Source organism: Toxorhynchites rutilus, chromosome 3, assembly GCF_029784135.1.
Source record: "Toxorhynchites rutilus septentrionalis strain SRP chromosome 3, ASM2978413v1, whole genome shotgun sequence".
NCBI lineage: Eukaryota > Metazoa > Arthropoda > Insecta > Diptera > Culicidae > Toxorhynchites > Toxorhynchites rutilus.
In genome coordinates, this window is record NC_073746.1 from 178,545,103 (window position 1) to 178,833,460 (window position 288,358).

The 288,358-nt window shown below is 37.8% G+C and overlaps 3 protein-coding genes and 2 pseudogenes across 12 annotated transcripts; 1 reads left to right on the plus strand and 4 right to left on the minus strand.

The window, feature by feature from the left end:
* Positions 1–801: 801 nt before the first annotated feature.
* Positions 802–218,257, minus strand: LOC129775399 (dual oxidase maturation factor 1). 5 transcript variants are annotated; one of them, XM_055780113.1, is made up of 11 exons: positions 217,983–218,257; positions 216,633–216,841; positions 152,402–152,444; positions 82,602–82,808; positions 71,451–71,508; positions 71,029–71,383; positions 70,732–70,943; positions 1,989–2,068; positions 1,801–1,922; positions 1,500–1,730; positions 802–1,436 (listed from the first exon to the last, which is right to left on the minus strand). In XM_055780113.1, exons 4-11 carry the CDS (start codon positions 82,764–82,766, stop codon positions 1,394–1,396), a joined length of 1,266 nt encoding a protein of 421 aa, XP_055636088.1. In that variant the 5' UTR covers positions 82,767–82,808; positions 152,402–152,444; positions 216,633–216,841; positions 217,983–218,257; the 3' UTR covers positions 802–1,393. The 5 variants fall into 5 exon arrangements, with proteins under 5 accessions (XP_055636088.1, XP_055636087.1, XP_055636090.1 ...); XM_055780112.1 differs by lacking the exon at positions 152,402–152,444 and having other exon boundaries at positions 803–1,436; XM_055780115.1 differs by lacking the exons at positions 152,402–152,444; positions 217,983–218,257 and adding an exon at positions 217,911–217,925 and having other exon boundaries at positions 803–1,436.
* LOC129775398 (tigger transposable element-derived protein 1-like) lies at positions 19,242–22,584 on the minus strand. Its single transcript, XM_055780110.1, has 2 exons — positions 19,651–22,584; positions 19,242–19,599 (listed from the first exon to the last, which is right to left on the minus strand). Exons 1-2 carry the CDS (start codon positions 21,179–21,181, stop codon positions 19,478–19,480), a joined length of 1,653 nt encoding a protein of 550 aa, XP_055636085.1. The 5' UTR covers positions 21,182–22,584; the 3' UTR covers positions 19,242–19,477.
* LOC129781014 (U4 spliceosomal RNA) lies at positions 73,051–73,132 on the plus strand (annotated as a pseudogene).
* LOC129780923 (U4 spliceosomal RNA) lies at positions 78,994–79,172 on the minus strand (annotated as a pseudogene).
* LOC129775397 (uncharacterized) lies at positions 191,014–199,426 on the minus strand. 6 transcript variants are annotated; one of them, XM_055780109.1, is made up of 4 exons: positions 194,993–199,426; positions 194,853–194,927; positions 194,631–194,798; positions 191,014–194,576 (listed from the first exon to the last, which is right to left on the minus strand). In XM_055780109.1, the coding sequence occupies exons 3-4, from the start codon at positions 194,772–194,774 to the stop codon at positions 191,247–191,249; spliced, it is 3,474 nt and encodes a 1,157-aa protein (XP_055636084.1). In that variant the 5' UTR covers positions 194,775–194,798; positions 194,853–194,927; positions 194,993–199,426; the 3' UTR covers positions 191,014–191,246. The 6 variants fall into 6 exon arrangements, with proteins under 6 accessions (XP_055636084.1, XP_055636083.1, XP_055636082.1 ...); XM_055780108.1 differs by having other exon boundaries at positions 194,631–194,801; XM_055780107.1 differs by having other exon boundaries at positions 194,631–194,927.
* Positions 218,258–288,358: the final 70,101 nt, after the last annotated feature.

Here is a 288,358-nt window from a genome sequence, read left to right on the forward strand (position 1 = left end):
GTTCCAAATCTTGCATTTTTTCCTACTTGTTCAGTGCCTAGATTTTCATCTCACCAAAAAATAAACAAACAACTCTTTTGAACGAAATTGACGTTAAATATACTTTATTCTAAGCATTCAACAATGTATGAATGTATCTTGTTGAAATTCTAACTGTTTGTGTTGCAACGAAATAGAATTAGGGTGCTCTCATAAAAGTTGGATGGAGTGTATGCAAAAATATGTGTTTCAATTGTGCATTTTTCACGCGCTCCTTACGCAAAGACTTGAATCCACTAATTGGCTTGTAACTTCGAAACGAAGCATCGGGCAAACTTGTGACAAAAACTACAGTAAAGTAGACATTCCAGAGAACATTTTAAGCCACAATTTTTTATTTTCCCAGGTTTTCATAGTGTACTACCCCCTTAACGTTCAAATCCTTACACTCTAAGCGTCACGTTCTCGCTTTCGAAACTTCGAACTTACAGCTCGGTACAGAAATGAAAGACGTATTCCTACTTCAAAATATGTACGATTTGCAGACGATGATCAGGTGTCAGTTTATTTATGATTAAATGGCAAATCAAACTAAACATAGTTGTCAAAATGGCGCACATATCAAAAAGTGTATCCATCCTTCTTCTTTTAATTACATTATTATTGAATTGAGTTGTGTTGAATTAAAGAATTTTTAAACTTTGAGGGTTCATTCGCCTCTAATGACATTATTATGATTTAGAAGGGAACATGTGCAATTAAAAACCAACACTTTGGAAGTATTCGGACGATTAGACGTTTATACCAAAAGACTATCACAGAATGCAATCAAATCTGAATTTTTATTCCATTTGTTTTACTTTAGAACCTATGTGTGATTATATCCATTTTCGAATCCTCAAGTAATGATCTTACAAACAAAACGTTTATGTCACTTTTTTTCTCAGAAACTTTCACTACGAGGGTCCCTATTTTAAAACAACAAATACAAATTAATAAATAACTTAAAAAAAGCAATGCTTCCATCGTAGTCTCCGTTGCTGAGAGCTCTCAGATATTCATTGATTCCATGTCTCGTCTCATGCTCATTAGTCTTAACGCTAGGGGCGAATTTTTTTTATTTGTTTTACAGTATACCATTACTCTCTAACACTAGTCTCCTCTAGGTCATATCTGCTCCATACATGAAGCCATTTCCGGACGATTATATGCTAGTTAAAAATTATTTGGCCTAATTAGAAGGTAAAGTCACTTGGACATGTAGATTGTTCGCGCTTATCATTTCGGCGTTTTACGATTTAATATCACAAGAGATTCATCACGTAAAGTTGCACACGTGTGTTTTTTTTTGTTTGAGGATTGGCTTCCGGTTTATAACCGGCTGATTGGTGGCTGGTGACTGTTGTGTATCAGATTACCAGTTGGCTATCTCGCGAGTACGCTCAAGAGGTGGTTTCCTACAACAAAACTCATTTCAAGTGATTCTCGTTAATCGAAAAATATATAATTGAAATAATTACGGAAGCATTCGAGAGAGTGCAACTTTGTGTAAAGACTGGGAAACGGCCGCAGCGGATGCTATACTAGAGTTCGAGTCCTGCGATACGGTGCGCTGGATTCCATGGGGTGGCGTTTGTTGGGCGCGTCTGAATGGGTAGCGCCAGGGGGACTTGGGAACGTCATGCTGGAATCCCCGATTTTCGATACCCACCTTGTCCGCTGATTGGTCCCTTGTTTTTGATGATAGACGACTGCGAGTGGATTTCGATTTATGAGATTTTTGATTGCTGAAAAAAAAACTGTTTTCGTAGAGGTACGTACCGTAAGATACGTGATCCTAGACCGGGTGGGTCCTCCAGACTTTTACTGTTACGTTTCCGATATCTGACATCGTGGGATTCTTCTAATATCACGTGTCTGTCATAAGGGGTATCGTAGTAGACCTGAAATTTGAAAAATAAACAGAACATATTGTGTATCGATTATCTATATTACTGACCGCAGATTACCTCTAATATTGTTGAGAATCGATGTGGCCACACCAAATCAATGATTGAAATAATTAGTCCTATAGCTAGACAGAGGATTCCTGTAAAGAAGAATGAACAACTTCAGTTGGACAACAATGTTTGTACATGTGCATAAATCAGATATATATTGAGTTAAATGAAAGTAAAATTCAAGAAACATTGTAATTTTGAATGAACTAGTGTGAACGGACGAAATGAGCGAAAAAATATTATAAATGTGCTAAAGTATTTAAGTACGACTTGTTGGAATCTTAATAGGGGAGGTGGGGGTAACACGGACATGTTAAGAAGAACCAAAGATATATCTTTGGAAACTCATGTTTCCCAAAACTTTGATGCAGTTTCTTGCAATTCAATATACTGTTTTTTTTACCTAATTGGCCAAATATTTAACAAAAAAGTGTTTTTCAATGTTTTTACTGAAATTGAAACAGACCGAAAAGTACAACTTTTTTTTTTCGATGCCGGTAATATGGACATATAGTGGGGATAATATGGACAGGTTTGTAATATATGAAGCGTAGAGTTTTATCGATCGCGAGAGGAATAATTTCATTCATCTCATCCCGAATGTCCGTTGAATGATGGAAAAATCAAATGAATCCACCTAGAAGTGATAACGTGCTTTTCAGCAGTATAAACGAACAGACTCTCAACTATTTTGCTTTTGGTTCCAATCAGCTTCTAAACAGTCCACATTTAGCGATTTGATTTCCATTCATAGACGCGTGCATTCCTTAGGAATAGATTAAACAGACTTTTCACAGTCAATCTCACACAAACTGGCAACTGTCCGTTTGACCCCACCAGTACAATTATTTCAATAACTTAAATTTTCCACTAAAAAATGAATTTACTTTTATGGGAAAAATTATCCATAGCTGGCGAAGTACACATATTTGCTTCTGTGTATTTCCCACCCGAATAGCAAACAAAAAGTCGTATGAATTATTTTTTCAGACGGCAAATCGAATTGCAGAAACACTAGAACCAGAAGTGAAATTGCATATCTATGGCTTCAATCAAAATAAAGTAGACTTTATTCCCGATAATGATAATGAATGCATTCTACTTCCAGTCGTCGGGGAAAATGAAACCCTACAATATATATTTGACGAAATTGCACATCTCGGTCGTAACCAAATAAATCATGTGAAAAATTTCCAAAAATATTATCTAGACCTATTATTCACTAACTTTGTGTGAATGAGTCCATGACTCCTCTTTGGAAAAATGAAAAATTTCATACAGCAATTGAATACTCAATCTTTATACATAACAGACAATTGCCCATCGACTGGGAGTACGAAGAAGTACCGGAATACAACAATACGAACTTTGAAGCAATCAAATGTAGCCTAAAAGACATAGAATGGCATACTCTATTAAACAACGAACGAGATGTCAACTTATCCGTACATATTCTTCGCGAAATTCTGAATAACATAATATCATAACTTGTGCCAAAGAAAAGAAGACGAAGAAATTCAACCAGCAAATATCCTATTTGGTTTAACGTTCAAATAAGAAATCTAAAGAATAAAAAACAAAAAGCACATAAAAAATACAAAATAGACAAAAGTCATCAAAATTTGCTTGAATATTAAAATATTTCCCAGGAATTAAATTTTGCAATTAAAAGTGCACACGAAGAGTACAATAGAAAGGTCGAAACTGTAGTCAAATCATGCCCGAAGAAATTCTTTAAGTACGTAAAGTCTAAGCTCAAAAGCAATAACTTCCCATCGCAGATGCATCTCGATGAGGATGTGAGGAATTCTTCGAACGAAATTTGTAATCTCTTTGCAAATTTCTTTCAGGAAGTATATACCACATTTTCCGAAGAAAATCGCGATCGGAACTATCTTTCATTTTTACCGGATTATCCAAATGACATATCGGTGAACTATCTTTCACAACAGGAAATATGCCATGCACTAAAAAAATTAGACGGAACAAAAGGACCAGGACCTGACGGAATAGCACCTATATTCCTAAAGAACCTGGCTGAGGAACTCACCCTTCCCTTACATTGCCTTTTTAATATGTCACTACAAACTGGAATATTCCCAAAAAAAATGGAAACAATCTTTTTTGGTACCTATCTTTAAATCAGGCGCTAAATCTGACGTATGTAATTATCGTGGAATTGCCATTATCTCTTGCATTCCTAAACTATTCGAAGCAATAATCAACGAAAAAGTCTTCCAACAAGTAAAGAATAGAATTTTGTGACTTTTGTGACTTTTATTTTGAATGCAATGGAAAATGGCAAACACGTAGAAGCTCTTTACACTGACTTCAGTAAAGCATTTGACCGCATCGACATTCCATTACTACTCTTCAAATTGCAGAAAATTGGAATGGAATATCTAACAAACTGTGAACAAATTGTTCATTTTCAAAATTCTCTTTCAAATCCAGTAAATGTCACTTCGGGAGTCCCACAAGGCTCTCATCTTGGTCCTCTTCTTTTCATTCTGTACGTTAATGACATCTCCTTCCGACGACATGAAGCTTTTCGCGGAAATTGGAAATGAAAACGACATCGAAGCATTTCGAAACGAAATACATGTATTCCATACATGGTGTGATAAAAATCTACTAAAACTGAATGTGAAAAAGTGCAACTCTGTAACATTTAGCAGAAAAAAAATGTGCCAAATATTGTAATATGTCTTGGAAATCAAAATGTAGAAAAATGTGAAACAGTCAGAGATCTAGGCGTCGTCTTGGACTGTAAACTCACATTCATAGAACACTACAACTCTGTAATAAATAAGGAGAATAGTGTGTTAAGTTTTATCAAACGCTTCTCACATAACTTCCAGGACCCATACACAATAAAGCTTTTATATATTACATATGTAAGGCCTATTCTGGAATACTGTAACATCGTTTGGAACCCGTATATGATCGTACATGAAGAACGCATTGAGTCAGTCCAGAAACAGTTTCTTCTATTTGCACTTCGTAAACTCAACTGGACCTCATTTCCACTTCCTTCATATGAAGCACGCTGCATGCTCATAAACATCCAAACACTAAAAGAACGCCGTGAATTTGCAATGCTTTCTTTTGTTAATGACCTAATTTCGCAACGAGTACAGTCAGCTGAATTACTAGAAAAACTAAATTTCTATGCACCTGGGCGTCAACTAAGAACACGAAATTTGTTTCTAACCAAAACATCCAGAACAAATTATGCAAATAACGCCCCTATCAATCGCATGATGCGTATATACAATCAGCACTGCGAAATAATTGACACAACAATGAATAAAAAACAGTTAAAAAGAAACATGTACCGCAAAAATAATATTTAACCTAAGAAAACATTGTAACATTAGTGTATAAGTGGGTAGTGTACATTTGTTTGACGAAATGAATAAATAAATAAATAAAAGTAATGTGCGCACATGCATACCTCTCCGTACTGATTAAGAAGCCGACCGAACTATCGGTCGACAAGTCAGTCTGCAGTCTGCGGGGGCTCTTAGACAACAATCCCAAGAAAAAAACAGGAAGTGGGTTATATCTATGGTATAACCGCAAGGGTGACGTAGGACTATCGTTGATTTAGAGATCATTTGTATGAAGTTGAATCTGAATTCATTCTGAATGAATGAATATTTGGAGAACTTCGAAAACGAGAGCGTTACGTTGGAGGCACAAGTTTTTATGCATCCAATATTGGATACGGAAATATCCTACTGATGGGGAAGAATAATCTTCAGAAGCTATCCTGTTGATTGCGATTGATTGAAAAATCACAAAACCTAATGTATTTGGTCACAGTGTTACATGGATAGAAAACATTAAAATGAACTCTTTCATATGAATGTAATTTTAAATTCCCAGAGGAACTGGCAGATTATTTTCAGTAACGATTAGATATTTCCACATTTTCCTCGATACTGGAAGCCCACCAGTGGTTAATGCTAACTCGATAACCATCTGTTAATAGCACTTGATTGAAACATATTTGGTAACACTGTGACCAAATATGTTTCAATCAAGTGCTATTAACAGATGGTTATCGAGTTAACATGGATAGAAAACATAAAAATAAACTCTTTCACATGAATGTATTTTTAAATTCCTAGAAGAGCTTCACCACAACAGCGACAACATGCTCTAATCGCTGTTCAATTAGAACTGAGTGGATTTCCGAGCGGCGCTCGCTTATATACCGATTGGTGATTTCAATAGCCTATTTTGAAAGCAAATTTAAGACTATTGAAACATGTTTTTGGATTAGAATGTAACAAGTATAGAACGCGTAGATATTTTATCTTTCGAATGAAGTGTTTATCATACCATTTCGTTCAGTTGTTTAGGAGCTATTAACACTCAAAATCTCGGTCTCCGGCGTAACGCTTTCGTTTTCGAAACTTTGATTTTACACCCCGGTATAGAAATGAAAGACGTAGTCCTACGTCAAAATCGAGGGGTTGTATCCGAGGCACGACCGCTTAGGACGTAGAACCACGCAATTTTTTTTTGAAATTTGTTGCTTAATTTCGGATATTATTTGCGAATACGTCGAATTTCATAAATAACTCTTTAATAAAAAGTTCCGGGGACCCTGAAAAGGTTTAATGGTTTGCGTGTTGAATCATTTCGAGAAGCAACGATTCTTTCTTGCCTTTGCGAATCGCAATTTGTTTTTTTATATCAATACACGTATTGCACTGAGTATTTAACGAGAGGCATCTTCCGTGCATCGCTATTCAACAAGCATCAAACACGCGTCTAACAGGTGCACACAATTGCAGCGATAAAAATGAAAAATCACGAAAATGAACGTTTGTGAAAAATCGTTTCTCGACTATCGGTCAAAACCGTCAACAAAGCAAGAAGCTTGTTGCATCAGAACAGAGCCGGTGCGTACGAGAGCAAATACGAATGGCAACTAAAAATATCACATGTACAGGAAATGAATAAGTTCTAAGTTTAGCGTAACGAAAACAAACAAAACACACAAAGCCAAACACTGATGGCTAAAAGCGACTGCAAGTGAAATATTCGCTAGCGTTCACAGCTCGAGAGGAAAGATAAAACACAAAACGAGCAGAATAAGCGACCTTTGTTGTTTCGGGCACAGAAAGATTCTGAAGACGCGTCCACATTACGCCAATCGGCCTTGGCCGCCCGGTAATGCCGACTAAATGTGGACGTACCGCCCGGGCTTGCCGACGTGCCGAAAACCGACTCGAATCAAACCGAACCCAAACCGAAAGAAGTGGGTCCGGTTCGAGAAAGTCGAACCAAAACAAAACGAAGTAAATTAGCGTTGACGACATAGTGCTTTGTGTGTTCGTAACGGTTTCGTGCATCCGATGGGACTTTGGCTTCGTGCACCCGATGGGGCGTTCACATTACTTAACGAACCGAATATGCCGAATATGGTACAGGCCGATCGGTATCATTCGGCATAATGTGGACGCGCCTTGAGAATTTTCCTTAGAGAAGATGCAATACTTATACGCTAGCGACAGCTTACTTACTAAGCAAGGGTGGAGTTTACTTCTCGTTTCGCTATCCCCTTTTTTATCCCATTTATTTATTTATTAGGCTCATTAGCATTTGATCTGTAACAGAGCCGGGTTTTTATCGTGTATATGTACATCTGTTTATGTTTCTATAAAGTGTAAATTACACAGTAGTAGTAGTAGCCATTTAGGCGTTAGGTTTTTCTGTTCCATTGCATTATGGTAAATTACACTGTATTGGCCATTTAGGCGTAAGGGTATTCTATCTGTTCTTCCATTGTTCAGCAGACCGGACAGCGGAGACAGTTGATATTGATCATTGTTGGGTTATTTATAGAACAGCAGCCCGATGTTTCTTGCAGAGCAGAGCAATTGTATGGATGAATCGATCTTTGTTCCACCGTGGATCGATCTCCATCGCTGATGATAGTTGCGTGGACGTGGTTATTCTATAACAACACAAAGATGGTCAATTGAGGGCCCTGAGTTTGCACTCACGATCGATCGCTTATTAAGCGAACGCGTAACCAAGTGGCTACGAAGACCCCCATCGCTACCCCCTTCGTTGTTTCTATTCTAGCGGCTGCATAAGTTGCCCGTATTTGATAGCTCTGTTCGGGAACGCACATAAATGGACAGAGCAAATGTATGGGGAAATGGGAATGTTTCCAATTTTCATCAATTTAAACCATATACAGACTGTGGAATTGTAATTTATAGCAAATCAAACAGATCTTTAAAACAATCCGATTTGATTGGTATGCAAATCGTTATAATCCGTTCGCAGCAAAAATAGTTATTAACGTTAACTTTTTTTCATGCAACCTTACTTGTTTTCTGATTTGGCACCCTTAATGTAAGACGTAGTACTACGTCAAAATACCAAATTTTACTCCAAATCACAATGAACAACTTTTTTCCTACCAGTGGTCGACAACAGCAAGACCGTGCGGAAGCGCCGATGAATTCTGCAATTTTAGAATCATTTTCATGCCATGGCTTGTCCCCTTAGTGAAACCAAAACAATGCGATGAGATTTTATCAAGAGACTATTCTGAACGTTAATATCGTTTTGTCGGGTAAGGGAAGGGTACGGCAAACATTTCATTCGAAAGATGAAAGATCTATGAGAGATATGTGTTACATACATATCCAAAAAATTATTCCAATAACTTGAGGGAGGGTCTTCGTAGCCTAATTGGTTGCGTGTCCGCTAATAAGCGAACGATCATGAGCTCAGAACTAAGGGCCCCTCAACTGTGATCATCTTTGTGCGTTATTCTAGATACTATGTCCACGCAACAATCATCATGTGGCGGTAATCCCAGTCCCTTACCGTTCACATTTTCGGTCTGCTGCATCGGTAATTGGCACTATCAATAACGCAACAATGGAAGCCTCATATCAACAGTCCCGCTGTGAACAGCCCAACTATGAACATTCGAACAATAGCAATATTCTCACGCCGAAAAAGGCGACTTGTGGTATGCATCGATAGAATAGGAGTTCTCTTACGCCCAAACGGTTACTGTGTTGTAGATAAAAACAAATGTTTATCGATGGATAGCGATACTCTTACGCCTCAAAAATGGTAATAGTGTTGATATACAACAAAAGTTATCTTAAGATAAAAAATGTACACGAATTAATTCGACTCTGTTACAGCAGAATTGCTAGATGAGCCTAATAAAATAAACTGTTGGGATAAAAAAACCCGAGCTTTGATTTTTTTGACATAGGACTATGTCTTCGATTTCTATATAGGGGGATAACTGTAACGATACATTAAGAGTTTTCAAACGTATATTACTCAAAATCGTTATTGTGACATATGTTGTGTATATACTATTAGACCGGAAATTTATCCAGCGTTTTTTTTGCTTAAAAAGTGAACAGTGAATATAGTAAAAAAAGTTAACAATTTGACGATTAAAATGGATATGTTTTAATTCGATTGCACTAACCACTCGCTTTCCTCCCCGACGCAACGAGCAATCTTTTTGCCTAAATTCGGGCGTTAGCTCACAATGTGAGTTGATGCATATAATGAATTATCCTCCATTTACCAATAATAAGCAGTTATTGTATTGTTTGTTACCCTATCAATTGCTTAATTTACATTTTAATCGTGTAGGTCTTGCTATTAATAATTTATGTAATTGTGGTACAGGATGTCATAATATCGAGGATGTTTTTTGGATATGTAACAAATGTAATTAATGAATTTAACTGGCTGCTGATTTAGAAGATCGAAAGGGTCTACTCACGCATATCAGTTTATGATAGCTTGAGTAGTCGATCTTAATATTATGCTACCCTTATATATCTTCCTAAGAAACTCGCTTCACTTCCTTGAATGCACATGTCCATTCTCCTTTCCCTTTCCTATACATAAGCAGAACCCAATGAGTAGCACCTACAGCAGCTGCACGAACTTCCCGAGAGAGCACTCATGGCCATAGGGTATTCAATATACAGTGGTAGACATTCGTTTAGCCGCACCCTATTTTTCCTCAATAATTTTAAAAATAAGTCAATTCTTTGTACAGTTTTGCTCATAAAAGACGATTATTGTTTATTTTCATCGAACTCATTCTAAAAAAAAGTATAAATTCACTTCTTGTTTTCTAAATAATTCAAATATGTGGAATCATGGTGGACATTCGTTTAGCCGCATCCTAAAATCTCAATGAAAGAAAATTTGTGCGACAAATATCGAGTCATGTCGGTAGCTAATATTTAGTATGTCCACCTCCATGCCTGACATCGAGTCAGACAACTTTTAAAGTGTTGCCATATTGATTATAGCCCAACATTCCTGAATTACTGACTTGAGACTGGAAATGTTGTCAAATTGTCATCCGTTTGCATAGACCATCTCGGCCAAGATTCTTTATAGATTCTCTATGGGATTGCAATCAACTGCCAGCAGGTCATTCAAGAAGCGGAATGTCCTTCTCGGCAAACCATGCCTTCGATTGCTTGAAAACGTGGATCTATGCATAATCCTGCTGAAAAAACGACATCCTCGGTAGCGTTATCCTCAATATGGCCAATCAAAACGTCCTCCAGTAATTGAATATACTTTTCGGAGTTCATTCGGGTGAAAATGAAACAAATGATAAGCTTGCTGTAAAAGGAAACGACTCCCCACACTGTCAAACTTCCGCCCCCAAAGTTTCGCTTCGATCTCACGACATGCCGTTGACTTAAATTGTACCAATAGCAACTGTAACAGTCCGGATCATCCAAATTGAACTTTTTTCGCCGGAAAATACAACATATCTCCATTCTAGTTTCCATTCCATGTATTGCCGGGCGAAAATGAGATGGTTCTGCTTATGGGTGGCGGTCAGTTTCGGCATCCCTTGAGTTTTCTTCCACATGATGTTTGGTGACTCATTCAAGATGCGCGCTATATGCCTCTTCGTTACTGGAAAAACCGGTTCTGCCTTAATGTATGAGCAGGACATCGTTTTCTGGCTGCTTCGTGTCTTATTCGACCTTTAAGACGCAAAGTTACTTTGGTGTTCCCATTTGTTGGTCGTTATATCCCATATTGCTGGCACTATTTAAAGAAATTCCGTATCACTTTCTCAGATAGACTAATTTTTGTTACGATCGAGCGATTAGAAAACTTTTGTTCACTGAATATCTTTATTATTTTCCGCCCCTCTACCGTCAATAGAATACCTATCGCCATTCCTTTAAATCCTACGTAAATCACTAATCTGACAAACTTCTTACGTTGCACATCTAATATTTATCTTGTAAATTGAACAACCCCAAGTATTTTTTTCAAAAAACACAGATAAAGGCTTGGTGATTATGCGAAAACTCGATTTTTATGCCCTGCGGCTAAACGTATGTCTCGGGAAAAAACGACGTTTGAATGTTTATATCCACCGATGCCGCCTTGTGTGTGTGATTGTGACGCACGTCCTTTCAATAAAAGTGACTTAAATATACTATCACTACAGCAAATAAGTATCCCGATAAAAATAACATTCCTAGTTGTTTTGTAAGTGTTTCAAGATTTTTTTTCAAGTGCGGCTAAACGAATGTCTATCACTGTGCATCACCTGGCTATAAAGTTATTACAACCCTCTACAAACAATGTTCCGGACAACGTGGCAACGAAGGGAAAAATGCTACTTCCATCTATATCATCATTTTTGAACAGAATGTGGTTTCGGATTCTACCACGTTCTATCATCTAGCCCGTTTAAAGGATACAAGTTCATACAGGAAACGGATTTTTTCAGGGCTTCCATTTGATATATCAAAAGAGAAAGAAATTACAGATTTTGAACAACGAAACAACCCAATTAAAATGGAATTACTACACACAATTACAGTCCTATGTCAAGATCCCGTCCGTGCCCCTAGGCCCAGACTCATCAACTTTTTTTTTGAAAATAAACTATTGGAATCACAAAATTTTAAAAGGTATGCGGTGATTGTTCGATATCATGATTGTTAGATGTGCCAATTATGCTCGCTTTGAGCAACCCCGTTTCTAATTTCTACCGTGTTGAACGGACAAGATTTTTTTTGACGTAGAACTACGTCTTTCAGGAAGGGTGCCAAATCAGAAAACAGTTAATACGTTAATAACTATTTTCACAGCGAAAAAATTCTGATACTTTGCACACCAATGGAATCGGAAATTCTGTAAGATTTATTTGATATACTATACAGTACAATCCACTAATGCCTGAACAATTTAAATTAATGAAAACTGGAAGCATTCTTATTTTCCCATACATTTGTTCTGCTGATTTGCGCGCATTCCCGAACAGAGCTGTCTATATCGAGCAACTGATACATTCGTTTCTGCCCGTTTTCAACATATTTGGTTTAAATAAGCCATCCGCGATTTGAAGCCACACCACTTCTCGTTTGGTGGTCATCGAAGCAACATGGTTGTCGCAGAGCATCGAGCGGGAGAGGATTGTTCTCTTGTCGGGTGAAGGAGAAGTATGGAATAGAGTTTCTTTTCACAAGGGCCCTTCAGAAACCTTCAGAGGCCTTCAGAGTCAGAAACCAAAAATAGAATAGAATGAAAACATAGATGCGAGTTAGCTAACATAACACAACTAGCGGTTATCATTCATGCCTAATGCTGATTTAACACACATACACACACAGCTCGATACAAGAAGAGGAAGCCCTCTGTATCGAGTTGTGCTACGACAAAGAAGAGCAGCATATGAGAATTTTTTGTGCTAGTGCGGATATGGAAGAGTCTCCAGAATTTTGGAATATAGATATACACTGCATTTATTTAGATAAACTCATAGGGGAAATGAGGTTAAAATGGAGAGGGTTGGTAAAATGAACCAGAACTCAAACTTCGATAATTTAACTATAAACAAATTAATACTTCTTCATTATCCTATTATTAGAACATTTGAAGCTGTTTAAGACACCCTGTTATGCATGAAACTGTCAAATGTAAAAAATAATAAGTAAAACAGAAATTTCTCTCACGGTAGCCATTTTGATGTAATTTTGTGCGCATCTTATTTAAGGAATTTCCCGTGAAATTTAAATTATTCGACCTGATATCTTCGACAGATCATCAGTTTGGACAACTGTTCACATATTCAATGAGAGGTAAACAGATATTTTGTTTGATTTCAGTGATTAATTCGCATTCGAAACTACTTTGTTGCTTGGGGCAAAATGAGCCACCACTGGATAACGACTAACAATGTCATATATTCCAAAGCTGATCTACCTCATTAAATGTTGCTTTTCAATGGGTTCCTTTTGTAGCTTTGACCCTGAAAAAATATATCACCTCGACCAAAAACAAACCTCAATATGTGAAGCGTTATATGTTTCTTACTACTTTTTCGCACGTATGTGTAAATTCTAATTACTACTCTAGGTGAATAAGCTCAGTTTGATTCATACATATACCTACTATTTCAATAATGATTTAAAGAATTTTAGATAAGGAACAACGCATAAATCTATCCCATTTAGCATGATATGTGTAATTGTTCATTTTACCACCACCATGTGATCATTGTAACCGCAAGATAAAAAAATGCTCGATTCTACATCTTATTTTCTTTTAATGAAAAATGTGCATTTTTTTATAATAAAAACCGTTTGATATCTTGAACAACAGTTAGTTAAGCTATAATATTCTTCGAAGAACGGAAATTGTAGCAGTATGTGGACGAAGTAAATGGGCATATTTCTTAGGGTGTTCATTTTAACCGCTCTTCCCTAATTTCATGAAAATATGCTTTCAAATTCCAGCAGGGTAGCCTTACTGTTGCATGTTGTGGAGTTCGATCATATCTCAAGCGGAATATAGGAGCAAAAGGGTTCATAGTTTGTGATTGATATCTGAGTGGGAAAGAGAAAGTCTGATGCGAATTGAATCAAATAAACGAGATGTGCTGATAACTTTCGACTCAACTCGACTCGAGTCTACTGAAGTAATAAAAAATTAAATAGCTAAAAAGTGATTACAAAAATTTCGATGCATTCTAAAATTATATCCGAAGTGATGAACAAGTGGATCGAATAATATAATTCCGTAGTTTCACGTCGAAAACTGCGGTCGTGTCCTAGATACAACCCATTACAATTTTTCATCTCAGAATGCATCCGCAGAACATGCACGAAAAACAAAAAATGAACAATATTGAATTTTGGAAAGAACTGCATTTTCTGTACAGCGATTTTCTAAGGATTATGTTGACTTTTGCTTTGAAGGCAGCCGCAACGGCATTAGAAACACCTGTCTTCTTGCTGGTCGCCTTCTGCACCGGTTCGAACGAACACGACGCACCAGTGCCCTTCGCTTGTACAAACCGGCTCTTGGTGAGACCGTTCTTCAGCGCTTTCTTGATGAACGAAGTTAGCTTCGCCACATCAACTTTGTAGTTGCCGGATATTTCCTTGATGGCCAGCAGCCATGCTAACCGTTGTGCTAAGACGCTGTTATAAGTGTAAAACAAAAACAGAAAATAAACTCCTTCACTTCAAAGCAATCTCGAATTCTAGAAAGAACTGGATTTGATTTTCTGAAAACAAAACCAAATCTCTCGTGTTGCGTGTGATCTGTGGCGTCGGTAACTTTTTTCGAAGCAGACGCTGCCTTCTTTGGCTTCGACGTTTTCGGCTTCTGCGCAGCGGTTTTTGAGGATTTAATTGACTGTTGTTTTGGGGCAGTAGCAGCAGCTTTCTTCTTGCTGGTTGCTTTCATCACAGCAGTAAGTTTGGATATTTTTTGCAGTGGTTGCTGTTTTCTTCTCCCCGGTAGCAGCGGAAGATTATTCACCAGCAGTGATGATAGTTTTCGGCTTCTTCTCAGAGGCTGTCTTCTATGCCCTCCCCTTATCCCTTCAAGCGGTATCCTTTTTCGATGCTGGCGCTTTCTTGGTCGTCTTTTTAGCGGTACCATTCGTCTCCCCGGTGGACTTCTTTTTTGCCTGAACGGGCACGACATAGCAGTGCCCTTCGTTTGCACAAACAGGCTCTTGGTGGCACCGTTCATCAGCGCTTTCTTGACGAACGAAGTTAGCTTTGCTACATCAATCTTGAAGCAGCGATAACATGCTCCAATCACTGTACAATTATAACTGAGCGGATCACGTTGCGATTCTATTGCAAGAAAGCCACAAGGCTAGCAAATTGCTGCTTGTTTGTCGTTTGTACCCTAACGACTAATGAATCACCGAAAAAGGTAATGAAAAAACTGCATTATAATGAAATTCGTCTTCCTCCATTTTGCGTGATTCCTATTCGCCTTCTAGAACCATGATGTTCCATGACTCACGTGATGTCGTAGTGAGGATGTTTGCATCGTGACGTAACGACCCTAATAAGGTCCCGGTCGGCGCATGAATCACGTTTTTAGAGCGTGATTTATTGCATAGCGATAGAACGGATGGTTAGACCGCGCTCTATCATAAATATATAGCAACAGGGAGTAAATCCCTCCGCCTAGCGATAACTCGCCGGGAAGAAGAAAACTGCACAAGGAGGCAATATAGGGAAAATTCATGTATAAAAGGCTTGAAGAGGAGACGATCTGGTGTAGTGGTAACATCCATGCCTCTCACGCCGAAGGTCACGAGTTCAATTCTCACTCCCGACATTCTTCCAAAAATGGAAGTACAAGTGATGAACCAACCAAATGAGTTGAAAATCACTATAATACAGATAAAAAAAAAAAAAAAAAAAAAAAAGGCTTGAACTTTGACTGAATAAAGCACTCTCATCTGGGCCACAAACACAGGAGCGTCGTGGCGGCAAACTCACTCATCCGAGTACACTAAGTACGAGTACGCTTTTTACGCGGTTTTTTTTTGCGCGGTTTTTTTTTACGCGGCTTTTTTTACGCGGTTTTAGGGATTTACGCGGTTTTTTTTTACGCGGATTTTGGAATTTACGCGGTTTTTTTTTACGCGGATTTCGGAATTTACGCGGTTTTTTTTTACGCGGATTTCGGAATTTACGCGGTTTTTTTTTACGCGGATTTCGGAATTTACGCGGTTTTTTTTTACGCGGATTTCGGAATTTACGCGGTTTTTCCAAAAGAATCGATTTATACGCGGTATGTTGTATTTTCTTCTCAATTTGTTCATTTGTAAGACTTAAGTACGTTTGCTTCAATATTTGGAGCCAAATTCATTTTTTCTATGTTTGTCTCCTGGGAATTGAGTTAAATAACTGTGGTTTGCTCGAGGTTAACACGGTATATCTGAGGGATAAGATTTAGTATTCTCGTGATAACGTTGTCGCAATCTTGGCGAAATTGGTACCTGATTCTGGGTTCGATTTCAGCTAGCGTTGAAACGATTTTGGTAACCGAATGGAAAAAGAATAAACAACAATAGTGTAAGTAATGTGAGCTTGATCCCCTTTTTTTGTTTCGGATGTATTTCAGCGAAATTTTATATGTTTCAACACAAATTTAATATGAAATATCTTTTGTAAATTTTACTCAAAAGACTCCAAGCGATATGAATTCAAAAAAAATTTCAAGAGATGTCAAACACCAATCTAAAAAATGTGAAAGATATGTCCCCGTTTTTTATTTTTATTTATGACACTCAGCCTTTGGCTAGTTCGTCATTTGGACCAACGTCCTTACTGTTTTTTTAATTAAATCGTTTATTTTTACAGGCTCAGTTGCATAAGTTTAAAGGAGCCAAATTCATCACTATATTTTAACTAGAATATATTAACATGTTTCCTTAATTCTATGGTTAATAAAATAGGAAACCGATTACTCGCGGTCGACTCGAGTTTAGAAGGGTGACACATTTTCATTAGGAAAAGGATGGGATGTAAGGACATTTTAACAATGTTCACATTCATACATTCATACATTCTCATTCACACTCACACTTCACACTCAATTCTTGAAAACTATCCTTACATCTAAAATGTATTGCGTCCTTACTTGATTTCCGTAGAAAGCAATGATCGAAAATTCTCCTCTGGTGACATATTTGTTGGAGGGGAAAATGTTATGATTGTTAAATAGGAATTTATTTGTTCATTTAGGAAAAACCAGTTCTACATTTTCTTTTTTTGCGCTATTTGCTTTCCCAGATTAAACGTGGGCGTTAAGTGTTAAATTTACTCACAGTACCGGACAGAAGTATGTAACATCGTATATTTTTTGACTGTCACTTTACAATATGTCAAAAGATTTGTCGGATATTTTGATCAATGGTTGAATAAGTATTCGAAATTCATTTGTGTAATTTTGAAAATAATCTATTGAACGAATGAGAGATACCACTTTTAAGCAATGTAATTCCTTTTGAAAAGCCTAATTTGAAAATTGAGTTACTTGAAGCACCCTTAACCATATGTGGTGAAGTTTTTTGCCGTAGTAATCGAGATGGTTTGTTTCAAATGTTTGTATAGAAATAAATACAGTTTCGAGGGTTCAAGTTTTTTTTTACTATTCTGGAGAAAAGGATGCTATCTATTTGCGTCCGATCTTAGCGATTGTTCTTCATCTACCAGTAAAAATATGTATATTCGTGATTCACAAAGGCTATTTACTTTTTCCAAAGAAAGACTGCCCCAATCGGACATAAGACAACCTAATATTTCTCCACGGTGAAAAAGTTCAAACGCTTTTTGCTTTTTTCTGAACTGAATTTGTTCATGCATATTATAGCATTTCATAGAAGCAGATATCATTTACTACGACTCAAAAGATAGACACATTTGGTTGATGGAGCTCAAAGTACTGTTTTGTCTCAAATTCCGAACACTTAATTTTCAAATGTAAATTTACTAAACTTTAATGTTATAAATAATAGAATAATGAAAGCCTTGACATTGTTTGAGGTATTGGCTACATTCAAATAACATTTACAGGTATCGATACAGCTTATAATTCATAAGACTAAGCATTTGCAAAAAATGTGTCGAAACCAATAACACATTGTTTGCGTTAGCAAATTCCGCAGTTTTTCAGTTTTTGTAGTTGTATAACTATTTTGTATGCTGTTTTCATGTTAAGTGCTATAAAAGGTATGGATCTACTAGAAATCTTTTATGCAGACATCTTCTTTAAAATTAGTATTAAAGTAGTGATCGGAATTTGAATCAAGTTTCGACGCATGATTCATATTCCGAACTGTAGTTTGGATACTCTATTTTCAGGCAAATACAGCAATAGTCCACAAATTAGGATGCAAGTACAGTCCAATTGTGGAGCAACTGATGTAAAGATGTTTGTAAGCTCCGTTCTTGTAGCACATAGTTCGCAGGCGCAATCCAACGAAAGCAAAATGAATTTTCTTGGTCAGGTTTTCAACTAAAACCACAATAATGAAACCGGATTTCTGAAGTAATATATTCACTCTATTATATACAGAGTCGATTATATACTGACACGATTATCTATGGTTCGATTATATACAATTTTGGACTATAATACACTCAGTTTGAAAAAAAAGTCTTATATCTCAAATAGCCTTTTTTCAAGAAAGAAAAAAAGTAATATTTCAAAGTTAAGGTGAAAGTTTATTGTATATTATAAGTACAATGGAGTAAAAACCGTGGTAATTAGGAAATTCTAATTGAAGACTCACCAGGAATTGTTTAAAATGATATTGCTGCGGAATAAGAAAATATAGGAGCTAGATGTCGAAGAACAAATTATAGAGCGTTCAGAAAGCTTCAATTAAATTTCAAGAAACAATCAAGTTTATTATGCATTTTTTTTTTTTGATAAAATTAATAACAAATTAAAAACTTTAGAGTTTTTGTCGCTCTAATTGTTGATAAAATTTACCAATTTAGATGTTTCATATAAAATACAAAATATAGAAACATAGAGTAACATTTTTTCTCATTTTTCGAACAGTACAACCAATTTTGCCAAGTTTTCGTAACTATTGATTGTACTTGTTTTTTATAGTTTATATGGTTGCGTGACCAAGGGCACTATATTTTAAATATTTTTTTCTTGAAAGCTTCTTCTTTCTAGAAAAAAGTTATTTATAGAAAAAGAGAAAAATCTGATTTTTCGGACCATCGGCAAACTCATAACTCGAAAACGATAAAAATCACATTTCTGATTTTCGATTATCTTGTGTGGAAAAACCAGAACTTTCAAGAAACATAAAAAAATATAGCGTCCTTGGATCATGTAAACTATAAGCAATCAAATACAATCAATAATTACGAAAACAAAATCCAACTGTTTTGCTAGTATAACATTTTTTCAAGAAAGACTAGCTAATTGGCTTTAATTTGATATATCGATCATGTGAAGCGGTCCAGTAGTTCGAAAGTAATTTTTTCAAATTGCATTTTTGCAATTTGAAAAAATTACAATACAAACAAATGTTTTCGGAATTTAGACAAATTTAATTAAACATATTTTTAGTTTTTTACCATGATATTTTTACCAATGTATTCATAAATCAATTTTATTGTAGTCAAGTGGAAAAAAGAATTTCTTTTATTGATCTAATCACTATCATTAGCAACACGTGGATGTTTGCGGTTAGATGATGTGGCGATATCTTCCTCATCCGAAGAAATCGGACGAGATCGTCTGCGTTCCAATGGTAAGCTGAAATCCTCGTCATCTGTAAAGATATTATTAAAATACTTTTCACTTTAAACATCAATGTCACTACCTTCATCGATAACTGTTGGCTGTGTTTTTTCGTTCAATCTATTGTAGCGAAGCATACACAGTTTCAAATCATTCCGAAATGAAACGGCTCTCTCAACACAAGGATCCTTTTCCATAAAATGTTTTACGAGGGTATCCGCTAATTTATTCCCGTCTTCGATATCACATGGCTTGATATCCCGGTCTTCATCGTCCTCTAAAGGCTCCGATGTGACTAAACTCTGCATCAGTTCATCATCTTCAATTTCGGTGTCTTCAAGAAGCTCTTCAACGTCTCTACTATCCATATCTTTGAATCCTTTCCCTCCAATTGCATGTGCCAGAATGAGAATTTCTGATTCTTCCACATTTGAAGGGTCTGTTGAACCAGCTTTCACGCATTCTGGCCATAGTGGCTTCCAGCACGAATTCAATGTTTTAGATTTCATAGAAGACAGAGCCTTTCCTATGAACGTCAGAGCGTCTCTTATCTTAAATTCTTTCCACGCTTGAATTACCGTCATCGTTTCATCGCTTTCAAGCTTTTCGAGGATGTACCGAAGACATTGTTTAATGTACAACTTCTTGAAAGCAGCAATTATTCCTTGATCTTGAGGCTGTAACAAAGAAGTTGTATTCGGTGGAAGAAACACAACTTGAACGTTTGGGTGCTTGATAACTAGGTGTCCTGGAGCGTTATCCAAAATCAAAAGCACGTGGAACTCCAAACCTTTTCCTTCCAAGTATGTTTTCACTTCCGGAATAAACATATCGTAAAACCATTCCTCAAAAACGGCTTTTGTGACCCACGCTTTAGTGTTAGCTTTCCAGTGCACTGGCAGTTTGTTGAAATCAGCCCCCTTCAACGAGCGGGGCGTCATAGCACGATTGATCAATAGCGGTTTCAACATAAGGTCGCCTGAAGCATTACTGCAAAATAACAGGGTAACCCTGTCTTTGGCCGCTTTGAAACCACTGGCATATTGCTCCTGCTGCGTAATGTAGGTACGAGACGGCATTCTTTTCCAAAAAAGACCCGTTTCATCTCCATTGAACACTTGGTCACCATGATACGCACCTTCTTTTATGATCTTAGCGAGCTTTGGAGGAAAACTATTTGCAGCCGAAACATCGGCCGATGCGGATTCACCCTTGATTTTAACGTTGCGAATGGAATTACTACGTATAAAGTTATAAAACCATCCCTTACTCGCGGTAAAGTCTTTCTTTTTACTTGAAGACGGCTCATTCTTCTCTAACCAAAGGTAAAGGCTCAAAGCTTTCTCCCTTATTAATTCCTGATCCAAGGGTATTTTCTTCTGCGCGTGATCTTCGATCCACATATGAAGTGCCTTTTCCATCTTGACCATCAATGGATCTCGTGTATATGATGAGGATTTTGTTGCATAGATAGTGCCCTGAGCTGCTGTCTGTCTGATGCTATCTTGATTCTTTTTAATTGTACGCACAGTCGATTCGTTGATTTTTAAATTCCTGCCGACGTTTGCAACAGATTTCCCATCTTGAAGGGCATCCAAAATATTGAGCTTCATTTCCAAAGAAAGAGACACTCTTGATCTGTTTTTTTTAAGGCGGTTTTTTGCGAAGCCATTTTAGAGTATGCCTTTAATCAAAAATTTTGAATACTGCTGACGTCTTCAGCTAACTGTCGAAAAGCGGAACTGCACACGATTACCCCCAAGGTTGGGTAACTCGCTGGGAACTGGCCGAACTCGACCGAACACAAACTGGCTAGACTCTACAACCACCACGGTTCAGGAACTGCACTTTCACTTTAACTTTCACTGCAAGGTTAAATCACGAATAACTTCTTAATGCGATTTCGTCCTTTTATATGTGTTCAGTTCCACACCGAACGAACTGAAGCGACAGCATCTAGCAGCACACATAATTTGCACACGACCCCACAAACCACGAGTACCCCTCCCACAGCGCAACTATGAGCTAGCCATCACCAACACACGCTGTGCCCGACTGCATAAAAATAAAATTGGTTCACTCCGACTGAACGGATCAGTGAAAAATGCAGTGTGAATGATCGCAAAATATACTATTTCAGAGTGCGATTTAGGCTGTAACGATGACAATGAGTTCAAATTTGACGATATATTGACGAATACTGTTCGGAATTGTTCAGTCATAGTGAACCAACTCTCAAAAAATACATCATTTAGTTCAGTCAGAGCGGACTTTGTACGTATAGGCAGCCAAATAACAGCCTTTTTTGGCATGATACTTGATGTTTTTTTACAACTATCATACATCACAGTATTGGCAGAGAGTAGCTCAAACTTCTGAGAACAATATTGAACGAAAAAATTAAATGCTTTGTAAATTGCAGAGCATTAAACTTTATGTTCGTTTTCTCGAAATCATAAAAATGTCACATGGCCCGGTCTGACTTAACACCGACCATATAACAGATAGGTATGCTTTTAGAACAATTCAATGTAGCCAATACATATATAAGATACTGTAGAAACAGTTTGTATACTCTTACATTTGAAATTTGTTGTTAAAATAGTAATTTGAGGCAGGGTTAAAATATGCTTCTACGTATTTTGGTCATGCCACCTAACCAAACAGCTCTTTACTTACCACTCGGTTGTTGCACGTTGGACGGAACAACAACTTGTAGCGATTTACAGATAATTCAAAGATAAAACAGGCATAAAATGCGTAAAAACCTACTTGTAACTACTTTCTAGTTGAATCTCTGACTGTTTTTTATTTATACAATAAGTATCTTCGGGAGCTGGGACCGACACTTATATTGTTCAAACGCTCTTGATGCGCGCTGAATGGGAAGCAGAGCACGAAAAAATCGGGGCTTAACGTGTTAAATCCATCGAAAAATGGATGAGCAATAAGCGGTAGAATCTGGACATTTTCAATCTGTACCCCCAACATGTTCCAGAAAGACAAAATCCTATGTTTAAAGGTGCTCCCCGCACTCAAACGGTTAAACAGGTACACAATATGCAATTTGTTTGAATATGGGTTGCATTTTATATCAATAATTCACTGACTATTAGTTTTTTACGTGTATTTTAAAATTTAGGGTGGTTTATTTTTACGCGGATTTTGGAATTTACGCGGTTTTTTTTTACGCGGATTTTGGAATTTACGCGGTTTTTTTTTACGCGGTTTTCGTTTACGCGGCACGTATCCCCCGCGTAAAAAGCGACTCCAGTGTAATTCTATTTGAATATCACATCCATGAAGTACAGGTCACGAGGAGCCTATGGAACCACTGGCAAGGACACCACCAAGGATCAGGACAACAGTAGAAGGACAGGAGCTGCCAGTGAAGCATAATATACGAAAATTCCTAGAATTCTACCTTCCCCTTCTATTCTCCTTCCTATTTGGCCCCGCCCGACCAAAACCCCAAGTGAGGCGGTACTACCGGATCACATCAGTAGGCGCATACCCGTTATGTGCTCTACGTGATCTGGCCTACCAGAAAGCGTCCAATAAAGGGCCTTCTCCTTCTTTTTCATTTGAGCAACCAGCGCTCATTGGCAGCCACATTTGGTGGCTGGACAAGAAATCTTTTACAAAACGCGAGGAACTATTCCTCGCGTTCAACCTCTGAACTGCAGCCACAGTCCCATATGTTCGTTTCACTCGCACCACAAACAATGTTCAATTTTTCAGTTCCAGCCATTGGAAATCATTTTACCAATTAATATGGAAAAAATAAGTGCAGTTTTGGAGAATATGAGTTTCCAAAGGTACAGGTTCTTATAAACATCGTCACTCACATATCCATACGACTCGTCACCTTTTTTTTTTACTTATTACCATCTTCACGTGACTAAATGAACTCCTTTAGATGTATGTAAAGTGATTTCTTAATACCACCCACTGAAAACCTTTCCGGTGACTTGAAAATCATAAGAACACCTAGTCCATCTATGATGTCAAGTCACACTCGTCCACATTTTATGACTTACGCGACGTTCATAATAAAGCAGGACCTTGCTATGTGCCCGGATGATGCCATTATCGAAGCTATTAGTGGGGTTCAAAAACTATGAAAGTGCGTTCATCTCAGCTGACGCAGTTGTCAGTAGGGTTCAAAAACAACCAAATCGCCTACATCACAGCTGTTTCGATGTTCAAGATGTTGGCGTCAGAAACATGGCTGCTATGAGGACCTCACCCACCCGGTTGCGCCAGACCTGTGAGGCAAGTAGGTCTTGGGGTTTTCATACCATTTGAAGGATATGAAAATCCGTAATCGCAAATTAACTGAAAATATTCATTTCATCTAGGAATGACTAAGATTCGGAAACGGATAGTTTTATTATTGTCTTTATTGTCTTTATTATTATTTATTCATCATTTGACATCAAGGTCTTTATGAAACTTACTACATAAATTAAAATGGACACGCGGAAAATAAACGTTGACGAAATGTACAAGTAGACACATTAAAATCAAACAAATTGTATGCTACATGAAGACGTCTACAAACAAAATTAATTGGATCGTGTGAGCCATATCGGGTATTCCTGCGTGTAGCTTGGATAATTTGCCTAAATCGCAGAACTCGTTCAGGTGCATATATGCGCATGCGACCCAGTAGCTCAGAACTGTCAATTTCAGCCCGTAGGATCTTCGCTCCGAATACAGCTTGATTGATAGCACGCCGAATTTGAAGGGGTTCAATATGCAACAGCGCGCATCGATCCTCATAAGGTGGGAGATTCATCGGGTCACGCCAAGGCAGGTTATTCAGTGCCCGCCTCACAAATCTCCTTTGCACGGACTCAATTCTCGCAATCCACACTGCTTCAAATGGACACCAAACGACAGATGCATACTCCAGAATTGGCCTGACTAGCGAACAGTAGAAAGCACGCAAACACAAGGGATCAACAAAACCTTCGGCGACTTTTAAGGTAAACCCTAATTGACGATTGGCTTTATCAATTATAGCTGTGTATTGCAGTTTGAAAAAGAGTCGATAATCCAATAACACTCCAAGATCCTTAACTTTCTCGATGCGTTCAAGTAGTTCTCCACGAATGGTGTAGTTGTATATGATAGGCCTTTTACATCTCCGGAAGGTCTCGAACATTTAGCGACACTCACTTCGAGAAAGTTTATAGTGCACCAATACATAAAACGATCCAAGAGCTCCTGCAGCTCTCTGCAGTCAGCTTCATTTTGAACAATTAGAAAAATTTTAAGATCGTCAGCATAAATCAGTAGCCCACCGTTTCGCAGAGGAGTTACCACATCATTGAAGTACAGTGTGAACAGCAATGGACCTAGGTTACTGCCTTGTGGTACACCAGAACGTGGCGAGAAAAGCGCCGATTCACAGGATCCAGTTTTGACGCAAAGTTGCCTGTTGCGCAGATACGAATGAAGCCAGTTGCACATTCTCTCCGAAACTCCGAGTCGAAATAGTTTAGCCAGTAGGATTTCGTGATTTACGGTGTCGAAAGCAGCTTTGATATCCGTGTACACTGCATCCACCTGTAATCCGTCGTCCATCGCACCGATGCAAGTCGAAGTGAATTCGCAAAGATTACTCTCTACTGATTGCTTTGGATAAAATCCGTGCTGGAAAGCACTAATGTAGCTTCTGCATGAACTAAACAAGACAGCATTCACAATAGATTCTAGACATTTTGATCCCGCCGACAACGATGTTAAATGTTTGCCATTGATGGTACTTACCTTTTTCAAGATAATCGCTGAATAATTTACCATGTACCATATCTACCAACAAGCGCATCGAACATTATCAACTGGCATTTGTATTTTTAGTTTAGTCTATTAGAACAATTATCATGCTTTGCTGTCCACTTAGCTGACTCTGGAGAGTACACTCAAACTAGCGTTGGCAGAAAACATTTCATCTTCGGCAGAAATGATGCCATTTAGTGTGCTGGAGAGTCAAATGCGCAAATAATGAGCTGTTTCAAAAGCTTAAAAATGGTTTGTATGTATGCGTGCAGACATCTCTTTCAGTTTTCTTTTCTCATTTCATTTGGGATTGTACCAAAAAAAAGTTCAGACGACGTCAATGGGGATCGAACCAAGGCCGGCTGAATACAAAGCTATTTTACACGACCATGCTATCCACATGGCAGTTTTTCAGCAAATACGTGATAATATTGCACCTGATTATAAAATGAAGTTGGGAAGTGTTTTTTAAGAGTAAAAAAAGGAGCGCATGAAGGAGAACAATATCTATCTCGGTCTGGGCCGTGTATGTGGCAAAGTATGCGGAAAGCTTATTTGTCTTTTGTTCCGCTCGCTCGTCTTCTTCTTCTTCAATGGCACTAACGTTCCTAGAGGAACTTCGCCGTCTCAACGTAGTATTACTTGCGTCATTTTTATTAGTACTTAGTTGAGATTTCTATGCCAAATAACACGCCTTGAATGCATTCTGAGTGGCAAGCTCTAGAATACGCGTGATCACAGTGCAAGTCGGAGGAAATTTCTTTGACGAAAAATTCCCCCGACCAGAACGGGAATCGAACCCGAACACCCGGCATGTTAGTTATGACGCTAACCACTCGGCCAACGGAGCACAGCCGCTCGCTCGTATTAATCTTATATTGCTGTACCATGTATATTATACAAATGCTTACCAGTATTTGTGAGTCATGACATTTTCTGTTATGTTATGTCTCATTTAAGGTCATAAATCGGGATGACAAAACATGAGCTAAAAATCAATTTTGGGTGTAGTCATGGACCTCCCTTGTCGTAAACCTTACATTTGTCCAATGTTAATCAAGCGAACATCAGATTTCTCTGTTCGAGAATGCAAAAGTGAACTAAACATCAGATTGTCATACGATTCTATCGTTCGACGGTCAGTACTCCCTAAAAATATGATGGTCTGCACAGGCTTATCCGCATCAGCATAGAGACCGAAATGAAGGTGAAAAATCGGTCCGATTCCTGTGAAAATTCGCCCCAATCTGTATCTATTTGACATACAAATTTAGATATTTCTAGATTAGACACATGTGATTTGTTTGTTCATTTGCTCACGTCATATCGAAATTAAGATTGGCATCATAATTTAACCCATGGATAAATCTATCACTCCTTTTGCCCGAACATTGAAATACAGCTGATTGTGAATCCACGTATCATTATTGTCATCGTAATATCTGGTATCGAAAAGATAATCCCCAGCCGGAACGAAAGGAGGCAAATACTCTTCCGGTAACTCAGTATCAGTGGAATTCATTCTTCCCTGTAATAGAAGTGATCATTAGAATAGCATCGGTTTCGGCGCGTTTGCGTCTATGGATTACATAAAAAGGACACCGAATGATTGAACCGTATTGCGACATTGAAAAAGACGTTATCATATCTCCCACCTTGTTTGTCCCTTTACCCCTTTCCTCCGCAAGATATTTACACACATCGTAGTTTACCGGTGGAATTACAGATTTATAGGTATTGTACTTGTAGAACACAGCGAAGCTCAAATGCATACTGTTGGTAGGTTTGGTAAATGTCATGTGCAAATTAAAGCATGGAGATTTGTTCCGCCGAAATTTCATACTACAAATATGTACCACCGTGTTTTTGTACGGTTGATCAGGGCACAACATTTTGGTCATACGAATAATGTAGGGACGCGTTGTATTAGAATTTGCTGACTCTAATAGATCCAAAGCAGTGCAAATGCTGCACATCATCAGCAGGGAAAAACAGGCGAACCGGGGAGCACTGGTTACGATCATTGCAATATATTGAACGGTACTGACTATGGTGGAACGTCGAGCATGTCTGTTTATATTTTATTTTTGGATGAAATAATTAGCCATAATAATTGGAGCGAAGTATTTGGTAATTGTTATATAATGATCGGCTAATCACTTGAATGTTGAAGTTATTATATTAATCACTAATGCAGCACAATGTCATTGAAGTTGTGTAGTTTGAAAAAGTTTATATTAACTTGTTTTTAATTCAAGCTGTGAACTGCAGTGAGATTCGATATAGTTATTTAATAATAACGCAAGCAAGATGTTTTGTCAATACTAAAAGATTCCCTGCATAATTAGTCAGAAAAGTGTACATAACAATGAATAGTACTGCTCCGATATTTTTTTTTCTTAACACTTTACTACTTTATTAATCGGCTTTTTGTCTCCAACCCTTACCGACCGAAAGCTAATTAAGTCTTTTGAAGGCTTTTTTATAACTGACGCTTACACACCGACATCGACATCGACATCCTACACATAGATCGCCCAATTTGAGCTGTGTTCATTAGTTTGTTTTAGCGGACAATCGCCTCCTAAGTGTCTGGCACCATGCTGAATAAGAGATGACCCATCATGAGAGGGTTGCTACACCTGACATGTGTCCTTCATTTGCTCACACGGAGCAACTGCAAGGCTAGTGCACCACATCTCGTATGCAGGCTGACCAGACATTGTTACTCCATGTACTCCAACATGCTCTATCGTAACTCATACGCAGGCTGACGTGACGGTGCTTCGTCTAGCTTCCACCACACGGTCAACGATCTGCAGAGAGGTTGTACCGCCATGTATTCCAGTCATGTATCATATCTCACAAGCGGAGAGCGAGAGAGAGAACGACGACTATTCAATTTATGTATGGTTTCAGTGTCGTGACATCTATGATGGTTCTATGATTGATTCCCGACCATCTCTGCAGAAGGTACTGGTGGAACCTTTATTTACCAGGAACCAGGAAACTTTATTTTACCGCTTTGTCAAAGCCTCAAGTAAACTGAACCAACTTGCGTTGGTTAGACTGGTCTCCTACTTCACTGTCCAGGCGTAGAAGTTCCCATCACAGAGGAACACAATAATGTCTGTTAGTATTTACAATGTTTCTTCTTTCTTTATTCCTTTTTTCTTTTCTTTTCTTCTTCACCTGACCCTATTTTATGTTTCCTATCGTTTCCTGATTTCTCCTGCTTGTCACGTCACATATTATCATGCTTTGTATACTTGCGGTAACTACGGTGTAGGGCTTTCTCTTTCGGCGTTTCTCAATCCCAAGGTTCTCCAAGATGGATGATTCTGATATCACATGAACGGGTTTGGACCTTTGTGGGCTTACATCCGCGCCTGTTCTCAATGGCGGATACGGTCGACCAACAGGACCCACAAGATGGCGTATTCCGCAGGTGCCTTTAGCGCCAGATGGGTGGTGCAGCGAAATATCTGGCTGAGCTATGGAAAAACCACACGGCACAACAAAAGAGGCCTTATTAGGCTTATTAGTTTACGGACTAAGTGCAACAGACACAAGTTACGTTCACAAAAAAACCGCACGTTACCTTTTATTCCGACTTTCACTTTGTCTCTCCTCCTTCTGATGGTCTAACCTTCATTTTCCTTTCGAAAACTTTTCTCGATTCTTAATTTCTGCAAAACTACTAGTAACAAATAACAACTATTTTCCGTTTCCTTATTTCGACTAACCTCTGATCTTTCTAAAGGTATTCCTCTTCCACCTCTTTTTACATTTTATTTTTCCGGCGTGCACTTCTTACTTCCTTAATTGGTTGAAGTCGTTTGTCGGCACTGCCCTTTTTACCGAGCTTTCTTTTTTTGTATGTGTTAGGGAAACAATGTTTTTTTCTGCCCAGTTGGCAACCCCGTTCAGTTGACGGTAGGTCAACAGGATAATGAATCGCGGTGGGTGTAAATTACACCCACGGTGGGTGTAAAACAATAAACAATAAACAATAAACTATATTTATTTTTGAAATTTGGGTGGAGCCCTTAGCCACCTAACCCACCCTTAGGGTAGGGCCTTCTCTCTACTAACCCCACCCTTAGGGTAGGGCCTAAACCCACCCTTAGGGTAGGGCCTTCACTTGCGCTACTTCCTCCAACGGTTTTTCGATGAGCTCTTTATCATCGGGTCTACTTTTAGTTCGAACAACATTTCGCCGTTTTCGATGCGCATTATTATCGCTACAGTCTCCTGTTGATGCTCAAACCACTTCCTTTGGCTTACTTTGTAAGGCCTCTTTCAGTGCAGTCTTCGCCTTTTCTGCTCTTGCTTTCCAAGAACGTTCAGTACGTTCAGCTGCTGCAAGCGTGGACTTAATTCTGATCGCAAGAATTCATATCACGGCGTGAACATTGTTACGAGACTTGATGTACTTGTAGAGATCCTCTCTAACCTTTTCCCAACATAGAATTGTTTTTCTGTAACCCTGGCTGCTCCTCAAGGGAGGTATTACTACTTATGTTTGAAGCTGGCGATTTGTTCAGCTCCGGTGATCTCATCACCTATCCTCTTATAGCAAAAATAAAAAAAAACTCGCCTCTTTTACCGTATGCGTGATAATGTTTGCACCATCGTACAAAAAAAGGTTCACGTTTCACTTGTGCATACAATACTTCGATTTCCTTAGTTTGACAGTTGCATCATGATGAAGTAGCAGCGTATTCGTGGTTAGTCCCACGCGCAAATGTCGTTAAGACCTCCCAATCGCCGCGGGAGTGTCCCGGTGCACCTTGAAAAAAGCCTTGGAACCAAGCAAAGAAAGGACAATTATCCGCTAAGGTTGCCATAGGTCGTCCGAGACTAGCTAGGATTCCGACGATTATCACTACCATCAAAAGGAAGATTCGGGTGAATCCAGTGCGTTTAATGGGGAAAATGGCGAAGGAGCACGGGATCGGTGACTTTACGGCACGGAAGATCGTAAAACAGATTGCGGGGCAAAGCCGAAGGCAAGGAAAAAAACTCACATTACCAACCACATCCGGAAGCTCGATGTCGAGCGACGTAAGAAAATCTTGAACTTCCTCAAGCCAAAAAATCCGGTAAAAAAATGTTTCTTGATTTTTTATAATAAATTATAATTTAAAAACTATCATACCTACAAAATTCTGGGCAAAGGAAGAAATGTACGAAATTGTTTGACTTTTCATAAAAAACACCAAGATTTTAAAAAAATTGTCCTTACATCGGAAAATGGGCACATTTACAGGGAAAAAGTTTTTCTAACAACAACTGTTTCATGTTTCATAACTTATTCTAATTTTGCCACAGCAGTGGCGTAGTGTGCGGGCTGCAAACCCGGCATTTGCCGGGGGCGCTGGCCCTTTGGGGCGCCAAAATCCAGGAATTTTGAATAGCATTTTTTCCTACAATTATATTTCTCAATCATTATATTTCATCTTTCAATTGAGGAAAAAACACCCATCATGAGTAGTTGCTTCTGTCCGTACATTAATAAAACCAATAACCACTCTTTGATGTTCGCAAAATTGAAACACCCAACACCACATTATATCAATACCTTTTTGATTATTCGCTACGCATACCTGGGCGCCTCGCCATGCAATGCAAAACAGATGCATGGAGCCAATACAGAGGGGCGGAGGCCACGCCGAAATAGGCCGAAATAGGCCACGAATAGCCGTGCGATGTTTTACAGTTAAAGCCTGCTTCAGTTAGAATTTCTCAGCATAGAAATAACGTACAAAAAAGGGAAGGATGTTATTTTGTAGGTTTATCGACTTCAAGTTAAAAAACATGAAAACTATATTTTCGAACCTTTCGTGTGATACCACCCATCATTTTCTGCACAGTACTGCTGGTAACTTGCTATCTTCTTGGAAATGTGGTGCATTTTAATTGTTTTTTTGATGGTTCTCCCACATTTCTTCAATTTGCCTTTCATATTGTTCAATATCTCTCGAAAGTCCGAACAATTCTGTGGATTGACAGTTTTTTCAATGAAGTCGATTTTGTTCTCCATATACCACTTGATGTCATCCCGGTTGTAATGGCAGCTTGTCAAGTCAGGCCAGAACTTCACTGGACCATTGTGTGATAGAATAAATGCCAAAATCCTGTTCTGAAGACACTCCTCCTTGTAATTGTTGCCCCAGTGATGACAACCATTGTCTTCGTTCCACAATTACAGATCCCTTGCCAAATAATCAACTTACGGGCAAATTTATCTGCGTAAACAAATTTGAACCTACCCTAAACTTGACAAGATAAAATTTGTTATCGACTATTTGTCTAAAAATCCATTTTTACGTACCCTATGATCAGGAAGGGATTTTTTGAATAAAACAAAATAGAGTTAAATTTCAGGCAAATTTATTTTATCTCTTCCAAAATACGACACATGTGTCAACGCTTGACCCAGTCCTCCATGCATCCCTGGTAGGCCAACGGAATGGTGGCTTTTAGTTCCCTCGTCGCATTATCTTTGATCTCATCGATCTACTGAAATCTTTTTCCACGAAAGTGACAACTCCAACTGGGGAAACAAAAAAAAAGTCGCACGGTGCCATCAGGTGAATACGGTGCTTACTCGGTGGTTTTTACTTGTTGTTTGGTCAAATAATTCAGTACAATTCTGGCTCGGTGCGATGGCGCGTTATCATCATGCAAAATCCAAAAATTGTTGGCCCACATTTCTGGTCGTTTGCATCGTACATCATCTCTCAAACGCTTCAAAATGGATAAATAATATTCTTTGGTGGAAGGTACTCATAGTGCACTACGCGTTGACAATCGAAGATAACAGTCAGCATCACCTTCACTTTTGGGTGGATTTGACGCGATTTTTTCTCGTCTTCGAAGTGCTACTCGGACGATTCTTACTTTGTTTCTATGTAAAATTCATAGATCCATGTCTCGTTGCCCGTAATTATCCGTTTCACGAAGGTTGAATCACTTTGGGCTTGAGAAATTATCTCTTCAGCAACTGTCTGTTGATGGTGTTTTTGCACGAAGTTCAGGTCCTTCGGAACGAGCCTGGCTACCACGCGTCTCATACCCAAAACAATATGCTGTGCCATTCCATATGCAATGCCAAATTCACTAGACATCTCTCTTAAGCTGGTATGACGATTTTCAAGCACCAATTCTTTCACTTTCTTCAAGTTTTCATCGGCGTTCGACGTCTCTCGGAAAGGTTTGAGTACGGTATTTACAGTCAATTTTGGAAATTTGAGGAATTTTGCAATCTTTCCTCCCGACCACGTCGGGTTCTCAATGTGATTGCGCGAATTTTTTTTCGCCTTTCGCGTTCCATAGTCGATAACTTTTGGGTGTATCCTTCAACCTTGACGAATTCTGTACTACTGAATAAACAAACCAACCGGATCAAAACGCTGTCAATAGTTTCTCGATGTGACAACTAGGGGCGCTGAAGTGAATAAAAACAAGCGACCAAATTCTAACTGAAATACACTTTATTTCTTAAGCTGCATTATAAGAATGCATACTTCTAAATAATGTCTGTGTTATTGAAAGGTAATTTTTGTGCTGGAATGAAGGAGCTTGCTAGTCTGGTTTACGCTGAAGTAAAAATGGCGCAGACCGCGCATCGTGCGAACACAGTTTCAGCAATCGTAAATTGATTGAAAATTTTCTGCGTTCTAAAATGAACCAAGACCGACTCAATGGCTTGGCAATTTTTTTCGATCGAAAATGAATCGCTAGCAGATCTTGATTCAAATGCAATCGAGGATCATTTTGCTTCATTTAAAGCAAGCAAGGCAAAGATTTGACTAGCGAATAAGCGAAGCTGGTAATGATTTTTCCTGACCTTCTAAATACGGATAAACTGCTCAATGTGAATAATGGTATAAGTGAGCAGCTTTCTCAAAATATCAGAAAAAATCGAATTAAGTATTTTTTGGGGCGCCATTTTCATAGTTTGCCGGGGGCGCTGTCTACCCTCACTACGTCGCTGAATCGGGCCAATCAAAACTTGGCAGTTGGGGCGTTTAGATAACGCTTGACATTTTACAGTTATTCAATTGTTCATCTCATGAAAAATAACATTTTATTAATTGTGATAGACGCGTGGAAATATTTCCTATCAATTTCGAAATACGGGTAGAGTTAGCATACAAATCGGCAGAACAAATGTATGGGAAAAAAGTGAGTTCTTCCAGTTTTCATGAATTTAAACCGTTTAGAGAATAGTGAAGCATATCAAACAAATCTTAGAGAATTTCCGATTCGATTGATATGCAAATTATGAGAATTCGTTCAAAGTGAAAATAGTTATTACGTTAACTTTATTTCATAAAAACGTGACCTGTTTTCTGATTTGGCACCCTTCCTGGAAGACGTGGTTCTACGTCAAAACCGCTACGACAAGTATTGTAGCTAAAAAATCAAAAAGAAAAATAACGCAATGCTTGCTCCATATTCTCGTGCTCATCGTATTATTGTCGCGATGGAAAGAATGGATCATAACTCAACCGCCTTTTTCTACACCACAGAAACTTTTTGCTAAAGAATGATTTCAAAAATTTCGATGCATTCTAAATTATTATCCGAAATGATAAAAAAGCGGATTGAGTGAAATAATGTCGCAGTCCTACGTTCAAAAATTCAACAATGTGGCTATACCCTCGACACAATATTAAAGTAATCATTCCATCATTAGTCTGATGTGACATAGTTGTACATTTTGAAGATGTTTATATTACCTTGTTTCAAATTCAAACTGTGAACAGCAATGAAGTTCGATATTGATATCAAAAGTTATTTGTTTTGTTAATAAAAATAGTTTCTCTGCTGGAGTTTGTGAGAATGATGAACATTAGGATGAATAGTACTGCCCGCACATTTTTCTTACTATGGTTGAGAACTATCCTCTCCTGTCGTCTATTTTCACGTTTTCCAGTTGTCCAGTGTTCATTGCATTTAAGTGGAAATTAGCATTTAGAGCTCGACAGTTATTCTTTAGACAAAAACTGTCTTAGAAAAAGTTGTTACACATGATAGAGCTTTTATTTTCATGTCATCAAAAATAGGATGACCAAAATTGTCGATGAAATAAAATATAAAACTTTCTTATCTTCATAGATAGAGATAGGGTTCGACAATATTGTAGTTCCAATTATTTGAGACATCTTTGTAGAACAAAGTTTTTATTCTATCTCTTGAAATAACCGATATAGCACCTTTTTTCTGAGTTCCGTTAGGGTCACCATTAAAAAAACTGGTTTTTTACTTTTATAGTTCAAATTCTATACGCAAACTGTCATCGAAAGACTTTAGAGCTTATTAATACAACATTTTTCGATGCAGAACTTGTCAATATCTCAACTTTACTCAAAGTTATTGACATTTCTTCCCAAAAACCGTGCTCTTTTCATTTGTTTGTCATTCTTTCTGGGGCAAACATAGAGAATATTTGTTGACAGAATTAGAAAGAAGAGATTTCACTCTATATAATATGCAATTCTCAAAACTATGTTATTTTTTGTGTTAGAGTAAATTAAAATTGAAATAATGAATTTTTGGATGAAAACCCATCAATAACCTTGAACAGGATTAAGATATTGACAAATTCATCACAAAATGTTGGTATTGATAAGCTCTAAAAGTCGTACGAAGACAATTTTGATGTAGAATTTTAAATATAAAAGTAAGAGTAAAAAAACCCGTTTCCCTAATGCAACTTAGATAGAAAGCGCTAAAACAACTTTGTGGGAGATATTTATTGTTTCGACAAAAAGTGTCTTGACAAAGTTGTTACATATGATAGAGCGCTCATTTTTGTGTTATCAAAAATAGAATAAAACAATTTTCGATGAAATGAAAATCTAACTTTCTTATCTTTATAGCTAGAAATAAACATACTTCGACAATGTTGTAGCCCCAGTTATTTTAAACAACTTTGTAGAATAAAGCTTTTCTCTATCTTTTGAAATAATCGATTTAGCGCTTTTTTCTATGTTGCATTAGGGTGACCATGATAAAACCATGATCTTTCTTCTTCAACTTTTATATTTCAAAATCTACATCAAAACTGTCTTCGTACGACTTTTAGATCTTATCGATATCAATATTTTGCGATGCAGAACTTGTCAATATCTTAATCCTACTCAAAGTTATTGATGATTCTTTAACTAAAAACTTATGATTTCAATTTTAATTTATATAACTTAACTTAGTTTAACTTAGTTTTGAAAATCATACATCATGTAGAGTGAAATATGCTCTTTCAAATGCCGCCAATAAACTTCGTTTATGTTTGCCCCAGAAAAAATGACAAACAATTGAAGAGAGCGTATTTTTTGGGAAGAAATATCAATCACTTTGAGTGAAGTTGAGATATTGCCAAGTTTTGCATTAAAAAATATTTGTGTTAATAATCTCTAAAAGTCTTTCGAAGACAGTTTGCGTATAGAATTTGAAATATGAAGGTAAGAGCAAAAAACAGATTTTTCATGGTGACCCTAACGTAACATAGAAAAAAGGCGCTATATCGATTATTTCAAGAGATAGGGAAAAATTTTGTTCTACAAAGATGTCTCAAATAACTGGGACTACAATATTGTCGAACTATATTTACCTCTATCTCTAAAGATATGAAAGTTATATTTTTTATTTCATCGACAATTCTGGTCACCATATTTTTGATAACATTAAAATGAGCGCTCTATCATATGTAACAACTTAATCTAAGACAGTTTTTGTCTCGAGAATAACTGTCGAGCTCTCAATGCTAATTTCCACTTAAATGCATCTCCTGGACCATTGTGCATTGGTTATACCCTGAGTCATGCGGACCCAATCGAATCTATTTTTCAAGTGCTTGAATTTTTTTTTCTTGCAACGTTTTTCCCCATGCTGTCTGTTTTTCCCATGCTGTCAAATATTTCTCCCATAACAGGAGAAAACGTTTTCGTGACTTGGGCTTTTGTTTATTTACCTTTTGTGATCGAACTAGAATTGAAATAAATGTTGTAATAAGGGCAATCCGCATTTTGACGTAGGACTACGTCTAACCGGAAGATATAGGGGGTGAAATGGAAATCCAGGCACTGAACAAGTAGGAAAAAATGCAAGATTTGGAACGCTTATAACTCGAGCATTTCTCAATAGATCGCAAAGGTTTTTGCATCAATTGATAGGAAATATATCTACGCATCTATCATAACGAATAACATTTCATTTTTCTTGAGATAAATAATTGAATAATTGTGAAATATCAACCATTGTCCAAATACACTATGTGCCCATTTTTGATTGGTCCATTTTGTGCTCCTCAAATCGTACCGACCAAAACGGGCAACCAGAGCAGCAGCGAAATAGAATGAAGCACGATTGGAAAGGAAAAAGAAAAAAATGAGGGAAACATTGGTCGCAGTCTCACACATGCGTAATTCTCGAGCCAGCCAGTCAGCTTCAAAATCCCCTCTCCGCTGCCGTAACGATCATTCTCATCCGAACCGTACACCACATCGTTTCGCATCACCTCACATCAACAAACCAACACAAGCAGCCATGGTTGGATATGGCAAAGGAGGAAAAGTGAAGGGAAAGGCAAAATCCCGCTCGAACCTTGATCTGGAGTTCCCGCTCGTGTTGATCTGGAGTTCCCCGCAAGGGTAGCTAGGCCGAGCGCGTTAGTACCAGTGTACCAGTCCACCTAGCCGGCGTTATATAGCTTCGGCCGCCGAAGTGATCGAGTTAGCTGGCAAAGCTGCTCGCGACGATAAGAAAACCTGCATTCGGAACAGAACACATTCGGTTCGGTGGACATCAAGACAACAGGCAGTTGCAGCGAGTGGCGAGTGGCAAACGCAATCGCAAAACGGCATCAGGTAACAGAAGAAAAAAGTTTGTTCTTTATACAAACTGCTTTGGCGGCAAATCCAGAACAAGGCGGCATCGAGGGCGTTCGAAATGGTTTTTTTCAAAACCACGAGTACTAAGTTTTCTAAATTGGAACCATTCCATAAAACAAGGCGCTTTTCAGGGCCATTAAACCTTCCAAAAAAGAGTTTAGGAAATAAAGTTCAATGCTTTCTAAAACATTATCCAAAATAATAATAAAACACAAATTGATGTTTTCATAATTTGTTTGCCAGGATCTGATGAGTATGTGAATTTGGCAGTTGTTCTGAGCTTATTGATAGTTGGGGACTTTCCTGATTATTCAATTTTCACCAATTCTTAAATTGTTTCCAGATTTAAAGTACAGTAATCTACAATTAGTTCGACATTTAGCTAATTGGACGGACATGTAATGCGACTTATTTAGTTGGATATTTTTGTAAACATAGAGATCCAAATTATGATCCCACATTGAAAGTCGACACTGTACCACTGTCATCGCAAATGTTCAATTACAGGTTAAAATTACCTCCAATCCGACACTGAGTAGTGGTAATGCGACGTGTCATTGAATGTAATTTACTGTAAAATATGTCACAAGCTGGATGGGAAGAAATTTTCCAACTGTGGAAGCTGTGGCGAGTGACAACAAATCGCTAAACAGGAAGGTTTAGCCGAACAAGATGGGGATATCGAGTGATAACAAAACAATAAACTCTTTAGACTTTTTGTGATCCTGAAAAGGACCCTGTACTCATCGTGTACTCAACAAAGGAGGAAAAGAGAAGGGAAAGGCAAAATCCCGCTCGAACCGTGGTGGTCTGCAATTTCCCGTAGGTGTATCCGCCAATTTCACCGGAAAAGGTAGCTAGGTCGAGCGCGTTAGTACCTGTGTACCAGTCCACCTAGCCGGCGTTATATAGTTTCGGCCGCCGGAGTGATCGAGTTAGCTGGCAAAGCTGCACGCGACGATAAGAAAACCTGCATTCGGAACATAACACATTCGGTTCGGTGGACATCAAGACAACAGGCAGTTGCAGCGAATGGCGAGTGGCAAACGCAATCGCAAAACGGCATCAGGTAGCAGAAGAAAAAAGTTTGTTTATACAAACTGCTTTGGTGGCAAATCCAGAACAAGGCGGCATCGAGGGCGTTCGAAATGGTTTTTTTCAAAACCACGAGTACTAAGTTTTCTAAATTGGAACCATTCCATAAAACAAGGCGCTTTTCAGGGCCATTAAACCTTCCAAAAAAGAGTTTAGGAAATAAAGTTCAATGCTTTCTAAAACATTATCCAAAATAATAATAAAACACAAATTGATGTTTTCATAATTTGTTTGCCAGGATCTGATGAGTATGTGAATTTGGCAGTTGTTCTGAGCTTATTGATAGTTGGGGACTTTCCTGATTATTCAATTTTCACCAATTCTTAAATTGTTTCCAGATTTAAAGTACAGTAATCTACAATTAGTTCGACATTTAGCTAATTGGACGGACATGTAATGCGACATATTTAGTTGGACATTTTTGTAAACATAGAGATCCAAATTATGACCCCACATTGAAAGTCGACACTGTACCACTGTCATCGCAAATGTTCAATTACAGGTTAAAATTACCTCCAATCCGGCACTGAGTGGTGGTAATGCGACGTGCCATTGAATGTAATTTACTGTAAAATATGTCACAAGCTGGATGGGAAGAAATTTTCCAACTGTGAAAGCTGTGGCGAGTGACAACAAATCGCTAAACAGGAAGGTTTAGCCGAACAAGATGGGAATATCGAGTGATAACAAATACACAACACCAAAGGTTCTTTTCAGAACCATCAACATATTCATAAAGAGTAAACAGTAAACTAATCCATTTTTCAGGTAGATAGGTAGGTATTCACGTAGGTGAAGAAAATAAAACAATATATTTAAAATATATTTAACAAAAGCTGTCCCCTTTGTATAGTCCTACGTCACTCCGGTTATGTCCCCGACATTACCCACCCGTCTTTTTTAGTTGTTTTAATGTATGAAAAAAGTTCAAATAATATAGTTCTAGTGTTTAGAATAATAAAAAACCACATATTTGGCGAGAAGAAAAATGGAGTTACAATTAGGTTTAGAGAAGTTTAGAAGTCAATAATACTGAAATTTCAAAATATACCAAAATGTCAGGTGTGCTTTTATGGTTTCAAACGCTAGCGTTAATTGATGTAGTTCATTCATTTTTCTTTAAGAGGGGACCCCGGTCTGGAGAACGAAAAAAGTTAATTTTTGGTTTTTGCATTTTTGGGAAGCTTATGCGCTCAGAAATGTTGTCCCGAAAGGAATTTTCGATATTTGATTTCGTTGGAAAGTTACAGACAAAAGTATGAAGTCACCTCAAGGAATATAGTATTGCTATACGAATTTTAAAACGCGTTTTTCTCGAAACCATGTTATTTCAACTGGTGCACCCAAAGTTAATTTTTAGCACATGTCCTGGCATCTCGATTTATTACATTAAATGAGCTGAAAGATAACATAAATGTTCTACTCCCCAATACATGTATATCATTTGTATAATATATATGCTAGAGCCAATATGAGGGAGCGAAACAGGAGACACATTTAAATGAAAGCATATGAAAGCTTTTCGTATAGTTAGCCAAATACACGGCCCAGACAGAGAAAAATATATATTCTCGTTCATGTTCTTCTTTATCGTCTTAGAAAACACCTTCCAACTTCATTTTATAATAGCGCTGACAGCTATATGAATAGCGTGGTCGTGTAAAGTAACTTTGCATTCCAGCCGGATCGCACCCATTCACGTCGTATGGACTTTTTTTTGCACAATCCCAAATGAAAAGAGAAAAGAAAACAGAAAGAGATGTCTGCTCGCATACATACAAACCATTTTTAAGCTTTTAAAATAGCTCATTATTTGCATTTGACTCTCATGCACAGGAAATGGCATCTTTTCTGCCAAAGATGACATGTTTTCTGCCAACGCTAGTTTGGGTGTGGTATCGATATCCCAGGATCTACTCGACCGATTTGGCTGAATTTTTTTTATCAGCATGTAAAAATGAATTGTCTAAGTCGTTACATAGCCGTTTTTTTTTATACATATTTTTTCGATTTTTTAAAAATCGCAATTTAGAGATTTTTTATGAAAAATATCTCAATTTTAACAAAAATGGCCGCTGTTTTGAAAAATTTTCGAAAACCCCTATGTAACGCTTTAGATATTGTCCTAAAGTATCAAAATATTCATTGGAATTTGTTCTACGACACACCGTTTCTTCAGAACCGATACCACCAGCAAGATACCGATTTTCAAAAAGCATCTACGCATCCAGCTGTCAACAGCGTCATAATCATTATTCGTGCACTCAAAAATGGAAAATACATCTTCAAATATACCTTAAACAATAACCAAAATACACGAACACTTCACTTCATTCGTAACATCCGAAAAAAATCCACGAAAATTCATTATTTTCCGACCTTCCAGACAGGGGTCCCCCCTTAATTCGCTTATTTTTGCCTTTCATAACAATGCTTTTCCTATGTAGTGGATTATTATATGAAAGGTAACACTTTTTTCCCCTCCTGATTATTGGATCTCTTTTGTCAATTCGATTGGATTCTTCTTGACATCCTATTTGATTCTATCCGCATGACCCAGGTTACACCCAACGATGGTTGAGAACAGAGAAAACAAATTATTCTCAAACGAAATACAACCAACGATTCTGTAGTCTGTCTGCTAGAAGCATGATATCTCCAAAGCATCATATCTGAAATAAGTAGTCTTTGTATATTATCTAGTGCTCATTCAAAATAGACTCGACAAAAAAAATGAAGAAACAGAATGCGAGGTAGAAAATTTTAAGTGATTTTTGGCATGCTGTAACTTCATGAAAAAGCTCTAACCAAACTCTGATATTAGAGTATTTTACATACAATTTTTTATCTTGGTGTGTATAGGTGTAACGGTCGACAATATCGGGAAGAAATATAAAATCTATTTTTTTCTGTTTTCTCAAAGATTCTGTGGACTAATACAATTTTTTGCTAACCAATTCAAAAAACAAGGGGGTCTTCGTAGCCACATTGGTTGCGTGTTCGCTTAGTAAGCGATCGATCGTGAGTTCAAAATTCAGGGCCCTCATTGACCATCTTGTCACAGAATAACTACTTCCACGCAAAAATCATCAGCGATAGAGATCGATCCACGGTCGAATGAAGATTGATTCCATACAACTGCTCTGCTCTGCAAGAAACATCGGGCTGTTGTTCTATTAATAACGCAACAATGATCATTTCAACTGTCTCCGCTGTCCGGTGTTCTAACTAGACAATGGAAAAACAGAAGGAATACTCTTACGCCAAAAAATGGCAGCTGTGTAATGTGCTATTTATAGACACAGTCAACTCTCCCTAACTCGATGTTCTGTATCTCGATATTTTCATGGATTTCATGGCACCTTCGATTTTACAACCATTCTTCTCTCCATAACTCGATACCTCCCTAACTCGATGCCTCTCTCACTCGATGTGTTTCGATTCAATTTTCCATGGATTTCAACCTCCCTAACTCGATTGATTTCCGCGTACATGTTTTTGATTTCAATTGCTCTTGAAAGTGATGACTGGATGGCCTTAATGCTTTTTGAGGAATGGATCATGCAATTTGACAAGAAATTTCCAATGGAAATAGTATTATTTCTGGAATTATGTTTTATGGTAATGTTTCATACTTATATCTATTTCTTCTCAAAGGTGGTCATGTTCGTTGATAACTATACAGCGCACCCGAAATCTCTCCGGCCAAAGCTCAAATCGATAAGTTTACAACTTTTCCACAAATCTTTACTTCAGTAGCTCAGCAGCTGGACTTCGACATAATCAAGAACCTGAATCAGTACTTTCGCCATCTTCGATTAATTAGTTCGATTAGTTAAACGAATATTGCAAGAAATGGAGGATATTTGTCCTTTTCAACCTTCATGTTATTCAGCATTGTTACTGTATTTTAATGCACTCTAGGACCCAATTGAAATATTTTCACCCTCTAAAATAAATAAGGTTTAGTCTGAGACTATCTAAAATTGCTACAGAAAGCCGAATTTTCCTTCAATGATGATGGTGATATTCCGCTGGCATAATTAATGCGTCGTGAGCTTCCTGGTGTCGACAGTACAATACCGTTCGATTGCTCAATGTCTTTGAATGATTAGTGCAAAACGGATCAAAACGTGATTTGCTGTGATCTGATGACAGATACCGATATACTGGAAAGTGTTGAAAAAGCTGAGAAAAACGCTGAAGATAGTAGTTCTATTGAGATGTAGAATATTCAGGAAGGTTCAGATAATTGTGTCGAAATTACATCTTCGAACGTTAAATCAAACCTGGAGAAAATGTCCGGAATATTGAAATCAACTGAAAATGTTCCTGTGAAACTATTCGAACATTTCTTCGTGATTGAACAGTTCCTGCGTGATCATTACAATTTAGTTCGAATAACATACTTAATCGATATTTTCTTTGTTAACCTAGTTCCTCATGCAGGTCGGATTCGATTATATACAGTTTGAAAAAAAAGTTTTTTTTAATAATTCAAATAGGGGAGAGGGAGGCAAGTTGGCGAGGGAGGCAAGATGACGAATCGGCAATTTGACCCGTTGTAATGAAGGTAGCGCCCCCTACTTTTTACTGAAGATGCATCATAACAAGGCCAAACATTGTACTCGGTAACTCTGCCGAAAACGTTATCACAAAAAAGTGAAAAATAAAAATGAGAAAAATCGTGATTTTGTTATTTTTTTCCCTTTTTTTTTTAAATTTCATTATCCACTTTATGAGAAAAGTTAAAATTTCAAAATAATTTTATACATGATAAAGGTACTCTATTGTACATAATCTGTTTGTTTCCGGCGAGTTTCAATAATGATTTTTTTTCAGCTAAATTTTTTTTATTGAAAAAGTCGCTTGGGGGCAAGTTGGCGAATTGCAACATTATGTTAATTTTTGGTTTTTTATTGCAGATGGTTAGAACTTATAAGCGAAAAAGAGACCAATATTGGTCGGACACCAGTTTGGAGAATGTTATGAAAGCTATAGAAGAAGGTTTGTCTGTTCTGGGTGCTTCAAAACAGTTCGGTGTGCCAGAACCAACTTTGAGACGCTATCGACGAAAATATCCAGACATGGAGGATAGATTTTCAATTCAGCATTTGCGTATCCATGTTCTTTATGCAAGAAATATGAAGTCTGTATCAATTTCAGGATACGTCGTCCAATAAAGGCTGCTTTAAAGCCACATTCAGGTTCAGCTTCGAAGAATTGCCTATTCGTTTGTGGTTGAAAATGGCATAGAGCACCCTCTCAAAGGAACATCGCTGAACGGACATGGGTTGAAATGTTTATAAGGGTCATAAGCTATTTTTGAGAAAGTCAGAAAATACCTCAGCGGCTCGATTAATGGCGTTCAAAAGAAAAAAATTTTAAAATTTTGACTTATTTTTTCGAACTTTGGGAGATATACGAGCTCAGTATCGTTTTCCTGCGTGTGACATTTACAGTGTTGATGAAAATGGCATTTCCACCGTTCCAACCAAGGATAAATAAATAATTGTTATTACATTTTGTTGATTTTTAGGTGACCAAACCATATTCGCCAACTTGCCTCCAGGCATTCGCCATCTTGCCTCCATTCGACGCTTTTTGCGCAAAGCTTTTGGGTGGACAAGTTTTTTTAGTTTCTTTGCCCATCCAATAGATAATATGATAGAAAACACTTCAGGCTATATGAATCAACAAACATTAAAAAAAAATTCCAAGATCAAGGGCTCGCCAAAGCTTAACGTCGCCAACTTGCCTCCCTCTCCCCTATGAATAATTTCAAGAAAAAAAAATTAACCTTTCAACATTAAAGTGAAATTTAAGTGTCTTTTATAAGTACGGTGGGTTAAAAATCACGATTTTTGAAGATTTTGATTGAATTTTCATCAGGAATTGTTTATATAGATATTGCAGCGAAATTAAAAGAGAGAGAAGTTGGGCGTCAAAGAACAAATTGCACAGCGGTTAGAGAGTTTTAATTCAATTGATAATCAAGTTTAGTATGAATTTTTGGGATAAAATTAATAATTACAAATTAAAAACAAATAACTTTTAAACTTTTACTTCCAAAATGTTATTATAGTCCACTAATTTAGATGTTCCACTACTATATCCTGTACTAAATTTTCTCATCTTTCAAGTGAAAGCAACAGAATCGGATTACGTAGCGTACTTTTCAAAGTAGAGTCAGTATGAGCCAATGGTCCCTTTGGATATCGAGTTAGGGAGAGTTGACTGTATGATAAACATGTGACATGTACACGATTAAAATTCGGCTCTGTTACAGCTAAAAGGCTAATGAGCCTAAATAAACAAATGGGATAAAAACAAAACTCAAAAACAAATCCAATTAATTTTATCAACCAGCTTTCATTTGGTTCCTTGAACTTTCCTGTATGATCTTTCTGTACAGAGATATTTCTGTTCGAATAAAAAATTACCCCTTCGTCTTTGATGATGAATGATTCAATATGATCACACCGTGAATCGAAAGGCAGTTTTGAAAACTCCAATTCGGTACAAAATTAACATATTGAGGACCGCACGTTTTGGGGCAAACTTGAACGCTTCATTTGTTCGGATTTCGCGAATGAAATCGTTTCCCTCGGTATGGATGAGACAAAGGCGAGCCTTCGGCAGGTCTTGTTAGATTCTTGGCACACCAAGGATTTAACCATCAAGTGTAGAAACACGAGTTATTTCGTGATCCATCCGTAACAGACGGAACGCGAAACACGGGAAAACTCGTGAGCGGTCCGCAATATGTTAATTTATTGCATTGATGAAAAAATATTGAAATTTGTGCCAAAACAGGTGCAGTGTTTTAGAGAATTGAATGAGCTTGAATGTTTTTGTTTCTTAGTAGGGTATTGATTAAACTAATTTTTCAAATACAAAATTTTATCAAACTACACGGATTTTTCTTCGACCAAATTTTGATTGTTCCTCCCTTTGATGTTTCATGTTTTCTAATCGTTTGCTTTGAGTGCATGCTCAGAATATTTACAATGACTATTCAGTGTAAAGCAATATTTGCGACTAGAGTTCAAAGCTTTCGCACAACAATCTGCACCGGGCGAGAGTGTTAAAGAAATGTTATTTGCGATACATCTAAGTCTCGCACCAGCCAATGAGCCGACAACAGTTTATGTTAAGGCTGAGAGTTATTTTGAAAAATTTCAAACTGCCTCTTGGAAGGGTTCGACAGAATTGTTTTTTACGTTCTCATTGTTTGTGTGTATTGATGCAAATTGTCTTTGACGTAGGACTATATCTTTCATTTCTGTACTGTGGTGTAAGATCAAAGTTTCGAAAACGAGAGTGATACGTTTAGGGTGCAAGGCTTGGAGTTATAATACCATCTTCGCCAGCTGAACGGAGGGGTCCGATAATCACTTCATTCGAAAGATAAAAGGTGTTCGAGTGATGCTTGCTGCTACAAACGCGTTGCAATTGCTGAAAAACTACTGATTTTGTTTTTAGCAAATCAAATTAAGTCCTTTTCAGGACTTTCAATATTCCCTTGAAGCGAAAGAATTTATTTTGTTCTACACTTATAATGCAATCCTGCGATCAAATACATTCTTTTTGTTATTTCTTCGACCAACTGCAAATAACAGGAAAGCTTTTGAAGATTATTCTCCCAGAATATTCTCGTTGACCGCCGAATTCCTGTTTCATCACTGGGAATAAGTAATAGTCGCTAGGGGTGAGATCTGGGGAGTAAGGAGGATGCTCGAACACAGTCCATTTGAATTTTTTCAATTGCTCTTGAGTTACGCGAGCAGAATGGGGCCGCGCATTATCGTGGATGAGGAACGGAACACTCCTCTCGTCAATAAACCTGGCCTTTTGTTCTTAATCGCGGTTCGTAATCGGTCCAAAACTTCACAATAGTATGGTGATGAAACAGGCGTTCGGCGGTCAACGATTCGATAACACTGAAGAAATCCGTGACGCAGTTAGATCGTACTTCAAAAAGTTGGACACTACGCACTTCGCGCTCGGAATAGAAAAACTCGTGCCATGCTATAAAAAATGCCTCGAACGTTACGGCGATTATGCAGGAAAATAGAAAATAAAACGTATATTACGAAATCACCTTGTTTTTTGTCCTAATTTTATTTTTCCGCGATTTCTGAGGCACTGAAACTTATTTTTTGAACGACCCTCGTATATTCTCTGAATAGTAGTAAAATTTTTGTGTTAGTGTGGCTCAAAAATGTTATACTAAGTAACAAACTGACAAATTGACACTGACGATGTTGCGAGGACTCTCGTACTCGAGTGAGAGAATGTAAGAAAGTTTACCGCGCGTTGGGCGGGCCGTTGTTGCTAGTAGTCGACGAGTTTTTTTCAAAGATATTCAAAAACAATATGCAACAAATAGCATAGCGTAATGCTATGTCAACTATGCGATCGTGTCTCGTACACAATCCTTCAACTTTTTTTGATAGTTGACTATTGAAAACAGGAAGCAATGATAATTAATGATTTCGTCTTTGTACCAACTCAACTCTGACAAACCGTTTGAAGAATATGAGTACATGTAACAAACGACTCATGTCAGGCCCAACTTTTTGAAGAATTAAAATAGATAAATTTACCGATTTCTGAACAGTTTAAAGTACTCAACTGAAAAGCAATGTATCTAACAGTTACAGTCCTACATCAAGCTTCCGTTTGTGCCCCATGACATACACCCTTCCAGTTTTGGTCCATGTGGCTGAAAACATACACTTCAATGGACCGAAATAGTCCATTGTTTTTAAGTTTAGTTTATGTTCACATCAGTAGAAAAACAGTATGCAGCCACCATTTCTTGAATCCATGTGCAGTATCATCAAAAATAATCTTCCATAGCTAGACGGAAATTCCACTTGAATACGAAGCGAGTAAAGGAACTACGAGTGAGTCGTTCAAAGAGATTGCCATCATCTTTGAAGAAGGAAAAAATGGGAATCTTATTCTTCTACCAGAAGCTGTTCAGCATCGATGCTGTGTCCAACAGCAGCACAGCCCGGTGCATTTCACTGAATAAATTTGAGGATATCCCAGAGAAAGTGAAGTTTTAGTTCCAAATCAAGCATCCGGCTAGTGCCACAAAATTTCGCTTGGTGGCGTCCAACGGTTTGAAAATGCGCCCTGAAGCGTATATCTGCATTCCGAAGGACCAAGAGCTTCCGGATGAAGGTTAACTTCTCTGAGGATCAATACGTTGCCCTACAACAGTATGGAGCGTCATGTCACTCGTCAAAACGGACCGAACGATGGCAGATGGAAAACATGAATTTTTGATCGAAAGAATTGTGGACAGTCATGACCATATGTCTGTCATAACGCGCACATGGTAGTCGATGTCGGAGGACTACGTTCGAAAGGCGTGTTCTAGCTTCTGCCGTCGTCTTGAGGATCTCATTGATGAAATAGGGGGACGCATCATGTTAATTTGTTTGAAAGGACCTAATAAAGATAACTGAACTCGAAAACTTTGATATAATTGCTTAACCTTAAAGATCTCTTATCTTTCCACGCTAATCATATTTTGTTTATACCGAGTATCGTTATATATTGTTCATAGATACTCTGTATAGTTTCGTGGAAAAGTTCATTAGACATTAAAATTCGTTTAGAAAAAATGTAAACTATTGCATTTTTGAATAAAGTATTTAGTATGACTCCTTGCTGTGGTAGCTGAGACCGCAAAGGGTTAAAGTAGTTGAAAATGAGATTGAATGAAATACCATAAATTTTCGCATTTTTGTCCTGCTGCATCCTGTACGTTAAATGAATTCTTTTATTTAATATATTATATACTCAGACATTGGCAGTGAATTCATAGATACGTAACCTATCCGTTTTCAGACGACCCATAAATTTATATATTAAGATGTAGTCATTCGAGTTTTTCTTAACCCATCGACAAATCTATAATTCCTTTTGCACGAACATTGAAAAAAATCTGGGTATAAATCCAAGTATCATTATTGTCGTCGTAGTATCTGGTATCCAGGCGATAATCCCCAGCTGGGATGAAACCAGGCAAAAAATCTTCCTGTAACTCAGTACAAGTGGAGTTCAATCTCCCCTGAAATAAAAATGATAGTGGTCGATATACATCGTACACATCGGATAGATTCTAATTCAGTTACATAGAAAGGGCATCGACTGAAGGAACGGTATTGTGCCAAGGTGAAAGACGCCAGCATATCTCCCACCTTGTTGGTTCCTTTTCCCATGTCCTCGGCAAGGTGTTTGCACACGTTGTAATTCATTGCTGGCAGGAGAGGCTGATAGCTGTTGTACCTGTTGTTTGCGACGAATCTCAGATGCATACTGTCCGTTGGTTTGTTGAAAGTGATGTGCAAATTGTAACATGGTGGATTGTTGCGCCGGAATTTAATGCCACACAGGTGTACCTCCGTATTTTTGTACGGTTGATCAAGGCACAAGATTTTCGTTAGACGAATCACGTAAGGACGAGTTGAATTAACACTTGGTGAACTGTTCACATCGAACGCAGTGCAAATGTGACAGGTAAATGACAACAGTAAGGTGATACGAGAAATAAACGATCTGACCATTGCGGAACATTAACCATGTACTAACGTGAGATAGTATACGTGGTTCGTTGGTTACTGATGTTGGGACATATTCGAGTATGATCACGACGAGGCTCTGCGGTTGGAAATATGATAATTGAGGAACCGTTCGACATAGTGATAGCTTTCAATGATAAGCACATAAGTCTGTCTGCTATTTTTCGATATGAGCTTCCAAAAAACAATTTCTCAACCATGAAATTTGCTCAGCAAGCTTGAAATTCTTTTCATATCATTCCACCGAAATGTAAATAATTTTTTACCGTATCTCAGGAACTCCTAGGGTACAAAATTAACATCTAAAAACTGAAGATGGATAATTTCGAACGCTTATAATATGACAATTTGTTTATAGATCTCAAAGATTTTTTTTTCTTTTTTTTTCTCTATTATAGTGATTTTCAACACATTTCGGCTGGTTCGTAACTTTTACTTCCATTTTTGGAAGAATGTCGGGAGTGAGAATTGAACTCGTGATCTCTGCGTGAGAGGTATGGATGTTACTACTACGCCAGATCGCCTCCACATCTCAAAGATGTTTGCATTATTCTATTGAAAATATTTCAACGCATAAAGAAAACTATAATTTTGTAGAAAACAGACTATTGAGTAATCGGAAAATGCCAAGCATTACCTATTCGAAAATTCCTCGTTCTGATTAGTCCAGCCTGTGCTCCCCAAACTGTGCCCACAAGAACGAACAACTAACGTAGCAGCGAGACACAATTCAAACAGGTCTGAATGATGTGCAAAGGGAATTTCTAGGCAGACCTGAAGCCTGCTCCAACCATTTCGTAGGGAGAGTGGAGGAGGAATTAAGCAAATAAAGCTAAGAAAGAACTGAAAAACATTTCAAAAAGTATGTTTTCGACCGAAATTGCGAAAGTTACGGCCAACTATCGGAAGGCCGCCCGATATGGTCAATAAGATTATGTTTAATGGGAAATTTTTCCCATTTAATTTGTCTTTGTATTTTTGTTACTTCCATTCGAGAGCTGTGCATTTTTTTAAATGCAAGAATTACTAACGCGAATGAGCTATGAAGCAGAGAAGAAAATTTGCAACGTAAGCTCTGCCTTTGCTTCCAGTGGAGCATAAAAACATTTGTGTTTTTTATCCTTGGCTTGGTTTATCCAGCGAGCAGCCAACGTCAACACACAGAGGTTTTTATCTGAGCCGATGCCTGAGAGTGGAATCGCTTCATGGAGTCGACAGTGTGATGTGGGTGTAAGATTATACATCATAGTGTATTTGTGATCTTTAACACCTATTTATTGTTTGTTTATTCTCGAATCCAACATGAAGGTTTGAAGAAAAATTACATCGCGTGGTCATGCCGTCAGGTGGAGAGTGTTTGTGTATTATTTATTCACACGTACACATTGTCATTTTGATGCGTTGCCAAAGGTAGATTGAGCTGGTGATTGTGGAACAAATATATATTCATTTCTGACCGCGGTATGTGTAAGTTGCGTAAAAGGCCGACGCAGCTATTGGTTTTTTTTTATCTATTAGAAGAAGATCGTTCGGGATGTATTTTCCGCGGCGGTGCCTGCATTGATAAACACGAAACAAACTGCGTTATATAGCTATCTCGTATAATGTGCACACGAAGGTAAAGATAAACCATAAATCAACCATTTTAGACTGCTTCTACAGAACTGTGCGTGGTTATCTGAGCAAGTATCTCTAATATAATATCCGAAGTGATGAGCAATCGAATTGAATGGAATAATACCGTAGTCCGTTGTCCTCCTATAATCCCCATATTTTTTTCGAAGTTCATTCGTTTCTAGCCGCAAAAAATGTATGGCGTTTTATCTAGGACACGACCGCATTTTCGACGTAGAACTGCGGAATTACATAATTCAATTCGCTTGTTTATCACTTTGCATATTATTTTATAATGCTTCGAAATTTTTCAAATAACTTTTTAGATATTTGTCATTTTTACTAGTTCAGTTTTGATCGAAACTAGCTGCTCGGGCGAAATTTGTTACGCCCATTCGATTTATTTACTCAAATTGTATTCTTATAAGTTCAGCTAACTGACGGGATTGTAAGAAGTCATGAACGGTAAATTTATGCCCCAAAATTGAAAATGACATCAAACTTCATAACGAAATGCAATTAGAATCAGTAGATTGATAATAGCAGAAAATCAGTAAATTATTCAGATCCGTTCAAAACTCAGATCCGTCAAATATCGATATACGAATACCGAATCATTTTTATTTATATAAATTAGCAAAATTTGCTGAATGAATATTATTTTATTTAATATGTTTCACCAACTTCCCGATTTATTTTAATAGCTTCTTAAACATACAAACCTGTCGCAGACCAAAACGCGTCAAACCTGAAGATGATTTGAGAATAATTATTTAATTTTAGGATAATAATGTTTTCAAAGTTAATTCCAAAAAGAGAAAATAACTCCAATTGGATAAACTTATAATTGCAGAACGAATGCGTAATCATTTTTAGCTGTTGCTGTTTTTTTTTTGAATTTTTCTATCCATCTCAAATATCCTCCAAAGTATTCCATCGTTCTAAATTGGGTGGAGACAAACTCAACGATGTATAAACGACTCAAATCTGATTAGATATATTATACGTACATGGGAAAAACCTTGTTTTATATATAAAGATTTATACGATTTAGAACGGCCTACGGGCATGGTAAACTGATAGAGAATTTATGCCTACCTAAATGAATATCGCTACTAGACGTCGACACTATAGATCTACATATTAGCTATAGAAAAGTTATTTTTCATTCATAATTTTCTTCTTGAAAGTGCGTTCATTCCACCTGAAAATCCATTATAGTTATTGTCGCTTCCCAAACTCGTGACATAATTGAACCAAGAACATGTAACAGTAAGATTTTCCTATTGTGATTTGGAAGCATACCTCCATGAAAGATACGTTGTATTTGAATAAATGCAGTGTATATGCGTATTCCATTAGTTCTCGAGTAATGCAGAAAATAGTGTTTCATTTGTATGGCACCCCCACCCCCCTGAGAGGGGGGTGGAGTATCTAGCCAGCATAGAATCATTTATTGCACCCTAAAACATCCACATGAAAAATTTGGTTCCATTTGCTTGATTATTTTCGAATAATGCAGAAATTTGTGTTTCATTTGTATGGCAGCCCATCCTTAGGGAGGGGGGGTGGATAGTCCAACCACCATAGAAACATTTATTGTCTTCTAAAACGTTCACATGCCAAATTTGGTTTCATTTGCTTGGTTAATTCTCGAGTAATGCAGAAATTTGTGTTTCATTTGTATGGCAGCCCGATCGGTTCAGTAGTTTCCGAGTCCATAAGAATCAGACAGACAAACAGATATATATATATATATATATATATATATATATATATATATATATATATATATATATATATATATATACGGGTAGATACTAGCAGCACACAAATCGGCAAAACAAATGTATGGGAAAATGGAATTGCTTCCAGTTTTCTTTAGTTTAGATCGTTTAGGGATTAGGGAACTGTAATGTATAGCATATCAAACAAATCTTAGAGAAATTCCGACTTGGTTGGTATGCAAATCACTAGAATTCGTTTACTATGAAAATAGTTAACTTTATTCCATAAAAAAGTCATTGGTCATATTGTGCGAACTTTTGTGTTGCAAACCTAATTTCTTGTGTCAAACCATTGAAAATATCGTAGAATACGTTTGGTGGTTCAACTATGCCGAAAACGCTGGTGCATTAATGGTATAAGGCATTCAACGACAACCGGGAAGAGATGAACGATTTGTCAACCATCCACCTCTCTAACTGATGAAAACATCGACAAAATAAAAGGAATGGTGCTCAGTTACGTTCTTCCAACGTATAATTACTGGGGACGAGACATGAGTGTGAGATTTCTCTATTTCCGAAACTCAAATTACCAAATTCCTGAAGAAAATGATTTTATGCGTCTGATCCGCATGGTAGCAGATTAGCAACTGATGGTTTGCAGCAATAAAAACAAAATTTATTGCCCTCGGTTCTTATTCGTTTCTCACTTGGGGACGATTATGTTAAAATCGTGCCTCGCTTGGTGCTTGTTATTGACGGCTAGGCTTAGCAGAAAATTAGAGAACAAATGAATGGAGAAATGGGAAAAAAATTAACTTTTCATCAAATGAAACTGTTTCGGAACATGGAAATAGTAATGTGTATCATAATAAACAAATAATGGAGTTTTTTTCCGATTGGTATGCAGATAATGAAAATCCGTTTTCAGCAATAACAGCAAAGCAATTTTTTTTATGGAAAAGAAAGAAATCATGTATTCAGAAATCAAAGTTGTTGATATCCAGTATATTTAAACAGCTGTAGTGAAGCACACGTCGAGTTCAAATGAAATGAAGCTTCTTATATTTGGTATAACTCTTATATTCACATTCATTTTTTGTCAAATAAATTATTGAAAACCTCCATTTACACAATACATACACTGATGGACATAAATATTCGGCATATGCATGAATCTACCACGTTTTTTTTTTTTCCTAAGCGATGTTATTCCAATCCACTTCCGAAGGTTATTCAAGTGAAACAATATAGTCTTATTATAAATTTACTTTATTGGGAAATCAAAACAATGAAAACAATTAGCATATTTTACAAAAATCATAATTTTATCTTCAAATTCAGCTGGACAAAAGTATTCGGCACTTAGAACATTTCTCCAAAAAAACATTTCTGAACAAATTATCTAGACATTTAATATCTTGTGTTTAATCCTTTCTGTGCAATGACCTCTTTCAATCGATTTGTCATTGAGTGTACCAGCTTCTCGCATACTTTAGGCTCTTATACCATTCTTCACGAAAAATATCTTTCAGCTGCTTTTGTGATGTTACATGATGTTCACGTACACGTCGATCTAGAACATCCCACAAATGCTCTATGGGATTCATATCCGGTGATTGGGGTTGCGTTTTGTGCTGATAGGGTGTATTATATAGCAGCCAGAGGCATACCGCTTCCGCAGTATGTTTAAGGTCGTTGTCTTGTTAGAAGTAGAAATTGCTCTCTATACCCAACTTTTCAGCACTTTTCTTCATATTTTCTTTCAAAATATTTGAATATTGCTCCTTTTTCATGATACCATCTACATATACCAATTCTCCGACAACGGATGCTGCCATACAGCCCCAGATCATGACTGATGCACCTCCTTTTTCACGATAGCTTGGACATTTTTCTTCTGCAGCTCAGTATCCGGTTTTCGCCATACCAATACCCTTCCATCTGTTTTGTAAACATTGAATTTGCTCTCATCGGAAAACAACACATTGTTCCAGAAACTAATCGGGTGATTTTGGTAATCTTTCGCAAAGTTCAACCTTTTAGTCTGATTAACCTTGCTAATAAGAGGCTTCTTACGACAAACACGGGCTTCATATTGGGCATTATTCAACACTCTGCGCACCGTTCTGGAAAAAAAACATCTTGGCCACTGAACTCCAGCAGCTTTCCTCGCACTTTTGACGAAGATGTTTTCAGTTCTTTCTCAATAATTTGTATTATTTTTCGTTTTTCTCTATCCGTTAACTTGCAAGGACTTCCCGTCCTAGGTTTTTTGTCGAAGTTATCGCTGTTCTTATAACGATTGATAATATCCTGTACCGTTGTGCTTGGCCTACCAACACTCCTAGCTATTTCGGAAACTGTGTTATTCATTTTGAACAAATTCAAAACAGTTTTCCTTTTCTATATCGTAGTTTCCTTACCTTTCCTGCCCATTTTGTTACCACGAAATACAAAGTATACGAACGCAGCCGATTTTTATTAAAAATATACAAAAGTGATTAAATGTGTCAGTTTCATTCATTTACAGTGTTTCCAGATCTTTAGGGATCGATAAATTAACATTTTTTTCAACGTGACGAATACTTCTGTCCAATTAAAAATGTGGAACTCGGCCTTTTTCTTTCCTGTAATTTATTAAAGCAGGGTAGATCATTGAAAACTTCTACTGCCTAGATAGAGTACACTTCACAGAATCTACTGCACCTGCACAGTTGAGTTTATTTTTTGTGTATGTGATACAAATGCGATGAATTAATTCATGACGAATACTTATGTCCACCAGTGTACATGTGTATTAATATCGGGTGCCGAATAGTGCCCCAATCGTGAAGATGTGAGGGAGGTGGTATGCTTCAATTTCTCGTGATAAATATTCTTTTGGATATTTTGAATATTATCTTCAAATTCTATCCTAACTTTGACAAATCTATCGTTCCTTTTGCGCGAACATTGAAATACATCTGTATGTTAAGCCAGGTGTCGTTGTTGTTATTGTAGTATCTGTTATCGAAACGAAAATCCCCCGCCGGCATCAATGAAGGCAAATACTCTGCCGAGAATTCAACATCGGAGAAGTTCATACTTCCCTAAAATAGAAAAAAAAACAAATACGATTAGGATTACATACGAAACATCTGTGCCATCAATCAGACTCGCACTTTGTAGGGACAGCTACTCAACTCGGACATAACCTTTTTGACGAAAACAGATATCATATCCGCCACTTTGTTAGTTCCTTTTCCGGCCTCATTTTTGAGGAAATTGCACACATCGTAATCCACCGGTGGTAAAACAGGCTTATAGACATTGAACTTGTAGTTCGCGATAAAAGCTAGACGTACACTGGTCGCTGGTTTTCTGAACGAAATGGCCAGATTGATGGTTGGTGGTTTGTTCCGTTTAAATTTCATGCCACACGTATGCACCTCCGTATACTTGTATGGCTGATCCACACATAAAATTTTCGTCAAACGAACCACGTAAGGACGAGTGGCATTAGAATCCGACGGACTGTCTGTTTCAAAACCCTTACAGAAGTAGCAAAGAAGCACCGGTAGCAAGCCAAATCGTAAAATGAACGAAATACCCATCGTGTACTATAAGTCGTGTACTAGTGTTCAGAGAACGGTAGCGAGTGACTGTTTTTAGTTATATTTTGACTCCAATAATTGGAGACAATTTGTGTTTAATTTGAAACGATATTATAATTATCATACATTATTGTAATTATGATTGGCTTCATGGTGACAAATCTAGATGTTTTCATACAGATAAACATCGTTTGTACACCTGTACCTATTCCTGCAGATATCACGATGTTCTATATGAAAACAGAGATTCCGCGTTAACATTCGGCCACACTTCGGCTTATCTCTTTCATAGTTTTGTGATTATGAGGGAAAAGTGAGCTGCACCGAATTGCAACGAACTTCTCATTCGAACTTTCTAAGGGAAATGCTTCCTAGTTTTAATCGATTTTATGTTGGATTGATAATATACACATACAGTGAAAAAGAACTAGTTATGAACACGGCCAGTCATCTTTTGCACCAGCTGTTCCCAGTTGCAGTTCAACCCTTCTTTTTTCCGCCCATAGAGTCGCAGTTCGGTCTAAGCTCCTTAGAAGTGTTGGTCGGATTTCACTCCTTGGAATGTCTTGTCTTTTACCATCGGCCGAATTTGAAGAGTGACAGCTTGCCAAGTCGGGCCAGAAAAGGCAATCAACTTCTTCTTTTTGAAGAATTTTCTAATGTTCCTGAAGCTACAAAAAACGTCACTTTTCAATCCGTTAGCGTCACAGCTACAAATTACAGTAGAGCCTAGACTATCCGCGAAATAGGATGCAAACACGAAAAAATATATTTCAGCATGGAACCATACAACAGTGATCAGATAATGTCATTATGTCATGATCAGCACAAAAGAGCAAGATTCTGTAACTTACCAATCAATTCCAGAGAAGCCTTTGGAATTACGGTGTGCAACAAAGCCGTCAGTAATTTTCAATGTTCCCATAGTAGGACCTGTTGTAGTTTCCTTGTTGTTGGCGTCTTCATTAAAAACAAGCAGACCCGGCAAACTACATCCCGTCCAGAATGGATTTTTAGTTATGAATACTTTAAAACATTCACGTTTACATTCACGAACGTTAAACGTTCTAATTGACCATTTACAATTTCGTTGAACTATGAATTTCTTAGTACTTCTTCCAAAAACTCGTCATTATAATATTCACGTATAATATTCACAATTCTCGTTTAAGATTCTTCAAACACTTGTAAATAACATGCTTCTCCGTTACAGAGAATGCATGTTTGATATAAAAATATAATAAAATAAAGACAGCTCAAATCGGATGATTCCTTTCCCGAGTTTTGCACTTACCAACACATTTGGCGATCCATTTTTATTTGTATAGACATCAAACACCAAATTCCAATTTTGGTTCCATTTGCTCTATTATTTCTCGAGTTATGCAGAAATTTGTGTTTTGTTTGAAAGGGAGCCCCCCCTCCACTTTCAATCCATCATACAACCCTTCACATGCTAAATTTGGGTCCATTTGTTTTATTAGTTCTTGAGTTATGCAGAAGCCACCATTGAAACATTTCGTGCACGCTAAAACCTCAACATGCCAAATTAGGTTCCGTTCACTTGATTAGTTCTTGAGTAATGCAAGAGCCCCCCCCCCGCCCCCCGCCTCCTTTGAGATGAGGTGATGAGAAGTTTCAAATTACTTCTAATGCCCCCAAAAACCTTCATATGCCAAATTTGGTTCCATTTGATTGATTAGTTCTGCTCCCTCCTCTTAGAGAGGGGTGAGGAGTGTCGAACTACCATAGAAATGTTTCGTGCCTCCTGAAACCTCCACATGCCAAATTTGGCTCCATTTGCTTGATTAGTTCTCGAGTTATGCAGAAATTTGTTTTTCATTCGTATTGGACATTTTCGAAATGAAAACTATCAATGAGAATCAATTTTATTGTATCAAATAAACATCCACATCAATAATTTGAAAGGTTTTCTGCAAACAATGAGAAATTCTAGAACGAAAGTTATTGCTAATAATGGTTTCTAATTGTGATTTCAACAATTTGATCTGTTAATATAATGTCTTTCAGTGATGGATGAAGAAGATTCAAAACAGTATGTTATGAGCATTCGAAAACCATTTTTAAATTCTTTTCATTGATGTATTCACAATTTAAAACTGTGTTTTTCAATAGTAATCTCAACAGCTTATGCTTGATTCACTACCATTTAATACCTTCGTAGATGTCGACACCGTATCTCCCCCGTATGCTATTGCGAATTACCATTTTAGGCTTCGTGCTCCATCGTTGTGAAGCGAAAATGATAACGGATTTTCAGGCAGAAGAAACAAACTTTTAAAATAAAAAAGTATTTTTTTTTCGCATCAAATATGTTGCTCTATGTAATAGTGGTAATTTTATTTTATACTAATGAGTTTTGGTAGGGATTTCAGAAAAATTATAGAAAATTGATCAAGTAAGGTTCAGTGCTACGTGTTTTATGCATTCAAGTAACAGCAAATGATAACTTTCATTCAAATTTTAAGAATTTTAAATTGCTTTGGGCCCACTAATCTCTATCAGATAGTAAATTGGCTCACAAACACAGATTTTGACACAAGATGTCGCACAGTATCCTAGACACCTCGAATGATAGTGTTCCCGCTCTATTACAGTAATGGTGGAGCGAATAAGAAAATTCAGATTTGCATCATTATTGCCCTTTATATCAATTTTGTCAACCTTACACGATCATTGTTATTGTCATTCTGATGAAGTAATGTCATTATTATTTATCGTGTAAGGGACCCTTTAGACTTTAGGTTGAAACTTCTTGTTCAGTGTGAAAAGAGCCACCACTTTCGAATGAGTTTTTATATCAACTGCCTTCGCTTTTCTGTCAATTCCGGATTTTCTGTCACACGTTTCAAGATCGATTAGTAACGCGTTTGTTCCGGTGATGCTATGATATGCACAAATGAACTGATAACAGATGTCTACTGTACGGTCCCAATATGCATGGTTGACGTAACCACCAACACCATTCAGTGATAGAATACGCTTTTTTCTTGTGCTTAGCTCAATAATCATGACTGTGAATAATTTATGAAAAGTAATCTGTCTCTATTTAATAAATATTAACAGTCAAAAGTTGATCCGGGGGCTTCTATGATTTTTGTTATTTGAATTCAAATGAAAGAAACAGTTGGCGGTTACGTCAATCGTGCATATTTGGGCAGTGTGATTCTTCACACTCTTCAGTGGAATTTAGACAATTTGGATGTAATTGAATCTAATAAAAAACTAAAACTAAGTCAAAAAATTAATTTCGTTTGTATTCAACTTTTAGGTTTTCTGAAAATTTTTAGATATTGGGTTCGATACTCCATCGGTGATAGCCATTTTATGTCAACAACAATTCATGTGGGCAAATTGAAATTTGCTTTTGTCAAGATTAGAGACCGCATTATTGGGACTACGAAATTATTGACGTAGGACTATTTTGAACGCTTATAAATGGACCATTTCTTAATAGATCGTAAAGTTGTTTGTTTGAATCATAGTAAATAAAATAGTATATATTTTTAAAACAAACTGTTGAATCATTGTAAAATATTAAGCATTATCCAAACTTGAAACCACCTCTTACCGCTGTAGATTTTGATGTCCAAATTGTTCAGATGTGCATGTATGTGTAAGTTTGTTTGTTTGACATGCGCTTACGACAACGTCCGATTTCGGGGTTCGGTTCATGCTTCATGTGCAATAGGGTGCCAATGAAAATGGTTATCTCGAATTTCAAAAAGTTACCCCATAAAAAATGTTCACCACCTCGAAAAAACACTCTATTCCCAATAATAGCTCAATCGGATTTAAGGGAGAGTGGCGCAAAGCGGCCAAAGTTTGAGTTTTTTGAAAATCGACAAATCACCCAAGGGGGGAGTAGAGGAAATCGGGGTTTTCGAATTTTTTTTTTTTTTGATGACAAATGTCTTAATATTGCATGAAACCTCGAGATCTAGTCAAAAATCGGCATTCTTGGACTTAGTTTTTTTCGGAGTACGAAACGAAATGTATGGTTTTGGGTGCCAATAAAAATAGTTATCTCGATTTTGCCATTTTGCCAATTTGCCACAAAATGTTTATTTGCAGACATTTGGAATCAAAAATTTTTGTTAAAAACCCCGGATTTCCGATTATTTTCGGTTTTTGAAAAACTCAAATTTTAACGTTTGTGACACCAGTTAATGAGCTAATATTTTGCATAGGGTATATTATCGTGCAAATCAACATCTCGTAGCAAGTTCCGAATGAAAAATCGAGATGTATTACCCACGGATCTCCTACATATGCACTGAAACATGGATATGAAGCAACATAATGACCTCTGTAGTCCTACGTCACTCCGGCTATGTCCCCGACATCACCCAATGCGCTTTTTTATCCCTTCGAATGTTACTGTAGATCGCATCGAGATTTTCTTTAAATAACTCTTCAGTAGGAAGGTTTGGTAGACTTGAAAAGGGCCCATGGTTTGCGTGGGTTGTAGAATCAGTTGATTGATGACAACACAAGTTGGCCATTTGTTGCAATTTGTTTTCTTATGTCGATATACGAATTGCATTTAGTATTTATCGCGAACGCTATAGCGACGATTGACAAACACAATTGATCCGATGCAATCATACTTCTCAACCACTTCAATCCACCATTGGCAACATAGAAAAACAACAACAATGTGTGCGTGTGATGCAAAAACAGAAACACAGAAAATCGACGCGGTGCTCCACTGAACAAAATTAAAATCTCTCTTGGAAAAATACTTCAGAAAAGAACTGAGCTTGAGCTTGAGCTTGGGTAGACTGTGCACTTCGAAGTTGTTCTCCGTGATTGACCTGAACTAGCGAAAAAAAAGAACACATCGATTGACGCTTAGGAGTAGCAAATCATTCTCATTGTGCAAGTTTCGGTGAATCGAGCTTTAAATAGTCAATAACGACGCCGGCCACGTCCTTACTGTCACCAGGAGAAGGGAAGGAATGTTAGTATGATATCCGCCGCCCGAAGGCCAGAAGGGTCACCTCTACAGCGTGGTTCCCTAGCGATTATCAAGGAAGGGATAGTTGTTAGTGGGAGGAGGTAAGAATTAGGATTCACTGTGGGGCGTGATGGATTAGGAGTTTATCCATTTCTTTCTTTCCATAATAACCAAGGATTACAGCTATTACAACCATCACAACCATCTTAGGGGCTTTGAGCCATTTGCTCTGGTTCTCAATATTTTCAGGTTCTTTTTCGGACATCCTAAAGATCCTATTAACTCCGCATTTCGCAGGCGGAGTTAATAGTTCTGAAAAGAACTTATAAAGTAACTCCTTTTGTTTAGTAAACAGTGGAATAAAACACGTTCCGACGGGAGCGAAGCATAAACGCACGTGTTGTATTGACGTAGGACTACGTCTTTCATTTTTGTACCGCGGTGTAAGTTCAAAGTTTCGAAAATGGGAGCGTGACACTTGGAGTGCAAGGTTTTGAACGTTAATAACTCTTTGGTGGCTGTACGAAGTGGTATGAAAATCCCTTCATTCGAAAAAAATGTCTAATCTTTATATGAATGTTACTCATTGGTCTCAAACTTTGTTCCAATAGCTGAAAAACTGCTTCGGAACATACTATAAGTATAACTACTTTCATGAAATATCATTTCGATCGGGATTCCACCGCGATTGAGGCATGATGCATGATGCGTCAACAGGCCAACCTCTCTCATAAGCAGCGATAGCACTCCTCTTGTTACTGCCGGGAGCTCCTTTCAACACAGGATTTTGTCTTTTGGGAAGATATTGGGGGTACAGATTGATAAAGTTTAGATTATAATTCACGGCTGGGAAATGACTGATTGCTTCGCTGTGGGGCAGCCATTTTCAACACATACATGCTGACAAGAGAATAACACAGAGGTGGAGCTCGACAATGTCTCGCTTCGCTTCAGGAACTGAACAGTGTTCGACAGCTCCCATTCTTCCATTGTATCGAACAAAACCGTTGTGTGTGTATGTGGCATTAGCATTAGGAATGATTGTTGTGGCTAGCTGGCGTGAAACTGCTCGAAAGCTCATATACTCGCGCACGGTGTTACAGACCGAAAGTTGAACTTTTCCGTAATATCGCTATTGTGTACTTTGTACTATGTACTATATCCAGTAAATATTCTACACCACTAAAATATATCTATACATTTCAATGCACAATATTCTAAAATAGGAAAAAGGTTACTCAATTTCTCGCGTCGGTCTCAAAATAGTGAAAAAATGACACGCTTTCCTTTTGTACCAAAACGTGCGCTAAACGAAATTGCTAAATCAGAGTATTGATATTTTCTGAGAAATCAACGAATTGTTTTTTTCGGTCTGTGGGACCGGTGCTCGAGTGTAGAAGTGTTGAATAGCATTTAAACGTGAAAGTTCTCTAGCCTCTAGTTATTGATTGGAAATATTGTGCCTCACTGATACAATAATTGCTTTTTATTGATTGCGGGGGTAGGAAAGAACAAAAATAAACAAATTTGTGAGAAAATTTGGGATATTTCAATTTTCATCAATTAACGCTACTTATGGATTAGGAAATCATAATATATAGCATATCAAACTAATCTTAGTGACAAGATCCAAGAGCATCAATTTATATTTTGCTTCCGCGTTAAGTGAAGTGAATTTATTCTCGCGAGAACAAAATTGATTATGTATCTAACTTCATCAGTTGCTTCTCTGGACCACCAAATAGTTCGAAATAGATGGATTTTATGTTAATAGCAATTTTATACTGATACTCATCCACTCACACACTAACAAGAATAACTTTCAGCAATTTGAAAAAAAAAATCATTATTCATCCATTCATTGAGAATTGATTCAGATGCAATTTCAAACAAATGATTACCGAGGTAGCGGTAGTTCTACGTCTACCTTGCGGTTATATCAAAGATATAATCCACTTCTAGCTTTTTGCATGGAGAACGTATTTTTTGAATGATCGATACATTATTTAAAGTATTGGCTAGCCACTATTTTCCCCCATCTTTTTTACGGATTCAGCCGTTATAATCAAGTTGTTCATCAAGAATGAATCCAGTCAATTTTGATGCCCTGTTCTGAAGTAAAGCGTATTCTGCAATGGTCGAAACAAATGGTAGTCAGAAGTGGTCTGGGCTACAAGGTTGGTGAACCAGATTTTCCCAAAAGTTTTTATTTCGAACAGCAACATGTTTAATATTATCGATTCGTGTCTGGTTGCATAATCTGGACGTTTTTTCTGCAATCGCTCACTTCCAATGATTCTGCAAGCTATGTTTGCGATTGATATGAATCTTGGATGAGTATAGTCTTCTAATTCTTCCTCTTCAAACTTTTTCGGTTGACCCGGACGCTTTTTGTCTTTAATACTAATATCACCACTATTAAATCGTTCAACCCATTTCTACAAAATATCGATCTATCGATGCTGCAGAGCATCAGATGCACTATTCTTCCAATGGAAACAGAAAATCAAAACTTCCCGCAAATGGTTCTTGAAATTAAATTTGACCTTTTCAACGCAGTACTCAAAGGCTTGTAGACAATATTTGGTTGACAGATATAGCACCTTGACTCATCTTGTTGAAACTTAGCGAATTAAGTTTAGCACGTTTCCACCGGCGCTGTAATTCATAATCCTCGCCATCTGGCGGCTGCGCTTAATGCTTATTGCTCTATCGCACGGAACCTTTCCCAGATAGTTTGGCGATTGAACGTTTTTCAGAATAATTTACTTGCGTTTGTTTAAATATAATCTTGCAGAAGACATTTCCCCCAGTAACATTCGTTTGTTGTTACATGCTACACAATGACGATTAGGCATTCTAGTGCGAGCACACATTCAACATAAATAAGTAGAATGTTCAAAATGTTATGACTATTTGAACATTGATAAACTTCAAATACTCTCGTTCTTTTCGTCTATTCTCTCTATATATGAAAACACTATTTAAAAATGTTTGTTCCAGGTAATGAAAGGTCGTTGAAATGTGAATATTTTTTCATTCTATTCTCGTTATTCGATTTTGAACATTACACCTTCTCCAAAACAGCACACTATCCCATCGATAAATCGAATATTCCTTTCGAACGAACGGTGCTGAATATTTGCAGGTGAACCCAAGTGTCATTCTTATCATCAAGGTATCTCAAATCCATCCTGTAATCTCCGGCTGGAATGAAACTAGGCAGTTGCTCGGGGTGTACCACAAAATTGGTGACATTATATCGACCCTGGAAAGGTGAAAACTAACCATCATAATCGCACGAAATAATTGGCACGCAAAACAAGTACATAGTACGGGCACGGTTTTATCCAATCAAGCTGCGATTTGGCAATATTGGTGATCATATCCTGAAGCTTATTGCTATCTGGCTTCCCCCATTGTTCGGCGAGAAATTTACAAACATCGAATTCCATCGGCCCAATAAACGGTTGATAGGTGTTGTACTTGTAATACACAGCGAAGCTCAAACGAATAACGGTTGCAGGTTTGGTAAAGGTGAAATGCAGATTGAAACCGGGTGGTTTATTGCGTTGGAACTTCAAGCTGCACATGTGGATTTCGGTATGTTTGTACGGTTGACCGGGACACAAAACCTTATTAATGCGGCTGGTGTACTGTCGACTTGAATTAGACATTGTTAAGTCTGGTGTTTGAGGCGCAGCTAGGGTCCCGAAAATCGTTGATACTACGAATAAAATTTGAAAACCCAACGAAGTGACCATTGCGGAGCTCGACAATAGAACTAACGTTGAACGAGTGGTTTAACATTTGGAGAGTTCCTGACCATAGACAGTGAAAATTGTTCACGATGGAATAATGATGACCAGTAATCAGGTAGTTGTTTTTTCTTGGTGATTATCAAGCCGTTAGATGAACGTGGTACCGATTTCATGATGGGTCACATCGATTATTTCCGCCAAATCGTTGTCTCGTTCAACGCAATTCTAATTGTACGCATCTAGTTACGTGCCCTTAATTATTACACAAAAAGAGGGTTGGGCAATTTTTATGTTTATAATGATTTCTACTAATGAAAACATTGAAAAATAACAATATAATGCTGATGCTGATGTATAAAATTTTAGCATATACAGGTAAACCTTTTCTATGCGAATTTTCTATCCTTGTACGATTTTTTTTGTTCGGTATACACTGCGTCTCATAATTATAGAACCACACAATTTTTCAGAGTTTCCAGAGATAAGTAAAAAGTCGGTTGATTTAAATATATAGTGTAGGACAGGGATGGCCAAACGGTAGTCCGTGGTCTACCGGTCGCCCGCGTAGGGATTCCTAGGCTCCGCCAGCTGGTCTAGGATAGTGTCAACCCCCAAACGCAATGGATTAAATAAATAATCCCACCATTTGCCGTAAATATTTTTGGTTTTTATGCTAATCTTAATAAAACATTTCAGTTGTAAGAGTAGATTTTTCTTCATTAAACTTTCCGTTCTAATATTTTCTTTTAGATTGTTAGTTATTGAATATCCAGTAATTCGACCATAACTTGTAATAACGCAAGAAAAAAAATGTCACTAGGAACAATTTCAACAAAGTTTTCTCCAGGAATATAACTTATTAAATGACCAATTGAAAATGCTGGAAGCATTCGGCGTAAGGTTTCGAAAATCAATAAAAACTAAATTTTTGGAGAAGACCTTTGAAGACTGCGAATGCGAGTTTTAATGCATTATTGTTATTTTTATTTTGAACTATGATAAGTAATGTGAATTGATTGTGTAGATTTTTTTTCATGAAATATAGCCATGAATAGAGCAACAGTGATGAATGAGAAATGAAATTTTTTTCTAAAATTAACCCTTTCCCGTACAACATCAAGTCTCACTCGTGGTGTACTTGCATAACATAGGGCGTTAGAAAGCTCAGCAGAGTAGTGAAATCACTTGATGTGTGGCGTTTTAAATAATACGGGAAGGAGTTAAACATTAGCCTCTATTATGTAGTTCTAGGTGAACAGAACTTTGCTGGTTAGCTCTATTTTGCTGTTATATATACAATCGAGAGAAAGTTGTCGGCGTAATTTTTCGAATTGTTTGGTTTGCTTGTTTCATTTCTGATGTTTTGCTTTGGGAAACATTTTGGCAACGTTTCAAAATATGAAATTCGTCGACGTTCGAGAAATAACTCGATTCGATAAGATTCTATCGATTTTCAAAATACGAAAGTTTGTTCGGTGTGATAGTTATAGGGTTCGATCGAATTTACATAATAGGGTCCAAGTTTTTCAACAAACTTTTCTCCAGGAATATCATAGAGGATCCTTATACCTCTAGGTAATTGAGGGATACACTAATTATCTTGGGGGTGCTCCCTTGGCCGAGTGGTTAGCGTCATAACTAACATGCCGGGTGTTCGGGTTCGATTCCCGTTCTTGTCGGGGGAATTTTTCTTCAAAGAAATTTCCTCTGAATTGCACTGTGATCACGCGTATTCTAGAGCTTGCCACTCAGAATGCATTCAAGGCGTGTTATTTGGCATAGAAATCTCAACTAAGTACTAATAAAAATGACGCAAGTAATACTACGTTGAGACGGCGAAGTTCCTCTAGGAACGTTAGTGCCATTGAAGAAGAAGAAGAAGAAGAAGAAGAAGAAGAAGAAGAACTAATCATCTTGAGTGAATTTTTATGGAGAATAAATGATTTTTATGTTCATAAATGACAACTTCCTTAAAAAAAATCAACGATATTGATTGATGAGACTTTACAGAAAATAAAATATTACTTATAAATTATTTAGTAACCGAAAGTTATTGTTATTTTATAGAATAATTTATCACTGAATATTTATTAGTATGACCTATATTTTTCCTTTAAATAACACGTTGAGCCCCGTGTCGGTCTCTAGGGGCCGATGTTGAATTTTTTGGTAGGAAAGTGCTAACTGACTGGCAGTTACAAAATAAGAAAATAAAAATACATACGGTTTGTTTTCAGATGTTTTACAGAATCTGATTACATACTAGTCAAATTTCTGACTATTTTCTATTCATGCAATAAGTATCTTTGGGAGCTGGGACCGACACTGATATTGTGCAAACGCTCTTGATGCAGGTTGAACGGAAAGTGCAGAAATAAAAATTCGGGGCTCAACGTGTTAACCCTCTCACAGACAGACCAAATTTTGTTTTGAGGAGCCTGAATTAAAAGACTATTGAAACTGAATGAAGTTGAAGAAAAACTATTTTCTGGAGTATTTTTTATTCAATTAAAATTTTTGCAATTTCAAATAAATACAAATAACGCCTATAAATACACAATATCAACATTACAGAGACATGCACAGCCTGTGATACCGTGCGCGAGTATACGGGTTATGATTTCACGCACGAGTACAGGAGTTCATAAGTTCTTAATAGGGTTTAGATCTGGTAAACAAGCTGACCAGTCCAGAATCTGAAGCTCCTAGATTGAATTGAAATGAATTAATACCAAATCATCCAATTATCGCATTGTTTTTGATGCAAAAACAGCAGTAAATGATTCTAAAGTACTTCGTTGCACTTCTGACTATTCATTCGTGTTGATGGGAAGCTATCTAAACCAGACCTTTTTGAGAAAATTCTCCCCTAACCTTAAAATCCAATCTCCAAAGCTGCTGGTCCAAAAACTAATGTGGAAGCTAATCCCACGGGTTTAACTATTTCAGGAGAATTTCTTCATACTGGAAGGACTCACGGATCGTGTCATGTAGTTTCTCAACTCGTAACTTTGCAGGCAGCAGTTTGATGGTTTGAGGAAAATATTTTCAAAAGCAGTCAGAAGTACAATAAAGTACTTCAGAATCATTCACCCGTGCTCAGCATCAAAAACACCGTGGAAATTGGGTAATTTGGCATCAATTCATAAAATCCGGAAAGTCACGGCATGGTTTAATGAATAGGAGCTTCATATTTTGGACTGGTCAGTTTGTTTACCAGATCAAAATCTTATCAAGAACTCATGAGGAGTGATCGTACGAAAAGTAAATGCAGATTACAAGCAGTATGAGTAATTTGAAGAGCTTAAACGAGCGGTATCCTCTGCTGAGATACACACTACAACATGGCGCAGTTTGGTCGAAACCACCCTAAATAGGTTATTTGAGCTGATTGAGAGTTTGAGATGACCTACAAATTAGAAACTTATTTTAATTCATGGGAAATGGACGTTAATTTCGTACAGAAGTGAGAGTTTTTCCATCTGGTTCTATGGTTATGAAACACTGGAATTGCAGTGTTTTCAATGTTACGCACCTGGACACAACAATAAAGTTGAAATGAACAGTCTTATACTTCAATTCAACCAACTTCTTACATATCTCTGGAAACTCAAAAAAAAATAAGAGAGGTTCTATAGTTATGTGCAAGTAGTGTATATGCTGAGTTTTGGAAATTCGCCCAGAAAGTTTATATGCATCATTTGATTATCCCTTCAATAAAAGAATAAAATTAAAACTAAACCCAGTTTATAGAATCAGGCAAACAAACATTACATTATACATAATCTTCCAAATTCATAAATGTAAAGGAAGAGTTTATCATTCAATCATAAGTGTGGACTTCCAATAGTGCTCCGATTAACTTAACCCTTTGCGGTTATTTGCGGAATCATAATAAAAACTTTATTCAACAAACAAACAACGCTTCAATTTAAATTCTAGTGTATTTGTATTGGTAACTATCATACACTGCATGATTTTCATATGTGTGTTTTTGTATTTTTCAAGTGTCAATTTTCTATAAGACCAGTTACGTTTTTCGTTGTTTTTAATTAGTTTGATTAATAAATCTGGAAAATGACGAAAGCATAGCTGCTCACGAATAGAGAAAAAGGGCGGGATTCTGTGCAACCGGAAAGCTCAAGATAGCTTTCACATCATTTAAGGATTACATACATGTTCTGAAATCCTCTCTCCTACCGTTTTTGCGTGGATATCGTCACAAAAAATCCACATCCCAGCAAAATAATGCTACTATTCATACTATTCATACCAGCAAGGAAAGTAAGCAATGGATGAGGGACCAAAAACTTAATTTTTTGGACTGACTGGTTCACTCTCCAGACTTGAATCCTGTTGAAAATCTGAGGAGGATCCTTGTACGCAGAATCTACACTGAAGAAAAGCGGTACACAACGATTGAAGAGCTCAAGGTCGCAATTTTGGAAAAATGGAAACATATCGAGAAATCCGTTCAGTAAAAATTGGTAAATAGTATGCCAACACGAATTTTCCAGGTTATTAACCCAAAATAGTCTACTTCCAGTCGTCTGCGAAAATGATACTCTACAATTCATTTTCGACGAAATTGCTCTACTCGGTTTTAATCAAATAAACCACGTAAAAACAGTCAAAATACATATCTAGACCTTTTATTCACAAATATGACCGAAGACTTCTGTGTGTATAAATCCTCTGGAAAAACGAGACTTTCCACACAGCAATAGAATACTCAATTTTTACGCAAAAAAATCAAGTGCCTGCCGACTGTGAGTATGTAGAAGTGTCGGAATACAATAAGACTAATTTCGAAGCAATTAAATGTATTCTACGTACAATAGATTGGGAACATATGCTTAATAATGAAGGAAATGTCAACCAATCTGTACAAAATTTTCACGAATTTCTGAATAACATAATGTCAGAATTCGTCCCGAAGAAAAGAAGACATAGAACTCGCGAAGACAAATATCCTCAGTGGTTCAATCCACAAATAAAGAATTTAAAAAATCAAAAACAAAGAGCACACAAAAAGTATAAACTAACAGAACCGGATGAAAATTTATTTAGTTACCACCTTATTTGTCAAAAACTGAATTCGGCCATAAATATCGCATATGAGGAATATAATCGGAAGGTCGAATCTGAAGTCAAATCCTGTCCGAAGAACTTTTTCAATTACGTGAAGTCTAAACAATAATATTCCATCACGTATGCATCTTGACGAGAATATGAGTAACACTTCGAAAGAAATATGTAATCTTTTTGGCATTTTTTTTTAGGAAGTCTATACCACATTCTCCGAGCAAAACCGTGACCGAAAGTACTTTTAATTTCTACCGGAATTTCCCAACGACATATCTATGAACAATATCATACATCAGGAAATATATAAAACACTAAAAAATCAGGCTCGAAGTCTGACATCCGTTATTACCGTGGCATTGCTATTATCTGTTGCATTCCTAAATTATTTGAATCAATTATTAATGAAAAAATCTTTCAACAAGTAAAACGTCGAATTACATCATTGCGACAAGATTGACATCACAATGAATAGAAAACAAATTAAAAAACATGTGCCGTGGAAATAACAATTAGTATATAAGAAAACATTGTAATAACATATGTATGTAGTCTACATTTGATTGACGAAATAAAAAAAAATGGCAACGTTGGCAATTATTAACATATAAATCAGGCAATAGTTTTAATTTTTTCATTGATACTACAATGAGTTTTGAAATGGTCTTATAGAAACTTGACAGCTAAAATGATCATATTTAAGCACAATAAATAAACAAACAATTCTTTTGAACGATATTGACGTTAAATATACTTTACTCTAAGCATTCTACACTGTATGAATGTATCATGTTGAAATTCTAACTGTTTGTGTTGCACCGAAATATAATCAGGGTGGTCTTATAGAGGTTGGACAGAGTGTAGTTTACATTTTTTCTAAGCGAATTTAAATATCTAATGAATTTTTTCACGAATGTATACGAAGTTTCTATGATAATCGGAAAGGTAATAGGTAACTTCAAGGGAAAATAATTTCTACCGCACGGAGTTGAATAAAACGAATGGTACATTACCTGCGATAAGTACAAGCCAGAAGCACCAGCCCAGCCGGAAGGTGACGCGGCTTCCCTCTATGAATATGGTTAGCGGTCGTTTCGGTAGCATCAAACTATAGCCGATGCTGGCCCCGATCAAAAGAGCTCCGGTCAGTGTCATTGTGTACGCTCCATATCGGGGGACTGCCACCAGCAGCAAATTCATTAGCAACCACGAGGCGAATGATGCCCTATGAAGAAAATAAAAGGAACAGATTGAAATTGTGGATAACCACTAATTCATGTGATCAGATTGGCAGCCTGTCCAGAACTTGCCATAGTAGGATGCTAGCGTAGTATCCAGCGGCTCGGTATTGGCCTCCCCAGGCGAACCCCTCCTGGCCCAGGCTGAAATATTCCGCCACGGTCAGAATTGGGTACGGTAATCCCCGCTGCAGGGCATTCTTGTACGAATTGCCCATATCATTAGCTTGATCCCAGCTAAATCGTTCGTTGAAATCGATATCCGGTGGAGTCCAGTTTCCAACGGGAAGTGCCGCCAGGGTAATATTGATGTGCATCAGACCGATGTGAGCACCTAATTTGGCTGGGAGCTTTTCGCGGGAGAACGCTTTGTATGGTGCGACGATGGTCGATTGGGCCACATGCCAAGCTGAACCAAGGCGAGATACTATGAAGCGCGAAAATGAAAATTGTTGCGTTAGTAAAAAAACTATTATGGAAAGAAAGATACTCACTTAAAATGACTAGTCCTACAAATAAGCTAAGCGTTACTGTTGTAAAGGTAGTGAATTTCTGGAAAAGAGATATCGATTATTATCTTATATTTTAATAAAAAAATGAAAAGTTTGAACTAAACATATATACATATATAAGTAATAATAATTCGTATTGATTGGCCCGCTTTACGGTTTCCCCAACACAGACTTCAAAACCAAGCAGCGAAATCGACATTGCAAATACACGAAAGTAGGGGGACTTTTGTTCCCACCGAAATGTGTTTCCCTAGCACAGACTTCTAATCCAGGGAGCGTGAGGAAGTGGCATTGCGAATACATGCAAGTCGGGGACATTTTTGTTCCGACTAAAATATGTTTCCTCAACACAGGCTTCAGAATCAAGGTGTCTAGGGAAATTGGGATTGCAAATTCATGCAGGTCGGGAGTATTTTTGTTCCGACTGGAATCTGTTTACCTATAAAGACTTCTAAACCAAGGTGACTGGGGAAATCGGCATTGCAAATGCATGCAAACTGTGAGTACTTTTGTACTCGCTTACCTTTGTGCAGACTAGAGTGCGTTTCCCTAACACGGTCTCACAACGCAAATATATTGAATTCAATTAAATTCGGAAATTGTTTCTTTCAATCAAAAATTTAATCAATACAAACAAATGATTACTAAGCTAAGGTAGTCCCACGTCAACCTTGCGGTTATATCATAGATATAACCCACCCATTTTGTAAATTGGAATGTTTCTCTAACACAGACTTCGAAACCATGGAGCCAAGGGAAATCGGCATTGCAAAATAGATACAAGCAGCGGGTACTTCTGTGCTCGCTTCCGTTTCTGCAAATCGGAATGTTTCCCTAACACAGACTTCTAAACCATGGAGCCTGAGGAAACTGGTACTGCAAATTAGATACAAGCAGCGGGTACTTTTGTACTCGTTTGCGTTTTTGCAAATTGGAATGTTTCTTTAAGGCGGCTCGCACACCATAGCAATAATGAACTAGCAAGCTGCAATACGCAATATGCAACAGACAACACGCTTTGTTGGGCTTCGCATACCGAAGCAATAAAAACGCCTGACATTATACAAACAATCTTCTTAATGAACGAAACTTGTCAAATCATGGGCGATAAGTTGCTTTTCAACAGACACGTTGTTTTGCTAGCGATATATATTGCTCTACAAAGGCGATAGCGATATCGTATTGCGTCGGTGTGCGAGATCAACAAAAATTCAATGGAAAAACTCATTGGCGATAATATTGCTTATTGCATGTTAATAGTTGCTGGTTGCCTATTGCTCGGGTGTGCGAGCCGCCTAACACAGATTTCAAAACCATGGAGCCTAGGGAAACTGGCATTGCAAAACATATGCAATTTGTGGGTACTTTTGTACTCGCTTGCGTTTCTGCAAATCGGAATGTATCCCTAACACGGATTCCAAAACCATGGAGCGTTGGCATTGCAAATGAGATGCAGCGGCGATATCGTACCCAATGATAACCACAACCATAATGCATGAATTGGCCTAAATTGGGATTTTTTGCAATTGAATTCGTAAATTGTTTCATTCATTCACTAGTTTAATCAATACATACAAAAGATAGCTCTATGCAACGGCGATATCGTACTCAATAAGGAACATCCGAGGGGCGATTATTGCTATTTAAAAAACCCAAATGATTACTAAGCAACGGCAGTCCTACGTCAACCTTGCGGTTATATCATAGGTATAACCTATCCATAATTTTTTTTTCGCAAACATATCTCACTTCTTGACTAGGCGAACCTAGCCAGAATATCTGCATGCTCGTGCCTTTTTTGTTCTGACCGAGGAATTATAGGACAATCGCGCAGGTGCTAAGGAAGACCGACTTCTGGATGCAGGACAATTTCTTCCACACTTTCAACACCTTTAACGCTTCCAGAAGAGTCTTCGGGGCAATTCCAGTTCCAGAGAGAACGACTGGAATAATTCTTGGGACCTCTCTTAGCCCCCACAATTATTTGGGTTCCACGGCCAATGGTCGGTACAGGCGAACTTCGATATAACGTCACTCGATATAACGTACATTTTACCTCGATATAACATACACATTGTGTGTAAAAATATCGTTTCGGAATAGGCACTGAGAGTTTGATTTCATTCTCTCAGGTTCAACAAAGGTTGTTGGTTAGTTGGATATTCTCGAAATTCAATTAGAGCATTGTAAATCTAAAAAAACAATCTATATATGTATTGTGCATTGTGAATAAGCTGATTTTAGTCGCATGACTGAAAACATAGCCCATAATCAGGACTTTCACATGAAATTTTCATTTTTGCATTACATGCTCTGCAACATGGCTTGAACACTTGTGCTGAAGAATAAAGGTGCAAGCTGTCATTTTATCTATACCATACCATACCATATTTACCATACAAATGAAGCATAAATTACCGCATAACTCAAGAACTAATCCAGCAAACGGGACCAAATTCGGCATGTTGAGGTTTTATGAGGCAAGAAACATTGTGAAAGTGTTTCAACATTCCTCCCACTTCTCTCAATGGGGGTTGCCATAAAAATGAATCACAAATTTCTCTATAACTCGAGAAACATGTTGCTTGACTACGCATTAAGTTGTGAGCTTGCCGTGTACTGTGTCCGTGGTTCATTGTAGGTAGTATAATGTTATTTTTTTTTTGACGTAGAACTACGTCTTTCAGGAAGGGTGCCAAATCAGAAAACAGGTCACGTTTCTATGAAATAAAGTTAACACATAACCAAAAAATTGCAATAGGTTTGTGTACCTGTCTACTACCTTATTGTTTTTAAGATTGATTGGAATATTGAAATCTCCAAGAATTAGAAACGGTTTTGATGGAGTTGCAGTTGATAACCAACCTTCTAAAATATTTTGAAATTCATTGTAGTCAAACGAAGGAGGGCGATAAACACCAGCAACTGTATGAAGTTGACCTTTAAGTTTTAGTTCTAAGTGGATATAGTGCAAGCCGTCAACTGTTTGAGTATCTATCAATTTGTTTTCAAATGAACTATTTACAAAAACTGCTAATCCATCAGAAGGATTATCACGGCACGAGAAGAAAAGCGCGATAGCCAGGAATATTGTAAATGTGACTATTCTCTTTCTTTATCCAGGTCTTACCAATAACAATTACGTCGATATCAAGTCTACATTCATCTACAAAATAAATTCTCTAGGTTGTAGCTATAATAACCTGTAAATAAGCTGTACCAAAACCTTGACTAAACTTGTCAAAATGAAGAGGGATCAATGTCCATGGATGACGTATAGACTTTGGAAGTTGATACAAATCAAGAATAATAATCTCGAAAAGGTGAAGAACAGTCCCAATGATGTACGCGCCAGGGATATGTTAACTAATGAATTCAAAAAAGTAACACATATGAAGAAACAATGTAAAAAGGAGTACTATGAAACTATTCTCAGTGGTTCTAATCATTCCAATGTATGGAAAAAGTTAAACGTAATCTTTGGTCGCTCTAAGTCTGGTGAGCTAATTGAATTAAAAGTTGATGATAGAACTGTTAATTCAAATTATGAAATTGCAGAAGTATTTAATAATTATTTCTCTAGTATTGGTAACAATTTGGCTAGTAAATTAACAGTGAAAAATTTCGACTATTTAACACAAGTAAAAAGTGTTAGAAGCCGTCCGATTGATATAGGAGTTCCTCAAGGAAGCAACATAGGTCCTCTACCCTTCTTGTTTTTTATTAATGATCTTGGCAATTTAACGCTTCACAGAATACCAAAACTTTTCGCCGACGATTCGGCGTTATTCTATCCGCGTTCTGATATTCAAACCATTGTAGCGGACATGGAATCAGATCTAGCGAAACTCATAGAATATTTCAGCGGTAATCATTTAACCATGAATCTTACTAAAACAAAGTATACGGTCTTCCACTCGCCGCGAAAAAAAAATTACTCTACACCGTGATCCATATGTGGGAATATTGTCGATTAAAAAACTCACCTTTGTCAAATACTTAGGATTGTATCTAGATTCTGCCCTTTCCTGGGATACTCACATTAAACATGTCTAGAGTAAAGTTGCAAGTTTATGTGGCCTCATGAGAAGAGTACACTGTTTCATACCAAAAAAAGCATTGTTAAAGTTTTATTTCGCATGCATCCATTCCATTCTCCAATACTTAATTGTAGTCTGGGGTCATGTTGCCAACTCAAAATTTAAAAAAATTCAAACGCTGCAACACAGATGTGTGAAAGTAGTTTTCAACCTTCCTCACTTATATCCGACAGCTGCGCTTTACACCACTATACAAAATAGAATTATTCCAATTTCAGGCCTGTGTGATATCCAAAGTATTATGTTTGTTCACAACACTTTACATAACCGTAATTTTCACCATAATATCACATTCCCCACTCGAATAAACCTTTTGAATAAGAGAAATGCAAATGACCTAATGAGAAGCAGAGCTTATACGAAATTGGGGCTTACACGCATAAAGAGTTACGGTCCATTGAAGTTCAACATGCTTCCCAATGACCTGAAAGCAATTAGCAATAAAAATATTGACGTGGGACTACGTCTAACCGGAATATATGGAGGGTAAAATGAAAACCTAAACACAGAACATGCAGGAAAAAATGAGTCCACTACCAGGGGGCTCTCTATACGAGCTTTCTGGTGTCGGGGTTAGTGGAGGGTTTTCAAAAAAATAAAAGTTTGGTGAGCGTGTTATCTCACAAAATGGCCCAGTCAATTGACCGCCTCGGTCATATAATTTGACGCCGTTAGACTATTTCCCATGGGGCTACGTCAAGTCTATGGTCTATGCCATCAGGCCAGCGACGATTGATGAACTTCGTACGAATATCGAACGAGGAATTGCAGCAGTATCGGTCGATTTATGCTTGAAAACCGTCGAAAATTAGGTTTAGCGTCTGGAATTCTGCAAACGTGCCCGTGCTGACCATGAAAAAGAAATCGAGTTCCATACATAATGGCATGAATAAAGAATTTCATTGATATCCAAAACCGTTTTTGTTTTATTTAAAAAAAACTATTGTAGCACTCTTATTGTAAAACCCGATACAAGTTACCGAGTTTGTATCCTACTCTGAAGTTATATTCGAACGACTCTCATTATATACTGTCTCTCATCGGGGTGTGCGATTTTGAGATTAGTGAACTCGTTCACAATGTGATAAATAAAAGTAACAGTCACCATAACATAATACTAAACAATCGATCGTGAGTTCAAAACTCAGGGCCCTCTTTTTGTTGTTACAGAATAACTACGTCCACGCAACAATCATCAGCGATGGAGATCGATCCCCGGTCGAAATAAGATCGATTCATCCATACAACTGCTCTGCTCTGCAAGACACATCGGGCTGCTGTTCTATAAATAACTCAACAATGATCAATCAACTGTCTCCACTGTCCGGTGGTATAACTTGGATAATGGAAAAACAGAAAGAATACTCTTACGTCTAAATGGCTACTGTGTGAATGTACCATATGCAATGGTATAGAAGGAATATTGGAAAATGGCACCTGTGTAATGTCCTAATTATAGATATGATAACCATGTGACATGTACACGATTAAAATTCGGCTCTGTTACAGCTAAAAAAGCCAATGAGCCTAAAATAAATAAAATAAATGGGATGAAAAAATTGTAAGGGGTTGTATCTAGGACACGACCGCATATTTTCAACGTAGAACTACGCAATTATATTATTCAATCCACTTGTTTACCACTTCGTATATTATTTTAGAATGCATAGAAATTTTTGTAATAGATTATGTTCTTCGTTACAAACTTTCTTTTACGTTTGATATGATGTCTAGGACTACCAATATATTTGAAAATTACTTAAACGATCATAGTATTTTACATTTCCCTCTGAAACTCAACACCAAAAATCGGGGCATGTATTTTCAAAGCGGATTTCCTCAGGCACATTAATTTTGAAGTCCGTGTTAGGGAAAAACAGCTCAGCGGGAAAAAAATATCCCCGACTTGCATGTTTTGACGAAGCGGATTCCCCCAGGCACAGAGATTTTGAAGTCCATGGTAGGGAAACACAGCTCGGTGGGAACAAAAATACCCCCGACTTGCATGTATATTTGCAAAGTGGATTTCCACAGGTACATCGATTTAGAAGTCTGTGTTGGGGAAACCGTAAATCGAGCCAATCGAAACATGGCAGTTAGGGCGTTTAGATAACGCTTGACATTTTACAGTTGTTCAATTGTTCATCTAATGAAAAATAACAGTTTATTAATTTTGATAGACGCCCAGAAATATTTCCTATCACTTGATGCAAACATTTTTCCGATCTATTAAGGAATGTTCGAGTTATAAGCATCTGAAATACGGGTAGGGTGAACACACAAATCGGCAGAACAAATGTATGGGAAAAAAGGAAGTTCTTCCAGTTTTGATGAATTTATGCCGTTTAGAGATTAGCGAATTGTAATGTATAGCATATCAAACAAATCTTAGAGAATTTCCGATTCGATTGGTATTCAAATCATGAGAATTCGTTCACAGTGAAAATAGTTAATAACGTTAACTTTATTTCATAGAAACGTGACCTGTTTTCTGATTTGGCACCCTTCCTGAAAGACGTAGTTCTACGTCAAAAAAAAAAAATAACATTATACTACCTACAATGAACCACGGACACAGTACACGGCAAGCTCACAACTTAATGCGTAGTCAAGCAACATGTTGCTCGAGTTATATAGAAATTTGTGATTCATTTTTATGGCAACCCCCATTGAGAGAAGTGGGAGGAGTGTTGAACCACTTTAGCAATGTTTCTTGCCTCATAAAACCTCAACATGCCGACTTTGGTTCCGTTTGCTTGATTAGTTCTTGAGTTAGGCGGAAATTTATGCTTCATTTGTATGGTAAATATGGTATGGTATGGAATGACAGCTTGCACCTTTATTCTTCAGCACAAGTGTTCAAGCCATGTTGCAGAGCATGTAAGCATGCAAAAATGAAAATTTCATATGAAAGTCCTAATTATGGGCTATGTTTTCAGTCATGCGACTAAAATCAGCTTATTCACAATGCACAATACATAAATAGATTGTTTTTTGAGATTTACAATGCTTTAATTGAATTTCGGGAATACTCACCAACAACCTTTGTTGAACCTGAGAGAATGAAATCAAGCTCTCAGTGCCTATTCCCAAACGATTTTTTTACACACAATGTGTATGTTATATCGAGGTAAAATGTACGCTATATCGAGTGACATTATATCGAAGTTCCCCTGTACCGACCATTGGCCGTGGAACCCAAATAATTGTGGGGGCTAAGAGAGGTCCCAAGAATTATTCCAGTCGTTCTCTCTGGAACTGGAATTGTCCCGAAGACTCTTCTGGAAGCGTTAAAGGTGTTGAAAGTGTGGAAGGAATTGTCCTGCATCTAGAAGTCGGTCTTCCTTAGCACCTGCGCGATTGTCCTATAATTCCTCGGTCAGAACTAAAACAGCAAGAGCATGCAGATATTCTGGCTAGGTTCGCCTAGTCAAGAAGTGAGATAAGTTTGCAAAAAAAAACTATGGATAGGTTATACCTATGATATAACCGTAAGGTTGACGTAGGACTGCCGTAGCTTAGTAATCATTTGGGTTTTTTTAAATAGCAATAATCGCCCCTCGGATGTTCCTTATTGGGTACGATATCACCGCTGCATAGAGCTATCTTTTGTATGTATTGATTAAACTAGTGAAGAATGAAACAATTTACGAATGCAATTGCAAAAAATTCCAATTTAGGTCAATTCATGCATTATGGTTGTGGTTATCATTGGGTACGATATCGCCGCTGCATCTCATTTGCAATGCCAACGCTCCATGGTTTTGGAATCCGTGTTAGGGATACATTCCGATTTGCAGAAACGCAAGCGAGTACAAAAGTACCCACAAATTGCATATATTTTGCAATGCCAGTTTCCCTAGGCTCCATGGTTTTGAAATCTGTGTTAGGCGGCTCGCACACCCGAGCAATAGGCAACTAGCAACTATCAACATGCAATAAGCAATATTATCGCCAATGAGTTTTTCCATTGAATTTTTGTTGATCTCGCACACCGACGCAATACGATATCGCTATCGCCTTTGTAGAGCAATATATATCGCTAGCAAAACAACGTGTCTGTTGAAAAGCAACTTATCGCCCATAATTTGACAAGTGTCGTTCATTAAGAAGATTGTTTGTATAATGTCAGGCGTTTTTATTGCTTCGGTATGCAAAGCCCAACAAAGCGTGTTGCCTGTTGCATATTGCGTATTGCAGCTTGCTAGTTCATTATTGCTATGGTGTGCGAGCCGCCTTAGAGAAACATTCCAATTTGCAAAAACGCAAACGAGTACAAAAGTACCCGCTGCTTGTATCTAATTTGCAGTACCAGTTTACTCAGGCTCCATGGTTTAGAAGTCTGTGTTAGGGAAACATTCCGATTTGCAGAAACGGAAGCGAGCACAGAAGTACCCGCTGCTTGTATCTCTTTTTCAATGCCGATTTCCCTTGGCTCCATGGTTTCGAAGTCTGTGTTAGGGAAACATTCCAATTTACAAAATGGGTGGGTTATATCTATGATATAACCGCAAGGTTGACGTGGGACTACCTTAGCTTAGTAATCATTTGTTTGTATTGATTAAATTTTTGATTGAAAGAAACAATTTCCGAATTTAATTGAATTCAATATATTTGCGTTGTGAGACCGTGTTAGGGAAACGCACTCTAGTCTGCACAAAGGCAAGCGAGTACAAAAGTACTCACCGTTTGCATGCATTTGCAATGCCGATTTCCCCAGTCACCTTGGTTTAGAAGTCGTTATAGGTAAACAGATTCCAGTCGGAACAAAAATACTCCCAACCTGCATGAATTTGCCATCCCAATTTCCCTAGACACCTTGATTCTGAAGCCTGTGTTGAGGAAACATATTTTAGTCGGAACAAAAATGTCCCCGACTTGCATGTATTCGCAATGCCACTTCCTCACGCACCCTGGATTAGAAGTCTGTGCTAGGGAAACACATTTCGGTGGGAACAAAAGCCCTCCTACTTTCGTGTATTTGCAATGTCGATTTCTCCAACGCTGCTTGGTTTTGAAGTCTGTGTTGGGGAAACCGTAAAGCAGGCCAATCAATACGAGGCAGTTTGGGCGTTTAGATAACGCTTAACATTTTACAGTTATTTAATTATTTATCCAATGAAAATAACATTTTATTAATCGTAATAGATGCGTAGAAATATTCCCTATCGATTGATGCAAACATCTTTCCGATCCAGTAAAAAATGTTCGAGTTATAAGCATTCGAAATCTTGCGTTTTTTTTCCTGCATGTTCAGTGTTTATGTTTTCATTTTATCCCTCATATATTCCGGTTAGGCGTAGTCCCACGTCAAAAGCGCAAAAGAGTACAAAAGTACCCGCTGCTTGCATCTAATTTGCAATATCAGTTTCCCCTGGCTTCATGGTTTTGAAGTCTGTGTTAGGGAAACATTCCGATTTGCAGAAACACAAGCGATCTCCATTGGCTCCATGGTTTTGAAGTCTGTGTTAGGGAAAAATTCATTCATTCCAGCGATGGTACCTCAATCGTTGCGCAATCATAACTGGGTGGATTTCCGAGCGACACTCGCTTTTATACTGATTGATGTGATTTCAGTAGCCTGTTTAGAGAGCAATTTCAAGACTATTGAAACAAGTTTTTGGATCAAAAGTAACAGACATAGAACGCGTAGACATTTTATCTTTCGAATGAAGTGTTTATCATACCATTTCGTTCAGTTGTTTAGGAGCTATTAACGCTCAAACTCTCGATCTCCGGCGTAACGCTTTCGTTTTTCGAAACCTTGAACTTACACCACAGTATAGAAATGAAAGACGTAGTCCTATGTCGAAAATACAGCCAATTCCGCTCAATCGAGAAATATTGGGCAATTGTGGGAAACAATCTTATGAAGATTTTACTTAAATTTTTACTTTATTTACTTTATTTCTTAATTTTGATTACGTTATAATATAATACTGCATTTCAAATTATCAATCTAGAGTTCTACATCTCTCATTTGAGTAGGGTGATACAGCAGAAATGTCGAGATAGCGAAGTAAAATGGCTCTTCTATGCCGTTCATGGTTGGACACTCCGTTGTCCAATACAGTTTCGTGTAATCCATATCGGAACAATTTTTTCTTTATTTCGTGGATAAGTAATTTTTTCTTAATATTTGAAATAAAATTTACTTTGACGCTTCCATTTTTTTCATTCATCGAAATCCTAAAGAGATATAGCTGATTTTATGATTCCGGAATTTAAGTGACTAGAAATTTAATTGACCTGTGCCATAAGCATAATTTCGAGACAGCCATTCAAAAGGGCGCAAAAATTGGTCGAGGGAAATTCAACAAAGTTCAATGACAAATTATAAAATTCCACAGAAGAGAATTGGGATCTAAACGCCCAATTTGAATGACGAATCATAATTGGCAATAATTTGGCAGTTCCTGAACAGCGCAAGGGCCTGATTAAATCGCGGCAATTTGGTGCGATGCATGACCATATCTTTGGTCTAGTTTTGGGAAATGTGTTGGATTTGGAGTTTGTTTCTTCATATTACACAAATACGATCGTATGTTAAGATCTTAAAGTTGAATTAGATATTCCCAACGACAACACCTCTTCCTCTAGCTTTACACTACGTTCGGACTGTAAATCTTGGAACGTAAATTCAGCGCCGTGCCAAATCATATTGCGCTCTGACAGTGCGCAATGTTGGGCTATATATCTTGGTGAGGAGAGGCTTGTAATGGCTGTAATTACAATCGTTTGATTGGTAACCTATTAGTACTGAACGCTGTTTTATGGGGCATACAACCCTGGTGTACTCGTGAACGGCAATTGTGCCAATGTATGGTTGGTCCACATAACAAACCGTGTACTTCGGTTCGTTAGGGCGGTCGTTTTGCAATGGGCGGTTAGCCGTGTTCAATTTTTTTTTTCACTAAACTCTCAATCGAAGATCGATGCCGAGATATTTGAATATGCGGCGCGTGGCTCTTTTGAAATGAAATGGCCTAATGAGCGAAGTGCTTGCAATTTGATGACTTCTTAATTGACCTACCTGCTTTCGTACACCGGGAAAGATGACCAGAAAAGCCAGATAGATAGTGGCGAACATAACACAGACGGCCACAATCGAGACATCGCCGGTGACCGGTGTTCGGTTCGAGAACGAGTAAAGGGTGGGTGCCCCGTCGTCTCGAAATGCATCGAACCAACCCTTCATGGCGAGGGAAGGTTGGGCTCTATGATGGTGAGAACCTGCAACCTGAATAGGGTAGAAAAAGAGAAATATCTTGTTGTTATTCGTTGTAATAATTGGTTTCAGACTTTGAGGTGACTATATGCAAATGAATGTACAGGGAAATTGTATTCAGCTGTGAAGCTTATGTTTTATTGTGTACAGGCAGGTTCCAACTAACAGACTGCGAACTTCACAATAGCAATGATTTTGAATCATAAAAATAATCCAGACTGTTTTTGTTGAAGTTAACGCAAGCGGCTTTGCCAAACGAACAACTAGAAATAGAGCCGAAAATAAGGCGGAAACAAGACAGTCAATTTAATCTGAAGTGGTCAATTTCAATCAAAATATATTATCTTTTCATTTTTAATGTTAAACTACAGAGCCATGCTCTTTGAAAGAGTGTACTACAGGTAATCGTTTCTCCCAGATATTACAAATTCGTTTCAACCCTCTGTAAGGCAAAAATATGATTTTTTTATAACCAATATGTGTCCACATCATTAACCCGTTCAACTACAGAACGTTGATTGCAATGTGCCATTGATCGACATTGACAGTTTATCTATGGCAATTTTTCTCCGCATTGTCACCATTCGCTCCGGGATGTATGGACATATCAATCGCCAATTGACGACAAACAAAAAAAACAGATGCATAAAATTGATTTTATCCGGCGGTAATCGGTTGTGTGCCGTAAAATCACAACCCTCTCAAGGGGGCGTCATCATGTTTCGGAGAAACATATACACACCACTTTTCCGCGAGTTCGTGGTTGAAGCAGCTGACAGCAATGGCCAGCAGCGGAACGGCTTTTCAGGTGCGAAAGCTAATGTGAGAATCCCCTGCGGGAGCTTTTACCTCGTGCGTAGTGTGAAGTGACTAAATTATAGTTTGAGGCGAGAAATGTGCGCCTTTGAAAAGTAAAGCGCGTAAATTATCCTTCCATCTGGACGTGTGATTTTTCTACTCGACAGGTGTATTTACTAGCAAGTATCCGAGTCTGAATAATTAATCGTCGGCAATTTAGCGTTAATTATATACGGTGGGCTATGTTTTGTATGCAGGTTCGGTGGGTATCGCAGTACTGATGCAGAGAAGTGGCATTTTGTACACATTTGCATGGAGTAAGGAATAAACTAGCGTTGATTTTAGTTTAATTGGTCGTGCGTATGAGCATCGAAAAGAGTAACAACTTCAAATTAATACTAGTGGGTTGATGCTTTTGAGAGTAGTTGATGGAATGTGTGAACAGTTAGATATAGTTTGATAGTTTAGATTCTATTTTGCATTTGCAATCTTGTTGAGGGGTGGAACGGTCAAAAATTGGTCTAACTTGATTAGATGCACATTGATTATGTTATCATATAAACGATTTTTTAAAATTTCAATTACTATTTAAAAAAATATTCGGCTTCAGAAAAGTGAATTCTTTACACAAATATCTCAGCTGACAGTAAACGTCGAAGATTTCGTTTTTCAGCTATTTGGTATCTGAATAGAAAATGGAAATAATAATATAGAGGAAATATTTAGTACTAGCTGACCCGCCCCGCCCACAACTGCTCTTCTGATTTAAATAATTTCGAACACTGACGTTCCCCGAAAATAATTTTTCTGTGCCCGATCCATATTCGCAGTGTATAATTTCCTTCTTGACATATACACCTGAAGCGGGCTGAGATACTTCAATCCTGATACTGACTGTTCAAATCCGTTGCTCCGTTCTTGAGTTAAATCGTGAGGAACGGACACTAAATCATTTTTATTTATATAGATTTATAAAACGCGGGATGCTCAAATTTTACAATCCCCGATTAATGGTACGCTATTTTGAGACAATTTCTAACTGCCCCGCATTTTAGCTATTTACACCTGATATAGCGTATATACAAGTTGTTAGGCTGCTTATTTTCAGAGTTAGAATCATAACGTAACTTGTCTTTAAATACTTACTTTATTTTGTTGGCCGCGGGCCGTTCACCGGTCTAGGGCAGGGTTACCATATCTACAGAATAATCTGTATTTATACAGATTTTTCAGACTTTTTGAAACCAAGAATCTGTAGATACAGATTTTTTTTGGTTTTCATACAGATTTACAGATTTTTCAAATTAACGGTCCAATATTAGTAATTGGTTTTTTCCCCTTTATTTATTTAATTAGGCTCAAGTGGATAGAGAGTCACCATCAAGAAATACATTTTAAAACTATTTGAGTATATAATAACTACATAAAAATTAACTTAAGTCTAATTAGCTAAAACTACAGTGCAATATAAAAACAAATATAATTTATTCCTTCGTTGCCTCGTCGGTATTATTCAGTGTCTGGTGGGTCGTAACAACTACATCGCCAGTTGATGTAGCAACGGTATCCTCTGGTAGGAGTGCCTCCTTGTTATGTTAATAGCTTCTGTAATGATCTTGTAATGTAATGATCTTAACGGGTACTAAGTTCTGCTTGTGTAATAGGAAAGGAAGGGAGAATGGACAGTGGGAGTAGGAGATGCGACCTAAATAATAACATTAGCGCTTCTTAGGCAGACATATATGGGGAACATAAAATTAGGGTCACGAATAGCTAAGATATCGCGAACTGGCATGCGTGAGTGCACTCTTTGAGCCTCTAAATCGGCAACCAGTTTAATTCTTTCATTGTAAAATTCATTACATGACCAAACAACGTGTTCGATGTCATGATTGACCACAATTGCATAAATTGTTAGTAGCAAGACCTATGCGGAAGAGATGTGCATTTAGCGCGGAATGATTGGACATCAATCTGGACATAGTTCTAACAAAATTTCTGTCAAGATCTAACCCTTTAAACCAGGCCTTCGTTGAAACTTTGGGTATGATAGGGTATAGCCATATCCCAAGCTCATCTCTGTTCCATTGGTTTTGCCAACTGGTGAGTGACTGCTGTCGGGAAATGGAGGAGAATTCCCGATACGCTATTTGTCTTTCAAAAACTGTGCCCTGCAGACTACCCATATTTGCGAGTGTATCTGCTTTTTCATTACCAGGAATAGAGCAATGGGAAGGAATCCAAATGAAAGTGATTCGAAAACTTTTATCAACAAGAAAATTCAATGCATTCCAAATTTTGATACGAAAATATTATGCTTTCGTCTGTTGTTTCAAGCCTGAATGGCTTGTATACTGCTAAGACTATTCGAGAAAATAATATCATGCAATATATCATGCAATTAAGTGCTTACCACCTTATCACTGGTAAGCACTTAATTGCATGATATATTGCAGCCAGTTCGACAACATATACTGAACAAGGGTTTTCAAGTTTATGGAACTCTAGTGTAATGTTCATTAAAGATACCAAAACCAGTGGATCCGTTGATTCTTGAACCATCAGTGAAAAACATTCTTGAAGAATTGATATGGTTATATTTTGAAGCGAAAATATTAGGGATTAACGATTATCGAAGATGATCTGAAATGTCTTGAGTTTCGTCCTTCATCTTCTTCTTCTTCTTCTTCTTCAATGGCACTAACGTTCCTAGAGGAACTTCGCCGTCTCAACGTAGTATTACTTGCGTCATTTTTATTTGTACTTAGTTGAGATTTCTATGCCAAATAACACGCCTTGAATGCATTCTGAGTGGCGAGCTCTAGAATACGCGTGATCACCGACTTGCACGGAGGAAATTTCTTTGACGAAAAATTCCCCCGACCAGAACGGGAATCGAACCCGAACACCCGGCATGTTAGTTATGACGCTAACCACTCGGCCAAGGGAGTCCTTCATAGAAAGGTCGAAATCAACGGAAGATCTGCAAAAGTTCGGAAAGCTAACATTGTTGAAGATGTCTGCAGAAGGTTTTATTTCTTGAGAAATGTAATGAGAGTACAGATCCATGGATCTCGACCGTTGGTTCAATTCGAGAAGCTTCTTACAATTCTCAATTACTAATGGGTTCATGATTTCGCTTCGGATTAAGAAGCGATAGGATAGTTCCCAAAACCTAACCTGCAATGGTAAAACACCTGCCAAGACTTCAAGGCTCATGTTGTGTGTTGATTGCATGCACCCTAAGGCTAAACGCAAGCAACGATACTATATCCTCTCCAGTTTAATAATGTGGGTTTTAGCAGCAGAACGGAAACAAAACGAACCATACTCCATGACTGACAGTACTTCTGATAAATATTTACAATATTCTTAAGTTTATGTTTTAAAAATAGGTGCAAAAGGTTGATACAGAATCGATACAGATTTTCTGAGAAAAAACACAGATGAAAAGATTTTTTGAGACCAAAAACACAGATTTTATTATGGCAACCCTGGTCTAGGGCCTAACGCATTAGAGATGTCCAGCTTTGTCTGTCTTGGGCAGCCGTTCTCCAGTCACCTCGTACACCAGCAGATCGTGCATCCTCTTCCACCGCGCACATCTACCGAGTGCGAGGCCTACCACGAAGTCGACGGTCTCTTCCTGGTTCTCTGCTGAAGATAGTTTTTGCGGCTCTCTCGTCAAGCATTCTGGTTACATGTCCAGCCCACTGCAGCATGCCACGCTGTATTGCCTTCACTATATCAGCATGTTTGCATACCTGGTACAACTCGTGATTCATGCGTCTGCGCCACACTCCATCTTCCAATTTACCGTCAAGTATCGATCGCAGAACTTTACACTCAAAAACTCCAAACACTCGTCGGTCAGCTTCCTTCAGCGTCCATGCTTCATGTCCGTAAAGGGCTACCGGGAGGATCAGTGTCCTATACAGTGCTAGTTTTGTGTCAGTTTGCAAACTACGGGACCCTGTTCGCAGCTGCAACTCGTCGTTTCAATTCATGGCTCATATCGTTGTCACAAGTCACAAGCGTACCAAGATAAACGAATTCATCAACCACTCCAAATCGTTCCCCACCAATCTCCACTTCAGTACCAACACCACCGGAACCTTCACGTTCTCTGCCAGCTACCATGTACTTTGTTTTGGCAGAGTTGGTGATAAGTCCAAACCTCGCCGCTTCCCTCTTAAAAGGCCTGAAGGCCTCCTCCACGACCCTACGATCGATACCAATGATATCAATGTCGTCCGCAAAACCAAGGAGCATGGGCGATTTCGCGATGATCGTACCGCTTCTTTGTGCGTTTGCTCTTCGTACTGGTCCTTCAAAGGCTATGGTGAACAGTAAAAATGGAGAGTGCATCTTCTGCTTCATCCTTCCAGTGTCATACGACTCAGCCGAATTAGTTTCGTCGGAAAACCGTGTCCCAGCTTAATCTGCCACAGCTCGTTTCTTTTCACTGATTCGTACGCCACCTTAAAATCTACAAACAGATGGTGAGTCTGCAAGTTATACTCCCGGAACTTGTTGAGGATCTGTCGCAGGGTGAACATTTGATGCGTCGTGTAACGTTCCTATCGAAAGCCAGCCTGGTATTCGCCGACGAAGGATTCCATTAGCGGTCTCAATCTGAAGAACAGGATACGGGAGAGTGCTTTGTATGCGGAGTTGAGTAACGTAATGCCCCGATAGTTGCTACAATCGAGTCGATGGCTCTTTTTGTAGATTGGGCATATGAGGCCTTCCAACCAGTCGTTCGGCATTTGTCTAGCCGCCCAGATCCTCAAGATGATCTGGTGTATCGCATCGTACAGCCGCTCGCTTCCCGCTTTTAGAAGTTCGGCCGGGATACTATTCTTCTCAGCGGCCTTGCCGTTTTTCTGCTCACTTATCGCCTTTTTAACCTACTTCTGTGTTGGTGGATCCACAGCTTGTTAGTCATTCACAATCCTCATCTTGTTCCTGTTTTGCTCATCTTGCTCCTCACCGTTCAATAGTGCCTGAAAGTGCTCCTTCCACCTGGCTGTAACCATCTGCAGGTTGCCGTCCTTGTCATTACACATCATCGGCGCAGGGAGATTCTTGCTTCTGACACTGTTGAAGTGTCACTTGCAGATACACTTGGAGTAGCTCAGCAAACCGTATCCGATCGATTAAAAGCAATGGGAATGATCCGAAAGATAGGACATTGGGTGACGTATGAATTGAAGCCACGAGATGTCGAACGCCAGTTTTTCACGTGTGAACAACTGCTCCAACGGCATAAAAGAAAGGACTTTGACGTAGAACTACGTCTTTCATTAAGGGTGCCAAATCAAAAAACAGGTCACGTTTTTGTGAAATAAAGATAACGTTAATAACTATTTTTGCCGTAAACGGATTCTGGCAACTTACATACTAAACGAATCGGAAATTCCCTAAGATTTGTTTGATATGCTATATATTACAATCCCATAGTCTGTGTATGGTTTAAATTGATGTAAATTTGAAGCATTCCCATTTCCTCATACATTTGTTCAGTCCATATGTGTACTTTCTCGAACAGAGCTGTCAATAACGAGCAACTTATCGACGAGCAACGAAGGGGAAATCGTAAGATGTAAAATCTCCGTGAACAAAAAAAAAAGAAGAAGAACGAAGGGGAATATTTGACTAGAGTATAAATAGTGGATCTTGCTGAGGTAAACTTCATTCTTCGTGAGGACACCGACTGGACAACACCGTTGCTGGGTAAGAGGACGAGGGATCGAATAGGTTTCTCAAGGCAATGGCGGTGAAGGAGTAATATTAGGAAAGAGTAGAGTTTTCCAAGGGTTTTTTTTGAAGGCTAGAGACGAATGAACTGAAGAAGTTTGAAGTCTTTAATTCAACAAGGAAAGGAAGGAAAGGCAAACTTTCAGTATCGTTCTAGATAAGAAACAATGAACATCGCTTGTTCTTCCTTTTTTGCGCCATCACATGTTTTCGTTTCGGACTGAGCTGTGGACGCGACCAAATTACTCACTCGCTGATGTATCTAGCATTGCAATCGTTGCATCAAACTGATGCCATTGCATTAATGTTTTGAGCTACACAATTGTGTGGGGCGACCAAACTGGTAGAATGACTATTTCAAAATTTTCGTAGCATTATAAAATAATATCCGCAGTTATAAACAAGCAACTTGAATTAAACTACAGCGTAGTTCTACGTCAACAATGCAGTCGTGTCTTGAACACAACCTCCTGTAATTTTTTTTGCATCGAATCCTTACTGGCGATGAAAAGTGGGTCCATTACGACAATCTTATACGTCGGGCAACGTATGGATACCCGGGCCATGTATCAACACCGACGGCTGCGCGGAATATTCACGGCCAGAAGGTTAAGCTGTCTATTTGATGAGACCAGCTGGATGTGTGTACTATTAGCTGCTAAAACCGAATGAAACCATTACGGGGGACCTCTACCGACGACAATTGATGCGTTTGAGCAGTGCACTGGAGGAAAAACCGTCACAATACGAGCAAAGACACGATAAAGTTATTTTGCAGCACCACAATGTTCGGCCGCATGTCGCGAAACCAGTCAAAACATACTTGAAAACGCTGAAATGGGAGGTCCTATCCCACCCGCCATATTCTTCAGACATTGCTCCGACCGATTACTACCTTTTTCGATCGATGCCACATGGCCTGGTTGACCAGCACTTCTCCGATTTCGATGAAGTCAAAAATTGGATCGATTCGCGGTGAGCCGACAAACCGGCCGATTATTTCCGCAAAGGTGTCCGTGAATTACCAGAAAGATGGGAAAAAGTAGTGACTAGCGATGGGCAATATTTTGAATATTAAATTTGTAACCATTTTTGCAGATTAATTTTTGAAAAAAAAACCGAAGAAACTTACCAGTACTCCTATTACATCAAAATGACGAATTTCTGTGTAGATTTTATTCAGTCACAATAGTTCGAATCCTCGAGCGCAAACGAACTCATGTCTGCTAGAGACAAACATATCTTATTCATTTTCGAGCATCAAGTCGAGCATATAATTGTTAATTATCTATGGAAGAAGGAATCTAATAGTTCCAGCTCCCGCTGATTCTCTTCTTTATAAATAATTCACATTGATTACAATTAATCGAAACAATCCTTTAAATACAGCATTTTAGTTTTTTGTATGTTTCGCGCCTGAACGTAACAATAAAGTTCAAACAGACAGTTTTATAAATGAAGATAGTCATTATATCCTACACTATATACTTCAATACAACCGACTTCTTACATATCTCTGGAAACTCCGAAAAAATGAGTGGTTCTATAGTTGTGAAACGCAGTGTAGTGTGATAACGATCGAAATTCCGGAATTCATTTATAACATCCTAACATGACGAATAATTCTATGAATACTGAGCGCACCGCAATATGAAAGGCAGTTTATAAAAAATACAATAAATTCGGTACAAAATTGTATCTACAAAAATTAAATAAAACAGAACGTATATAATTTTCATTTTTTCTCGAAATTTTTATACACTATGTCTACAAGCCAAGAAAAAAGTGTGTTCGCAGAATGTTCAAAAACTTTCAAAAATTACTTTAAAATTTCGACCTCGCACTCCGTCGCTCTGTATTTTTTTGTCGAGTGTATTTTGATCAGTTGGGAACTTTCAGTGTACAGTTTTCGTTCAATATTCCTATGCGACTGGACGACATCTATGTGACTAGAATCTAATTTTTATGCATACGTGGTATTTCATGTGACTTCAAATTGGTATATCACTTCACACGCGACTTTGGAAGCCGCCGGACGGTTTTATATCGTTATCGTCCATCGTTGAAGTGATACCGTTATTTTCGTGGCTGGTGAAGTGAGTGTTGGACACTAACGGGATTCCCTGTGAATTAATTGAAGCAGACACAACAAGCGAGAGGAAGAAACCCTGCACGCGAGCGCTGAGTGCTGGTGTGTTATCGCCGTAGCACCGTCTTCGACATCATCACCGCGTGGTGCGATACACGGGTTCAGCTGTACCGAACGATCAACACGCAGCACTGTTATAAATAATCCGCACTGGTGTGCATGATAAGTATACTGAAATTAATAGGTTAAGGTTATTAGGTTAAGGTTAATTATTAAAAAAAAATTGCAAAAATTATAAGAAAGTGTACATCTGCCATTTTAAATGGCAGAAGGGGAAGAAAGCGTTGACATGGATATCGAATCCACTGTCTCCCCCTCCCCAGCTACGGGTGCTGGGAAGTCGCTTAAACGCGTTCCCCCCTCAGAAGATGTCTCTTCACAGGAAGAGTTAACTCACCTCAACAAGCCTCCCTCAAGAAAATTTGCAAACCTTTCCTCTTCACCCCCTCATTCTCCCGCTCCCGTTTCCGCTCAACTCCCGAACTTGCCTCCCAGCCCTACTGATCCCGCTCCCGCTCAACAATCGACCTCGACCTCCCCCTCAGTTGCTTCCTCTCCTCGTGTCAAGGTCTATCCAGAAGATTCACCTGGAGCTGGCCCATGGGTTGTTTTTTTCCGGCCCAAACCGAACGGAAAATCCATCAATGTCATTCAGGTTTCGAAAGATCTGGCAAGATATTATTCCTCCGTGGTCGAAATCTCTAAGGTTAGACCGAACAAACTGCGTGTTGTCGTGAGTGATCGCAAACACGCAAATGCAGTTGTGATCGACGAGAGGTTCTCCCTAGAGTATCGTGTCTACGTGCCGTCCCATGACGTAGAAATCTCGGGGGTGATAACTGAAACGGGTCTGACGTGTGAAATGATAAAGGAAGGAGTTGGTAAATTTAAAAGACTCCCGTTGGTGGGCGTTAAAATTTTGGACAGCCGCCAACTAGGGAAAGTATCCCAAGAAAAGGGAAAAACTAAATTCACGCCGTCAGACTCGTTTCGAGTAGCTTTTGCTGGTTCCGCTCTCCCTGACTACGTCATGGTGGGCAAATTAAGACTGCCTGTGCGACTCTTCGTGCCAAAGCCCATGACTTGCCAAAAATGCAAGTCAGTTGGTCACACTTCAGATTATTGTGCCAACAAGGAGCGCTGTGCCACTTGCGGAGAGCAACATGAGGGGAAATCCTGCAGTGCGACTGAGCATAAATGTCCATATTGCGGGGGATCCCCACACGAGCTCTCAGTTTGTGAAACTTACAAGAGTCGCTGGGAGAAACAGAAGCGCTCTTTGAAGGAACGCTCGAAACGCACTTTTGCGGATATTTTAAAGGGCGCTTCTCCACTGGCCCAACAACAACAACCAATCATCACACAAAATGTCTTCGCCACGTTGCCCGTTGACGAAATGGAAGCGGACACAGCTAACGGGGGCACACCGTTCATTTTCCAAGGGAATCCCCGGCGCAAAAATGTGACCGCTCCCAAAGTTCAAGGACAAGCCCCTCCGGTTATACCTCCTGTTAGCATGCCTAAAAAATCGAGTGCAGCGGACAAGCAAAATCAGGTTCCTCCTGGCTTCCGTGGGAATAGTTCACCTTCGAACGACCCAGCACTCGAGGGGACATCAAAAACCCCAAATGTCCCTATTTTTCCGTCCAGCTCAACTCCCCAATCGGGATTTATAAAGTTGTCTGACCTTTTGGACCAAATCTTCAAGTGTTTTAATGTTTCCGACTCCATCAGAACCATTGTCATTTCAATGCTTCCAGTATTAAAGACAATTTTGCAACAATTGATGCAAACATGGCCCCTCCTTGCAATGATTATCTCTCTTGATGTCTAATTCAAATAGAGAGGTCGGAGATATCACTGTTTTACAGTGGAATTGTCGTAGTCTTATCCCTAAATTGGATACATTCAAATTTTTAATTCATAACTTCAATTGTGACGTTTTTGCTCTGTCCGAAACTTGGCTTTCTTCGCGAGATGATATCTCTTTCCACGATTTTAATATTATACGCTTGGACCGTGTTGACAGATACGGAGGGGTGCTATTGGGGATCAATAAGTGCCACTCATTTTTTAGAATTGACCTTCCACCTATTGGGGGGATCGAAGCTGTTGCTTGTCATGCAAACATCAGAGGCAAAGACCTTTGTATTGTCAGCTTGTATTGGCCTCCGAGAGCTGCGGTTAGCCGCAAGCAACTTGTTGACATGTGCTCACTCCTTCCTGAGCCACGATTGATCTTGGGAGACTTCAACTCTCACGGAACTGCCTGGGGGGAACAGTACGACGACAATCGTTCATCGATGATATATGACCTTTGTAACAGCTTCAATATGACCGTTTTGAATACTGGGGAAACAACACGTGTTCCTAAACCTCCTGCTAACCCAAGTGCTCTTGACCTCTCGCTTTGCTCGAATTCACTATCGTTAGATTGCAAGTGGAATGTAATCCAGGACCCCAACGGTAGTGATCACTTGCCAATCAAAATTTCCATCACCATTTCCATCACCATACAACTTCTACGTAAGCGACATTGACAATTGCCTTACACAAAATTGCAGCCTAAGACAACTTGCAGATGACGGAGTGGTGTCTGTCGTAGGATCAAACGAATCCGACCTGCAAGGACCCTTACAAGATACTTTGAACAATTTTTCAACCTGGGCCATTGGGCTAGGGATCGAATTCTCCACGGAGAAAACAGAGATGGTGGTTTTTTCTAGGAAGCATAGACCAGCAAAACCAAAGCTTCAACTTTTGGGTAAACCGATCACTCATGCTATGTCATTCAAGTATCTTGGGGTCTGGTTCGACTCCAAATGTACTTGGGGGACCCATATTAGGTATCTGAGTAAAAAATGCCAACAAAGAATAAACTTTCTCCGTACAATTACCGGCACCTGGTGGGGAGCCCATCCCGAAGATCTTATAATGTTGTATCGAACAACTATTCTCTCAGTGATGGAGTATGGCAGTTTCTGTTTTCAATCAGCTGCCAAAACACATCTCATTAAACTCGAGCGAATTCAGTATCTTTGTCTCCGTATTGCGTTGGGATGTATGCCCTCAACGCATACCATGAGTCTCGAGGTTTTGGCAGGCGTAATCCCACTAAAAGATCGCTTCAATTTATTATCTCTTCGGTTCCTCATCCGGTGTAAGGTTATGAACCCATCGGTGATCGGAAATTTTGAGCAGCTTATCGAGCTAAATTTTCATTCAGGATTTATGAGCTCATATCATGAATTCATCTCCATGCAGGTTGATCCTTCTTCGTATATTCCCAACCGTGTTTGTTTTCCTGACTACATCAATTCCTCTGTACATTTTGATCTGTTCATGAAGGAGAAAATCCATGGAATTCCAGATTATCACCGATCGGGGATTGTTCCTACGATCTTCAATGCAAAGTATGGGCGTGTCAATTGTGATAATATGTACTTTACTGATGGGTCCTCTATGAATGAGTCCACAGGATTTGGAGTGTTCAACGAAATTTTTAGCACCTCCCACAGTCTTCAGAATCCTTGCTCTGTGTATATTGCTGAATTGGCAGCAATACATTGGGCGCTGGACAGCGTCGCCTCACGACCTGTTGAACACTATTACATTGTAACGGATAGTCTTAGCTCTGTCGAAGTTATCCGTTCAGTGAGGCCGGAAAAGCACTCGCCGTACTTCCTTGAGAGAATACGAGAAAATTTGAGTGCTTTAACCAGACGCTGTTATGTCATTACCTTTGTCTGGGTCCCTTCACATTGCTCAATTCCGGGTAATGAGAGGGCTGACTCATTGGCAAAGGTAGGTGCAATTGAAGGCGATATTTATCAGCGTCAAATCGCTTTCAATGAATTTTATTCTTCAGTCCGTAAAAATACCATCGCTAACTGGCAACGTAAGTGGAACGAAGATGAATTGGGTCGGTGGCTTCACTCGATTATCCCTAAGGTTAGCCTCAAACCATGGTTCAAAAGTCTGGACTTGAGTCGGGACTTTATTCGCACCTTCTCTCGACTCATGTCCAATCCCTGTTCGTTAGACGCGCTACTCTTTCGTTTTAATCTTGCCGATGGCAATATCTGTGCTTGTGGCCAAGGTTACCACGACATCGAACACGTTGTTTGGTCGTGCGAGGAGTATCTTGTTGCCAGATCGAATTTAGAAAACTCTCTTCGGGCTAGAGGAAGGCAGCCCAATGTGCCGGTGAGAGATGTGTTGGCTCGGTTAGACCTTGATTACATGTCCCAAATATATGTCTTCCTAAAAGCTATCGATCTTCGTGTGTGATTGTCCTTATATCCTTATATTCTCCTTTTCCTTTTCCTTCGCGAGAAATCAAATCCCTTCTTACTAACAATAGAATAAGGTGAAATGTAAATACATGTTAGATATAAGATAGGCTTAAGAATTGAGTATGATGAATGTGAGTGCGAATGTGAGTGTGAACATTGTCAACATATCCTTATATCCCATCCTTTTCCTGAAACAAAATGTCACCCTTCTAAACTCGAGCAAGCCGCGAGTAATCGGTTCTCTACCTCATTAACATTAGAATTAATAAAAAATGTTTATGTATACTTGTAACTATACAGATAGGAGTTTGGCTCCTTTAAACTTATGTAACTGAGCCTGTAAAAATAAACGATTTAATAAAAAAAAAAAAAAAAAAAACTTTCAGTGTAACAAGTTTGCCAATTAAGCCAGATAATTCTCAATAATAGTTTTATTTTTCACCTTTAACACACATTATGACAAGTTATTAGCGATTGTTCAAATGTTCTTAAAATTACCATAAACAGCACTCTGTGCTAAAAAGAAACGATAAACCGATCTGATTGGCCCGGCTACCGGAATTGAACAATCACCTGCACCAAGTCTCGTTCAAAAAGGCCAGAGCACATGTCAAACAAATTTATTCTAGAAAATTTACATGAATTACCAAGACAGGAGAATAGAATGAATGTTAACCACAGTAAACAATTAAGTCATTTACCTAGCAGTTATTATTTATCGCCGCTTGAGGGCTGTTTAGATTCACGGCCAGAAAATTCCCTTCACATTCCAGGAAGATGATGTGTTGGGAATCACCTCCAATTCGAGGGGGATTTAGGAAAAGCGGAATGTCAATGTGAGCATTGTATGTGGTACACGAGGTCGGTCTAAAAAGTATCGCGACTTTCGAATTTACGCGGGTTACGTATATTTGATTCTAGATTTCTTTGTGGCATTATGTTGGTACTCATGTCTCTCACTTATGCTGACAAGTACGGCTATGTTGAATGTTTAGTTAATTTTTGACAACTGCTTTTCTTACACGTGTTGTAGTTCATCTTCGATTTTTGCCTATTGTAAAAATGGATCAAAGAATCTGTAGCAAATTTTGTGTGGAAAACAAAATTAAGTGCGCGAACACATTCCGAGTGTTGATTGTGACATCTGGTGAACCTACCTTGGAGCGAATCAACGTTCATCGAAGTTCGAAAAAATGTTTTCGGAGGGTCGAAAAGATGTAAACGACGCAAAGCGTGCCGGAAGCCCGATCACGTCAACAACTGAAATCGGATATAAGTAATCCATGGGTATACAAAAATCGTGATACTTATATAGATAGAGTGGTCCACTTTATCCCATTCCATCAAGCATTTCCATAACCATAGCCATAGTACTACGAAGAGATTTCTCTAGAGACAGGCAATAGACAAAAATCGAAGATGAACCAAAACACATGTAAGAAAAGCAGTTGTCAAAAATTAACTGATCATTCAAAATAGCCGTACAGGTCAGCATAAGTGAGAGATATGCGTACCAACATAAAGCCACAGCAACACAGAAAAAAATCTAGAATCGAATATACGTAACCCGCGTAAATTCAAAAGTCGCATACTTTTTGAACAGATCTCGTATATGTCTATTGCTTATGCTTTTGATTTCTTTCTTAGAATAGGCACAAATTTTTCCGGACAATATTTGATTGATTGATGAATTGAGGTCAACGATATCATCGATCACGATGATACTGCAGGTGTTTTGTTTTGACTAGGTTCATTATAGCATCCTGTAAGAGCGAAAGTCATTGATGTTTAGACGAGAAATATTTCGCAATCTACGATCAAGAATGTACAATGTCGACATCTAGTCGCGACATCCGGGTTCTGAGACTAAATATTTGGTTGAGGAAAAGTAATCCATTATTCTCTCGATTGCTGGCTTTAGTGATCAATATCTCGCGTAATTTCGATAGCAACATTTCATGTTTCGGCTCGTTGTAAAGTTTTTTTTTCCTTTTTTTATTAAAGAGATTTTCAGCCGAAGGCTGGTTCATCTCTAGATTGTAAAGGTTGTTTTTCTTTTTTTTTGTTCCATTCAGTTTGGAGTTACAGGAAGTTAACAATGAAAGTCAGCAAAGAGAAAATTCGGTACATTTTACACTTTTTCTCTTATAAAGGCGAAAAAGCAAGCCAAGCCGCTGAAATTGTGAATGGTGTTAATGGTGCCGATAGTGTAATAGAAAAATACGTATAACCATTTTTTTTATTTTTAATAATTTTTTTTCAATTTTTTTTAATGCAATACACTAAATTCAGATCTCTACTATCAACACCTGGACAGTTTGGAGCTAGCGATTGACCAGAAACGTCCAGAGTCGGCCAACAGACGAGGTGTTGTATTCCGTCAGGCAACGCAAGGCATCACAACTCCCGGAGCTTGATTGGGATGTTTTAATGCATCAACCACCTAGTCCGGACCTGAAACTAACGAACTAAGAACACTTAATAGGTAGGAACATACAATGACAAAACCAGTGTCCACTAATCGTTAACTGCACACGGTTTTTCTCAACTCGAGTCTCCCTAACTTAAGCTCATAGGCTTCTAAGCTAGTTCTTCTGACCACCGTCTGCGAGCGAGGCCTGCTGAGGCTGAGGATAATAATCAAGGACTGTTTGTTGCGGGAGTTAATTTCGAGTACGAAAATGATGTTCAAGAATGGTATTTATTTTGAGGCTTTCGTTTGTGGGTGGCTGTGAGGGTAGTATTATAGGTGACTACACACTGTACTTGCTGTTTTTGTAGGTTGCCTTCGTTCTCGTTCTCGGCTATATATGCCAGAACCAGTCCTGGTTTCGGCACTGGTATCTCAGTAATCCGGCGGGATCTCCCTCGTTTGGGTCTCTTCCTGTACGACCTTAAATAACGTCCCCATACGGGCGTGTAGAATGGAGCCGCAAATGGAATTTTGTTGGTGTTTTGACGTAGGACTACGTCTTTCATTTCTGTACCGGGGTGTAAGTTCAAAGTTTCGAAAACGAGAGAGTGACGCTGGAGTGCAAGGTTTTGCATGTTCATATCTCTTTACCGGCTGAATGGAGCGGAATAATAATCACTTCATCCGAAAGATAAAATGTCAACGAATTATATTATCGTCACTAATTGGTCAAAAAAATCGTTTCAATAGCTTAAAAATTGCTTTGAAAGCAATCTATTGAAATCACCATTGATCATTGATGATTGGTGATCACAATGTGTTCCCGAACACGGACGCAAAATCTAGGCACCTGGAGAAACCGTCATAGCGAATACATGCAAGCTGCGACTTCTTTTGCTCGCTTGCATTAGTGTTTGGGAAACCACAGCGGACACATGCAAGGCGTGAGTACTTTTACTCGCACCAGTTTCTGTTCTGCTTTCGCATGGAACAGTCATGAAAAATTGTTCCAAGCGAACGAATATTCGCATTTACGCATTCGATTTGGTGTTCCCGTGATGCAATCCAATTGACGAATTTACGCAAAGCTGAATCAGTTCATGCGACATCTACATTAGAGTTCAGAACCACAAAATCGATGATGTTTGTTTATTCTACGCACTGAAAAGCAAGATTCAATCGTGATTATTCATTTTATTTCTATCTAGATTTATTTCAACCATTAAATGTCTTCAGTATATGGTAAGAAAGTTAGGGCTTTGTATATTTAGGATGATTTCAACACGCGATTGGACCAAAGTCATTGATAATCTTCGGATATTTTGAGTTTGATAATACATACAGGTTATGAATACTGTGGATAATGGTGATGAAATCGTTATCATATTAAGTTGGATTATATCATTGATAATGTAAGGGCCGATACAAGAAGGATTTGCAGTATTTTTAGCGCAACACATGCTACTCATCGTTTATTTAGTTGAAAAAAAAATGTAAGTTACAACACTTATACCAAACCATTCTTCAAAATATACATACCACATTGTAAAATGGCGATTTTCTAGCCTTTCTAGCGCGGAAACAATACGTGAAACCGGGAAATTTGAAGATAAATTCTGATTTTTCTAAAAAAATTCCAATTCCAAAACAAAATGAATTTTATGCAAGGTTATATAGAGTTTAATTCGTTTTCACCGTGAAGTGGCGGCCAAAGTTTCTATTCTGCGCATGGAGTGATCATGAGAAATCTCGTGTTATTCTCACGCAAACAAAAATGAATCATGTATCAAACATCTTCAGTTGCTTTTACAAGGCCACTCAAATTCCATCGGTTCGTTTCGGGACCACCAACAAGTTCGAAAGAGTTGAATTTTATGTTAATAACAATTCCATACTTAAACTCATAAAGCCACACACTAACAAGGAAAACTTTCAGCAATCTTCCAAAACATTCATTCATTCATTTAGAATTGATTCAGATGCAATTTCAAATAAATGATTACCCAGCCAACGGTAGTCCGACGTCTACCTTGCGGTTATATCACAGATATAACCCACTTCTTGTTTTTATTCAAAAACTTGAGGAATGCCCACGTGGACAACAGAGGGAGAGGTATAATGTAGTCCACGCTTGTGCACGGAGGGGGATGTCTAAAACCGTGCTTTTTCTGTCCACGTGGTATGTGGACAGTCCCTAACGTAACTATTTTTCTATAAATTTTCTTGCATTTCCATAAAATTGACCCGACAAACTTCGTCCCGCCCAAAATTTATTTTTCGTTATCACATCCACTTTTTTATACTAAGCGCTGTTCATGGGTCCAATCGCAGAATTATTCATTGATTGTTCTTCTAATCTACCCTTTAAAGTTACCTTTTACTGTAAAATTCCTAGTACTTCTACCAAAACTCGACATTATAATGTCAGATTATTTTCAGACACAATTCTTGTTCAAGATTTTTCAATCACTTGCAAATAACATGTTTCTCCGTTACATTACATGCCAAGTTTGGTTTCATTTGCTTGATTAATTCTCGAGTAATGCAGAAATTTGTGTTTCATTTGTATGGCAGAACCAGCACCCCCCTCCCCTTAAGAGAGGGGGGAGGAGTATCTAACCACCATAGATTCACTTATTGCACCCTAAAACCTCCATATGCCTCAATTGGTTTAATTTGCTTGATTAATTCTAGAGTAATGCAAAAATTTGTGTTTCATTTGGGGGTAGGGGTATCAAACCACCATAGAATCATTTATTGCACCCTAAAACCTCCACACGGAAAATTTCGTTTCATTTGCTTGATTAATTCTCGAGAAATTTTGAAATTTCTGTTTCATTCGTATGGCGGGGGGGCTGCCAGAGAGGGGGAGGGGTCTCAAACTATCTCTAAAACCGAAAACGGCCCCAAAAACCCCTACATACCAATTTTCAGGTCGATCGGTTCAGTAGTTTCCGAGTCCATAAGAATCAGACAGACAGACATCACTCCATTTATATATATATAGATATAAAATCGTTATTGTACACATTCTCGTTCAAATTTTTCCTCACTTGCAGTGTTACATGAATGTGTTAATCTTTTACATAGAACACATATATGAGACGCTAGAGCTAATTTTAATTCATAATTTTTGTTTTGAAAGCATGTTTGTTCGACCTGAAAATTACCATTACCATGTTCGCTTCGCAGAAAAGTAACACGAAGCGTGGCAAGGTTACCACAACTTGATTGGATTGAGTCGAACAGATTACAGAATGCAAATTCGTCGTTTATACGGGTGAGTAGTTGATCAGTAGACGGATATGGCATTACCGAGGAAAATACACTATTGCTTCAGGGCGTATTTTGTCGACTAATCAAACTAAAAATGTGTATATGGAGCAACTCCACGTCTAATCGTCCAGTCGCTTTCCGATTTTTTTGAAATTTGGTACTTATAATGGAAACTACCCAAAATTTATGCTAGGAAGTTCAATAAAGTCTTCATTTATTGTTTGAACACACGAGCTGTAATATCATGACAATGCATTGCGTTTTGGCCAGGCAGAAGCAAAGGCTGTGTCGGCGTTGCTCATGATAACATCTCCCAAGTGAATGTATTCTTCCTCGTACCGCTTCTGTTGGATAAGCCGTAGGAATCACAGTCGTTCACTGTCTGCCTTCCCATACATCGTCTAAGAAATTTCTTTTGATTTACACTGTGGTCTCACATATTCTAGAACTTGAATATACTCGAGAATTATTAGACTAATGGGGAGCCGTTTTGATCGAGATAAAGGATTATTTTTTTCACCCATGAAATGTGTCTTTTTTATTTAAGTAAAATGGGAAAATAATTTAAATTGTGGTGCAAGAGGAATATTTTGTTACCTTTCCTTGCTACATTGGAAAATATGGGATTAAACTTACCACTCAACTTAAGAACGAAAAGCAAATATTTCCTCCCACATAAATTTCTATAATAACGTTCCAGAAGGAACTTTGGAAAAATTGCAACGTTCGAAAAGAATATTATCCATTTCTCCAATTATCCACGATATTTTAATTACGTACCTGAAATATGGAAAAGAAAAAAAAACAAATTAGAGCTACAGATTTCTGATTTTATGTAATTTTGAGGACCTTCAGATAAATGATGGAGCTTGTACGAATTGCTGTAAATATCAAAAAACGAACTGAACGAGTAGTCCAATTACAAACAAAATGCTAAAAGTATGTAAACAACATTTTTTGTGAAGACTTCTAATAGTTTGGATCAATAGCTAGAGTTAGAAATCGTTAATTGCCGACATGGCCCTCTTTTCATCTCTAAAGAAAACTAAATCAAAAGAGATTAAAATATTCTCTGGATGTGTGACATTGCTGGTTCACAACACATTATTGACTCTGAGACGACATTTCATTATCAGATGTAGCGCCGGGTATTCTTTTTGTCTATTCTATATATGTAGGGAAGCATGATTGTGGACTGTAAGGGTCATAAAGTACAGTAAATACATTCAACAGGAAGATATAGAGTATAAAACGAAAATATGAAAATTGAACTTTGAAGAACTGAACAAAACATGAACGAAATAATAAAAAAAAATCACACTTATAATAGATCATTTCTTGATGGATTTTAAAGATGTTTGCAATTGATTGCATATACTCACATCTATCGGGATAGAGAGAATCATAATTTTATTGAAACCATATATTGAATAATTGTGAAATGTCAAGTATTATGTAAATAAAAATCGCACGTTCCGATCGGTTCCATCTGTACTTCCAAATCTGCGCCGACCATAACGAGCAACTAACGTAGCAGCGAGGCACGCTTTGAACATATCAATACCAATACCAATAACTAAGACTAAAAGATTTTCCCTACTCTCACAGATTCTTGTAATGTCGACTTCTTTTGACATTTTTTCTCCAGTTAAGTTCAGCTATAAAATATTTACCACCATACGCTGATTACCGCAATATATTTGAATATTTAGGTTGTTACTATTTCAAATGCCATGTGGAACATCAATACTTTGCAACATTATTCTCTTAAGTTTTTTTGTGGAGTAAAATGGACATCTTTGTGCATCTGATGAGCCTCTTTGGACATTGGGCCAATATGTAGCTCCATTTTGTGATTTTTCTCTGAACAATACCAGATAATTGATATTTAAAGATATACCAGTTCATTTTATTACAAGTTTTAGAACATCGTTATCTTACTTTTGAGAAACTTTTTGAGAATTATATTATTTTGAGAAAATAGAACATCATCTCTAATCTACAAATTGCATTTTCTTTTGCTCTCTTGGCCAGAATAGCGACGTTACAATTCTTTAAGATACACTTTTAAATGTCGTCAGGACTAATGCTTTTTCCGCTAATCCTGTTTCTCGTGTCCAGTTACATTCTCTAGTTGTTGAACTAGGAATTCTTCAAATGAATCACCAACGAAGTCTTTGTGGCCTTGTCAAAGAGAAAACGACTGAGGTGGTTTTTTTATTAATTCGTTTATTTTTACAGGCTCAGTTACTTAAGTTTAAAGGAGCCGAATTCTTAAATATAATTTTAAAACTATATATATAAACAACTTTCTTACATCTATGGTTAGTAAGGTGGAAAACCGATTACTCGCGGTGTACTCGAGTTTAGAAGGGTGACATATTTTTAGGAGAAGGATGGGATATAAGGAAATTGTAACAATGTTGATGAACACTCAATTCTTGAATCTATTCGTATATCTATAGTGTATTTACGTTTCAACTTATTCTACTTTTTATAGCAAGGGGACGAATTACTCGCATAGGAACGAAAGGAGGGTATGGGGACAATCACACACGAAGATCGATAGTTTTAACGAAAAACATATATATGAGACATGTAATCAAGGTCTAACCGAGCCAACACTTCTCTCACCGGCACATTGGGCTGTCTTCATCGGACCCGAAGTGAGTTTTCTAAATTCGATCTGGAACTGTGGAGTTGTTCCTTATCCAAATTGTGGATTCCGCACTTTCGAAAACTGGAGTTCAGTATTAAGATTTGGGGAGGAGTAATCGCTTGTCAAAGTTAAAAAAAAATGGACAAATGTTACTTTGGGTATGATCGGCTTTTTGGCGTCCTCATGGAAATCGGTGACCGTATCTTCCTAATTCACGCTTTACAGGTTCAAAAAATTTAACATCTAATGATTGTGAGCGCAAGAATGAATGCATATGAACAATAGGAATTAGAAAAAAAAACCTGGAGGAATCTTGAACATCGTTTGAAAGCCATAGAAAAGATTCATAAGCTCGGAAAATGAACGCCACACAAATTGAGCAAAAGGCAAATGGAAGTCGGTTTTGCATCGGATTCTCACCGGCGACGGAAAATGGAGCTATTTCGAGAACCCTAAGCACGAAAATCATGGCTTTCACCTGGTAAAGCTGGGCCACTGCTAGAGGCAAACCGTTTCGGCCGAAATACGATGCTCCATGTGTGAATATAGCTATCGACAACAAATGATGAATTTACGGTAAAGTGAGATTACAGCATGACAACGCACCGGTGCACACTACTAAAGCCGTGAAGGACGCAATAAAAACTCTCAATCGGGAAACGTTTTCACAACCGTCGTATTCTCCCGACCTGGTACCGTCAGATTGTTATCTTTTTGCTTCAATGGGACATGCACTTGCAGAATAAAGAATGACAAAGAATGGGTCGACTAATGGTTTTTGTCGAAACAGAAAAAGTTTAATTGTAAGTGAATCCACAATTTTACCGAAAGATGACATTTGTAGGATCAGACGAATATAAATATTTTGAGGTTCTCCAGAGAATGATGTGTTTTCTTCACCGAAAAAAGTACAATTTCAACTCGCAAGCCTGGTAATTAGTTCCAGCATTTTAGGTGGTCTGTTACCGCTCAGAATGCATCACCGAAGCATATGCGTCGTATAAACGATTCGAAGGGTTCGGACAAGTCGAATAGTTAGGTCTTCGTAGCCTAATTGGTTGCGTGTCCGCTACTAAGCGACCATTTTTGTGTGTTATTCAGTAGCTAGAATCCATGCATCAATCATCATGTGATGGCGATCCCAGCCTCTCACTCCACATACGATCGATCTGCTGCATCGGTAATTGGTGCTATTTATAAACACAACAATGGAAGCCTCATATCAACAGTCCCGCTGTGTCCAACTGTGAACATTCGAATAATAGAAATATTCTTACGTCGAAAAAGTACGACATGTGTTGTGTATCGATAGAATAGGAATACTCTCACGCCTAAATGACTACTGTGTAATATACAACATGAGAAAAATGTTCACGATAAATTCGGCTCTGTAACGGCTGAATTGCTAGATGAGCCTAATAATAAAAATAAACAGATGGGATGAAAAAAATCGAATAGTCATCCCAAACAAATGCGTTATTGTATTCTCTGGATTTTAGAAAAATAACTCATTGTTGCTAGGGCCAATCGAAATCGCGAGGAAGAGAACTCAAACATGACACATCATCACTGCCTATAAAACCAGCTTTGAGTTGTGTTATATTGACGTGAATTTCCGACACGCGCATTCGTGTTCACGTCGACATCGTCGTGATCAGCTACATGAAGGTGTGCTTGTGTTTGGCCAGGTAGAATGACCGCGTTCATGGGGACAGTAATCAATGGCGGCGACATTCATCAAGGTCTTAATTTTAACTTTTTTTTCTTTCAATTTATTATCGACTGAACTGTAACTGTCTATGACGGTGCACATCGTGGAATCACGATTTGGATATTTGTTGGTTTTCCTGCCAAAATGGACGCACAGTTGTTGGTAACTTTCGGTCCTCTTTTGTTGATTCACCGGAACCGTTTTCGATTGTCGATATGCCCACCGTTGGTCGTTATTGTTGGCTCCCGTATCCGTTATTTCTGCCAATAGTCTGCTGTAAAAACGGATGTTGATTCGATTGAAGTTAAGTGGTAGGAAGAGGTGGTGGAAAAAACTTGAATGAAATGGTAGTTCATGATCATCTCATGCCATTATAAAAAGGTTATATCGGAGATGTTCACCTCTGGAGGACACCACTTTTTGAACAGGAATCTCAATTAACGTAATAACGAGTTTATGTGCAACTGCAGTTACTCGATGAGATAAAGTTGTGTGGACATGAATTGCATTGGAATTGCATAAGGAAATGATTGTTAGTGAACCGGTTTGAAAGTGAAAATCTTGAACTAGCTTATAAATGTGCACCGCCGTGTGGGTGAATGATTGCAACGTTCAGGTGTATGCACTCTGTATAGGGTAGATAATTATCGTTGTTTTTACAGCCTACCGGAGAACTACTGCTACCTGAACGGAGTCGATTTTGAAGGTTAAGCACGCACGACATCGTGTCGAGGATACTTGAGCCAGCGGACATGCGGAAATATAACGAATACAGTTGGTTGATATAGAGCGCTTTTGGAATATCTTTTAAGAACATTCGCACTGGGAATCTATAATCTAATAAATCTCACATAATTTAAGGTGTGTTGTCAAGACAACCAAAAAATCATTGAACTATGGTGGGTGACGAAGCTCAGGTTGAAACTAGAGCCTGTTCCCGTGAACTCCTTTTGCACCCGTTTGGCGGCCATTCAGATGCGTGTATGTGTGTGTGAGGAAATGCTGTCGACTAAAGTAGGAAACGGCTCGTACTGATCTTAGCATAAGCACTTTATCGCGTCCCAGGTAGAGTGGCATGATCAAGTGTGCCGCTCATGCTCACGTTTCCAAGATATGCGGATATGGCAGCGATTGGCAGTCCGCCGTTCGAAGGGAGCCGGTAGAATATTAGTTATTATTTCATGGCTAAACCCCGCTGGTTTAGAGATTGTGGCACATGTTAATCAATTCGAGTCGTGCGGCAGTGACTTTGCGTGTTGCTGCTAGTTTGACACACATGAATGGGGCAGCTGTGAAATAAAGGAAATGATTGTCGTAAAACAATTCCAGCACAAATGGTAGACGCGATGTGAAGCAGAAATGTGTCAATTAAATGTTGTCATCGTAATTTCTCGTACGCTCAGTCATTTCGAGCGTGCGGAACCATACGATCATTAGGTCCGATACCTTTGTAAATGTTGTGTTATTTACAATCAATGTCGCTATGGATGACCTGCTGCTGTAGGGCACCGTTGTGTGCTTTGGCTGAAGCTGAATAAGCCGCTGGGTAATTAACCTTCACAATCGATCGATCATTTACATGAATCGACGTCAGGCACTAGAACTTGGGATATATAAATGAAATGCATTATCTGATACCGTTTCGAATCTTCGTTGCGATTTACCTTTGTTAATATTGCGAAGATAAGCAGTGCAGTATTTCATATTTTTTTAAAGTCACATAATTCGGGCAATGTCGCAAATTATGATTGAACAATTAATATTGATAATGAGAAGAATGAATTCAGATCCCTTTGAATCGTCGTGATTCTATATTATACTAGCAATCCCTGTGAACTTCGTCTCGTCCAACTTTTTTCCAGTTTAGTTTTCTGTTCAGATATCTATGTTTACACCTTGGGAAGAGGGTTACTGAATTCAAAAATAGATTGCTTGAATTTTATTTCTTTTATTTTTTACGTCACTGCTTTTTAAACCGAGAACCTGTTGTTACAGATTTAGCTTTTTTTTGGATTTAACGCAGAATTTACAGATTTAAAAAAAATACTTTAGAATATGAATTATGACTTAACCCTTTCACCCATGATTTCGAGCCTTACTTAGTTTATTGTGTCACAAACTATTTCATCGGGCCTGACTCGGGTGCGTTTGTATACCATGGGTCGCTTGTACGCTCAGCCGACTGAAACAGTATTGTTCTAAATTGTTAGACAAAAAAAAAATTGGATATGGGTTATTCTGAAGAAAAAAGAAGAAAAGTCCGAGAAAAATGCAAAAATGTTTGATTGCTTTAAAGATAGAGCATTACTATCATTTTGTAGTAATTTAACTGGAGCGATAATGCAAAAACCTTCCATGTCTCTTATGGTAGATATATCAGTGATACGATATACGCTGGCTCTGATGTGTTGCTAATTGTTGATACTGTACTCGGTCATCCATGTATAGAGCACCCTAATGTGAGGTGCTGGCTGGAAAGCAACTTGGTCGGATAAATCATTAATACATTGGTAGACATTTGTTAAGCACCCTATTTTTCCTCAATATTTTTAAAAATAAGTCAATTCTTTGTACAGTTTTGCTCATAAAAGACGCTTATTGTTTATTTTCATCGAATTCATTCTAAAAAAAAGTATAAATTCACTTTTTGTTTTCTAAGTACAATCAAATATGTTGATTCAGGGTGGAAATCCTAAAATTTCAATAAAAGAAAATTTGTGCGGCAAATTTCGAGTCCAATCGGTAGCTAATATTTAGTATGTCCACCTCCATTTCGGATCACTTTGAAAACTCGATTTGGCATCGAGTCAGACAGCTTTTAAAGTGTTGCCATATTGATTATCTTCTTTCACCGGAAAATACAACATTTCTTTATTCTAGTTTCCATTCCATGTATTGCCGTTTCAGTTTCGGCTTCCCTTGAGATTTCTTCCACATGATGTTTGGTGACTCATTCAAGATGCGCGCAATATGCCTCTTCTTTACTGGAACAACCGATTCTGCCTTAATGTATGAGCAGGACATCGTTTCATGTATGCTTCGTGTCTTATTCGACCATTAAACACAAAGTAACTTTGGTGTTCCCATTTGTTGGTCGTTATATCCCATATTTGTGGCACTATTTAAAGAAATTCCGTACCACTTTCTCAGATAGACCAATTTTTGTTACGATCGAGCGATTAGAAAACTTTTGTTCACCTTTCGTCATTCCTTCAAATTCTACGTAAATCACTAATCTGACCAACTTCTTACGTTGCACATCTAATATTTATCTTGTAAAATGAACATTCCCAAGCATTTTTTCAAAAACACAGATAAAGGCTTAGTGATGATACGAAAACTCGATTTTTATGCCCTGCGGCTAAACGTATGTCTCGGGAAAAAACGACGTTTGAATGTTTATATCCATCGATGCCGCCTTGTGTGTGTGTGTGTGATTGTGACGCACGTCCTTTCAATAAAAGTGACTTAAATATACTATCACTACAGCAAATAAGTGTCCTGATAAAAGAACATTCCTAGTTGTTTTGTAAGTGTTTCAATTTTTTTTCCAAGTGCGGCTAAACGAATGTATATCACTGTAGATATGCATATAACACCTAATATTCAAAGCATTGTATTGAATCGCTTGTGTATTGAATCCGATTCAAACATGTTTGGTGAGATTCCAAGTAGGGTTAGTGGGGGCAAATTGGTCATGAGGGGCAAAGTGGTCACCCGCTCATTTGGTAGTATAACTATTGACTATAGATGCCGTATTGATAGTCACCTTATGTTTGAAGAATTTAATTACTTTTGAGTCACCCTGTCTTTCAGTCGAACTGTCGCATGTCAAAATATGAATAAAAACAGAAATTGCTCTCTCGTTTGCCATTAGGCCGTAGCGCATGGTATCTATGGAATTTCTCGTGAAATTTAGTTCATTCAATCTGATATATTCGACAAATCATCAGTTTGGACGACTGTTCACATATTCCAGGAGAGGTGGATCAATATTTTGTTTAATCTTAGCGATTAGTTAGCATAGAAATTACTTTGATGTTTGGGGGCAAAGTGCTCGTAGGTGAATAACGACATACAATGTTCTGTTTACTAAAGCTGATATTCCTCATCACATTCAGCTCTTGAAGAGGATCCTTTTGTGATTCTTCTGACCCTGGATAAATATGCCACTCCAACTAAACCAAGCCTCATTATGCGGAATTTTATGTGTTTCTTACTACGTTTTTGTATGTATGAGAAAATTTAAATTGAGACTCTAGGTGAATAGGCCAAGCTTATTTCATACATGTACCTACTATATCAAATATGATTTGAACAAATTTGGACGAAAACAATGCATGAATCTATTCCATTTAGCTTGATATGTGCGAGTGACCACTTTAGCTCCAAGCAAAAATAAAGTTCGATTTTTCACCTTTTTTTTTCTAATGATGGAAGGTGTACTATTTTGAATTTTTATAGTAAAAGACGGGTGGGTAATGTCGGGGACATAACCGGAGTGACGTAGGACTATACAAAGGGGACAGCTTTTGTTAAATATATATTTTGAATATATTGTTTTATTTTCTTCTCCTACGTGAATACCTACCTATCTACCTGAAAAATGGATTAGTTTACTGTTTACTCTTTATGAATATGTTGATGGTTCTGAAAAGAACCTTTGGTGTTGTGTTTTTGTTATCACTCGATATTCCCATCTTGTTCGGTTAAACCTTCCTGTTTAGCTATTGCGTTTGCAACTCGCCACAGCTTTCACAAATTCCCATCCAGCTTGTGACATGTTGTTCAGTAAATTACATTTAATGCGACGTGCCGGAGAAACACTTTGCTACTCACTGAAACTAATTGTTGCCTTGATGAGCGCCGAACCGAAGCTGCTCTGTTCTTGATGCGGGTTTTCTGATTGTCGTGAGCAGCTTTGCAAGCCAACTCGAGCACTCCGACGGCCGAAACTCTATAATCGCTGTTAGGTATACTGGTGCTCCGGCACCAATCCGTTCGGCCTAGTTACCCTTGCGGAGCAATCAGTGAATGCGACCAACAGGGAACTGGAGACCTGCACGGTTCGAGTGAGACTTTACCTTTCCCTTAACTTGTCCTCCTTTGTTACGTCCACGATGCCGATGCCGTACAACCACACGGGTTTACGGTTTGAAAGAAAATAATATATTTTTTTGGGGTCCGCGTGTTTTATACTCTAGCGGTACACACTCACAGGATAGAGACAAATCGGCAGACTCAGCCAGAGGGGCGAGTCCAACGAGACGAACGAACGAGCGTTAAAAGGGAGCGATGGCAAAAAAAATACATTCATTACGATTTGTTCGCTCGTTGGATTCACATGCAGGCTAAAAAGGGTCCTTTTCAGGATCACAAAATTATCTTCAATCTAAAGAGTTTTATTGTTTTGTTATCACTCGATATCCCCATCTTGTTCAGCTAAACCTTCCTGTTTAGCGATTTGTTGCCACTCGCCACAGCTTTCACAGTTGCAAAATTTCTTCCCATCCAGCTTTGTGACATGTTGTACAGTAAATTACATTCAATGCGACGTGCCGAAGCACCACTCAGTGTCGCATTGGAGGCGATTTTAACCTGTAATTGAAAATTTGCGATGAAAGTGGTACAGTGTCGACTTTCAATGTGGGGTCATAATTTGGATCTCTATGTTTACAAAAATGTCCAACTAAATAAGTCGCATTACATGTCCGTCCAATTAGCTAAATGTCGAACTAAATTACTGTACTTTCAATCTGGAAACAATTTAAGATTTGGTGAAAATTGAATAATCAGGAAAGTCCCCAAATATCAATAAGCTCAGAACAACTGCCAAATTCACATACTCATCAGATCCTGGCAAACAAATTATGAAAAAATCAATTTGTGTTTTATTATTATTTTGGATAATGTTTTAGAAAGCATTGAACTGTATTTCCTAAACTCTTTTTTGGAAGGTTTAATGGCCCTGAAAAGCGCCTTGTTTTATGGAATGGTTCCAATTTAGAAAACTTAGTACTCGTGGTTTTGAAAAAAATCATTTCGAACGCCCTCGATGCCGCCTTGTTCTGGATTTGCCACCAAAGCAGTTTGTATAAAGTACAAACTTTTTTCTTCTGCTACCTGATGCCGTTTTGCGATTGCGTTTGCCACTCGCCCCTCGCTGCAACTGCCTGTTGTCTTGATGTCCGCCGAACCGAATGTGTTCTGTTCCGAATGCGGGTTTTCTTATCGTCGCGAGCAGCTTTGCCAGCTAACTCGATCACTTCGGCGGCCGAAACTATATAGCGCCGGCTAGGTGGACTAGTGCACTGGTACTAACGCGCTCGGCCTAGCTACCCTTGCGGGGAACTCCAGATCAACACGGTTCGAGCGGGATTTTGCCTTTCCCTTCACTTTTCCTCCTTTGCCATATCCAACCATGGCTGCTTGTGTTGGTTTGTTGATGTGAGGTGATGCGAAACGATGTGGTGTACGGTTCGGATGAGAATGATCGTTACGGCAGCGGAGCGAGGATTTTTAAGCTGACTGGCTGGCTCGAGAATTACGCATGTGTGAGACTGCGACCAATGTTTCCCTCATTTTTTTCTTTTTCCTTTCCAATCGTGCTTCATTCTATTTCGCTGCTGCTCTGGTTACCCGTTTTGGTCGGTACGATTTGAGGAGCACAAAATGGACCAATCAAAAATGGGCACATAGGGCATTTTAACAATGCTTCATATTTCACAATTATTCAATTATTTATCCCATGAAAAATGAAATGATATTCGTTATGATAGATGCGTAGATATATTTCCTATCAATTGATGCAAAAACCTTTGCGATCTATTGAGAAATGCTCGAGTTATAAGCGTTCCAAATCTTGCATTTTTTCCTACTTGTTCAGTGCCTAGATTTCCCTTTCACACCCTATATCTTCCGGTTAGACGTAGTCCTACGTCAAAAGCCGTTCGCTATCTTGAACAACAATGAATTGAACTATAATTCTATAAACTATAAACTGTAAACGGGAATTGAAGCGTTATATGGATATGGACGCTGGAAATGGGCATATTCCTTAGGGTGACCACTATGCCCCCACTTCCCCTAGATACCAAGCCTTGTGTATAGATTTCATTTAGATAACAGTAAAGCATATATTGACGTGGGACTACGTCTAACCGGAATATATGGAGGGTAAAATGAAAACCTAAACACAGAACATGCAGGAAAAAATGAAAGATTTCGAATGCTTATAGCTCGAACATTTCGTACTGGATAGGAGAGATGTTTGCATCACTTGATAGGGAATATTTCTACGCATCTATCGCAACTAACAAAATGTTGTTTTTCATTAGATAAACAATTGAATAACTGTAAAATATTAGGCGTTATCTCAACGCCCTAACTGCATCGTTTTGATTGGCCAGATTTACGGTTTCCCTAACACAGCCATCAAAACCAAGCAGCCTTGGGGAAATCGGCATTGCAAATACATGAAAGTAGGGGGACTTTTGTTCTCATCGAAAAATGTTCCCTAACACAGACTTTAAAACCAAGCAGCGAAATCGGCATTGCAAGCACACGAAAGAGCCTAGAGGCGAGTGAACTGAAAAGTTTAAACCCTCTTAAAGCCAAAAAGAAGAAAAAGAACACACGAAAGTAGGGATTCTTTTTCTAAACCAAGATTTCTAAACCAAGGTGCCTGGAGAAATCGGTATTTCAAATTCATGCAAGTCGGGGGTATTTTCGTTCCGACTGGAATGTGTTTCCCTAACACAGACTTCAAATCCATGAAGCGTGGGGAAATCGGCATTGCGAATTCATACAAATCGGGGGTATTTTTGTTCCGATTGAAATGTGTTTCCCTAACACAGACTTCAAAACCGTGGTTTCTGGGGAAATCGGCTCTGCAAATAAATGCAAACTGCGAGTACTTTTGTCCTCGCTTGCCTTTGTGCAGAGTGGAATATGTCTGTCCTAACATGATCTTCTAAACTTAGGAACCTGGGAAAATCGTGCAGCCACTAGAAGCGAATGAACTTCCCAGTTTCAAGCAAATTCGAGATTCGAGAAGTATGTACACTTTTGGGATGTAAACTTCAGAGGGAAATGTAAAATAAAATAATCGTTTGATAATTTTTTTTTGTCTTTATTGGAAAGATTTTCAGCCTTAGGCTGGTTCATCAAACGTTTGATAAGTCTTCCGTACATATATTTTGTTCTAGTCATCATACCAAACGTTAAAGGTCCGTCATTAAATTTACTTGTAACGAAGAACAATCAATCACAATAAATGAATTGACTTTACACGGCATTTGTTCATTTTTTTCACTCACATAGCAAATATATTGAACTCAATTGAATTTGGAAACTGTTTCATTCAATCAAGAATTTAATCAATACAAACGAATGATTGCTCAGCTAAGGTAGTTCCACGTGAACCTTGCGGTTATATCATAGATATAACCCACTAATTTTTTTTGTTTTGTTTATAGTTTGAATTTTGAAAGCATTTTGAAAGCGAAAATGTTGCGGCTTCGACTTATTACCTTCTTCTAACAATACCTGTTTTTCCCTCATTACGCCAAAAAACATAATCGTTTTGTAAGAAATCCCGTCCGAAAATTCGACGGTGACGTTTTCTCTTGCATTCATTGGCACTCACATATAGGGTAACACGGGGTGAGTTGGACATTCGTGGTGATTTGGACCACCTCTTTATTTCAAAAAGTACGGCTCAACTTGGATTTTTCATAATGTCATTTTCTTTTGTTATTGAACCGTGTGTAACTAACGTAAAAAAAAACTTTGGTAAAATTCAACAGGTGGAAGGAAACGGTAGCATTAACACAACAAGCATTTTGATTGTCAAAAAATGTGAGTTTTCCGATCGTGGTTTGAAGGTTTTTTCCGCCGATTAAACAAACTTTTCGTGTATTGTGCAGTAAAGTTCTGTTCATCTACAGAAGAGGAACAATTTGATGCAGCGAAACTGTAAGTTTGATAACATTAAATGAAATTAATTGCATTTTAATTTTTGCATGTTGTGTGGGGTGACATGGACACGTTTCTGTGGGGTGAATTGGTCCTACAGGTTTGATCTAATTGATTCCAGATGTCACGTAATTACAAAAAAAAAAAAAAAAATGGGCAGACAACGTTGGAAGAAGGAGGAGCTTGAGAGAGCAACTCAGTCCATCAAGAACAGATTTTTTTTGACCAACCACAAAAGTGTTTGAAGATGCTCGAACAACAGTGAAAATATTCATGCAGAATGAGAGATGGTGGTAATCAAATTCTTCTGGTCTGAATCTGGCCATGACACCTGGTATCGATCCCAAAACACTGTTACTGATTGTAACATTATCCCAAAATACTTTACATAAACATAAGCATGTTTTTTTTCGATGAAACACACATTGGACCATATTACCCCGCATCAAATTTTAATGCCCAAAAATCATCTTTCTTATTTTATGATATATTTGGTAATTTGAAGCTTGATAAAATGATTAAACATTGATTGAGAGAAAGCAAGTGTAGCTCAGTATACAATGTGACATTTTTTATTTAGACCGTATTAGTTTGGAAATATTAGGCGATTTGTTTAGGTGGTCCTAATTCTCCCCTTTTCCCCTACATGTTGTATTGAAGAACGAAGAAAAAGCACGTCCTTTGAGAGAAAAGGAAATAGTTGTATTTTTTTATTAATTCGTACATTTTTACAGGCTCAGTTACATAAGATAGTTGTAATCGAAAGTAAAATTTAAGAAAATTATCATTAATATAATTGTTTTATTATTGATTTTAATTAGTTTTAATATATTGGTGCATAATTATCATATTACATATACTGTCGATGGGGGTGAAAATGGGTCAAAAAAGGTTGTTTTTGAACTTTTTGTTGAATAATTATCGTAAATTAGAGTGAAACACAATTCTGATTACGCTCTCTAATTCTAAATTCACGTTATGTTCTCTGATGTTGAACAGTCGTAAGTGTTCAAGGAATTGTTGAATAATATTGATTTTCTACTGAACTACGATTAAATGAAAGTTGACCCAATCTCACCCTTTAGAGGAGGTGACAATGAGTCAAAGTAGTGAATATTACATTCTATTAAAAACTAGCTGACCCGGCAAACTTCGTCCCGCCAACAACTGCTTATCTGATTTAAATAATTTCGAATACTGACGTTCCTTGAAAATCATTTTTCTGTGCGCTGTCTATATTCGCAGTATATAATTTCTTTTTTGACATATGCACCTGACGCGGGCTGAGACACTTCAATCCTGATACTGACTGTTCAAATCCGTTGCTCCGTTCTTGAGTTAAATCGTGAGGAACGGACACCAAATCAGTTTTATTTATATAGATTGTATTTAGAAATCTATTTCTGAATAATTTTAAGATATTTTAACAACATGTAAGTGTCTTGAATGATTATTTGAGTTGCGAAAATAGTGTCAATCAACCTAGAAGTGCGATGGAAATATTTATATACAGCCGTCCCATGTCAAACCGATATAGTGGTTTCCAGATTTTCGTGAAAAGTGGTACACCCAAACTAGCGTTGGCTGAGAACATTTCATCTTTGGCAGAAATAATGCTTTTTCATGTGCTGTAAGGTCAAATGCGCAAATAATGAGTTGTTTTAAAAGCTTAAAAAAGTTTGTATGTATTTTTCATTTCATTTGGGATTGTACCTAAAAAAATCCATACGACGTCAATGGGTATTGAACCAAGGCCGGCTGGAATGCAAAGCTGTTTCCCACGAGTACGCTATCCGTATAGCTACTAGTGTTGTTGTATAAAAGCGTGATAATATCATAAAATGAAGTTTTTTTTTATTGACGTGGGACTACGTCTAACCGGAATATATGGGGGGAGAAATGAAAACCTAAACACAGAACATGCAGGAAAAAACGAAAGATTTCGAATGCTTATAACTCGAAGATTTTTTACTGGATCGGAAAGATGTTTGCATCAATTGATAGGGAATATTTCTACGTGTCTATCGCAATTAATAAAATGTTATTCTTCATTAGATAAACAATTGAATAGTTGTAAAATGTTGAGCGTTTTCTAAACGCCCTAACTGCCTCGTTTCAATTGGCCTGATTTATAGCTTCCTCAACACAGCCATCAAAACCAAGCAGCCTTGGAGAAATCAACATTGCAAATACATGAAAATATGAGGACTTTTGTTCTCATCGAAATGTTTCCCTAACACAGACTTCAAAACCAAGCAGCGTTGGAGAAATCGGCTTTGCAAACACGTGAAAGTATGGGGAGCTTTTGATCCCACCGAATAGTGTTCCCCAACAGAGATTTCAAAACCTTGGTGCCTGGAGCAAATCGGCATTGCAAATTCATGCAAGTCGGGAATATTTAAGTTCCGACTGAAATGTGTTTCCCTAACACAGACTTCTAATCCATGAAGCGTGGGGAAATTGGCATTGCAAATACGTGCAAGTCTGGAGCATTTTTGTTCCGACTGAAAAGTGTTTCCCTAACACAGACATCAAAACCAAGGAGTCTGGGGAAATCGGCTTTGCAAATAAATGGAAACTGCGTGTACTTTTGTACTCGCTTGCCTTTGCGGGACTAGAATATGTTTTCCAAACACGATCTTCTAAACTCAGGAACCTGGAAAAATCATGCATACACTAGAGGCGAATGAACTTTCAAGTTTCAAGCAAATACACACGGTTTGAGAAGTACGTACACTTGAGAGATGCAAACTCCAGAGGAAAATGTAAAACAAAATAAAAGTTTGATAATTCTTCCGTTTACATATTTTGTCCTAGGCATCATACCAAACGTAAAAGGACTGTCATTGAATTTACTTGTAACGAAGAGCATAATCTATCACAATGCATGAATTGATCTTACTTGGCATTTATTCAATCTTTTTACTCACAAAGCAAATATATTGAATTCAATTGAATTCGGAAATTGTTACATTCAATCAAGAATTTAATCAATACAAACAAATAATTGCCAAGCTAAGGTAGTCCCACGTCAACCTTGCGGTTATATCATAGATATAACCCACTGATTTTTTTATTATAGTGATTTTCAACTCGTCACTTTACTTCCATTTTTGGAAGAATGTCGGGAGTGAGAATTGAACTCGTGACCTTTAGCGTGAGAGGCATGGACGTTACCACTACGCCAGATTGCCTCCGATAAAATGAAGTTGTTTACTAAAAGGAAAAAGAAGAGCATATACGAGAATATATATCTTTCTCTATCTGGGCCATGTATTTGGCAAACTATACGAAAAACTTTCATATGCTTTCATTTCAATGTGTCTCCTGTTTCGCTCGTTGGCTCATATTGGCTTTAGCAAAAAGGGTGTTCGGATCAAAAAGTGGTCAAACTAAATTGCGTGTAAATCGATTATTTGTTTATTAAAGAAAATAAAGTATCTTTCTTTTGTTCAATATGTACAGGGTTTTCCATTTCGGGATTCCGAAAGTATACAGCCCTGCGCTGACAACCGTTTGACATAGCTGTCAACCAAAGCGTCATATCGTTAGTTGAATGTCTGCCATTTTACAATATGGATCGTTTTAGCATCGCCCAACGTGTTAATTTTGTTAAATTATACTATAAAAATGATGAAAAACCGGCAAATGTTTTTCGAGCATTACGGACGGATTTTGGTCGACATGGACGACGGCCTACAGAGCACACAAATCACTAATGTAGTGCGTAAATTCAAACTGGATCCGTAGCGGAAATTGTGAAACCTGTGCATCATCGTAATGTGCGTTCGACCGAAAATATTGCTGCTGTTGCTGCCAGTGTGGAGGATGACCCGAATGTTTCGATTCCACGGCGTGCTCAGCAATTGGGCTTGTCAAACACATCATTGTGGTGAACTTTGCATTTGGACTTGCACCTACATCCATATAAAGTCCAACTGGTACAAAAATTAGAGCGTGGTGACCATGGAATGCGTCGGGCATACGTCGATTGGGTGAACGAAGAACAGCAGCAAAATGCTGAATTTTCGCATCAAATTGTCTCCAGCGATGAGGCACATTTCGAGCTCGGTGGCTATGTAAACACCCAAAATTTCCGTAAATGGGGCTCAGAAAATCCACACGTGATTGTTGAGAGGCCATTGCATCCGCCAAAAGTCACTGCAAAGTCACCGCATTATGGTCTGGTGGAGTCATCGGGCCGTATTTATTTGAAAATTTTCAACGAAATTTGAGGGACGCATAATTTCGCGTTTTGGTGATGCCAATTGGCCGTCCAGATCATGCGATTTGAACCCGCTAGACTTTTTTTTTGTGGGGTTATGCGAAAGACCGTGTCTATGCCAACTCTCCGCAAACTCTTGAACATTTGAAAGACAACATTCGTGAAGTTATGACCGAGATACCGCCCCATTTGTGCCAAAAAGTCATCGAAAATTACCTGTTCCGGATCAAGGTGTGCGAGGAAGTCCTAGGTGGACATTTGAATGATGTTATATTTCACACATAATGGCATAAACCAAACTTTAATTTGAAATAAAAGTTTCATCGAAATTCGAATTCTAAGTGTGTTTTATTTCAATTTACTTTCGGAATTTTAAGTTGGAAAACCCTGTATAAAAGACGAAAAAATTCTCAGTTAAGATTCCGGTCGACCTAGTCCAAATTGGCGAGCCTTTCGTTTGACGCCTGCCATCAGATTTTGTACAGTCACCTTATCCACTTTCTTCGCCGCAGAACGCCAGTTTGCTTTGAACTGCTTCTCGCTGCTAACAGTTTTTTTGGTCTTCTTAAGGTTCTGCTTAACTATCGCCCAATATTTTTCGATTGGGCGAAGTTCTGGTGTGTTGGGAGGGTTCTTATCCTTGGGCACAACCTGCATCTTGTTAGCGGCATACCGCTCCATGGCCTTTTTTCCGTAATGGCAGGATGCCAAATCCGGCCAAAACAGCACAGACAAGTCATGTTTCTTCAGGAAAGGCGGCAAACTCTTTTAAAGACACTCTTTCACGTAAATTTCCTGGTTGACGGTCCCGGTTGCAACGAAAATGTCGCTTTTCAAGCCACAGTTACAGATAGCTTGCCAAACGAGATATTTCTTGGCAAACTTTGAATGCTTAATATGCTTGAAAATATCTGTCACCTTTCCCCTTCCTGTTGCTGTATAATACTCTTGTCCAGGAAGCTTTCTGAAGTCTGCCTTGGCGTAGGTTTCGTCATCCATTACCATGCAATCAAACTTTGTCAACAATGTCGTATACAGCTTCCGAGATCTTGTTTTTGCCGTAAGGTTTTGCTTATCGTTGCGATTTGGAGTCACTACCTTCTTATAAGTCGATTGTCCGGATCGTTTTTTAGCTTCATGCACGGTTGTAGACGAGATTCCCAACTTATTTACGACATCTCGAACGGAGAGGTTGGGGTTGCGCTTGAAACCGCTAGCCACTCTTCTGTTCGTCACTGCGGCTCCCGGCTTTCGATTTCCCCCAGATCCAGGTTTTCTAGTTATCGACAAACGTTCCCCGAACACTTTTATTACTTTGGTGACGGTTGATTTGGCCACATTCAACGATTTTGCTATTTCTGCGTGCGTGTAGTTTGGTTTTTCACGACGCATGTACAAAATTTTGATTCGTCGCTCCTCTTGCTTTGACGCAATTTCGATAACTAAAGATCTAATGTCAAAATCCAAATAGAGGCATCATTCTACACACACACACACACCTACAAAATGAGGGGTGATCAGATTTTTTATATGAATGATTAGAAAAAATACGGCGAATTTAAGTTTACCACTTTTTGATGCGAACACTCTTTATATATTATACAAATGATATACATGTATTGGGGAATAGAGCATTTTCTGTTATTTTTCGGCTCATTTAATGTGATAAATCGGGATGTCATAACATGTGCTAAAAACTAACTTTGGCTGTAGTTTTGTTATTTATCGCAAAACATTAGACCCGTATTTTTGATGTCTAACCGGAGTATATGGGGGGTAAAATGAAAACATAAACACAGAACATGCAAGAAAAAATGAAAGATTCCGAATGCTTATAACTCGTACATTTCTTACTGTATCGGAAAGATGTTTGCATCAATTGATAGGGAATATTTCTACGCATCTATCGCAATTTTGTAAATTAAATGTTATTTTTCATCAGATCAACAATTGAATAACTGTAAAATGTTATCGTTATCTAAACGCCCTAACTACCTCGTTTAGATTGGCCCGATTTACGGTTTACCGAACACAGCCATCAGGGAAATTGGCATTGCAAATACATGAAAGTCGGGGGTATTTTTGTTCCGACTGAAATGTGTTTCCCTAACACAGACTTCAAATCCATGGAGCGTGGGGAAATTGATATTGCAAATTAATGCAAGTCGAGGGTATTTTTTGTTCCGACCGAATTGTGTTTCCCCAACACAGACTTCAGAACCAAGGTGTCTGGGGGAATTGGCATTGCAAATTCATGCAGGTCGGGGGTATTTTTGTTCCAACTGAAATGTGTTTCCCTAACACAGACTTTAAATCAAAGGAGCGTGGGGAAATCGGTCTTGCAAATAAATGCAAACTACGAATACTTTTGTACTCGCTTGCCTTTGTGCAGACTAGAATATGTTTCCTTAACACGATCTTCTAAACATCTAGCAGACGTTAGAGGCGAATGAACTGAAAAGCCTTTCAAGTTTAAAGGCTCTCTAATATAAAAAGTATAAGTTGAAGTTGTTGATTTATGCAAGCAGGGGGTACTTTCCTCACCCGCATGTTTTTTTTGCACTCCGAAATGTGTTTTCCTAACACGGATTACAAAAACGGGTACGACCACAACGCTTTGGCTCGGTTATTCTAGATTGCATTGATGGATATGCCTTCATATTTTCTGCTCACTGAATTTCTGGCACTGAGTACCTGAAGTTCATCAAATCAAGCAAATTCGCGGTTCAAGAAGTACATGCACTTGAGAGATGCAAACTTCAGAGGGAAATGTAAAATAAAATTATCGTTTGATAATTCTTCCGTTCACATATTTTGTCTTAGGCATCATACGTAAAAGGAATGTCATTAAATTTTCTTTTAACGAAGAACATAATCTATCACAATGCATGAATTGACCTTACATGTCATTTCATCAATCTTTTTACTTACAAAGCAAATATATTGAATTCAATTGAATTCGGAAATTGTTTAATTCAATCAAAAATTAAATCAATACCAACAAATGATTACTAAGCTAAGCTAGTCCCACGCCAACTTTGCGGTTATATCATAGCTATAACCCACCCATTTTTTATCATTAGGGTAATCATTTCCATTTTAGAGTTTCAATTTTTTTCCATTTTTTCCAAAAACGACTTTTTTGACGTAGGACTACGTCTTTCATTTCTATACCGGGGTGTAAAATCAAAGTTTCGAAAACGAAAGCGTTACGCCGGAGACCGAGATTTTGAGTGTTAATAGCTCCTAAACAACTGAACGAAATGGTATGATAAACACTTCATTCGAAAGATAAAATGTCTACGCGTTCTATACTTGTTACTTTCTGATCCAAAAACTTGTTTCAATAGTCTTAAATTTGCTTTCAAAATAGGCTATTGAAATCACCAATCGGTATATAAGCGAGCGCCGCTCGGAAATCCACTCAGTTCTAATTGAACAGCGATTGGAGCATGTTGTCGCTGTTGTGGTGAGGCTCTTCATTTATCATGAAAGCGCGGATGAACGGTGTCACCAAGAGCCTGTTTGTGCACCTTAGGCCAGAAGGGAATCCATCAGGAGGAGAGTGATGCTACAAACGGTTCCCCGGGAAGATCTCGAAGCAGCCGCTACACACACACACATACACGCACGGAATTCTTTCCGTTTGGATTGAGAAAGATCCGGAAAATAATCTGCCAGTTCCTCTAGGAATTTAAAAATACATTCATGTGAAAGAGTTTATTTGAATGTTTTCTATCCATGTAACACTGTGACCAAATATGTTTCAATCAAGTGCTATTAACAGATGGTTATCGAGTTAGCATTAACCACTGGTGGGCTTCCAGTATCGAGGAAAATGTGGAAATATCTAATCGTTACTGAAAATAATCTGCCAGTTCCTCTGGGAATTTAAAATTACATTCATATGAAAGAGTTTATTTTAATGTTTTCTATCCATGTAACACTGTGACCAAATACATTAGGTTTTGTGATTTTTCAATCAATCGCAATCAACAGGATAGCTTCTGAAGATTATTCTTCCCCATCAGTAGGATATTTCCGTATCCAATATTGGATGCATAAAACCTTGTGCCTCCAACGTAACGCTCTCGTTTTCGAAGTTCTCCAAATATTCATTCATTCAGAATGAATTCAGATTCAACTTCATACAAATGATCTCTAAATCAACGATAGTCCTACGTCACCCTTGCGGTTATACCATAGATATAACCCACTTCCTGTTTTTTTTTAAATCATTACTATTGAACTGCCGTGCCGATTAAGATGATCGATATACTAAAGGGTGTGTCACATCAAATTGCATCACGGAAAAAACGCTGTAGAAAATTAATTTTTAGGAATTATATATTCAGCTTTCGCTTATAATCAGATAAGAGTGTATAGATCACGTTGGCCATGCTTCACTGTCAATTTTTCGTAAATTTGGAAAAATGTCGTCGAACGAAAAAGAGCGTCGTGAATTAATCCTGCGCACTCATTTCGAGAATCCGGAGTTGTCACATCGGGACATCGGTAAGATGCTGGGAATCGTCCAATCCACGGTCAGCAGAGTACTAAAACGATACTTCGAGAACCTAACCATCGACCGGAAGGTGAAGAACGGCAACAATGGATGCTCCGTCAGTGAAAAAGATCACAAGCGCGTACTTAAGCAGTTTAGACGTGATCCGAGAAGTTCGGTCCGAGATGTCGCCAATATGCTGAATTTGTCAAGCTCATTCGTCCAGCGGACCAAGCAGCGGGAGGGCCTGCGTACATACAAGGTTCAGAAGGCTCCTACCCGCGACGAAAGGCAAAACATGGTGGGGAAGACGCGAGCCCGGAAGCTGTACACCGATATGCTGACGAAGCCGCATTGCCTGGTAATGGACGACGAAACCTACGCCAAAGCGGACTTTCGTCAGCTGCCGGGCCTGTTGTTCTTCTCCGTAGAGGACAAATTCGGCGTTCCGGAGGAGATTCGCAAGCAGAAACTATCCAAGTTTGCCAAAAAGTACATGGTGTGGCAAGCGATGTGCTCTTGCGGAAAGCGGAGCGCCCCCTTCGTGATGACCGGCACGGTATACGGGCAGGTTTACCTTAAGGAGTGCCTACAGAAGCGCTTACTACCACTATTGAAGCAGCACGAGGGCCCGACCATCTTCTGGCCGGATCTCGCTTCGTGCCACTATTCAAAGGACGTATTGGAGTGGTACGAAGCCAACGGGGTCACCTTCGTGCCAAAGGAAATGAACCCGCCCAACGCGCCGGAGCTTCGCCCAATAGAGAAATATTGGGCGATTATGAAGCAGGCCCTCCGGAAGAACCCAAAAGTTGTCAAATCGGAGGCGGACTTCAAGAGAAAATGGATTTCTGTTCAAAAAAAAACTACAACCTGACGTTGTACAGAACATTATGGACGGGGTAAAGAGGAAGGTGCGAGCATACGGGCTTGGGCTTGAAGTATGAATAAAAAGAAAATGCCAAAAGTTGTTTAATACTTTTTATTTTACTGTCTAAAATTTTCAAAAGGATCGGTCTACTGGGCGAATTTCTACAGCGTTTTTTCCGTGATGCAATTTGATGTGACACACCCTTTAATTGGGAGCCACATGAAATACCACATATTGTATAAAAATTGGATTCTAGTCCCATATATGTTGTCCAGTCGCATAGAAATATTGAACGAAAACTGGAAACATGTGAACTTTGCAAAATCACTCGAAAACTAAAAAAAGAGAGGTTCTCTGCTATTCGGATATGTTATTTAAAAAAAACCTCAGCTTTCAAGAAATATAAAAAATATGGTGACCTTAGTTCCGAAACCATGTTAGTTATGAAAAACAATCAATAATTACAAAAACAAAATCTGGTTTGTTTCACAAGTGTAATGTTTTTCAAACATAACTAGCTCATTGGCTTTAATTTGATATATTGATAATCTAAATCGGTCCAGTAGTTCAAAAGTTACAGATTATTTAAAAAAAATTGATGTACAAAATCAGTAATGACTCATCTGGCAAGACTTTAAAGAATAATTCTATCCAATATTTACAATTTTAGTAATTCTGTATAATGCTGGGCATGAGATTTTTTCTGTGGTGTTATTTGATGGCTATTTACACATCAAACTTTGATGAATTATTAAATAATAACTATTTGTACTTTTTCCTGAAGAAAATATCTAAAATCTCCTGAAGAAAATATCCTTCTAAACTCGAGTAGACCGCGAGTAATCGGTTTTCTACACCATTAACATTAGAATTAAGGAAAAATGTTTATATATACTTGTAACAATACAGTCAGGAGTTTGGCTCCTTTAAACTTATGTAACTGAGCCTGTAAAAATAAACGATTTAATAAAAAAAAAACTATTTGTACTACAGTTAAGTTTTATGCATTGGAAGTTGTGGAAATATGTCTCCTATCAAACGGCTCACAGGCTAGCCGCGAGTAATCGGTTCTCTACTTCATTAACATTAGAATGAATAAAAAATGTTTAAACTTCGATATAACGTACCCTCGTTATAACGTACCCTCGATAAATAAATTACCTATATTTTGATACTAAAGCTTGTGTTGTAACATTAATCAATCCCGAAATACTACTGTTTTGTGATTCCAGATTCTAAATGAATCAAACTTCAATCAACTGAACAAAGGGAAACATCATGAGAAAAGTTGGCTTCGTCTTCTTATTGATTTTATTCATCAACCCTACTCAAACAGCAACACAATGAAGTAATATAAGCTACGTTTCAGAGTTCTTTATTATGCTTCGATATAACGTACATTTCGATACAACGTACAATTTTGAAAGCAAAATGTACGTTATATCGAAGTTACCCTGTACTAGTTGTAACTTTCTCCATTTTTGTCCCAATTTCATCACCATAACCCATTTTCACCCCCATCGACGGTACGTTAAATCATATGATTAGTCGATAATAGTTTACACATTTGTGCATCCGTGGCCGAGTGGTTAGCGTCTCACATTATCATGCCGGGTATTCGGGTTCGATTCCCGTTCGGGCCGGGTGATTTTTCGTCAATGAAATTTCCTTCGACTTGCACTGTGGTCACACGCGTATTCAGAACATTTTTTTATTCCTTTTGTTTATTTTAGGCTCATTAGCATTTTAGCTGTAACAGAGCCGAATTTTAATCGTGTACATGTCACTTGTTTATGATATCTATAATAAGCACATTACACAGTTGCCATTTCTCGGCGTTAGAGTATTCCCTTTTATATCATTGCATATGGTATACATTTACACAGTAGCCATTTAGGCGTAATAGTTTTCCTTCTGTTCTTCCATTATCCAGTTAGACCGGACAGCGGAGACAGTTGATTGATCATTGTTGAGTTATTTATAGAACAGCAGCCCGATGTGTCTTGCAGAGCAGAGCAGTTGTATGGATGAATCGATCTTATTTTGACCGTGGATCGATCTCCATCGCTGATGATTGTTATGTGGACGTAGTTATTCTGTAACAACACAAAGATGATCAATGAGGGCCCTGAGTTTTGAACTCACGATCGATGATCACTTACTAAGCGAACGCGCAACCAATGTGGCTACGGAGTTTTCAAGAACTTGCCCCTCGGAATAATTTCAAGGCGTGTTATCTGGCTTAAGAAATCTCAACCAAGTATTAATAATAAATGATGCTAGTTAATTCATACCTTGAGACGGCAAAAGTTCCACAGGGAACGTTAACGCCATTTAAGAAGAAGAAGCTTACACATTTGTAGTAATTATGTATTCAACCACTCACTCACAACCAACCACTTTCAATAGTTATATATAGAAGAGGGTTTAATATTATAATTATAGTTAGCTGTTCTATGGAATTAAAATAATTATATTGTCTATTCGATGTTACAATTGGTCGGTGTTTAGTGAGACCGGACCATGTGACATTTTTCTGATTTCGAGAAAAACGAGCTTGAAGTTTGGCGCTGTAAGGGGCTTTCATTGAGCGTTCAAAGCAATTTCGATACGTTATTCCTGATATATGCGTGATTTTCCAAATCTGTATGAAATGTAGCTTACGTAATGCTTAACCAAATGCAATAAATAACTCGAAATTTTTAAATTTGTGACTTGGTCCCCTCTGACTTAACACCGACCAATTCATCTTACAAACATCAGAGTACGAGACAATTGTTAATCAATGTTTTTCGGCAGCTATATATAATTTTATGAGAAATTCTGTTCATGAAAATTTCCACGAAAGTATGCCAATTTGTGTCTCTTCTTGTTGTTTCCGCTCTCCGTTATTGTTTTCTATTCGTGTACCCACCAATAGAACACTGTTGATGCTCTAAATTTGATTCATTGGTGAAAAAATAAGAGAAATGAAAGTCACAGCCAATAAATGAAATGAAAAACAAATTTATGGCAAAAATTAATTTCACCCAAGGATCGCATCAAAGCAAAGGTTGTTCAATGGATATAGACAAACGAACAATTTATCTTTGCATATATACTGACACTTATACAATTAAAAAAAACTTTGTGTTTGTTGTCTTCCATCGTCTCCAGTTCCCAATTCGTGAAGCGGTATCGAAATTGGATGCATCAATTGGGTATCGGCCTTAAACCTATGTTATAATTGAACCGCGACAGCGTTGTTTTTCCTGGCAATGAAAAAAAGATTACTTCGAACATTGCTGTGTCCCAAAAAAACCGGAAGAGAGGACACCGCAATGGAAGCTTTTCATTTGGAACACGGAAGTGTTACTAAGGAAACGTAATTGGGTCAATTACAGCTGATGATAATGTCAATAATGGCACGTAAATAATATTCGTGCCCTAAACGAAAAAAATCAAAACATTTGAGCGAATGAAAATTGAAATTGAAAATCACCCTTTGAGCTCCTCACACATTTTCACATATATGAAAAAAAGTACAACCAGTGCAATTTCGGGGAACACTGGCTCAATTTACTACCAAAAAAATTTAAAAATTATTACGCCATGGCACCCATAGTCCTGAGCAGATATTTAGATTTATAGAAATTGCTGTGTTCTGAATGCCATTTCACGTTTTCGCTGTCAAACACTAATGGAAACTGCCATTCCAAAGCACAAACTGGAAGGAAAATAAGCCACATAACCACTGCTGATTGTGTTCCTACCTTTGATCGATGTTTTATTATGGATAGGAGTTCAGCTTCTACAGAAATGATCTGAAATATCGCGTTCTATGTATCAAGATATGGCATGATATTTCCATTAGCAGGAATAAACATCGTTCACATTTCCATAATCGTGAAGTGTGAAATTTGCCGAAATGGAGGGTAGCTACCGGTATTAATATGTTCATGTTTTTTTTGGGCATGCGTTCGTCTTTGTTGAATTTTGAAACATGCTACGTCTTGGCATTGTACTGATTTTACGACACTCGATAGCTAAGATACACCCTATGATCGGATTCAAATCGCAAGATTTGAAAGCCTGTTAGAACTGGGCACGAACCTTCCTTCGATCACAGCATATGGAGATCATGGAAATGCCCTTTTTTCTCCAAAGGCACCGCTCGCAATTCCGCGAGGAAACACATTAAAAATACATCACGTATAAGATCAGCGAATTGTGTCATGTGCTGCCGATGCTAAAAATGTCTTGGAAAGGTCTGCAGAATATATGAATAACTAAAAGCGCGGAAGACAATCAAAATTCAGCTGCTGATTTATGCATCTGGATTGCATACTAAACAGCGAACCGTGTTGAGAGGAAGTTTTACCACTGCAAACCGTTCGTATCTAGGAAGATGCATCTATCTGGCAAAACCGAGCGCAACAATGTTCATCGGTAGATAACATTCAACTGCGACCATAACAGAGCCTGGTACAATGAGAACAAATTTACCAACAATTGTACGAAGCATTTCTCAACTACTATATGGTTTCAACGCCGGACACCTACACGGCGCACCTGATGAATGGGCTCGTATGGAACCTGCTATGCTTCCCCGTGCATCTTACCCAATGCAGGGTAGCTCTGTCTTCGAAGTGATGACTAAACCGGCGAATCAATTGTCATACCGCCATACCGTGGTAATAAAACGTCCAGAACGAACAAAATGCTAATAATTGCCTGTCGCATAGCAACTATTGTAGATTGGCTAAATCTGAACCCCTTTTTTTTGTTCTGCTTTCAGGTTTCACAATTCAGCCCGTCGTATGGAATAGTTCAACGTTCGTTTTTTCGCGATCCGATCACTTTACTTGAGAATAGCAAACAGATTGAAAGTGTCTTCTGTAGCAGCATACATTAGTGGTGTCTTTAGATTTGTTTTTTTCCGATCGATCGAAGAGAACGGCTTAAAATAATATTAAACATTTCGAAACATTAGTTATTCGAAAGTAGATTGTTAGCGAATAAAGATGATTGTGCTTTTGGATGGTAACTAATGGCAGCTTTAATTTTAATTCGGTTAGTAGCGAATGTCTTCCTTTTAGTTTGTAATCCGTAGTGGTCACATTTCCGGAAAATAACACGGTGGCTGCACTTCAGAAACTATTTGCTTTATTTTTGATTATCAACTCAGGCCTTACAAATTAACATTCACTCTAAACCTGAAACTTGAGCAGTTCGGCCTTCTTCTTCATAGCCCAGACAGATCAGGTCTTCATAGCACAGTATTTTTTTCGCAAATTTTAAGGAATTTCAATAAAATGTAAATACAGGTCGGACTAGATTATATACAGACTCGATTATATGACCCATTCCAGTGTGACGTGACAACGGTTTGACTCACTAAATACGACTTTTTTCTCGTTTTCATGTATAATTCACAAATTCCAAATTCCAAATGGTAAACAATTTTAAAGTGAAATTGAGAAAATTTCCTACAAGAATCTTCAGTTGGAGAATATTTTGCAGTTGAATTCGCTTGTTGCCAGCCCAATACTTTTGTGACGTGACAACACCTGTCTTTTTGCGGGTACCGACTATTGAACATTAATGTTATATTTTCAGTTCCGTTTCAAAACATACAAATAAGCTTTGTTATATGATTTGTCAATGAAAGATGAACGTAGATTCCTGTATACTCAGTTTTTCGAAAAACTGGTAAGGACATGCATTTTGACGGCATGCATTTTGTGACGTGACAACGCGCTCTGTGCGAATAAACAGTCTCCACGAAGCGTTGTCACGTTACACAATCAATAAGTTGTATTTAATAAGAATTTCATCGTATTGTAGCAAGCGATATACTACTTTTTATGTTTCTTTATCACTCTGAATACCTTTTTCTTTCCTCTGAGATCTCCCCTTCCCCTTCCAAAAGTCCATCCTATAGGGGAAGGTGGTCCTAACGCAACCTGTGGTCCTAAACCTACCCTCCTTTGTATCTGAGGAACGGTGCTTCCTACTGAATTTTCAATAGTGTCAAATGAAAGGTGTCATAACGCTGACAATTTGATAATATGGTGACTTTTTTCTGGCTCTCTTCATTCTAGCGTTTTAGCGCCATTTTACGTTTTCATTCCTTCAGAAACAGAGAAGATATATATTCGACCTGTGTGCAAAATGAGTTCTATGTTCTTCTAGATTGTGAAACATTGCGAAACAAAGCAATTTTAATTGTTTATAGTATGTTCATCAAAATAAGCTATATAAATTGAATCTACCTGTTACCTGTGATACACAGTATGTCTTTATTTGGGAAAAGTCGGGGTGGTCCTAAACCGACCTCCAGTTTTTATATCGTGATTGTTTAACACATTCACTCTGGCGCTTGTCATCAATGGCTAGCACAATCCTGGTTCATCGAGTGGTGCTCACTACAGGGGGAACGCATTTGATTTTACTATCAGAAACTTTTGATAAACTCTGTGTATGCATCCGCGCATATACCTGTGCAAGGGAGTTTATGTTTACGTGTTGAAGATGACTTTGACTTTGACGTTGACTTTGATCGTTGATGTTTGCGGGTGCATTTGTATGTGCACTTTCTTTGTATAACTCCACACGTCGCTCTAAGGTTTAGTTTCTTTCCACTCAAACATTATCTCCCTCTCACTTAAATCCTATTTCTCACTATCAAACATTAAACTTATTTTATTCCCCTTCGCGCACCCATGGATATATACCAACATTACCATTCACGATCGTGTTGTGAGATTTCATGCCATTCCCGGTCTTTTATATCCGTTTTTAACGAACCGGAAGTCACCATCATCGGTTTCAAAATGGCATCGGAATACGATATTCGACTTCCGCTGGTAAGCGCATATCGTATGGGTTTTCCATATTTTTTTAGCATTCAATACTATCATCAGCAAACCGGAAGTTGAAATGAGATAATATCTTATATTATGGAATCTACGTTCATATATTGTTGATAAAACATAGGAGAAAGATCACTTGCATGTTTTGAAACGGAACTGTAATTAATTATATTAATCATTAATGTTCAAAAGTCCGAATCAGCAATAAGTCAGGTGTTGCCATGTCACAAAAGTATTTGACTGACAACAAGCCAATCTAACTATAAAATATTCTCCAACTGATGATTCTTGTTGGAACTTTTCTTAATTTCAATAACATCGTTTAATTTGATGATGATGATGATGACGATGATGAAATGAAAAAGCAAAAAAAGTGTTTGTAGTGAGTCAAAATATTGTTACGTCACACTGGAATGGATCCTATACTTTTCGTGACGTGACAACAACTTCTGGAGACAGTTGATACTCCTCTATTTGTGAACCGATCTCAACCAAATTTTGTGGGTTGTTGATCTTCATTGTTTGCTCAGAGAAACCCAGTATAAACATGTTTGTACCTATGCTAATCTGATAAACTAAAAAAATGCTCTATTTTTGTGACGAGACAACGATTCAAAATATCTGTTTTTCAAATGCTTGTTTCTCGTAAATTGAAAAAAAGAAACGTAGGTCTACCCATGGCTCTTCAAACGAACATTCAATCACCCATTCAATGGTATATAGACATTGAAATTTGATTAAGCATGTGCAGCGATATCTCAAGAAACATAAAAATAGTGAAAACCTAATATATAAATATAATAAATTAAATATAATATAAATATAATATTATAATATATAAATATAATTATGTAGTTTTTTAAACTCGCCTCTCTCAAAGGTTGGTGCATAAAAATAAAATTATGAAATAACTAGTGATTATTCAAACAACGTTTTCGATTTTCTCCTAAAACTAGATTTGAAATTAGGTTCTCTGGTGCATAACCTCATGGAATGGGTTATATGTGATTCGATTATATACAATTTTGGACTCGATTATATGCAGTTTGTCGATATTTATCAGCGTCAAATCGCCTTCAATGAATTTTATTCTTTAGTCCGCAAAAATACCATAGTTAACTGGCAACGCAAATGGAACGAAGATGAATTGGGCCGGTGGCTCCACTCGATTATCCCTAAGGTTAGCCTCAAACCATGGTTCAAAAGTCTGGACTTGAGTCGGGACTTTATTCGCACCTTCTCCCGACTCATGTCCAATCACTGTTCGTTAGATGCGCTACTCTTTCGTATTAATCTTGCCGACAACAATCTTTGTGTTTGTGGCCAAGGTTACCACGACATCGAGCACGTTGTTTGGTCGTGCGAGATGTATCTTGTCGCCAGATCGAATTTAGTAGTCACCCTTCGGGCCCGAGGAAGGCAGCCCATGATGCCGGTGAGAGACGTGTTGGCTCGGTTAGACCTTGATTACATGTCCCAAATATATGTATTCCTTAAAGCTATCGATCTTCGTGTGTGATTGTCCTTACACCCTTAGTTTTTCCTTTTCCTTTTCCTTTGTGAGAGATCGGATCCCTTCTTAAGAATAAGATGAAATGTAAATACATATTAGATATAAGATAGGTTTAAGAATTGAGTGTGATGAGTGTGATTGAGAGTGTGAGTGTGATCATTGTCAACATATCCTCATATCCCCTCCTTTCCCTGAAGAAAATATGTCACCCTTCTAAACTCGAGTCGACCGCGAGTAATCGGTTTCCTATATTATTAACATTAGAATTAAGGAAAAATGTATATATACTAGTAACAATACAGTAAGGAGATCGGCTCCTTTAAACCTATGTAACTGAGCCTGTAAAAATAAACGATTTAAATAAAAAAAAAATATATGCAGTTTGAAAAAAAAAATTATGTCTCAAATATGACTTATTTCACGAAAAATTATAGGAAGTTGTGTTCAAGATTCGACCGCATTGTTGACGTAGAACTACGCTGTGGTAGAATTCAAGTCGCTTGTTTTATAACTGCGGATATTATTTTATAATGCTACGAAAATTTTGAAATAGACTTTCTACCAGTTTGGTCGCCTTGAAATGTTTTTTTTTATTGTGGAATCATTTGACGATAATTGTTTGATAATTAATTCTTGTACTCGCAGAACAATACATGCTCGAGATATGCGCAGCTGTCATCCTTAGTGGAGAATGTTTGCTACTGGCAAGCGAAATAAAATCACATAAAAAAATCCAGAACGACATTCACTTTCTTGGTGACTAAATAAGCGAAATAAACTCTATCTACACGCGAACCCAAATAAATTAATAACTTATTATAACTTATTGAATAATTTGATATTCCCCAATTAATTTTTGGTGCACAACCTTAACACCTGTTTCACCATAGCGTCAGTTCACTGCATCGATGCAATGTCAAAGGCATCAACGAAGCCTTTATGATGACAGAAAACAAACAATGTTAACTGCTTGTAAAAAGGCTGAATATTTGCCTCAGCAGAGATTCATTACTAATACCCTAGCGTAAACAATTCCTATCCGCTATCTTCCCTCCTTGTTTATAATTATCATTACAAATGGGGTTTCAGCGTAGCGAAGATGCACTATTTTTACGTACGGGTTATGAAGCACGCACGTACGCACACAAATATTCATATATGGGTGGCCTGAAGCAACTAAATGTACACACACTTATCTGTTTTGCGCTCTTCTCAACAGAAGCCCTTTCTGTTAATATTGCCAGTCTAGATTAGCTTAGCTGTCATCCTTTGTGGAGAGAGTTTTCCTACCGTCATGCGAAACCAAATCACTGACAAAATTCCAGAACATTTATTTATATCTTTTATATCTCGGTGAGCTGACGATAGCCTAGCTTGATGATTCCTCACACAATTGTGTAGCTCAAAACATTAATGCAATGGCGTCAGTTTGATGCAATGATTGCAATGCCAGAGACATCAGTGAGTGAGTAATTTGGCCGCGTCCACAGCTCAGTCCGAAACGAAGACATGTGATGGTGCAATACAAGGAAGAACAAGTGATGTTCGTTGTTTCGTATCTAGAACGATACTGAAAGTTTGCCTTTCCTTCCTTTCCTTGTTGAATTAAATAGACTTTAAGCTTCTTCAGTTCATTCGTCTCTAGGCTTCAAAAAGACCCTTGGAAAACTCTACTCTTTCCTCATATTACTCCTCCACCCCCATTGCCTTGAGAAAACCATTCGACCCCTCACCGTCCAGCTCGTCCAGCTCGTCCAGCAACGATGTTGTCCAGTCGGTGTTCACACAAAGAATGAAGTTTGTCTCAGCAAGATCCACTGTTTATACTCTAGGCAAATATTCCCCTTCATTCTTCTTCTTTTCGTTTGTTCACGAAGACTTTACATCTTACGATTTCCCCTCCGTTGCTCGTCGGAAAGTTGCTCGTTATTGACAGCTCTGTTCGGGAAAGCACACAAATGGACAGAAGACATGTATGAGGAAATGGGAATGCTTCCAATTTTCATCAATTTAAACCTTATACAGACTATGGGATTGTAATGCATAGCATATCAAACAAATCTTAGGGAATTTCCGATTCATTTGGTATGCACATTGCCAGAACCCTTTCACGGCAAAAATAGTTATTAACGTTAACTTTATTTCATGAAAACGTGACCTGTTTTCTGATTCGGCACCCTTAATGAAAGACGTAGTTCTACGTCAAAAATATTACCTTTCAACGTTAAGGTGAAATTCAAGTGGCTTTTATATGTAAAGTGGGGTCAAAAAAGTGATTTTTGAAGATTTTGCTTGAATTTGAAAATTGTTTATATCGATATTGCAGCGAAATTAAGATAAATAGAAGTTTGGTGTCAAAGAACAATTTATAAAGCGGTTAGAAAGCTTTAATTTAGTTGATAGAAACAATCTAGTTCAATATGAGGTTTTAGAATAAAATTAATAATAACACATTAAAAATTACTAAGTTTGAAGTTTTTCACTTTCAAAATGTTATTTAAATCCACTAATTTAGATGTTTCTCAACTATATCCTGTACTAAATTTTCTCATATTTCTAATGGAAGCAACAGAATCGTCTTCTGTAGCGTACTTTTTAATGTAGCGCCAGTTTGAGGCCACAGGGTCCGAAACAAACAAAAAGTTCTATAACTGTCATTGTTGAAATTCGAACATATGCACAGAAGGATTTTTTCATCAAATATGATCCTCAATCATCTCCCGAATGAATTCGGATTTTTTATATGAGAAAGATATTTTATGACTTTAAGGTGATGAATAAAAAAGACGGGTGGGTAATGTCGGGGACATAACCGGAGTGACGTAGGACTATACAAAGGGGACAGCTTTCGTTAAATATATATTTTAAATATATTGTTTTATTTTCTTCTCCTACGTGAATACCTACCTATCTACCTTAAAAATGGATTAGTTTACTGTTTACTCTTCATGAATATGTTGATGGTTCTGAAAAGAACCTTTGGTGTTGTGTTTTTTTTATCACTCGATATTCCCATCTTGTTCGGTTAAACCATCCTGTTTAGCTATTGCGTTTGCCACTCGCCACAGCTTTCACAGTTGGAATATTTCTTCCCATCCAGCTTGTGACATGTTGTTCAGTAAATTACATTTGATGCGACGTGCCGGAGAAACACTTTGCCACTCACTGAAACTAATTGTTGCCTTGATGAACGCCGAACCGAAGCTGCTCTGTTCTTGATGCGGGTTTTCTGATTGTCGTGAGCAGCTTTGCAAGCCAACTCGAGCACTCCGACGGCCGAAACTCTATAATCGCTGTTAGGTATACTGGTGCTCCGGCACCAATCCGTTCGGCTTAGTTACCCTTGCGGAGCAATCAGTGAATGCGACCAACAGGGAACTGGAGACTTGCACGGTTCGAGTGAGACTTTGCCTTTCCCTTAACTTGTCCTCCTTTGTTACGTCCACGATGCCGATGCCGTACAACCACACGGGTTTACGGTTTGAAAGAAAATAAGATATTTATTTGGGGTCCGCGTGTTTTATACTCTAGCTACATTCATTACGATTTGTTCGCTCGTTGGATTCACATGCAGGCTAAAAAGGGTCCTTTTCAGGATGACAAAATTATCTTCAATCTAAAGAGTTTATTGTTTTGTTATCACTCGATATCCCCATCTTGTTCGGCTAAACCTTGCTGTTTAGCGATTGCATTTGCCACTCGCCACAGCTTTCACAGTTGGAAAATTTCTTCCCATCCAGCTTGTGACATATTTTACAGTATATTACATTCAATGGCACGTCCCATTACCACCACTCAGTATCGGATTGGAGGTAATTTTAACCTGTAATTGAACATTTGCGATGACAGTGGTACAGTGTTGACCTTCAATGTGGGATCATAATTTGGACCCCGAACTCTATGTTTACAAAAATGTCCAACTAAATATGTCGCATTACAGGTCCGTCCAATTAGCTAAGTGTCGAGATAAGTGTAAATTACTGTACTTTCAATCTAGAAGCAATTTAAGAATTGGTGAAAATCAATAAGCTCAGAACAACTGCCAAATTCACATACTCATCATATCCTGGCAAACAAATTATGAAAAAATCAATTTGTGTTTTATTATTATTTTGGATATTGTTTTAGAAAGCATTGAACTGTATTTCCTAAACTCTTTTTGGAAGGTTTAATGGCCCTGAAAAGCGCCTTGTTTTATGGAATGGTTCCAATTTAGAAAACTTAGTACTCGTGGTTTTGAAAAAAAAACCATTTCGAACGCCCTCGATGCCGCCTTGTTCTGGATTTGCCACCAAAGCAGTGTGTATAAAGAACAAACTTTTTTCTTCTGTTACCTGATGCCGTTTTGCGATTGCGTCACTCGCTGCAACTGCCTGTTGTCTTGATGTCTACAGAACCGAATGTGTTCTGTTCCGAATGCGGGTTTTCTTATAGTCGCGAGCAGCTTTACCAGCTAACTCGATCACTTCGGCGGCCGAAACTATATAACGCCGGCTAGGTGGACTGGTGCACTGGTACTAATGAGCTCGGCCTAGCTACCCTTGCGGGGAACTCCAGATCAACACGGTTCGAGCGGGATTTTGCCTTTCCCTTCACTTTTCCTCCTTTACCATGTCAAGACATGGCTGCTTGGGTTGGTTTGTTGATGTGTTGTGATGCGAACCGATGTGGTGTACGGTTTGAATGAGAATGATCGTTACGGCAGCGGAGCGAGGATTTTTAAGCTGACTGGCTGGCTCGAGAATTACGCATGTGTGAGACTGCGACCAATGTTTCGTTCATTTTTTTCTTTTTCCTTTCCAATCGTGGTTCATTCTATTTCGCTGCTGCTCTGGTTGCCCGTTTTGGTCGGTTCGATTTGAGGAGCACAAAATGAACCAATCAAAAATGGGCACATAGAGCATTTTGACAATGCTTGATATTTCACAATTATTCAATTATTTATCTCAAGAAAAATGAAATGTTATTCGTTATGATAGATGCGTAGGTATATTTCCTATCAATTGATGCAAAAACCTTTGCGATCTATTGAGAAATGCTCGAGTTATAAGCGTTCCAAATCTTGCATTTTTCCTACTTGTTCAGTGCCTAGATTTCATTTCACCCCCTATATCTTCCTGTTAGACGTAGTCCTACGTCAAAATTAAATTCTTCTTTTATATTCAGAAAACGAAAAATATATGCATAAAAAACCAATATTTTTTATTGTTGTTTTGATTCGATTATATACGGGATTCGATTATATACCGTGAAAATAAATCCGAAAGTGTATATAATCAAGTCCGCCCTGTACTACGAATTAATTAAATGGATGTTTTCGACGTCTGACTATGATGATTGTGCTTCTTATAATAACGCTTGCATTATGAAGAATAAGTTGGACTGCGGAAATTATGGCGGAAACAGTAGAGTAACTGCGCTCCAAGGTTTGTGACATCGTCAAGTACTTTGAGTCCGACGGATACGACCATTCCGGTATCTATAATATCCTTACACTGCTGGAGAAGAATACAAATTTCTCAACCAATGTGAGAGTTGCTAAAACATACATTATAGACCCATTAAACGTAAATATAATTATTGTATTGACTCAGGAATAAAACTTTCTTGAGTGGTTTTTTATAGCTGTTTCGATGAAGTTGTCTGGCATCAGTGTCGAAAAAATAACAATGCTTTCACCAATGCAAACAAAACCATTGCCGAAAATTGAAAAATGAAAATTTAACTTTCAGAGCACTAGCTCGAGTTATCCGACGTTTACAGTGCGACAGCAGATGAAAATTTAATATCTTGTGAGTAATCGATTAGAGTTTGGTTGATACTACTTGATGAGAAGTGTGCGAAAACGATAATTTTCTTCACACTGTTTCGTAAAATTATTGATTTTCGGGCGAGGTGTGAGAGAGGAAGATGAAAGGAATGAGCGCCATTGTGGCAGCCATTTGTGGTTTCCTTCCACCTTCACCTTAACTGTAGCTAAAACTATGTCAAGGACTGAAAAAAATGTGAACAATTATGTTTTCGTCAGCAATGGCAAAAGTCGGCCAACTGTCGGAAGGCCACGAATATTTTTGTAGCATGGTTAATAAAATTGTGTTTTACGGGAAAGTTGTCCTATTATACTATCTTCAGTAATTTTTTTTAACGCGGTCCATTTTTTATTTGACACTGTACGAGAGCAGTTCGATAAGTACTTAGCATAGAAAACAAAACAAAAATTTCGGAAAAGTGGCGATTTGTTTCTCAATATAGTCTCCTTTTAGCTCGATACACTTGACCCAGCGATGCTCCAACTTCTTTAATCTATCTGAAAATACGTTTTCTCGACTCAAATTTCTGTCCGGCGAGTGACTTTTTCAAGTTTGGAAACAAAAAAATCGCACGGGGCCAAATCTGGAGAATACGGAAATTTTGACAGTAGCCGTTTACGAGAATGTACCACACGATAAGTAATCTCTCTTGCCATACTGACACCATCGGGCGACCAGGCTAAGTACATATCGGACCGCCCTCGTAGTTTTTTGTGGGTGATGGAATAAATAAAAATATGGAGAAGCTAGCTGACCCGGCAAACGTTGTTCTGCCAAATACATTATTTCTAGTGAATATTTTGGTAGTTAAATGAAAAATAACAAAGATATTTACCCTGTCGGGAATGACAGTGTATATTGCCATTCGATAAACAAACATGAAACTTTCTCGACTCATGTGTCCATATTTGTGTTTGACATACCGAGGAATGGAGCGCCAAGACGATGACCACCGACAAAAAAAAATCACAAACGCATTCATTTTCTTTATTCCACGTATTTCTTCAACGTAACTGACATGCTTGATCTTTAAAAGTTTAATGTAAAGTGAAAGAAATAATGATTTTTGTCTCTAAGTAGAAAATTGAAATAAATAAAATATAATTTACGGAATATTCAGGCCGTGTTTCTTGGCATAGAAATCCAGAGTATTGAATCAATTCTCAATGAATGGATGAGAGTAAGAGCGTTACGTTGAAGGCACAAGGTTTTGGGCCTCAAGACCTATTTTCCGACTGGGTGAAGTGACACGATTATCACTTCATTCGAAAAATGTCTACGAGTTATATGCCTTGAGAGCAAACTATTGATAGGGTCGAATGTACTGAAGAAGTTCTAAGTTTTTTAATCTAAAACAACAACAGCAACAAGCTATTGAAATCACAAAAAATCTATAAAAACCAGCTTGAAATATCATCTCAGTCATGAGTAATATGCGGGTGATACAGACACGGCTAGCAAAGTAACATTTTCGTTCGCTTTGTGCACAACGTCGTCGAATAACTTGTGCGTAGCGATCGCGAAATATTCAGCAAAAGAAGCAATTTATTCTTCGCTTTCTCATGTTTGTTGCACTAACATTTTCCCCACTTTATGTGTGATTTAATTTGTTTACTATTTCCAATAGACAAAATATTTGTCGTTTCCAATCAGACTAAATAAATGTTGCGCTCACTCTTCTTTCCTCACAACACCCACTTCACGGGAGTGAGAAATTGTTGAGTAAACATCGTTTTCCGACTAGCTTCGAGCGGGAATGAATTGCCTTTCTCAACATATTAAGGACCGCTCACGAGTTTTCTCGTGCTTCGCGTTCCGTCTATTACGGATGGATCACGAAATAACCCGTGTTTTCTACACTTGATGGTTAAATCCTTGGTCTGCCAAGAATCTAACAAGTCCTACCGATGGCTCGCCTTCGTCTTATCCACACCGAAGGAAACGATCTCATTCGTGGAATTCGTACAAATGAAGCATACAAGTTTGCCCCAAAACGTGCGGACAAATTACAAAACAAAATGTATTTGATGGCAGTATTGTATTTTCAATGAAAAACAAAATAAACTATTTTTTTTTATCCCATTTATTTATTTAAGGCTCATTAGCATTTTAGCTGTAACAGAGCCGGATTTTAATCGTGTACATCTCACATGGTTTATCATATCTATAATTAGCACATTACACAGTTGCCGTTCGCCAGTATTCCTTCTATACGATTACATATGGTACATTCACACAGTAGCCATTTAGGCGTAAGAGTATTCTTTCTGTTCTTCCATTATCCAGTTGGACCACCGGACAGCGGAGACAGTTGATTGATCATTGTTGAGTTATTTATAGAACAGCAGCCCGATGTGTCTTGCAGAGCAGAGCAGTTGTATGGATGAATCGATCTTATTTCGACCGTGGATCGATCTCCATCGCTGATGATTGTTGCGTGGACGTAGCTATTCTGTAACAACACAAAGATGGTCAATGAGGGTCCTGAGTTTTGAACTCACGATCGATCGCTTACTAAGCGAACGCGCAATCAATGTGGCTACGGAGACCCCCAAAAATAAACTATTTCGCCTCACTGAAATTTTTAGTTCTTAAAAGAACTGGATTCGATTTGCTGAAAACAGAAATCACTCGTACTGTGCTCTGCACTCAGAACCGCTCTGCTGCTTTCTGTGGCATCGATGTTTTCGGCTTGTGTGCAACGGTTTTCGATGGTTTAGTTGTTTTTTTCTTTGTTACAACTGTACCACCAGTAGTAGAAGCTTTCTTCTTGTTGCCCACCTTCTTCACATGAGGAACACATGAGGAACACAGGAGTAACAGGAGTAGGAGTTTTTCTGCAGCGGTAGCTGTTTTCTTTTCACCGGTAGCAGCGATGACATCGTTTCGGTTTCTTCTTGGCGGCTCTCTTCTCCCTCGACGCTCGACGCTCGCCGGCAATCGATGCTGACTCGATGACCACCTAGCCAAAAAAGTTGCGTGTGGTGGCGGCTGTCTTCAATGCTCAGCCTTAATCTCATTAAATGAAAGTCTTTCTCGATGCTGGCGCCTTCTTGATCGCCTTCTTAGCGGTACCATCTTTCTCTCTGGCGTATTCTCTTTTGGCCTTAGAGGGAAGTTTGAACGAACACGACGCACCGGTGCCCTTCGTTCGTACAAACAGGCACACCGGTGACACCGCTCATCAGCGTTTTCTTTATGAACTATGTCATGTCAACAATGTGATGTGGCTAAGCATCAATCTTGCAACAGCGATAACATGCTCCAACCGCTGTACAATTATGACTGAGTGGTTTACGGAGGTTACAACTGAGGCTTACCCGCTTATATACAGATTTTTGTGATTTCAGTAGCTATCTTTCAGCTATTGAAACAAGTTTTTGGATCAATAAGTGACGAGCATGAATGAAGTGGTTATTATTCCATTTCTTTCAGTTGGTTAGGAGGCAAAACACTCAAAATTTTGTATTAACGCTCAAACTCTGCTCACACCCCAGCATAGAAATGAAAGACGTAGTCCTACGTCAAAACAAGAACCAAAGCGTCAAAAGAAAACCAAACGGAAGAAGGAAGAAGGAAGAAGAACCCAAAAATAAGCACAGTGATGAAATCCAACAGAAACAAGGGTGGTTGTGGTATCGCATTGATTTTCATGCTGTCTGGTGCAGAGTTCTTCTGTATTTTTGCATCACATAGGTAGATTGAAGCTGTTATGAAATGTGGAAAAATCCTGCCGATGAATCAAAATATGATCGCTTCACTCACGATTTATCAGTCATCCAGCTAGTGACCTAAATGTGAGGCTCCAAAAAGAACGTGCCGCTAACATCCCGCCTACAATTGATATTTTTATTATAATAATTTCGAACACTCACGTTCCCCTGGAAATTATTTTTCTGTGCGCGATCTCTATTCGCGTTATAGAATTTCTGTTGTGGCATATACACCTTACGCAGACTAAGACCCATCAAACCTGCTACTGATTGTTCAAATTCGTTGCTCCGTTCTCGGATTAAATCGTGAGGAACGGACACCAAAGCTTCTCTAGTTATATAGATAACATTAGTGAAAAACATTCATTCTTCAACCAGCGAGAGAATTTTGAATGAAAAATGTCAAACCGCATTGCGATTCTATTGGATAGTTATTGGAATAAGTTATAAAGAATCGGAAAATTGTTCCATAGTGGAATTACTTTATTGAATAATACTGAATTGCCTGTAGCTGCAGTGCGTATCTAGAAGAAGGAAAGCATTACGTGCATTGACTGTAAGAACATAAGTTCCAACACATGTCCAGCTTGTGTATCGTTCTCGCAAGAACAATGAATTATAGATGAATAATGAATCATGAATCATCCTTCTTCTCCCATGAACGCCGAATGCAAATGCAAGTATCGCAAACTGTCGGCCCTTCCAGGGCCACCGAAACTTTCTCCTAAAAAGGTACTTCAAAAAGTTTGATGTATTTCAAAATAATATCCGAAATAATGTGAACCAAAATGATTATTTTTGTACCGAAAGACTGTTTTCTGGGCTGACTGGGGTGACTTTTCCGGTCGATCATTTAATCATTCGTTTCCGCGAATTCGTGCATAGTTTCCGGATTCAAAGTGGCGTTGGAGTGCAGCGTATTCCAAGCCGGATGTGAAGAACACATCCTACAGTGGCGAAAGCTGTGTTCTTCGGTTGAAAACTGAAAGTGAAAATTTGTTCCGCAGATAGATTACTTCACGCACAAGTCACATTATTAGAATTATCGGAATATTCGTAAATTCATTTGTTAAATAAATGGTTATGACGAGATTTTTTCTGAGTGCGGCAGATCTGATTGCGAGTTCCAGTGGGAATGTTATCCTTAGAATATGAAGGGCCTGAAGTGTTGGTTCGAATAAGGCTTGGGGATGCTCAGCTGTCTGGACTCAGAAACTATCGCATTAGCAGACCGATATCGAGAATCTAGTAAAGCGGGAATTCTCTAGTAAATTCACGGTTGATAAGGACATAGGTATTGGGTTCAATTCCCGATCGGTCTAGGATTTTTTTGGGTTGAAAATTTTCTTGACATGCCATGGAATATGAAAGCTCGCGTGCTGCCTTATAAAGTTCATCAAATTTAGAGTCTATGTCTGTAGCACAACCAGTTCGTTTTATGTTTATTTTATCTTTTTTACTGGTTCAGATTGATAATACAAAAGTAAATTCTTATAAGTAATTATCTTAAAGATAACTCGTCCGGCTCAAACCTTTGTAGGGGAATGAGGTGGGAACATCATTATTATTTTTTTTATAAAAAAAATTAGATGAAAAATTCGAACAAAATCAAGGAAAACAATACATTTCATCCTGGCAGTCCTTGGTACAGTCCAATGTCTTTCCGATTATGTTTCAGACATAACCCACCTATATTTTTAAAAATATCGTCACTCCATAATCAATTTGATTGGCGATATATTTGACTACTTATCACGGGTTTATTTTTCTTCAAAGGAGACTCATGATATGTCGATCAAATGAAATGAATCGGTCCTGCAGTTCAAAAGTTATGAATCTCAGAAGAAAGCCAATTTTGGTAATTTTTTGTGCCATCCTAAAATGAGAACGGGATGAAAAAATGAAAAAAAAAAGTTCAAAAAAATATACGGGTCTAATATTTTGCGATAAGGAACAAGACTATGTACCAATTTTAACGAAAATCTGAGACTAATCACTTGTTGTCCGTACCAGAGTTTTCATAATAAAATTTTTATTTTTGGTCTAAAGGAATCATTTCGTCTTAGTATTTTTTCATAAAACTGTATTGATATATGTATACAAATTACGAGTTTCTGTGATATATTTCTGGTATAATAGAAGGCAAAATGAAATTGATATGAAATCATGTGCAAGGGGTATGGACAGTTCCTGAGAGAAATGTTGTTTTCCTTAATAAAAAATAGTCTGCATGCAGTCTGCGGGGGCTCTAACTGGTTGCGTGTCCTATAAATAGCGAACATATTGATGGTTTATATGTGACACTTTAAACCAGTGTGATTTTCAGACTTGACTGACTCCAGAAATATATTTTTTATTACTGAACTGATGACAAATATGCGATAGAAAAATACGTCGTAGCGTTCCGATAATATACTCATTCGAATACTTCTAGAATATCATGAAAACAGATGATTCATATCCATATGATCTGTATTTATATACAGTTTCGAACATCAGGTGAATGTTGAAATAACATGATTTCATTCGCACGTCAATGAAACTCATTCAATGAATAATTTCTAACAATGCTCTGGATGATTAGTCACATTCGCCTACTAATATCAAATCTATAATAACATAAAATAGTGGATTCGAAAACCATGAACAATTTTGATTTAAAAATCTGAGTGAGTAAATGCTTGGAGTTCACGGATGTTCCAAAATACGGATAGCGGACGAGTGTGAAAAAAATGTCAGATTTATACGAGTTTTGTGGAAAATACACGTACAAAGTACTAACACATAGAAAAAGAGTTTAAGATATCGCGCAACGCCAGTTTCTGCCTTTTGATTATCTCAACCGTATTACAAAGATACAAAACTGATGCCATGGAAAAACAAAGCGCCATGCCGGAGCTTCTCAATAGTCGTGACTGATCATCCTCTCAGCAACCGTAATTTTTCGAGCCGTTGTTGCACCATCGAAGTCTGTATGGCATGGATCGTGACAACGGTTTAATTTATATATGTATTTGCACACTTTCGTCACTTGTTTTCCGTGACTTGAGGTGCAATGTTCTGGTTTAATTTAGCTCTGTTCGGAGTGTAGTATTTCAAGCCTTTAACTGAAAATTGCACCACCTCGACTTATGATGAAACGAAATAAACTTATTCTCACGGCAGCATTTGACGAAATTAATTTTATATTGTTCCTAAGAAGCCTAATAACGATCAAGTCCTTGCGGAATTGGAAATTTTAATCATTGCACGACGAAGTTGACCTTTGGCGAGTGGAAACTAATTAATCGTGGGATTTGCAATTGAGTCGTATTTAATTTGAGATAATCTCATCTTTTTCTTTCTTTTTGCTTCCACTGGCGCTACGTTTTTCGGCGAGCACAAGCCCAATAAATTTAAGGTAATCCGCTTAAGTCAAAAATGCTTCCATACCCGAAATCGTAGCGTGGTAATTAGTGTTGCAATTATTTGTTCTTGCGAACCGTAGTCGGAACGACAAAATTTGGTTTTACATAATTGAGCGAAAACACGCGCGAGACGAGAAATAGAGCGAATACCGCCGAAAAACTGCCACTCGAAGTGATGCAGTAGCAGTCACAGGGAAACAAAAGTAAAAGTTGATTGACACACGGCAGTGGCGCGTTATGCCAATATTATCTGTAAACATACAACAAAACCGAGTCGCAAAACGTAAACAAGCATTATAATGCGTGAAGTGGAATGAAAACAAACAAACTGTTTCATCAAGACAGCTACTGAAGTAGCAAAATCATAAACTAACGAGCAATTTCATGCGGGAAATATTTCGATTATACGATTTTTGGAAGCACACTGCCCAGCATCCTGAAGGCAGTCAATGGGAATGTATTTTTTTTACAGCTGAGTTTGTGTTTTGCATTTTTTCCAATTTTAGCAACTCGTAGACTTTATGGAACTGAATTTCCATTTTATATGTCCAATTCAATTATCCGAACGGAACAGAAACTCTCAACTTGTTTACTTTTATGGAGTTACAATATCGTTTTCAGTTGGCATCCTCATAAATCGTTTCTAAGTTCCATTTAAACATCGATACTGGAAAGAGGTGCATTTAAGTGAAAATCAGCATTACAGTTATTCTCTAAACAAAACTGCCTTCGACAAAGTTGTTGCATATGATAGACCGCTTATTTTTAAGTTGTTAACATTAGGGTGATTATACTTCGACATTGTTGTACCTCCAGTTATTGTAAGCAACTTTGTAGAACAACGTGTTTTTCTATATCTTGAAATAACCGATACAGCGCTTTTTTCTAAGTTGCGTTAAGATCACCATGAAAAAAGCTGTTTTTTTGTTTCAACTCTTATATCTCAAATTCTATATGCAAACTGTTTTCGAAAGACTTTTAAAGCTTACTAATACAAACATTTCGCGATGCAGGACTAGTCAAAACCTCAACTCTTCTCAAATTTATTGATATTTCTTCTTAAAAAACAAGATTCCTTCATTTGTTTATCATTATTTCGGGAGCAAACATAAACAATATTTATTAGCGGCATTTGAAAGAGCATATTTGATTTACATAATGTGAGATTTTAAAATCTATGTTATTATTTGTATTTGAATAAACTAAGATTGAAATCATTAGTTTTTAAGTGAAAACTTATCAATAACTTTCAGTAGGATTAAGACATCGACAAGTTCTGTATCGCAAAATATTTGTCTTGATAAGCTCTAAAAGTCTCTGAAAGTGCTATAGAATCCGATGGATCACGTTGTACATAAATACAAGGTGATATATTCCCGAAAATGACGCTTGCGTGATGTCAGTTCTATTGGTTTTTTCAACAAACTCTGCCCTCTATCACTGTACAAGACCAAGCGAATGCATCTCAGGAGCGTAGTAAACGATTTGATTCAATGTTTTATCAATGTTATCTACTCTACGAAAATAGTCGTTTTATTTTGGTAAACGAAGTCATAATTAGCTGCTTTGTTCGAATAAACGCGGCCCGATAATGCTGACGTCACATGTTTACATTGAAATCGTTTGTTTACTAGCGGGAATAGACTGTCTTGTTTTGTATGCCGCGGACGAAGTTCTGACCTATCTTCCACATTGTCAAAGAAAGCTGGTTATGTGTTTGCAGCTAAGTTATGACCAAAAGAGAGAGTCGATATAGAGAAATCGATGATGTCACTTACACGCCTTTCATTTTGAGCCCTTAATTATCAAAATGAAAATATCATAATTATATTGGATTGGGGAAAAAGAAATGTCGTATATTGTATGAACACACATGAACATATCTTGTGTTGTATTTACCGCATCGGGTCATACTATACGGCTATTTTGACGTAGGACTACGTCTAACCGGAAGATATAGGGGGTGAAATGAAAGTCTAGGCACTGAACAAGTAGGAAAAAATGCAAGATTTGGAACGCTTATAACTCGAGCATTTCTCAATAGATCGCAAAGGTTTTTGCATCAATTGATAGGAAATATATCTACGCATCTATCATAACGAATAACATTTCATTTTTCTTGAGATAAATAATTGAATAATTGTGAAATATCAAGCATTGTCAAAATGCACCATGTGCCCATTTTTGATTGGTCCATTTTGTGCTCCTCAAATCGTACCGACCAAAACGGGCAACCAGAGCAGCAGCGAAATAGAATGAAGCACGATTGGAAAGGAAAAAGAAAAAAAATGAACGAAACATTGGTCGCAGTCTCACACATGCGTAATTCTCGAGCCAACCAGTCAGCTTAAAAATCCCCGCTCCGCTGCCGTAACGATCATTCTCATTCAAACCGTACACCACATCGGTTCGCATCACAACACATCAACAAACTAACACAAGCAGCCATGTCTGGATATGGCAAAGGAGGAAAAATGAAGGGAAAGGCAAAATTCCGCTCGAACCATTTTGGACTGTAGTTTCCCGTAGGTGTATTCGCCAATTGCTCCGCAAGGGTAGCTAGGCCGAGCGCGTTATTACCAGTGCACCAGTCCACCTAGCCGCCGTTAGTTTCGGCTGCCGAAGTGATCGCTAAACAGGAAGGTTTAGCCGAACAAGATGGGGATATCGAGTGACAACAAAACAATAAACGCTTTAGATTGAAGATAATTTTGTGATCCTGAAAAGGACCCTTTTTAGCCTGTATGTGAATCCAACGAGCGAACAAATCGTAATGAATGTATTTTTTTGCCATCGCTCCCTTTTAACGCTCATTCGTTCGTCTCGTTGGACTCGCCCCTCTGGCTGAGTCTGCCGATTTGTCTCTATCCTGTGAGTGTGTACCGCTAGAGTATAAAACACGCGAACCCCAAAAAAATATCTTATTTTCTTTCAAACCGTAAACCCGTGTGGTTGTACGGCATTGGCATCGTGGACGTAACAAAGGAGGACAAGTTAAGGGAAAGGCAAAGTCTCACTCGAATCGTGCAGGTCTCCAGTTCCCTGTTGGTCGCATTCACTGATTGCTCCGCAAGGGTAACTAGGCCGAACGGATTGGTGCCGGAGCACCAGTATACCGAACAGCGATTATAGAGTTTCGGCCGTCGGAGTGCTCGAGTTGGCTTGCAAAGCTGCTCACGACAATCAGAAAACCCGCATCAAGAACAGAGCAGCTTCGGATCGGCGCTCATCAAGACAACAATTAGTTTCAGTGAGTGGCAAAGTGTTTCTCCGGTGTGTCGCATTAAATGTAATTTACTGAACAATATGTCACAAGCTGGATGGGAAGAAATTTTCCAACTGTGAAAGCTGTGGCGAGTGGTAAACGCAACAGCTAAACAGGAATGTTTAACCGAACAAGATGAGAATATCGAGTGATAACAAAAACACAACACCAAAGGTTCTTTTCAGAACCATCAACATATTCATAAAGAGTAAACAGTAAACTAATCCATTTTTCATGTAGATAGGTAGGTATTCACGTAGAAGAAGAAAATAAAACAGTATATTTAAAATATATATTTAACAAAAGCTGTCCCCTTTGTATAGTCCTACGTCACTCCGGTTATGTCCTCGACATTACCCACCCGTCTTTTTTTTCCCCTGTTGGATGTGAACCACTGCGTCCATTATTCTGAACTATTGTGGTATATCCCATTTTTTTGTACTCCGCTTCAAGCTTACCTACTGCTTATTGATGAAGAAGTAGACTGAAAGCTATAGCGAGATAGGTGCTAATCAGGAATACTCTGTTTGATAAATTTTATAATCCTGATCGGCGACGCAGACCAAATTTCCTTGGGCTCTAGAATAGCCTTATCAAGGTATTGAAGTCTGCGTCTAGTTAGAGCTCCACAATTACAGAGCAAATGTTCCGAGGTTTCGCTTTCGGTATTACAAAAACGACAAATATCATCTTGCACTAAACCTATGTTTTTGAGATGGTATTTGCTATGTGTCCTATATCGAGTGATAAACAAAACAATAAACTCAATAAATAAAACAATAAACTCTTTAGATTAAAGATGATTTTGTGGTCCTGAAAAGGACCCTTTTTAGGGTTTGCTTCCGGATCAGCAGTCGGAAAACGCTCTTTACTTGGAGCAGATATACTTCGTCACCGCTTTGGTACCTTCGGAAACCGCATGCAAGTTCACCGGGCAGCAACAGACTGATTGCGATCTGAATTTCCCACGCCGTAATGGTTGACTGCTTATTATAGTGGAACAGACGCGGAGCTTCCGCTACGATACGCTCAAAGATGCATTGACGCTCATCGCCTATGATGAGAAACCGGTGTCGGAATGATCCTGATTCAGCACCTTATGATGTAGATAGCATATGATTCCTTCTCCTTTTTCTTGTCGGTTACCGAAATATTCATCTGCGCCGTGCCGAACTTTTTGGCGGCTTTTCCACTATTCCACTAGTCTTCGGTGCCTTCGTGTTTGTTAGAAACAACTGCATGTGATCCAACGAGCGAACAAATCGTAATGAATATATTTTTTTTGCCATCGCTGCCTTTTAACGCTCATTCGTTCGACTCGTTGGACTCGCCCCTTTGGCTGAGTCTGCCGATTTGTCTCTATCCTGTGAGTGTGTACCGCTAGAGTACAAAACGCGCGGAGCCCAAAAAAATATCTCATTTTTTTTCAAGCCGTAAACCAGTGTGGTTGTATGGCATCGTTTAACATCGCATCGCATCACATCATAAAAACAAAACACAACACCAAAGGTTCTTTTCAGAACCACCAACATGTTCATAAAGAGTAAACAGTAAACTAATTCATTTTTCAGGTAGATAGGTAGGTATTCACGTAGGAGAACAAAATAAAACAATATATTTAAAATATATATTTAACAAAAGCTGTCCCCTTTATATAGTCCTACGTCACTCCGGTTATGTCCCCGACATTACCCACCCGTCTTTTTTTTATCCCAACAGTGTATTTTATTAGGCTCATTTAGCAATTCAGCTGTATAATCTAGGCTTATTTAGCAATTCAGCTGTGGGGAATCTGTTCTGCCTGCGATTAGGATGATTTTTAGCGGCCCCGAAAAAACATAAAAAAATTTCCTTCAGTTCGCCAATATTAATCGTCTGCCCAAACATTATCAAGCTTCGGGAAAAAGCGTTATACGGCTATTTAAAGACGATAATCTGTGCTACAAGTGTCGTTTTGACAGTGTTGTGATTGTCCTTTTCAGTCTCAAGTTATAGTGCGTCAAAGATGGAGTCCACCAAGCAAGAAATTCGCCATATTTTAGGTTTTTACTACCTGCGAGGTAAAACTGCAACGAAGGCGACCGAAAAAAATCGTGTAGTCGATAATGAAGTTGCCTTCTAAATGGCAACAAGTTTGCGAACAAAACGGCGCATATTTGACTTAAATTGGATAATTTTAAGTATGTTAAACAAAGCATCAAATTTCGATCAGAAATACGACATTTCTTTTTCCCCAACCCTTATATTAGAACCGTTTTTTTAAATTTTTGAATCAGAGTGCCTATTTCATTTTTTAGTATGGTACAAAAAATCAATTTTTCTCGTTTTTTCCACATACAGGTCGAACTCGATTATCCGGAGATTCGATTATCCGGGATTCGATTATCCGTTATTTTAGACTTGATTATCCGGAGTATTTTATTTTTGATTTTCGGAAATTTTGAATAATTTGTATAATAATTCCATATTGAATAGCTAATATGGGTATCAAAAGAAAGGTCTTGACTAGTAGAATGCAGTTATTCATGAAAAATGCAAATCCAAGATGGCGGATTACATATTTTCTCAGAACCCCATCAATATGGGTATCAAATGAAAGGTCTTGACTAGTAGAACACAGTTATTTATGAAAAATGTTAACCCAAAATGGCCGCCATCACCAGATAGCGCCATATATATTTTTTCACAACCCCATCAATATGGGTATTAAATGAAAGGGCTTGACTGGTAGAATACAGTAGATCATGGAAAATCCAAATCCAAGATGACTGCAGTTCCCAAATAAACAATTACTTTTTAATGGTTCCATTCAGCTTGCCCTGTTTGTATGTATGGTTGAGTGTTTTGTAGGATTGTCCCACATTAATAGAAAATTGACCCCGTTCCTGTTGAATGATGATCTGAAATTTGGAACATACATTTAATTCTACTGTCATTATAAAACTGCGTATTCCATGATCTTGAAAAATCCAATTTGGTCGCCGTTAAAAAATGACTGAATGGCTTGATGTGGAGAATACACTACACTATGAACAACATAAATTCGAAAAGGTCGTCGCTGCCACAAAATGGTCGACTATATATTTTTTGCAATCCACTCAATAGTGGTATCAAATGAAATGATTTGACTAATAGAATACAGTATATTATCAAAATATTCCGAAGAAAGTTAGGTAAGAAATAAAAATTAAAAAAAAATAATTTTAATAGTTTTAATGTAGAGAAGTATACTAATGATATAGATAATTTACCAAATCCTAGAAAATAACTAAACAAGTAGCAGTTAGTAGTTATCACATCCGTTTCTTCATTAATCTAGGGCAATGATGAGACTAAAATAAAATCGTGGGGTATATGATGAAACAACTAACTTATTATCCACAGAAATCCAACGTTTATTTCTTACCTTATTTTCAAATTTTGTTCCAAATTCCGGATCAATCAGTCATCTGGAACGGGTCAATTTTCTATTAATGTGGGACAACCCTACAAACATTCAAACATACATAGAAATAGGTCAAGCTGAATGAAACCATTTAAAAAGTAATTAGTTGTTTGGGGACAGCGGCCATCTTGGAATTGGATTATCTGCTATGTTCTACTAGACGAGAATTTTCTTTTGATACCTATATTGATGAGGTTTTGAAAAAAATATATATATGGCGCCATTTTGTGGTAGCGGCCATCTTGGATTTGCATTTTTCATAAATAACTGTGTTCTACTAGTCAATCCCTTTCATCTGATATACATATTGATGAGGTTCTAAGAAAATCTGCAATCCGCCATTTTGTAGCGGCCGCCATCTTGGATTTACATTTTTCATAAATAACTGTATTCTATTAGTCAATCCCTTCCATTTGATATACATATTGATGGGATGGGTAATTAGTTGTTTGGGGACAGCGGCCATCTTGGAATTGGATTATCTGCTATGTTCTACTAGTCGAGAATTTTCTTTTGATACCTATATTGATGAGGTTTTGAAAAATATATATATATGGCGCCATTTTGTGGTGGCGGCCATCTTGGATTTGCATTTTTCATAAATAACTGTGTTCTACTAGTCAATTCCTTTCATCTGATATACATATTGATGAGGTTCTAAGAAAATCTGTAATCCGCCATTTTGTAGCGGGCGCCATCTTGGATTTACATTTTTCATAAATAACTGTATTCTATTAGTCAATCCCTTCCATTTGATATACATATTGATGGGATTCTGAGAAAATTTGTGTTCCGTCATTTTCTAGCGGTCGCCATCGTTGATTTACATTTTCCATAATTGTATTCTACTGGTTAAGCCCTTTCATTCGATACCCATAATAATGGGGTTTTGGGAAAACCCATATTGATGGGATTTTGAGAAAATCTGTACATAATCCGCCATTTTGTAGCGGCCGCCATCTTGGATTTTCAAGAATACGCAGTTTTATAATGACACCAGAGATGTGTTCCAAATTTCAGATCAAACGGTCAACAGGAAGGGGGTTCAATTTCTATTAATGTGGTACAGCGCTACAGACAAAATTACAAAGTTACAAAGTCAACATACAAACGGGTCAACCTAGATGAAACCGTTTAATAAATAAGTGCAAATCATAATTATATTACGTTTACCGAGAGAAAATTGTTTTTTATGACTCGATTATCCAGAGGATTCGATTATCCGGAGTGAAAAAAATCAATACTTCGGATAATCGAGTCCGACCTGTATTACTTTTTACTTTTGAACTACTGAACCGAATGAGACGATCAATATATCAAATTGAAGCCCATGAGCTAGTCTTCTTTGGAAAAATATTGCGAAAAATTGGAATTCATTTTCGTAGCAATTGATTGTATTTATTTTTTATAGTTTTCATGGTCTCGGGGCTTACACTCTGTCCAACATCTATAAGACCAGGTGATGATCTTATGCAAATAAAGCAATAATTCAAGTTAATTGTTACTCGGGTGACAATTCGTCAAATTTTGGTAAAACATATAGAGGGTTTTGAAGGTTGAAGCTCTTCTTCAATGTATAGGTTATCTTGACTAACGAAAAGAAGTTCAATGTTGGTTCTGATTCCTGGTTCTACCAGGAATTTTGGTGGAGGCTCGTGCATGGTTTGGGCGGGATTCTGTGCAACCGGAAAGCTCAAGACAGCTTTCATATCATTCAAGGATTACATACATGTTCTGGAATCCTCTCTCCTACCGTTTTTGCGTGGATATCGTCACAAAAAATCACATTCCAGGAAAACAATGCTACTATTCATATCAACTAAGCAATGGATTAAGGACCAAAAACTGATTTTTTTGGGCTAGTCGGCTCACTCTCCAGATTTGAATCCTGTTGAAAACCTCGTATGCAGAATCCACACTAAGGGAAAACGGTACACCACGAATGAAGAGCTCAATGTCGCTATTTCGGAAAAAATCGAGAAATCCGTTCAGCAGAATCTGGTAAATAGTATTCCAACACGATTTTTCCAGGTTATTAGCAGAAATGGCAGTGTTGCCAATTATTGACATGTAAATCAGCCGATCGTTTTGAATTTTTCATTGATAATACTTGTGAATTCTGAAATGGTCTTATAGAAACTGGGCAGCTGAAAACATCATATTAGGCTGTCAAAAAAGTCCTGCGGTATTTTTTTTTGAATTTTCATTTGTTCATAAAATTAGTTACAATCATCTGTTTTAAGTCAAATATGCGCCGTTTTGTTCGATGACTTGTTCCCAACGAGATGCCAACTTCATAATACCCCTGTTATAGAAGCTCGCTTCCTTATTGGAAAAAAAACTATAGATGGGTTATACCTATGATATAACCGCAAGATTGACGTATTTGTACCCGCTTTTGTAGACCGTGTTGGCAAAATGCATTTCGGAGTGTAAAAATGCATGGGGGGTATAAAAAGTACTGTCAAGATCTGGAATGTAGATTTTCCCAATTTATTAGTTTCGGAACCTGTGTTGGGTAGTACTCACAGCTTGCATCTCATTTGCAATGCCAATTTCTCCCGGCTCCATGGTTTTGAAGTCTGTGTTAGGGAAACATTCGGATTTGCAAAAACGCAAACGGGTACAAAAGTACCCGCTGCTTTTTTTTTCCAAAATATATATTTTTATCAAGGCTCATATGGCGTTAGCCTGACGGGGCGGAGTTCAATATTTTGACAATTTTTCTTATTATCAATGTTAGTAATATTTAACCGATTACTCGCGGTCGGCTCGAGGTTAGTATTACAAGTGTTCTCGTAATTGGGATGTTGCTGTCTCCAATGCTCTGTACGTGTGCCCGACACGGGATACTTCCTATTGGGATGCAGCTGACCATTAATCAGCAACGCCCCCTAGTATGTACCCCATATCTAGCGTGGTGCGTCTTCTCGACTCGAGGAATCCAGGATAGAATGGTCACTAGCCGGCGCAATCATCAGCTCGTGTAGAGTTGTCATGAGCGGTACAACCTTTGGCTCTTGTTGAATGATCAGTGGACTGCACAACCTTTGGCCCGTGTATCTGCAAAGAGTGTGTGTATGTATTGCCGCGACTAAGTAAAAGTTTATCGTTTGGATAGGAGGGATATGAAACGGGGACACAACGAAGGAAACATCATTAAACGTTGACATCGGCGTTTCTGAGGAACAGGTATAGATGAAGCAGAAGATCAGGATCCCGGCTACCTAAGATATCCCGGACGGGGATCTCCGATTGTCTGCCTTGTGCTCTCAGTGCTCTAGAGAGCTGAGAGCGAGCAGCATGGAACCGGATACACGACCAGACAACATGCTCGATGTCGTGGTAGCCATCGCCTCAATCACAAAGATTGTTTGCTGCGAGCCCAATGCGATAGAGATGCGCGTTTAGGTTGTAGTGATTGGACATGAGCCGAGATATCACGCGAATGAAATCACGACCTACATTCAATCCCTTAAACCAAGCACTCGTCGAAACCTTAGGGATAATCGTGTGTAACCAACGACCGAACTCATCTTCACTCCACATGCGCTGCCAACTAACGAGTGTGTCCTGACGAGGAATGTGAAAAAATTCATTATAGGCAGTTTGCCTTTCAAAAAGTGTGCCTTCTGAAGCGCCCACCTTAGCTAGCGAATCCGCTTTCTCATTCCCCGGAATCGAGCAATGAGATGGAACCCATGCTAAGGTAATCTTGAATAATTTTTCGACCAAAACACTCAATAGATGTCTTATTCTTGTTAGGAAATAAGATGAGCGTTTATCAACTTTCATTGAGCGGATTGCCTCTATTGAGCTGCGACTGTCTGAAAAAATAAAATAATGGTCGATGGGCAGTGTTTCAATGATCCCTAGAGCATAGTATATCGCACCCATTTCTGCGACATACACGGAACAAGGATCTTTGAGTTTGAAAGAGGCACTGGAATTTTCATTGAAGATGCCGAAGCCAGTGGACCCGTTTATGTATGAACCGTCAGTAAAGAACATTTTATCAGATCCAACTTTCCCATATTTTTCCGAAAATATCGACGGAATAACGTTGGAGCGTAGGTGATCTGGTATTCCATGGATTTTTTGTCGCATGGACAGATCAAAAATGACAGAGGAATTGCAAAAGTATGGGAAGCAAACTTGGTTGGAGATGCCTGGTGAAGGGTGCACATCGTGTGTAAGGTACTCATGGTATAAAGACATAAAACTTGACTGAGGAGTCAGTTGGAATAGAAGTTATCGAAGTTCTCAATTACCAATGGATTCATGATCTTGCAACGGATGAGAAATCTGTAGGATAGGTCTGTGAACCGAAGAGTAAGCGGGGGTACTCCTGCCAAAACTTCGAGACTCATCGTATGTGTCGAATGCAAACACCCCATGGCTATACGCAAGCAACGATATTGTATCCTCTCCAGCTTGAGAATATGAATCCTGGCAGCTGATCGGAAGCAAAAACTGCCATATTCTAACACTGACAATATCGTTGTTTTGTACAACTGAATGAGGTCTCCTGGATGGGCGCCCCACCATGTTCCGGTTATTGTTTGGAGAAAATTGATTCTTTGCTGGTTTTTCTGTTTCAAATACGCAATTTGTCTCCCCCAGGTACACTTTGAATCAAAATATACACCCAGGTATTTGAAAAACATAGAGTGTTGGATCGTTTTGCCGGATAGGTAAAGCTGGAATTGGGCGGGTTCGTGCTTCCTAGAAAAAACGACCATTTCAGTTTTCTCCGTAGAGAATTCGATACCCAGCTTGAAGGCCCACGTGAACAGATTGTTCATGGTATCTTGCAACGACTTTTGCAGAGCGACGGGATTAGTACCCGTGATGGAAATAACTCCATCGTCTGCAAGTTGTCTCAGCGTGCAGTCTCTAGTTAGACAATCATCCATATCATTGACGTAAAAACTGTACAAGAGGGGGCTTAGGCAGGAGAATAATTTTCTCTAACAATTTGCGAATACAGGATAACATTGCAATCGGCCTATACGAGTTGTGATCGCAAGCCAGCTTGTTGGGTTTTCGTATGGCTATCACTCTCACTTGTCTCCAGTCATGTGGGACTATATTCAGCTCCAGAAACTTGTTGAACAAGTTCAGCAAACGCTGTTTTGCCAAGTCGGGAAGATTCTTCAACAAGTTGAATTTAATCTTGTCCGACCCCGGAGCTGAATTGTTACATGAGAGGAGGGCAATTGAGAATTCTACCATCGAAAAATTCTCATAATCGCATTGGAGCGGAATATCGCGTACGACGCTTTGTGCAGGAACAGAATCGGGACAAACCTTCCTTGCAAATTTGAAAATCCAACGGTCAGAGTATTCCTCACTTTCATTAGTATGGTTCCAGCCACGCATTCTCCTAGCCGTATTCCAAAGAGTACTCATAGCGGTCTCCCTTGACAAACCATTGACGAATTTCCGCCAATATCCACGCTTTTTTGCTTTAATCAGACCTTTTAGTTTGGCTTCTAGAGCTTGGTACTTTCGAAACCATTCCACTAATCCAGTTTTCCGGAATTTTTTGAAAGCGGATGATTTTTCAAGGTAGAATTTGAACATTCCTTGTCCCACCAAAGTGATGGAGGACGACGTCGGAAAGTGGTAGCCGGTACACGTTTCTTTTGAGCTTGAAGTGCGCTATCGTAAATCAAACTTGATATAAAATTATACTCTTCAAGGGGAGGAAGTTCATGCATCGAAATGATTGCTTCAAATATTAATTCTGCAAATTTTCTCCAGTCAATATTCTTCGTGAGGTCATACGTAATATCGACTGACTCACTAGATTTTGATTCATTGGCGATCGATAAAATTATTGGTAGGTGATCACTACCGTGGGGATCTTGGATTACCTTCCATGTGCAATCCAGGGATAATGAAGAAGAGCAGAGAGATATGTCTAGCATGCTTGCCCGTGCAGGAGGGTTGGCTATCCTAGTTGCTTCCCCAGTATTTAAAACTGTCATGTTGAAGTTGTCGCACAGATCATAAATCAACGTGGCACGGCTTTCATCATAGTGTGACCCCCATGCTGTTCCATGGGAGTTGAAGTCACCTAAGATCAACCGCGGCATACCCACTGCTTGTATCTATTTTGAAATGCCGATTTCCCTTGGCTCCGTGGTTTTGAAGTCTATGTTAGGGAAACATTTAAATTAGCAAAAGCGCAAACGAGTACAAAAGTACCAGCAGCTTGCATCTATTTTGCAATGCCGATTTCCCCAGGCTCCATGGTTTTGAAGTCTGTGTTAGGGAAACATTCCGATTTTCAAAGCGCAAACGAGTACAAAAGTACCCGCTGCTTATATCCATGTTGCAATTCCCATTTCCCCAGGCTCCATGGTTTTGAAGTCTGTGTTAGGGAAACATCCATTCATTCCTGCGATGGTACCTTAATCGCTGTTCAATTATAACTAAGTGGATTTCCGAGCGGCGCTCGTTTATATAACAATTGGTGATTTCAATAGCCTGTTTTGAAAGCAATTTTAAGGCTATTGAAACAAGTTTTTGGATCAAAAAGTAAAGTATATAACGCGTAGACATTTTATCTTTCGAATGATGTGTTTATCATACCATTTCGTTCAGTTGTTTAGGAGCTATTAACGCTAAAAATCTTCGTCTCCGGCGTAACGCTTTCGTTCCCGAAACTTTGATTTTACACCCCGGTATAGAAATGAAAGACGTAGTCCTACGTCAAAACTCGGATAGGCAATTCTCACAGGCCTCTTTTGTGGCTAACTTCTGACTACCTAGCTCGTTCGCCATGGACAAAAACAGGTGGCAGTCACTTGGTGCAAGGTCCGGACTATACGGCGGATGCAAAAGAACCTCCCATCCGAGCTCCCGGAGCTTCTGGCGCGTCACCAAAGAAGTGTGTGGCCTGACGTTGTCCTGATGGAAGACAATGCGGCCTCTGTTTATCAAAGATGGCCTCTTCTTCATGAGTGCTATCTTCAAGCGGTCCAGTTGTTGGCAGTACAGGTCCGAATTGAGCGTTTGGCCATAGGGAAGCAGCTCATAATAGATTATTCCTTGACAATCCCATCAAACACACAGCAGAACCTTCCTGGCCGTTAATGAGGGCTTGGCCACCGTCTGAGCCGCTTCAGCGGGCTTCGACCACGACCGTTTGCGCTTCACGTTGTCGTAAGTGACCCACTTTTCATCGCCAGTCACCATCCGCTTCAGAAACGGGTCGATTTTGTTGCGATTCAGCAGCGATTCACATGCGTCGATACGGTCAACGATGTTTTTTGGCGTCAACGTGTGAGGCACCCACACATCGAGCTTCTTTGTGAATCCAAGCTTCTTCAATTGGTTAATAACGGTTTGATGACTTATCCCCAGCTCTTGGCCGATGCTATAGCTGCTACTATGCTGGTCTTTCTCGGCTAATTCAGCGATTTTGTCGCAATTTTCGACGACAGGCCTTCCGGAGCGTGGCGCATCTTCGACGACCTCTACACCAGAACGAAAACGTTGAAACCATCGTTGTGCGGTGGAAATGGAAACTGTATCGGGTCCATAAACTGCACAAATTTTATTGGCAGCTTGAGATGCATTTTTGCCTTTGTCATAGTAGTACTGTAAAATATGTCGGATTTTCTCTTTATTTTGCTCCATATTTGCGACACTATAACTCACGAACGACTTAACCAAACAAAACACTGTTAAGGACTTTATTATAGCGCGCAAAAATACCTTTCCAACAAGCTATAGTATGACTCGATACAATGAATACAACTAGAACTACGCGCTTACAACGACACCTCGCGGAAATACCGCAGGACTTTTTTGACAGCCTAATATTTAAGCACAATAAATAAACAAACAACTCTTTTGAACGAAATTGACGTTAAATATACTTTATTCTAAGCATTCAACAATGAATGTATCTTGTTGAAATTCTAACTATTTGTGTTGCAACGAAATAGAATCAGGGTGGTCTTATAGATATTGGACAGAGTTTTCTGTATTATTTCTTGAAGCAGAGTTTTTTCCATAACATATCCGTAAATAAGAGTGGTGTTTTTCGGTTTTTGAGTTGTGATTTTTCTTGATTCTTATGCGACTATACTAGAGCTATGCGATTGGAAACTAATTTTTCGCAAAAGTGATATTTTCTCAAAGAAAAAGACTAGATAATTGGCTTCAATCCGATATATCGATCATACATGCATCTGTATGTATTTCATCACGGTAGCTTTCTATCTCACTCGAATACATTCAATATATCCTTTTACCAATGTTTTACGTTGAGTGGCGTAGTCACAAATATAATTAGGTACTACTCAAAACTGAAGTAATATATGATTATCCAAAAAACGGTGGCTATTGAAAATTTCCTCAAAGTCGAATGCCTCTATCTACGCCAGTCAGTTAATACACAATGTTCACAAACATGAGCACCCGCGGAAGGTTGTGGGTGGCACCCACAATCGTCAACTAGTCGCGTTTAAATGAGTGCGAACCCGTCGTGACTTGCAAAGAAAAGATTCGGTAAGTAGTTATTTGCATTTCGGACCGAATTGAATGGCAATTCGATCGTTAGTCCATTGTCGACTATCAGTTTGGCAACTCGCAACGAACGGTAATGAATAGGCAAAAAAAAAGTTTGAATGAAGGTGATTATACCAGAGAATGATGCTGTCTGGGTGAATTTACCACACAAACGGTAGACCTATTGGTCAGCCAGCTGAATTCCAATCTTATAATCGCAAATTCCAGATATTTATAATGAAAGATATTGGAATATAAGTTGTCTGTCTCTGGAGTGTGCAGATCCCTGGTAATTTACAAGTTCGATATTTTCAATTGTACGTAAATGAATGACAGCTACTCACAATTCATACACATTGTAAAATACAGAACAGAAAAACACAAAGCAGATCCCAATTCAATTTCAACGTGGAAATGGAAATGTTATGTAAGGTTATCCAATTGCAGGTCAATAAAAAATGTATTTGCTAAACGAAAACTTCCCGTTTCATTCGAGATTCAGTTTTTTTGTGTTAACATAAGTACAGAATTTGCGTGGGGTCTTTTTCCCTTCACCTAATGGATACTTCAATTGCTCTCGGTTTGGGTTTTTTTTTTCAGTAGGTCTATCCAACTCGCTCGAGGTGGATTGTTTCGATCGCTTCGCGTGATAACTGCAGACCAGCGTTTGCATGCGCGGCGCAAATAAAACCAACCGTATATCTTGTTACACAAATAATAGTTTTATGGTCCAGTGTGTTGCGCGCCGTTTCTCCATACAAAATGTAGTGAACTCTCACGTTCGAACAGGTGATCCGGTCTTGAAATGCCTTCTCAACACATTTTCGGGTGATTTATGGCTGTTTCTGGCAGGTTTAATTGATTTGTTGATGGTGTTTTTGCTCTAATGGTAGAAAAGAATGACAAGTTATAAGATTTTGAGCTAAATACACCCACTTGATATTTGTTTTATACCTTTGCCACTAAATTTGTACTGACACAATTCAAAATGCCAAAGGTCGTAATACTTGGAAGAAAATGCGATACGGAGTCATCTCAAACTTTTCATCAGAAAACGCATGGGAATTTCTTGACATTGTTTTGAGAACTACGTCAATTTCGTCTTACCTAATCGACTTTCCTACCTTTTTAAATGGACTTCAAAACGGTTCTTCGTTTTTCGGTTCTCGATCGCATCGCCTAATCTTCCAATTTGCTTTGTTCAATCGAGACAATTTGATCCGGCAATTTCATTACCGCGTTAAAGGTTGGTTTCGATGAGATGAAAATACGTCATGATACTAAGCAACGTTACAAAACTTAGCCTTTGCTGTGTTATGTTCAAATTTGTGTATTTTTTTTAAAAAGAAAGAATGATGAGCTATACATGAAATGTTTTGCACCCAAAATCGGTTTCTCAAATTTGGACTGTTTACGAAAACTACATGTTTAACAATTATTTGATCAAGAAATTTCGGGTTATTTCTTCTAACAGAACGAAAAATACCGGTCATCCGATCAGTCCAACATAGAGAAATTTTCAGTGATTTTAGAAAGGCTGTTAAATAAATAAGCACATAGAGATGATACACGGGATGAGTTGAACATACGGGGTGATTTGGACCACACCATTATCTCTAAAAGTACGACACAACTTGGATTTTTTATAATGTCATCTCCTTATATTGTTAAACCGTATGTACTCAACGTAAAAAAACTTTGGTAAAATTTGACAGATGAAAGGAAACGGTAGCATGAACACAACAAGCACTTTGTTGTCAAAAAATGTGAGTTTTCCGATCGTGGTTTTAAGATTTTTTCCCGCTGATTCAACAAACTTTTCGTGTATTATGCAATAAAGTTCTGTTCGTCTACAGAAGAGGAACAATTTGATGCAGCGACATGGGGTGGGGTGACATGGATACGTTTTTGTGGGGTGAATTGGTCCTACAGGTTTGAGGCTTTTCTTTGGTCCAATTGATTCCTGATGCCGCTGAATAACACAAAAGGATGGGCAGACAACGTTGGAAGAAGGGAGAGCTTGAAAGAGCAACGCAGGCCATCAAGAACGGATTTTCTTTGACCAAGCATCGAAAGTGTTTGAAAATGCTCGAAAACAGTGAAAAGATCCATGCAGAATTCGAGATGGTCTCTATCCAATTTTTCTGGACTGGAATCTGGCCAAGACACCTGGTATCGGTCAAAGAACGCTGTTACTGATTGTAACATTATCCCAAAATACTTTACATAAAATAAGTATGTTTTGTTCGATGAAACACACTGGACCAAATCACCTAGCAGACGGTCCAATGCACCCCGCATCAAATTTTAATGTCCAAAAATAATTTCTTTTATTTTATAATATATTTGGTAATTTGAAGCTTGATATAATGATTAAACATTATTGATTGAGAGAAAACAAGTGTAGCTCGGTATACAATGTGACATTTTTTTTTATTTAGACCGTATTAGTTTGGAAATATTAGGCGATTTGCTTATGTGGTCCAAATTTCCCCCTTTTCCCCTACCCCTACACGCGGAAGAAGAATCAACAGAATTTCGAGTACACGATTTACCGCCGTAAATGGACAAATAAACGATGAAAAACGTGATGAAGCGATATGGTGAGGTCTTGACGATCAAGGAAGTGTTTTGAAAGGCTCCATCGTTGTCTATTTTATTTATATAACAATTGAATCAGACTGAATGAGAGTAATCTCTTTTTGATATTAATATGTAGCATGATGTTCTGATTTTTCTTGTTCGATCATGCCTGGTATTGCATGGACTTCTAGCGCATCGAAATATCTATATCTAGTTATTTATAATTCATCTGTTAATTCATTGATGGAATGCCTGATAGATTGCTTTAGCACTGCTGGAATATATCAAATGAAACATTCTCAACGATAACAACCGTATTCTTGACTTATGTTTCGCAAGTACGGAGGTAGTTCACAATATTGCTGTGAATAAAGCACCTTCTCCTTTGGTGAAGCAATGACGTCATCATCCTCCACTTTTGATCTCTGTGTCCGTTACATCACCACTTGATTTTTCCCATACGCTCTGTCCAACTTCTATAAGACCAGATGATGATCCTGCTGCTTTGTGTAATTGTAAACGAACAATGCTTCAATTTATATTCTAGTGTGTAGGTTTTGGTAACTGACAGACACTGTACGATTTTCATATGTGTGCGTGCGCGTAAACGAGTGTTTTTGACGTAGAACTACGTCTTACATTAAGGGTGCCAAATCAGAAAACAGGTCACGTTTTTATGAAATGAAGTTAACGTTAATAACTATTTTTGTCGCGAATGGATTTTGGTGATTTACATACCAAACGAATCGGAAATTCCCTAAGATTTGTTTGATATGCTAAACATTGCAATCCCATAGTCTGTATATGGTTTAAATTGATGAAGCATTCTCATTTCCTCATACATTTGTTCTGTCCGTTTGTGTGCTTTCCCGAACAGAGCTGTCAATAACGAACAACTTATCGACGAGCAGCGAAGCGGAAATCGTAAGATGTAAAGTCTCCGTGAACAAAGCAAATGAAGAAGGACGAAGGGGAATATTTGCCTAGAGTATAAACAGTGGATCTCGCTGAGGCAAACTTTCATTCTTCGAGAGGAAATCGACTGAACAACATTGTTGTTGGGCGAGCTGGACGGCGAGGGTTCGAATGCCTTTCTCAAGGCAATGGGTGTGGAGAAGTTGTAACAGTTGGCACAACTGTTACAACTCATCATGTAATGTTTTCGTCATGTAATGTTTTCAGATTACTTTTTTACCTTTTTATTATTTGTGTGCATATTTATTTAGTCGTGTTTAATTATTTTGGAATCTATTTATTTACGGTCTGTTTGGTTATATATTTATTTATTTATTTATTTATTTATATCTATATAAATACATTTATACATTTCTTTTTTTGGTAGTATAATTAGTAGGCATTCGTGAAGTCACATTTAAATATTCCGTCAACATCGCGTCTTCGAAGTAACCGCTGGACAGAACCAACCGGCGGAAATCCACATCCAGAAAACTACAAGGAGTGGGTGAGGAAAGTTGTGTCCTCGTCGCACTCCCCAGGTACCCTGTATTGTATAGTTTTGTCCATGTGCACATGTGAACTCCCCATAGTCTAAGCAAAGTTAAATGTAGAAATATGTAAAACCATAGTCTACCCAAATGCAGAAAGTTTTGTAGTGTTGTCTAGTAGTAAATGTCGCTATAATACATGTGATCCTGTGAACATTCAATTTATTTTTATTAAGGTTTCACGTTATCCGTGTTTCGTAGTTGATGTTTGGAGTTGTTTGATGTCCGCCTTTGTTGCCAGTCTGGTAATTTATTAAAGTAACGTTGCCTGTGATGAGAAAACCCTGTAGTGGTTTTCCATCGTATTCAGAGTGATTCTGGGTTGTTGGTGATTTTCTTGGAGCTTCCTGCGGGTGTCTTCTGTCAGCCTTCGCTGACTGGAATTCGTACAGCTCAATCGTCCCCCGATCCTTATAAAAGGACACAAATTAGGCCTGCGTGTCAGGCCTTTAGCTGGGCAACGAACGCGGCGATTGGTCCTCGAAAGAGGTGGCGCTTAAGCCAATCGCTTAAGAGAGGTCGGGTGGGAAAGCTAACTTCTTAGCCTTCTTCGAGCTGGCCGTAGGTTCCGGGTTGTCTTTTGAAACCCGGTCCGCTACAAAGTAATATTATGGATAAAGTAAAGTTTTCCAAGGGCCGTTTTTGAAGGTTAGAGACGAATGAACTGAAGAAGTTTAAAGTCTCAAGCAAGAAAGGAAGACAAACTTTCAGTATCGTTCTGTATTTAAGGCAATGAATATCGCTTGTTCTTGCTTGTTTTGCGTCATCACATGTCTTTGTTTCGGATTGAGCTGTGGACGCGACCAAATTACTCACTCGTTGATGTCTCTGGTATTGCAATCATTGCATCAAACTGACGCCATTGAATTAAGGTTCTGAGCTACACAATTGTGTGGGGAATCATCAAGCTAGGCTATCGTCAGCTTACCAAGAATATAAATGTTCTGGAATTTTGTCAGTGATTTGGTTTCGCATGGCGGTAGCGAAACTCTCTTCACAAAGGATGACAGCTAAACTAATCTAGACTGGCAATATTAACAGAAAGGGCTTCTGTTGAGAAGAGCGCAAAACGGAGATAAGTGTGAGTATATTTAGTTGTTTCAACTCATCGATATATGGATATTTGTGTGCGTACGTGCGTGCTTCATAACCCGTACGTAAAAATAGTGCATCTTCGCCACACTGAAACCCCATTTGATTCCGCTCCCGCGTGCATTGGCCCTTTATCGATGCAACAATTTTTTTATGCTATGATTGACGATTGTTTGATGTTGCAAATTATGCAGTCGCAATGATAAATATAAACAAGGAGAGGAGATAGCGAAATATTTACGCTGGGGTATTGGTAATGAATCTCTACTGAGGCAAATATTCAGCCTTTCCAAGCAGTTTCCAAGCAGTTAACATTGTTTGATTTCTGTCATCAATGCATTGAACTGACGCTATGATGAAGCAAGTGTTAAGGTTGTGCACCAAAAATTATTTGGGGAATACCAAGTTATTCAATAAGTTATATTAAATCATTAATTTATTTGGTCTCGCGTGTCAGTCGCAAAACTGCTTTTAACTAGGATTGCATTTGCGCTAATCTTGATCATTATGAAGCAGTGCTACTCTTTTCGTGGTTGTTGAGATTAACAGATTTTTTTTTGTTATTTAGTCACCAACAAAGTAAATATCGTTCAAGAATGTTGCATGTGATTTGGTTTCGCTTGCCAGTAGCAAAACTTTCTCCACTAAGGATGACAGCTGCGCTTATCTCGAACATGTATTGTTCTGCGAGCACAAGAATGAATCATCAAACAATTATCGTCAATTGATTTTACAATAAAAAAACATTTCAAAGCGACCGAACTGTTAAAATGGATATTTCAAAATTTTCGTAGTATTATAAAATAATATCCGCAGTTATGAACAAGCGACTTGAATTAAACTACAGCGTAGTTCTATGTCAACAACGCGGTCGTGTCTCGAACACAATCTCCTATAATTTGTTTGTAGGCTAAGTACTTATCGGACTGCCCTCGTATGTTTGGTAACGTTTGAATGTCTGATTTGACACAGGTGCGCTTGAAAACAACATTCAAAAAGTGGACAAACTAGGATCATATTTTCGACTGGACAAACCAACATCATTTACCTTACAACAATTGTAAAAAAATACGTCAACTATTAGTTTTTATTAAATTGATAAAATCCAAATTCATTTCAATGCATAACGCAGCATCTTGTTAATTAAAATTTCAATTTGCGAACCGAATTAACCAATCCGCCAGTTACCGAAAATACAATTGTCGATTTGCTCTAACAATGTTTCAACTTCGACTAACTCGCGCTAAATATTGGCTCATTGTTGCTGAGTTGTGTAAGCGTTCATTAACTCGCCAAGGTTTTCATAATTTGAGCATTGCATTTGTCTCAGCCTGAAAATCACATCACATTGGCTGGCTGCTGCTGCTGCTGCTGATTAATGCCCCAATGGTCAGCGACCTGTAGCCGACCCAGACCGCCGAACTCACCAAACCACTGCTGTGCCATCATCGTAATTGGTTTGATTAATCCGCACCGATACGTCATGTTCCGCGCGAATCCGGCACATTACCTTATATGTCGAGGAAGTAGGAGCTCGTGCGGACGAGTCGACGGACATGATTTGATTTTTTTTCTTTCTTGTCATGCTCCGACTAATACACAATGGACGCGGCGTCGTCTCACGGCACCGAGGCAGAATACCCGCCAAAGAGCAAATCAAGATTTTACCGGCGAATGATAAAAATGTGGCTAATATAATGCAATCGTCGAGAGAATCAGCTTGATGACAATGGCATTCAACGGCAAAAAATGGCGTCCTCTCGCGTGATTATACCACCACTGAGAGGAAGTGTGCCGTGTTTTTCGAGGAGGCATGCGACTGAACTGCTGCCCACGTAAATGATGAGCTTCTGTCGCTTGAGCTGAAAAAATAAATAATCGAGGCATGAGAAATCTGTAAAACACTCAATCAGCACGAATTGCAATCAGGGGATGGACATTGTATTCAAATACTTGCCTCCACGGGTCATGGAAGATTGTTATACTAACTATGACCAAACAATAAGAGAATTTGTTGTCCAATTTGTTCAGTTGTCCATGGAAAATCAAATATTTATACTCATTTTGAACAATTCTTCCTATATAGTTGATTCTGAGTAGAATCGCAAATTGTAGGTTGGTGAGAAAATTATCAATCTTCTATTACCACTGTCAGTGAACCAGCGACCGGTGCTTGAGAAGCAATAATAATTATTAGTGTGATCGATTCTAGCTCTTGTTTTACTCTGCAATCTAATTTTATTTGCGCAATATTTACATTCTTCATTTGGGTCAATCCGAGCCGCGCGCAAATCTTCGAGTGCAAACATTATTAATATTTATGACAATTCTAGGCAAATATTCGAAGTAAAGGCCACACACCACAACAGATCGCAAACCGTTAGTTAATCATATGCCTCGGTAATTTACGATCCGAGATGAATGGTCAAACGACGGCGCGGCAGCCGCAGCTTCACTGAATTCCTCGATTCGTGTTACACACAAATTACATACGGTACGAACAGCCACAGAACATGTCCAGCAGAATGCCTGGTACCTGGTGTTTTCTTGGGGGGAGAAATCGTTGTAGCCATCCAATTAACATCTGAACACCTTCGCCGCACCTAGAATGGTTGGAAAGAACATTTTGGGATTTGCGGAAAATTAACGTTCATTGCAGGCCAATTCATTGCGGATGTTTCTACTCATGTGGAATCTGAATTTTGTGATAGAAATCTTCAATTAATCTCATTACAACCTTATGCTGAACTATACGCAAAATATTTAGAAATATGTTATTTCTCTTCCAAGCCACACGCTCGTATCGTTTTGCCTCAAATTCCGAACACTTAAGAATTACATTTGTTTCAAATTCCGAACACCATTTTCGTCACTGACTTAAATTCCGAACACCGAATATCCGAATATTTCTGCTGAAAAATTCACGATGCTTTTTTTTACGGAATTGGCTAACGCAAGGCCTATATCGCCTTTCTACGCATAGTTGTCCCATGTTACTTTTTGACTATTTTCACTTTTCTTCATAAAACGATGTTTTTGTGCCTACTCTTCCAGAAAAACAAGAAGTGGGTTATATCTGTGATGTAACCGCAAGGTAGACGTAGGACTACCGTTGGCTCGGTAATCATTTATTTGAAATTGCCTCTGAATCAATTCTTAATGGAAGAATGAACGAATATTTTGAAAGATTGCTGAAAGTTTTTCTTGTTAGTGTGTGGTTTAATGAGTATAAGTATGGAATTATTATTAAGATAAAATGCAACTATTTCGAACTTTATGGTGGTCCCGAGACGAACCGATGGAACTTGAGAGGCTTTGTAAAAGCAACTGAAGATGTTTGATACATGATTCATTTTTGTTTTCGTGAGAATAACACGAGATTTTTCATGATCACTCCATGCGCAGAATAGAAACTGAGGGCGCCACTTCACGATGAAAACGAAATAAAGTCTATATAACCTTGCATAAAATTCATTTCGTTTTTATCGTGATGTGGCAATTTTTCATGATTGTTCCATGCGAAAGCAGAACAGAAACTGATGCTATTGACGAATTCACGTTAGATTTACAACCAGCGAGTAGAATGATGATGTTTTGTTTTCTTGTTCGTTCAATTTTTTTAGGAAAATCATAATTTATCTCAAAATTTCCCGGTTTCACGTATTCTTTCTACGCTAAAAAGGTTAGAAAATCGACATTTTACAATGTGGTGTGTATATTTTGAAGAATGGCTTGGTATAAGTTTTGTAACTTTAATTTTTTTCAACTAGATAAATGATGAGTACCATGTGTTGCGCTAAAAATACTGCAAATCCTTCTTGTGTAGACCCTTACATCATCAATGATATAATCCAACTTAAAATGATATCGATTTCATCACCATTATCCACAGTATTCATAACCTGTATGCATTATCGAACTCAAAATTTTCGAAGATTATCAATGATTTTGGTCCAATCGCGTGTTGAAATTATCGTAAATATACAAAGCCCTAACTTTTTACCATATACTGAAGACAATGGTTGAAATGAATCTCAATAGAAATAAAATAAATAATCACGATCGAATCTTGCTTTTCAGTGCGTAGAATAAACAAAAATCAGGTGTCGCATGAGCTGAATCAGCTTTGCGTAAATTCGTCAATTGGATTGCATCACGGGAACACCAATTCGAATGCGAATATTTCTTCGCTTGGACGCATTCACACGCAAACAATTTTGCATGACTGTTCCATGCGAAAGCAGAACAGAAACCGATACGAGTAAAAGTACTCACGCCTTGCATGTGTCCGCTATGGTTTCCCAAACACTAATGCAAGCGAGCAAAAGAAGTCGCAGCTTGCATGTATTCGCTATGACGATTTCTCCAGGTGCCTAGATTTTGCGTCCGTGCTCGGGAACACATTGCGATCACCAATCATCATCAATGAGCAATGATGATTTCAATAACTTGCTTTCAAAGCAATGTTTAAGCTATCGAAACGATTTTTTGGACCAATAAGTGATAGTCATATAACTTGTTGACATTTTATCTTTCGGATGAAGTGATTATTATACCGCTCCATTCAGCCGGTAAAGAGGTATTAACGTGCAAAACCTTGCAGTCCAGCGTCACTCTCTCGTTTTTGAAACATAAAACTTACACCCCGGTACAGAAAGACGTAGTCCTACGTCAAAACGCAAAAAAAATTATTATTAGTTCCCAGCTTTTGAAAACAACAACATCAAGTTCAATTGTCTGTGTTCAATTGTCTAAAATGAATCGCCGAATATGTTGATAAGCGCAAAACTCCAGGAAGGAATTGTCCGATTCAGAGCTATCTTTATTCCATCATATTTTCTGTATCAACCACTTATGCGATGCAACGGAGAAACATGTCATTTGTGTCTGAAAATAATCTGATATTATAATGACGAGTTTTGGTAGAAGTACTAGGAATTTTATAGTAAAAGGTAATTTTAAAAGGTAAATTAGAAAATCAATCAATGAACAGTTCTGCGATTGGACTCATGAACGTGCGCTTAGTAAGAAAACGTGAATTTCATAACGAGAAATAAATTTTAGGCGGGACGAAGTTTGTCAGGCCAGCTATAATAACATAAAATTGTAAGGGGTTGTATCTAGGACACGGCTGCATATTTTCGACGTAGAACTACGCAATTATATTATGCAATCCACTTGTTTACCACTTCGAATATTATTTTAGAATGCATCGAAAATTTTTTAATAGATTATCTTATGGGAAACACAGCTTGGTGGGAACAAAAATACCCCCGACTTGCATGTATGTTTGCAGAGCGGATTTTCACAGGTACATCGTTTTTGAAGTCTGTGTTGGGGAAACCGTAAATCGGGCCAATCAAAACTTGGCAGTTAGGGCGTTTAGATAACGCTTGACATTTTATAGTTATTCAATTGCTTATCTGATGAAAAAAAAATTTATTAATTGTGATAGACGCGTAGAAATATTTCCTATAAACTGATGCAAACATCTTTCCGATCTGTTATGAAATGTTCGAGTTATAAGCATTTGAAATACGGATAGGGTTAGTACACAAATCGGCAGAACAAATGTATGGGAAAAAAGTATGTTCTTCCAGTTTTCATGATTTTAAACCGTTTAGAGATTAGCGAATTGCAGTTTATAGTATATCAAACAAATCTTAGAGAATTTCCGATTTGTGAAACGTGAAACGTTCGTGACTATTAAGAAGAAAAATGTCGCACCGCTCTAACGGTGCGAAGCAATTCAGAAACATCAGTGCTATCAAGCATCCCAACAAACAATCATTAGCTGTAATAAATTTAATCAGTTTAATAATGGTCGTACAACAGTATTGAGTGCACAATAAGACAATATGCTGAAATATACATTGTATAAAAGCTTATTTAGACCAGATTGAAGCTTTTGTTCAATTGTCGATGTTTACCTGGGTAATATGCCATAGAAACGATTTGAAAACGTTTACTCAACTGCAAAGCAGCTTTTGTACAACACATGACGGACTACCAAAATGAGCATTTGCTGCCAGTATTTTTAAGCTCATGTGCGACTGCTTGGCATTGCATTTTATGTTTTCTAACGGAGCAAATGGTTCGATGGAGGAACATCGAAGAGAAGGTCCTAAGTTTGAATCATGGCCATTTTTATTTTTGGTTTCAAAAGTCAACAGAAACTGAACAAGTTTTATCTAGAAACTGTAAAAGACTCTAACAAGCGTCTGTCAAGGTGCTGAAGAACTAATTCTATTTATAGAAATTTGGTAGAAAAAAATAATGAAGTCAGACAAAGATCTTCTTCGATATCGCAGTCTAAGTAGAGCTAATCAAATCAGAATATGGTCGAATAGACGTTTCCACCACACCTTGGAGTTGGATAAACGTTTTCTGATTGCATTTAACGAACAATATTGGCTATAGCTTAATAATATCCTCTAATTTGCTTGAACAAGGATTGAATAGAGGATTTGATGACAATTAGTTCAGGAATTATTAGGCACAGAGCTGAATAAAACCATCATTGAAACGTCACACTCAATGTACGTAAAAAATATAAATGAAAATTGTTATCCGAACGGATCGCAATTTTGCATTCTGTAAGTCGTTCGACTGAAGTCCAATCGTGTTGTGCAAATATCGCTCAAAGTATACATATACTTAGGGGTCACAATTATGACCCTAAGTTAGCTATTTTTCTATAAATTTCTTTGAATTTCCATCTAAACGTTATCCATGATATAAAATCACTATCAGACACAATTTCCGTGTTTTCCCCAATTGCAGAGAATGTTTTACTCTGTAACAAAGACACATATTTGAAGCGGGAGAGGTAATTTTCGTTTATAATATTTGTTTAAAAAGCGTGGCAAGTTTGCCATATTTGCACAATTCGATTAAACTTGATTCTTAAACGAATTGCAGAATGCAAAATTACGATCCGTTCGGGTAATTCTGACTCGATCGGATTTCAGAATACGGGAGAGTATTTATATTTTTTTGGCCAACGCTACTCCCACGTCAACCTTGCGGTTATATCATGGATATAACCCACCCATTTTTTTATACCTTGTAGATATGGTGTCAGCTACTCAAAATTACAATTCATTTTCATATGACCAATTTATATTACGAGTGGAACTGGATTGGAATGAATTTGGATCAAATATGCACCATTCTGTTGTGAAATTTGTTGCCATCCTAAAGGTAGCTTCATAATGTCTCTATCATAGAGGTCTCGGTCCTTATTGGCAAAAAACTCTAGCAATAGATTTTTGCAATCTTCTCTTCATCCTAATTTCATATCACTCAGGAAATTTGCAATGCAAGGAAAAGGTGCCAGGTCCAGACTATATGATGGATGCATTGAAACATCCCAATCAAGCCCTCGGAAAAGAGTGGCCGTGTGTTGTCCTGATGGAACAAAAAACCTCTTCTGTTGGCCAATTTTGAAAGTTTCTGGTCAATTGCAAGTTTCAAACGGTCGGGTAAAGATCTTAATTTAATATATTGCACTAAAATAAAACTTTAAAAAAATGGAATAGATTTTTTTTTTAAAAACTACGAAATTTTGAAAAATAAATTAAGTTAAGTAGTATCGGCAACATAAACAATTTCAACGACCTAGCTAGCATTTTCGCATTTATAAAAGAAAAAGTGTAAAATGTACCGAATTTTCTTTTTGTTGACCTCCATTATTAACACCCTGTAACTTACAACCGAATGGAGCAAACATTAAACAACAAAAGAATTGTTTTTGGTACGAAGTGTCACCTTTACACCGAGCCTATACTTGAAATTGTATGATCGATATTACGCAAGATATTGATCACTGAAGCCAGCTACCGAGAAAATAATGGATAACTTTTTCCCCAACCTAATATTATTAGCGTAAAAAGATAAGAGAACCCCTTTCAAGGCAAATAATTCCGACCGCAAAGGGTTAAATGATTTCTCATATTCGTATCTCCATTTTAGAGAGTCCGAAACCGCATGTGTCAAAATTTGTTGATTTGAAAGAGTTTTCTAGTAAAAATATATTCAAAAATATCGAAGGGTCGGTCTTTTGAGATACAAAACCTTTGAACATTAAATCGAATTTTTGAATAATATGTTTCAACAGTGTATTTGAAATATTATTTTTCCTGAATAGTTAAATGATGTTTCAACAAGTTTGTCGCAAATCATATTTTGATTAGACATCTTGATTTCAAGTTACGATTTTTTGATGGAAAGATTTTTTTTTCTACATACGCCCTTATGGAAAATCAGTCGTAATTAATCAAATAATACATAATGAACATAATGCTCTTGGATGACTGTCGGGTCAACGGTTGGCTGATTTGGCATGGAATTGCTAATGGGGTAAGAGGTTGAAATTTCGGGGTTATATGCATATTTTGAAGTCAAATTTGTAAGAAATCACGAAAAAAAATTTATTCCGAACCATTGATTTTTTTCTGTATAGAAAATCACCATTTTCATTATCATATAATCAAGTTGTTGCACTTCATGCAACATATTAAACTATCGGCCCTTTTCAGTGCCACCAATGTTTATAAAGCTCAAGAGTTATTTCAAAGAGTTTGTGGCATTCTAAAGTAATATCCAAAATAATGAAATGCGATTTGATTCTTATATTGTTTGGCGAGAGAGTGCTTATGTGAATTTAGGAGTGTTTTCGAATTATTGATGACTTTCCCCGATCGATCATTTAATTTTCATGAGCCCGCGCGGGTTTGAAGTGGCGTCGAATTGCAGCGGATTCCAATCCGGATATGCATTATATTCCAGCGGTGAAAGCTGTATTATTTGATAATTAATATGCATAATTTTTTTTTTGCATCATTCGATAGGAAATATTTCTACGCACCTATTATAAAAGAAAAATATTTTAGTCTTTGAAAGTAACTGTTCGAATGTCAAACATTATCCTAATGAAAACCGTTCTGATTGGTTGAATGGTAGGGTAGGGCGAGACTATTCATTTTTGATTAAATTTGATCATAACTTTGTAGTACGAAGTTTTGCGTTAGAATATTATGTACCACAATGAAGCTTACCTTTTACCCTTTCAATGAAGAATAATCAGAGAATCATTTAATTGACTTTTTTTTTATTTAACGTCTTTAAATTTCAGAATAAATTTACCAACTAAACCCACACACGTGGTAAGTTGGTCAATATATAGGGCATATCTATCATATAATGTTCACGTTCATTTTGATCAAATAATGAACGTTCTTCCATTAGAGGTTTTCTTCATTACTAATTAATTAATTAAATCAAAACAAAAACAGTTAATAAATATCATGTTGTCAAATAAAAAAAAACAATTAATTTCAAATTCTCATTTTTTTTCTATGTGAACTCCACATAAAAGTCTTTAAAAGTTTGGCTCGGCTTAGAATAGTAACTTTTTAATCGATAGCGTGGAATTCCGTTGTTGGAAATTAGTCAGGCAATCTTTTCCTGCCATTTCGTCTCTCTTCCATGGAGCTGCCAATAGAATCCAGAATTTGCGGCGCACAGCCGGTTTCTTGCTTGCATTTGTTTTGACATTTGTACCGTTCGCCCCAAAGTACATTGAAATAACCTCCAGGTATGCTACATTACTCGATGTATTGTTGTGAGTTCTGATATTCAATGTTAGCGCTTATTATATTCAATGAAAATTTACAGAAAAAAATACAAGTATGGCAATTATATTGTGCGATCTGGTATCTGGTTGTCACGTTTCAAATACACTGAGTTTAGCAGTAAAACATACGCTTTCTATATGGGATTAGAGCTTGTACAATGAAAGGCGGCATACCTATAAATTTTATTTGCGTTGTTCTCAAACGAGCAATTTCTACAACGGTGCTATTCGTATGTCCAAACAGCCCCGCTGTTGTGTCACCAACAAGCCCCTTCATATATGTTTTTCATATTTATAAAAATTCATTAAAAAAATAATTTCAAAAGCGGTTCATTAACATTTAATACTAATCCATACAATAAACTTTTGTTTTACGTTAGAACTAATTTTTTTATGATTATTACCCACTAGCTGACCCGGCAAACTCTGTCCCGCCCAAATATTGTTTTTTGTTATCAATACCTTTGAACATTCACGTTTTCTTACTAAGCGCAAGTTCATGAGTCCAATCGCAGAACTGTTCATTGATTGATCTTCTAACCGACTCCGTTGAATTTGCCTTTTACTAAAAAATTCCTGATACTCATCATCATTATAATATCAGATTATTTTCAGACACAATTCTCGTTGAAGATTTTTCAACCACTTGCAAATAATGTTTCTCCGTTACATGGAATAAATGTTTGATACAGAAAATATGAACAAAGGCAGACCCCTCCCCTCTTCTTCCCTTAGAAAGGGGGGAGGAGTGTCTATTCATAGAAACTTTTCATGTCCCCTAAAATCTTCACATGCCAAATTTGGCTCCATTTGCTTGATTAGTTTTCGAGTTATGCAGAAATTTGTGTTTCATTTGTATGGCAGCGCCCTCTTAGAGAGGGAAAAAAGAAATTTGTGTTTCATTTGTATGGCAGCCCCCCTAAGAGAGGGGGAGGAGTATCTAACTACCGTTAAAACATTTATTGCACCCTAAAACGTCCACATGCCAAATTTTGTTCCATTTGCTTGATTATTTCTCGAGTAATGCAGGAATTTGTGTTTAATTTGTATGGCAGCCCCCTCTTAGAGAGGGGGAGGGGTCTCAAACTATCATGAAAACCTTCTTGGCCGCAAAAACCCCTATATACCAATTTTCATGTCGATCGGTTCAGTAGTTTCCGAGTTCATAAGAATCAGACAGACAGACAGAAATCCATTTATATATATATATATATATATATATATATATATATATATATATATATATATATATATATATATATATATATATATATATATATATATATATATATATATATATTTTCAGAACATATTTATAATGCGCAAAGAGCGAATGATTTTCGGAAAAATCGGCACCATGTTCATATTTTTCAACCTAAATAATGAAAAGTTTTTCCAATATGCTCATCTTATTGCAACATCAATTCGCTATTTTTCATCTATAGATCGCTAATTTTTTGCACGCTCAGAAAATATCGTCACTGACCAACTTATCCCTATGACCAACTATCCTCGCCCTACTCTACAAACAATATGTGCTCTCTCAGTCATGGTGTCGAAAAAGTCAATCTTTCTCCCTTAGTTTCCCTCTGGACAGCGATCAGCTTACGCCATATGTTGAGGCTGGGTCTTTTTTTGAAAATTAAGATATCTGTTTCTTACCGAAGAGTTGATTATTGAATTTCGTTTCTTCCTGAGACAATATTAAGATTAATATGCAATTGAAAGCAATAGTTTGGTAGTCAGTTTGAACACCACCCTTCTATTTTTTCTATAATTTAAATCCTGTCAGTATAGAAAAATGTCAATTAAAATGATAATTCGATTTTTTTTCGTGAAAATTAATGGTTCACTTGAAGCATAACATGGCGCGACGTGTTGGCGCTAATCTAACCAATCATTCACGATGCAGCAACTAGGCGCTTATCATTGCCGCAACTGCAAAACACTTTTCAAAAACTTGAAAACTCATTTAGTTGAAGGCAAGCTCGTAACCATCAGGAGATTCTGCGTCTATCAGCGAACCGTAGAGTAAAGGATGTGCTACGATGCGCACTTTGAAAGGTTGCGATGCGACTCGTCAAGTTTCCTGTGTTCGTCGTCGTGCCTTGGCGTTATTATGACAGACGATGGCTTGCGGTTCCGACCAAGCTAATAAACCTAACCAAACTATATGTTTTATGGAGGCGTCAGTGGAGTTTCAATCTTGGAAGAATTCACAGCTGTTATGGACTGGTGAGGCTGAGGATGTGGTAATAAAATTAATTATGCATACACACCAAACGCCAAACGTGGTACGGCACAACGCCGAGAAGGAGGCCTTCTTGGGTGAGCATCAACGTTTCCCAAAAAATTATGCACCACCGGTCTAAGTGGGGTTCAATGTCGTAATTAGAATTTATCTCTGCAGTTTTGTGCTTCGCTGGGAGTACGATTAGCTGCAAGTTAATGTAATTGTCAAAGGTTACAACGAACATATTCACTAACCATCGACGGCTTCCCTCGTAACATCTTGCATTTATTGAATGTTGCAACATGTTTGTCGAGATACGAGGAAAAAATTACAAACGTTGTTCATTACTGAATGTTTGATGATTATTACTGCACTGAATGATGATGAGACTATCGATTTCAGAACTATTCAGGTTAACTTCTTCTAACAAGCAATCAATCTATTTTAAACTATTCATGTGGGGATCTCATTCTTCTATGATAACTTCGAACCATGACGAATATGATTTTCATGTATGCTTTAAATGAAATAAGTGTTTGCTTGTTGAGGCAGAATGATGCCGAGATTTTAGCAGATTTCGAAGAATTATTCGCACCAATTGCTAACAAACGTGAAGGCTTCGTATCAAATACATGCAACACGTGCCCGTACGTCGTTTACAATTTACAATGTGACCTAATAGGTATGCTTGTGAGATTATGGACCTTGGACCTCACACTGAATAACAAAATACTCCCAAAACAACATTCTGTCAAAAATTCGAAACTACGTGTTCCTTTACGCGGACAGATCCGGTCTGCAACAATTCCGTTAACGGATTGCGATCCTGAGCATACTCACTTGACACAATGACATCGCTTCCTAAAGGATGTTACGATCAAAACTTCCGGCAGCTTCCGGTTTATTTCTTTATGATGTTACATGTCAGCATTTTGTTTTTCAACCATAAATAACCGAGTTAGTGTTGTCGTGATGCAAAGCACAACTGTTCATTTTTCTTTGTCTTCATAAATCTGACCTTTTCCGAAGAGACCACGCTCAATTAAATGTCCGAGAGATAATAATTCTGCATGCGTTTTGGGTTAGGTCTTTGAATTGTCGTTCCGAAAATTGCCGTGTATTTTTTTTTCTTTTAGCTTGGTATATCCACTAACCCATGTCTCATCACGAGTTATGATGCGTTTGATGAAGGTTGAATATGCCTACGAAATCACGTCCAACGAAAACAAATGGCAAAGAAAAACCGTTGTTGAGGTGATTTTATCATTTGCGATCATTTGATTGTGACTTGAACGAGCACGCCTTCTTCGAACGTTCATCGATTTTATATTGTTATACACATCATAGAAAATGTGGCACTAATCAGTAGTGAAGTTTAATGAACAAACGACGGGTAGGGGAAATCAGGGTAAAACCGACACTCTAAGGATTTCCACATACTTCTAAGGCCTTCCATGTTTCTTGGACTTCAAATCGTTACAGAATCTCTCTTGAACTCTGCATGAACCATTCTACAGTATCCGTTTATCATTTGTTTTAGTAGAACACGAATTTAGATAGAATACAAAACTTGAGCAGGTAACGGAAAAGATCCTGTTCCTAATCCGGAGTAAACAGTTTTGATCTCAACTTGGGTGAGCATCCATCGGAGATGTGGCCGATGAGCCTTTTTTATTGTTCAAATGTACGAGAGTCGTTCAAAAAATAAGTTTCAGTGCCTCAGAAATCGCGGAAAAATAAAGTTTGGACAAAAAACAAGTAATCTACGTTTTGTTTTCTATTTTTCTACTTAATCGCCGTAACTTTCGAGGCATTTTTCATAGCGTGGCACAAGTTTTTCTATTCCGAGCGCGAAGTGCGTAGCGTCCAACTTTTTGAAGTACGATGTAACTGCGTCACGAATTTCTTCAGTGTTATCGAATCGTTGACCGCCGAATGCCTGTTTCATTTCATTTCATTTATTCATTGATACTTGTTGCGTAAGGACAATCCTTCTAAGTTGTTACAATTAGTTTAACTGAGCTTAAATTCAGCGTTTCTGCTAGATATCGCTTTTAGACTTTTACAATTGTAGTTAAAATAAATACAATAATTTCATTGCTGATTCCTTGCGTTAAACCATGCCACACATTCGCGACGGAACCTGGGAAAGGAGCGAATAAGCTTAATATCAGCTGGTAGTAGGTTCCAAAAGGTGATGCCTTGCACGAATAGAGTTTTCCGGTAATGAGACGTGCGACAACGAGGTAATACAAAGTTATAATTTTTTAATAATTTTTCAAATAAGTACGAGGGTGACGCTGTATTTACAATTTTGAAAAGAGTTATAAAAGAACGTAATTTATACAAGTCGTTAAATCGGCACCCAATTAATTGCTGTTGGAGATGAGTAACTCTGCAGAATCTGGATAGATTGAACACATATCGAACACAGCAGTTGAGGGCAATACGTAGACGATCCAATGCCGTTATAGATGCATTCAGAAGGAAAACATCACAATATAAGAAATGTGGTGATAATAGGATTTGAATAGTTTTATTTTTATAGCTGTAGGTAGTTTGCTCGAAGAAATTCTTAGCAATCTTAGACCAACGTAGATTTTTGAACATTACGTGGCTATGTGGCTATCCCATTCAAAACTGTTTTGTACAACAAAGCCAAGAACGGAAACTTTAGACATGTATTCTATAACGTCATTGCCAAGTTTTATTTCAGGAAGAATTCTCATATTTGAACTTCTCTTAATAAACATCACTTTGGTTTTGGATGAATTTATGGGTAGTAAATTATCTTCAAACCAACGCATTATTCTCGATAAATCATCGTTGATAATGGTAGCCATCGAGGTTAAGGAAAGATCAACAGCGTAGAAGTATATTTGCACATCATCAGCAAACATATGAATTTTACAGTTTTTCAAAACTTCTGTCAAACCATTTATGTACATCGAGAAGAGGAGAGGCACCCCCTGTGGGACACTAGACATGATATCTATACTGTCCGTGAATGTACCATTAGTGGATACTACTTGTGATCTGTATGATAAGTATGAATATAAGAGACGTACGGCAGACCAGGAAAACATAAACTTTTGAGATAACTTCTGTGATAGTTTGGAATGGGACACCCTATCAAAAGCTTTGGAAAAATCAATTAACAGTAGGAAAGCAACGCCTTTCTTATCAATTGCAGAATGAACATCGTCATGTACCTTTAGGAAAGCACTAGTGGTGCTATGACCAGTACGAAACCCAGACTGATTTGGTGATAACAAACTACGTGCACAAACAAAATTGTTCATTTGAGCCTTAAACATTTTTTCAAATACCTTGGAAAGTATGCACAAGATACTGATTGGTCGCTGATTACTAACATCATTACATTTAGGTTTTTTACGAATAGGAATAACCTTACTAGACTTCCAAGCACGAGGGTATTTCGAGGAACAAATGAACAAGTTGAATATTCTGGTTATTGTTGGCGAGATGTGAGATAATACGAATAAACGAATAAACTTAAGTGGCATATTATCAAGACTCACGGCATCAGATTTTACAGAAGAAATCCCAAGAATTACATCATAATCACGAATTGAAGTAACCCCATTATCATTCGATGGTGGAACTGACGTAAAACTACTGTCTTGAACAAAATTTTATCCGAAATGTTCATTGATCTCTACTAGGATGAGTATCTCTTGGAGACGATGGTAAAACATTGATCCTTTTCAGTTTATTCCATAATTCTTTACTGGATTTGAAGAATTGATTCGGCTAGAAACATAGTTTGATTTGGATACATTTATCAAATTAGTAACTCTGTTACGTAATTGTTAATAGTGGACACAATTTTCAGAGGTACGGTTCGATACCCACACATACGATAGGCAATATTCCTTTCAATGATGGCTTCTGCTATTTCACTTGTAATCCATGGATTGAGCCTAGGTTTACAATAGTGCACAGGAATAAAAGTTTTGTTGTTGGTAACTTTGAATAGGTCCTCCATACGGGTCAGCACATCGTCGAGTGATGAAATTTGAGCATCATCGTCTGATCGACTTCAGATCTTTTGCCGTTGGAAGAGCAATAGTAGTTTTTCCTTTCACCATGGTCGAACGTCACTTGCTGTTGGTAAACAGTGTGAATGTCGAATGGCTCCGTGAGTCGTTGGTAGCAAAATGACAATAGGATGAGCACTCAAAAAGTATGGCGGGGATGATTGTTATATCTGAAACGCCCGAGCGGTCTTCGGCATTTCTTTTCATTATTCACAATAAAAGACTTTAAACTGTTCTCCGAAGAGACACGACCGACAATTTTCAATTGTCATGTATGGTTGTTTGATGTTTGATTGAAATACGAGGATTATTTTTATGAGACCCCCTCTCCTTTCCAGAGGATGAAGGGGTGTCATTTATTTATTTAGTACATCATCTTCGACTACGTCGCACAGACTGACTTAAAACTAACTATACTAAATCTCTAATCCTAGCACTGAACACGTTTCTTGTCAACAGAAAATCAAATTCATTACAAACAACATTAAAGGAACGCAAACAAAAATCAAAACTACTGTTGTAACCGAAGTTTGTTCTGTGGTAAGGAATTGCTAATAATGGAGAGTTTCGAAAACGACGAGGCGGCAACTGATTCCATGTTGTATTGATGGACTAAAACGTTACTGCAACGGGAGAAGGATATCACTTTGCATTTATTGCAGTTAACTCGCATTCCGTTGTCGCCACACCAGACAAGCAAACGATTTATGTCGTTTTGCAGAGCAGCACAGTCATTTGGTGAAACTATGACACGAAATAGTTTTAAGTCATCGGCAAAAGAAAGATTGGATGAGGAGAGTAACAGGCAAAGATCATTGATGAAGATAATAAAAATAAGAGGGCCGAGAACACTGCCTTGGGGTACGCCAGAAGAATGTCGAAAGTTCTCGAATGTCAGAATGTCGAAAGTTCTGGAACGCACAGAATTGACCATAACGTATGCGTTACGATTTGACAGGTACGAATAGAGCCATTCCGTTATCCACGAGGGAAATCCAGTGTGACCCATTTTATCAACGATCAGCTTATGCGGTACTGTGTCAAAAGTCTTCGCGAAATCTATATAAATTGAATCAACCTGCTGCTTCGATTCCAATTCAAGTGACAACGCTGATACATAGCACATTAAGTTCGATGTTGTTGAACGGTGTTTCACAAATCCGTGCTGACTACTGGAGATGATGGGAGTCGCGACTCGGTAGAGAACTGTGTGAACAAGCTTCTCAAAAACCTTGCTGAGAGTACAGAGTATTGACACACCACGGTAGTTTTCAACACAGGTATAGCTACCTGATTTGTAGATTGGCACTATGTACGCTGATTTCCATGCGGTCGGGAATATTCTGTCCGAGAGCGAACGGTTAAAAACAGCAGTGATGGGCTTGGCAAGCGAAGAGGCACGGTTCTTTAAAAATGCGGGCGGTATGTTATCTGTACCTGGTCCTTTTTTGGGGTCAAGATCCTCGAGACCTCTCCTCACTTCCTCTGGAGTAAACTGAATGCACGGTAGGTTTATGTTATGGATTGGTATTTCCTCAAAACGATCGTGACGTTGAACCGGTGATGCTTTGCTGAAGACACTTTCGAAGAAGGCAGCAAACAGATTGGCGGTCTCTGAACTTGTGGTAGAAACGGTCTCATTGTAGCTAACCGAACCAGGGATATTACTGCTTGCTTTTATTTTCTTGACGAAACTCCAAAAACTTGAAGGATCTTGTTTAACCGTTGCCTGAATTCTTAGCAGGTAGTTTTTAAATGTTTCAGAAAGGAGACTCTTGTATTCCAAGTCAAGATTTCGAAGTCTAGCTCTGTCAGTCTCATTCTTCGAATTGAAATAACGATTACGCACCTTGCGGAGGTTGTTGCGAAGATTTCGTAGCTCAGGAGTCCACCAAGGTTTATTGTAAACGGAGCTTGACACTCTTCTTCTTTGAGGGATATGGCGACTGAAGACATACCATCATAGAAACATTTCTCTTACCTAAAAACCCTCAGATCACAAATTCGGCTCCATTTGGTGCCCCCTAAAATCTCAACATGCCAAATATGGCTCAATTTGCACCCTAAAACCTCCACATGCCAAATTTCGTTTGATTTGCTTGATTAATTCTCGAGTAATGAAGAAATTTGTGTTTCATTTGTATGACAGCCCCCCCCTAAGAGGGGGGGAGGGGTCTTGAAATATCATAAGAACCTTCCCCGACCCCAAAAACTCCTACATACCAATTTTCATGTCGATCGGTTCAGTAGTTTCCGAGTTCATAAGAATCAGACAGACAGACAGACAGAAGTCCATTATATATATATATATATATATATATATATATATATATATATATATATAGATAGATAGATAGATAGATGATCATGTAGAGAAGATGCGAGTAAGATCTTTCGACGGTTTAAATGATCCTTCGACGATTATTTATCTGACCTTTTTTTCTTATGCTCTAGGCATCAGATTATTTCAAAGCGAAAGTCCAGAAATATTTACTGTGTATTCGAGCATTCCAAGATTATTCAGAACACTATTGGTGAGCTTTTCTAATGCAGACTATATGAAAAATATAACCAATCTGAACAATGTACATTTCGATCAGAAAAATTATGTTAGTTCGGATAATGTTTATGTCGGTGTTGCGGCAGAAATGGTGATCAATGAATATTTGTCCGTATGTAAAATTTCAGACAACATCGTGGCTGAATTTGTTGGTGTTTATTTTGCACCCTGCAATCAAGTTCTAAAACAATATAATTTATATGATCCTTTGATCACTAATATGACGATAATTGATCCAACTAATGCATAGAAAGGAAGCATATGGCAATTGCTCCCCTTCTACAAAGTCTTCCGAATATCTGCGATCGAAATTATTCAGGATATCGATAATAAATTTGGGGAGATTAATTATTCCAGGGAAACCTGGATTTTACTGGCTTCACTGTAAAGAAACGCAAGGCTTCTTTCTTTTGGGTTAACATTTTGGCAATAAAAAGGATGACAATAATTTTTCTTTTCCAAATTAAATAAATAAATTTGATTACGAAAAAATACACATTCATGATGAAAATTGCTCTTCGGTGGCGTTAATATATAAGTACCAATGCTACACACTGATTTTTATTGCTAATACAGGTCAAACTCGATTATCCGGAGTATTTTTTTCACTTCGGATAATCGAGTCATATAAAAAAGAATGTTCTCTCGGTAAACGTAATATAATTATGATTTGCACTTATTTATTAAACGGTTTTATTTAGCTTGAACCCGTTTGTATGATTGTGACTTTATAACTTTGTATCTTTGTAATTTTGTCTGTACCGCTGTGCCACATTAATAGAAATTTAACTCCCTTCCTGTTGTCCGATTGATCTGAAATTTGGAACACATCTTTATCTCTGGTGTCATTATAAAACTGGGTTTTCCATAATATTGAAAATCCAATATGGTGGCCGGTACAAAATGGTGGATTATATACATATTTTCTCAAAATCCCATCAATATGGGTATCAAATGAAAGGGATTGACTAGCAGAACACAGTTATTTAAGAAAAATGCAAATCCAAAATGGCTGCCACCATAAAATGGCGCTATATATATTTTTTTTTCAAAATCACATCAATATGGGTATCAAAAGAAATTTCTCGAAATCGACTAGTAGAACATAGCAGATCATGGAAAATCCAAATCCAAGATGGCCGCAGTTCCCTAATAACTAATTACTTTTTAAATGGTTTCATTTAGTTTTACCTGTTTATATGCATGTTTGAGTGTTTGTAGGATTGTCCCACATTTATTGATCACTGATTGATCTGAAATTTGGAACACACCTTTAATTCTACTACCATTATAAAACTGCGTATTCTATGATCTAGAAAAATTCGATTTGGCCGCCGCTAAAAAATAGTTGAATGGCTTGACTTGGAGAATACACTACATTATGAACAACATAAATTCAAAAAGGTCGCCGCCACTAAATGGTCGACTATGTATTTTGACGTAGGACTACGTCTTTCATTTCTATACCGGGGTGTAAAATCAAAGTTTCGAAAACGAAAGCGTTACGCCGGAGACCGAGATTTTGAGCGTTAATAGCTCCTAAACAACTGAACGAAATGGTATGATAAACACTTCATTCGAAAGATAAAATGTCTACGCGTTCTATACTTGTTACTTTTTGATCCAAAAACTTGTTTCAATAATCTTAAAATTGCTTTCAAAACAGGCTATTAAAATCACCAATCGGTATATAAGCGAGCGCCGCTCGGAAATCCACTCAGTTCTAATTGAACAGCGATTGGAGCATGTTGTCGCTGTTGTGGTGAAGCTCTTCGTTTATCATGAAAGCGCGGATGAACGGTGTCACCAAGAGCCTGTTTGTGCACCCTAGGCCAGAAGGGAATCCATCAGGAGGAGAGTGATGCCACAAACGGTTCCCCGGGAAGACATCGCTACACACACATACACGCGCGGAATTCTTTCCGTTTGGATGCCATTCAGCATCCAGAAAGTTCCGGAAAGATCTAATCTTTTCTAGAAAATAATCTGCCAGTTCCTCTGGGAATTTAAAAATACATTCATGTGAAAGAGTTTATTTGAATGTTTTCTATCCATGTAACACTGTGACCAAATACATTTGGTTTTGTGATTTTTCAATACATCGCAATTAACAGGATAGCTTCAGAAGATTATTCTTCCCCATCAGTAGGATATTTTCGTATCCAATATTGTATGCGCCCGCAATCGATTATTGCTCAGTCGCCGAAAGTTCCGAGCTCAGAGAGTTCATTCCCCTCTAGTTTGCCTTCCAAATTGCCATCGTAAACCACACCTTCTCTCGATTCAATCACACACAAAAAGCATACTTAAGCGATATTCTGGTGGTGAGACACATTCATTTTCAGGCATTCTTTGTGTGGACACCGACTGGACAACATCGTTGCTGGACGGGCTGGACGGCGAGGGATCGAGGGCCTATCTCAAGGCAAGAGGGTGGAGGTGGTAGCGCAGGAGTAGAGTAGAGTTTTGAAAGGGCCTTTTTCAAGGCTAGAGACGAATGAACTGCAAAAGTTTAAAGACTCTATAATACAAGACCTTCCTTTTTTGAGACACATTCATTTTTCGTGAGGACATCGACAAGACAACATCATTGCCTAACATGCTGGAGGAGGTGGACGGCGAAGAATCGACACATACACGCGCAGAATTCTTTCCGTTTGGATGCCATTCAGCATCGAGAAAGTTCCGGAAAGTTCTAAACATTGTTGGAAAATGATCTGCCAGTTCCTCTGGGAATTCAAAATTACATTCATGTGAAAGAGTTTATTTGAATGTTTTCTATCCGTGTAACACTGTGACCAAATATTTTTCAATCAAGTACTATTAACAGATGGTTATCGAGTTAGTATGAACCACTGGTGGGCTTCCAGTATCGAGGAAAATGTGGAAATATCTAATCGTTGCTGGAAAATAATCTGCCAGTCCCCTTGGAATTGAAAATTACATTCAAGCGAAAGAGTTTATTTTAATGTTTTCTATCCATAAAATATCCATATAATACATTTGGGTTTGTGATTTGTCAATCAAGTACAGTTAGCAGGTTAGCTTCTGAAGATTATTCTTCAGAACAAGGTTTTTCGTATCCTATATTGGATGCATAAAACCTTGTGCCTCCAACGTAACGCTCTCGTTTTCGAAGTCCCCCAAATATTCATTTATTCATTCATTCAGAATGGATTTAGATTCAACTTCGAACAAATGATCTCTAAATCAACGATAGTCCTACGTCACCCTTGCGGTTATACCATAGATATAACCCACTTCCTGTTTTTTGCAATTCCCTCAATATCGGTATCAAATGAAATGATTTGACCAATAGAATACAGTACATCATGAAAATATTTCGAAGAAAATTAAGTAAGAAATAAACGTTAGATTTCCATTATCCACAGTTAGTTGTTTTATCATATACCCCACAATTTTATTTTAGTCTCATCATTGCCCTAGATTAATGAAGGAAGCGATGTGATAGCTACTAACTGCTATTTGTATAATTATTATCTAGCTTTTAGTACATTAAACCGTATAACTCAAAAGTTTTTTTTTCCTTTTTTTTTTTTGGTAAATTATCTGTATCATCAATATACTTCTCTACAATAAAACTATTCAACTTTCTTTTGAATTTGTATTTCTTACCTAGCTTTCTTCGGAATATTTTGATGATGCATTGTATTCTATTAGTCAAATCATTTCATTTGATACCAATATTGAGTGGATTCCAAAACAATACATACTCGACCATTTTGTGGTGGCGACCTTTTCGAATTTATGTTATACATAATGTAGCGTATCCTCCAAGTCAAGCCATTCAGTCATTTTTTATCGGCGGCCACACTCAAACGTACATACAAACAGGGCAAGCTGAATGAAACAATTTTATAAAAAAAAATAAAAAAAATAATTTTAAAAATAATTGTTTATTTGGGAACTGCGGCCATCTTGGATTTGGATTTTTCATGATCTACTGTGTTCCACCAGTCGAGCACTTTCATTTGATACCCATATTGATGGGGCTTTGAAAAAAACATATGGCGCCATTTTGTGATGGCGGCCATTTTGGATTTGCATTTTTCATAAATAACTGTGTTCTACTTGTCACGCCCTTTCATTTGATACCCATATTGATGGGGTTGTGAAAAAAATATATTTGGCGCCATATTGTGGTGGCGGCCATTTTGGATTTGCATTTTTCATATATAACTGTGTTTTACTAGTCGATCCCTTTCATTTTATATCCATATTGATATTAGAAAATCCATATCCATATCCATATTGTTCTTAGAAAATATGCAATCCGCCATTTTGAAGTGGTCGCCATCTTAGATTTGCATTTTTCATAAATAACTGTGTTCTACTAGTCAAGCCCTTTCATTTGATACCCATATTGTCTATTCAATATAAAATACTCCGGGTAAACGAGTCTGAAATTCCGGATAATCGAGTCCGACCTGTATATTTAATTTGTTTTCGTTCGAAATTGTCCAACAAATATGTAGACATTGCAGCCCACATTTCGATAACACAAAAACAATGAAAGCTATGAAATAAATGCCTTTCAGCAATCACTTGCAACTTATGCTAATCGTGACAATTTTTACGCGTGATGTTTTTTACTCTGGTAATCTACATTTTTTCCGCATATTCCGCAACGAATAGAATGAATCTCAAAACTTGATTAATAATCTAATGCTTCAGACGTATCGCTACGAACTATGCCTGTCAAGCAATCTTCACAAAAAAAAACTGGAAACGTATAAGAGTTTTTTTTCACGCAGCATCTGTGTATACTTTAGTAGATGAGATGACACAAAATACGTGTGTGCTTTTTTTACATATATACATTCTTACATAGAACTCCTTTCTAAAACTCAAAGGCCAACCAAAAATATATCCAATTTTCATGGCCTATTTTTAGGCTACCGGTTCTAAAATGTGGGTGAAGATACCAATAAAAAGATACCAATAACTTTTAATTACAACTGACATTTTTTGTAGCCGATGATAAGACAGTTTTATCATTTAAATTAGAAGCACACCATCCTACGAGAATATTCTGAGATGGTGGAGTGTTGGAATTGACCTATCTGGTCATGGGAACCATTTGAAATTTCAAGAAATTCACGAAAATGGACAAGTCCTAAGGCTAATATTTTTCGGAGGCGATAGAATGTCAATTTTATCATTTGAATTAGAAGCATACTATCCTCCGAGAATATTCTGAGATGGTGGAATGTTGGAATTGACCCATCTGGTCATGGGAACCATTTTAAATTTCAAGAAATTTACGATAATGGACAAGTCCTAAGGCTAATATTTTTCGGAGGCGATAGAATGTCAATTTTATCATTTGAATTAGAAGCATACCATCCTCCGAGAATATTCTGAGATGGTGGAATGTTGGAATTGACCCATCTGGTCATGGGAACCATTTTAAATTTCAAGAAATTTACGATAATGGACAAGTCCTAAGGCTAATATTTTTCGGAGGCGATAGAATGTCAATTTTATCATTTGAATTAGAAGCATACCATCCTCCGAGAATATTCTGAGATGGTGGAATGTTGGAATTGACCCATCTGGTCATGGGAACCATTTGAAATTTCAAGAAATTTACGATAATGGACAAGTCCTAAAGCTAATATTTTTTGGAGGCGATAGAATGTCGATTTTATCATTTGAATTAGAAGCATACCATCCTACGAGAATATTCTGAGATGGTGGAGTGTTGGAATTGACCCATCTGATCATGGGAACCATTTTAAATTTCAAGAAATTTACGATAATGGACAAGTCCTAAGGCTAATATTTTTTGGAGGCGATAGAATGTCGATTTTATCATTTGAATTAGAAGCATACCATCCTACGAGAATATTCTGAGATGGTGAAGTGTTGGAATTGACCCATCTGATCATGGGAACCATTTTAAATTTCAAGAAATTTACGATAATGGACAAGTCCTAAGGCTAATATTTTTCGGAGGCGATAGAATGTCAATTTTATCATTTGAATTAGAAGCATACTATCCTCCGAGAATATTCTGAGATGGTGGAGTGTTGGAATTGACCCATCTGATCATGGGAACCATTTTAAATTTCAAGAAATTTACGATAATGGACAAGTCCTAAGGCTAATATTTTTTGGAGGCGATAGAATGTCGATTTTATCATTTGAATTAGAAGCATACCATCCTACGAGAATATTCTGAGATGGTGGAATGTTGGAATTGACCCATCTGGTCATGGGAACCATTTAAAATTTCAAGAAATTTACGATAATGGACAAGTCCTAAGGCTAATATTTTTTGGAGGCGATAGAATGTCAATTTTATCATTTGAATTAGAAGCATACTATCCTCCGAAAATATTTTGAGATGGTGGAGTGTTGGAATTGACCTATCTGATCATAGGAACCATTTAAAATTTAAAAAAAAATCCACGCGAATGGTTGAGGTTTATGGCAACTATTTTTTGTAGCCGATGGAATGACAATTTTTTCATTTTTGACTTAGACGACAGGATTCTATCTCGTTTCTGAAAGGACTCAAACTGGACAAATAAAAATACTTCAAGTTAAAAGGTAATATAAAAATTTATTGATGAGACTTAAAAATTATATCATTTTAATTTTCGAACATATTTCACATTGTTTTGTAGATGGAATTTTTAGCACCATATTTGGGGCGCATCTACTGCAACACCTCCGTCCACATGATTGACATGACAAAATTAGTGATTTCAAGCTGCTGCAGTATAAACAAATTTTTATTACTGCTGTATTTAGGAGTTTTATTTTGATTTGTTTCCTCTCAGAATCCATGTTTCCTAGCCCGGTCAACGGTTTCTTCAAAAGAAAGTTTTGTGCATATTTAGCTACATATACACCACAGTTGTAGTCGTCGTTTTGCTTGTCGTGCGCAATATTTTTCGAGCCGCTTTGCCAATTGGTTGAATCAAATGGTTGATTTTTAAGTCTCCGAATAGAGCTTACTGCCTTCAAAAATTCTTCTTGTACGTCCTTCAAATATGGGGATGCTGTTTCGAGAGGATCTAAATAAAAAGTTTCTCTATTCATAAAATCAGCAATGAAGAGAACCCAATGGTTCCCTCTTCCAACTTGCTTGGTGGGTGCTTGCCCAGCTCTAACATTCAAAGGAACCACCCATACTCCCGATGTATTGGTTAGAACTGGTAAAACATAATCTCGTTTCCTATCCAATACTTCTTTTAGTTGAGTTGTATCAAACAAGTTTCTCGACATGTAAGTTGATACCAATTTTACGCTTTCGACCTCACATTCTTTTATGGCCACTGCAATTATCGCATCTAAGGTTTCTCCATCCATATATGTATGTGCATCGAGCGTTTGAAGCATTTCTGAGCTTACAATCATACTACTTACTCCTATGCTCTCATATTCTGAAGGAAACTCACCGAAATACCATTTGGTGGTAACTGGAAATTCAAATCCTTTGTCAATGAATTGATGAATAGAGGACAGATTACAGGTAGTTTCTAAATCTTCTTCTAATGATCTTTTTCTGTTGTTATCACTGTTTTCCTTTGAATCTGGGTGCTTCTGTGTTGATTGTTCAAGTTGTGTGTTTAAGCTGTTAGTTTCCTGCTTCTTTTTCTTCTTGAACAAGTGGGTTGAAGCATCTTTTTGAAAGTATGGACTATGCCATTCGTCCTCTATGTCTTCTACGTTTCCGACAAATCTGTCATATTCTGCGATTCTATCATCTTGACGTTTTTTAGCATTACTTATTCCTTTATCAGTAGCGTATATATCTTCAATGTCAAAGTCGGAAAAGTGGAACAGAGATTCAATATACGATTGTAGTTTTCGAAGAAAATGTGTTATTCTTTCGTAGAGCTGACCTTTCATAACATTGTGTTTCAATGTTCGGAAGAAGCTTTCAACCCTTGCGTTTGAAATAGTATCCGGATTCGAGTCAATTTGAGATACTATTATATTTGACCACAAACAAACCACAGGCATGTATTTTTTCAAGGCGACATCTTCCAAGAATCCTTTGAAATACAGTGGGTTCTGTGATCCTTGGCTGAGATCATCTATTTGTTTTAATGTTGTTTCAAATGTTTCTTTTAACAACGCATAAAAAGGCGATCCCAAGAAGATTTTGTCCTCATCTTTTTTTAGAATTTCTGGTTCACCGATGCCAGTATAATCAAATTTACCAGCGCTTTCTGAATCGAAGCTTGTTCTATCATTAATTTTTGCATCTAGTTCTTTTAGTGATGTCTCAAGCATTCGGTTCTCATTTGCAGATCCAAAAATGCATGTCATAATGATAAACAGATCGATTAAGTCCACTAAGTTTGTAGCACGTACAGCCAATCGCATACAGTCCATGAACTTATGTTTTATGTTGATTGGAGCAGATTTCAAGTCCTTAGAAACTACATTCATGAAATGACTGTAGCATAAATGAATGATAGTGAAATTGAGATTGAGTTCTCTTATGCAAACTTTATAACAATCTCGGATATACTCTGGTAGTGTATGGTGTTGATTATTAAGAGCCCGTATCAATCCACCAATCAGTGACCAGCTCCAATCAACACTAACAATTCTCGCTATTTTATTCAATTTATTCATAGAGCTGCCTGACTCGTACGAAGCACGAAATATATTCAACCAATTGTGGAAGTCTACTGTTTTTTGGCTTTCAGTCACAAAGGTTGTTACGGGTACACTAAAATTTGACCGGTAATTGTATGCGACCAAAACATATATTTGAACACGCTTCTCAGCTTTTGAATATCGTACAACCGATCCAGTACCATCCATGTAGAAAATAGGACTGTAAGTCTTGTTTTTTCTCAGCTCTTTGAACATTTTTGTATTAAAACAAATTACACCAAAGGGCTTTCTAAACACATTTTTGATATAAGATCCGTTATCCTCAGACATTTTTATCAAATCTTGAAAATCATCAATATCCCTGTTAAGCTTCGATTTAGCTTCACTGCTAATTTTTTTCAATACATTTTTGCTGACAATGTCTACCTTCTCGAATGGTTCCCTTTTTTTCTTTTCGTTGATCAACTTAGTTCGTAATTCAAGTGGTTTTTGGAGCTGCAGTTTTTTCATATTTATGTTTCTTTTTACTCCTTTGCAATATGCCGCTTTCAGGTTTTCCCCGTGTATCAGGGTCATAGCGACATTAACATAGACATCGACTTTATATATGTTATCACCATCCGTAACAGAAACAATTTTGAAACGATAAGATCTGCAGGTCTTGTGAGCGCAGACACCATAAAATAGCCAGCCAGATTTGTTGCAATTATGAGAATTTATATTGATTATACAATAGATATTGAATTCTTCATATTTGATTTTTAACAAATCTTCTAAGGCCACTATAAAAGGCCTTCTATGCTTTTGTTGCTTATATTTAGCATCGCCAACCTTGGTTTTGCTTTGCATTATATTATGTTGATCATAATGTTTACACATTTCAATGTTCTTCTTGTTGATGTAAAAAGAACACTCGTAAATTGAAGCACCACTATAAAGTCTTTTTGTGGCAGTTGCCCCACATTCCGCAACCTTGACATTGTATTTGATCCTGTTACTGTTGCCTTTTTCTTTTATCTCTTTTCGTAGGTTTTCAAAGTCCGTTGTATTGAACACAAGTTCAGTTACATCTACATCACTGCTATAAGTAGTATCTTGTGATTTGGTCGATCCTTCAAGATCATTGGTATCAAATGAAACAATCGAGTCTTGCATGTCGTTCGTTGATCTCTCTTGCATTTGACTTACTGATGTTTCAAAAATGCGACATTCAATTTCTGGAGCATTAAGTTCCATTCCTTTCTTACATACTTTTGCAGGAAACTCGACGGATAATGATTTTATTTCGACACGCGATAAATCTGTTCCTTTCAATAAAAATCCGAATGGAGGTTGCTGAAGAATAATACATATTAATACATGAATAATTAATTGGAAATGTCATCTTACTTCGTTATCTTTTCCCGTATTATCAACGCCGTCAAAAGTAGTACTTTGAGAGTCGGCCAATTCCTCGAAATCGTTTGTGTCAAATGATACAAATGATAATGTTCTTGTTTCGACACGTGAAGGAGATGAGTTTGTTTCGGACATATGATCTGTTTTATTTAATAAAAGCTGCTAAATAACAACTATTAATACATGAATTAATAAATAGAAATGTCATCTTACTTCATGAACTCCAACGCAGTCTTGTGGCAAGCAGGCACTTTCATTCTCAAAAGAACATTCTTTGAAATTATCGATCTATAAAAATTTGAAGTTACTGTATGGCGTGACTATTTCAAAGCAATTTGATATTTTACACTTACGTTATGACTTTCAGCGGCAATTGAATGTTCAATATTCTGCGGAAATGATTTCACATTGAAAATTTCAAAATAGTTTTATTAATTTCAGGAAGCTTATAACAATTATAAGGGTTCTCACCTTTCGTTCTGCACGATACTTCTTATATGTTGGATTACAAGCGAAGTTATTCCTAACTTTTTTTAAGTTAGGTGCGCATTTTTCGTTTAATCCCATTTCTACAAGAATTTCTTTCAGATTCTTAGAATTCAATTCGAATAGCTCATCCAACTCTTCTCTAGCGATCAAATCATTCGCTGCATCCCAACAATTCTGCAAAGTAATCTCAGGAGCAAACCGTTTTACGGATTTTCGATGTTTCATTAGAAGGCTTTTGATTACCTTCATACTAGGATAGTTCGTTTTATCTAATCCCATACGCTCCAAAATTACTTGCATGTTCTTAAAATTTAACTTGAAATCATATTCTAGGCACTTGGTTGAAATTAAACTGTTAACCGCTTCTAAACACATCTCTAAATTAATTTTATAAGAGGATGCCATCTTCACAGTACACATTTCTCAATCCTTATAGTACTCCGGTTGGAAAGGGTCTGACTAAATTTACTGTAGGAAAAAACGACACTAGTTTTCAAAGTCCAAATTTTCACTATAACTTTCTCTAATGGTTTCTAAATACACGTGGTGAATAAAAACTTATAAAGATGGATCATATGCTGCTCTGCTACTTTTATACTCCCTGAAATTGGTGGGGTGTTTGTCCTGTCGGCTTCGCTCGGTTAGCTCGGGTGATATTAGTTTGTTGTGTTGATACTGCTTTCATCTCACTTTCGCACGTCTCTCGGTGATGCGATTGAATGAAAAGGATAGAAATTGTTTCGGCTGGTGTACGGAAAATTAGTGTTCCAAACGAAATGGATCGTCGTGGAATGGATCATGTTCTGCTCTGGTGGGGTATTTGTCCTGTCGGCTTCGCTCGGATAGCTCGGGTGATATTCGTTTGTTGTGTTGATACTGCTTTCATCTCACTTTCGCACGTCTCTCGGTGATGCGATTGAATGAAAAGGATAGAAATTGTTTCGGCTGGTGTACGGAAAATTAGTGTTCCAAACGAAATGGATCGTCGTGGAATGGATCATGTTCTGCTCTGGTGGGGTATTTGTCCTGTCGGCTTCGCTCGGATAGCTCGGGTGATATTCGTTTGTTGTGTTGATACTGCTTTCATCTCACTTTCGCACGTCTCTGGGTGATGCAATGGAATGACAGGTCATGTCGCAACACGTATGCGCTCGCTCCGCGTGGCGCAAACAGTAGATATTATCGTCTATTACTGCTATTAATCACCTAATATTATTCTATACACTAACTTAACGAACCAAAAAAATAAACACCCTTATTCTTGTTTTCGAACGAACACAAAACGTTCGAAAGAATGCCTCATTCGTATCCTTGGTTTCGTACGAAAGAAATCTATCCGTTCGAACATTCGAACATCGTTCGTTCGAACGAATTGCCCTATCCTCGTTTTCGTACGAAAGTGTTTTTTCATCGGTCAGTCAAACGACACTTTTGAGTAGCGAATCAGATGAAGCGTAGAAGAAAATTTAATCGATGTTTACGTTTTTGTGGTTTATTCAGACGCATAAAATACTCAAATTGATTTTCTCTAATGTTTATTTTAATTAGGGTGGGAAATTTCTATAGAAGCAGATAAAAAATATATAGACATGATTTCTTGATCTGTCGATATTTTCAATTTCGCTGCCGGAGAAAATCGTTTGGTCGTCGAGGATTAAATGAATTGCTGCTCGTTTGTGTTGAACAGGTGAACAATAATGGCTTGAGAGTTTTTAACCTGTCCTCAATTACCATCGCCAAGGTTCGAGCCATACAAATTAATAGTTTAGTTAAACGTTTTGTTTCTGAAAAAAATAATACGTGAAAATTGATGATAATTACTTAGTAGAATATCGACATGCTGAAATTTAAACTGCTTAGCCGGATGATTTTCAATTTTTATCCGTTGAATCCATTCCACGTACCGTGTTTCATCCCTTTTGATTATGAAATGATATTCCTGGTCGACATCTCTTCTTATAATAGGAAACAACGGAAATTATGTGACTGTTGGATTTCGCGTTATGATCATAGGCTTTAGTATCACTAACGCAAATTTCTCCATATTTTCATACCAATTCGTTCAACTTTTCAGACCCATTTATCATTGGGTTCTGGTGGAAACATTCAGAAGCTCTTTTAATAATACATTTAAAGAACATGTAGCAATAGTTTCTATTCATGTTTTTAAAAAGTGAACTCAGGGGTATGAATGCCACACAGAAAAAAGCGCAATTTTTATTATGAATTAATTTTGTCGTAATAAAATTTTTACTGAAGTCATAGATTAATACAAACTGAACCTACCTCAATTTCCATGCATTCGTCGGATTCCAGCTGTATTCCACTTTCAATATCATCACAACTCATCGCAATCGTTTCATTGCCGAACGAAAATTCGCCACGGCGCAACTCCGCCACCGAATATTTTCATTACGATTCGGCGCTAGAGTACGTGCTCCCGTGGCCGAGTGGTTAGCGTCCCACACTATCATGCCGGGGGTTCGGGTTCGATTCCCGTTCTGGTCGGGGGATTTTTCGTGAAAGAAAATTCTTCCGGCTTGCACTGTGGTCACGCGTATTCTAGAGCTTGCCCCTCCAGAGTACATTCAAGGCGTGTTATTCGGCATAGAAATCTCAACCAAGCACTACTAATAAAAATGACGCAAGTAATGCTGCGTTGAGAAGGCAAAAGTTTCACTGGAACGGTAGTGCCATCCAAGAAGAAGAAGAAGCTAGAGTACACAACTTCACTTTGGTGACTTAAGATAATAGCGCTGACTTAGTATTTTTTTTATTTTGCGCTTTTTTATGTCGAAATATTTTTCAGTGTTGATCTTAACGCCTACAGAAAATGTATAGCAGACCAGGAGACAGACACTTCTGTCGTCAAAAATTTCGGCGGTCGACGCCATATTTGAAAATGTCGACGCCGGTTTTTTTCAACAAGAAAAATGGGGCCAACGGCGACCGCCGCTAGCTTATTTTTCTAGTTGACTCGATCGGCTACGGATGTTTTTAGTTCATTCAAGTCTGTTCAGAAGATCGGGACTATCCTGTACCGCCTAGTATGGAAACGACCCCGTGTTAACACTAGATTTACCAGCTATTTATATATACCTATTTCTACCAGCACCAGTCAAAATGACTGGTGTATAAGAAAAAATGAATATTGTGGTTCCAGTCTGTACTATTACTTATCAAATGGCGAAAATAAGTTGAACAATATTAATTGTGATAGATAAATGGACTAATAGACATTGTCAAATAACAAAACACTTAATTGTTTACAGTTTGTTGCTCACAATAGATTTTGCAGTGTATACACTTTCTACATAGACTTTTTTTGCATTTATTGCAAATATTTGTAGTCTTATTGTTATTAAAATATTCTATTTGACACCATTTGCGTACAGAAACAGTGCCATTTGTAGTTGGTATATCAGCTTCGTGTGGTATTTGCCTTGAAGTCTGATATTCTGAAGCAAGTTCTTTTGCTAATTGAAACAGAAAGTCTTCTCGTGAGATATTTTCTCCTGTTATGTTTTGTTCAATATCCAGCTATTTCTTCCGGCTGAAACTAAATTATTGAAAAACAGTTGAAGTGGTCACCTTCTGGAACCTGATTTCCATTCGATCAGTGACATCGACGCCAAAATATGTCTGGTTGCCAATAGAAGCGCGTATCGTTCCAAGCAACGAAGTATTTTGAGATCTTAATTTTAACGCCAAAGGAATACTTGTAAAAAATATCAGTTTTACGCTCCTTCATGGTATACGGTTCAAGAAATTTCATTACGACAAATTTGCATAGGGGGATTGATGCATTTCGAGTCTCGCTTTTTCCTAAATAAGGAAAGCCATTTATCACATATTTCGTCTCTACATCAGACGCCAATTAGAATTTTATGCTAAATTTATGGGGTTTGTTTGGAAAATACTGAGTAAATCTGCATCTGGCCTCCGATGGAAAAAGTTGCTTATCCCCGGTAATATAAGTTCATCCCCTGTTTGAAGCTATTTCCTTCGTACGCCCCACGCGCGCACAATATTGCAAGAGATGCCTTCAATTTTTCTTGTGTAATTGTCCACTTTTTTCCAAAACTCGAGAGGCTTCTAACTCTGTACAAATTCGTATATGTTCCAAAATATGGTTATCAATCAGTAATTGGAACGCACTACTTAGATTCCCGTTCATAATATTTCTTTCAGCATGTGCTGTTGGACCGTGTACATCTTTGAAATTACTATGAACTAGTAATCTACCAGCAACACCTCCTTCTTCAATTCTCGTTCAAATAGTTCCGTCTAAAGCAATTTCAGTTTGCTGATTTTGTACGCTTGATTGGAATTTTTACGCAACCACTGTCGCTTGGCTCATCTATATTGTCATCATCAGGAATTTCCTCATCACTACTCTCGATAATAGCACTGTTATCATCACTTCCTTGAGAATCAATTTTTCTATCTAACAAATCATCGCCGCTGTCGTATAATTCACTTTCCACATCTGAACATTCCAGAGGTATGCTGGTTGCATTTTCTAAATATGCAGAACATTTTCAGGGGCTGACAATTGCTGTCAAAATATGTTGAAATTAAAACGCTCTCATACATTTCTTCATAGAAACATGCACCAGTCAGTTTGACTGGTACTGGTTTAAATGTCAATAACAAAAAAATATATTTGTTAGTAATAAATATTAAGTAACATTAAGTTTATAAAATGTTTTTTCTACTTATAGCTACAAAAGTCATAACATCATTTCGGAAAGCAAATGTAATATGTCGTAGGAATTTTAAATTGAAATTGCACGACCAGTCAAAATGACTGGTCTGGTAAATCTAGTGTTAAATAAGTTGCAAGTGGTTGCTCACGGAAGTTACGAAGGCTAAATTCGCGTTCAGTGGATTCAGTAGTAGATGTATATGTATGACAGAAGTGGAGAAAAAGGAATGAAAATGAACAATCGATCATTACCAGAAGTGATGACAACGCGGTTAGATCCAGGAAAAAATCAATACAGTTTTTTTTTATATAATTACGCCTAATTGATCTACTGATTGTAGGACGTATTCTATTCATTTAAAGTGAATACTCACGGGAAAAAGTATGGCGAAATAAGATTTAAATTAATAACAATTTGCAGAACAAGATATTTTTCTCTAGGCTCAATCTGAGAGGAGAACTTGAATTCCATTACTCAGTGGGTTAGGTATTACCTCTGACTACCAAGGAGTCGCAAAGAAAACCCTATTGTAAGATTTATATCACTTGAAAGCATACGTTTACTTATAATAAAAATACTTCAGCTTCAAGTCGTCTGAACGAGACTGATCTGAGGAGGTTTCTTATTCAGAAAATCGGAACAAAGTCGAATGATTAATATCACTCGATAATAGTCGATTTCAACTTTTTTTTCGTAAATTTAAGCCGGGAGTCTCGAGTCATGGTTAAGAAGTGTTCTCGATGCATCGATTTCGCGAACTGAAAATTAATATCGACTAGCATTTCCGAAAATACTAGACTATCCCATGTTGTAGGTTGCTCAACCGATCAAAAATTCGTTTCCTCATATATTTTCTCAAATATTCTTAATTTTTTAAGCACTTTTTTGTGAGAATATGATGAGATTTTACAATAAAACATGAAACAATATTTTGGAATGGGTTAATCACGTTTTGGAATCGGCGCCTATCCGGCTCGACTAAGAAAATCTAGAACTGGACTATAATATTGATCGGCTAAATTTTAGAGAAACTTAGTTTATTCGACCCAAAAAATTATTTTCTTTTTGAATATTTTTTCATTGACCGATGTAATATTTGGTCCAGAGATGTAAGCTGATTTACATTTAAGCCGCGATTCATTAGCCATCGAAGCAAATTAATTGGTCGACTTAAGCTGACTTTCTTGTTATGAACGATCAATTTTTGAAGCCGCCATTCAAATTCAAAAACGATTATTTTAGCAGTAGATGCCGGTTTGATGACTAATGGAAAGACTCGTGTGTCTAATTAAAATGAAAAAAATGTCATTCCATCGCCTCCAAAAAATATCAGCCTTAGGACTTGTCCATTTTTGTGAATTTCTTGAAATTTCAAATGGTTCCCATGACCAGATGAGTCAATTCCAACACTCCACCATCTCAAAATATTCTCATAGGATGGTATGCTTCTAATTCAAATGATAAAATTGACATTCTATCGCCTCCGAAAAATATTAGCCTTAGGACTTGTCCATTATCGTAAATTTCTTGAAATTTAAAATGGTTCCCATGACCAGATGGGTCAATTCCAACATTCCACCATCTCAGAATATTCTCGGAGGATAGTATGCTTCTAATTCAAATGATAAAATTGACATTCTATCGCCTCCGAAAAATATTAGCCTTAGGACTTGTCCATTATCGTAAATTTCTTGAAATTTAAAATGGTTCCCATGACCAGATGGGTCAATTCCATCACTCCACCATCTCAGAATATTCTCGTAGGATGGTATGCTTCTAATTCAAATGATAAAATCGAAATTCTATCGCCTCCAAAAAATATTAGCCTTAGGACTTGTTCATTGTCGTAAATTTCTTGAAATTTAAAATGGTTCCCATGACCAGATGGGTCAATTCCAACACTCCACCATCTCAGAATATTCTCGTAGGATGGTATGCTTCTAATTCAAATGATAAAATCGACATTCTATCGCCTCCAAAAAATATTAGCCTTAGGACTTGTCCATTATCGTAAATTTCTTGAAATTTCAAATGGTTCCCATGACCAGATGGGTCAATTCCAACACTCCACCATCTCAAAATATTCTCGGAGGATAGTATGCTTCTAATTCAAATGATAAAATTGACATTCTATCGCCTCCGAAAAATATTAGCCTTAGGACTTGTCCATTATCGTAAATTTCTTGAAATTTAAAATGGTTCCCATGACCAGATGGGTCAATTCCAACACTCCACCATCTCAGAATATTCTCGTAGGATGGTATGCTTCTAATTCAAATGATAAAATCGACATTCTATCGCCTCCAAAAAATATTAGCTTTAGGACTTGTCCATTATCGTAAATTTCTTGAAATTTCAAATGGTTCCCATGACCAGATGGGTCAATTCCAACACTCCACCATCTCAGAATATTCTCGTAGGATGGTATGCTTCTAATTCAAATGATAAAATCGACATTCTATCGCCTCCAAAAAATATTAGCCTTAGGACTTGTCCATTTTCGTGAATTTCTTGAAATTTCAAATTATTCCCATGACCAGATGGGTCAATTCCAACACTCCACCATCTCAGAATATTCTCGTAGGATGGTATGCTTCTAATTCAAATGATAAAATCGACATTCTATCGCTTCCAAAAAATATTAGCCTTAGGACTTGTCCATTATCGTAAATTTCTTGAAATTTAAAATGGTTCCCATGACCAGATGGGTCAATTCCAACATTCCACCATCTCAGAATATTCTCAGAGGATAGTATGCTTCTAATTCAAATGATAAAATTGACATTCTATCGCCTCCGAAAAATATTAGCCTTAGGACTTGTCCATTATCGTAAATTTCTTGAAATTTAAAATGGTTCCCATGACCAGATGGGTCAATTCCAACACTCCACCATCTCAGAATATTCTCGTAGGATGGTATGCTTCTAATTCAAATGATAAAATCGACATTCTATCGCCTCCAAAAAATATTAGCCTTAGGACTTGTCCATTGTCGTAAATTTCTTGAAATTTAAAATGGTTCCCATGACCAGATGGGTCAATTCCAACACTCCACCATCTCAGAATATTCTCGTAGGATGGTATGCTTCTAATTCAAATGATAAAATCGACATTCTATCGCCTCCAAAAAATATTAACCTTAGGACTTGTCCATTATCGTAAATTTCTTGAAATTTCAAATGGTTCCCATGACCAGATGGGTCAATTCCAACACTCCACCATCTCAGAATATTCTCGTAGGATGGTATGCTTCTAATTCAAATGATAAAATCGACATTCTATCGCCTCCAAAAAATATTAGCCTTAGGACTTGTCCATTATCGTAAATTTCTTGAAATTTCAAATGGTTCCCATGACCAGATGGGTCAATTCCAACACTCCATCATCTCAGAATATTCTCGGAGGATGGTATGCTTCTAATTCAAATGATAAAATCGACATTCTATCGCCTCCAAAAAATATTAGCTTTAGGACTTGTCCATTATCGTAAATTTCTTGAAATTTCAAATGGTTCCCATGACCAGATGGGTCAATTCCAACATTCCACCATCTCAGAATATTCTCGGAGGATAGTATGCTTCTAATTCAAATGATAAAATTGACATTCTATCGCCTCCGAAAAATATTAGCCTTAGGACTTGTCCATTTTCGTGAATTTCTTGAAATTTCAAATGGTTCCCATGACCAGATAGGTCAATTCCAACACTCCACCATTTCAGAATATTCTCGTAGGATGGTGTGCTTCTAATTTAAATGATAAAACTGTCTTATCATCGGCTACAAAAAATGTCAGTTGTAATTAAAAGTTATTGGTATCTTTTTATTGGTATCTTCACCCACATGGTTCTAAAAAATAACACTAAAACGCGATTGAAGAGAATCCCCGGCAGAGCCTTTTTACTGTTTACGCCCCAAACTGCTCGCATCAGCTGTTGAAGACATCAACGACCGGTGAGCGACATACCCAAAAGCTCCGAGAACGGTCGCAAGTGGAGCGCCGAAAGCACGCGGGGCTCCCTTGTGTGGACGGATTATTCATGTGACGATCGCAACGCGCCGCCGCCACAGTCTCTCTTTTACATCCGGGTTCACCATATAGGTGACTGTTTTTTGTTGTTGTTTATCTGCCAGCAGCCACTTTTCTCGTTCTTTTTTGTCTGTGCTTTGAAAGCTGTATTGACTTAACTCGAACCTAGAGATGCTTCAAAATGAACAAAACAATGTTGGTGCACCGGGAAATGTGTCGGTGTTGAATGTTGACAACGAACATGTCATATCAGATTTTGAAGATTTGAAGAATATTGAATATATTAAATTTGTGTGTTTTGGAAAAATAAAGGTACGCTACCTTCAATACGTTTACAGTGTATCCATTATAGAGCTGGTGTGTTAAGACGAGCGCGATTATCGAAGACTGATAATGGCGGAAAACGGAAAAAAGCTGAGCTGAGTTGATGTAAGCACTTCCGAAGACGTGAGACGTGTTATTGCATAATTTTTAAGAGGAGGAATAAACGAATCAAACACTGATGGATATTTATTGCGCTCGTGGGATATTACAGTGTTTGTTGGAGCATGTCGTTTGCACGTTTGTTTGCATTGAACACGGGTAATAGACAACTATTTGCATGCATTTGTGGGCCCAAATTCTGTCATAAAGATTTGAGTTATAAAGTTCTGTAGGAAGCACGAAACCGTGGTTCTATAGTCTATGGGCCTGATTCTCGAATACAATTCACTGTGGAAACGAAATGAAATGTATCCACGATGACAACGGTACGGTGTCAACATCTGGGTACGAAATTAGTTCCCCACTAAAACTTTGCCATAAAAATGAAACACAAATTTCTGAATTACTCGAAAATTTATCAAGCAAACCAAATTTGGCATGTGGAGGTTTTAGGATGCAATAAATATTTCTATTTCTATGGTGGTTAGACACTCCTCCCGCTCTCTAAGGGTGGGCTGTCATACAAATCAAATACAAATTTCTGCATAACTCGAAAACTAATCAAGCACAATTTGGGATGTGAGGGTTTTTGGGTATGAAAAATGTTTCTAAAGTGGTATGACCTCCTCTGGAATGGAGAGGGGGTCCTATAAAAATATTACACATATTTCAACCAAAAATATTCCAACCAAACATGACAATTGAAAACTTTCGGAAAACTCTGAAGGAAAAACGGAAAATTCGGAACTTTAAATTCCCATATGTTCTACAATTACATAGTGACAAGTGCTGTTAGTCATTAGTTAGATCGCCGGATGTGTTGATAAGAGCAGAACTCGAGGATGGAATTGTCCGATTTAGGGATGTCTTTATACTATCATATTTTCTGTATAAACCATTTATTTCATGTAACGGAGAAACATGTTATTTGCATGTGGTTGAAAAATCTTGAAAGATAATTGTGTTTGAAAATAATCTGATATTATAATGATGAGTTTTGTTAGAAATACTAGGAATTTTATAGTAAAAGGTAAATTCAACGGGGTCGATTAGAAGATCAATCAATGAACTGTTCTGCGATTGGACTCATGAACTTGCGCTTAGTAAGAAAACGTGAATGTTTGAAGGTATTGATAACAAAAAACAAATTTTGAGCGGGACGAAGTTTGCCGGGTCAGCTAGTGACATATAATTAAGACGAGCTTGGGTATGTTGAAAAGCCCTTAGTCTCTAGTTTCTAATTCTACCGTATGGCGTTGAAATTATTCAAATTTTAATGTTTTTTAACGATTTTCCTCAAAGAGAAATTATGAGCATGGTTTGTCCAGCTCTGATCATGATTTGTCCAAAAAATAGTTTGTCCGGTTTAAGAAATCACAATTTTTAAATGAAAAAACTCAATTTTTCAAGTGGATGTTGCATTTATCATTGCTTGAGTTTACTGTCATCATTTTGATCCATCCATAATTTAGGCTTTCTTCAGAATATTGCCTTTTCTTGGGCATTTTGAAAGTGTTCACCCCAACACAGAGAAACTTTATTTCTGCTATGCGCGAAGGACACAATAAACAAACTGCAGCGCGCCAAGCGGATGCCATAGAAATCAGGTGGACAAAACAACATTAGTGAATCGGACAACTCATGATCTGAATTCAGGTCATCTAAATGCGTTAATTACATGGTTTAGCTATGTAAATCTGATACAAATGGTATGCAAGCATGATGTTTAGAACATTTGTACGTGTTATAATCCAAAAAAGGTCTGAATACGTGCCAAATAATCATCTGGTGATTGATTAAAAGTTAGCTCAAGTGAGGGGCGCTTTGACACCAATAGCATGTGGATTTTATAAATCATCGTCATATAAAAATCATGAAGAAGACAATATTATTTATATGTTTTGAAATATTCGAATACCTAATTTGACACAGGTGCGTTGAACTAAAGCATTCAAAACAGTGGACAAACCATGATCATATTATCGACTGGACAAACTAAAATCATTTACCTTACCTATTTGATTGAAAACATCGAGAAAAGTCGTTAAAACTGTTTTTAAATTGAAGCAAATAAGAATTAAACTTTGGACCAGTGTTGCCACATTTTAATCTGTACCATAGGGGTTAAAAACCTTACTCATCTGTACTTTATCTTCCAAAAATCTGTACCATCGAAAATATTCGTTGCAGAGAAAAATCCATTTTATAGCATAAAAAATACTCATTTATTCACTACAAATATCACATTTACATTTCATTCGCCATTCGTGTGTTTGATGATGCCTATACATAGTTTTTCAGAATCTAGATTGGATACTATCATTTATTAAAAGTTTCGAGCTGCCGCACCAAGTGATACTGCGGCGTAAAAGTAATCATATACCTTAACCCTCTACAACCCAACCCCGCCTTTATTTATTTTATTTATTTATTTGCTCATAATAATTGTGACTTAAGACAAAGTCTTCTTTTCAATGCCACAAAAAGAATTCATTTGGCTTATTTCATTCAATTAAAAACTAAACTACACTAGTTCTTGAAGGTGCCAACTATTTATTGTTCTAATTCATGCTATCAAATCTAGCAAGGAGTTCCCGCTTAAATCCTGAAGCGGATTTAATTGATTTTATGTTGATAGGTAACGCGTTCCAAATTACAATGCTTCTCACGAAGAATGACTGTCCATAGTACGAAGATTCATGATAAGGAATTATGAAGTTCATGGTTCGAGATTGCCGCATTGGAATCAGCTTACTAAAAAGGTAATTAGGCTTTCTTGAGGTAACTATTTTGTGCAAATTTAGACATGATCTGTATTCCAAGAATTGCCAGAATGAACACCCTATTAGCGTATTTTGTAGGTACGATACTCTACAGTATCTCGATAAATTATAAATATATCGCAGACTAGCATTCAAGGCTGCTCGCAACTTATTCAAAGAAGCTGCCGTTGCATTACTATAAAGAAAATCACAGTACATAAAACGCGGCAAAACCAACGTTTTGAAAAGCTTAATTTTGGTACCAACATCTAGATGTCTAGTAGTAAGATTAAGCTCCCATAGATTTTTCTACACTGCATGTTCACATAACCATCCCAGGATAGGTTATCGGTGAAAACAACACTAAGGTTCGATGCTTTTTCCACAAATTGTACTACATTCCCGCCTATGAATAGTTCAGGAGCTCTCGGTGGAATCCTAAGTCTACTAATTAAGAGCGCTTTAGTTTTCATCGGATTTATTTCTAAAAGGTTTCTACAGGAACATTCGTTAAGGTTTCTTAGATCGTGATTTAGTTTTCTGGCCATCTCGTCAATGCTTGATTTTTTTTCTTCACATAGGTAAATCTGAACATCGTCCGCGAATAAATGTACGAAGCAATAGTGAAGAACCGAAGGTAAGTCGTTTATACATAACGAAAACAGCAGAGGGCCTAGAATCGACCCTTGTGGTACACCAGTTTTGAACTCTTGAAATGATGAAAAAACACCGTTATGATAGACTGTTTGGATACGATCAGTAAGATAAGATTTAATCAAGTTTACAGCACCTCCAGAAAATTGAAAGACTGACGATAGTTTACTCAGTAGTTTAGTATGTGACACACGGTCAACACGGTAAGAACGCCACTCCTTTTTTATCGATAGCATGGGACGCTTTAGACGGGCTTCACGACTTTTTTTTTAATTACAGTGAAAGCTCTCTATAGCGACATAGTAAGGGACCATCGTTATAGAGAACTGTCGCTATAAAAGATTGTCGTTATAGAGAGCTTAGATGTCGCTATAAGGAGAGAAACGCCCAAGCTCACGCAAAACAATTAAATTATATTAGAAACAAAAGCAATTGATGTCTAACCATCTTGAATCAAAAAACGTTAAACAATGAATATAAAAGCTCATTCGTCGGATACAAATTTTTCTCTAGATAGAAAAAAATAGCATTTTTTTATCCCATCTGTTTATTTTTATGTTTAGGCTCATCTAGCAATTCAGCTGTAACAGAGCCGAATTTATCGTGTACATTTTTCTCATGTTGTATATTACACAGTAGCCATTTAGGCGTAAAAGTATTCCTATCTCATCAATACACACTTTTATCTATCACACATCAGCCGTTTAGGCGTTAGAGTATACTATTCTATCGATACACAACACATGTCGCATTTTTCGGCGTGAGAATATTCCTATTGTTCGAATGTTCACAGTTGGACACAGCGGGACTGTTGATATGAGGCTTCCATTGTTGTGTTTATAAATGACACCAATTACCGAAGCAGCAGATCGATCGTATGTGGAATGAGAGGCTGGGATCACCATCACATGATGATTGATGTATGGACTTAATAGCTAGAATAACACATAAAGATAGTCAGTTGAGGGCCCTGAGTTATAAGCTCATGATTGTTCGCTTAGTAGCGGACACGCAACCACTTAGGCTACGAAAGACCCAAATTGTAAATTGTCAATTGATTTTTTACTAATAAACCAGCATAGATAATCTGGAAAGCATCTGCTTGCTGGTTTTGAAAGGGTGGGCTTATAGTTGATACTCCGTCAGGCCCTGATCTGAAAAATGATTGATTTTATTTATCCCATCGCCAGACAAAATATACCAATTAACATCATTGAAGCCAGTATCCTTACCCTTTTCACGACTTTAGTCCATATTTTTGATGATGAATGAATTGTGCGGCACATTGAATTCATTAGACAATGTTGTCTTTTTAGTGCCCTTTTCGAACCTTCGAATTATGTTTAATTTATTTTTAGCGTTAAAGATTTTTGTGTATTTCAACTCATTTTGGGCAGTGAATGTTTTCGAAGTGAAACAAACGATACTCCAAGTTATTGCCTGGATTTAATATCAAATGCTTTATCCATATAACAATTGCACAAACAATACATTTATTTATTACAAATTTAATGCAATTTATTTTTTTTGCTCTAGGACGAGATTCTTGTACATACAACAACTCTTCGATCAATTTGTTTCAATGAGCTTTCCCTATCTTTTATTGTTTAAATTTCTGTTTTTGTAAGTATCCGAAATTTTAAATCAGTTGGGCGTGAATAGATGTTCACAGTTGATTAAACCTTATAATACACAACATAAACTATTTACGTTCGCAGGCACTGACATCGACACACACACTATCAGTGGAGTGAAATTAAAAATGGTCGCAATAGAGAAGGTAATGTTTAAGTAAATAGAAGCGATAATGTGTCGTTATAGGGAAAGGTCGTTATAGGGAATGTCGCAATAAAGAAAAGAATTCCTATGCGATTTTGAAGGGACCTTTGGATATGTCGTTAGAGATTTGTTGCTATAAAGATTGTCGTTGAAGAGAGCTTCGACTGTATTCAGACATTATTTTTCAAAATACTTTCATCTATCATAAAAACACATTGGTTTAATGTTGGCTAGTTTCTGCTAGGAGTATTTTATGTTGAAAGTCGAAAATTCGAGATAAGAAAGAAAAAAAATAATTCGATTTCGGTCGTGCACTCCAAACGAAAAATGAGCACACTTTTTGAACATTCAATTGGTGGAAAAATTGGTCGGTAAGTTTATTTTGAGTAGTATTTTGCGTTCGACATCAAGTTTTGTTGTTATGGTAAGAAAAAGCTACAGTTTTTCGGTAAAAACTATAACCCGCCTGGTAGATCACACCATTAAAGAATATGGCGAATCCTTCGGCTGAAGGAGGCCTGGGTTGATAGCTCAGATTCGGAATAATATCGCACTTTGGTCTTGTGGAAGACCATTTGGATGTGGCTTGCACTGGAGAATTAAACACTTGGAAAATCAAACACTTTGGATACTACTAAACATTGGATGGATTTATTAGCGATCTGACACTAGTAAAAGTTGGAATTCGAATGGAAAAATATGTAATGGTAGGAATGAATTTACGTTGGTATTTGTTTAGTTTTATGCTTTACTTCGGAAATTGTTACTGTCTGTAGTTGTGTTCTGCACCACACACTGCATTTAGAATCGGAGGGAGTGATTTGGATGGGAATAAGGATAGGGATGGACATTGATAATTGGGAATAGGGATTCTTGCTCCTTTTCGCGCTCTCAGTCGCGAACACCGCCTTGAGGCGGTGTTGGGCGGTTGAACGAAAAAAATCAGACTACTGTTGAAGTGTAATCTTCTGAAAATTAACATCGGATACAGCTGTTTTGCATAAATTTAGTCTATTTTTGTGTCTTTTAGGTTTGTTTTCCAGTACGGTATGGGGACATGACGAAGTAGATTCAGAAGACGACTTCGGGAGCGATGGTGAATTCTACAATGACATTGCCAGTATTTTTTAAGTATCCAAGCGAAACAGCCATAGTCGAAAAATCTCCAGTTTTTTTTAAATTTTCACAGCTTTATTCAGCTTTTTTATTTCTTCGGCATTTTCATGTTTTTTATTCCTCAAAATAATTTTCTTTTCTTCCACTCGTGCGTAATTGTGGCTGAATATTTTTTTTTAAATTCCACAGAAGTACAATATGGTGGATTTTCACTAATTTACCCCTCTTCTATTGATATTCAGTTCGATTATGAAAATTATGTCGGTTTGGATAATGTTTATATTGGTGCTGCTATTGAAACGTTGATCAATGAATATTTGTCAATATGTAAAATTTCACACAACGCCGTAACTGATTTCAAGACCAATTCGATGAGGTTTTGCATTACACTCTGCAATCAAGTTCTAAAGCTATTTTAATTTCAATAATCCTTTAACACGTTGAACCCCGCGTCTGTCCCTAGGGGCCGACATTGAGCTTTTTGGTAGGAAAGCGCTGACTCACTGGGACTGACAATTACAAAAATAAAAAATATACGGTTTGTTTTCGGATGTTTTACAAAATGTTATTACATTTTAGTCGAATTTCTGACTATTTTCTTTTAAGTATTTTTGGGAACTTAGACCGACACTGATATTGTGAAAACACTCTTGATGTGGGCTGAATGGGAAGCGCAGCAAGAAAAAATCGGGGCTCAACGTGTTAATCATTAAACAATTGATTGATAGAAAGGCATATGTAAATTTTTCTCTCCTTCAAAGTCTTCCAAATATTTCAGGATATCGATAATGAATTTAGGAAGTTCTGAAACCTGGATTTTATTCATTTCACTGTAAACCAGGGATTCTCAAAGTGATCGATATCCCCTAGGGGTAAATATTGGTAAATATCGGAGTTGAAATAAACGAAATCTGATTTTGGGGGTCCACGAGGTCTAAAAATCGACCCCTAACTACTACGGCTACTAATAAAAATGACGCAAGTGATACCTACAATGAGAAAGCAAAAGTTCCACTGGGATTGTTAGTGCCATCCAAGAAGATATCTCAAAGAATGACAAAGGGTTGGTCATAATCGTAGCAGTGACAAGTGTTTATAAGTCCGATCAGATGATATCCCTAGTTTTGGCTTGCTCTCTATTTGACACATATCCGCGATTTAACACAAAAGAAGTCATGATCAAATTCAAGTCCCAATATCCTCCTGATAGTTTACTGTATAACAAGCTTGCGTTTAGATTGCCAGATCATTTGTATTCTCAAATTCGTTGAAGCTTGAATTATAATACACTTACCTAGAAAATCACCAGGTCCATCCATCAGACTAAATTTTATGTTTTTTTCTCCTTAGTTTACGATTTCAATTATTTTTTCAAAAATTTATCACCTACTTCGGTAATTTGTGTGAATAGTTATAAACCACACTTAATATTGACTGAATTTATTACTGAGCACTAGACTTATTTGTTTTGTTGAATTTTGGTGAGAAAATTATGTCAAGTTTACTTATTCAACCAACTGCAAACTTTTTAAATTGGTAGGTATTTTGTATGAATAAGAAAAAAAAATAGAAATTGAATTTTTAAAGTCATTTGGCGATAGGGGTCTGTGGTATCACTTCGTTCTGGAAAAGAGGTCTCTCGCCCAAAATACTTTGAGAATCCCTGCTGTGAACCGACGCAAGGAAGCAAAGATGTATGTAGCAAGGATGCTACATACTGATACAGTCACAGTTTTTTAACGGTTTTTTTTAACGCGGGGGATACGTATTTCGTAAAAAAACGCTTAAAAAATCGCGTTAATCGGAAAATCAGCGTAAAAAACCTCGTAAAAAACCTGGGTGTATATCCTAATTTTTGTTAGTAATATAAATAAAATTGTGATATAAATTAAAATCAATTCTTCCAGCTTTTTCCAGTTTTTTTTTCAATTTTTTTCCAGTTTTTTAAAAAATTTTGTTGGCATCTCGACAATGACCAAGAAATTAAAGAACAAAAAAAAAGATACCAAAAAAAGTAGCCAATGTGTCAGGCCTACTTGTAGGACCCGGAAAGTTCACTGGATCCGCTGACACAACGAAGTCTACTGAATTTAGAAACATAAAAAAATCAGGTTCTTTTTGGAATCCTCATTTCAATATTAATTTACCGATTTTTCGGACTGAGGTTTCGAAATCCTATCAAGTCCAGATATTTTGCAAAACTCCCGGTCGCCCACGTATGCTCACCCCCAAGAAATCATCCACTTCGAAGCGAGCGTTTCACCCTCTGATGTCAGGCACGATAGAATGGATCATTTCTCAGATACTCCGGACAGAAGACTTGCAAAAACCCGAGATGCACATCGGAAACGCAAGTCATATACCTTAAGGGAGTATTCTAGTCTAGAAATCTGAAAAAAAGCAAAATTTTTTTCCTTCATATTTCTATAGTTTAGGCATTCAAGAAAATACCCTAGAAAGGACTTATCGAAAAATCTATTGCTCAAATGATAATTATATATTTGAATTCAAGTTATGTGTTGTCCAAAATATAATAATAAAATAATTCAAGGTTATTCACACAACTTAAATATTGATTCTTCATTTCCGTTTCTTCAGTTTCATTTATTTTATCATGATCCTTTAGCTTTCTTAGTTCGTGAATTTTCAGCTTTTTTTGCTTTTTTCAGTTCTACAAATTTTCCTTTCTGCTTCATCCGTTCTTTCTGCTTCCTCAACTTAGCTAGTGTTTGAATTTTCTTTTTTTTCCGTTTTACCTCAGTTTTCCTTTTCCTTTCCTCAAATTTTTAGGCGCTTCGTCGTTGTTCGAAAAAGCAATGCTTTATCAATACACAAAATTCGGATTTTTCCATTTTTTCACAATAACAAAAGTTGCTTCACTCTCAATGCTGTAATTTACGAACCAATCGATCGATTGCTGTTGAATTTTGACATGTATCCGTTGAAAGATGGTGCTTTGGGATAGTCAAGTAGATTTTTGCAAGAGGCGCCATCTAAACGTCAACCTTATGAACTTTTCTCAGCCGAACTGTTATTGGTAATTGTTATTCACATAATTATTTTTAGAATTTAAAAAACAAATACACCTTTGAAAACTAATTTTAATTTTCAATTTTTTCTCAATTAAAGTAAAAAAAAAAAATTATTTAATATTTTTGATGAAACCGATTTCCTACATTTAGTCAAAGAACTGAAATTTTGAAGGGCTTAGAGATTTTGAGTGAGAATATCTTTGCAATCTTGAGTTTTTTCGCATTTTTTTAAATACCTCAAAAATTATGAGACTTACAAAATTTTGGTTCAATAATGAAATACAGGAAATCGTTCAATTTTTCATAAAAAATATCAAATATCTTGAAAATTAAAAGTAATTTTCCTCAAATTTTGTTTTTAATTCTAAAAAATATATGGTACAAACATACATATATCATATATCATTATTTATATATATACCATACAATTACCAACAAGTCATCCATACAATGGCAGAAAGGCACTGCTACCGATGAAGAGTTTTTCCAACATCAACTTTTTCATGTTTTCTTTGAAAAATTACTACTAATATTTTACTCGTAACATATTTTTGTGTAAATTATCGCGATTGACATGTTCTGCAAACTTTTTTTTAAACGAGTAAAACATTATTTTTTTCAGTAGTCTCCAGACAAAAATGCCATATATTCCAGAAACTATTAAAGATATGAAGTTCACATCTTCGTCGAAAATTTAATGAGATCTAAAACTTTGTCGAATACTATCTACACTCGACAAAAAAAATTGGACGAACAGAGTGAGTTTTAAGTGATTTTTGACATGCTGTAACTTCTTGAAAAATCAACGCAAATCGATGGGATCGTTTTGAAGCTGCAACTTTTAGGTGAAAATTTTACCTATATATTTTATCTCGGTGTGTGTTGGTCAGGGTGCCAATGAATGTATGGGAAAAAATCGACCCTAAAATTTCAGAAAGTTACCCCATAAAAAATTTTTACCACCTCGAAAAAAATCCGATGCAAAATATCAGCTCAATCGGACTTAGGGGAGAGTGGCACAAAGCGGTCAAAGTTTGATTTTTTTTAAATCAAAAAATCGCCCAAGGAAGGAGTTGAGGAAATCGGGGTTGTCGAAAAAAATTGTTGATGCCAAATGTTAAATGTCGAAATTTTTTTTGTCAAAGATCGACAGTCTGAGATTTTTTTTTTAAATACGAGACGAAACGTATGGTTTTAAGTGCCAATAAAAATAGTTATCTCGATTTTTTTCATTCGGAACTTGTTGCGAAATGTTGATTTGCATGATAATATACCCTATGCAAAATATTAGGTCATTCGAACATCATTTATTAGTGTTGCAGAAGTTAAAATTTTCGTTTTTTTGAAAACCGAAAAAATCACCGTAAATAGGGGTTTTCAAAATTTTGTTTCATGTCAAATGTCTTAATATTGCATGACACGTCGAGACTTACGGTTATGTAATTTTTTTTGTCAAAAATCGACTTTTCAAATGGAAAAACGACCAAGCGCAAAAAAAAAATTTTTTGACAATTTTTTTTTTTCGAGATAACAGTAAACCTCGAAGAGTAATGCAATTTCACGACCTTTGGCATCAACAATTTTTTTTGAAAACCCCGATTTTCGGTGATCTTTCGTTTTTCCAAAAAAAACTCAAATTTTAATGTCTGTTACACTAATAAATGAAGTTGATTTCCTTTACTCCCCCTTTGGGTGATTTTTCGATTTTCAAAAAACTCAAACTTTGACCGCTTTGCGCCACGCTTCCTTAAGTCCGATTGAGCTGATATTTGGCGTAGGGTGTTTTTTCGAGGTGGTGAACATTTTTTATGGGGTAACTTTTTGAAATGAGAAATGACCATATTAAGGTTTTCTGGTTTTTCAAAGGTTTTCTGGAATAACAATTTTTTTTGCTAACCAACTCAACGGCAAATACAATTAACCTTATCAACCAGCTTTTATATGGTTCCTAGAACGTTCCTGTAAGATTTTCCCATACAGAGATATTTCAGTTTAAGTTTAAGTAAAAAATCCTCAGCTATCAAGAAAAAATATAAAAAAATATATCGTCCTCTAGTCCAAAGCCACGAAAACAATAAAAAACGACTACAACCAACAACTACGAAAATAAAATTCGGCTTCTATGCCAGTTCAATTTTTTTTAATAATTGCTAGCTCATTGGCTTCAATTTGATATATCCATCATGTAAAATGGTTCAGTGTTTCAAAAGTTATGAATTATTAAAAAAACTAATTTTTGGGAAAAAGTGGAAATAATTGATTTTTCGAACCACCCTAAAATAGAATAAAAAAATACGGGTCTAATGTTTTGTGATAAAAACAAAATTACCACTTTTCACGAAAATCTGAGAATCACTATATCGGTTTGACATGGAATGGCAGTATTATTATATTTATTCGTGAAAATTTGAAGAAGTTACTTCATTCTATTCTTTGATCAAAATTTTTAATGGTTTACAGTTTTTCGATTAGAGTTTTTTGTATAAATTTGGAAAAAAAACTTTGGTTCTTTCCTAATAGTAGTCTAGTTTTTTTTAGGATTTCAAGAAGTTTCTTAAATGACCATTGAATTTACACCCACAACGTTTCACTGCAGTCTGAGATTTAGTTTAGTTCTATTTAGTTCTCGCCTATTACCTGTTTTCCTTTGATAGCCAATGTATGATCGATTTGATTTGACTTTTTTTTTGTTTTTGATTTTCATTTATCTTGAAGATAAATTTTCGTGTCCAAATGTTTGTCATACACGTCATATTCCCCAATTGGAAGTATGCCTTATTTATTCATGAGAAAAATAGTGTTTCTAGAGAGGAAACAATATGGAGGATAAATCTATTTGATATCAGTAAACATCACAACCCGAAAATATATTTTTTGTTCTGTAAACATTCTATAACCGATAACCGAACATTACAGTTTTATGTCTAAATTTTGTTCAACTGTATCATGGTTTCAATGCGCCAATTATATCAAGCCCTTAAAAATCGACATTTTGAACTTACCGAGTCAAATATTATTTCCCTTAGACGATCCTGATGCAGCTCTCGTGATGCTCAATCCTATAGACTCTATCAACTTCGTTAAGTGATGAGCTTTTTCTGCTCTCTTGTTCGACGTACAAAACTTTTGCCGTCCGTTGACGCCTGACGCTGTTGGTGTTAATGTTTTTTCTCGATTTACTCTATTGCAATGATGCTGGAGCCGGAGAAGACTGCAAAACCACCATCCATTCAAGAGATATATTAGTGATGCTGTGTAAATTTGCGAAGCACACAGTTTGCGAGATGTTGCAAAACAAATTTATTTAATTGAAGCATAAAATACAAAGCAATGTTTGCAATGGAAAACGAATAAAGACATAAACAAACTACGAAACAGCAATGATGTGTAGATGACGAAATAATGCCAATTAACACTTGTTAATAATACAAAATAAAACACAACAACAATTCAAATCACTTTGACTAGCATCAATGTCGGAATTTCACCCACGCTTGCTAGGTGTCGCTTCTGGCATCACTGGCGGTACATTCTTCCGTATTTGTTCCGTGCCATCCACGTGCTTCCCATTATGCGGACCAATCGATTATGTAACACTATTTATGCGCCAATTTTTTGGCCACACTCTTTTGCAGTAAACACTTTGCGTATTGCTGGCGATTGCATAAATCATTTCTTTCTCTCCCTCCTTTATTTTTATTTTTTCTTCAAACACTTCTCTCTACAACTCTTTTCACTTTCTTTTTGTTACACTCCTATCTCTCTTGGTTTTGTGGTCTTATCTCACTCTCTTCTGCGGGCTGCAGACCGGCAGCGTGTCTGCGCTTGTCTACCGTTTTGCCGCGGTGATTACTTCATCTCCGGGCCGAGTCGCTTTAACTTTACCGAGAAATGGAGGACCTTGCCTATGGATGGATGCGATTGGCGGAGAGATGACTCTCGAGGTGTATTATTTTCACTTTCTATCGTAGCACCGTGTGCTCTTGGATCATGCACTTTTTTTTTCATCACACAACTTTACGCTTGCCGTTATTTATTCGAAGGAAAAGATAAAACGAGACGAGAGAAAAATAAATAAGCGTTAGGTAATAGCGATAAATTCGTTATTACTTCACTGTTACATCGCGTGGGAACTAGACACTGGGGCAGTGGATTTAGGGATTTTCGTATCTTCACCAGGTTTGATTGTGCACTCATATAGTGTTGAACCAGATCGGATTTACGATCATCATTTAGTGAAAAAATAAACCCCTTGCTTTGTTACATACTGACACACTGACCAACACTTATGTAGGTTCCATTGCGTTTGGACATTCCTATCAATAGCACACACAATACAATAAATAACTCACAAAATAGATCTCCTTCAATTCTGCACACTTGAAAAAACAACAACAGCAAAGGCTAAACGGATAACGCGTTGAATCACTAATAGAACGTATCGAAACCTCCGGTATATCCTGAGCGCGAACCGGACGCCGTTTCAATTCCGGAAGACGTTGGTGCGAAAAACGAAAAATCCGCTACCGTCACGTACGAATGTTCTTTGTAAACTGATCGGACATACAAAGGCTGTTTTGTGTAGTGCGCGCGCCGTGAGTCCCCACAAAACAGAGCTTGCGATCCTCCACGCTCGTCTCTTCTATTACGAGGGAGCCTATATGAGTTTGAGAGATTCGAAAAACCACACAGCAAAAAAAAACAGCTGCGGTAACGGCGATGAACGACGACGACGACGACGTCAGAGTTGAGCGGCGTTTGTATGCGGAAAACAGACGGCCCAAAGCTCCAATACCTGAGCCATAGCCAACGTATGAATATTGAGCTCTGCTGTTGTAGACCCAAGCACGATCAGCTTGGGCTAGGCGGAATAGTTTGGCTTATTTTTTTTTGCGACGGTTGTTCCCGAAGAGGGTGGTTCTACTGCAAGTTGATAATCGCTGCCGACACTGAACAGCGAAATTCTATTTGTTGAAAATTGGCGAGAGCCGGATGACGATTAATGTTGAAAATGGAACGTAAGTGGTAATCTAGTTATAAAATGTTTGAGAATTCAATTCATTGGGTGTTTGAATATGACTCTGATTTTCTACTGTAAATAATACACACTTGTTGGTTTTAAAATATTTTTTTTATTACCATTAGTGTGAGAGTGTGAGAGGTATGGATGTTATCACTACGCCATATCGCCTCCACTAATTTCAAATAGTTGTTTATTCAGAATCATTTACAGATCGTTCTAAAAAGTTTTGGTCTTCTAAGGCATTCAATTATCATGCAAAATATTGATTCAGGATAAGTGAAATAAAGAGGGTAAAATCTGTATTTCACTATATACAGCACTTGTCCACTAACTGGGCGCTCGCTAACTGGGCCCAGGCCCAGAGCCCAGTTAAAAATCAGTTAAAGGTCAAATATAACATAAACAACAACATTGGTGAGGGATACTCCAATGCATCACAGATCTATAACGATCCATACACTGAGAGAAATAATAAGTACGTATTTATACACTTAGAAAAATCCTCGGTCGAAAACTACCAAATACATTTGGTAATGCAAAATTAGTAGAATGTACAAATTTTTTGTACATATTGTCAACAAACCCGCATCCCTACCAGAGATTAGTATATTTTACTCGATAACATTAGTAAGCTTGGATATTGTCATATCTGAAAACTGGTGAGAAAAGCGCGTATTAACCATTTTCATTGTTCCCATAAGGCAATACGGAGGTATAATAAGGATATAATTCTGATACGTGCATCGGCGAGAAAATGTAGCCGATATTGGGCTTCCGAATCATGGTTCTGCTTGACATATGTGTTTATTAGTACGGTCGAAAATGACTATAGATTGGTAGTATTTACCAAAAAATTCGTTATATTTACTAATTATTTCTCTCAGTGTATAACAAATTTTATTCTGACTAGTACCGATTCGATAGTCATTTTCTACCTTACTAACTATTCGTACATTCTATATGGGTAAATGGTAAATGCAAATGTCAACATTTATTGCAGAATATCGGCTCAACATCGATCTAGTTTTCGGGACTTCGGACCGACGTCCAATTTATCAATATCGAGTTGCTTTTGTATTGTTATTGTATGTTCAGTTCTTGCAATAATGATAAAAAAGGTTATGTTTTGTTCATCTATTTCCATCAAATAAATTTTCAACATACAACATGTAATCGATTAATATGAAAAGCATAAAATCGGAACTTGGTGCAAATGAACTGTGTGGCGATGACTCCGAGACTTTTCGAACTTGGGCACTTGTTTATGCTGGCACAATTTTCCAGATGGGCTCACTTCCACGCTCGAACTATTTTACTGCTGAATGATTGGTGAGTTGGTAATGCATATCTGCGATGGTATTATGTTGCCGGTGCCGTCTAGAGTGTTTGATTAGCACAAGAATTGGAAGAATTTCGCTGGCACAATATTCGTGCAATAGATGAAGTGGACCAGTTGAAGACTTATTGAAGAACCCAGCAAATATTAAATCGTATAATCAGTGTATATACATCATCATTTATCCAATATTTTGGGTGGTATATGATGCACCCAACTTGCATAAATTGCGAATCGTATGTATGTATGTTGTATGTATGAGAACATTTATGGGATATAAATGATGTACCAGGACGTTGTAAAAGTTTTAACTCATCTGTGCTTTGGTGGTTCCGTACGAACGAGAGCATGATGGGCGCATCCAATGTGGTCACGGATGTTGGAAGCAAGGTGGAGCTCAGTCTTGCAGCCTGCGTAATAGGGGCATACGATAACGCGCATGATACGGTACCAAGTGGCCTGCATGAGAGAGATACGATAACACGCATAAAGACTGCATGCGATGTGCTCGCCGAATGGTGGAACGCAAGGCGAAGCACAGTCTCGTAAGCCTGTAGGACGGTCTCGTGCATACGAAAGGTCATCGAGTGGCCTGCGTAGGATAACGAAAACGATAGCGCATCATGAGCGCAGTTGCTCCGTGTGAGCATATGCACGACACAGTGTATGCCGAGTATACCAGCCCATGCATGATGAGGCATCTCTTTTGTGTGAAAATCATTAAGATGGTGAAGAATATACTATTCAGCATGATGTCAGACAATAAGAAGCGATTGGCCTTTGAGGGTAATCTTTTGAAACAACCTGATAGGTATAAATGATTAAAACGAGTGGTGGCGATGATTTAGAAAATTGCTCCGATGGGATTCGAGCTCTGATTCCTTAGATTGTTTAGCAGCGACTATCTCGCACGGCGTTCCGAAATATAATTTCAGAGCAGTTAAAACTTGTACATATGAAATGAAAGAGATGCAATTGAATACGTCATTTCTGATCATCTATTGTATTTTAGTGGAAATGACTCGAAATATGGCCAAATTAGGTTCAGTGCTACGCTTTTAAGTAATCAAATAACATGAAGTAAGAATTTTCATTTAAATTTTACCAATTTAAAGATACTTTTAGGACTGCTGATCTGGTACAGATTAATTTGCCTGTACATACGACATCACGGATCTTGATATGTCAAATTCCTAATACGATGTAAAATGGCCTCAATTACGATCTAATATGAGTTAAATCGTATGAGTAGCCATAATTGGAGGCGATATATATATATCGAAGACTAATTTGGATGATATATGATGCATATAACTGGCATATACACGGAAAAATGGAGGCGATATACGTATATGCTATATTTTATACGCATACAACGCCGTATATAAGGATGTACGATGCTTTTAGCACTGATATGCGATTTGACTCGACAATGCTATGTAAAATGAATAAAATGTGTGTATAGAATATTGCATATCGCGACACTAGGATGAGCGTTATGCTGATATGCGACTCCATCAATAATATAGGAAATCGTGTTTCAGCATTCTATACGATTTCAGATATACATGATGCATCCTTTGATCGATATTTATACGATTGTTATTTGATAAGAATTTATATACGTCCTAGCATGTGCAAAAGTTATACGATTTAATGTTTGTTGGGGTAATACAATTTTTAGGCAGTACTGAATTGATTTAATCGATATGTTCATCCGGATTACAAACTGCATCAGCCTGATATGCATAAATGATTTCGTATAGATCGATTTTACGACAGTGTATATCATAAAACCGACGTTTGTCACATCTAATTAAGACTTAATCTGTAGTGATCAATAATGTAGTGGTTTTCGCATTTTCTACGATTTCAAATATACACAATGTATCCTTTGATCGACATTGTATATGATTTTGATTCGATCTCACTTTATAAAGGGTGTGTCACATCAAATTGCATCACGGAAAAAAACGCTGTAGAAATTCGCCCAGTAGACCGATCCTTTTGAAAATTTTAAACAGTAAAATAGAAACTATTAAACAACTTTTGGCATTTTCTTTTTATTCATACTTCGAGCCCAAGCCCGTATGCTCGCACCTCCCTCTTTACCCCGTCCATAAGGTTCTGTACAACGTCAGGTTGTAGTTTTTTTTTACAGAAATCCATTTTTTCTTGAAGTCCGCCTCCGATTTGACAACTTTTGGGTTCTTCCGGAGGTCCTGCTTCATAATCGCCCAATATTTCCCTATTGGGCGAAGCTCCGGTGCGTTGGGCGGGTTCATTTCCTTTGGCACGAAGGTGACCCCGTTGGCTTCGTACCACTCCAACACGTCCTTTGAATAGTGGCACGAAGCGAGATCCGGTCAGAAGATGGTCGGGCCCTCGTGCTGCTTCAATAGTGGTAGTAAGCGCTTCTGTAGGCACTCCTTAAGGTAAACCTGCCCGTTTACCGTGCCGGTCATCACGAAGGGGGCGCTCCGCTTTCCGCAAGAGCAGATCGCTTGCCACACCATGTACTTTTTGGCAAACTTGGATAGTTTCTGCTTGCGAATCTCCTCCTGAACGCTGAATTTGGCCTCTGCGGAGAAGAACAACAGGCCCGGCAGCTGACGAAAGTCCGCTTTGACGTAGGTTTCGTCGTCCATTAACAGGCAATGCGGCTTCGTCAGCATTTCGGTGTACAGCTTCCGGGCTCGCGTCTTCCCCACCATGTTTTGCCTTTCGTCGCGGTTAGGAGCCTTCTGAACCTTGTATGTACGCAGGCCCTCCCGCTGCTTGGTCCGCTGGACGAATGAGCTTGACAAATTCAGCTTATTGGCGACATCCCGGACCGAACTTCTCGGATCACGTCTAAACTGCTTAACTACGCGCTTGTGATCTTTTTCACTGACGGAGCATCCATTTTTGAAGTTCTTCACCTTCCGGTCGATGGTTAGATTCTCGAAGTATCGTTTTAGTACTCTGCTGACCGTGGACTTGGACGATTCCCAGCATCTTACCGATGTCCCGATGTGACAACTCCGGATTCTCGAAATGAGTGCGCAGGATTAATTCACGACGCTCTTTTTCGTTCGACGACATTTTTCCAAATTTACGAAAAATTGACAGTGAAGCATGGCCAACGTGATCTATACACTCTTATCTGATTATAAGCGAAAGCTGAAGATATAATTCCTAAAAATTAAATTTCTACAGCGTTTTTTCCGTGATACAATTTGATGTGACACACCCTTTATACGATTTCTAATATGTCAAGTTAAGCGATTTAATGTTTGCTGTTTTGTAAAATGAATGTCAGATTCAATGGATATCTCTACCAGAGGTTAGTCTATTTTACTCGATAGCATACGTAAATTTGAATGTGTCATATCTGAAGACTGTGGTGAGAAAAGTGCGTATTAAATATTTTTATTGTTTCCATAAGGCAAAACGGAGGTAAGAGTTTTGATTTAATTGTAATACGTGTATTTTCTGGGTAAATGGGTAAATGTAGCCGATATTCGCTGCTTGACATATATGTTTAACAATTTCTTATTGTACACTAAATCAATAATAATCAAGGTAAAAGAACACTAGATTGATTGCATTTTTCCAAAAGTTCGTTATATTTACTGATCATTTCATTCAGTGTAGTTTTTGTTTTGTCCTTCCATATTTTTCAATTAATGTTTTTTGAGTGCATTATTGAAGTTCCCCTCGGTGTTTTTTGACGTTTGAAAAGTCAGCCCAGTTAACGAGCAGAATTCGAAAACTGGGCTTTGCCTTCCGCCCAGTTAGCAGACAACCGTTAGATATTTTTTGAAGAGTTCCGAAGAATTTTATTGAGTGAATGTAATCGAGTATAAAACTAATCAATCAAACATTCGTAAAATCATTCAATCGTAAACAAACCTTTCAACTGATGCGATACTACCAGGCATACACAAAATATAATCAACAAGCTCCATGAATTCCTTACATTCTAGAAATTTATTTTCCTTTTCTGAAAATATGCAACTGGTATGGTACACACAACGTTGTGCAACTGGTATGGATTATTCGTACCTCCTATTTATTTTATTAATTATAATTCCTGTAATCTATACGAACAGAAAGTTTTTTCACTAATGTCACTTTGAATCTCTCATAATTCAGGAATGGGCTTCAATGTTATGTTTCCCTTTCTTCATGTACTCCAACTCAGTACCATAGTATTTTTCCACAGTATTAAGAAATTTCGACTCCTGTATTTCATCTAAATCATCTAGACTGACGTCAAAACTACGTCCTTCGGTTAGGGTGCCAATTAAGAAAAATATGTCACATTGTTATTAATCCTCCTGTACTCGCGAGAGAAATCGTAGCTCGTGTACTCACAGGCTGTGCGCGTCTCTGTAATATTGCTATTGTGTCATTTTAGGCGTATAATATAATTGAGATATATATATATATATAATATAATATAACGTAGATATAATTGAATGAAAACACTCCAGAAAATAGTTTTTTCTTCATCTTCATTCTGTTATAATGATCATTTAATTGAGCCACATCATCGAGTCTCGGTCTGTCAGACTGTATGCGCGAGTATAGGAGGGTTAAATAGTTTTAACTTTAATAAAAAATTTGACTGCCAACGAATATTGATGATTTGCATACCTATCGAATTGGAAGTTCTCTTAGAATTGTTTTATGTGCTATACCAGGGGTGGCCAAACTTTTGGGCATTACGGGCGACCAATTGTGCAAATGTTAGGCCTACCATCGTTAACTGTATCAAAAAGCCGCTAGAAAATGAATATTGTACTAGACAATGAAACAAAGTTTTAACCCTCCTGTACTCCGACGCAAAATCATAACTCGTATACTCGCGTACGGTGTAACAGACTGTGCGCGTCTCTGTAATTTTGCTATTGTGTATTTTTAAGCGTTGTTGGTATTTATTTAACATGTAAAAAATATAATTATATGAATAAACTCCAGGAAATATGTTTTCTTCAACTTCATTCAGCTTCGATAGTCATTTTTCTCAGCCTCCTCAAAACAAAATTATTGATTCTTGGTCTGTGAGACCGTATGCTCGAATATAAGAAAGTTTATTAAAGGAAAATCATATGACATACTAATAAATATTCAATAACTTATTTAAAAAAGTAATTACAATCACCAAATAATTGATAAATAATATTTTATTTCCTGTAACGTCTCATCAATCAATGTCGATTATTTTTTTAAAGAAATTGTCATTTATACAGTTTATATTTCTACAAAACATTAATTTCCTAGAGGTATAAGAACTAGAGATTAAAGAGATTAAGAACTAGAAGATTAAATATTCGGTATCCGACCTATTTGGTCAATATTTGCTATCTGGCCGGATACCAGATATTAGGAAAAAATCAATAAATGCTCATTAACACAAGATTCATTTTTTTTTTTTTAATTGAGTTAATATTAACTCATAAATGAATTCATCAACACTATTACATTTATTACAATTTTTTTTAACCGACCGATTACGCTTTGCTCCGTACGCCAACAATCTGAGAACAATCTTTCACTGTAAACACTTTTGCAAAGAGTTGATAGATAAACTCTAGCAAACCATGCCAATTGGTGGTACTGCTTAGAGTTTGATGACCACCAACATAAGGAACGTGATTGCGATCGATTCGAAATGTTTCCGCATAACAGTCGATTTCGTTAGTAATGGATCTTTTTCTAATGGAAACAATTCTATCCCTAGAATCTCAATATGGTAATCTAGAAACTTATCGAATTGAGTTCTTTCTCGAACGTCATCTTTGACTTGTTGCGAATTGCATATTTTGAAATGTTGCCGAAATGTTTACCAAAGCAAATTAATGCAACAAACATGCCGATAGCTTTCACCCGACTGTATCTATTACCGCAAAATAGAGCTAACGAGCAAAATTCTTAATAGACTTAATAATACTTAATAATAGAGCCTAATATTTAATTTTAGAATTTTATAAATTTCATGACTGTATTTCTTGGAAGAAATCTGCTCAATTATTTCACATTACTCTTCATAGATTTGAAATAAAAATAACAATACTGCATTAAAACTCGCATTCGTAATCTTAAAATGTGACGTTTTCTCCAAAAAAAACAGTTTTCATTGATTTTCGAAACCTTATGCCGGATGATTCAAGCATTTTCAATTGGTTAATTAACAAATTATATGCCTGCCGAGAACATTTTTGAAATTGGTGTTGCTATTGAAACTGGTGTTAATATAAATTAACTAACAATCTGAAGGAAAATATTGAAACGGAGACAATAATGAAGATATAACTAATATGTTGGGGTCATCGTAGCCTATTTGGTTGCGCGTCCGCTGTTAAGCGAACAATCATGAGTGCATAACTCAGGGCCCTCAATTGACTATCTTTGTGCGTTATTTCCAGCGGTAATCCCAGTCCCTTACCGCTCACATTACGGTCTGCTGCATCGATAATTGGCACTATTAACAACACAACAATAGAAGCCTCATAACAACAGTCCCGCTGTGAACAGTTCAACTGTGAACATTCGAACAATAGAATAGAATAGGAACATTCTTACGCCTAAATGGCTGCTGTGTAATAGATAAAAATGTGTATCGATAAGATAGGAATACTCTTACGGCTAAAATGGCTACTGTGTAATATACATCAAAATTATCGTCAGATAAAAATGTACACGAATAAATTTGGCTCTGTTGCAGCTGCATTGCTAAATAAGCCTAATAAAATAAACCGATGGGATAAAAAAAACTAATTGCATAAACACCTTATAAAATGATCACGTCATACGGTGGAGGGATACTTAATCCATTGCGTTTGGAGGTGACACTACCCTAGACCAGCTGACGGGACCGAACTACCGTTTGGCCATCCCTGTGCTATCGTAATGATTATCTATTCCATACATGGTTCGAATTAACAAAAATTCGAAGCATACCCATTCTCCAATACATTTGTTCTGTGAATTGTTGCGCTGAGCTACCAATGACCGAGTGGAGTCGTGAGGTATGATTTTTGAATACCACTGTGAATAAGACGTGCGTAAATCGTACACTCGATATGCAACTGCAGCGTTCGTTCGTACGGGCATTATGGAGAGTGGAGATGTTGCAAAATAACCCCGCTCGTTTATAACTTATTGTGTATAACTAAGTAATTTACGATTTCTAACATTCGGTCTCGCTCCAACTAGCAAGTTGTCAGCAGTCTCTCCTAATGCTACGTTGACGTTCCAAGTCAACCACGTTCGAGTTGCTTCAAGGGGGTATTCTAGTGTAGAGGCACACATTTCGGGCGTTTTTTGAGTTCCGTAAGAATAAAACAAAGAATATTTTTAAGTATTCAATATATCATTATTTGTTCATCTATCTTTTAACAATAAAGCAAAAATTGAACAGAGAGAAAATATTCATAACTAGAATACTTAAGAGCTGATGAAGTGAGAGGGTTCATAAAAAAGTTGTGCATGGTGTACACGATTCCAGCCCTTCTGGTTATCTGAAACAAGAAAAAAATCCAACAGATTCCGAATCAGTAAAGATGCCGCTATCGCGTGAACCTCGGACAAGTCAAACCCATCTTTTTTGAAAAAATGGCGGCTGTTTGAAAAACAAAATGCGGTTTAAAACGTTTTTTCTTACGTTTCCCGATTTTTCAAAAATAGTAAAACTTTAAAAATATCATATTTTAGAGGTTTATGCGATAGCTAGGCCTGTAGATTGTATCCATACGAATTCGACATGAATCGGTTCAGTAGAATTTGGGATATCGTGTACGCCAGTTTGAAAATGCTAATTTCGAGAAAAACGCGTTTAAAGCTCTTTGTTATGGCCGTACCAGGTTAAATACCGCATCACTGAAACAGTTCCAACTCGATAAATAATAGGATTTTCGACTAGTCTAGTCAAAAATACTCCCTCCTTTTTATGTTGAGGGATCCGAAAAAAATCATCGAAAGTGGCAGATACATCATCGCTGTCACTAAGGCCACCAAATGTTGGAAAGATTACTATTCGTTGTACAACAGGACAGTATAACAAACAAAACTTTTTTATACTTAAAATACAGTACAAATTGCAGACTGCTTTTTGGACTTAGGAGTGTGGCAATGGATCCACGTTTCCCCATATACTAACAATTGATTAATTGATTTTTTTTGCATGCTACTATCATGATATCTGTATCTCCTTTTATCTCGGCTACTAATCAGTCTTAAAATACAAACTTATTTCGTGAAAAGTCACATCAATTAGCATATTGAAAAATCCCGGTACTTTTTAGCCTATGTAGTATATATTTTGTTCATAACTTTGAAAAACATGGTACGTTACGCCGCTTTGTTTTTTTACTCCATCCACGCAATATACGAGTTTTTGCATATGTACCAGATAATGTATGGATGTGATCAATTTATTAACGCTAAACAGAACAAAATTTGAAAATGCCTCTTGATGAAATATTGCTGTAAATGTTACATTCGGGTATTTGTTGTGTTCGGGTGAATGTCTTCCGGGTATCTGTTACATAATCGTAAAGTTGATCACAAGCGAAAAATTGAAGAACATGTTCCTGTCGTGTGCACCCGTGGCCGAGTGGTTAGCGTCTCACATTATCATGCCGGGTGTTCGGGTTCGATTCCCGTTCTGGCCGGGGGATTTTTCGTCAAAGAAATTTCCTTCGACTTGCACTGTGGTCATGCGTATTCAAGAGCTTGCCTCTCGGAATACATTCAAGGCGTGTTATTTGGCTTAAGAAATCTCGACCAAGTATTAATAAATGACGCTAGTTAATGCATACGTTGAGACGGCAAAAGTTCCACAAGGGAACGTTAACGCCATTCAAGAAGAAGAAGATGTTCCTGTCGTGGTTGCGTGTAACAGATGGCAAGAATGACCAACGTATTTATTCAAAGATGTTATTTTTCGTATAAACATAATGTTAATGACAACGTATTTTTAGCATTGAATAACAATTTTGAAAAAAGGAATTTTGAATTGACAAAGTCTACTTCGAGTTCGGTAATTGAAATTAAGCATAAATCGATGCACTACTGATATCAGAGCCACCCTCCCCTCAATCTGTATGTGTAGAGAGCGATCGTTCGTCTATATTTACTATAAACAGAAGGTGTGATGGGGGCTTTTTCCGCCTCAAGTGTGCTCGTACAGTTTAAGTTTACGGCCGGTCGATAGTTTCCTGGTACAGGAAGCAACTCAAAGTTGTATTTCAAGTGAACTGGATTTGCGGTGAGCGTGGCTTTTTCGTTGGAACAGCAGATATGCTCGTGCTTGCTCTTAACCATCGAATGGATCTTAAATATCATTACAAAATGAGGTTTGTGTGAGTCGTATCAACGGACTTCGTCTGGTCAGCAATTTTCTTCCGTCTGTCTTTATATTTTTAACCTTTTTTGTTTGATTATTTTCCAACATGTGTTTTAGTTGGTAATCTAATTTTAGATCCTGTGAGTAAAAGCATGAATGACGCAATTGTGGGTTATTCGCCGCGCTGATTTCCAGTCCCTCGTGGGCAACGTGTCGCATTGTCTCCCGATGACACATTCGGCATTCTGAGAGCCAAAAGCACGTTCACTGCTCAGCAATTCCAAATGAAATCGTCCTAAAAATGCAGATTTTTAGGACGATTTCATTTTGTATTTTTGATTCCAATGAAAGTGTATATTCCGTTTGGGTTGGAGGAAATATGAGTTTTTCACAGCAATTGAGAATTTTTTGACTCAAGCGTAACTTTTGAAAAGGGCGTATCGATTTTAGTAAGAGAAATCTTTGATAATTTATATCCCAATAACTATGAGTCGTACCGAAATAGTGTCTTAGAAAGAGTTATAGAGTATTGATGGTTTAATATGAAAAAATGTACACTGAGAAAAAAAATTAGTACTCTTTTTTTTATTTACAAAATAAAAATTCAATTTGCAATATCCAAAATACATATTTTTTAATTTTTTTCTAATTTTTTCATACAAAATAGAAGTTATGTAGAAAATTCAAAAAATGGGCCCAAGATGGTAAAACTATTTTTGACGAACTTTGTGTAACATCGAATTTTTAGAAATTTTCGAAACTTCGAGTTTTTGTATGTTAGCAGTCATTTTCAATCACAAATTATGAATCTTGATGTTATTTAAAACAAAAAAGGTTATTATCAATCTCCTTCTAAATGCAACCATTCTCGAGATATTTAAAATATATTTCTAATTTTTTTTATAGTAAATAATCCCTTTTAACATGTTTGTCGTGTTATACCGTCATGTTCATGAAATTTTATGAGTTTGCTTATAATTTCCAACAACTTTTCCGAGTACATCATTATGGTTCATTTTTTGACTCAAGTGTAACATTTGAAAAGGTAGTATCGATTTTAGTACGAGAAATATTTGATAATTTATATCTCAAAAATATGAGTCGTACCGAAATAGTGTCTTAGAAAGAGTTATTGAGTATTGTTGGCTTAATTTGAACAAAATATACACTGAGAAGAAAAATTAGTACTCTTTTTTTATTTACAAAATAAAATTTTAATTTGCGATATCAAAAAATATGTATTTTTTATATTTTTTTCAATTTTTTCATATAAAATAGATGTTTTGTAGAAAATTTAAAAAATGGGCTAAAACTATTTTCGACGAACTTTGTGGAATTTTTAGGAATTTTCGAAACTTCGAGTTTTTGTACGTTAGCAGTCATTTTTAATCACAAATTATGAATCCTGATGTTATTTAAAACAAAAATGGTTATTATCAATCTCCTTCTAAATGTAGCCATTCTCGAGATATTTAAAAAAATATTTGTTATTTATTGTCTTTTTAATAGTAAATAGGCCCTTTAAATATGTTTGTCGTGTTATACCATCATGTCCATGAGATTTTATGAATTCGCTTATAATTTCCAACAACTTTTCCAAATACATCGTTATGGTAAAGACATATGTTTAGGAGTTACGTTACGAAACATTCGAAGACATGTGGGTTAATACAAAACGTAGCGAAACTAAAAAATATTTTTTATCTTAATACAAACTTCAATCAATCAAAAAAATTATTGGAAATTATAAGAAAATTCATAAAATTTCATGAACATGACGGTATAACACGACAAACATATTAAGAGAGATTATTAACTATAAAAAAGATTATAAATTAGAAATATTATTTTCGAGAATGGTTGCGTTTAGAAGGATATTGATAATAATCTTTTTTGTTTTAAATCACATCAGAATTCATAATTTGTGGCTAAGAATGATTGCTAACATACAAAAATTCGAAGTTTCGAAAATTCCTAAAAATTCTATGTTCCACAAATTTCGTCAAAAACAGTTTTACCATCTTGGGCCCATTTTTTAAATTTTCTACATGACTTCTATTTTATATGAAAAAATTGAAAAAAATATAAAAAAAATACATATTTTTTTATATCGCAAATTAAAATTTTATATTGTAAATAAAAAAAATAGTACTAATTTTTTTTTCTCAGTGTATATTTTTTTCAAATTAAGCCAACAATACTCTATAACTCTTTCTAACACACTACTTCGGTACGACTCATATTTCTAAAATCGATACTACCTTTTCAAAAGTTACACAAATGAGTCAAAAAATGAACCACAATGATGTATTCGGAAAAGTTTTTGGAAATTATAAGCAAATTCATAAAATTTCATGAACATGACGGTATAACACGACAAACATATTAAAAGGGGTTATTTACTATAAAAAAAAATTAGAAATATTTTTTTTAATATCTCGAGAATGGTTGCATTTAGAAGGAGATTGATAATAACCTTTTATGTTTTAAATAACATCATGATTCATAATTTGTGATTAAAAATGACTGCTAACATACAAAAACTCGATGTTTCGAAAATTCCTAAAAATTCGATGTTCCACAAAGTTTGTCAAAAATAGTTTTACCATCTTGGGCCCATCTTGGACCCAGACACTATTTCGGTACGACTCATAGTTTTTGGGATATAAATTATCAAATATTTCTCTTACTCAAATCGATACGCCCTTTTCAAAAGTTACGCTTGAGTCAAAAATTCCCAATTGCTGTGGAAAACTCATATTTCCTCTTACCCAAACGGAATACACACTTTCATTGGAATCAAAAAACGATTTCATTTGGAATTGCTCTGCTGCGTTCACAAGATGAGCGCGCGGTCTTGGACACGGTTGCCCTGTTCGACGCTACCGGTTCTGGGCTAAGGAATTCAATATCGCGACACAACAATATACACACAACACCTTTGAAGGAAGTATACATTCGGCGTCTCCCACCCCTGCTGCATCGGCTGTATAAACAAGCGAACGTTTCGCGTGAGGTTATTCAGAATCATAAATTAATCTAGCCTCTCCGATTGGTTGCACCGATACCCAGCAATAGTGAGATGATGATCACTATTATTTCCATGCCGGTAGGGTTAGCCGCTGGAATCGCATTCCATTATTATTGAAAAATTATAATAACTTAAGCTTAGTAAATCAGCATTGAATGATTCGTTTGTGTAGAGTCTGCTATGTGAATCAAACAGTATTGTGGTTTTGTTGCTAATGATTCACGAGACGAGAGTATCGCTAGGAAATGTTTAAAATTAAAGATTATATTATATATTGGAAGGATAATCTTAGTTGTAATATTTTTATTGTCGCTTAAAGGGTTTGATGAAAAAGGGTAAATTTGATATTTTATCAATTCAATGATAGGTAGCGTCATTCTTGAGATCCAAGAAGAGGGGCCATTTAGTAGATATTACATCAATCAAATTACAGTCTCATCGATTTGTATTAAACATCTTCCAGTTTAATCTATCATCAACATGAAAATTATACTCAACGATTTTTATGGAAAACCCCTCAACTCACTTTATTTCTATTCGCGTTTCAATTCATGCAATTGCATGCGTGCTGCAAGTTTATCAGTTCCGTGAAATTCTAGAAAACTTGCGCGTAAACGATACCGACCTTCAGTGCGTAACTGAAGTTCAAAGTCGCTGCTGAGGCGTTGCTGTAGCCCCGTGTGCATATCAACAAACTGACCGCAGCCATGTATGAACGTTCCCTCCACTGTAAACCCCCGGTGGTACCCTTGATTCGTAATTCAATCTGATAGTTATAATTTTTTCTTCCTCTTTTTTACACGACGGCCGTGTTGAACCTAGAAACCGGTGATACGCATTGGCGGACTTGAGCGATTGAAGTTATTGAAACTGGCGATACAAAGTAAGATGTAATCAATGCAAATCTCCAGCAATGAATCACAGCGCAAGCGCAAGCAGCATCAAGCTGGCATTCTGAAATTGCATCGCACGAGCAAGGCCAGAAGGCTGATTGGTACCATTCCACGGATGTGGACAGTGACAGTTTTACCGATTGCAGGGATTAAGATGTAATCCAGAGCATGCGATTATTGAAGGGCAAACTAAGAAATTCACGATTGATTACCGTGCTGTGATATATACTTAGTCGAAGTTTTACTCAGTAACTGCGTGCATTAATCTAATTTGTGTCTTCGAGAAGATTGAATCCTAGAAATTGAAATTGAATACATTCTCTGCAGTTCATGGTTGATTTTATATTATCGTGGAATAAATACCAAAAACCAACAACAGTTTATTACATAAATTGTAATAAATACGTATTAGATTGAAATGGTAAATGTCAGAATATATAGAATTAAACGTTTCTCTAAAATTCTGAACAAGAATTAAAATAGCCCAGATTGCATCAATATAGCGAGAGCATTAAATTTAGATGAATTTTTCAAAATGATACCATCGGGTTATCCACAGTTGTTCCCTCAGTACACGAATACGTAAATACGACAAGAAATCCATAAAAACCAAGAAATCGGTACCTATATTCCGATCGACCCGATACTGCATGAAATAAAAAGTAGGATCAAATATGACCTGATTTCATATATTAGGTTGTCAAAAAAGTCCTGCGGTATTTTTTTTGAATTTTCATTTGTTCATAAAATTAGTTACAATCATCTGTTTCAAGTCAAATATGCGCCGTTTTGTTCGATGACTTGTTCCCAACGAGATGCCAACTTCATAATATCCCTGTTATAGAAGCTCGCTTCCTTATTGGCAAAAAACTCGGATAGCCAATTTTCACAGGCCTCTTTTGTGGCTAACTTCTGACTACCTAGCTTCTTCGCCATGGACAAAAACAGGTGGTAGTCACTTGGTGCAAGGTCCAGACTATACGGCGGATGCAAAAGAACCTCCCATCCGAGCTCCCGGAGCTTCTGGCGCGTCACCAAAGAAGTGTGTGACCTGGCGTTGTCCTGATGGAAGACAATGCGGCCTCTGTTTATCAAAGATGGCCTCTTCTTCATGAGTGCTACCTTCAAGCGGTCCAGTTGTTGGCAGTACAGGTCCGAATTGAGCGTTTGGCCACAGGGAAGCAGCTCATTATAGATTATTCCTTGACAATCCCACCAAACACACAGCAGGCCGTTAATGAGGGCTTGGCCACCGTCTGAGCCGCTTCAGCGGGCTTCGACCACGACCGTTTGCGCTTCACGTTGTCGTAAGTGACCCACTTTTCATCGCCAGTCACCATCCGCTTCAGAAACGGGTCGATTTTGTTGCGATTCAGCAGCGATTCACATGCGTCGATACGGTCAAAGATGTTTTTTGGCGTCAACGAGTGAGGCACCCATACATCGAGCTTCTTTGTGAATCCAATCTTCTTCAAATGGTTAATAACGGTTTGATGACTTATCCCCAGCTCTTGGCCGATGCTACGGCTGCTACCATGCCGGTCTTTCTCGGCTAATTCAGCGATTTTGACGCAATTTTCGACGACAGGCCTTCCGGAGCGTGGCGCATCTTCGACGACCTCTACACCAGAACGAAAACGTTGAAACCATCGTTGTGCGGTGGAAATGGAAACTGTATCGGGTCCATAAACTGCACAAATTTTATTGGCAGCTTGAGATGCATTTTTGCCTTTGTCATTGTAGTACTGTAAAATATGTCGGATTTTCTATTTATTTTGCTCCATATTTGCGACACTATAACTTACGAACGACTTAACCAAACAAAACACTGTCAAGGAGCGATTATAGCGCGCAAAAATACCTTTCCAACAAGCTATAGTATGACTCGATACAATGAATACAACTAGAACTACGCGCTTACAACGACACCTCGCGGAAATACCGCAGGACTTTTTTGACAGCCTAATATGTTTAAGAACCATCTTACAATGATAGGCATAAAAAGCCCACCTTGGATGTTTAGAAATTTTTCTCAATTTCTGGACTATTTTATCAAAAACTACTGCCGTCATTTTATAGAATTGTTTGTTTGACATAACTTCTTTAATGTGTGCAAACATATCTTCTTCTTCTTCTTCTTAAACGTTCAACGTTCCTAGAGGAATTGCGCCGTCTCAACGTATTATTATTTGCGTCATTTTTATTAGTACTTAGTTAAGATTTTTATGACAAATAACACGATTTGAATGCATTCTGAGGTGTCCCTCTAGCATACGCGTGAGCACAGTGCAAGTCGAAGGAAATTTCTGTGGCGAAAAATTCCCCCTACTAGAACGGGAATCGAACCCAAACCCCCGGCATGTTGGGTGTGACGCTAACCACTCGGCCACGGGAGCACGTTTGCAAATATATATTGACAAAAATGAAAGTCCACTCCCAAAAAAACAATATTAAAATCACTCAAAATTTTTGAGTAACCCCTTCATGTCATGTTATTCTCTAGACAAAAACTGTCTTCGATAAAGTTGTGGCATACGATAGAGCGATCATTTTTATGTTATCAAAAATAGGGTGACCATAATTGTCGATGAAATAAAAATTCTTTCTTATCTTTATAGATAGAGGTAAACATAGTTCGACAATGTTGTAGTCCCAGTTATTTGAGATATCATTGTAGAACAAAGTTTTTTCTAACTCTTTAAATATCCGATATTTTTTGCTCTAACTTTTATATTTCAAATTCTACATACAAACTGTCTTCAAAAGACTTTTAGAACTTACTAATACAAACATTTTGCTATGCAGAAATTGTCAATATTTCAACTTCACTTAAAGTTATTGATATTTCTTCCCAAAAAACACGCTTTTTTCATTTGTTTGTAATTCTTTCTGGGGCAAACCTAAAAAATGTTTGTTGACGGAATTTGAAAGAACTAATTTCACTTTATATAATATGTTATTTTCAAAACTATGTTATTTTTTGTGTTTGAGTAAATTGAAAATAAAATCATGTGTTTTTGGGTAAAGAAACATCAAAGTTATTTGAGTAGGAATAAGATATTGACAAGTTCTGCATCGCAAAATATGCTCTGAAAGTCATACGAAAACAGTTTTAATGTAGAATTTGAAATACAAAAGTTAAAGCTAAAAAAACCCCTTTTTTCATGGTTACCCTAATGCAACTTAGATAGAATGCGACAAAAAAAACTTTGTGGGAGATATTTGTTCTTTAGACAAAAACAGTCTTAAACAAAGTTGTTACAAATGATGAAGCGCTCATTTTTATGTTATCAAAAATAGGGTGACCAAAATTTTCGATGAAATAAAAAATCTAATTTTCTTATCTTTATAGATAGAGATGAATATAGTTCGACAATGTTGTAGCCCCAGTTATTTTAAACAACTTTGTAGAACAATGCTTTTTTCTATCTTTAAATATAATTGATTTAGCGCTATTTATCTAAGTTGCATTAGGGTGACCATGAAAACCGGTTTTTTTGCTTTCACTTTTATATTTCAAATTCTACATCAAAACTGTTCTCGTATGACTTTTGGAGCTTATTAATTCCAACATTTTGCGATGAAGAATCCGTTAATATCTTAATCCTACTTAAAGTTATTGATGGTTTTTACCCAAAAACTCATGATTTCAATTTTAATCTACTCATACACGAAAAAAATAACATAGTGTTGAAAATCACACAAAATGTAGAGTGAAATATGCTCTTTCAAATGCCGTCAATAAACTTTATTTATGTTTGCCCCAGAAAGAATGACAAACAATTGAAGAGAGCGTATTTTTTGGGAAGAAATATCAATAACTTTGAGTGGAGTTGATCTATTGACAAGTTCTGCATCGCAAAATGTTTGTATTAGTAAGCTCTAAAAGACTTTTGAAGACAGTTTGTATGTAGAATTTGAAATATAAAAGTTACAAAAATTGAAAATAAAAGTTGAAATATAAATATAAAAAACAGTTTTTTTCATGGTGACCCTAACTAAACTTAGAAAAAAGCGCTATATCGGTTATTTCAAGAGATACAAAAAAATTGCTCGTTGGATTCACATGCAGGCTAAAAAGGGTCCTTTTCAGGATCACAAAATTATCTTCAATCAAAAGAGTTTATTGTTTTGTTATCACTCGATATCCCCATCTTGTTCGGCTAAACCTTTCTGTTTAGCGATTGCATTTGCCACTCGCCACAGCTATCACAGTTGGAAAATTTCTTCCCATTCAGCTTGTGACATATTTTACAGTAAATTACATTCAATGGCACGTCGCATTACCACCACTCAGTATCGGATTGTATTTTAACCTGTAATTGAACATTTGCGATGACAGTGGTACAGTGTCGGCTTTTCGGGGTCATAATTTGGACCCCGAACTCTATGTTTACAAAAATGTCCAATTAAATATGTCGCATTACAGGTCCGTCCAATTAGCTAAGTGTCGAGATAAGTGTAAATTACTGTACTTTCAATCTAGAAGCAATTTAAGAGTTGGTGAAAATCAATAAGCTCAGAACAACTGCCAAATTCACATACTCATCATATCCTGGCAAACAAATTATGAAAAAATCAATTTGTGTTTTATTATTATTTTGGATATTGTTTTAGAAAGCATTGAACTGTATTTCCTAAACTCTTTTTTGGAAGGTTTAATGGCCCTGAAAAGCGCCTTGTTTTATGGAATGGTTCCAATTTAGAAAACTTAGTACTCGTGGTTTTGAAAAAAAAACATTTCGAACGCCCTTGATGCCGCCTTGTTCTGGATTTGCCTCCAAAGCAGTTTGTATAAAGAACAAACTTTTTTCTTCTGCTACCTGATGCCGTTTTGTGATTGCGTTTGCCACTCGCCACTCGCTGCAACTGCCTGTTGTTGTATTGATGTGTTCTGTTCTGAATGCGGTTTTTCTTATCGTCACGAGCAGCTTTACCAGCCAACTCGATCACTTCGGCGGCCGAAACTATATAACGCCGGCTAGGTGGACTGGTTGCTCCCTTGGCCGAGTGGTTAGCGTCATAACTAACATGCCGGGTGTTCGGGTTCGATTCCCGTTCTGGTCGGGGGATTTTTTTGTCAAAGAAATTTCCTCCGACTTGCACTGTGATCACGCGTATTCTAGAGCTTGCTACTCAGAATGCATTCAAGGCGTGTTATTTGGGATAGAAATCTCAACTAAGTACTAATAAAAATGACGCAAGTAATACTACGTTGAGACGGCGAAGTTCCTCTAGGAACGTTAATGCCATTGAAGAAGAAGAAGAAGGTGGACTGGTGCACTGGTACTAACGCGCTCGGCCTAGCTACCCTTGCTGAGCAATTGGCGGATACTCCTACGGGGAACTGCACGGTTCGAGTGAGACTTTGCCTTTCCCTTAACTTGTCCTCCTTTGTTACGTCTACGATGCCGATGCCGTACAACCACACGGGTTTACGGTTTGAAAGAAAATAAGATATTTTTTTGGGGAACTGCACGGTTCGAGTGAGACTTTGCCTTTCCCTTAACTTGTCCTCCTTTGTTACGTCTACGATGCCGATGCCGTACAACCACACGGGTTTACGGTTTGAAAGAAAATAAGATATTTTTTTGGGGTCCGCGTGTTTTATACGTGTTATATATTATCTAGCGGTACACACTCACAGGATAGAGACAAATCGGCAGACTCAGCCAAAGGGGCGAGTCAAACGAGAGGAACGAATGACCGTTAAAAGGCAGCGATGGCAAAAAAATACATTCATTACGATTTGTTCGCTCGTTGGATTCACATGCAGGCTAAAAAGGGTCCTTTTCAGGATCACAAAATTATCTTCAATCTAAAGAGTTTATTGTTTTGTTATCACTCGATATCCCCATCTTGTTCGGCTAAACCGTCCTGTTTAGCGATTTGTTGCCAATCGCCACTTCTTTCACAGTTGGAAAATTTCTTCCCATCCAGCTTTGTGACATGTTGTACAGTAAATTAAATTCAATGCGACGTGTCAAAGCGCCACTCAGTATCGCATTGGAGGCGATTTTAACCTGTAATTGAACATTTGCGATGACAGTGGTACAGTGTCGACTTTCAATGTGGGGTCATAATTTGGATCTCTATGTTTACAAAAATGTCCAACTTAATAAGTCGCATTACATGTCCGTCCAATTAGCTAAATTTCGAACTAATTGTAAATTACTGTACTTTCAATCTGGAAACTATTTAAGAATTGGTGAAAATTGAATAATCAGGAAAGTCCCCAACTATCAATAAGCTCAGAACAACTGCCAAATTCACATACTCATCAGATCCTGGCGAACAAATTATGAAAAAATCAATTTGTGTTTTATTATTATTTTGGATAATGTTTTAGAAAGCATTGAACTGTATTTCCTAAACTATTTTTTGGAAGGTTTAATGGCCCTGAAAAGCGCCTTGTTTTATGGAATGGTTCCAATTTAGAAAACTTAGTACTCGTGGTTTTGAAAAAAACCATTTCGAACGCCCTCGATGCCGCCTTGTTCTGGATTTGCCACCAAAGCAGTTTGTATAAAGAACAAACTTTTTTCTTCTGCTACCTGATGCCGATTTGCGTTTGCCACTCGCCACTCGCTGCAACTGCCTGTTGTCTTGATGTCCACCGAGCCGAATGTGTTCTGTTCCGAATGCGGGTTTTCTTATCGCGAGCAGCTTTGGCAGCTAACTCGATCACTTTGGCGGCCGAAACTATATAACGTCGGCTAGGTGGACTGGTGCACTGGTACTAACGCGCTCGGCCTAGCTACCCTTGCGGGGAACTCCAGATCAACACGGTTCGAGCGGGATTTTGCCTTTCCCTTCACTTTTCCTCCTTTACCATGTCCAGACATGGCTGCTTGGGTTGGTTTGTTGATGTGTTGTGATGCGAACCGATGTGGTGTACGGTTTGAATGAGAATGATCGTTACGGCAGCGGAGCGGGGATTTTTAAGCTGACTGGCTGACTCGAGAATTACGCATGTGTGAGACTGCGACCAATGTTTCGTTCATTTTTTTCTTTTTCCTTTCCAATCGTGCTTCATTCTATTTCGCTGCTGCTCTGGTTGCCCGTTTTGGTCGGTACGATTTGAGGAGCACAAAATAGACCAATCAAAAATGGGCACATAGTGCATTTTGACAATGCTTGATATTTCACAATTATTCAATTATTTATCTCAAGAAAAATGAAATGTTATTCGTTATGATAGATGCGTAGATATATTTCCTATCAATTGATGCAAAAACCTTTGCGATCTATTGAGAAATGCTCGAGTAAGCGTTCCAAATCTTGCATTTTTTCCTACTTGTTCAGTGCCTAGATTTCCATTTCACCCCCTATATCTTCCGGTTAGACGTAGTCCTACGTCAAAAGTTTTTTCATGGTGACCCCAACGCAACTTTAAAAAAAAGCGCTATATGGGTTGAGATAGCGCTATATTTCAAGAGAAAGAAAAAATCTTTGTTCTACAAATTTGCTTCAAATAACTGGGGCTGAAACATTGTAGAACCATATTTACCTCTATCTATAAAGATAAGAAAGTTTTTGACAACATCAAAATGAGCGCTTTGTCATATGTAACAACTTTATCGAAGACAGTTTTTGTCTAGAGAATAACTGTCGAGCTCTAGATGCTAATTTCCACTTAAATTCCTGGACCATTGTGCAATGGCACGCAAAAAAAATAGAAAACAAGTATAAAAGCCCGAGTGCGAGAAATAACGAATCAAAAAACAGAAGCAAAAAAAGTTAAAAGCATCAATATTTAGTGTGGCGGCCTGAAGCTTCAATGACCTGTTGAAGATGTTTGGGCATACTGTCGATCAAGTGCAGAAGGTCGATTTCGTTGCACGCCTTCTGGAGAGCCGTGAAATAAGTGTCCTTATTAGTGACACCATCTTCCTCCAGTTTGTTGTTGAGGATGGCTACAGGTTCTCAATCGGTTTGAGATCAGGACTTTGTGGTGTCCATTCAAGGGGTTTTATTTTGCGTGAACGGAAATATGCTTCGGTATTCTTATCAGTATGCTCCGCGTCGCTGTCCTGTTGGAAAACAGAGCTGTTATGCCAGTTTTTCGAAGCGTTTCCTTCAGGTTCCTAAGGACAACAGGATGTCAATGTAGACATCTGCTGTTATGACACGGTGAATTGGCACTAGATTTCCAACACCAGCCCAGGAAAAGCATCTCCACACCATTACATTGCCTCCTCCGTGCTTGACTGTAGCCTGCAAATGACGTTCCTGTAATCTTTCATCGTCCTTCCGTCAAACTCTTTCGCGCCGCTTCTTTTTGAAAACTCAAATTTTGATTCGTCAGTCCGAAGAACTTTTTTCCAAAAAAATTGAGTTTGTTAACAGGTTCCCGAGCAAATTCCAACCATTTCAGTTTATTTTTCTTGCTAATAAACGGACGTTTTTTGTGAATCTGCTCTTGAGTCCATGTTCAGCTGTTCAGCTGTTCCACCCATTTTGATTTTGTTGAAAACTCTTTGTGTAGACAACAATAATCGACTATTTTGTGTCAACGTAAACAACAGTTGGTTCATATCGTGTCAACTGAATCACTAAAAGGTTGTAAATGATATCGCACAGCCCTAGTTGTCATAGCATGTGGAAATGAGGGATTACTCAAAGGTTCTGAATTATTCAAATATTATTTTTTGGAGATGGGCTTTTTTGGGGTGACCGGAATAAATCGCCACAGTAAACAACTGCAACAGAAACAACCGCTTAGAAAAAGTGTAGTAGGCTAGAAATATTTGGCGCGGGAAAAACATCATGTGCCTCACATTTCTATTATAAATTTATTCTCTTGTTCTCGTTTTTCGAAATTTATTCTGAGGACAATGTAATGGGGACGAAGTCCCCATTTGGCGAGGATAAGGAATCGAGGCGGCCCATGCCGCCAAGATGACGCAATCCGAGTCCACCGCCGACCCGCCGTCGGAAGCGGCGGTGTCTCGCACGCAAACCTGGGATCCACTGATTGCCCGGTTAGTTTGAAACATAGGATACGATCCTTTAGCAATGTCCGACCGAGCTCTAGCGAGCGTCGGACGGTATACGTCTGCCCGGGGCGTTACGTTTGCCTGGGGCGATACGTTTGCCCGGTTAATTCTTGTTTTGAAATACAATACCGCGCCACAATATTTATAGCCTACTACACATTTTATAAGCGGTGGTTTCTGTTGCAGTCGTTTTCTCCTGCGCTTTATTCCGGGAATCCTTTTTTGGAGATGGACTTGTTAATTACTTGAAAGAATAATAGTTCATATACAATTCTATGAATTTACGATAGTAGTTTTTGATAAAATAGTCCTGAAATATTCAGGGTGGGCTTTTTGTGCCTATCACTGAAATTTTCTTCCTCATCTTAATTACTAATACAATAGTACACTTGGACCGTACTTAGTTGATATTTATAAGCCAAAAAACACGCCCTGATAGATTTCTTAGTGGAAAACTCTAGTGTATACCATTGTGCAATGGTCCAGGAGATGCATTTAAGTGGAAATTAGCATTTAGAGCTCGACAGTTATTCTTTAGACAAAAACTGTCTGAGACAAAATTGTTACATATGATAGAGCGCTCATATTCATAATATCAAAAATATCAAATCTTCAATTGCTCGCTATTCTTACTGGGGCAAACATACGCAAAGTTTATTGGCGGCATTCGAAAGAGCAGAGTTCACTCTACATAATGTGTGATGTTCAAAACTATGTTATTTTTCGTGTTTGAGTAAATTAAAATTGAAATTAATTATATTAAAAGATAGAAAAAAGCTTTGTTCTACAAAGTTGATTAAAATAATTTGAGCTATAATATTGTCTAGCTATGTTTATCTCTATCTATAAAGATAAGAAAGTATGATTTTTTATTTCATCGACAATTTTGGTCACCCTATTTTTGATAACATAAAAATGAAACGCTCTACCATATGTAACACCTTTGTCGAAGGCAGTTTTTGTCTAAAGAATAAATATCTCCCACAAAGTTGTATTTTAACTAAGTTACATTAGGATGACCATGAAAAACACCGGTTATTTTACTTTTACTTTTTACTTTTATATTTAAAATTCTGTATCAAAATTGTCTTCGTACGACTTCTAGAACTCATCAATACCAAAACTTTGCGATTCAGAATCCGTCAATATCTTAATCCTGCTCAAAGTTATTGATGGGGTTTCACCCAAAAACTCATGATTTCAATTTCAATTTACTCAAACACAAAAAATAACTTATCTTTGAAAAACACATATTATATAGAGTGAAATTTGTTCTTTCAAATCCCGTCAACAAACATTTTTGATGTTTTCTCCAGAAAGAACGGCAAGCAATTGAAGAGTGCGTATTTTTTGGGAAGAAATATCAATAACTTTTAGTGAAGTTGAGATATTGACAAGTTCTGCATCGAAAAATGTTCGTATCAGTATGTTCTAAAAGCCTTTCGAAGACAGTTTGCATGTGGAATTTTAAATATAAAAGTTAGAGCAAAAACAGTTTTTTTTAATGATGACCCCAACGCAACTTAGGAAAAAGGAGCTATATTGATTATTTCAAAAGATAAAAAAAAACTTTGTTCTACAGAGATGTCTCAAATAACTGGTTCTACAACATTGTTTACAACTGTTCTACAACTATGTTTACCTCTATTTATACAGATAAGAAAGTTATTTTATTTTATTTTATCGAAAATGTTGGTCACCCTATTTTTGGCAACATGAAAATGAACGCTCTATTATATGTAACAGCTTTGTCGAAGACAATTTTTGTCTAGACAATAACTGTCGAGCTCTAAATGCTAATTTCCACTTAAATGCATTTCTGGACCATTGTGCATGGTAAGTAAACAAAACTTTCATCAAAGAAAAACACCCGGCCAGATAGGAAATCAAAGTTGGTATGTTGAAGTCCATCTTCAAATTGTTTCAGCTCCCGAATTTCTATCGTATGTCTAACAAAATCCTCTGGAATTAGGCAATCAACTCGATGAGAGCTGATCCATTCAGTGTTCAATTGCAATTGATTTAATGATTATTTCGTCTAGAAATGGAACATATTCGAATACTTCTATTACTTTGATGATTCAATGAATCGGGAAAATTTATTGATTGAAATATATGTGACTACTGGCTATTTTCACGACGTTACGTTACCCAATTTAACTTCCGCTTTACTATCGCTAACCCTATTAACACATTAAGAACCGCACGTTTTGGGGCAAACTTGAACGCTTCATTCGTTCGGATTCCATGAATGGGATCGTTTCGTTTGATGTGGATAAGACGAAGGCGAGCCGTGTTAGATTATTGGCAAACTAAGGATTTAACCTTCAAGTGTAGAAAACACGGGTTATTTCGGGATCCATCCGTAACAGACGGAACGTGAAATACCAGAAAACTCGTGAGCGGTACCTAATGTGTTAAGAGGAAATGACGGCAGTTCGCAGGATTAAGTTTTCTTCAAGGTTGTCTTAACACGTTGAGCCCCGACCGAGCTAGGGGGAGCAATTAGCTTTCCGTCTGGTCCTCGTCGGTCTCTGCGAACCAATAGTGGAGGTTTCCAAAAATAAGTTTGCTTTGTTATTCCCTGTGCCGAAACCCTTCATCAAAAGTTCACTGTCAGCCCGATGAGACCGACGCAAATCAGATGAAAAGTACAGTGACAGTCCACATGGCCCGACGCGGGGCTCAGCGTATTAATGAACTAAAACTTATAAATAAAGCATGAAAAAATTAAGCACATCGAAGCGAATTCTGTTTTTGAAGCGTAGTGATGGTTCTCCAAAAAAAAAAAACAGTCATAGGACTTGAAAAAGGGTTGAATTTCGGTTTTTGACGTAAGACTATACGTATGAGGAGCAAAACGGAAATATAAAACATGTAAAACATGTAAAAAATGATGAAAAACTTGGAACTCGATCATTTCCTTCTAGTTCGAAAATATGTTTACAAATATTATCTTTCCAAATATGTCAATAGATTGGAAATATTTCTACTGCTCTATCACAATCACTAAGATTATATTTTTCCAAACAAACCAGCCAGTCAGTATGTATAAAATTAGCTGCCCCACTGTGACTAGTGTACTAGGGATGGGCAAAACGGTTCACTTTAATGAACCGTTGAGTGACCAACCGTTCACTTACGTGAACTATTTCTTCGGAACAGTTCACTCACTCTTTCCTATGTTAGAGGGATATGCCAAAGCAAGTATAAAAAAGTGTGAGATGTTATGATTATCAGAACAGTTCTGATCATTCATAAAATGCTTTTTGTTAGCAAATAATGATATGTCCGAATTTTGTTAAAAATATCTTAGCAGAATGGAAAATCAAACTATGATTTTGAAATTTTGATTTAGTTTGAGCCGTGATTCATTCTGTTCAGCACAAAATAGCGTTGCGCTGCTTTTCTTACGATGTTTTGCAATAACTGCTACCAAAACGCTAACGACTTTCTCTGAATTATCGAGCACAATACGATATAATATAAAAACATTTCATATCAGCGACGCAAATTTGTATATGCTGTTCAGAAACAATCGTTTTGTTTTTAACTGTATATTTTGGTGAGATAGATTCGTATATCTTACTGAAATATTTACCCTCGAATTAAAAATATGAAATCAAAAATTCATTTGATAAATGATAGAACAATCCAATTGAAGAATCACCGTATCCTGAAATATTGCGTTTTATTATGAAAACGACAATACCGACATCTCATTTTTGTTATTTCATGGGGATATCGTTTGTTTCCATTCGTTAATTTGAGGACTATTTACCTTGCAGCAGCATTCATTTATCAATCGTTCGCTCGCACACAGTTCCGCCTACGGTCTTCGTACACAGTTCGTTCTGAACTGGGTAAGCAGTTCATGTGAACTGTTGCCCAGTCAAAAAGAACGACCGTTCTTTCACTCTTTTTGATGAACTAGTTCTTTTAAACAGTTCATGAACGGTTTGCCCATCTCTACTTCGTACTGTATATCTCATCGATCACAAGCACCGATGGAAAGAATAGCAGCTTGCATATCTCCCTCTCGTTGTTAGCACCAGAAGGACCTTTTTCGGAAACTTGATGTGTAATATATTGGCGATCTAACGCAAAACGTAAACGATCGGTGAGACATCTGGATTTTGTTTTTGAACTAAGAAAATGATGCTAATGTAACCTAAAACTCAAAAACAAATCACGTATATTTTACTTCCGGGCTTTCCAAGGTAGTTCTCACATGCAGGAATCGTGCATTTTTCTACTTGTGTTTGATTGTGCTCTCGAATTTCCTTCTTTAATTCAACCGTTGTCAACATTTTTATAGTTTTCACTACTGAAATAGGTAAATAAATAACATGTTATATATAAAATTGCGCAGAATTAAATTTCTTTCAAACTCATCGCGATCAAATAATCTTTTATGATTATTACATTGTAATTTATAGAAAGAACTACAAACCTTCCATAAGCTCACATGGCAAAATTTAAAACCATCATCACTTTCACCGCAGCGCCGCCTAGGTGTAGATTTGTACGTTAGATTGCCAATAGTTGATATCACCGCTTACCTCCTTGGTGGGGGACGTAAAATACGTTGACGGGGACGTCGTGTTTCGCCGGGAATATGTATTTCAACATCACCTTATGCCGCTTCTTCTGAGTGATCACCTACTGCTTAGACTCAACCAGCCTCGCTGACGCTTCCACATAAAAATGTCCAATTTGGCCAGGGACTTCTTCACCGTTAGACCGGTTGATCTGACCTCCCGTTCCAAGACATGCAAAGGTGAGACCACTTTGCTCTCGGGCTTACTCATCAGCTGCACTTTACGGTTGCTTTCAAACATCGTCCATTAACAGGAAACCGGTACGAAGCTTCAATTGATATTGCTAATGTTTTCTCACAAACGGCTCATAACTTCAAGGTTATACTCCTCATTGACCATCGACCTTGTGGTAACAACTCCTGATAAATTTCGCCACAATAATTGAAGAAAACAGCGGACAAAACCTCTACATTTGATCTAACTGGGCGTTGCTCTTCTGGTTTTTTCCCATTAGGATGATTGTGTTTTGGATTCGGCGTCATAATCATATGTCCATGATTCGTTACCAATTGTGACTCTTTTCAGAAAATCAGGATCATCATTGACGTCTTCCAACAGCTACTGAGCGATAATTATGCGACGGTTCTTCTGATTCAAGCAGTTTCGCAACAAACTTCGCTGATACACGTTTCATGCTCATAACAACCGAAGACATTGTATTGCACGAACTAAATGATATGTTCACATTCACAATCAACGGAATAACCCATCGATAGTTGCTACAATCAAGTCGATGTCCCATTCTGTAGAGAGGTCATATGATACTTTCCAACCAAACCTCCGGAATATTTCATACGGCCAGATTCGTAATACAGTGGGGGAAAATCCTATAAGCGCACCTGAGTTTTCTGAAAATTCTAGATATATAGTAGATAAAACCATTCCTTTTTTACGTAGTGATTTCTTAATTACTAAATGTGTACTAACTTTGTTGTTTAAGTCATCATTGGTGCAAATATATTTTTTTACTAAAACATTTTTAAAATTATGGTGCGAAATTATCATAAGCGCAACTGGCATTTTAAATATTTTCCCACCAATATGTAAACATTTTGGCCATTTTTCAACACATCCTGGTAAGGTTGTAACGTGAGAACGAGTTAACCACAATCAGCTAAGCAGTGAAGTAGCGCAATTGAATTTGAAGCACGATGCCGAAAGGAAAGTTCTTGGACGAAACTGAGCGGAGATTAATAACCGAATTGAAGGATATTGGTTTAAGCAACCGGGAGATAGCAAAGAGGATCGATAGAGGAGAAACAGTGGTCCGGAATTTTTTCAAGAAGGGCCCAAAATATGGCATCAGAAGGAAGAATAAAGGTAACTGCAAAATTTCAACCGCGACCGGAACCGCATCATTCAGCTTGGGGAGACTGGAAAATTTAATACTTCGGAAATAAAGCAAGAACTGGACCTTCCCATATCCAAACGACGTGTTTTCCAAATTTTGCAAGGATCTGGACATCTGGTTTACACGAAGAAGGCAAAGAAACCAAACCTCACCCCAAGGCACATTAAAGCAAGATTGTATTTCGCTAAACAGCACATGGATTGGAAGGCAGAGTGGGATGAAGTGATCTTTTCCGACGAGAAAAAGTTCAATCTTGATGGTCCCGACTGCTGCGCGTATTATTGGCATGATCTACGAAAAAATCCCGAAGTGAAGTTAAGTAGGAATTTTGGTGGTGGAAGTCTCATGGTCACGTTTTCAAGAAAAGGGAAGACTCCTATCGCCCCTATTTCGACAAGGATGAACTCCGACAACTATGTAGAGCTACTGGACAGTGTTTTGGTGCCATTTACAGAAGACATTATGGACGACAACTTCATCTTCCAGCAGGATAATGCTACCATTCACGTAAGCAAGAAATCATTGTCATGGTTTTCCGAAAGAAACATTCAGGTTATGGACTGGCCAGCTCGTAGCCCGGATCTCAATCCCATCGAGAATCTCTGGGGAATCCTGGCAAGGCGAGTCTACAGTGGTGGACGGCAATTTGCAACAGTTCGTGAGTTGGAGAGATGTGTAAGGGACGAGTGGAATAAAATTCCACATGAAATGTTGGATAATCTGATTGAGTCAATGCCAAACCGTGTCTATGAAACTATTCTGAAAAATGGTAAACCAACCAAATATTGAATGCTGTTATTTTCATGTATAAATCGTTCTTTGAGAATAAAGTCTGATGTGCGCTTATAAGAATTTCTACCTTGAAAACACGTTTTTCTCATTCTGAATAACTGTTGAGAATGGGATTGGGACTTTTCTTGGCAAGATGAACTTGATGTTCGAAGGTCATTTAAATCCCATGAAAATATTTTGGAAATATATATCTAGTTAATTTTTTTAAATAATTTTAATTTTTACAGCCAAAATTTACATGTGCGCTTATAGGAATTTCCCGCACTGTATGATCCGGTATATCGCATCGTGCAGTGGCTCGCTTCCCGCTTTTAGAGACTCGACCAAGATACCGGCCTTCCCAACTACTTTGTCGCTCCCATTATGCTAATCACTTTTTTGAGCTCTCTTGATGTTGGTGATTCCACAGCATATCTATCGCGCATAATCCTCAACCTTCTCCTCTTGTTCCTTACCATTCCACATTGTCTAAAAATGCTCCTTCTTTCTTCCGGCTGCAAACGTCAGTTTGTCAGTTCTCGATCCGATCATATCGATAGTTTTGATAATTTCATGATTATTATCAATCACGAATTGGTGACCTATGGTTCGCTCGGACCTGGATGATGCTTTAATTGCATGTTACCAGGAAGAGTAACAATATTCTTCCCGAATCGGAGGAGTTTTTTTTTAGTTTATACAGAAAATGTATGATATCCATAGGTCGCACAAAATACACCCTTTTTATCGCCGAAGAAAAATTGTGACTGCATCCAAATTATTTTTAACTTTTCCATTAGTATTTGTAACTATGAATGTGCGAATTCTGATTTCATATGCCTATTAAGATAATACCTTTTCATAATATCTTGCATCGATTCGTCCTGTGAGAGTTTTCTTTAAATACCATTCTCATGCACAAATTGCTAAATTTTCTTAAAAGTGACAAATAAATTTTCTTAAAAGCAAAATCCAAGCCAGAACTAGAACTATTCGTTTGGGACGAAGAATAGAAAACCCTACACAAAGCACAATCGCCGCCGCTCCGCTATAATAATACTTCCTTTTGGCGGTAAACCTACAACATCATGAGATATAATTGCTGATCCCCGGAGCCTAAAGTACGTACTCATAAACGGGCATGTAGCATAACCACCACCACCACTACCACCACCACTTCACCACTTACGAGATTTACACCCCATACCACTGGCGTCGAACATTCAATCCTCAATCCTCAAACAAGAACCTCGGCAATCCAAATGTCCAGCGGAAGTTTATCGACAAGCGCTCTAACAGCGCTCGAAACTGTCTAGAGATTGACCTTGGTGGTTGTTTTGCTTGGTTGGTAATAACAATAAAAAATCTAGTTTAAGCCGCAAGCTTCCACTAACTGGACACATTCTATTTGCGCGGAGGGCTGGCGAAGAATTTAATCCATCATTATTTGGGTCTGTTCGTTATAGGTTTGCCTCTCCCACGTTCATTCACTCCGTGTTTTACCAACTGGAACAACTGCTGTTACTAGGAGCTTCGGGTTTTGCTTCTATCGCTGATTATTGAGCAGAAATATTTCAGAGTAGCGAAGTAATTGCGCCAGGGTAGAGATAATTGTTCACCTGACGATTTTTGAGTTTGAATACGATGATAGATAAACAAATATCCCATAGTATGTACAATTAGTGAATGAATTTATTGGAGAGTAGACAATGTGATGAAATGCTATCCTTATAATTTACCAGGAATGCAAGTAAGACTTTTTGAAAATGTTAAGTATTTCTGTTTCTTCGAAAAAGGCTATACCAGGGTAGTTTCAGGAGTCCATGCAAAAACGAATAGTAGACCAAAACACGTGGAACCTGATAATAACTTTTCAAATCCGTTGTTCCGTTCTAGATTTTAATCGTGACGTTCGAACACCAAATTACAAAGATTTTTTTTCATTGTCCTTTTTTTTAATTATCTGGGAAAGGGGAGCAGTTTCGGATAAGGCTTGTAAAAAATATGTGGTACAATTTTCAACAAAATTAATAATATAGCAGCCCTTCCACCGATAGCTGTCATGTAGTTTGACATCTTCCGGTCGTTTATTACTTACGAAAACAACATAGTGCCCTTTTTCATACTCATTTAGAAAGTTTTGACCTTGAAGATGTAAGCAGTTCCCTAACTCCTTTGTGAACGATTTAGAAATTTAAGTAGGGGAAAAGGGGGGAATTTGGACCACCTAAGTAAATCGCCTAATATTTCCAAACCAATACGGTCTAAATAAAAAATGTCACATTGTATACTGAGCTACACTTGTTTTCTCTCAATAAATAATGTTGATTCATTAATCATAATGTTACAATCAGTAACAGTGTTCTGGGATCGATACCAGGTGTCTTGGCCAGTTTCCAGACCAGAAAAATTGTATTGAGACCATCTCGAATTCTGAATGGATTTTTTCACTGTTGTTCGAGCATTTTCGAACCCTTTCGATGCTTGGTCAAAGAAAATCCGCTCTTGATGGCCTGCGTTGCTCTTTCAAGCTCCTCCTTCTTCCAACGTTGTCTGCCCATCCTCGTTTTATAATTCAGCGGCATCTGGAATCAATTAGACCAAAGAAAAGTCTCAAACATGTAGGACCAATTCACCCCACAGAAACGTGTCCATGTCACTCCACACAACAGGCAAAAATTAAAATACAATTAATTTAATTTATTGTTATCAAACTTACAGTTTCGCTACATCAAATTGTTCCTCTTCTGTAGGCGAACAGAACTTTACTGCACAATACACGAAAAGTTTGTTTAATCAGCGAGAAAAACCTTAAAACCACGATCGGAAAACTCACATTTTTTGACGCTCAAAGTACTTGATGTATTTATGCTACCGTTTTCCTCTACTTGTGAAGTTTTACCAAAGTTTTTTTTTACTTTAGGCACATACGGTCCAACAATAGAAGGAAATGACATTATAGAGAATCCAAGTTGAGCCGTAATTTTTGAGATAAAGGGGTGGTCCAAATCACCCCATATGACCAAATCACTCCGTGTTACCCTACACCACCTCAGTTAGTAACTATTACGAAATGAAAAAAAAATCGAGGAGTTGTATCCGAGACACGACCGCTAGGACGTAGTACTCCGCAATATTTTTTCTCAAATTTGTTGGGTTATCATTTCGGATATTATTTGCGAATACTTCGAAATTTCATTAATAACTCTTTAGTAAAAAGTTCCGGGGACCCTGGAAAGGTTTAATTGCTTGCGTGGCTTTGTAGAATCATTTCGAGAAGCAACGATTCTTTCTTGCCTTTGCGAGAACAATACACTGATTGGTAATATGCCGCAATTTGTTTCTAAATATCAATGCTCGCATTGCATTGAGTACGTAACGAGAGGCATCTTCCGTGCATCGTCATTCAACAAGCATCAAAAACAGATGCACAAAGTTGCAGTGAAAAAAAAAATATATTCGCTAGCGTTCACAGCTCGAGGGGACACAAAAAACATAAAATGAGCAGAATAAGCGACCTTTGTTGTTTCGGGCACAGAAAGATTCTGAGAATTTTCCTCAGAGGAGATTTAATTCTTATACGCTAGCGACAGCTTACTTTATATGCAAGGGTGGAGTTTATTTCGCAAATATTCTCTTTTCGCTATTCCCCTTCGTTGTTTCTATTCTAGCTGCTGCATAACTTGCTCGTTATTGACCGCTCTGTTCGGGAAAGCACACAAATGGACAGAACAATTATATGGGGAAATGGAAATGCTTCCAATTTTCATCAATTCAAACCATATACAGACTATGTGATTGTAATGTACAGCATATAAAACAAATCTTAGAAAATTACCGATTCGCTTTGTATGCAAATCGTTAAAATCCGTTCGCAGGAAAAATAGTTATTAACGTTAACTTTATGTCATAAAAACGTGACCTGTTTTCTGATTTGGCACCCTTAATGTAAGACGTAGTCCTACGTCAAAAACGTGCATACAACGGGGAACCAAAGCTCTATTTATTAGATAAAATTATTATTTGGCTTCGGATGATGCTGGAGCATATTCGGACACTGTTCAATACCTCATCAAATTTGAGTTTGATTGTTGTTTACTAACAAACGTCAATTTAGTCTGATTCTCAGGCCTAATGATGGTTCGAAACTATAAAAAAAACGATAGAACCAGCTTCAACGAAGATGAGATGGAATGAGCTATCGAACGGAACGTTTTCATGATTCAATACCCACAGGTAGTTCAACTGGACCCGGCTTTGCCAAGTGCTCAACTAGCAGTTGGATGACGGGAAAACTGTTTCTCAATGTTCTGGAACATTTGAGAAAGCTAGCAAAAAGCAGCGTAAACGAATCAATTTTGCTTTCGCTCGAGAATAACAAAAGTCATTGCACTTTGGAAACAATTAAATATTGCCGAGAAAATGGCATAATTCATGTATCTTTTCCACTTTATGTCACACATCGCTTACAGCCGCTGAATGTTTCAATAAGCAATAAGCTTTCAAGCAAAAGCTCCCATCTTCCCAGAACGATTGGGTACTAAACCATCCTGGAAAAAACTATTTCTATACACAACCTTACAGGTATAGTTGCACCGGGTTATTATGCTTCTCTCACTCCAAGTGATATCCAAGCTGGATTCAAAATGACAGGATGGATAACAACATTCTCGAGGAACGTATTTTCGGACAAGGATTTTGAATGCTCAAATGATTTCACCCACTGGAGCGGAAGTAGCAACTGACTCATCGGCTAATACAACAATGCTGCAAAACATTGCTTCTACAACACAGAAAGATTTTACTTTGGCAACTTTTTCCCCGGAAAATGTTGAATCTTTTCCGAAAACAAAAAAAAATGCGAAAATCCGAAAATGTTTCGATTTTTTTTTCCAAAATATATATTTTTATCAAGGCTCATATGGCGTTAGCCTGACGGGGCCGGAGTTCAATATTTTGACAGTTTTTCTTATTATCTATGTTAGTAATATGTAACCGATTACTCGCGGTCGGCTCGAGGTTAGTATTACAAGTGTTCTCGTAATTGGGATGTTGCTGTCTCCAATGCTCTGTACGTGTGCCCGACACGGGATACTTCCTATTGGGATGCAGCTGACCATTAATCAGCAACGCCCCCCTAGTATGTACCCCATATCTAGCGTGGTGCGTCTTCTCGACTCGAGGAATCCAGGATAGAATGGTCACTAGCCGGCGCAATCATCAGCTCGTGTAGAGTTGTCATGAGCACATACAACCTTTGGCTCTTGTTGAATCATCAGTGGACTGCACAACCTTGGGCCCGTGTATCTGTAAAAAGTGTGTGTATGTATTGCCGCGACTAAGTAAAAGTTTATAGATCGGATAAGAGGGATATGAAGCAGGGACACAACGAAGGAAACATCATTAAACGTTGACATCGGCGTTTCTGAGGAACAGGTATAGATGAAGCAGAAGATCAGGATCACGGCTACCTAAGATATCCCGAACGGGGATATCCGATTGTCTGCCTTGTGCTCTCAGTGCTCTAGAGAGCTGAGAGCGAGCAGCATGGAACCGGATACACGACCAGACAACATGCTCGATGTCGTGGTAGCCATCGCCACAATCACAAAGATTGTTTGCTGCGAGCCCAATGCGATAGAGATGCGCGTTTAGGTTGTAGTGATTGGACATGAGCCGAGATATCACGCGAATGAAATCACGACCTACATTCAATCCCTTAAACCAAGCACTCGTCGAAACCTTAGGGATAATCGTGTGTAACCAACGACCGAACTCATCTTCACTCCACATGCGCTGCCAACTAACGAGTGTGTCTTGACGAGGAATGTGAAAAATTTCATTATAGGCAATTTGCCTTTCAAAAAGTGTGCCTTCTGAAGCGCCCACCTTAGCTAGCGAGTCCGCTTTCTCATTCCCCGGAATCGAGCAATGATGTTTCGATGTCCAATAATAATCAGGATGAATTCAGGGTTGTATTTGAAGTTTACAAAAAATATTAAAAATCATGGAAAAAAAGTGTCCGAATGTGCCCCCCTCTCCCCTACTTACATGTCTGAGGTTTACCAGAAAATAACTTGATTGTGATAATCTTTCATAATTTCAGTATACATGTAATCTCACAAAATGATATATCACTGCTTTTTCAAGTGAAAATAATTCCGACTAGTACGACATCTATGTCCAAATTTATTAAGACCGCAAAGGGTTAAATGATTCAAGAGTACTTCGTTGAGCTCCTGACTGTTAATTCGTAGGGGAAAACGGGGTAAGACGGACTACTTCTAGTTTTATAAGAAATCCTCAGTATTTTGGCAAATATGCTACGCAAGAAACATTATTGATTTATTTATTTATTGTCGTCAATCAAAATTGTGGGCCGATACATTCTTAATACTACTTAAAACTACTCACTTAAAACTAAAAAAACTAAAGAGAGCTGGCTGGATAATATATTCGTTTAATTTAGGATTTTAACAAGTTACATAATAAAAAAAATATTTTTTTTATTTATTTATTTCGTCAAACCAGCGTAGACTAAATATATATGCTGCCCAAATATTACAGTGAAATTTAACTATATATTACATGGTTACATCAATTATTTCAGTGTGTTCGTTACGGAGGCTCATCATACGATTAATAGGACTATATTTGGCATAATTCGTTTTTCGGTAATCTATGTAGAAAATGTTAGGGTTTCTCAGGTGTCTAATCGGTGCGTAAAAAATTAGGTTTCCTAATATTTGTTCTGAGTCCACTCGTTGTGATATGATATCAATATTAAATAGAATCATGGCAGAATTCCGACTTTCTTTTAGGCTTTTAATATTGATTAGCATACAGCGTGCTTAATATGGAGGGAGATGGTATGAAGACCAGCCTAGTTTACTAAGTGCAAATAATAAAAATTGTTTTTTACAGATTAGTTATATAGTTATATAGGGGAACCATACAGTACCACAGTATTCGAGAATTGATCTGACATATGTAATATACAATGTCTTTATTGTGTACGGATCGTGGAAATGGTAACTAAAGCGTTTGATGAAGCTCAACATATTATTTGCTGTATGGAAAATTGTATTATAATGATCAACGAAGGTTAGTTTCGAATCTAAGACCACGCCTAAATCTCTTACTCGTTGATATCTATTGATGGGTTGATTTCCCAGCTTAACACCATTGTTCAAGTGTGTTCTTTTTCTTGTAAAAGTCATCAAAGTGCATTTCCTAACATTGAGCTGTAATAAACTCTTAGTGCACCATTTATAAAATATGTCAATTTCATTTTTGAATGTTTGAGAGTCATTCTTTATTTCCATATACAGCTTCATATCATATGCGTAGATAAGTGCCATAACACTGTTAAGAAAAATGCAAACGTCATTAACAAATAAAATGAACAAAAATGGTCCCAAATGAGAGCCTTGAGGAACTCCGGATGTAACAAATATTGGTTTTGAAATTTTCCCATTAAAGCTTACCATTTGTGTGCAGTCAGTCAAATATGATTCTAGCCATTTCAATAGCTTGACTTCTATCCCTATTGTTTGAAGTTTAAGAAGCAGTAATGGTATATCAACACGATCGAAAGCCTTACTAAAGTCAGTGTATAGAGCTTCAACTTGATTATAATTATCCATTGCATTCAAAGTGAATGTGACAAATTCCAGCAAATTTGTTGTTGTTGATCGTCCTTTGAAAAAACCGTATTGCTCATTCGTAATTCGTGTCTTTAGTTGTTGAAAAAGTTTTTGGTTTATTATGGCTTCAAAGAGTTTTGGAATGCAAGAAATAATTGCTATGCCACGATAATTTCTTTCATCGGATCTATTACCGGATTTGAATATTGGCTCAAGAAAAGAGTTTTTCCATATTTTTGGTAACCTTTCTGATTCCAATGATAGCATATTTTTGTCAACACCTTGCAACACTTGAGCGCACGATATATCAAAATTGTAAACAAAACAAAGTTTTCGTCTATTGCGGTTGCAAGCAATATAATTTTCAAGGTAACCGAAATAAGGATTTCCCCAGCAAAAACTGTATATTCCGTTGGTTGCCAGTATCCCAGTCCTTCAGTAGATTGTTCCGGTTCTGCCTGCATGAAAAGGTATGTAAAATATAATATAAAATACGTGTGAAGTGCAAAATAATGCAAAAGGTGCACTGGGGGGCAGACGGACCATTTTTTTTTTTAAAGCGCCACACGTTGTGATATCAACATATCGAATCGGAATCAGAAATACCTACTTCGGAGTCATTAAGACTTCACGTGAACAGATTTTGAGAGATTTTAGACCCACGTAGATAATCGTCCGATAATTTGGTAAATTTTTCACGATTTTTTTGAAAACTCTGCACTTTTCAGAAGTTTGTGTGTAGTTTATGAACAACCCTACACATTTAGTACCTTGGACAACACTGTTCCTGTTATTTGTACTAGACTAAACTGTTTGAAAATAGTATCACTCCGTCTAACCCGCGGGTGACCCTTCTCACCCCGCCAGCAAAATAAGAAGTGGTTTTTTATCATTTCAAAAAATAATGAAAAAAACGTCGAAAAGGTGTACAATCAACAGTTATGCATTTTTTAGTAGTAGATTATTATATGCTCAATGATATGTAGCACAATAAATGAAGGACGTTTAACAGAAAATTGGTTTTCTTAGGGGGACGGTATTACCCCGTTCCCCTATTGGTACATTAGCCCTCTCTGATAAAGAATGCGTCATGTGTCATGTGTCATGGATCATGCGCCTTGCGTATCGTTTCTCATTTCTTGTTTCTTGGTTCTTGATTCTTGATTCTTGTTGCATACTTTTGCACCTTGCTTTTTGCTTCTTGCTTCTTGCTTTCTACGCCTCGAATGCGCGGAGTTGGGTGAGTTGAGTCCTTTTCGATGAAATTCTTTCAGATTTTTTTTTCGGGTGCGATTATGGCGAGCCAAACAGTGGAGCCAACATTGTTTCAGGCCAGGCATGGAATATTCTTCTTGATTTTACATTGTTCCGGTCAAACTGGTATAGAATTTGAAAAGTGGCGTTACGTTGTCCATTTTATTTATTTATTTATTTTTATTCTATTTATTTACTATCATTCTACATTCTATTGAGAGATAAGATCTGATTCACAACTTTTCACCGATAAACCCGATCCATGGCTGCAGCTCTCCAACTCACAAAGCGCTTGTGAGTCTTCTTCATGTATCATCCATGCTTCGTGCCTCCTCACACTCTCTCTCTTCCAGGCGGCGCTTTTACCCGGAAGAGATGTATTTGCTGTCTTCGCTTCAGTCTGTATCGTTCCACGTTTTGTCGAGTCGCTCGTTGCAGCATGGCTGCGCGTGCTGCATCCTTCTCGTTCAGGAGTGCTCGACACTCGATGTCAAACCATTCGTTCCGTTGTCCTCGTTGTTCATACCCGATGACGGTCTCTGCTGTGCTGCTAATTGCTGCTTTCTAGGTGTTCCAGTATTCATCGAGGGGAGTAGCGTCCAGTTCGTCTACCCCCGGTAACGCAGTTGTGAGTATGTTACAGTAACGTTCGGCTCCTGTAGTCGTCGTAGGTGGTACCGTGGTAAGCGCTGGCAGTTTAGAACGCAGTTTGACTATCATCAGGTAGTGGTCTGAATCGATGTTAGCGCCACGATAGGTCTGACGTCGATGATATCCGAGAAGTGCCGACCGTCGATCAAAACGCGGTCAATTTGTGTTTCTGTTTGCGGTGGTGATTTCCAGGTGTAACGGTATTGGAGGCTGTGTTGGAAGAAGGTGCTACGTATGGCCATATTCTTGGAGGCAGCGAAGTCGATAAGTCTTAGGCCATTTTCGTTGGTTCTCTGATGAGCGCTGAACCTACCAATTACCGGTCTGAACTCCTCCTCTTGGCCGACCTGAGCGTTCAAATAACCGATTACGATTTTTACGTCGTGTTTTGGGCAGCGATCGTATTCACGCTTTAGCAGCGCGTAGAGTTCTCCTTTATCGTTATCGCTGCTAGCTAGATGAGGGCTGTGGACGTTGATAATGCTAATGTTGAAGAAGTGGCCTCGCACCCTCAATCTGCACATTCTTTCATTGATCGGCCACCACCCAATCACCCGTTTTCGCATTTCCCCCATCACGATGAAAGCTGTACCCAGCTCGTGTGTGTTCCCGCAGCTCTGGTAGATGGTATACCCACTTTGGAACGATCGCACCATTGAATCTTTCCAGCACACCTCTTGCAGCGCTACGACGTTAAAATTGCGGGCTCTCAATATTTCCGAAAAAAATCGGGTACTCGCACGGAAGTTAAGAGACTTGCAGTTTCATGTTCCGAGTTTAGAATCTCTAGTCCGTGTTCTTTGCGTGAGTCTTGTTCGATTGTACTGTCTCGAATTTCTTCGTGAGTTTTTCTGTGCGTTTCATTTTTATGGATGTTTTGCAGGGCCTGCACCAACCCCGGGTTTCGTCGGAGGACCGGCGTGCACTTTTTAGAGTCTGATCAGCCGCCCCTGCAATGGGGATCAGACGCTGTTTTGAGCAGCACCTTTATGGAGAACAGACGCTCGTATAGCCACCCCTTCCCTGTCAGCATACGACCAAGATCCCACCGGGGTTGGTTACCCGATCTTCACTATGGTTGCTCGTACCCCAGCCGGCACCACGGGGAGGTAGGGATAGAAGTTACTGGACAGGAAGCTAAGGACCACGAATGGGGTCTATTTTATGCCTGCAGGTACGCGAATTACCGATGGTACGATTAGTCCAGTCATTCACTAACCAACGTTGTTCATAACCACGTCAATTTTCGTAAGTTTATTAGAGCGCCTCTTTGTCCCAAATTCTGTTTTGCATTCCAGTCCGGCATAATCTGCGCCCTCAAAATTGACGTGTGATTGCGAAACATATGAAACAGCTTCATGTTCGGAAATTTCCTCTCATCGTTAAGTAGGTGTAACGACTTTGCTCATGCGCGTATTTTGTCGTTTGTTGCTACACGCATCTGCATCTGTAATTTGGGCAGCCATCAATTATATCCGCTAATACCACGCATACCACACCACAAATATAAATGCTCTCTCTCTATAGTAGACATTCGCACTCACCTTTACCGATGATGGCGAAACTCTCCAATCCGGTTCATCTGATGGAGAGCGTAGTCCGGCCCCTTCCGGTTGCTGTCTCCTTCTCTCCTACGGGTGCGCCTTTTCTCAATTTCCTCTCTTTCTCTTCTTAGTTGTCGTTTTTCCTCGAAACCGGAAACCACCACCGCGCTGCTGTTCTTTTCCTCAATCAATGTTTTTTTCTTTTGATCTCTCACCGATTTCAAGCATTTTTCGACCAAGACTTTCCCTACCAAATAACATTGGCGGACACGGCCACTGAATGGCCCACCGTGCTAGCCATTAACACCACTTTTATCTTCCTAGCCTCGTAACGTTAGGGGAATTGCAAGCCAACGCGCGATATTTCGAATCGCACTTTTCCTGCCGTTCAACACTCTGGACGTGATAACGTTTCCGCCGAGCTGCGCTAGCGAATTTTGCCACTATCGCGAGATGTTTCTTTATTGCACTCCCAACAATGAGCGTGTTAAAATGCGAACCGCGTGGTCACCGAATTCGACCGAATCATCCGCACCACATGCAGCCAAAATCTGGTCGCCATTACCAAAGACGAAGCAAAATGTTGCAAAGATAGTTTCTTTCGCAGAACGGGACACTTCCACATTGGCGAAGCACTTTACCGAATCGTCACCGTTTGACTCGCGCGGAATTAAAACTTTTACGCTGCGGAAAACCTTTTTACAACCGAGACCTCGACACTAAAAAATGTGCTCCAGCACAATGGTCGCACTCAAAGCGCCGCCAGCAGCAGAAAGCCCGACCGTCGTCAACAGTGGCTGATCTTATTCTCCCCCTTCAATTATTTTGTGCGTATGATTCCGCTCCCGAGTGTGTTGTGTTGGTGAGCATGATCCGTCACCCATATTATCATATGATGTCGTTGTATAATTATAGTGCGAATGTTGCAAGAGAATGTGATGTTGCGTTGCGTGTTGGCATTTTTATAGCGATTGTCAATATCATAGACAAAGAGACTAATAACGTTACATAGGTTTTATGTCATAGTCACGATTCTTGGGAATCGGACTTTCCAATTTCTCATAATGAAACTAATGTTAGTAAAATGTCGGAACCTCAGTCATAATGTCTAGCAGGAGTATGCATTTTTGAATATTTCACGATTTTTATTATATTAAATAGGTTATATCTCGAGAACGGTTAGTCCTAGGATAAAACGTTACATATAGTATTTCATGTTAAATCGCATGTAGATTCTTGTTTTCATGTTTTTTTCTTGAATAGTCAAGATTTCACATTAAAATTTCAGAGGCGCAGAGTCCGACACGGCCCACTATACGTCAAACTTTGTAAAATTAGAAGTGTTTTCCAATAAAATGTCGAAGGGGGGTGTTTTGAGATATAAAGGTTTTTAATATTAGATATAATTTTTGAGTAAGATTTTTTAACAGTGTATTTTAAATGTTATTTTTCATAAACAGTTAATTAATTTTCCAACAACTTTGTTTAACATATCTCAATCAAACTTCTGGATTTTGAGTTACGATTTTTTGAAAGAAAAATCAATGATTTTGAATACGCTCTTTTCAAAAATAAGTCGTTATTTAAATTGGTCATATGACAATGAAAATTGTGATTTTATGTAGTTTCCATCATAAGTACTAAATTTCAAAAAAACGGAGAGGGTCGGGTTAGCGGCTGGCCGATTTGGCATGGAACTGCTGGGGTAAAAAAAATCATCCCATTAACATCATATAATCAGGTTGTATTCCTCAATATAATCAACACTGTCTCTATTTTCATGTCAGAGCAAAGAGCACTTATACCCGTAGAATTATGCACACTCACTCTATCACATGAAGAGGATTTTTTATGATAACGGAAGAGTATGAACAAGTAAGACGGAATCGTTAGTCATGTAGACTTCCTGAGAAGGGTCATTCAACCGACTGAAGTAATAAAAAAAAAACTTCTGTTGAATGTAATTTGGCACGAAATGAGTGAGCTGTTGTCGGTTACTCACTTCGTTGTTAAAATCGAATAGGTCAAACCCCAGTTGAATTTTGTATATTCATGATCAGGGGAATCTCTTGGCAACTCTATAGATTTCCAAGTTGCCAAGAGAATTTCTGCTTCTTACCGCTGGCACTAACATTGCTTAATTCCGCGTTCACGACATAGTATTGCTTGCGTCATTTTTACTAGTACAACCAAAACGGGAATCGAGTCGGATCCGAAATTCATAACATAATGAGCGGCTGATTGATATTGGGCGTAATCGGGAACTGCCAAATGTGAATGCTCGAAGTGAGACTGTTGACCAATTATAACAGGTGAAAGACTTGGTTTACAGCATCGGTCTGTTCTGCGAATTTTAGTTGTTCTGAAATGGAAGAGAATTGACTGTATGAGCTTGAGGTGTAGATAGTATAATTGATGGTAGTAATCATGAAATTAGTTTCGCATTCTGAATTCCACTGTCACCGTATTCAAGCAAGACATCAATTAACCCAACACAAACTAGAATTACACATGTTCCTGTTTCAATAAAATACTGAATAATATTCTGAGGAACGCTTTATTTTCGTTCATTATTATCTATGCAAACAAACGTATTCGAGACGATAATATGCAAACGAGTTTCCCTCCCATGACACGATGCAAATATACAGATTCAAACATCTTGTTAGCATTTCCGTGGTCTTGCACACATTGAATCTCTCGTGTGCTCATAAATTAGCGTAAAGTATCGGATGAATTTCCCATTTTGTGAGAGTACAGCCCCTAACAATCGAATAAATGATCGTTAATAATCGCCTCGTTGATGTGACATTTCAATTTGCTTCTAGTGATTAATTTATTCACCTAGCGCCGACTTCGAACTGCGTATAGTGCTTGATTTGAAGTGTTCGTCTAGCCACATTTGAAAATGTGCTACCAAAAAACCGTGCCGATCGAAAGCTATCCGTTAAAGCCAAACACTTATTGAAAACCTTGAACTGTGCCGAAATATCTTTTTTTTATCAGTACAAAAATACATCAACATCGACAAATGGGTGATCCGTTGCCGGACAGCCATCGATCCAACGAATAAATCAGACAGTCGATGAGTTCAAGGACTCGCGTCTTGGAAACGCGCACATTCGATACATCCTGTACAAAGCTCGGCACTGTTATTATCGAAAACACTTGTAAGCATTGCTCCAATGGCAAAGATAGCGCCTCGATTTTGATAGGGTTATGTGAGTTCTGTCACGTACCCCATAGCATAGAATAAACAAAATAATGGTTAGGTTCAATCCTTCCAATTGATGAAAACATCATTTGTTATCATCACTCGCAAAAAATCAAACTAATTATCCATTAAAAACAAGTACCTCAGACAAACAGGAAACGTAGAACGTTGCCCATCGTTAATTTTAAAAGCGTGATAAACCAAGTCACGAGGGCTCATTAAAAGGCGATGTTTCGTTAAAATCTCGATCCACATCTAGGTATACAAGGCAAACACGTGAATGCCGCCTGGTTCGCTTATTCACCTTATGTCCTTAATCGAATAGCTGTTGTTCCGCTCCTGGAACAATGGAACCCCGCGAATGACGGCAACATGATTACGACGCATAAGGGAAAAGCATGTCATTAAGACAGTGGGTACGCAGTTTTTGTGAATGTTTTTGTCTTCAGCATAACACTGTTCTCGTCGTGTCTTAGTCTTCCGCATTCCGTTTGCATATTTTAACGCTTGTTTAATGTGAAGTGGACGTGTGGCGACACAGCCAATATTATAGGCGAAGCGAGGGGTTCGTCGATAGTTGGGAGTTCAATTTTAGTTTTTTTTCTAACCTATAACGAGTTTATATAATCGATTGGTTAAAGAAGAAGTACTTTGACAGGATTTCAGAAACGCATTGTCTAATTAAATAGTGTTTTTTTCAGCTCAGAATTATGTAGTTTGTCGCAATTTATATTGAACATAAACTATCTGAAATGTGTGTCGAAAACGAATGAAGCGCCAAACAGCTAGTCTTCTCGGTTAGCGGCATTTCTCCTGCAACCTGAAAATGTTACCAAGCATGCGTAGGCGAATCAGACAGTGATACGAATTCCATAAAGACAATGGACTGCAAATATTTTTACCTCTACATAACTCATAATATTCTGAATTCTTTTTTCTCGATAATTATGGCAACAGAGACATGTTGGGATGATAGTGTTGGAAGCGAGGAAGTATTCGGAAATCGTTTTAATGTCTTCAGAGACGGTCATCTCTTCACAAATCCCATAAAAAATCGGATGGCGGCGTCCTTAATGCTATTAATTCATTAATAAATTCAGAACATATTCCAACAACAGAATTCGACGAGTTTGAGCAAGTGTGGGTCAAAGCACTTATTGCGGGAGAGATACATATATATATATTTATATTTATTTACTTCCCACCTTATCGTGCTCAAATTAGTTGTTATGAGTTATGAAGTTGCTGAAAATATTTTATCTTCCTTTGTACCAGAATCAAAAATCCATATATACGGAGATTTCAATCAACGAAATGCGGACTTTATCACTGATTTTGACAATGAATTTATCTTGCTTCCAGTTGTTGGTGATAATAAGACTCTGCAATTTATTTTTGATAAAATAGCCGGTCTTGGGTTGAATCAAATAAATAATGTTCATAATCGACAGAAATGCTTCTTGGATTTCTTGTTGACAAATATGACCGAAGATTTTTGTGTGACTGAATCATCAACTCCGATTTGGAAAAATGAAGCTTTCCACACAGTTATCGAATATCCTATATTTATAGACAACACCCAAAAACCATTTGATTATGAATTCGAGGAAGTCTCTGATTACACTAAAGCGAATTACCAATCAATTAGGTGTAAGCTTAACTATATCAATTGGCAGGATTTATTTAGAAGTGTGGAAAACATTGAAGTAGCAGTGACGACTTTTTACTCGATGATCAATGAAATTATAGAGGAGGAGATACCAACAAAACGAAAAAGGACGAATATAAACACAAAATATCAGATTTGGTTCAATCAAAACATAAAGAATAAAAAAAATAAAAAAAACAGAAGGCACATAAAATTTATAAGAAATACAAATCTGACGCTAATCTCGAAAAATATCTGAACATTTGCGAACAGCTCAACTCAACTGTTAAAAGCGCTTTTGAAGATTACAATTGATAAACAGAGTCGGACATAAGGTCTAACCCGAAAAGTTTCTTTAATTACATAAAAAAAAAATAAAAAGCAATGGTTTTCCATCACGCATTAGGTGCATGCCATGGGGAATGACCCAAAAAAAAAAATTTCAACCTCTTTGCAAATTTTTTTCAAGAAGTTTATATTGTAACGGCTGAGGAGGACCGAGACAGTGATTTCTTTGCATTTCTTCCAGAATTTCCATGTGATGTTGAAGTCAGAAAACTAACTTACATTGAAATATTTGACGCATTAAATAAGCTTGATGTCTCGAAAGGGCCAGGTCCTGACGGAATTCTACCGGCTTTTATAAAAAAATTGGCATCTGAATTAACTCATCCACTTTTATGGCTTTTCAATAAGTCGTTGGAATCAGAAAGGTTCCCAAAAATATGGAAAAACTCTTTTCTTGTACCAATATTCAAATCCGGTAATAGATCCGATCAAGTTGAAGCTCTATACACTGACTTTAATAAGGCTTTCGATCATGTTGATATACCCTTACTCCTTAAACTTCAAAAAATGGGGGTAGAAGTCAAGCTATTGAAATGGCTAGAATCATATTTGACTGACCGCACGCAAATGGTAAGATTTAACACTTTCGATGCTCCGTCACCCAGATATGGGTGACACTTTCCTCGTTCAATTTAATAGGATTTTAAAAAGGAATTTGAAAGAATAGGTTACACTTAGGAACTATAGGATATGTAAAAAAATTAAATCATAACCATATTATTATAATGTTTATACTGTACTTTTTATTTATTTATAGTGCGGATGGTTTGTATGGCAGCTTTCTGCAAAGCCCATATAATATGACTTTGGCATGTGTTATTGTTGTCAATTCATCTTCAAATTAAATTAAATATTGCTAGATCATGTAAAAGTGGTCTACAAACTAAGTTTGATCTTCATTTAATAATTTATCTGCAAGTTGGGCTCCTCAAGAAACTTAGAAAAGCCGCTTTGGGCGACGAACGTGTTAATGGGAAAATTTCAAAACCAATATTGGTTACATCCTGAGTTCCTCAAGGCTCTCATTTGGGGCCACTTTTGTTCATTTTATATGTTAATGACGTTTGCGTTTTTCTTAACAGTGTTCACGCACTTATCTACCGATGATCGGTATATCAACTAATGCAGCCCATAGAAATATTGATTGCCTCCTAGAACCTCCATATACCAAATTTGATTCCTTTTGCTTGATTAGTTCTTGAGTTATGTAGAAATTTGTGTTTCATTTGTATGGCAGCCCCCCCACTTAGAGAGAAGGGAAGGGGTGTCTAACCACCGTAGAAACGTTTTGGGCCCCCTATAACCACCCATGCCAAATTTGGCTCGGTTTGCTTGATTAGTTCTCGAGTTATGCAGAAATTTGTTTTCATTTATATGGTAGCTTCCCCTGAAAGAGAGGGGGGGGGGGTGCGAAATGTCAATAAAAGAAGATTCAAATCAAAAATCATTTGATGATATGAGCCTCTTCCTCAGAACTGATTCAGAAATATCGAGGTTTGCCGCAATTCGTAATTTTGTATTTTGACTATTAAAACTGCATTAAGTTGAAGGAAAATATTTTCTGAAGTTTTTTCATTCAATTATATCCTTTTTTAAATAAATACCAATATCGCATAAAAAGTACACAATAGCAGTATTATAGAGTGAGATCGGGCGCGAGTGTACGAGATATGATTTTGCGCGCCAGTACAGGAGAGTGATTGCTGATGATACATTTTACTGAAGACGGTTCTTGCCGAGATGTTGGTGACTGGTTGCTTGCTGGCAGGTGAAGCAACTGCTTTAAGTACTGGTGGTCGCTTCGGTGGGGTCGATTTTCAGTAGACGAGTCACGTCCTTCACAAGCTATTTCGCACTCATTCTTGTTCTCTTCAGACATCGTGAGACATCGCAGAGGAAGCCGATATCACCAGTGGCACTTGCCACTTTTTCAGAAAGGGAGTCGGTTCATAGACGTTTGTCTCGTCACCATGAACCCTTGATTTCTTGATCGAGAGTATAGTACGGGCAACGAATTGGTCGTTTCTGGTTCTTGTTCGTTATATCGCGCCTTTTGCATCTCTCACGATGATTCTGATGTCTCTGTTTGTAATCCTGTGTATGATTATATTGAACATATTTTAGTTTTTTTTCCTGTGGCTCGGCAGTGCTGGTTGGCGCGTAGCTTTGGATTATTGTATGGTTCCACACATGCATTCTGAATCTGGCCACGATCACACTGTCATTCACAGGGTCTCATTACAGCAGTGCAAGGTAGGTTCACGCGCTGAAAAAGAAACCAAATTCACGGTTATGAGGCGTTGTCGTCAGTCATGCCGGAATACAGCAGTATCTGTCCCGATTGTTAATTCGGTTGTTTCGTTGAATTATTAGTTTCATTTAAGTATTAGCCATTCAATCAATCCGCATACTGCTTCTTTCGGTTTCGGGAATCAGTGAGTTCTTAAGCCAAGGACCCTGTCCTCAGGGCTGTCATCTTGGGTTTAGAGTCGGGGGAAAAACGCGTTCCATAATTTGCCGCTGAATGCTAGTTAGACACTGTCTGAACCCTTTAGCCAGTTAGTTGTTGAGCGTATGTTGTATTCGTCTCATTCACAGTTCCTCTGTATTCGTCGTAGAATTATTCGCGTTGTCACTCCATTGTTGAAACTCAATAACGGTCTCTGCTGTGCAGCAGATTGATTCTATAAATAGGGTTCATTGATCTTGGTTTGTCCGATTTTGTGTGTGTTTCACGCAACTAGTAAATGCAAATGGATTTTTCTTAATGAAAATCACATAGAATCAATACCAGTTTTGGTTTGTTGAAAAGCCCCAAGTCTCTAGTTGCTAAAAATACCATAAGGCGTTCAAATTATCCAATTGTTTTATGTTTTTAACGATTTTCTTTAAAGCGAAATTGTGATCATGGTTTATCCGAAAAATGGTTATGGTTTGTCCGGTTATAGATATCACTATTATTGAATAAAGAAATTCAATTTTTCAAGTAGATGTTGCATTTCTGATTGCTTGAGTTTACTGTCATCATATTGATCCATTTATAATTTAGGCTTTTTTTTCAGAATATAGCCTTTTTTTTGGGCATTTTAAAGGGTTCATCTTTTCATTACTCAGCACATCGAAACTTTATTTCTGCTACGCATGAAGGATAAAGGTGGAAACAGAATGCCGCGTTATGCGTTGCTTCTCATCAGCTATCATTGCTTGCGTTTTGTGCTAAAACATTTGCTGATTCGTAATCACAATCTAGCGTTCGCGTCACCTCTTTTCATGTAAACAAACACAAAGTAAAATTCAATCAGTCAACTTCAATCAACTTGTGAATCTGTTATTTCATTTTTAATTACGCATCAATTACCGTTTATTCACCATTACCTTAAATATTCAGCCGATGTTCAGTTTGCATCGGTTGCTTAACTTTACATAAGTATGAATACATAATAACTTCTTTATACTTCTTTTCAATGAATTTCAGTTCGTATGAAAATCTTGTTCTTGGTGTGTCCACGAACCAGTTGAATGTTTTTCAAAACAACACATTGACATATTCGGTACAAGCAGAACAAATGTTAGCGTTTAGTACAACGATACTAATGACGCAACGCATCATTGTGGGCGGTTAAATGGAAACACACATGTTTAAAATGAAGTGTCAAAGCACAATTGCCGCGACGCAACACATAGCGCGGCATTCTGGTCCCACCTTAACATAAACAAACTGCAGCGCTCCAAGCGGCTGCCATAGTTACAATGTGGACAATCCAACATCAGCGCATTGAACAAACCGTGATCAGAATTGAGATCCTCGGAATGCATTAAATAAATGATTTAGATGTATAAATCTGATCCAAATGATGTACAAGCATGATGTTTATAATATTTGTAAGTGTTGCACCCGTGGCCGAGTGGTTAGCGTCTCACATTATCATGCCGGGTGTTCGGGTTCGATTCCCGTTCTGGCTGGGGGATTTTTCGCCAGAGAAATTTCCTTCGACTTGCACTGTGGTCATGCGTATTCTAGAGCTTGCCCCTCGGAATACATTCAAGACGTGTTATTTGGCTTAAGAAATCTCAACTATGTATTAATAAATGATGCTAGTTAATGCATACGTTGAGACGGCAAAAGTTCCACAGGGAACGTTAACGCCATTCAAGAAGAAGTGTTACAATCCAGAAAAGGTTTGAATACGTACCAAATAATGAACTGATTGTTGATTAAAAGTTAGCTCAAATGAAGGGCGCTTTGACACCGATAGAAAGTGGACTTTAAAACATGCGAATCCGTAAAAATATAGTTTAACAGTTCGGCTGCAATGTTTTTAAGGTAATACTAATATATATATATTATATATAGGTAATATTTTTTTCTTGCAAAATTCAATTTTATTATTCAACATAAAGGGTGTGTCACATCAAATTGCATCACGGAAAAAACGCTGTAGAAATTTAATTTTTAGGAATTATATCTTCAGCCTTCGCTTATAATCAGATAAGAGTGTATAGATCACGTTGGTCATGCTTCACTGTCAATTTTTCGTAAATTTGGAAAAATGTCGTCGAACGAAAAAGAGCGTCGTGAATTAATCCTGCGCACTCATTTCGAGAATCCGGAGTTATCACATCGGGACATCGGTAAGATGCTGGGAATCGTCCAATCCACGGTCAGCAGAGTACTAAAACGATACTTCGAGAACCTAACCATCGACCGGAAGGTGAAGAACGGCAAAAATGGATGCTCCGTCAGAGAAAAAGATCACAAGCGCGTAGTTAAACAGTTTAGACGTGATCCGAGAAGTTCGGTCCGGGATATCACCAATAAGCTGAATTTGTCAAGTTCATTCGTCCAGCGGACCAAGCAGCGGGAGGGCCTGCGTACATACAAGGTTCAGAAGGCTCCTAACCGCGACGAAAGGCAAAACATGGTGGGGAAGACGCGAGCCCGGAAGCTGTACACCGAAATGCTGACGAAGCCGCATTGCCTGGTAATGGACGACGAAACCTACGTCAAAGCGGACATTCATCAGCTGCCGGGCCTGTTGTTCTTCTCCGCAGAGGACAAATTCAGCGTTCCGAAGGAGATTCGTAAGAAGAAACTATCCAAGTTTGCCAAAAAGTACATGGTGTGGCAAGCGATCTGCTCTTGCGGAAAGCGGAGCGCCCCCTTCGTGATGACCGGCACGGTAAACGGGCAGGTTTACCTTAAGGAGTGCCTACAGAAGCGCTTACTACCACTATTGAAGCAGCACGAGGGCCCGACCATCTTCTGGCCGGATCTCGCTTCGTGCCACTATTCAAAGGACGTGTTCGAGTGGTACGAAGCCAACGGGGTCACCTTCGTGCCAAAGGAAATGAACCCGCCCAACGCGCCGGAGCTTCGCCCAATAGAGAAATATTGGGCGATTATGAAGCAGGCCCTCCGGAAGAACCCAAAAGTTATCAAATCGGAGGCGGACTTCAAGAGAAAATGGATTTCTGTTCAAAAAAACTACAACCTGACGTTGTACAGAACCTTATGGACGGGGTAAAGAGGAAGGTGCGAGCATACGGGTTTGGGCTCGAAGTATGAATAAAAAGAAAATGCCAAAAGTTGTTTAATAATTTTTATTTTACTGTCTAAAATTTTCAAAAGGATCGGTCTACTGGGCGAATTTCTACAGCGTTTTTTTCCGTGATGCAATTTGATGTGACGCACCCTTTAGTACCATCTCTTAAAAACGCAAGAGGGAATCTTATCCGGCCCGGGATTGTAGGAGAACTTGATTTTATTTATCGCAGACTCTACCATCTCTTCGGTAATTTCGAAAACGTCGAAATCAATAACGTCTCTAAGGGTTCCATTGATCGCTGTTGTCTTTTCCTCCTCAGTAGGAATACTATCCACGAAAACACTTTTAAAATGTTGCGCGAATAGGTCGCACTTCGCTTGTGGAGTTTTGACCGACGAATCTCCAAGATGCATAACGGTTGGCAGCCCGAACTCTTTGCGTTTAGAATTTACAAAACTCCAGAACCGTTTTGGATTTCGGCGAAGATCGTCCTGTCTTCTCTTAACGTAACGTTTGTATAGAAAGCGATTGTATCCACGATATATTCGACTAGCCTCATTGAATTGGCGTTTAAGGACGGGACATCTTTGGCGGCAGAAGAGTTTTTTTCTGAATAGGATTGGGATTGGGCGATCTCGGATCGAATCTTAGAAGATCGATCTTTTCCATTCCGATTTCCGATTTTTCGGATCGATCTTTTGTACTCGATAAAATCGAGAAAATCATTTTTTTGCTTTCGATCTTTTAGATCTTTTTGTAAATTTGTTTTTCAGTATACATCGATTTTTCATCTCACCAAATGTCACCTAACATTTTATTGAATATAATGTCAACATTTGGAGTGCTTCTTCTACGATTTACTTCTGTTCAAATGCTGATAGAGACGAAACTAGTGGCAGCTACTGAGGGGATGAACTGTAAAGGATTGCGCATAGAATCACTGAACCTGATGTTGACATCAATTACAGGCGAAAGATTGTTTTCTGGTTCTGGCGCCAAAATCAAGAATCGGCTTCGACTAAATGACCGATGTATGACACGATTCGCTCTTATTTTCAGCTGAGTTTTGGGCGGTTCTTGAATTTCTAATTATGCTTTTTCAATCAATTTATTTAATAAAACGACTACCTGACAGCACAAGACCTGTGGCTATGGCCTTCATGCTGAGGAACAAAACAAAATGCTTTTGATATTCAAATAAAAATATGAAATTTGTATTCCCTGTTCAAAAAAAAAAAGACGACATTCATATAGAACAAGCATATTCGAAAAAAAAAGCTTTTAATTTTTCAAAAATCGATTCTTTAGTACCGATTTAATCAGTGGATCGATCCCTAAGCCGTTTGGAAAATCGATTTGATAAGATCGATCTTTCTATAAAGATCGCCCAATCCTAGTTTGGAAACATCTGAATATTTGATTTGACGCAGGTGCACTGAACTAGAGCATTCAAACAAATGGACAAACCATGATAATATTTTCGACTGGCAAACCGTATATATGGGGTTCACTCCACAGGAGCATACACGTTGTTCTGTTTTGTTAATTATGTAAAAGTGCGTATGTAAAATATTACCAAGCTGGAAACTAGTGAGAACCAGTCTTTATCGACTGTTGTTTCGCTGAAGATGCGAAGATGGATGGGATGATTGTTTCACCAGGCTATATCCCAGTTTAGGCGGACCAGATACATCATCCGACGGATGATGTCGGATGAGGGACAGAGAACATCTCAAGATTCTTTTTCTATGTTTTCGAGAATTCCGGAATTATCAGGAATCCAAAATATGTTTTTTTTTTCTGCTTGGTTCAGCTTATATGGGGTCGGTTTTATACATATCGCGTACCGAACTTTGAAGTTTAAAGCATCTATAATATAAACAAAGGTTAAAAGCATGTCACATTGCATCAGGCAAGAGGTATAGATTATTTGATCCAACGCCTTCTTTAGTTCATCCTAGACAGCAATCATCACCATATGCTAGGGCTAAGACTTGATATGGAAATTAGAATCCGTTTTTTAAGACTTCCGAAAATTTCCAGAAAATCACGCACTCCGACAACCAAAAAAGTCCACTAATGAGTTAATTATAAAATTTCGTAGCTTCCTAAGTTAACCCTTTCACTACGGCAGTGTGCTGCGTCGGAGTGCTACCGCTGAACGGAGCACTGCGCCGGAAAGTATGCATATCGCGCTGGTGTCATCGATGTGCAGTATCACCCTGATTCCGTCTATAGACGACACTCGTACACACAGGTTGTCGCGCGGATGGCGCCTATAGACGACGCTCGTAGCGAAAGGGTTAATATCGAAAGTGATAATTGAATTGAATGCAAAATGAATGCAATGAGTTCGTAGTTCTACGTGAACACCGCGGTCGTGTGTTGGACACCACCCTCTATTTTTTTAGTTTTCATATGCATTGTTTCAACTTGCCCCGCAAGGTTCAAACACAATGATAATACAGATGTACTGAATGTACTAAAAGGGAAAAAATAATTAGGGTAGTAGTTAGCAGTTATGACACTTCTTCCTTCATTAATCTAGAGCAGGGGTTTGAATGAAGTTGAAGAAAAATAGTTTCTGGAGTTTTATCATTCAGTTATATCGTTTTCATTAAATAAATACCAATAACGCCTAAGAATACACAATGGCAATATCAAAGAAACATGCATGGCCTGGGACACTGTGCACGAGTAAACGAGTTGATTTTGCGCGCGAGTACAGTAGGGTTTACAACTACTGTTTACTGAAAAATATATCACGACAATCCATTATTCCTAGTGAAAGTTATGGCTTCCGTTTCAACCTACCCCATGTTTCAACTTGCACCGGTGTACCTTATGTTATTGATGAACCCAAAAACAATATTATGTCAGAAGATGTATTGAATGTTGCCAAATAAAAAAAAACATAAGTGAATCAAATTATTTTATATCAAAGACACATTATTCATCATTATGATAACAAGTTATAGATTAACTCCAATTAGAAATATTTCTATGAAGCGTAAACCGTGTCCATATCTATATGTCCAAACATTTAAATATCAATTTCGGTTTCCTATTTGATCACGTCCAAATCGAAAATCACACATCAAAAGACGGACCCCTCGCGAGAGAACATGTACGTTTATGACTAAGTGCACATCCCTTCTCGCACAATACAACCAACCGGCAAAACAGTTTCGATCGACCGCAAATAAAGACTCGACTCGAGGTCACCCGGTCAGTTACACCGCGCTGAGTAAGTGACATTAGCCTAGAGCAAGTTCAATACCTCAGCTCCTTGATTAACTGACAAATCCACTTACCCACATTTTGTCATGATTTAATCGTTGTTCTTCCTGTTTGATAGGTGCACATGCTCCGAGCTAGGAGAGCGAGAACCTTTTACTTTTTGATCATGCGGCCGCCTTATTCGAGCGACACACTGTCCTAAAGATATACCTAGTAGTAATCGAAGGAGTTCAACACAACCGGCGGCAGCGCGGTCAACGACGGCTGTCAGAGGCAACACCATGTTTACCAACCTCTTTGGTCGGATCGGTTCACTGTATTGACAAGGTCAATCGTTTACTTCTTCTTCAGCGTGTACCCCTCGTTCTGCTTTGCACTTAGACGGCCCATTGATCATTTAACGCTTCCATAAATGAATTCTGTTCTCGTACACAATTAGCCAATGAATGGGTTTTGATTCCACAATTAGATGTTTTATGGATGGTTTCGGGTTCAGCGATGTATCGTATATTAACACGATAATTGAAATAAAAAAAAATGGTTTCTGGTGGAGCGTAGGACTGCATTGAAAATCAGTGGCCAACACCAGAATTGACAAAACCTTGTGAGCTCGTCCGCATTTATTATGTTGGTAAACATTACCGGAATCGCTTCCGGTTATGTCTAACGTAAAGAATGTGATCAATTATTTCAGGTGTCTCTTTTTCATTAATTTTTATTTTCATTTCCTCATTTCTTCGCCAGCCTACCGATCTACTTTTATTGTTTAATATGGCTCAATGATTCGTTTTAAGTTGGTATAAGTATGTATGAGTGTATGATATTTGGATTCAAAATGTTCGTTTTTGCTAGGATAAAATGGTTGAAATAAAAAGACAATAATAATTCTTTCAGCATCCGGAAATGTTTTCATTTATTCATACACGTATTTTCTGACACAGAATGTTTTTTGTTCGCTACTTTCACACACTTATACAAATGTTTTCGAAGGCAGATGAAAAAACAAATTTGTTAAAAGAATTTCTTTTTGAGGTCCGTGTTGGCACAAGTTTGTTTGGTGATCTGAATCAGATTCGGCGCGTGGTTGATGATAGAGTACCTGAACCAGAGTTATCCTTTCATAATTCTGAATGAATGAAATTATTACGTCTCGATATTTCGTTCAGTTGTGAACAGATTTTAGATACAAAATGAATGCTGCAGTTTCGGACAACTTATTGTGAGCCTACATAAACTTTGTAGAATAATCTGACAATCATTTGAAGTGATCAATTTGAAACTCGCAGAATTTCCAACCAGACATCGCTTGGAAGCAATGATCAACGCAAATACTGGTTTTAAATTTCAATTCTGCACGGCACAAATCATCAATATCATGCGATGATCAGTGCTAAATATAAAACCAAAACCTGCATCGTGACTGGCTAGGGTAAAAATAGCTCAACAAGTCTCCAATGTCTACGGTATCCACAAAATCACCAGCGCGAAATCTTTGAAGACAAGCTGACTAGTGACTGGATTGCAACCAGGGAAAACCATCGCAGCAGCAGCTATAAACCGATTTTCCGCGTACCAACTGAAGTATCGTACGCCAACATTACATAAGAACACGAATTTACCAACACCGCACCGTACCCCGCTCGAATGCAGTTTGGATTTGATCTTCGACCGCTGGGGGGTCATAAACATTTGTACCTACCCTTATCAATCACATCATCTGGTGGAATGAGTCGTCGAATTGCAAATATCTGGTTTTTTTTCTCTCTTCAACAGATGAATTTGCAGACATGGGTGGTTTGCAAAATAGCTAAACATAAAATTACCACATTGCAAGCGGCTTGAGGCATTCCTTCATTAAAGTGCCTTAACTAGACGGACACTGCAGCGTGAAAACCAACGTGCGAAAAGTTTTGCCAACAGAAAACAATAAGCGCAGCTAAGACAATCAAATTGGATTCGCCGGTAATTGTGTCATCATTTTTCGTTTGGTATTATTTCTGACAAGAAAAAAAAATTACCTTGGATTGCAATGCTACTTTTGTAGAAGGAAACATTTCGGTGCTTCAATCTGTTAATTACGTGAATTTGTGGGCATTCTCATTTGTATATGAAAACCAAGGAGGAATGTGTTGAATGGAATGCGGAATTCCATTAAGAAAGGCAATATAACAATAGCAATAGTTGTATTCTAATCTCAAGATTAAGGGGCAACCCCTGTCTAGAAAGTCGAAAAATAATAAGTTTTCATTATTTTTTCCGGATGTTAGAAATATGCTGTCTGAAAATCAGTACCTTGCTAGTGATATCGGTTCTGAAGCAATGGTATGTCGCAGAACGAATTCTAATGAATATTGTGAAACTTTTGGACAATACCCGGAGCGTTACATTAGGGTTTTTGAAAATTCAAAACAATCTCAAAATGGTGACAATTTTGGTTAAGAATGAGTTATTTTTCATGATAAATAGCTGTTTAGAAGGTCGTAAAAATTGAAAAAAAAAGATATCAAAAAACAGTTTTGTATTGTTTTAGATAATTCATTTATACATGATGATAAAAATTTTCACAGAGTAGATCCTTAGAAATCAATACCACCAGCTGAAAAATAACATTGTTTCGAGAAAAACGCGTTAAAAAATTCGTACACCAATAGACTATCCTTTGAAGTGACCTCATACATTTGGCTGTAACTTTCCAACGAAATCATATATTGAAAAATCAACAAAAACAAAAATTTCCGAGGGCATAAGCTTCCCAAAACTGCAAAAAAATCGTTTTTTTTGACCTTCCAGACCGGGGTTCCCCCTCAACAAGTCAACTGAAATTTTGATTTCGTTTGAACTTTGATTTTATCAATGACTGACACATAGTGTAATGTCTAGATTCAACGTGAGACAATATTGAATTTAAAAATCATAATTTGGAGAAAAAAATGGCTCCTTCTCCTTCTCCTTCTCCTTCTCCTTCTCCTTCTCCTTCTCCTTCTCCTTCTCCTTCTCCTTCTCCTTCTCCTTCTCCTTCTCCTTCTCCTTCTCCTTCTCCTTCTCCTTATCTATGTGAAACTATATACAGTGGCGTTTTTTTTTTATTAAATTGTTTATTTTTACAGGCTCAGTTACATAAGTAAATTCAAATTTTTCTCACAAAGCAAGTTATACAAATAAATACAAATTATTCAATAGAGACGGCAGACCCCGAGAATGGAGTTTGTCTGATAGGACCTCTATTGAAACAGAAACAAAGGCCCCCTTTAAGTCCAAGAATACTGAAGCCATTTGTTTTTTTTTCGGCGTAAGCCATTTGAATTTCTGAAGAAAGCAACGCTAGACAATCATTCGTCCCCTTGCCCCTGCGGAACCCATATTGTGTATCTGAGAGTAAGCCATTCGTTTCAACCCAACGATCAAGGCGAAACAAGATCATTTTCTCCAACAATTTCCGTATACAAGAAAGCATTGCTATTGGGCGGTACGAATTGAAGTCGGACGCGGGTTTTTCGGGTTTTTGAATAGCTATAATTCGCACCTGTCTCCAATCATCTGGAATAATATTATGCTCCAGAAACCGATTGAATAAATTCAACAAGCGATGTTTCGCCACATGAGGGGAGTTTTTCAACAAGTAGAACTTAATTCTATCCGTTCCTGGAGCCGAATTGTTACAAGAAAGAAGAGCAAGAGAGAATTCTACTATCGAAAACTCGGAATCAAGATCGCACCTATCTCGAACAATTTTTCGCACGGGAGCCACTTTCCATAATTTTCTCGTTGACGTTTCTTGTGACAAACCTCCCACGAAATTTCGCCAATAAGCACGTTTTTTCCCTTTGATCAAGTTTGTAAATTGATTTTCAAGGTCCAAATACGACTGAAAATTTTCAATGGTTCCACGTTACCAAAAAGCTTTGATTGCGTTCGATTTATCCTGATAAAGCCTCCATTGGCTATCCCACCATGAATTGGGAGGCCTTCGGCGGATGGTGGAACCTGGGATGGGTTTCGTTTGAGCGCGATTCGCGCTGCCATAGATCAAACGAGAAAGGAAGTTATATTCCTCCAATGGAGGTAAACCATCTCTGGAATTGATGGCTAGAGTAATCGCGTCCGCATATTTTTTCCAGTCAATGTGTCTTGTGAGGTCATATGCCATGTTTATAGATTCAGAAGAATTCGACCCAATGGTGATGGAAATTTTGATTGGCAAGTGATCACTACCGTTGGGGTTCTGGATTACATTCCACTCGCAATCTAACGATAGTGAATTCGAGCAAAGCGGAGGTTTAGGTACACGTGTTTATTTATTTATTTATTTATTTATTTATTATTGCTATATTCATCTAACTGGATTGTCTTAATGAATAATATCACAGTACGTCATGGAAGTATTCAGATCTAGCCACACTTCTCGAAAAACAGTTGGAACGCTCGCCAAATTCGAATAAATCCTCAACATGAGTAAAAGAGCGAATCATCGATGATATGGGCTCATTATATCCAAAAGCTGTGCGATGAAATCTAGGTTGGAGCAGAGCGGAGTTTCGTAGAGCTCGAGAAGGAACTCGCAAATCGAGTAGCGGCAGCAGTCGGGGGCAGTCGACTTCATTGTTAAGCAGCTTCGCCATGAATGTTACCTGCTGAATCTTCCTACGTCTGGCCAAGGTGTCAAGACTTATTAATTTGCAGCGATCACGATATGGTGGTAAGTTTACAGGGTCTTGCCACGGCAAATCTCTTAGGGCGACACGAATAAAGCGTTTTTGTACCCTCTCGATTCTCAAGCTCCAGTTCAGTTGGTGCGGCATCCAAATTAGAGATGCATTCTCCAGGATAGGACGGATCAATGAACAGTACAGCGATTTTAGGCAATAAGGGTCTTTCAAATCTTTGGCTATTTTGGTTATAAAACCTAATTGTCGGTTGGCTTTAGCAATAATGGCATTTCGATGACTAGCGAATGAAAGCTTTTTATCTAATAAGACGCCTAAATCACTTATTTGTTCAACTCTATTGAGCACAATATCTCCAATGCGGTAGTCGAAAATTACGGGCTGTGAAATTCGATGAAACGTTATGATGGAACACTTCGGAATACTGACAATCAACTTGTTCCTTCGGCTCCAGTCGACGAACACATTCAGCAAATGTTGTAGGCGATGACAGTCTTCGATGCTCTTCACCGCACAGTACAATTTTAGATCATCAGCGTAGATTAGTTTACAGCCATCGCCAAGTAAAAGCGCCACATCATTGAAGAAGATCGTGAAAAGCAGAGGTCCCAAGTTGCTACCTTGAGGTACTCCACTCAAGTTTTCAAACGGATCTGAAGTACATGTCCCAAATTTGACACGGAGAACTCTACCGCGCAGATACGAGCTGAGCCATTCAACTAGTCTATTGGAGACACCAAGCTGGCTTAGTTTACGCAATAATATTCGGTGGTCAATTTTATCGAACGCAGCTTTCAGATCGGTATACACTACGTATACTTGAGCTCTAGCTTCCAGTTGTACAAAGCAATTAAACGAGAAATTCAGCAAATTAGTTGTAACCGAACGACCTGGCATGAACCCATGCTGGTCATGAGAAATATAGCATTTCGCTCCAGTGAGTATGCTTTGGCTAACTATTATTTCGAACAATTTCGATGCAGCTGACAGACTCGTGATTCCACGGTAATTCCGAACATTTCGTCTATCTCCACTTTTGAACACGGGAAACAGGAGTGAATGTTTCCAAATTTCAGGAAATTTACGCTGTTCGAATGAGCGATTGAATATCGTGCTTAATGGATATGCTAGAGAGGCAGCACACCGGCGAAACACAACGGCGGGAATACCATCGGGTCCAGGCGAGAAGGTGTTCTTCAGTTTGTTAGTAGCAGCAAGAACCATAGACTGAGTGATTTCGAACATGTCTAAATCCACTATATCAGTAGGCACATCTCCGATTGCTCGTTCTACTTCTTCATCGGAAGCAGCTGATTCTGCAAAGACGGATGCAAACAATTCAGCGAATTGCTTGCAGCTTTCAGATACAGAGGCAGATTGTTCGTTGTTAAGAAATGTATGCGCCGGAATGACTGATTTTTTCCTTTTCGAATTGACAAAATTCCAAAACGTATTAGGGTTGCGTCTTAGGTAGGATTGAACTCTCAACACATATGCTTTGTACAATCTCGCATTCAACTTACGATAAGCATTACTGGAAGATCGAAACGCACTCACTGATTCCATTGTGCGATGATGCCGAAGTCGGCGCTGACAGGCATTACGCGTTCGTTTTAGTCTTCGCAAATCAGCACTGCTCCAAGCGGGTGAGACGGGACGCTGACTAATGGGTACATTCAATGTTAGCCACTGACAAATGTATGAGCAAAACTTCTCGGCTATATTATCTACGCGATCAGAATTCAGGACTAGATTCAAGTCTGTGTTTGAGAGATAATCGGATAGTTCATCGAAATCTAGTTTCTTGTAGTTGGGAGGCCGTGGTACATTTCTGTCGATGTTCGTAGGAGCGTTGTCGGACGGGAAAGGGAGTGAAACCGATATCACTAACGGGGGGTGATGAAAATCAACGCGAAGCAACGGGGCAGAAGATTCGTTAATCATAATAGAATCGTATGCTGTATTGGTGAACACCAAGTCGAGTATTCTACCGAGATGGTTTTGTATGAGGTTTTGCTGGCGTAGATTCAAAAAATCCATACCATCAATAAGCGATAAGTTCGATCCCTCCAATAGGTGGAAGGTCAATTCTAAAAAATGAGTCTGTCATCACGGTCCAAGCGTATAATATTATCGTGGAAAGAGATATCATCTCGCGAAGAAAGCCAAGTTTCGGACAGGGCAAAAACATCACAATTGAACTTATGAATTAAAAATTTGAATGTATCCAATTTAGGGATAAGACTACGACAATTCCACTGTAACACAGTGATATCTCCGACCTCTCTATTTAAATTAGACATCAAGAGAGATAATCATTGCAATGAGGGGCCATGTTTGCATCAACTGCTGCAAAATTGTCTTTAACACTGGAAGCATTGAGATGACAATGGTTCTGCTGGAGTCGGAAACGTTAAAACACGTGAAGATTTGATCCACAAGGTCAGTTAACTTTATAAATCCCGATTGGGAAGTTGAACTGGACGGAAAAACAGAGACAGTTGGGATTTTTGATGTCCACTCAAGTGCTGGGTCGTTCCAAGGTGAACTATACACACGGAAGCCAGGAGGAACCTGATTTTGCTTGTCCGCTGCACTCGATTTTTTAAGCATGCTAACAGGGGGTATAACCGGAGGGACTTGTCCCTGAACTTTGGGAGTGGTCACATTTTTGCGCCGGGGATTCCCTTGGAAAATGAACGGTGTGCCCCCGTTAGCTGTGTCCGCTTCCATTTCGTCAACGGGCAACGTGGCGAAGACATTTTGTGTGTTGATTGGTTGTTGTTGTTGAGCCAGTGGAGAAGCGCCCTTTAAAGTATCCGCAAAAGTGCGTTTCGAGCATTCCTTCAAACAGCGCTTCTGTTTCTCCCAGCGACTCTTGTAAGTTTCACAAACTGAGAGCTCGTGTGGGTATCCCCCGCAATATGAACATTTATGCTCAGTCGCTCTGCAGGATTTCCCCTCACGTTGCTCTCCGCAAGTGACACAGCGCTCCTTGTTGGCACAATAATCTGAAGTGTGATCAACTGACTTGCATTTTTGGCATGTCATAGGCTTTGGCACGAAGAGTCGCATAGGTAGTCTCAATTTGCCCACCATGACGTAATCAGGGAGAGCGGAACCAGCAAAAGTTACTCGAAACGAGTTTGACGGCGTGAATTTAGTTTTTCCCTTTTCTTGGGATACTTTTCCTAGTTGGCGGCTGCCCAAAATTTTAACGCCCACCAACGGGAGTCTTTTAAATTTACCAACTCCTTCCTTTATCATTTCACACGTCAGACCCGTTTCAGTTACCACCCCCGAGATTTCTACGTCATGGGACGGCACGTAGACACGATACTCTAGGGAGAATCTCTAGTCGATCACAATTGCATTTGCGTGTTTCCGATCACTCACGACAACACGCAGTTTGTTCGGTCTAACCTTAGAGATTTCGACCACGGAGGAATAATATCTTGCCAGATCTTTCGAAACCTGAATGACATTGATGGATTTTCCTTTCGGTTTGGGCCGGAAAAAAACAACCCATGGGCCAGCTCTAGATGAATCTTCTGGATAGACCTTGACACGGGGAGAGGAAGCAACTAAGGGGGAGGTCGAGGTCGATTGTTGAGCGGTAGCGGGATCAGTAGGGCTGGGAGACAAGTTCGGGAGTTGAGCGGAAGCGGGAGCGGGAGAATGATGGGGTGAAGGGGAAAGGTTTACAAATTTTCTTGAGGGAGGCTTGTTGAGGTGAGTTAACTCTTCCTGTGAAGAGACATCTTCTGAGGGGGGAACGCGTTTAAGCGACTTCCCAGCACCCGTAGCTGGGGAGGAGGAGACAGTGGAAGACGAATGATACATCAAATACAAATTTAAATATAAGTTTTCCGGTTTTTACTTTTAATTTGGCTCGAGCTCACCGGTTTCTTTGCGGCCGATCGCATTCCGGGACGGTGATAGGAACTGATAATGACAGGAACAGGACAGCTGGGACAGAATGACGATCACACGACAAGAACAAACTTCTCACGTGGCACGGCCGTAGGTAATGACAGTGGCGTTGACATCCATCAAAAATATCCCGGGGAAATCATGAAAATCATGTTCGCGGAAACTGCGAACTCTGCTCGACGAATATACGCTCCATGTCGATGGTTTGCAGTTCATTGAAAAGGAGCTGATTGGATGGTGGAAAACAATCGTTTAACGAAGAGTGAATAGTAGGGGAAATGGGGGTAAGACGGACATGTCAAGGAAAACTTCAATTGTATCTTTGGAAACTCATGTTTTCAAAAATTTAAAAGCAGTTTCTTACAGTTAAATATACTGGTCTTTGAAATAACTGGCCAAATGTTTTATAAAAAATTGTTTTTCCATGTTTTTTACTGAAATTAAAACAAGCCGAAAAGTATAACATTTTTATCGGTGCGGGTATAATGGACATGTAGTGGGGGGGGATATGGACAGGTTCATAATATACGAAGCGTAGAGGTTTATCGCTCGCGAGAGGAATAATTTCGCTCTCTTTCAGTGTTTGTACGTCCAGTAACTGAAACAGAACAAAAAGAGAAAGCAAGTTCAATATTCTTCCCTTCACTTTCCATCATGCATTGGATGTGATTATGGATGTGACTGTCCATTTCACCCCCCAGTGCAATTATTTCAATAATTTAAATTTACTACTTACGAGTGAATTTACTTTTCCGTACATGTCTAATATCGCTTCTCTGTCAACTCACAAACCGAAATATAATCATCAGCGTATTCAAATTTGCAATTAAACCACTCAAAATGCTTAATATCGAAGCCGCAAAAGTTACATCCACACGCGGAATCATGTTCGATTTTCGGTTTTTGTTTCTCTATTCCACTTTTGTTCAGTATTCATTGTCATGGGATGGTTTAAATATTATAGAATAGCATGTAGAAGGGTTTCCAATCAACAGAAATTTGAAATTCATAATGCAACTATACAAATCAACCACCTGTCCATCATACCCCCACTGTCCGTCTTACCCGCGGCTCCCCTAGATGTATGTCCACACCAGTGAAAGATCGCAGGAATCGGTTGTGGTGGGAGGATTCCTCCATCCAGATGAGTGAAGATCTTAACATCAACAACTCTCCGCCTATTCAAAATTCGAATAAAGAGTTTTCAGGAGTCAAGAGAAGTATTATCACCATACCGTCGGTCTTGTCCGTTAGAAGTTGAACCAAATGAAATTAAAAAAAAAACCATCCGTTGCTCCAAGAATTCTACCGATTTTTGAATGGTCAAGCGACTTTCGGTAATTGCAAAGAGTTTTTGCATTTGCATTACGATACGTCAACAGTTTGCTTCATCCAAAACGAAATTTGAAATCATATACGTCCGCCCTTGAATTATAGGGCTAGTTCAAACTACTAGCTGCATTTCCAGAGAGATGTTCCTAAGTAGTTGGCCAGCCTCAGTCCGATTTTGGACGACGAAAGTCTTCTCAGAGCTGGAGGACGCCTTCAAAATTCAACTGCTTCTATCTCATGGACATCCCGTCGCCGAAGCGCTGGTGCGTGCATCAAATGTTGAACATCCTTATGAAGGTCCATCCGATCTTCCAGCCATTCTACGAAAGATGTTCTGGATAACGAAAATGAAGTCAACGGTTAGGGGGATTTTATGAAGCTGTGTTAGCTGCTTCAAGGTCAGCCTAAAGGAATCTCTTTAGAATTTGCTGCACATCCGTTTCCATCCAAGTATAGCGGCGCAGACTACGCTGATCCTACCACCATCAAGGAAGGGCAATATAAGTCGAAGCATGTGAAGGGGTACATCGTCGACTTACTGTACTTAGCAACGACGGTAATCCATCTCAAATTGGTGTAAGATCTGAGCACCGAAGCGTTTTTAGTTTGCATAGATCGATTCATCTTGAAGTACTGGTGAAATGGATACGTTAAGACCTCGCAACTAATTTCACTGAAGATTCCAAGGAATTGTTTCATCTATATCAGCTGCTGAAGCATAAAACTACACCATCCAGGGTTGCAGAGTTTCTGTTGTTCAAGTAAATCGAATAGTTTTCCATTTCGCCTAGGGCATTTTGGTGGCTTGTGGGAAGCAGGGGTGGAAAGCGTAAGAAAGCACCTCAAGCGGGTTCTTCAGTCAGCCAAGCTCACCTTTGAAGAGCACTACACCGTCCTAGCCCACATCGAAGCAATCTCATTGACGTAGGACTACATCTTACATTAAGGGTGCTAAATCAGAAAACAGGTCACGTTTTAATGAAATAAAGTTAATAACTATTTTTGCTGCGAACGGATTTCAACGATTTGTACACCAATCGAATCGGAAATTGAGATTTGGTTGATATGCTATACTATGCTATGCTATACAGTCCCATAGTCTGCTATGCAGTCCCATAGTCTATATGGTTTAAATTGATGAAAATTGGAAGCATTCCCGTTTCCCCATACATTTGTTCTGTCCATTTGTGTGCTCTCCCGAACAGAGTTGTCAATAACGGGCAACTTATGCAGCCGCTAGAATAGAAACAACGAAGGGGGATATAGAAAAGAGAATACAGTTGAATTTCACTCGTTGGGCTATCTTTAGTTGGGCTTCGATTTAGTTGGGCTCCCGTTCGTTGGGCTATAGCCCAACTAAATCGAAGACAAACGTCAATTCTGACAACGTAAAATTTTTTTCGAGGGGCTTGTGGATGGTGTTTTTAGGTTTAAAATAAATTTTAAATGAATCATTGAAATAAATAAAATCGAATATTATTCAACAAAAACAATATTTATTTTAAACGTTTCAAACAAAATTAAACAAACCACGTAAATTTATTTTCAACAAAATGGTAGAGTTCTTCAACATGCTCGTTTTAGCCATTCAACTTCAGTGATTTTCGAACGTAGCGCGTTCAAACGGCATACATGCTTCATATAGCGAACTAGGCAATCAATTGACTTGATTGCATCGCCAAAATCAGGATCTCCGGTACTAGTAATGGAAGTATCAAACGAATTACTTCCATCTTCTGTGTCTACCAACCATTCTTCTTGCATTTCAGGTTGATCTTTCTTGAGAACTGATGACAAAATCTCGTCATCAGAGAACACTTCACTGGTTACCCAATCTGGATTATGATCAGCATCATACACCTGATCTTTGATCCACAGATCAATATCTTGCTCAGATGTTTTTGTTCCTGCCAAACTGTCAATCCTGGACACAAGCGCTTTGAAGTCATCATCGGCCGCTTTCGAGTCTACATTAACAGCATCCTCCGGCAAACCATCGATCAATTTCTTCCACGAATTACGTATAGTTTTGTCAGATATCTCCTCCCAAGAGGTTGCCAACCACGAAATACACTGTTGAAGATTAATCTTCTTCAATCGTTCTTCGAAACTAAAGAGGAAAATACATAAATAAAACCTCAATTAGAATTTGAATTTAAATTTTGAAAAAGCACAGACGAAAAACTATCATGCGCATAGTTTTGTGTTTATATTTGGAATTAATTACAAAAATTTAATGTTTAATATTTGGAAATTTACCTTAAGTGTTCGTTTTCCAGAATTAATGCGAGCATCAGTTTTCTTTTATACTTTCGCTTGATTGCATTGATGACCGCTTGGTCCATTGGCTGGAATTCAGCAGTTACATTTGGTGGGAGGTAGATCACTTGAATCAGTCCATCGTCACTCTGTAGAGATTCGTCAACGTCATAATGACTGGTGCAATTATCAAGAACCAGCAATGCCTTTGGCTCCAATCCTCTCTCGGCCGAAAATTATCGAACAGCGGGGACAAACTCTTCGTGGAACCATTGACGGAACAACAGTCTGGTCATCCAAGCCTTTTTGGAATGATTATATGAAACGGGAAGTTCTTCGATGTTGATTCCTCGTGGTATGGCGGCAGTGCAAATGAAATACAACGGAAGCTTTAGGGAACCATCTATGTTGGAGCAAGGCATAAACGTATACCTTGTCTTGTTTTGCTTCCGTCCGCTTGCCACGGTCTCATCACAGGTAACGACAGAGCGTGTGGCTAGGAGCTTGATGAACAAGGCAGATTCATCTGCATTAAAGACTTGGGATAGTGATAGCTGCATTTCCTGAATCTTCTTCTGTAGAACCTTCTTGAAATTTAGGTACGCTTCAACGTTTACCGATGCCTTTTCTCCTGTTACGGCTTTCACGCGCAATCCAAACTGTCACTGTCCACTGTCAACAAAATGTTGGACTGCCGCTGCTGTAAAATCCAGATGTAAAGAGCTTCTTCCAGCAAAGGGAACGTCTGCTCTTTCAATGTTTTTTGATTATTTACACCATATTCCTTGAACTTGTCCACCGCCTCACGAATTGCTTCTTTCTTTTGGATTATTCTCGTGACCGTAGAAGATCCTACGCCGTACTTCTTCCCAAGAAAGTCATGCGTACCACCTCCTGCTTCAAAATCTTCAATTATGCGAACCTTCTCCACCAGCGTCAGCAAATTGCTCCTCCGTTTCCGGTTAACGTTCGTACTGGATCCTTGCAAACCATCAATTTTGAGCCTGGCGATCGAAATGAACGTATATTAAATATACGCTAATTTTAATATCAAACTTCATTAAGAACTTACCGATTAATCCAACCTAGAACGAAACTCAACCACGAATGAAATAAACGTCAGTGGTGTGAAAACTTTTCTGCGTTTCCCATAACAACAAACAATCGGTGTGACCCTCGATCGATTTTCGACTTTGACAGTTCAGCCCAACGAGTGAAAGTCTTTCACAAATTGGGCTAAGAGCTTAGTGCAACGAGTGAAATTCGACTGTATTTGCGAAGATGCATAGTAAGTATTCTGTCGCTAGCGTATAAGTATTGCACTAGGAAAAGGAAAGTTCTCAGAATCTTTCTGTGACCGAAACAACAAAGGCCATTTATTATGCTCGTTTTGTATTTTATGTTTGACTTTTTTATATTGATGTTTCATTTTTATCGCTGCATCTGTGTGGATCTGTTAGACGCGTGTTTGATGCTTTGTTGAATGACGATGTATGGAAGATGCCTCTCGTTAAATACTCAGTGCAATGCGTGCATTGATATGAAGAAACAAATTGCGACATATGACTAATTAGTGTATTGTTCTCGCAAAGGCAAGAAATAATCGTTGCTCCTCGAAATGATTCTAGAAAATCACGCAAGCCATCAAACCTTTTCAGGGTCCCCGGAACTTTTTACTAAAGAGTTATTTATAAAATTTATACGTATTCGCAAATAATATCCGAAATGATAAACCAACAAATTTCAAAAAGAAAAAATTATAGGAGGTTGTGTTCAAGACACGACCGCATTGTTGACGTAGAACTACGCTGTAGTTAGATTCAAGTCGCTTGTTTCTACCAGGTCGCCCTGAAATGTTTTTTTTTATTGTGGAATCATTTCACGATAGTTGTTTGATGATTCATTCTTGTGCTCGCAGAACAATACATGCTCGATATAAGCGTAGCTGTCATCCTTAGTGGGGAAAGTTTTGCTACTGGCAAGCGAAACTAAATCAAATACAAAATTCCCGAACAACATTTACTTTCTTGGTGACGGAATAAGTGAAAAAAAATCTATTTGCACGCGAACCCAAATAAATTAATCACTTATTATAACTTATTGAATAACT

What these genes read in the sequence shown, in the direction of transcription:
- LOC129775398 (XM_055780110.1), bottom strand. Translation starts at nt 21,181, where the DNA reads ATGAAGCTCAATATTTTGGATGCCCTTCAAGATGGGAAATCTGTTGCA. An exon ending in GCCAACAGTTATCGATGAAG is followed by an intron (nt 19,600 to 19,650) that starts GTAGTGACATTG and finishes ATATCTTTACAG; the next exon opens with ATGACGAGGATTTCAGCTTA.
- LOC129775399 (XM_055780113.1), bottom strand. Translation starts at nt 82,766, where the DNA reads ATGAAGGGTTGGTTCGATGCATTTCGAGACGACGGGGCACCCACCCTT. An exon ending in TGTAGGACTAGTCATTTTAA is followed by an intron (nt 71,384 to 71,450) that starts GTGAGTATCTTT and finishes CGCGCTTCATAG; the next exon opens with TATCTCGCCTTGGTTCAGCT. An exon ending in TACGCTAGCATCCTACTATG is followed by an intron (nt 70,944 to 71,028) that starts GCAAGTTCTGGA and finishes TTTTCTTCATAG; the next exon opens with GGCATCATTCGCCTCGTGGT.
- LOC129775397 (XM_055780109.1), bottom strand. Translation starts at nt 194,774, where the DNA reads ATGTCCGAAACAAACTCATCTCCTTCACGTGTCGAAACAAGAACATTA. An exon ending in ATACGGGAAAAGATAACGAA is followed by an intron (nt 194,577 to 194,630) that starts GTAAGATGACAT and finishes ATTATTCTTCAG; the next exon opens with CAACCTCCATTCGGATTTTT.